The 288,358-nt window shown below is 43.3% G+C and overlaps 14 protein-coding genes, 5 long non-coding RNA genes and 1 other non-coding gene across 29 annotated transcripts in view; 14 read left to right on the forward strand and 6 right to left on the reverse strand.

Moving 5' to 3' along the window:
* Nucleotides 1–9,473: 9,473 nt before the first annotated feature.
* LOC106563682 (H(+)/Cl(-) exchange transporter 5) lies at nucleotides 9,474–22,778 on the forward strand. The gene is made up of 13 exons (XM_014129474.2): nucleotides 9,474–9,730; nucleotides 10,181–10,333; nucleotides 10,964–11,112; nucleotides 11,345–11,444; nucleotides 11,576–11,763; nucleotides 11,852–11,974; nucleotides 12,076–12,282; nucleotides 13,595–13,675; nucleotides 13,820–14,362; nucleotides 14,440–14,626; nucleotides 16,175–16,573; nucleotides 16,776–16,992; nucleotides 17,219–22,778. The coding sequence occupies exons 1-13, from the start codon at nucleotides 9,538–9,540 to the stop codon at nucleotides 17,307–17,309; spliced, it is 2,631 nt and encodes an 876-aa protein (XP_013984949.2). The 5' UTR covers nucleotides 9,474–9,537; the 3' UTR covers nucleotides 17,310–22,778.
* On the reverse strand, nucleotides 22,710–34,974 carry LOC106563681 (tumor necrosis factor ligand superfamily member 10). The gene is made up of 5 exons (XM_014129473.2): nucleotides 34,557–34,974; nucleotides 32,008–32,157; nucleotides 28,672–28,708; nucleotides 28,496–28,588; nucleotides 22,710–26,077 (listed from the first exon to the last, which is right to left on the reverse strand). The coding sequence occupies exons 1-5, from the start codon at nucleotides 34,776–34,778 to the stop codon at nucleotides 25,614–25,616; spliced, it is 966 nt and encodes a 321-aa protein (XP_013984948.1). The 5' UTR covers nucleotides 34,779–34,974; the 3' UTR covers nucleotides 22,710–25,613.
* Nucleotides 34,975–46,981: 12,007 nt separating this feature from the next.
* LOC106563680 (G2/mitotic-specific cyclin-B3) lies at nucleotides 46,982–58,941 on the forward strand. Its single transcript, XM_014129471.2, has 12 exons — nucleotides 46,982–47,184; nucleotides 47,381–47,510; nucleotides 47,705–47,785; nucleotides 49,358–49,458; nucleotides 51,763–51,877; nucleotides 51,960–52,061; nucleotides 52,153–52,245; nucleotides 52,372–52,509; nucleotides 52,668–52,823; nucleotides 52,997–53,146; nucleotides 58,167–58,297; nucleotides 58,565–58,941. The coding sequence occupies exons 2-12, from the start codon at nucleotides 47,433–47,435 to the stop codon at nucleotides 58,644–58,646; spliced, it is 1,227 nt and encodes a 408-aa protein (XP_013984946.2). The 5' UTR covers nucleotides 46,982–47,184; nucleotides 47,381–47,432; the 3' UTR covers nucleotides 58,647–58,941.
* A 17,328-nt stretch (nucleotides 58,942–76,269) lies between these two features.
* On the forward strand, nucleotides 76,270–84,008 carry LOC106563717 (5-hydroxytryptamine receptor 2C-like). The gene is made up of 3 exons (XM_014129527.2): nucleotides 76,270–76,751; nucleotides 77,301–77,501; nucleotides 81,231–84,008. The coding sequence occupies exons 1-3, from the start codon at nucleotides 76,463–76,465 to the stop codon at nucleotides 82,124–82,126; spliced, it is 1,386 nt and encodes a 461-aa protein (XP_013985002.1). The 5' UTR covers nucleotides 76,270–76,462; the 3' UTR covers nucleotides 82,127–84,008.
* A 3,052-nt stretch (nucleotides 84,009–87,060) lies between these two features.
* LOC106563679 (wiskott-Aldrich syndrome protein family member 3-like) lies at nucleotides 87,061–113,123 on the forward strand. Its single transcript, XM_014129470.2, has 9 exons — nucleotides 87,061–87,531; nucleotides 98,144–98,310; nucleotides 98,483–98,617; nucleotides 99,179–99,332; nucleotides 99,528–99,657; nucleotides 106,207–106,379; nucleotides 110,530–110,796; nucleotides 112,171–112,574; nucleotides 112,739–113,123. The coding sequence occupies exons 2-9, from the start codon at nucleotides 98,178–98,180 to the stop codon at nucleotides 112,894–112,896; spliced, it is 1,554 nt and encodes a 517-aa protein (XP_013984945.2). The 5' UTR covers nucleotides 87,061–87,531; nucleotides 98,144–98,177; the 3' UTR covers nucleotides 112,897–113,123.
* A 4,240-nt stretch (nucleotides 113,124–117,363) lies between these two features.
* On the reverse strand, nucleotides 117,364–122,671 carry LOC106563678 (G-protein coupled receptor 12). Its single transcript, XM_014129468.2, has 2 exons — nucleotides 121,953–122,671; nucleotides 117,364–121,300 (listed from the first exon to the last, which is right to left on the reverse strand). Exons 1-2 carry the CDS (start codon nucleotides 121,958–121,960, stop codon nucleotides 120,292–120,294), a joined length of 1,017 nt encoding a protein of 338 aa, XP_013984943.1. The 5' UTR covers nucleotides 121,961–122,671; the 3' UTR covers nucleotides 117,364–120,291.
* A 345-nt stretch (nucleotides 122,672–123,016) lies between these two features.
* LOC106563676 (NHS-like protein 2) lies at nucleotides 123,017–130,450 on the forward strand. Of its 6 annotated transcripts, XM_045690121.1 has the most exons (7): nucleotides 123,038–123,146; nucleotides 124,296–124,370; nucleotides 124,875–125,036; nucleotides 126,846–128,836; nucleotides 128,879–129,221; nucleotides 129,421–129,562; nucleotides 129,855–130,450. In XM_045690121.1, exons 4-7 carry the CDS (start codon nucleotides 126,956–126,958, stop codon nucleotides 130,084–130,086), a joined length of 2,598 nt encoding a protein of 865 aa, XP_045546077.1. In that variant the 5' UTR covers nucleotides 123,038–123,146; nucleotides 124,296–124,370; nucleotides 124,875–125,036; nucleotides 126,846–126,955; the 3' UTR covers nucleotides 130,087–130,450. The 6 variants fall into 6 exon arrangements, with proteins under 6 accessions (XP_013984940.2, XP_013984941.2, XP_045546077.1 ...); XM_014129463.2 differs by having other exon boundaries at nucleotides 124,296–124,376; nucleotides 126,846–129,221; XM_014129462.2 differs by having other exon boundaries at nucleotides 126,846–129,221.
* A 233-nt stretch (nucleotides 130,451–130,683) lies between these two features.
* Nucleotides 130,684–152,655, forward strand: LOC106563675 (guanylyl cyclase 2). Its single transcript, XM_045690120.1, has 19 exons — nucleotides 130,684–131,019; nucleotides 133,812–134,639; nucleotides 136,427–136,728; nucleotides 137,639–137,993; nucleotides 138,314–138,401; nucleotides 138,899–138,995; nucleotides 140,142–140,282; nucleotides 140,382–140,462; nucleotides 140,597–140,773; nucleotides 141,003–141,159; nucleotides 146,204–146,353; nucleotides 146,996–147,144; nucleotides 147,317–147,480; nucleotides 147,603–147,795; nucleotides 147,888–148,062; nucleotides 148,978–149,076; nucleotides 149,198–149,292; nucleotides 149,398–149,483; nucleotides 151,110–152,655. The coding sequence occupies exons 2-19, from the start codon at nucleotides 133,889–133,891 to the stop codon at nucleotides 151,198–151,200; spliced, it is 3,351 nt and encodes a 1,116-aa protein (XP_045546076.1). The 5' UTR covers nucleotides 130,684–131,019; nucleotides 133,812–133,888; the 3' UTR covers nucleotides 151,201–152,655.
* A 1,204-nt stretch (nucleotides 152,656–153,859) lies between these two features.
* Nucleotides 153,860–158,058, forward strand: LOC106563716 (insulin receptor substrate 2-B). Its single transcript, XM_014129526.2, has 2 exons — nucleotides 153,860–154,029; nucleotides 154,123–158,058. The coding sequence occupies exon 2, from the start codon at nucleotides 154,125–154,127 to the stop codon at nucleotides 156,798–156,800; it is 2,676 nt and encodes an 891-aa protein (XP_013985001.1). The 5' UTR covers nucleotides 153,860–154,029; nucleotides 154,123–154,124; the 3' UTR covers nucleotides 156,801–158,058.
* Nucleotides 158,059–158,390: 332 nt separating this feature from the next.
* Nucleotides 158,391–169,772, reverse strand: atg4a (autophagy related 4A, cysteine peptidase). 3 transcript variants are annotated; one of them, XM_014129458.2, is made up of 13 exons: nucleotides 169,687–169,772; nucleotides 168,666–168,776; nucleotides 168,502–168,573; nucleotides 166,725–166,823; nucleotides 163,349–163,450; nucleotides 162,463–162,535; nucleotides 162,167–162,246; nucleotides 160,534–160,769; nucleotides 160,252–160,330; nucleotides 159,987–160,138; nucleotides 159,732–159,788; nucleotides 159,537–159,648; nucleotides 158,391–159,295 (listed from the first exon to the last, which is right to left on the reverse strand). In XM_014129458.2, the coding sequence occupies exons 1-13, from the start codon at nucleotides 169,694–169,696 to the stop codon at nucleotides 159,231–159,233; spliced, it is 1,248 nt and encodes a 415-aa protein (XP_013984933.1). In that variant the 5' UTR covers nucleotides 169,697–169,772; the 3' UTR covers nucleotides 158,391–159,230. The 3 variants fall into 3 exon arrangements, with proteins under 3 accessions (XP_013984933.1, XP_045546078.1, XP_013984934.1); XM_045690122.1 differs by having other exon boundaries at nucleotides 159,465–159,648; XM_014129459.2 differs by lacking the exon at nucleotides 168,666–168,776 and having other exon boundaries at nucleotides 169,687–169,713.
* On the reverse strand, nucleotides 161,668–161,743 carry trnaa-ugc (transfer RNA alanine (anticodon UGC)). Its single transcript has one exon. It is a non-coding gene; the product is annotated as a tRNA-Ala (tRNA).
* Nucleotides 169,773–172,414: 2,642 nt separating the features above from the next.
* On the forward strand, nucleotides 172,415–177,788 carry LOC106563673 (transmembrane protein 185-like). The gene is made up of 7 exons (XM_014129457.2): nucleotides 172,415–172,822; nucleotides 173,369–173,545; nucleotides 173,712–173,919; nucleotides 174,061–174,144; nucleotides 174,265–174,441; nucleotides 174,582–174,705; nucleotides 174,859–177,788. The coding sequence occupies exons 1-7, from the start codon at nucleotides 172,785–172,787 to the stop codon at nucleotides 175,101–175,103; spliced, it is 1,053 nt and encodes a 350-aa protein (XP_013984932.1). The 5' UTR covers nucleotides 172,415–172,784; the 3' UTR covers nucleotides 175,104–177,788.
* Nucleotides 177,789–178,163: 375 nt separating this feature from the next.
* LOC106563672 (protein EOLA1) lies at nucleotides 178,164–179,197 on the forward strand. The gene is made up of 2 exons (XM_014129455.2): nucleotides 178,164–178,776; nucleotides 178,899–179,197. The coding sequence occupies exons 1-2, from the start codon at nucleotides 178,518–178,520 to the stop codon at nucleotides 179,111–179,113; spliced, it is 474 nt and encodes a 157-aa protein (XP_013984930.1). The 5' UTR covers nucleotides 178,164–178,517; the 3' UTR covers nucleotides 179,114–179,197.
* A 1,528-nt stretch (nucleotides 179,198–180,725) lies between these two features.
* Nucleotides 180,726–184,356, forward strand: LOC106563671 (high mobility group protein B3). Its single transcript, XM_014129454.2, has 5 exons — nucleotides 180,726–180,901; nucleotides 182,437–182,639; nucleotides 182,791–182,936; nucleotides 183,178–183,352; nucleotides 183,498–184,356. The coding sequence occupies exons 2-5, from the start codon at nucleotides 182,490–182,492 to the stop codon at nucleotides 183,630–183,632; spliced, it is 606 nt and encodes a 201-aa protein (XP_013984929.1). The 5' UTR covers nucleotides 180,726–180,901; nucleotides 182,437–182,489; the 3' UTR covers nucleotides 183,633–184,356.
* A 14,791-nt stretch (nucleotides 184,357–199,147) lies between these two features.
* Nucleotides 199,148–200,264, forward strand: LOC123725199 (uncharacterized). The gene is made up of 2 exons (XR_006757692.1): nucleotides 199,148–199,358; nucleotides 199,590–200,264. It is a non-coding gene; the product is annotated as an uncharacterized lncRNA (long non-coding RNA).
* A 334-nt stretch (nucleotides 200,265–200,598) lies between these two features.
* LOC106563714 (uncharacterized) lies at nucleotides 200,599–201,587 on the reverse strand. The gene is made up of 2 exons (XR_001319304.2): nucleotides 201,066–201,587; nucleotides 200,599–200,905 (listed from the first exon to the last, which is right to left on the reverse strand). It is a non-coding gene; the product is annotated as an uncharacterized lncRNA (long non-coding RNA).
* Nucleotides 201,588–206,908: 5,321 nt separating this feature from the next.
* On the reverse strand, nucleotides 206,909–208,546 carry LOC123725200 (uncharacterized). Its single transcript, XR_006757693.1, has 3 exons — nucleotides 208,281–208,546; nucleotides 207,745–208,069; nucleotides 206,909–207,544 (listed from the first exon to the last, which is right to left on the reverse strand). It is a non-coding gene; the product is annotated as an uncharacterized lncRNA (long non-coding RNA).
* On the forward strand, nucleotides 208,440–212,571 carry LOC106563670 (uncharacterized). 2 transcript variants are annotated; one of them, XR_001319299.2, is made up of 4 exons: nucleotides 208,440–208,758; nucleotides 209,274–209,397; nucleotides 209,772–209,881; nucleotides 210,237–212,571. It is a non-coding gene; the product is annotated as an uncharacterized lncRNA (long non-coding RNA). The 2 variants fall into 2 exon arrangements; XR_001319300.2 differs by having other exon boundaries at nucleotides 208,451–208,758; nucleotides 209,262–209,397.
* A 1,716-nt stretch (nucleotides 212,572–214,287) lies between these two features.
* LOC106563713 (uncharacterized) lies at nucleotides 214,288–216,221 on the forward strand. The gene is made up of 2 exons (XR_001319303.2): nucleotides 214,288–214,570; nucleotides 214,972–216,221. It is a non-coding gene; the product is annotated as an uncharacterized lncRNA (long non-coding RNA).
* A 23,388-nt stretch (nucleotides 216,222–239,609) lies between these two features.
* Nucleotides 239,610–288,358, forward strand: part of LOC106563669 (short transient receptor potential channel 5) — a 52,261-nt gene continuing 3,512 nt past the window's right edge. The window contains exons 1-11 of one of the 2 annotated variants that reach the window (XM_045690123.1): nucleotides 239,610–240,952; nucleotides 255,388–255,822; nucleotides 258,877–259,194; nucleotides 259,298–259,501; nucleotides 264,078–264,414; nucleotides 264,667–264,806; nucleotides 265,978–266,300; nucleotides 267,533–267,728; nucleotides 268,675–268,884; nucleotides 279,361–279,402; nucleotides 285,597–285,686. In XM_045690123.1, coding sequence (XP_045546079.1) covers nucleotides 255,433–255,822; nucleotides 258,877–259,194; nucleotides 259,298–259,501; nucleotides 264,078–264,414; nucleotides 264,667–264,806; nucleotides 265,978–266,300; nucleotides 267,533–267,728; nucleotides 268,675–268,884; nucleotides 279,361–279,402; nucleotides 285,597–285,686 — 2,250 coding nt within the window. In that variant the 5' untranslated portion in view covers nucleotides 239,610–240,952; nucleotides 255,388–255,432. Of the gene's footprint in view, nucleotides 240,953–255,151; nucleotides 255,245–255,387; nucleotides 255,823–258,876; nucleotides 259,195–259,297; nucleotides 259,502–264,077; nucleotides 264,415–264,666; nucleotides 264,807–265,977; nucleotides 266,301–267,532; nucleotides 267,729–268,674; nucleotides 268,885–279,360; nucleotides 279,403–285,596; nucleotides 285,687–288,358 lie in introns of those variants that run through there. The other variant, XM_045690124.1, reaches the window with a different exon arrangement.

Below are 288,358 nucleotides of genomic sequence, written 5' to 3' on the forward strand. Positions count from 1 at the left end.
AGCTTGAAGTTTTCCCTCTGTGGATGGTCTTTGGTTAGTTCTTTGCTCTGTATGCAACATCACACCCAAGTCATCCCACGGTCAGTATTTCGAAATAGTTCTCTCCCCAACTCTTATCTATCTAACCTGGAGAGTTTGTTATCTTCTATTCCAATATTGATTGGGTAAACTTTCACTGTAAATGTCTTCATTTTCACTGTAAATTACTCAATTTTCAGATGATGCAAGGCAGAGCAACAATCTTTTGGATCCTTTCAGTTTCATGTGGATAGCAGGGCAGAGTGACATTCTGATGCTAAAGAAGTAGCGGTCTAGTTGTCTGTCTAGCTCAGGTGTGTCAAACTCATTTCACGGAGGGCCGAGTTTGTGCAGGTTTTAGTTTTTTTCTTTTAATTAAGACCTAGATAACCAGGTGAGGGGAGTTCCTTACTAATTAGTGACCTTAATTCATCCATCAAGTATAACGGTGTAGCAAAAACCTGCAGAGCCCTCCGTGGAATGAGTTTGACACGTGGTCTAGTTGCATGCTAGCTGCTCCTGTTGACTTCCAGTCATTACATTAACACTAGTTAGCAATGGCTCCAGAAACTACCTTCAACTTCCTTCATATTGCACACAGTTAATCGCCTCTGGTAAGTAGAAGAAAAAAGGGCTTCATTGGCAAAATCTTGAACTATTCCTTTAAAGGTTGATCCATCCTACAGTATAGCCAGAAGAGAACTGGCCACCCCTCATAGCCTGGTTGCTCTCTAGATTTCTTCCTAGGTTTTGGCCTTTCTAGGGAGTTTTTCCTAGCCACCGTGCTTCTACACCTGCATTGCTTGCTGTTTGGAGTTTTAGGCAGGGTTTCTGTACAGCACTTTGTGATATCAGCTGATGTAAGAAGGGCTATATAAATAAATTTGATTTGATTTGATTTGATAGCAGTCAAGGTCTCTGTCGTCTCTATGGAACCATGGGTGGTGACCTTTGCTAGCACTTCACTGTTTGTTTGCAAGTCTTGGCTGTCTGACATCAAATTGCAAGATAAAGACAGAAACCATTGAGGCTGACAAAGTGCACTGAAAAGTACATGCACATTGAGCCCTCACGTAAGCCAGCCCACGTGCCATGAGGGCATTTAACACACCAGGATGGCCCAAAGATATTATCAGTGTGATTTTTTGGGATCTTCCTGAAATAAAGGGTCATTTTGGGGAAGGATGTTTGGCACCCCTTACAAATCTGTATCCAAAACGATTATTTCAAAATAACTAATAACATTTGGTAAATTTGTGACATTTTGGCCTTACCCATGCCTTCTTTAAAACCCATAAGAGTCTAAGCCCTGTCTAAGCCGGGGGGGGGGGGGGTACTACTAAGATATGTGAAATAGTTTTAAGGTCATACCAAGGATAATTTTAAGACCCCTTGAAGTAACAAAAAATATATAGTCAGGAGCTATCAGTAAAGTCAGTGCTTGAAGGGGGGGGTCAAGTGTTGATCTGATTATTGTTTTATAATTATTTTTTTGTTGGGGGGGTTGAGGTGAGGGATTATATAAGACACTCTTTGAAGAGGTACGGTTTCCTTGGCGTCCACATCACTACAGTGCCTTTCAAAAGTATTCATCCCCCTTGCCGTTTTTTCCTATTTTGTTGCATTACAACCTGCAATTTAAATAGATTTTTATTTGGATTTCATGTAATGGTCATACCCAAAATAGTCCAAATTGGTGAAGTGAAATGAAAAAAATAACATGTTGCAAAATAAATAAATGTTAAACGGAAAAGTGGTGCGTGTATATGTATTCACCCCCTTTGCTATAAAGCCCCTAAATAAGATCTGGTGCAACCAATTACCTTCAGAAGTCACATAATCTGTTAAATAAAGTCCACCTGAGTGTCACATGATCTCAGTATATATACACCTGTTCTGAAAGACCCCAGAATCTGCAACACCACCAAGCAAGCGGCACCATGAAGACCAAGAAGCTCTCCAAACAGGTCAGGGACAAAGTTGTGGAGAAGTACAGATCAGGGTTGGGTTATAAAAAAATATCTGAAACTTTGAACATCCCACAGAGCACCATTAAATCCATTATTAAAAAATAGAAAGAATTAGGGCCTCCCGGGTGGCGCAGCGGTCTAAGGCTGTGCCACCAGAGATTCTGGGTTCGAGCCCACACTCTGTCGCAGCCGGCCACGACCGAGAGACTCATGGGGCGGCCGCACAATTGGCCCAGCGTCGTCCGGGTTAGGGAGGGTTTGGCCGGCAGGGATATCCTTGTCTCATCGCGCACTAGCAACTCCTGTGGCAGGCCGGGAGCAGTGCACGCTGACCAGGTCACCAGGTGTACGGTGTTTCCTCCGACACATTGGTGTGGCTGGCTTCTGGGTTGGATGCGCATTGTGTCAAGAAGCAGTGCGGCTTGGTTGGGTTGTGTTTCGGAGGACGCATGGCTCTCGACCTTCACCTCTCCCGAGTCCGTACAGGAGTTGCAGCGATGAGACAAGACTGTAACTACTACCAATTGGATACCACGAAATTGATTAGGAGCAGAACGACAGATTTTTACCTTGTCAGCTTGGGGATTTGATCTTGCAACCTTTCAGTTACTAGTCCAACACTCTAACCACTAGGCTACCTGCTGACCAGCTGGGCTTTATGGAAGAGTGGCCAGAAAAAAAGCCATTGCTTAAAGAAAAAAATATGCAAACACGTTTGGTGTTCGCCAAAAGGCATGTGGGAGACTCCCCAAGCATATGGAAGAAGCTACTTTGGTCAGATGAGACTAAAATTGAGTTTTTATGCCATCAAAGAAAACGCTATGTCTGGCGCAAACCCAACACCCCGAGAACACCATCCCCACAGTGAAGCATGGTGGTGGCAGCATCATGCTGTGGGGATGTTTTTCATCGGCAGGGACTGGGAAACTGGTCAGAATTGAAGGAATGATGGATGGCGCTAAATACAGGGAAATTCTTGAGGGTAATCTGTTTCAGTTTTTCAGAAATTTGAGACTGAGACGGATGTTCACCTTCCAGCAGGACAATGACCCTAAGTCTACTGCTAAAGCAACATTTGAGTGGTTTAAGGGGAAACATTTAAATGTCTTGGAATGGCCTAGTCAATCCAATTGAGAATCTGTGGTGTGACTTAAAGATTGCTGTACACCAGTGGAACCCATCCAACTTGAAGGAGCTGGAGCAGTTTTGCCTTGAAGAATGGGCAAAAATCCCAGTGGCTAGATGTGCCAAGCTTATAGAGACATACCCCAAGAGACTTGCAGCGAAATTACTGCAAAATGTGGCTCTACGAAGTATTGACTTTGGGGGGGTGAATAGTTATGCACGCTCAAGCTCTGTTTTTTGTCTTATTTCTTGTTTATTTCACAATAAAACATATTTTGCATCTTCAAAGTGGTAGGCATGTTGTGTAAATCAAATGATACACCCCCCCAAAAAAGCAATTTTAATTCCAAGTTGTAAGGCAACAAAATAGGAAAAATGCCAAGGGGTGTGAATACTGTCGTAAGCCAATCTAAAGACATAACATGAAGTCATGAAGAGATAACGAAAGCGCCTCTTCCCCTTCAGGAGTATGAAAAGATTTGGCATGGGTGGGCCCTCAGATCCTCAAAGTTATCCAGCTGCACTATCCAGAGCATCTTGACTAGCTGCACCACTGCTTGTTATGGCAAATGCACAGCCCTCGAACACAAAGTGCTACAGAGGGTGGTGAGGATGACTGGTGCCGAGCTCCCTGTCATCCAGGACCTCTATATCAGAGGAAGGCCCAATAAATGACCAAAGACTTCAGCCACTCAAGCCATAGACTGTTCACTCTGCTACCGTCTATGTGCTCTGAAATATGAGTAGTGTTTAGATTAAGAATACAAATTCTTTACATCAATCTATGGATAATTACAAAAATAAACATAAATATCTAAAAAGTACACTTTTTGCTTTTGTAATTATTGCTTTTTAATTATTTTATTTTTTTACATATTCTTTTAAACAATATACTCATGTACATCACATTTCCAGAGTGGGCTAACATCCTTCCCTCAAAGGACCTTTCTATGGTTTTTATTTCCAGAGGATCCAAAACATCATAAATATCTTTGGGCCATCCTGGCATTGTTTTGCCCACAAGTCCAAATCACTTGACTGTTCCTTTTTTCTACTGGCCCCTGATAGGAAATGCTCAATCAAAGGAGATCTTGTCTCAGCGGAATCATGCATTCAACACAAAAACGAAAGATATAAACAGCAACCACATATTGTGTTCCTTCATTTTGCTATAAATCTTCACATAATCTTTTGGTGGAGCACTGGCGGGGGAGGTGTTTACTTGAAAAAAAAATCTAATCAAATTTTATTTGTCACATGCTTCGTAAACAACAGGTGTAGACTAACAGTGAAATGATTACTTACGGGTCCTTTCCAACAATGCAGAGTTAAATATAAAGATAAGCAGCTTACAGATCATTGCACCTGTACATAGCCCATCTGTAAATAGCCCACCCAAATACCTCATCCCCATATTGTTATTTTTTTTTTTGCTCCTTTGCACCCCAGTATCTCCACTTGCACATTCATCTTCTGCACATCTATCACTCCAGTGCTTAATTGCTAAATTGTAATTATTTCGCCACTATGGCCTATTTATTGCCTTACCTCCCTAATCTTACTTCATTTGCACACACTGTATATAGACTTTTCTATTGTGTTATTGACTGTACGTTTGTTTATTCCATGTGTAACTCTGTGTTGTTTGTGTCGCACTGCTTTGCTTTATCTTGGCCAGATCGCAGTTGTAAATGAGAACTTGTTCTCAACTAGCCTACCTGGTTAAATAAAGGTGAAATAAATACAAATAAATAAATAAAAATGTATTTAGATATATTAGCGACACAAGGAACAAATACACATTGAATAACGAATAACAATAAAGAGTAAAAATGACATGGCTATATACAGTACAGGGAGTACCAGTCAATGTGAACTAAGAATATGGGTTGTGTCATGCAGTTTCCACCCATTAAATAGTCATAAATATTCATAATAGCCTCAGGACCCAAAACAATGTAACCAAAGGGAATGAAAACTATCCACAGTGGGACTTATAAAGAGGATGTAATTCATGAACCATGTTTTGTCTCACAAACTGGGTCCATTATATTTTTGGGATGTTTTTAGGTCATCATGCTAACAATAGGCTTTCATATCAGGCTTGATCATACACAGTACCCCAGACCAATTCTGTAGACCAGCCTATGTCAATTGACTTAAGTGGCTATCTCTCCATGTAGCTGTGCAAGTATTGAACCGGTAAAGATGAATTCACTTATCGTATTGTTTTCACTTCACCCTTTGACCTCATTGGTTCAGATGAAACAGCCAATGAGAGGTCACTAGAATACTGATGCACTGTGGACAAAGTCTGACTTGTTCTGCTGAGAAATAGGGTACACTAGGATTGTAACTCTCACCATTGTCTGTTCAGGGTTTCTCTTTGAGCAAACAAGGGCTCTAAAAATAGGTTGTTGGTTTTGAGGAGTCACTGAACCCTCTATGCTTGCTGAGAGAACATGTTTGAAGAAATAATGCTTGATTTCAATAGTGATTTCAACATATACCCAAAAACTTACTGCCATTGCTGAACTTTTTTGAGAGTGTAATTTGATACATTGTCATCTGCATACATGGACTCATTCCATTATAACCCAGTTTTCAAACATACAGTTGAAGTCGGAGGTTTACATACACCTTAGCCAAATACATTTAAACTCCGTTTTTCACAATTCCTGACATTTAATCAGAGTAAAATGTCCCTGTCTTAGGTCAGTTAGGATCACCACTTTATTTTAAGAATGTGAAATGTCAGAATAATAGTAGAGAGAATGATTTATTTCAGCTTGTATTTCTTTCATCACATTCCCAGTGGGTCAGACGTTTACATACACTCAATTAGTATTTGGTAGCATTGCCTTTAAATTGTTTAACTTGGGTCAAATGTTATGGGTAGCCTTCCACAAGCTTCCCACAATAAGTTGGGTGAATTTTGGCCCTTTCCTCCTGACAGAGCTGGTGTAACTGAGTCAGGATTGTAGGCCTCCTTGCTCACACACGCTTTTTCAGTTCTGCCCACAAATTTTCGATAGGATTGAGGTCAGGGCTTTGTGATGGCCACTCCAATACCTTGACTTTGTTGTCCTTATGTCATTTTGCCACAACTTTGGAAGTATGCTTGGGGTCATTGTCCATTTGGAAGACCCATTTGCGACCAAGCTTTAACTTCCTGACTGATGTCTTGAGATGTTGCTTCAATATATTCACATAATTTTCCCGCCTCATCATGCCATCTATTTTGTGAAGTGCACCAGTCCCTCCTGCAGCAAAGCACCCCACAACATGGTGCTGCCACCCCAGTGCTTCATGGTTGGGATGGTGTTCTTCAGCTTGCAAGCCTCCCCCTTTTTCCTCCAAACATAACGATGGTCATTATGGCCAAACAGTTTTATTTTTTTTTCATCAGACCAGAGGACATTTCTCCAAAAAGTACGATCTTTGTCCCCATCTGCAGTTGCAAACCGTAGTCTGGCTTTTTTATGGTGGTTTTGGAGCAGAGGCTTCTTCCTTGCTGAGCGGCCTTTCGGTTATGTCGATATAGGACTCGTTTTACTGTGGATATATATACTTTTTATCTGTTTCCTCCAGCATCTTCACAAGGTCCTTTGCGGTTGTTCTGGGATTGATTTGCACTTTTCACACCAAAGTACGTTCATCTCTAAGAGACAGAACGCGTCTCCTTCCTGAGCGGTATGACGGCTGCGTGGTCCCATGGTGTTTATACTTGCTTTCTATTGTTTGTACAGATGAACGTGGTACCTTCAGGCGTTTGGAAATTGCTCCCAAGGATGAACCAGACATGTGGAGGTCTAAAAAAAAGAATCTGAGTTCTTGACTGATGTCTTTTGATTTTCCCATGATGTCAAGCAAAGAGACACAGAGTTTGAAGGTCGGCCTTGACATACATCCACAGGTACACCTCCAATTGACTCAAATGATGTCAATTAGCCTATCAGAAGCTTCTAAAGCCATGACATCATTTTCTGGAATTTCCAAGCTGTTTAAAGTTACAGTCATCTTAGTGTAAACTTCTGACCCACTGGAATTGTGATACAGTGAATTATAAGTGAAATAATCTGTCTTTAAACAATTGTTGGAAAAATTACTTGTGTCATGCACAAAGTAGATGTCCTAACCGACTTGCCAAAACTATAGTTTGTTAACAAGACATCTGTGGAGTGGTTGAAAAATGAGTTTTAATGACTCCAACCTAAGTGTATGTAAACTTCCGACTTCAACTGTACATGTTTGGGGACGAGCAGTAGCATGTCATAGCCACCAGAGGGTAACCTTGTCTAATTTAGCTACACCTCTACATCTGCTGGAAACACAGAACAAATGTCAATATTTTAACATCTTTTTTTTAACATCCTTGTTTGCTACACTGATGGGTTAAATAATTACTTTAAAACTAGTATCTCCATTTTGACGGGTTACCAAAGTATTAACCAGAGTCTTTGGGAAAATGAAAGAATAATCAATCACCAATTAACTGATCAGCATTACGCAGACCAGCTGGCAAGTGTCTTCACTGACATTTTTAATCTCTTCTTGTCCCAGTCTGTAATCCCAACATGTTTCGAGCTGACCCCCATTGTCCCTGTTCCAAAGAACTCCAAGGTAACCTGTCTAAAGGACTACCACCCTGTAGCACTCAGATCTGTAATTATGAAGTGCTTTAAAAGGCTAGTCATGACACACATCAACACCATCATCCCAGACATCCTGGACCCAGTCCAATTCATATACTGCCCCAACAGATGTACAGGAGACTCAGTTCCACTTCACACTGCCCTCTCCCACCTGGACAAAAGCGGAAATAACTATGTGAGAATGATGTGCATAGACTACATAGCTCAGCGTTCAACATCATAGTCCCTTCCAAGATCATCCCCAAGCTCGGGACCCTTGGACTGAACACCTCCTTCTGGATCCTGGATTTGCTGACCGGCCGGCCTCTGGTGTTGAGGGTTTAGTCCCGCGGGTGCATGCTTAGCCCCCTTCTGTACTCCCTGTTGAACCACGACTATGTGGCCACGCACGACTCCAACACCATCGTCAAGTTTGCTGACGACGGTGGTAGGCCTGATCACCGACGATGATGAGACCGCCTACACGGAGGAGATCCGAGACCTGGCAGTGTGGTGCCATGACAAAAACCTCTCCCTCAATGTCAGTAAGACAAAGAAGCTGACCGTGGACTACAGGAGAAAGAGAGGACAGCACATCCCCATCCACATCGACAGGGCTGTAGATGAGTGGGTGAGGGGTTTAAGTTCGTTACATTTTAGTAATTTAGCAGACCCTCTCATCCAGAGCAACTTACAGTTTGTGCATTCATCTTAAGATAGCTAGGTGGGACAGTCACATTTCACAGGCACAGTAAGTACACTTTTCCTCAATAAAGTAGCTATCAGCAAAGTCAGAGCTAGAAGGGGGGAGGGCAAGTGTTGGATCAGGATTTTATTTTGTATTTTGGGTGAGGAAGGGGATTATTTAAGATACTCTTTGAAGAGGTTGGGTTTCCTTGGCGTCCACATCACTAAGGACTTAACAAGAAATTATGAAGAGGGAACGACAGCGCCTTTCTTCCCTCTCAAGAGGCTGAAAAGATTTGGCATGGGTAAGCCCTCGGATCCTCAAAGTTCTTCAGCTGCACCATCAAGAGTGTCTTGACTAGCTGCATCACCGCTTGGTATGGCAAATGCACAGCCCTCAACCTCAAAGCGCTACAGAGGTTGGTGCGGACAACCCAGTACATCACTGGGGCTGAGCTCCCATTCATCCAGGACCTCTATATCAGGCGGTTTCGGTGGAAGCCAAGCCATGGACTGTTCACTCTGATACCATCCGTCAAACGGTACCGGAGCATCGGCTTTCGGATCAACAGGCTCCGAGACAGCTTCTACCTACAAGCAACTAGCCTGCTAATTAGCCATAAGACTGCTAAATAGTAAATTAAATGGTTGCCTGGACTATCTGCATTGACCTTATCTTGCACTGACTCTATGCAGTCACGAGACTATATATAAACACTGTATAAGCCTTCACACACACTACACTGACACACAAAATCACACATACACACACACATACACACACACATACATATACACACTTTCACATTCATCATTGCTGCTGCTACTCTGTTCTGTTCTCTTACTCTTATTAGTATCTATCTGATGCCCTTGCAAATTGGTACTGGTACTCCCGCTATGTAGATTAATTGTGTATTTTATTCCTCTTTCTATTCCTATTTTTGTTATCATTAATATATTCTGCATTGTTATGAGGCTCGTAGGCAAGCATTTCACAGTAAAAGTCTGCAGTAAAAGTCTGTATTCTGCGCATGTGACAAATAAAAAAATATTTTACTTGTTTAGCATCTGGTTGGGGAGGGGGTGTGGAAGGGTTTTGGGAGATGGTGAGGGTTCGTTACAAGGTAGTAGTGTGCTTTAATTTATTTATTTTCGTGAAGAAGAAGATGATCACCTGGGATCAGCTCTCAATGTATGTCGTAACAGGAAGTTGTTGGCATTCGGATCAGACAACAACAACAACAACAACAACATTAGCAGAACAGCAGAGTTCTCAGTCGAAGTCCATCCGACAAAGTAATAACGACTTATATTAATATGATGTCAGTAATATGTGCTTGCATATGAACCTCTCGGGTTTCTCTGGCTAATGTTAATCTTGCTTGCAAGTGTTATGTGAGTGTGGCTGCTGTTTGTGCTAACTTGTTAGTTAGCTGCCTTGGTTGGAGACACTGTTGTCGATGTCAGTCCATAGCTAACGTTAGCTAACCACAAAAGCCAGTCGAATATGATAACACATTTTAAAACAAACAGAGCTAGCTAACTAGCCAATGTTAGCCCGATGTATTAGCTAACTAACGTTAGCTCACATAGCTAGGGCCCCGAGAACATTAGTGTAGCTATCCAGTTAACGTTAGGTGGATGATTCCTTTGCTTTGAACGCTTTCCTTTTGGACCATGACCTCACTCTCTCTCTCTGTGTGTGTGTGTGTGTGTGTGTGTGTGTGTGTGTGTGTGTGTGTTCAGTATTATCGATGGATAACACCGGATATTGCAACGATAGCTTCAATAGCATACGAAGTAGCACAAGTGACGAGGACATGGTGGAGATAGCAGGGTCGACATTAGACTTCTCTAACACGGAGGATGTACCACCCTTGGACCGAGACTATGGTTCTGGTAAGACCAAGGCCCATGTCTCTGTTGTAATGTTTACGCGCACACACACAAATCATGGATTTGTTCATGTGTGTCTTGTCTGATCAAATGTCTATTAGTTATGAGTAAACGGTAACACATTAATCTAGGCCAGCCTACATTGCTGGGATTTAATATAGGTGACAACAAAGTCCTCTTTGCATTTCTTCCTTACTTTGTTTAGATTTGGTTTCATTTGACACCAATTGAATTTGGAATATGCAGTTATAAGGCCTAAACTATTCTGATCACATCCCAAACCTCACACTCAGTGAGGTGCCACTGTTTTTCATCAATATTTTCCAGCAATTTTATCTGTAACACATTGTTCCCTTTAGGTATGTGTCATTGATATGAATGTAAAACCTTTGTTATTAGATAAACGCTAAGGGGTAGTTTCCCAGACACTGATTAAGCCTAGTCCTGGACCAATGGATAATCTCCATTTAAAAATATATATATATATTATTAGTCGAAGACTAGGTTTCAGCCTAATCTGGGTCCGGGGAAACTGCCCTTCAAGCAATGCCAGCTCTAGAATGTGTTTTACCTCGGTCCTTTGAATCTCTTCAATTCCTCACATCTCTCCTTCCTTCCTTCCATGTCCTCCAGGGGATAACCCAGGTATGGAGGAGGTGAACGGGGTTCCTAAACTGATGGACCTGCTTGATGAGCCTGTGCCTGGGGTGGGCACCTATGAGGACTTTAACACCATAGACTGGGTGCGGGAGAAGTCCAAAGACCGTGACCGGCACAGAGAGGTGACCCACATCCTATTTATCTCCTTGTCCTTTTAATTCTTAGTCTTAACCCACTTCCCAACCCATAACAAAACTCGTGTCTCAAACAGGCTTAAGATCACTATCTATGTATACTTGTCATCATTATTAGGTGTAGTAGCAACACCTGTATAAGTTACATGGCATTACTGTCTGAATCAGAAGCATCATAGTATTATAACAACAATATTTATGTCACCTGTCTGATGTGTAGATTACCAGTAAAAGCAAAGAGTCTACATGGGCACTGGTGAACAGTGTCTGTGATGCTTTCTCTGGATGGTTGCTCATGCTGCTGATTGGACTCATGTCAGGTCAGTCTAATTGTATACAGATTGATGATACATAAATGCTTTTTCATTTGATTCCCTCTACTAAGACCCACACAGCAATGCACCTGGAAGCCATTGGTAGTGTTAGTAATTTACCTTGTGGTCTATTCCAGGCGCGTTGGCAGGTGGGATTGACATATCAGCCCACTGGATGACAGACCTGAAGGAAGGGGTTTGTCTGAACGGGTTCTGGTTCAACCATGAACACTGCTGTTGGACCTCCAACGAGACCACCTTCCAAGAGAGGGACAAGTGTCCACAGTGGAAAAGCTGGGCTGAGCTCATCATCGGCGCAACAGAGGTGTGCTAAAATATTACTACTTGACCCATTGTGTTTATTGTATGTGATTATTTTGGTCACAGTCTGATTGTGAAATGTCTGTCTGCAGGGTCCCTTTGCGTACATTATGAACTACCTAATGTACGTGTGCTGGGCTCTGCTATTCTCCTTCCTGGCCGTGACACTGGTCAGGGCCTTCGCTCCCTATGCCTGTGGTTCTGGAATCCCAGAGGTAAGATTACTTCATTCCTTTACCCTTATTTGATATGTCTTCTTTTGAATGAGGTCAATGGATGTGGTTTATTTTCCCATGCCATTTATTTTCTCTCCCAGATCAAAACCATATTGAGTGGTTTCATCATCCGAGGGTACCTGGGGAAGTGGACCCTGGTGATTAAGACCATCACCCTGGTCCTGGCTGTGTCATCGGGGCTCAGCCTGGGGAAGGAGGGGCCCCTGGTCCACGTGGCCTGCTGCTGTGGCAACATCCTCTGCCACCTCTTCACCAAGTACCGCAAGAATGAGGCCAAGCGCAGAGAGGTGAGAAATGAGGCCTAAAATTCACTTTTTTGTCCACTGGCAGGTAGATGGAAAAATATACCAGCCACTCAGATTTTTTTACCAGACAAAATATTTTTTGATTTTATTCCATAATTACCTAAAAAAACAAGATGACCATGCTTACTGTTTCTAAAACAAGAAATGTATTAGTAAGAAGCATTGTGATATATATTGTGATCTATTGCTCAATTTCATTTCATTTCTTTTAACCAAAATATCAGATGAGACAAAATGTTAAGCTGCCCCTTTAATGGTGGGAGGATACCGTGGTAATGGGACCACTGAGTCGTGTGTCTGTGTGTGAGATTTTGGGATCTGACTTGTAGTAGACAGCATATCTTCGCTATCAGTTGAAGCAGCAGACTCAAACTAACATTGAAAAACAACTGTCCCTGTGAACAAAACAATGCAAATAGCCAAGAAACACGAGGACAAAGTCCCACTTTGTAGACTTTTGAGTAAATTAGACCAATTTTTATGCCTGTGCGCTTTGCCTCCAAAAATGAATCTATCAGCACAATGCACAAAGCATCCCAGACAGCAGGCACTGTTGCTGTGCGAGGTGGGATATAGTTTAGTATTTATTTGTGCAATAAAACAGAAGAAATACTTTGAAAAAAGCTACTGCAGCATTTTTCATACTTTTCACAATTTTTATTTGTGACTGTAGCGCTCGCATTGTAGAGCCTTGCAAATTGACCACCCACCAGCATGGCTGGGGAAATAGACATTCTTACCCGCTAATACCTAAATCTACCTGCATTTGACGGGTGTTAATTTTATGCTGCACTGGGCTATTCACAAACATCTGAACCCTGTTTTAAATGGATGGATACAATACTGGTTAACCTTTTAAGTATTTCTTTAAGGAACTGGCACAAATTGCAAAAGCTAGGACCACTGATGTTGTTTTGACGCAAATCAAGCTGTATCAAGAGTGAGAGCCTCAACTCAGATTCAGCAGGAAAACCCCATTCATCTATAAATAGCCTGTGGCTGGTTTCATGATTTCAACAAACACATACCCCAAGGTGATGTTTTTGCTCCTCTGCTACAGTGAGATGGTATTAATGGAAGTACAATGCCACAAACATGCGGTGACTCTGTCTCCCTTCTGTAAACATTGTGCCTGAGATTTATTTTCCAACACAGAGATATTTTTGCATTGAGTCATGAATCATCGTGTTATATTATTTGTTATTTAGCCGTGTTGCTGAGCTGTGTTGTAAAGCATTAATGTACTGACACCGATCACCTTCTTCCTTCCTTTGCTTGGTGGTTTGTGTGGCAGGTTCTGTCTGCCGCTGCAGCAGTTGGTGTGTCTGTGGCTTTTGGGGCCCCCATAGGAGGAGTGCTCTTCAGTCTGGAGGAGGTAACAAGTGCCTTAGCTTCCTCCTTGTGCAAATCTATGGGCTCTATGACTGTCAAGTTGAAACACTCCTAAAGGTAACTATTGAATGTAGTAAAGTTGACTATAATCACTGTGTAACTGTCTGTCTTCTCATGGCCCCGTCAGGTGAGCTATTACTTCCCTCTGAAGACCCTGTGGCGGTCGTTCTTCGCGGCCCTGGTGGCAGCCTTCACCCTGCGCTCCATCAACCCGTTTGGAAACAGCCGCCTGGTGCTGTTCTACGTGGAGTTCCACACCCCCTGGCACCTCCTGGAGCTCATACCCTTCATCCTCCTGGGCATCTTTGGGGGCATCTGGGGCGCCTTCTTCATCCGCGCCAACATCGCGTGGTGCCGGAGGCGCAAGACCACGTGGCTGGGCCACTACCCGGTCCTGGAGGTTCTGGTTGTCACCGCAGTGACGGCGGTGGTGGCTTTCCCTAACAGCTACACCCGCACCAGCACCAGTGAGCTCATCTCTGAGCTCTTCAACGACTGTGGCCTGCTTGACTCCTCCAAGCTGTGTAACTATGACAACGCCAACGTCACCAAGAGCAGCAATGAGCTGCCGGACCGCCCGGCTGGAAAGGACGTTTACACGGCCATGTGGCAGCTGTCCCTGGCCCTGGTCTTTAAGATGCTCATCACAGTGGTTACCTTTGGCATGAAGGTACTGGAGAACCTCCGTCACATCTGTATGGCACATCTGTGATTTGAGCGTTTAATATAAGGATGTCGTTCCTCCAGGTTCCCTCTGGGCTGTTCATACCCAGCATGGCGGTGGGGGCGATCGCAGGCAGGCTGCTGGGTATAGGCATGGAACAGCTGGCCTACTACCACCATGACTGGGCGATCTTCAGGGGCTGGTGTTCTCCTGGTGCTGACTGCATCACCCCAGGCCTCTATGCCATGGTTGGGGCTGCTGCCTGCTTAGGTAAGGCCTGCGTGGCTACTGTATGTTGGCACCTTGCATGTTTAACAGCTTTTCCTTCACTTGTTTTGTCTTTACTCTAGGCTCCTTTTTCCTGGTTAAATGTTGTCTTGTGGTTAGAGGTTGACCGATTATGATTTTTCAACGCCGATACCGATTTATTGGAGGACCAAAAAAAGCCGATACCGATTAATCGGGCGATTTTTATGTATATGTGTTATAATGACAATTACAACAATACTCAATGAACACTTTTATTTTAACTTAATATAATACATAAAGAAAATCTATTTAGTCTCAAATAAATAATGAAACATGCTCAGCTTGGTTTAAATAATGCAAAAACACAGTGTTGGAGAAGAAAGTAAAAGTGCAATAAAAAAGCTAACGTTTAAGTTCCTTGCTCAGAACATATGAAAGCTGGTGGTTCAATATTCCCAGGTAAGAAGTTTTAGGTTGTAGTTATTATAGGACTATTTCTCTCTATACCATTTGTATTTCATATACCTTTGACTATTGGATGTTCTAATAGGCACTTTAGTATTGCCAGCCTAATCTCGGGAGTTGATAGGCTTGAAGTCATAAACAGCGCTGTGCTTCAAGCATTGCTAAGAGCTGCTGGCAAACACAGTAAAGTTTGAATGAACGCTTACGAGCCTGGTGCTGCCTACCACCGCTCAGACTGCTCTATCAAATATCAAATCATAGACTTAATTATATTCTAATAAACACAGAAATACGAGCCTTTGGTCATTAATATGGTAAAATCTGGAAACAAAATGTTTATTATTTCAGTGAAATACGGAACCGTTCCGTATTTTATCTAACGGGTGGCATCCCTAAGTCTAAATATTGCTGTTACATTGTACAACCTCCAATGTTGTGTCATAATTATGTACAATTCTGGCAAATTAGTTTGTAACGAGCAAGGCGGCCCAAACTGTTGCATATACCCTGACTCTGCGTGCAATGAACGCAAGAGAAATGACACAATTTCCCTAATTAATATCGCCTGCTTACATGAATTTCTTTTAACTAAATATGCAGGTTTAAAAAAATATACTTCTGTGTATTGATTTTAAGAAAGGCATTGATGTTTATGGTTAGGTACAGTCGTGCAACGATTGTGCTTTTTTCGCGAATGCGCTTGTTAAATCACCCGTTTGGCGAAGTAGGCTGTGATTCAATGATAAATGAACAGGCACAGCATTGATTATATGCAACGCAGGACAAGCTAGTTAAACTAGTAATATCATCAGCCATGTGTAGTTAACTAGTGATTATGTTAAGATTGATTGTTTTTTATAATGTAAGTTTAATGCTAGCTAGCACCTTACCTTGGCTCCTTGCTGCACTCGCATAACAGGTAGCCAGCCTGCCACACAGTTTCCTCGTGGATTGCAATATGCAGATTACCGATTGTAATGAAAACTTGAAATCGGCCATGTCGATTAATCGGTCGACCTCTACTTGTGGGTATGCCTAATGTTTTCTGCCTCCGCCCCTCTCTCTGTGCCACCCACTCCCTCCCCACTGGCTTTGTGCCCACAGGTGGGGTGACCCGTATGACCGTGTCCCTGGTGGTCATCATGTTCGAGCTGACCGGAGGGCTGGAGTACATCGTGCCTCTGATGGCTGCGGCCATGACCAGTAAGTGGGTGGCGGACGCCATCGGGCGCGAGGGGATCTACGAGGCTCACATCCGCCTCAACGGTTACCCCTTCCTGGAGGCAAAGGAGGAGTTCAGCCATAAGACCCTGGCCATGGACGTGATGCGGCCGCGTCGCAGTGACCTGCCGCTCTCCGTAGTGACCCAGGACGGCATGACGGTGGAGGACGTGGAGACCATGATCACTGACACCACCTACAGCGGCTTCCCCGTGGTGGTCTCCCATGAGTCCCAACGCCTAGTGGGATTCGTGCTGCGAAGGGACCTTACCATCTCCATAGGTAGGGATGACAGATCATCATCATGCTGAGGTGCTGTCTTTTGACCCACATGCTTTGTCACCTTTGTCAAAACAATGTCATGTATTCTTAATAATAACAATAATACATTATATTTATATAGCGCTTTTCAAGGACCCAAAGTCACTTCTTATTTGGTTTTATCCCACTGCCAGCCCTCAGTAACCCCTCCCTCTCCTCTCAGATAATGCCAGACAGCGTCAGGATGGGATAGTGAGCACATCGAGGGTCTTCTTTACAGAGTACACACCCCCTCAGCCCCCCAACAGCCCCCCTCCTCTGAAGCTCAGAGGCATCATGGACCTTAGCCCCTTCACCGTCACAGACCACACCGCCATGGACATTGTGGTGGACATCTTCAGGAAGCTGGGCCTGCGCCAGTGCCTCATCACACACAATGGGTAACACACCTGCTACTGAGAACTAGCTATGTAATTAGGGACCTCTACTTTCATCTATAGTGGACTGATTTCATCAGTAGAATAGAGCAGCCCTCCCCCCCAAGACAGACACAAAAAAATTACTTCAATTGGCTTATACATTTTTTATTTATTTTTATCCTTCCTAAAGTTTTGTTTATGGTAAGAAGTCCAGACCTCTTTGACTTTTTGTCCCTCTTTTTTACAGCCGCTTGCTGGGTATTATCACAAAGAAGGACATTCTGAAGCACGTGGCTCAGATAGCCAACCGGGACCCAGACTCGATCCTCTTCAACTGATGCTATAGTACCAGCTGCAGCACCGTGGGCCAGACACCACTGTGGAACCACCGCTTTCACCCAGGCCTCTCTACACTGCACTATGTTCATGTCTAGTGGACTCTTCCCTGCTGTGACAACTGTCCACTCCATTAGAACTCTAGTGGATTCCTCCCTGCTGTGACAACTGTCCACTCCATTAGAACTCTAGTGGATTCCTCCCTGCTGTGACAACTGTCCACTCCATTAGAACTCTAGTGGATTCCTCCCTGCTGTGACAACTGTCCACTCCATTAGAACTCTAGTGGATTCCTCCCTGCTGTGACAACTGTCCACTCCATTAGAACTCTAGTGGATTCCTCCCTGCTGTGACAACTGTCCACTCCATTAGAACTCTAGTGGATTCCTCCCTACTGTGACAACAGGCCACTCCATTAGAACTCTAGTGGATTCCTCCCTACTGTGACAACAGGCCACTCCATTAGAACTCTAGTGGATTCCTCCCTACTGTGACAACAGGCCACTCCATTAGAACTCTAGTGGATTCCTCCCTACTGTGACAACAGGCCACTCCATTAGAACTCTAGTGGATTCCTCCCTACTGTGACAACAGGCCACTCCATTAGAACTCTAGTGGATTCCTCCCTACTGTGACAACAGGCCACTTCATTAGAACTCTAGTGGATTCCTCCCTACTGTGACAACAGGCCACTCCATTAGAACTCTAGTGGATTCCTCCCTACTGTGACAACAGGCCACTCCATTAGAACTCTAGTGGATTCCTCCCTACTGTGACAACAGGCCACTCCATTAGAACTCTAGTGGATTCCTCCCTACTGTGACAACAGGCCACTCCATTAGAACTCTAGTGGATTCCTCCCTACTGTGACAACAGGCCACTCCATTAGAACTCTAGTGGATTCCTCCCTACTGTGACAACAGGCCACTCCATTAGAACTGGAGAAGTAGTGGATTCCTCCCTGCTGTGACAACAGGCCACTCCATTAGAACTGGAGAAGTAGTGGATTCCTCCCTACTGTGACAACAGGCCACTCCATTAGAACTGGAGAAGTAGTGGATTCCTCCCTACTGTGACAACAGGCCACTCCATTAGAACTCTAGTGGATTCCTCCCTACTGTGACAACAGGCCACTCCATTAGAACTCTAGTGGATTCCTCCCTGCTGTGACAACTGGCCACTCCATTAGAACTCTAGTGGATTCCTCCCTACTGTGACAACAGGCCACTCCATTAGAACTCTAGTGGATTCCTCCCTACTGTGACAACAGGCCACTCCATTAGAACTCTAGTGGATTCCTCCCTACTGTGACAACAGGCCACTCCATTAGAACTCTAGTGGATTCCTCCCTACTGTGACAACAGGCCACTCCATTAGAACTCTAGTGGATTCCTCCCTACTGTGACAACAGGCCACTCCATTAGAACTCTAGTGGATTCCTCCCTACTGTGACAACAGGCCACTCCATTAGAACTCTAGTGGATTCCTCCCTGCTGTGACAACAGGCCACTCCATTAGAACTGGAGAAGTAGTGGATTCCTCCCTGCTGTGACAACAGGCCACTCCATTAGAACTCTAGTGGATTCCTCCCTACTGTGACAACAGGCCACTCCATTAGAACTCTAGTGGATTCCTCCCTGCTGTGACAACAGGCCACTCCATTAGAACTCTAGTGGATTCCTCCCTGCTGTGACAACAGGCCACTCCATTAGAACTGGAGAAGTAGTGGATTCCTCCCTGCTGTGACAACAGGCCACTCCATTAGAACTGGAGAAGTAGTGGATTCCTCCCTGCTGTGACAACAGGCCACTCCATTAGAACTCTAGTGGATTCCTCCCTGCTGTGACAACAGGCCACTCCATTAGAACTGGAGAAGTAGTGGATTCCTCCCTGCTGTGACAACAGGCCACTCCATTAGAACTGGAGAAGTAGTGGATTCCTCCCTACTGTGACAACAGGCCACTCCATTAGAACTGGAGAAGTAGTGGATTCCTCCCTGCTGTGACAACAGGCCACTCCATTAGAACTCTAGTGGATTCCTCCCTGCTGTGACAACAGGCCACTCCATTAGAACTCTAGTGGATTCCTCCCTGCTGTGACAACAGGCCACTCCATTAGAACTCTAGTGGATTCCTCCCTGCTGTGACAACAGGCCACTCCATTAGAACTCTAGTGGATTCCTCCCTGCTGTGACAACAGGCCACTCCATTAGAACTGGAGAAGTAGTGGATTCCTCCCTGCTGTGACAACAGGCCACTCCATTAGAACTGGAGAAGTAGTGGATTCCTCCCTGCTGTGACAACAGGCCACTCCATTAAAACTCTAGTGGATTCCTCCCTGCTGTGACAACAGGCCACTCCATTAGAACTGGAGAAGTAGTGGATTCCTCCCTGCTGTGACAACAGGCCACTCCATTAGAACTGGAGAAGTAGTGGATTCCTCCCTACTGTGACAACAGGCCACTCCATTAGAACTGGAGAAGTAGTGGATTCCTCCCTGCTGTGACAACAGGCCACTCCATTAGAACTCTAGTGGATTCCTCCCTGCTGTGACAACAGGCCACTCCATTAGAACTCTAGTGGATTCCTCCCTGCTGTGACAACAGGCCACTCCATTAGAACTCTAGTGGATTCCTCCCTACTGTGACAACAGGCCACTCCATTAGAACTGGAGAAGTAGTGGATTCCTCCCTGCTGTGACAACAGGCCACTCCATTAGAACTGGAGAAGTAGTGGATTCCTCCCTGCTGTGACAACAGGCCACTCCATTAGAACTCTAGTGGATTCCTCCCTGCTGTGACAACAGGCCACTCCATTAGAACTGGAGAAGTAGTGGATTCCTCCCTGCTGTGACAACTGTCCACTCCATTAGAACTGGAGAAGTAGTGGATTCCTCCCTACTGTGACAACAGGCCACTCCATTAGAACTGGAGAAGTAGTGGATTCCTCCCTGCTGTGACAACTGTCCACTCCATTAGAACTGGAGAAGTAGTGGATTCCTCCCTACTGTGACAACAGGCCACTCCATTAGAACTGGAGAAGTAGTGGATTCCTCCCTACTGTGACAACAGGCCACTCCATTAGAACTGGAGAAGTAGTGGATTCCTCCCTACTGTGACAACAGGCCACTCCATTAGAACTGGAGAAGTAGTGGATTCCTCCCTGCTGTGACAACAGGCCACTCCATTAGAACTCTAGTGGATTCCTCCCTGCTGTGACAACAGGCCACTCCATTAGAACTCTAGTGGATTCCTCCCTACTGTGACAACAGGCCACTCCATTAGAACTGGAGAAGTAGTGGATTCCTCCCTACTGTGACAACAGGCCACTCCATTAGAACTGGAGAAGTAGTGGATTCCTCCCTACTGTGACAACAGGCCACTCCATTAGAACTCTACTGGATTCCTCCCTGCTGTGACAACAGACCACTCCATTAGAACTCTAGTGGATTCCTCCCTGCTGTGACAACAGGCCACTCCATTAGAACTCTAGTGGATTCCTCCCTGCTGTGACAACAGGCCACTCCATTAGAACTCTAGTGGATTCCTCCCTACTGTGACAACAGGCCACTCCATTAGAACTCTAGTGGATTCCTCCCTGCTGTGACAACAGGCCACTCCATTAGAACTGGAGAAGTAGTGGATTCCTCCCTGCTGTGACAACAGACCACTCCATTAGAACTGGAGAAGTAGTGGATTCCTCCCTGCTGTGACAACAGGCCACTCCATTAGAACTGGAGAAGTAGTGGATTCCTCCCTACTGTGACAACAGGCCACTCCATTAGAACTGGAGAAGTAGTGGATTCGTTGTTATTCAACAGCAAGCTGGCTTTCCAGGATTGGCCCAAAAGATGAGTTGGATTTAGAAAAGGTGTTTGACTTCTTAAATGAGTGTCAGTAACTGGGAGAATATTTTTTCTTGGCTCTGTTGGCAGGAGTGGTCTTCCTTTTCAGTTGACAGATGAGAGCAGGCATGCTGGGTAGGGCATGTGTCTCTGGAGAGACCAAGGATTGTAAAGGAGCAGAAACCAAGTCTGGAGTCTGATATAAACCACACCACTGCCAAGACACTCTATCCTCCCTCCTCCACAAAGACATCTTAACCCATACAATCACTAAGCTAGGAGTGCAAATGATCAGCTCCTACCTATCAAAGTATCATGAAGAAATGCACCGTTTAAAATGTGATGTCTGCCTGAAATATTTGTCAAGAATGAGCACTTGCATATGGCTGTCAAGACTAATGTATTTTCTCTGGTGTTTCTTTCCTTGGAAATGTCATATTCCTCACAGTTTTTTTCATGTAATTGGTTGTGGTTTAACACAGACCTGGAGATGATGTCCTCTTCGTACAGGGACACTGTAAGGCAGCATGGATTTCTTATTTACCAGGATAAAATAAGCTCCGTAAATAACCCTCCTCTGAAACCTGCATGCTGTGGTTCTCTTTGACCACAGGGAGGCGCTGCTGTGGTTAGTCACATTACTATACTTTATTACCAGGTCATCAGTAACAAACACTCAAAAGATGAATTCTATTACTCATTTAGAATATGCATCTATATATATTTCTGGTTTGTATTACCTTTTCAATGAATATTATGTATTGTATAAGTTTATGGATCACTTTATCCAGCACACTCTAGAATCCTCAGTGATGAACAGCCTAACAGGCAGTCTGAGTACGAGGTCAAAGAGAAGAGTAGTGTTGGATGAGGTGATTGAGGGAGAGGACTCCAGTGTGTCGCATCTCTTTTCATCCTCCAGCTATTACCTCTCCTTTCGCAATGTCTATGGATCTGCATGGCCTTACCTGCTGGCCAAGCAGGGGATCTAGAGACAGGACGGGCCTGTCAACAGTCTAGTAAATAACTCTGGATCTCTTCTCCCTTTTACCTCATGCTCTTGCTGTCTCATGAGACCCTCATGCTCTTACCCTCCCTACAACATCAAAGTTCACACTAAGAATGAGCATTTGAAATGTAGCATATACTGTCTCTTATACATGAACAAAGCAGAGGAACCTCAAATCTCCCTTTTATCTAGAGCAGATACCCTTGGAGGTTGATGGTGGACATTCTTAAACTAGATTCATGTATTCTTGTCAGTCATGTCTTATCCTTTAAGGACAAGTGTGACTTCAACCAAGTTCAACCATTTTTTTTTGTATTGTATACCGTAGTTCATTACATCAGTAAAAGGTTTGACTTTGGGGTCTCAAAGGTAAACACATTATCACTTAGAAAGCACTCCATTTCAAAATAACATGCTTATCAGTTGTTTTTGGAGATGCAGCTACAGTAATCGTATTTAACATCATCAAGCCATGTCTATTTGTATTTCTGTAAACTGCAATGGGTTTGTATCACTACCGTCTTATGTAAACATGCAACTGAGATTCCAAAACCTTGAAATATCAATTTATTCCCCGTCATTTCATATTTGCCTTGAATTAAAACAACGTTGAGTTCCACATGAGTACATTTGTGCTCCTTGTGCCCAGTTACTCAGCAATAAGTGTTATACATACACGTTTAGCGTCATTCTCACTCCAACATCATGAACCCCTCCCTGAGGATCTAACCATTATGACTCACTGCTGTGGGCTGTGGGCTGTGTGTGGGTGGCCTGTCATGCCTTTCATGAGAAAGTGACAGGAAGATGTCTAGACAGTAAATGTTTATAGTTTCAAACAATGGTCAAATACACAGTCAAAGAGTCACTCGTTTTAGACATTGCAAACAGTTTTACATCAAACCCAAACAAACGAATAACACATTGTCCATTTGGATGTGGCCCTGAACAGTGCTTAACAGGAAGTTCAAAATTGGCTCTGACAATACTTTATATCCTTTGCATTCTTTTTTCACAGGTATGTTGCCTGTAAAAATAAAACAGGCAATGTTTTTTAAAACCCAATTCATACAATCCCATTTTTACCACATTCTACCCGAGATAGGCCTTTTTTTTAAATCGCCTGTGCATATGCCGGCAAGTTTACATTTACGTCATTTAGCAGACGCTCTTATCCAGAGCAACTTACAGTAGTGAATGCATACATTTCATTTCATGCATTTTTTTGTACTGGCCCCCCGTGGGAATCGAACCCACAACCCTGGCGTTGCACACACCATGCTGGCATTGCAAACACCATGCTCTACCAACTGAGCCACAGGGAAGGAGTAGATGTGGGTGGGCAGTAGTTCAGGAGTGGGAGTAGATGTGGGTGGGCGTCTACAGTATTTTAATAAACCCATTGAATATAGACTCCACCGTCACATAGAAATCCATTATTAATTCGTTTTTAGGCAAATCCTAAAAAACATAAGACTAATAAAATGTATTTTCAAAAGAATAGAATGGCATATATTGAGTTTAATTATGTGACTGGTCTGTGCAGGCTATGGGCTACATGGCTACGCCATGCACATGAAATCCATAGTTATTTTGTTCATTAAACAGACAAAACACATGTAGGCTACCTTGATCACAATCAACACGCATTTTATAGTAGGCTAAGAATATAATGAAATACAATAGAATAAAATACAAATAATATTTTTGCCACAGAACGTGTGGAACCACTGTCATAAAACAAGTGATATTTTGAAAACAGCCCAAGGCAAGATCTTTTTTTTTATCCATGTTTCAGCTCTTTCTTACCATCACTCCGCTTTGTTAGGGAGCAGACGTAGGGTCTTACATTGAGAGTAACTTGGCTAACATGATAACAGTCTAATTGTAGAGGCTTTGTCGCCAACATGGTCTCAGAGCATTTTGTATGATATGTTATGTTTTGTATGGTGTGTTAATTAGTGGGATGTCCATCATCCATTTCGTATAACATGTTAGGAATTGCAATTTTTTGTTGTGGCTAACGTTAGCTAGTTGGCTAGGTGGCTTCCGCTAATGTTAGCTAGTTGGCTAACATTAGCTCTAGGGGTTAAGGTTAGGAATTATGTTATTGGGTTAAGGTTAGGGGAAAGGTTAGCTAAACGGGTTAGGGTTAGAGTTAGGCAACATGCTAAGTAGTTGCAAAGATGCACAAAAAAAGTAAGTAGTTGCAAAGTTACTAATTAGCCAAAATGCTAAAGTTGTCAGTGATGAGATTCAAACAAGCAACCTTTGGGTTGCTAGATGTTTGCGTTATACTTATTATTATAATATTATTAGCTAGTTGTCTACAGTAGTACTAAGTTACTGTCCAGTGCTGAATCTGTCCACTGGTTGAATCAAACAGACGTTAAATTGATGCATATGCTCAGTGGAGTATGACTGAAGACTAGTACTGGTATCTGGTTAACTGTAGTAATCAGTAATACCTCCACCCACAGCATAGATCAAACAAAAGTTGTTGCTGAAAAAAGCAGTTCATTGCCATTTTATTTAACTATTTAACTAGGCACGTCGGTTAAGAATTCTTATTTACAATGATGGACTACTTGTAAAGCCCCCCCAGCCAAACCCTCCCCTAACTTGGACGACGCTGGGCCAATTGTGAGTCGCCCTATGCTAAACGGAATAAATAACAGAATTCTCAGTATAATGAAGGAATCCCAAAAGGGCCATTACCAAAATCCCTTCGAGCCTTACCGATGCCCATTAAATAAGATTTTGTACAAATTAGAAGATTACGCCAGGATCAAGAAGAACTTTCACCATTCATTGTTTTTACCCCTGGAGCCCATTGTTTGTTAATCATCCATAATTAGCTATAGTTATGAAACTACAGCCACTCAGAGCTTGTAATGATATTCTCAATAGGTACATTCAACACTAAAATTACGCCCTTATGCAAGAGTGCTTGTTTAAATCAAAAACAAATGTTAAAATTGAAATCAAATTTAGTGCAAGTTACAGGTCAGATCAGAGCTAGTCTTGGAAATCCCAGACCTAGGGCAACATGTACATTGTGGGAAGCAACCGGTATCTCTAGAGAGATCAGGGCTGAAGAGTGGTTACATATGGACACCAGAGCTATAGTTGTAGTTGGTAGTGCTGCATGCCATACTGTATATGGAAGAATTCACACATTCCTTAGTCTTATGCATTTCCACTATCCCTCTCAGTGCTTTAGATTCTTATTTGTGATTGTGCTACAGTACCAAAGCGGGATGTCAATTAGTCCGCACCACTCTATTCAAAAATATAGTTCTAATGTAGCCATCTGTGAGCCAGTTTTATTAATGGCCTGTGCACCAGTCTGTGGCTGGCTATGTCAGAACCATGGTGATTTGTAGTCTATGTACAGTACATGTTTAGTATTCTCTTGTGTGAGAGAGCTTTTTGCCTCCTTTAACCTCCATGCTCATGGGTCAAATCGGAATGCCCCAAAATAGCTGGATGAGTCCTCTGCGTGCACGGCTGTAGGCGACGACACAGAAACAAATATCTCATCCCCGGCCCTCAGCTCAAACAGGCCTCCCTGGTAGACAGAGAGGAGGGCATACTCAGTGTCAGGCGCCCAGCACTTGGTGCCCACCCCCTTCAGCAACTGAAGGGGCCTAGCGTATGACGTCTTCTTGTAAACACACTGGACCAGCTGGTAGCTGGAGGTGCCCCCATGGTGGTTACCCCCCTCGTGGGTGAGGGAGGGGTAGCGGAAGTACACCTGGGCATACAAGTAATAACGTCCGGACCGGGGAATGCGGAGGCGTCCATGAGACAGGGTCATGTTGTGGAGATGGGAGCCGAAACTCTGGTTGCCCCAGGACCGAACCGGGTGGCGGCAGGACTGATGTAGGTCTTTCTGAGAGGCCAGGGATATAGGGCCTATAAGGAGGACAAAGGAAGATATTTCAATACAGACAGTCCATTCAAAGCATTACTACTGTAGACTCAAAGATCAGTCGGCCTATACAGTGGCGTGCGAAAGTATTCACACACCTTGGCATTTTTCATATTTTGTTGCCTTACAACCTGGAATTAAAATAGATTTTTGGGGGGTTGTATCATTTGATTTACACAACATGCCTATCACTTTGAAGATGCAAAATATTTTGCATCTTGTGAAACAAATAAGACAAAGAAACTGAAAACTTGAGCATGCATAACTATTCACCCCCTATTCAGTTCCTTCAAGTCGGATGGGTTCCGCTGGTGTACAGCAATCTTTAAGTCATACCACAGATTCTCAATTGGATTGATGTCTGGGCTTTGACTAGGCCATTCCAAGACATTTAAATGTTTCCCCTTAAACCACTCAAATGTTGCTTTAGCAGTATGCTTAGGGTCGTTGTCCTGCTGGAAGGTGAACCTCCGTCCCAGTCTCAAATCTTTGGAAGACTGAAACAGGTTTCCCTCAAGAAATTCCCTCTATTTAGCCCCATCATTCCTTCAATTCTGACCAGTTTCCCAGTCCCTGCCGATGAAAAACATCCCCACAGCATGATGCTGCCACCACCATTCTTTACTGTGGGGATGGTGTTCTTGGGGTGATGAGGTGTTGGGTTTGCGCCAGACAGCGTTTTCCTTGATGAAAATAAAAATCAGAGTAGCTTCTTCCATATGCTTGGGGAGTCTCCCACATGCCTTTTGGTTAACACCAAATGTGTTTGCTTATTTTTTTCTTTAAGCAGTGTTTTTTTTCTGGCCACTCTTCCGTAAAGCCCAGCTCTGTGGAGTGTACAGCTTAAAGTGGTTCTATAGACAGATACTCCAATCTCCGCTGTGGAGCTTTGCAGCTCCTTCAGGGTTATCTTTGGTATCTTTGTTGCCTCTCTGATTAATGCCCTCCTTGCCTGGTCTATGGAGTTTTGGTGGACGGCCCTCTCTTGGCAGGTTTGTTGTGGTACCATATTCTTTCCATTTTTTAATAATGGATTTAATGGTGCTCCGTGGGATGTTAAAAGTTTTTTTATAACCCAACCCTGATCTGTACTTCTCCACAACTTTGTCCCTGACCTGTTTGGTGAGCTCCTTGGTCTTCATGGAGCTCCTTGGTCTTCATGGTGCCGCTTGCTTGGTGGTGCCCCTTGCTTAGTGGTGTTGCAGAATCTGGGGCCTTTCAGAACAGGTGCATATATACTGAGATCATGTGACAGATCATGTGACACTTAAATAAAGTCCACCTGTGTGCAATCTAACTAATTATATGACTTCTGAAGGTAATTGGTTGCTTCCAGATCTTATTTAGGGACTTCATAGCAAAGGGGGTGAATACATATACACGCACCACTTTTCCGTTTTAAAAATATTCCGTTTTAAAAACATATTCTTATGTATTTGTTAATGAGGACAACATTACTGCGTTCCTGGATACATGATCAGAGAGATTGCTGGTGATCTGAATGTGAAAACAGCACCTTGTATGTGAAGCCTGAGGTTTATATGTGAAATTGTGACATAGTTTCAGTGAATTGGTTTCAAAGATGAGCGATGCCATGCCTTTATTTGCCCAGATGGTCTTTGAAGATGTTCAGGTTCGGTTCCAGGCATAAGCGGCATAAGCGGTCGCTTCGGACCCCCGAACGTAAAAAAATATATATTTTTAAGAAATTTGTCAGGGTCTCAACTTACAATTGAGAGTAAGAATAGTAGAATACACAATGTGTAATTTTTTTACATTTGGTTGTGCATCAGCAGTTTCTCTTGTTATGTCAGTCACTCAATTAGCCATGTCAGCTAACAATGTTGAGACTGGTAGTTAGTCTAGCCAGCTATCAAAACTTGTAGTAATCGGCCAAATACCGACCGGGCCCACATTGATTTTCTAAGTCATTCTCACTCATTAATCATATTAACATGGCATAAGTCATTAAAGAATGTGTAGAATTGCAAGGTTTTCTTTCCGATCCATGGCAAAATGTGTAGAATTGCAGAAAACGTATTTAAAACTGCAATATTTTCCCTATGTTCCATGGAAAAATGTGTAGATTTGCATGAAATTAACTAAAACTTAAATATTTCACTACACTGTCAAGAGGGGTGCCACCAAAATATTTGCAGTGAGTTGGGGTGCCCCCCAATCAAATTGCTTAGGGCCCCCAAAAGTATAGATCTGACCCTGCAGATGTTTGATATTAGTAGTGTGTTTTTAAAGCTATATTGTTGAAATTGACTGACATTCTGCAATTTTATCCCAGCATAAAAACATTAGATTACATTAGATTAAACAAAATCAAAACAACTGACAAAAGTGAATGTCCCACCAAAAGAACAAGCAAGCACAAACATACTAGTCTCCCATACCCTGTAAGCTACTGTCTCGGAGTGTGAGGTGAGCAGAGGGCTTCTGATGCCCTGCAGAACTGACTGGCTTGGTTCTGGGCTGGGCACTGGGCTCTGAAAAGGAGCATAGCAGTGAGAGAACAGTAGCACCAGGAGTGGATATTAGATAGATAAGATGATGATGACTGAATGATTACCTGGAACGGCGTGTTTTGAAATAATATTTTCTGTCACCTGAAAGACAAAAACTATTTTTAAGATGTGGCATAGATCTCAATAGTGAACACACAGTGTAGGATTGAGTATAGTACCACCTATCTATGACATGCAGTGCAGCATTCTTCTTGAGCAATCCAATTCTTTGTAATTCCAATTTCATGCTGAACACAATTTTTTATTTACAAGCTCTTTTGACAAAGTCGAGAGGGTACACATTTTATTGGGACCTGGACACATCCCAGTAAATTATCTCACTCCCTAGATTTCATGGAAAAACACAAGGAGACAGACCAGATATGCGACTGCCTCAATTGGTTTTTCAACTGAAATAATGAAAAACAGCTGTGCTCTTTGAAGATGAATCACCATGCACTCTCAAATGCTTCTCCCACCCACCCCTTGATCAGGATCTACGCTACCGTTCAAAAGTTTGGGGTCACTTAGAAATGTCCTTGTTTTCCATGAAAACATACAAGAAATTAGTTGCAAAATGAATAAGAAATATAGTCAAGACGTTGACAAGGTTATAAATAATGATTTTTAATTGAAATAATAATTGTGTCCTTCAAACTGCTTTCGTCAAAGAATCCTCCATTTGCAGAAATTACAGCCTTGCAGACCTTTGGCATTCTAGTTGTCAATTTGTTGAGGTAATCTGAAGAGATTTCACCCCATGCTTCCTGAAGCACCTCCCACAAGTTGGATTGGCTTGATGGGCACTTCTTACATACCATACGGTCAAGCTGCTCCCACAACAGCTCAATAGGGTTGAGATCCGGTGACCGTGCTGGCCACTCCATTATAGACAGAATACCAGCTGACTGCTTCTTCCCTAAATAGTTATTGCATAGTTTGGAGCTGTGCTTTGGGTCATTGTCCTGTTGTATGAGGAAATTGGCTCCAATTAAGGGCCGACCACAGGGTATGGCATAACGTTGCAAAATGAAGTGATAGCCTTCCTTCTTCAAGATCCCTTTTACCCTGTACAAATCTCCCACTTTACCACCACCAAAGCACCCCAGACCATCACATTGCCTCCACCATGCTTGACAGATGGCGTCAAGCACTCCACCAGCATCTTTAATTTTTTTCTGCGTCTCACGAATGTTCTTCTTTGTGATCCGAACAACTCAAACTTAGATTAACCTGTCCATAACACTTTTTTTCCAATCTTCCTCTGTCCAGTGTCTGTGTTCTTTTGCCCATCTTAATCTTCTCTTTTTATTGGCCAGTCTGAGATATGGCGTTTTCTTTGCAACCCTGCCTAGAAGGCCAGCATCCCAGAGTCGACCCTTCACTGTTGACGTTGAGACTGGTGTTTTGCGGGTACTATTTAATGAAGCTGCCAGTTGAGGACTTGTAAGGCGTCTGTTTCTCAAACTAGACAATGAAATGTACTTGTCCTATTGCTCAATTGTGCACCGGGGCCTCCCACTTCTCTTTCTATTCTGGTTAGAGCCAGTTTGTGCTGTTCTGTGAAGGGAGTAGTACACAGCATTGTACAAGATCTTCAGTTTCTTGGCAATTTCTCGCATGGAATAGTCTTCATTTCTCAGAACAAGAATAGACTGACGAGTTTCAGAAGAAAGTTCTTTGTTTCGGGCCATTTTGAGCCTGTAATCGAACCCATAAGTGCTGATGCTCCAGATACTCAACTAGTCTAAAGAAGGACAGTATTATTGCTTCTTTAATAAGAACACCAATTTTCAGCTGTGTTAACATAATTGCAAAAGGATTTTCTAATGATCAATTAGCCTTTTAAAATTATAAACTTGGATTAGCTAACACAACGTGCCATCTGAACACAGGAGTGATGGTTACTGATAATGGGCCTCTGTATGCCTATGTAGATATTCAATAATAAATCTGTCGTTTCCAGCTACAATAGTAATTTACAACATTAACAATGTCTACAATGCATTTCTATTCAATTTGATGTTATTTTAATGGACTTTTTTTTTTTTTTCAAAAACAGACATTTCTAAGTGACTCCATACCTTTGAATGGTAGCTTCCTGCCATCCAGGACCTATATAATAGGTGGTGTCAGAGGAAAGCCCATAAAATTGTCAGAGACTCCAGTCACCCAAGTTATAGACGGTTTTCTCTGCTACTGCACGGCAAGCGGTACCGGAGCGCCAAGTCTAGGACCAAAAGGATCCTCAACAGCTTCTACCCCCGAGCCATAAGACTGCTGAACAATTAATAAAATCGCAACCGGACAATTTACATTGACTGACTCCCCTCCCTTTTGTACACTCCTGCTACTCGCTGTTTGTTTGTTATCTATGTATAGTCACTTCACCCCCACCTACATGTACAGATTACCTCAACTAGTCTGTACCCCTGCACACTGACTTGGTACCGGTGCCTCCTGTATATAGCCTCGTTATTGTTATTCTTATTGTGTTACTTTTTATTTTAGTCTACTCTGTAAATATGCACTGTTGGTTAAGGGCTTGTAAGTAAGCATTTCACGGTAAAGTCTATACTTGTATTTGGCACGTGTGACAAATAAAGTTTGATTTGATTCGATTTTTTACGTGTATGTCAGAAAGAGACCATGACGGATGATTCTCACAGCCTTACCTAATTAGTGCTGCAAGAATTTGTTCTTAACTGACTTGCCTAGAAAGGTTAAATAAATACAACTTTTTTTTTTTTTTTTTAAAGATCACGTGAAATTCATGTGGTTTTTCCGTAAGAGTAAACTAGAGAATTGAGTATGATGCAATGTGGACCATGGAAAGAGGAAAGCTCATATCTGGAGAGGAGCTCTGTCTGATATTTGGATTTAAGCTGAGGTTAAACAACCATGCTGATGAGGGTGATGCATCAGAAGTTGTTGTACGTAAGGTTCTGAAGAATTCCATCACTGGACTAAGCTCGGAGTTCAGAAACGTCAATACAGCATGTTATGAGTAAGGCAAAAGTGAACGCTATAATAACTCTCTCCCTTGTTAACAATTCCATAACCATGTGTATGTAGTATTTCCACAAACATCGGTCGGTATTTCAATAGTTTGAAATGAACAAACGTTCATGTAAAAATCGATGACTGTGTAACTGAGACATTGACAGTTAAGCTCCTGAAGCCCTCCCACTCAAACACATTATGGATGACGGAGTGGGTGTTCCCCTCCTCATCCAAGAATTAGATTACCCATGGGTTGAATCAATGTTTCCTCGTCATTTCAATGGAATTACGCTGAACCAACGTGGAACAGATGTTGAATTGACGTCTCAGATCAATTCAAACCTGTCGTTGAACAAAGACATACATCATGGCGGCATCAAACAGCCGGTGGTACCCACCTTGGTAACATAGGCCCTTATTCCCTGGGCCAGTTTGATGCAGGGCTCCCCAAACAGTTCAACCAGAGACTCCGGTATCTCCTGGTCTTTCTCCAGAGCATTAAGGAGCCCCAGGCACCGTAACTCCTCAGCCACCCCTTGACTCCTCACCTGCACAGCACAACCCACACAGGACAGAGATAAGTAGGTATCTTTGTCTGTATCTGTATTAGAGGACAAGGATGCAACTACTTTGTTTTGGGTTTCCCCCATAAAAACATAGACCTAGTATCACCATAACATCTGTGATGGAATTCTTTGAAATATTATTGTTCTATTTTCAAAGGATTAACTAACAGGCTTGATGGCACAGACCAGAAAGAGCGTGCTGCTTTTCATAAATACTATATATACTATATAAATACTATATATAAATACTTCCTGACTGATGTGTTGAGATTTTGCTTCAATATATCCACATAGCATCATGAGGAAGGAAAATTATCTATTTTGTGAAGTGCACCAGTCCCTCCTGCAGCAAAGCACCCCCACATCATGATGCTGCCACCCCGTGCTTCACGGTTGGGATGGTGTTCTTTAGCTTACAAGCCTCCCCCTTTTCCCTCCAAACATAATAATGGTCATTATGGCCAAACAGTTCTATTTTTGTTTCATCAGACCAGAGGATATTTCTCCAAAAAGTATGATCTTTGTCCCCATGTGCAGTTGCAAACCGTAGTCTGGCTTTTTTATGGCGGTTTTGGAGCAGTGGCTTCTTCCTTGCTGAGCGGCCTTTCAGGTTATGTCGATATAGGACTCGTTTTACTGTGGATATAGATACTTTTGTACCTTTTTCCTCCAGCATCTTCACAAGGGCCTTTGCGGTTGTTCTGGGATTGATTTGCACTTTTCGCACCAAAGTATGTTCATCTCTAGGAGAGAGAACGCGTCTCCTTCCTGAGCGGTATGACGGCTGCGTGGTCCCAGGGTGTTTATACTTGCGTACTATTGTTTGTACAGATGAACGTGGTGCCTTCAGGCGTTTGGAAATTGCTCTCAAGGATGACTTTTTTCTGAGGTCTTGGCTGATTTCTTTTGATTTTCCCATGATGTCAAGCAAAGAGGCACTGAGTTTGAAAGTAGGCCTTGAAATACATCCACAGGTACAGCTCCAATTGACTCAAATTATGTTAATTAGCCTATCAGAAGCTTCTAAAGCCTTGACATCATTTCCTGGAATTTTCCAAGCTGTTTAAAGGCACAGTCAACTTTGTGTATGTAAACTTCTGACCCACCGGAATTGTGATACAGTGAATTATAAGTGAAATAATCTGTCTGTAAACAATTGTTGGACAAATGACCCGTGTCATGCACAAAGTAGATGTCCTAACCAACTTGCCAAAACTATAGTTTGTTAACAAGAAATGTGTGGAGTGGTTGAAAAACGAGTTTTAATGAATCCAACCTAAGTGTATGTGAACTTCCGACTTCAACTGTATTGACGTGTGCTGTTAGTCACACTGCTGCAGTTGTACTTTTTCCAACACGATAACAACAAATGGCAAACATTCCCAGAAACTTGTTTTTGTTATTATAAGTAATGCAGTACAAGATCAGTCATGTACATGATTTGATCGCTCTGCTTGGGTGCAAGTGAAACGACACCTTTCCATGCCCCCATTGCCAACACCGCTACAGAACTTTGCTGACTCTAAACTTGGCAGCTTTTGTAACTTTGTACAATACTTAATGCATTGTTAGTCAGGCCTTATGATAAAGTTTGACATAGCATTGAGTTGCAGTAAGCTACAAATCCCTTCCCTCTCAACTAGTATTTGCCTGGTGACTACCAGTTTGATAAACTTTAATTGTTACTTCCAATGTGAGTGTTTTATTTCCTAAGGGATGTGGTTAATTTGGGTTTGTTTCTTCGACCCCATACTCATATTAGTGACTCACTGGCTCTTTGTTTGTGCTGCTAACAGGCTCTGCCATCATTGTAACAAACAATCCCATGCCAGTACAGAAAGAGGAGAATTTGACCCATGTAACTAGTACACTGATTAGACCTGACAGCTGCAGACTACATTGATTATTACAGTCATATTAATCTACATCCAATTCCAACGTCTTCACTGATACCTTATGTAGACAGATTCCACTTTTAATCAGCAGGTATCATACAATCTAAATGGGAAAGTGTACTGTCTGGATAAGTACTCATTATAGTTCTGATTAGGAGGTGAAGAATAATGTAGCCTACTGTATGTGTATGTATTATCTGTAGCTAGAATACTGCTTTTTAGAGTATTTGAAACAGGTTTATATAGGGTAGTTAGTTCATATACTCTTAATTAATGTTATTTTATTGGCAGACTGAGTTGCATCACCTCAAGAAGACTATATAGGCAACTACATACTTAATACATGTTTTTATGCATGTACTCTGAATGTGTTGGCATAACTTTTCTGACTGGAGAACCAACTGTGAGCTGGAAAAAGAGAGCCTAAACAGAAGTTTTCTGGTTATCATGCGAACATCAGCTGTTTTGTAAAAGAAAACGCCTTACCTGAGCAACTGACATGTTCAAGAAGATGAGGAGTCCAGTTGTCGAAGCGACTTGCAGTACAACCACGACAATAACAATCATTGGGACCCATAACTTTGACTGGACGTCTCGTCGGCTGTTTGATGCGGCCATGATATGTCTTTGTTCAACGACAGGTCTGAATTGATCTCGAGTTGCCATAAAATACAATTGGTGGATGAGGGGGGCCACCCACTTCGTCATCCATAACACTGTCAATATTTTCACTATTGAGTGGGAGGGCTGCAAGGGCTAAACTGTCCAAATTCAACATCGCCCACGTGTCATTGTTGCCCGAACAAAGGCGCTTTTTTTCCCTGAGCGTTTTTATACTAATCTCCCGTGGGAAGATTCTGTAGCCTATAGCCTGCTACAAGTATTCGCTTTTCTAATTTGAACAGTCAACCTCACTATTTTAGTTGGCTCTAATGCTATATGTTTGGATCTGCTTTTTGCAAATAGGTAAGCTAAGTTTGACTTGGTTGGTTTATTGATGCTTGATTTGTGTTCATCTAAAATGTAGCCTGTTTTTGTGGTCCTACGTGTTCAGTAGGTTATTGATATTGAGCTTTATTTGTAACACTCAAAGGCTCACATTCCCTCAGATAGCGTGAGAAGAAGACATGTTGTCTGTCCACAAGCCAAACTGGCAGCCCCCAGTTTCCTCACTGGTCCAGTAGACTCTAGCTGCAGACCTCATCTTTCAGGACCCTCATCTCTCAAGCCCCTCTCTATACTGCCACCTACTGGAGACCTCATCTCTCAGGCCCTTCCCCTCATCTCGCAGGCCCCTCTGATGAACCGCCCAGGGAAAACGAACCCCCTCTTTCAATTGGCTCCTGAATGCTTATCATTTTATTGGCTCCTGACTACTTCCTTTTTCTATGGGTCACAGTAGCAGCCATTTTTTTAAACTTCATTTTGATTTGTCTACCTGAATAGAAATAGTCTATTGTTGCTGCTTCATATGATTATTTATGCATTTTAGTTCATGGAATGCTGCTCAGGTCACTATCCCAATTTGTTTAATTTACTTGTTTATTTCATTCTACTTGGGAGACAATGAATTTAAACATATTTTGCATTATTGAAATATTATGAATTATGTTGGATGATGACAATAATCCTGTCTAACAGAGACTTCAGTCCTATGGCAATCCTGGAAGATGAAGATGGGTTCGAGATTACTCCTGCCGGGAATTATATATTTTAACTAAGCCTACCTTTCTCTTCAAGACAGTAGGTTCTATGTCAACATTTCTGACTGACTGCCGAAAGAATCTCTCCTCTCGTGCACATGACATGGTTCTGGTCATAGAGGCTGGTGCGTAGCATAGATTGGAAATATGAAAAGGCTGACAGCTCCCCTCACCCAGTTCATATTGGACATAGACGGCTCAGATTTTATTACACTGCGCATCCATAGGCCTACCTCTGCAGTGTTTTAACCTGTCACAAGCAGTGGCTCAATTCAACTCAACTAAGGTATTTCTCCAAGACTAACGCTTCGATGTAGCAAGCGCAAAAGAGTGGGTATTCAGCCCTGTTTCCCTTCGCAGCCCACGGTTTGTCCAAGGAAGAAGCGGAGTCTGTTTGGCTACGAGGTAGAGGATGAGCATGTGACTGACCCTAAAGTGCATTTTTTAAAATCAGATTCTTGATTCTGCTATCCAGTCCATCAACAAGCGCTTTATGCAGTTTGAGGAGCACAGAAGTGTTTTCAGCATCCTGTACATCCCTACCATCAAAGGCATGGTCATTGCGACGCTTACCAGGGACTGCGCAAAACTGGAAATAGCTTCCAAGGACATCGACACAAAATATTTCTGCGATTAGCTCAAAGTCTTGAGGCTGAACCAATCGACGCATTGGAGCACATCTCCAGAAACCAAATGGCCTCCTTGTACCCCAATGCCTTGGTTGCCCTGAGAGTTTGCCTCACACACCCTGTGATAGTGGCAAGTGGAGAGCGCCCCTTTTCCAAACTCAAACTAATCAAAAACTGCCTGCGCTCTACTACAATCTAAAAATAAAAGGTTCCTGGAGTATCCTTTAGGGGTTCTTCAAATTGAAACTGTGGGGGAACCCCTATAAGTTATTTTTCAAATAACCCCTTTTAATTAAGGATCCAGTCCTTTTTTTCAAATTTTTGCCTAAAATGACATACCCAAATCTAACTGCCTGTAGCTCAGGACCTGAAGCAAGGATATGCATATTCTTGATACCATTTGAAAGGAAACACTTTGAAGTTTGTGCAAATGTGAAATGAATGTAGGAGAATACAACACATTAGATCTGGTAAAAGATAATACAAAGAAAAAAATGCTTTTTTTGTAACATCATTTTTGAAACACAAGAGAAAGGCCATGTATTATACCAGCCCAATGTAGATTTTTGCCACTAGATGGCAGCAGTGTATGTTCAAAATTTTAGATTGATCCAATGAACCATTGCGTTTATCACATTTACATTTTAGTCATTTAGCAGACGCTCTTATCCAGAGCAACTTACAGTAGTGAATGCATATATTTCATTTCATGAATCCACCCGAAAACTATCTTTTGGTATTTGTTTCATTAGTCCATTGTTGATATTGTCCCAAAATGTTTTGCGTGTTAGCAATGAAGTTTTCAAGATATATAACTTTCAAAATACAGAAATACAGCCGGTATGATGGATTTTGCATCATATGGACTAATGAAACAAACAAAAGATAGTTTGTCGGTGGAGTTTTCCTTTAAACAGAAAGAAGTCTTCCGCTACCGTCTCATGTGCCATGCCTGAAAGTGACGTTTACTCTGGCGTTGGAGAGGGGGGGAGGGGCCTGGGAGATGAGATGGGCCTGAGAGATGGGAGGGGCTGAGAGATGAGAGAGGACCTAAGAGATGAGAGAGGACCTAAGAGATGAGAGGGGACCTAAGAGATGAGAGGGGACCTAAGAGATGAGAGGACCTAAGAGATGAGAGGGGACCTAAGAGATGAGAGGGGACCTAAGAGATGAGAGGGGACCTAAGAGATGAGAGGGGACCGAGAGATGAGAGGGGCCTGAGAGATGAGAGGGGACCTAAGAGATGAGAGGGGACCGAGAGATGAGAGGGGACCTAAGAGATGAGAGGGGCCTGAGAGATGAGAGGGGACCTGAGAGATGAGGTGTCCTGTGGGTGGCAGTATAGAGAGGTGCCTAAGAGATGAGAGGGGACCTAAGAGATGAGAGGGGCCTGAGAGATGAGAGGGGACCTGAGAGATGAGGTGTCCTGTGGGTGGCAGTATAGAGAGGTGCCTAAGAGATGAGAGGGGCCTGAGGGGTAAGGTCTCCAGTAAGTGGCAGTATAGAGAGGGGCCTGAGAGATGAGAGGGGCATGAGAGATGAGAGGGGCCTGAGAGATGAGAGGGGGCCTAAGAGATGAGGTGTCCAGTGGGTGGCAATATAGAGAGTGGGCCTGAGAGATGAGGTCTTCAGTAGGTGGCAGTATAGAGAGGGGGCCTGAGAGATGAGGTCTTCAGTAGGTGGCAGTATAGAGAGGGGGCCTGAGAGATGAGGTCTTCAGTAGGTGGCAGTATAGAGAGGGGGGCCTGAGAGATGAGGTCTTCAGTAGGTGGCAGTATAGAGAGGGGGGCCTGAGAGATGAGGTCTTCAGTAGGTGGCAGTATAGAGAGGGGGCCTGAGAGATGAGGTCTTCAGTAGGTGGCAGTATAGAGAGGGGGCCTGAGAGATGAGGTCTTCAGTAGGTGGCAGTATAGAGAGGGGGCCTGAGAGATGAGGTCTTCAGTAGGTGGCAGTATAGAGAGGGGGGCCTGAGAGATGAGGTCTTCAGTAGGTGGCAGTATAGAGAGGGGGCCTGAGAGATGAGGTCTTCAGTAGGTGGCAGTATAGAGAGGGGGCCTGAGAGATGAGGTCTTCAGTAGGTGGCAGTATAGAGAGGGGGCCTGAGAGATGAGGTCTTCAGTAGGTGGCAGTATAGAGAGGGGGCCTGAGAGATGAGGTCTGCAGCTGGACCCAATGCTCTGGTCACAGCTGAGATGTGGGGCTTAACTGTAATCAGAGCAATGTGTCCCTAGACATCATATAGGCCTACTCAAACTTGTGCTGGCTGTTGAGCGGGGACTTTTCAACATAATCTGCATTTTCACTGCATTCTCAGTCCTCCCTGTGTCCTCACTGCCTTCTTTGGCACTGTCTATTCCAACACAGCTGGATTGTGTGTATGCAGAGGCCTTATGGACCTTGCAGCTGTGCATCAGACTGCAGATTTAATACACACACACACATTCCTGGTGTTAAATGATTTGAGGGATTTAGGCCTATTTTTCCAGATATAATGTTTCAAGCGGGCTTCCATGTCTCAAGCAGTCAATGGCATAAGGATTCAAATGCATAGAGTGTCCTCTACTGTCAGAAATCTCATTACATAGCCTACTACAGCAGCATAATGCTGCCGCTGGCTGGGGTGTTGGTCACCAGCGATGGTAACGTGATGTTACGGTTCATAAACCCTTTATATGGTTCATCGGCCCTTTATAAGGCCTACATAAACACTTCACAAATCATGTAAGTAAAGTAATGACACATTTGGCAAAGCATAGGTGAATTACTGGTGTAGCACAGGCCTAGGCAATGTGACAGTACCAGAACCATAGAAATATAATCTCAATCTAGCTGTGACCAGCACTCTGTGGCCATCATTCTGGAGCATCATAATTTGATTTCTCAGTCACTTCCGCTGAACACTTGATGAAGAGCAAAACACAAACCTATCAGCAACCTATTGGCCTGAGTGACACCCAAGTCTAGATACTTGACCTCATTAGTTGGAAATGTATAGATATTTAATTTCTTTCCTTTTTTTCCCCATCTATTTTTTTCCCCAGTGACCTGAAAACCCAGAGAGAGAACAACAGACGATCCTTGTGCTCTGAAAAATAATCTGTAGCCTAATCTTAAAACATTTTTTTAGTCATTTTAGCAGATACTCTTATCCGCAGCGACTTACAATAGTGAATCCATACATTTTCATACTTTTTATTTTATTTTTTGTGCTAATCAAGTGGCCATGTGTGGGCTATTTTCTTAAACAATCTGGTTACCTGTTATAAAGTTATACAATGCCCCCTCTGTTAGCAAGTGTGATTAAATCTGACTAGATCTGTTTTACTGTTAGTCAATAATGGGGATTCATTTTAACTGCCTAGACTGGACTAGACTGAAGTGGACTAGACTGGGCTAGACTGGACTAGACTGATGTGGGCTGAATATCATATAAAAGAATAGAATAGCAACCGGCAGCATGTGTTTGTGTCTCTCACAAACAGAGATTAATTGGTTGGGTTAATTGACTGACTGATTAATTGGTTGGGTTAATTGACTGACTGATTAATTGGTTGGGTTAATTGACTGACTGATTAATTGGTTGGGTTAATTGACTGACTGATTAATTGGTTGGGTTAATTGACTGACTGATTAATTGGTTGGGTTAATTGACAGACTGATTAATTGGTTGGGTTAATTGACTGACTGATTAATTGGTTGGGTTAATTGACTGACTGATTAATTGGTTGGGTTAATTGACTGACTGATTGGTTGTTTGGGTTGAATAGTTTGACTTATTGATTGACTTATTGATTCATAAATATATATAAAAAAAAAAAAATTGGGGACGGGGGGGGCTTTCCCAGTATCTAACACACCCATCCTCAGTACAGTGCTCCTGGAACAGTGTAGGGGTTCAGTGTGGACAACAGCAGGTGGTGCCGTCTGCCAGCAACCCTGGTGAGCAGCTCACATTTCACTAGATGTCTTTTCTCTCCCAGCCTGCTCCTCAGATGGAGAGAGAGAGAGGGCTAGAGGAGAGAAATGGAAAGGGAGATAGAGAGTAAAGGAGAGTGTAAATGCAGAAATGCATGAAGACACTGTGAATATTCTCTATAAACTGCTGGAGAAAATACAAAAGGAGGGAGAGATGGTGAAAATAAAGGAGAAAGGTGATGAGAGTGCAAAGGAAGAAATTAAGACAAGGATGGAGGAGGTAGAGAGGAAGGAGAAGGAGGTGGCAAGGCAGAGAGATGAGATCCAGAGGGTGAGGAAGGAAGACAAAGAAGTGAAGAAGAGGAAGGAGGTAGAGAGGAAGGAGAAGGAGGTGGCAAGGCAGAGAGATGAGATCCAGAGGGTGAGGAAGGAAGACAAAGAAGTGAAGAAGAGGAAGGAGGTAGAGAGGAAGGAGAAGGAGGTGGCAAGGCAGAGAGATGAGATCCAGAGGGTGAGGAAGGAAGACAAAGAAGTGAAGAAGAGGAAGGAGGTAGAGAGGAAGGAGAAGGAGGTGGCAAGGCAGAGAGATGAGATCCAGAGGGTGAAGAAGGAAGACAAAGAAGTGAAGAAGAGGGAGGAGGTAGAGATGAAGGAGGTGGCAAGGCAGAGAGATGTGGTGGTGGAGGAGATCCAGAGGGTGAAGAAGGAAGACAAAGAAGTGAAGAAGAGGGAGGAGGTAGAGATGAAGGAGGTGGCAAGGGAGAGAGATGTGGTGGTGGAGGAGATCCAGAGGGTGAAGAAGGAAGACAAAGAAGTGAAGAAGAGGGAGGAGGTAGAGATGAAGGAGGTGGCAAGGGAGAGAGATGTGGTGGTGGAGGAGATCCAGAGGGTGAGGAAGGAAGACAAAGAAGTGAAGAAGAGGGAGGGGGTAGAGATAAAGGAGAAGGAGGTGGCAAGGCAGAGAGATGTGGTGGTGGAGGAGATCCAGAGGGTGAACAAGGAAGACAAAGAAGTGAAGAAGCGGGAGGAGGTAGAGATGAAACACGAGGGTCTGGATAGGTGCAACTCCACATGATTCAAGGTTGCTGCATAAATGTCAGGGGAACATAGCAGGGGTGAAACTTAGGTGCAACTCCATACAATATGATATGTGGCTCTGTTCATGCCAGCGGAGATGAGCAGGAGTTAACGACTTGGGTGAAACTCCACATGATTATTGCATTTCACTTGCTTTCAGCAGCATCTATGAGTCACATGATTATCAACCAATGACACAGATGGTTCCTGATGTTGTGAGATTCTCACTGGTGTTTACAGAACAATTGGTGCTGTGAGATTAGGATATCAGGATTCAAGAATGCTGTCAGGGTTAGGATACCAGGATTCAAGAATGCTGTCAGGGTTAGGATACCAGGATTCAAGAATGCTGTCAGGGTTAGGATATCAGGATTCAAGAATGCTGTCAGGATTAGGATATCAGGATTCAAGAATGCTGTCAGGATTAGGATATCAGGATTCAAGAATGCTGTCAAGAATAGGATATCAGGATTCAAGAATGCTGTCAGGATTAGGATATCAGGATTCAAGAATGCTGTCAGGATTAGGATATCTGGACCTGCTTCGACAAAGCAACTGTAACACTAGTAGCAAAGGATGCAATATATGGGATATTATAAACTGGGTGGTTCGAGCCCTGAATGCTGATTGGCTGAAAGCCGTGGTATATCAGACCGTATACCACAGGTATGACAAAACATGTATTTTTACTGCTGTAATTACGTTGGTAACCAGTTTATAATAGTAATAAGGCGCCTGAATAAACTACCAAATACTAAGAAAGAGAAACTGGCGAAAAAGAGTAAGAAGCTGGAAACGTTGGAGAAAGTTGGAAAAGGAGAAAGAGAAGTTGGAGAGGAAGAATAAGATAGTGGAACAGTTGAAAGTGGAGGTGGATGAAAGACTGAAGAAGACAGCAAGAACAGGAGAGATGATTAAAAACAGAGAAGGAAATGGGACAGAATGAAAATAGATGTGGAAGAGAAGACGAAAGAGGAGGTGAAAAGAGTAAAAGAAGAGTTGGAGAGCTTGAATTAGAGGATGAAAGAGGGAGGAAAAAGCAGAGAGAAAGAGGGAGGAGTATGAGGAGCGGAAGGAAGAGAAGGGGGAGAAGCTGAAGATAGAGGTAGGGAGGGTGACGTCAGAGAAGGGGGAGAAGCTGAAGATAGAGGTAGGGAGGGTGACGTCAGAGAAGGGGGAGAAGCTGAAGATAGAGGTAGGGAGGGTGACGTCAGAGAAGGGGGAGAAGCTGAAGATAGAGGTAGGGAGGGTGACGTCAGAGAAGGGGGAGAAGCTGAAGATAGAGGTAGGGAGGGTGACGTCAGAGAAGGGGGAGAAGCTGAAGATAGAGGTAGGGAGGGTGACGTCAGAGATGGAGGAGAAAAAATAGAAGGAGGTAGATCAGGTGAGGGAGGTGATAGAGGAGAAATGGAAGCCTAAGATGCAGAGAGTGTATTAAGATTGTGGCAGAAAAGATAAACGACAGAGTCTGAGAAGATTTGGAAGGAGTGATGAAAAAGTTGAAACAGAAAACATGTTTAAGAAGAAGGTGGAGAAGGTGAAATTGGAGAAGAAGGAGGTCGAGAGAGTGAGGGGTGAAATGAAGGAAAACGAGAGAGAAGGCGGTAAGGACTGAGGTGGAAGAGAAGGGGAAGACATATGGAGAGAGAGAGTGAGTGAGAGAGAGTGTGAGAGAGCGAGAGAGAGTGAGTGAGAGAGAGTCAGAGAGAGAGATAATGGAAGGCGAGAATGAAAGGATGAAGGAGGAGAATGAGAAAGAGAAGGCAATATTGAAAAGAAAAGCGATGGAGTTGGAGAAACACCGAAAGGTAAGACAGAACCTGTTGCACCTGAGACTGAACATAGAAAAGACTAGAGATGCCCTCATAAAGAGCAACGAAAGAGAGCACAGCTATGAGATGAAGATCAGAGCAATGGAGAACGAGAGGAGGGAGTTGATCCGCGGACTTATCAAGAACAACACGGGTGGCAGGTAGCATTGAGGTTAGAGCGTTGGGCCAGTAACCAAAATGTTGCTAGTTAGAATACTGGAGCTGAAAAGGTGAGAATACTGTCGCTATGCCCTTGAGCGAGGCATGACCTTCTGTAAAGTTTCCTTTAATACCTTGATAGTAGTCTGAGATCTACACCCTGGTGTATACTGCACATAGGCAGAGCCTTAGGATAATAATATTATACAGGTACTGTGCCTCTATGGCCACCGCCATCAATCCCTAATATTACCTTGTATATAGCCAGAGACACTATTCAGTTGAGATGAAATTAATCCCAGGTAGCATGCTCCTGTTTGCATGAACTAGATCAAAGTAATGATGCTGGAACTGCAAAAGGCAAACCCCTGTTAGGCCCAATGATGCATATAAACCCAGGATTGCTGATGCTGTGAGAGGCTTTGAAGCCAGCGGTCGGCCATTTCGGCCATATTGGTAGGAGCAGTCCTCCATAGGAATTAATGATATTCTACAGAATTTCAATTAAATGTTTCAAGGACGGAATTGCATGTACAGTGCATTCGGAAAGTACTCAGACCCCTTCACTTTTCCACATTTTGTTACATTACAGCCTTATTCTAAAATGTATTAAATTAATGTTTTTCCTCACCAATCTACACACAATACCCCATAACGACAAAGTGAAAACAGGTTTTTAGACATTTTTGCAAATGTATTAAAATAAAAAACTGAAATACCTTATTTACATAAGTATTCAGACCCTTCGCTATGAGACTCGAAATTGAGCTCAGGTGCATCCTGCTTCCATTGATCATCCTTAAAATGTTTCTAAAACTTGATTGGAGTCCACCTGTGGTAAATTAAATTGATTGGACATGATTTGGAAAGGCACACACCTGTCTATATAAGGTCCCACAGTTGACAGTTTATGTCAGAGCAAAAACAATCCATGAGGTCGGCGGAATTGTCCATAGAGCTCCAAGACAGGATTGTGTCAAGGCACAGATCTTGGAAAGGGTACCAACACATTTCTGGAGCATTGAAGGTCCCCAAGAACACAGAAGTTTGGAACCACCAAGACTCTTCGTAGAGCTGGCCACCTGGCTAAACTGAGCAAATGGGGGAGAAGGGCCTTGGTCAGGGAGGTGACCAAGAACCTGATGGTCACTCTGACAGAGCTCCAGAGTTCCTCTGTGGAGATGAGAGAACCTTCCAGAAGGACAACCACCTCTACAGCACTCCACCAATCAGGCCTTTACGGTAGAGTGCCTAGAAAGAAAGCACATAAGGGACTCTCAGACCATGAGAAACAAGATTCCCTGGTTTAATGAAACCAAGATTGAACTCTTTGGCATGAATGCCAAGAGTCACGTCTGGAGGAAACCAGGCACCGCTCATCACCTGGCCAATATCATCACTACTGTGAAGCATGATGGTGGCAGCATCATGCTGTGGGGATGTTCAGCCGCAGGGAGTGGGAGACTAGTCAGGATCGAGGGAAAGATAAACAGAGCAAAGTACAGACAGATCCTTGATGGAAAAACTGCTCCAGAGCGTTCAGGACCTCAGACTGGGGCAAAAGTTCACCTTCCAACAGGACAACAACCCTAAGCACACAGCCAAGACAACAAAGGAGTGGCTTCGGAAACAAGTCTCTGAATGTCCTTTAGTGGCCCAGCCAGAGCCCGCACTTGAACCCGATCGAACATCTCTGGAAAGACCTGAAAATAGCTGTGCAGCAATGCCCTCAATCCAACCTGACAGAGCTTGGGAGGATCTGCAGAGAAGAATGGGGGAAACTCCCCAAATACAGGTGTGCCAAGCTTGTAAAGTCATACCCAAGAAGACTCAAGGCTGTAATCATCGAGTAATGGGTCTTTTACTTATGTAAATGTGATATTTCAGTTTTTCATAAATTTGCAACAATTTCTCCTTTGTCATTATGGGGTATTGTGTGTAGATTGATGAAGGGAAACATTTTTTTTAATCCATTTTAGAATAAGGCTGTAACGTAACAAAATGTGGAAAAAGTCAAGGGGTCTGAATACTTTCTGAATGCACAGTATTTCCGTATTGTGTTGTTGTTAACATTAGTAATCTGTAAAAACGATAATATAAGGAAAATGTTTTTAAGTATATTTAGCTCACATAATATAATTTAAAAGTATTAATTGTGGCTGTAATATCATAAATATGGCAAAAACAAATGTAGACATTAATACATGGATTTCTATAGCTTCCAAAATATTTGTTTGCCAAGATGGAGTCACAGTGGCTTCAACACAGTGACCCCTGTCAGTCATCTAGAGTAGCCATAAATCATTGGTTAGGATTTACCAAATATATATTTTTGTATATATATATATTTTTATTTAACCCTTATTTTACCAGGTGCCAGGTAAGGTGACTGAGAACACATTCCCATTTACAGCAACGACCTGGGAAATAGTTACGGGAGGGAGGTTGAAGGGGGGTTGAATGAGCCAATTGTAAACTGGGGATTATCATGTGACCATGATGGTATGAGAGCCAGATTGGGATTTAGCCAGGACAACGGGGTCATGGGATTTTTTGGTGACAACAGAGATTTAGGACACCCGTTTAACGTCACATCCGGAAAACGGCACCCTACACAGGGCAATGTCCTGGGGGCATTGGGATATTTTTTTAGACCAGAGAAAAGGGTGCCGCCTGCTGGCCCTCCAACACCATAATGGATATACTGACAAGGTACATGTCTTTCCACCCTAACAATGGGAGTCGTTGTCCACATAGCCTCCTCTTTCTTTGCATGGGTGGATACATCTCATTATTGTAATACTTTTTTTTCAATATTCGATAAGTATTGCTGAAGTCAACTGGCTGTATTCAATGGAGAGAGATGCTATGCTACTAGCCTCACGTTATTAATATGCATAGCCATCTCGAGACAACTCAGATATACAGTGTTTTTCTCAAAGTTGCCGGGATGTCACCTGTCCTACTTATATCAGTACAATTTTAGCAATAAAAACATGACAACTTCTATTCGATCAAATACGCCTCACATAGCAAATAAGCCATTCATTTTTGTTGGTTGACCAAATTCTACACTCTCATTGATCTCCATACAAAAATGCCCAATCTGCTGGAGGGAGACAGATTTTCTACCGAGTTAGGCCTCTCTCTTCCTCTCTGGCTGGAGGATGAAGAAAATGTAACTGTGTAGTGTTTAATACCTAGATTGAGTTCCCTTGCAAGCAACTGAAGCGAATGCGTTAGTATAAATAAAAATACTATTCATCTCTGGTGTATGCAGCTTGTAGGTTACTAATGTATCCAACATGTATCAATTCAATTCAAGGGGCTTTATTGGCATGGGAAACAAATGTTAACATTGCCAAAGCAAGTGAAGTAGATAATATACAACAGTGAAATAAACAATAAAAATGAACAGTGAACATTACACTCACGGAAGTTCCAAAATAATTAAAGACATTACAAATGTCATATTATGTGTATATAACGATGTGCAAATAGTTAAAGTACAAAAGGGAAAATAAATCAACATAATAAGGACATGGTTTTGTTCATGAAACAAGGAGGATAACAGACCCGCCTCTTATCAACGATGGTCTTGTGACTCAGGATCTCGCGTGATTCGGTAGAACTTTGTGAGAGTGGACCAATCCACGCGGCCGAAATGTGTAATCAAACTTTCAAATCCCCAGTCCAAGCTTTCTTTCCCTGAGAGCAATTTCTTATTTAGCAAGCTAAACATTCGTGTTTTCTCTTTATTATCAACAAAAGCATAGCATGAGTCATTGAGGCCAACAGTTGGAAATCTGCTGTACAGAAGGTAAATAGCTACCTAAATTACTTTGTTCCGTCACTGGTAATTGTCTGATATAATACTAGCAAGCTAGCTAATGTTGTTATAGCTAGCTAGCTTCAGTAAAGCAACGGTAGTCTGCTGTCCCCAGAGTCTAGATAGCCATGCCTTGCTAGTGCCAACTACTTCAGCAAACTAGTTAATGACATGGCTTTTCCCACAGAAACGACTGTTAGCTACAAAACAAAGTATAACGTTACCGGTGGAGCAGAGAGATGCCTTTCTCAAGGGGAAAGAACCCCTCTTCCATTAAAGTTCCTGGAAAAGGATCAATAGGTGGGATGGAGAATCAGGTAACTAGCTAGAAGTTAACGTTATCAAACTCACATCTGCTGTTTGATGAAATCCTGCCTTTTTGAAAAAGTGTTACAATGATTGAACATGATGCACTGTTTTCTGATCAGGCAAAAGTGTAGTAGCTAGCTAGAACAAGGTTGATTTTTGTTCTCTGCAAAATAAAACACGACCCTGTCTTTGTCTTCCTCAGGAGGGTGTTCACAGTAAGAGGTCCCCATCTTCTCCACAGGGTGGCGTAAAGAAAAGATCTGCCTTTGTTGACATCACTAATGTAAGCTGACCAAGGTTTTTCATCAGTGATGTTTGTGAATGTATGTGTGGAGTGATACTGAGAATAACCTCTTTGGTTAAACCGTTGCCAATATTTCTCTTTCATCAGGGGAACTTTTCAAATAAATATTACATATCTCAAAGTATCCCATTTATAACTACAGTATCCACAGTGTTTTTCGAACTCATACTTGGACAAACAATATTAAATAAATAATTCAGAAATGATCTCCGTTATACCAGTTGAGGAGGCGCTTGAAGTGTCATCACGTATAAACACTGCACATGTGACACTGTTTCAAAGCAGTTTACTGACTCATTGAGGGGATTAGATTAGTCTGGCCTGGGTAGGCCAGAGAGATGTTGAGAGATATGTTGTATGTGTCTGGACAACGCACCATGCTGCCTTGTTGACAACATGGCAGAGCACTGCAGATTATTGTTAGATTTGAGAAGAACGCTCCTACCTCGCCGCGTTTGCCCGTTCACGTCACGGGCCATAGACCGGTTCCCCACGGCTTATCATAATCGAATCATCCCATTATTAGAGTTTAGAATAAACCGCTGATTTCTGTGAAGGAGCCCAAAGCCACTGTAAGAGGGTGTTGGTCAATACTAAGCACTGCATCACAATAATATGTTAGTGGTACATTTTTTCCATAGATGTTTGTTTTTGTCTTGATCCCCACCCTTCCTAATATTGACTTGCACACCCCCCACCCCCCTTTTGCCCTCAGAACAGCCTCAATTTGTTGGGGCATGGACTCTACAACATGTTGAAAGCGTTCAACAGGGATGCTGGGCCATGTTGACTACAATGCTTCCCACAGTTGTGTCAAGTTGGCTGGATGTCTTTTGGGTGGTGGACAATTCTTGATACACATGGGAAACTGTTGAGCGTGAAAAACCCAGCAGCGTTGCATTTCTTGACACAAACTGATGCGCCTGGCACCTACCTCAATTCTCCCGAGTCTTAAAAATCCCTCTTTAACCAGTCTCCTCCACTTCATCTACAATGATTTGAAATGGATTTAACCATAAGGGATCATAACTTTCACCTGGTCAGTCTGTCATAGAAAGAGCAGGTGTTCCTAATGTTTTGTGTATTTTTATATATATTTAAGGCACATCAGTTAAGAACAAATTCTTATTTACAATGATGGCCTGCACCGGCCATACCCGGACGACGCTGGGCCAATTGTGTGCCGCCCTATGGGACTCGCAATCACGGCTGGTTGTGATACAGCCTGGATTTGAACCAGGGTGTCTGTAGTGAAGCCTCAAGCACTGAGATGCAGTGCCTTAGACCGCTGTTCCATTATTGTGTAATAAGCAGCTTTGATCCTGTAAATGTTGCCATTATGTGTAATGAATGGTGTAGCATTGCCTGGTTGGTACCCTATGTACTGCCTGGTTGGTACCCTATGTACTGCCTGGTTGGTACCCTATGTACTGCCTGGTTGGTACCCTATTTGGCCCTTTAAAATGTAAATGTGTCTTCTGAGGAAATTTCACAATCTGAATGGTCATAAAGATTTACTTTTGTCTCTCTCATTTTACCCCTTTTGAATAGGCCACCAAGATTCAAATTAACAACCAGACCAAGATTGGGAAGCCTGCCAAGAAGGCACTTAAGAGCAAAGAAGCTGCCAAGAATGAAGCTAATCTGAACGAGTAATGTTCCTCAGAGCCATTTCTTTGCCACACTGATCATCATTTACTAAAAGCTTAAGATCTAGATTGGATAGAATGGGTTAGACACGGTCACTGATGAGGTGACACAAAATGCCCTTGGCCTGAGTAATAAAGAGCATTTCTGTTCATCTCATTATGGAGCAGGTGACTTGGGCAGCTCGGATATCTTGCAGTCAGAACACACTGAAAATGACCGGAGGTCTATCCGATAGGGTTAGAATTAGATCAGTCTACTCTAATGGGATAATTAGCTGACTAATCAGCATTTGTGACATTTCCATCAACTACAATGCCCATGAATGTATTCAGTTCATAACAGCCTAAACTATTGTAGCTACAGTGCATTCGGAATATATTTAGACCCCTTGACTTTTTCCACATTTTGTTACGTTACAGCCTTATTCTAAAATGGATTAAATCGTTTTTTCCCTCAATCTACATACAATACTCCATAATGACAAAGCAAAAACAGCTTTGTAGAAGCTTGGCAGACCTGTATTTGGGGAGTTTCTACCATTCTCCTCTGCAGATCCTCTCAAGCTGTCAGGTTGAATCGGGAGCGTCACTGCACAGCTATTTCCAGGTCTCTCCAGAGATGTTTGATCGGGTTCAAGTCCGGGCTTTCGCTGGGCCACTCAAGGACGTTAAAGCCCCGGCTTATCTCAGCTCACTGGTCACCATAGCAACACCCACCTGTAGCACATGCTCCAGCAGGTATATTTCACTGGTCATCCCCAAAGCAAACACTTACTTTGGCCACTTTCCTTCCCGTTCTCTACTGCCAATGACTGGAACGAATTGCAAAAATCACTGAAGCTGGAGTTTTATATCTCCCTCTAACTTTAAGCGTCAGCTGTCAGAGCAGCTTGCCGATCACTGTACCTGTACACAGCCAATCTGTAAATAGCACACCCAACTACCTCATCCCCATATTATTACTTACCCTATTGCTCTTTTGCACCCCAGTATCTCTACTTGCACATCATCATCTGCACATCTATCACTCCAGTGTTAATGCTAAATTGTAATTATTTCACCTCTGTGGCCTATTTATTGCCTTACCTCCCTACTCTTCTGCATTTGCACACACTGTACATATGTTTTTCTATTGTGTTATTGACTGTACGTTTGTTTATGTGTAACTCTGTGTTGTTTTTGTCGCACTGCTTTGCTTTATCTTGGCCAGGTCGCAGTTGTAAATGAGAACTTGTTCTCAACTGGCCTACCTGGTTAAATAAAGGTAAAATTAAAAAAAGGACATCCAGAGACTTGTCCTGAATGCCTCACCGTAGGGATGGTGCCAGGATTTCTCCAGATGTGACGCTTGGTATTCAGGCCAAAGAGTTCAATCTTGGTTTCATCCGACCAGAGAATCTTCTTTCTCATGGTCAGAGTCCTTCAGGTGCCTTTTGGCAAACTCCAAGTGTGCTGTTGTGTTCCTTTTTACTGAGGAGTGCCTTCCATCTGGCCACTCTACCATAAAGACCTGATTGGTGGAGTGCTGCAGAGATGGTTGTCCTTCTGGAAGGTTCTCCCATCTCTACAGTGGAGCTCTGGATCTTTCAGTGACCATAGGGTCCTTGTTCACCTCCCTAACCAAGGCCTTTCTCCCCCGATTGCTCAATTTGGCCAGGCAGCCAGCTCTAGAAAGAGTCTTGGTGGTTCCAAACTTCTTCCATTTAAGAATGATGGAAGCTATTGTGTTCTTTGGGACCTTCAATGCTGCAGACAATGCTGCAGATCTGTGCATCGACACAATCCTGTCTCGGTGCTCTATGGACAATCCCTTTGACGTCATGGCTTGGTTTTTGCTCTAACATGCACTGTCAACTGTGGGACCTTTTATATAGACCGGTGTGTGCCTTTCCAAATCATGTCCAATCAATTGAATTTACCACAGGTGGACTCTAATCAAGTTGACTCGAGGATGATCAATGGAAACAGGATGTACCTGAGCTTCATTTTGAGTCCCAAAGCAAAGGGTCTGAATACTTATGTAAATAACGTTATTGTTTAAATTTATTCTCTAAACCCGTTTTCGCTTTGTCATTATGGGGTATTGTGTGTAGATTGAGGGGAACATTTTAGAATAGGGCTGTAACGTAACAAAATGTGGACAAAGGGAAGGGGTCTGAATACTTTCCGACTGTACTGTATATCAGATGTCTCCATTTTGTGTTCGTATATGTTCTCTCTCATCCCAACACTGCTAAAACACATATATATTTGTATTTATTTATTTTAAAACTTTTTAATTTTTTAAATTTTTTTTCTCCATTGTAGACCTAAAGCTGTGTGCTCTAATGGGCAATCTATGACGTTGGAGGTGGGCCTATCCCCAGAGAAAGACCTGGTGGTATGGCCACAGGAGGAGACCACTCTTTGTCCAGGGAGACAGGTGAGAGACAGACACATCCATGCTATCAGCCCTCTGGGTTCAACAAGGCAGTCATTCTCCTCTGCCTGTGTCCTATTCCCAGGTGGTGCCTGACGAGTTTGACATTGACAAGGAATTCCATGGTGACGTTTCCATGAGCGCCGAGTATGCCAACGAAATATTTGACTACCTGAGGGAGAGAGAGGTAAGGTGTTGTCTTGGGGCGTTTTCATATAGGAGTTCATATGGTGGATGATATAACATCCTCTGAATGAAATGTTATCATTTTTCTTCAGGAGAAGTTTGTTTTAAAGGATTACATGAACAGTCAGCCGGACTTGAACAAAGACATGAGAGGGATTCTGGTGGACTGGATGGTTGAACTTCAGGTGACTTTTGGTTACAGATAACTTTGTTTGGTTGGCCTATTGATTCTCTTCACAACAACATGTGTTTTGGGTATTGCTGCCCTAACACATTCCAGATCTGAATGTTTACCTCGGCTCCATCTTCAGGAAAACTTTGAGCTTAACCACGAGACCCTGTACCTGGCGGTAAAACTGACGGACCACTACCTGGCCTGCAGCGTCATCATGAGGGAGAGCCTGCAGCTCATTGGCTCCACAGCCATGCTCATCGCCTCCAAGTTCGAGGTGAGACCCTGAGGGGTACGGGACTGGTTAGAGATCTGAACATCAGAATATCTCATGTTGCTTAGAAGCTTAACAATTCTGTCCTAATCATGAATTGCTATTAAAGTTAAACATTATCCTTCAATAAGTAAGTATTGAGTATTGTCTTCCTCCCTTAGGAACGCACTCCGCCATGTATCGATGATTTCCTGTACATCTGCGACGACGCCTACACGAGGGAAGAGATTATCGCCATGGAGATAAACATCTTGCAGGCACTGCAGTTTGATATCAACATTCCGGTCCCTTACCGCTTTCTCCGACGCTATGCCAAGGTGAGACCCTCCTTGTCCTTGGGCAGTACTCAAGAATGTATTTTGAAACAAGGATCCACAGGAGGAAAACAACCTGCTTCAGAGGTCATCCATATTTTTAAGGAGATGTATTCGTTGATATGCTGCGTTAGTAAGTAGATGGACAAATGATTGATTCTGCGTCCTCTCCCCAGTGTGTGAGCGCCAGCATGGAGACCCTGACGTTGGCTCGCTATGTGTGTGAGCTGAGCCTTCTGGAGCTGCAGCAGGTTCCTGAGAGAGGTTCTCGCCTGGCTGCTGCCTGCCTGCTCCTGGCCCTCATCACTAAAGGCCTGGGAGGATGGGTGAGTGGGTGTACAATAATCACATCAAAGTTTATTAGTCACATGCGCCGAATACAACAGTTGTAGACCTTCCAGTGAAACACTTACTTACGAGCCCCTAATCAACAATGCAGTTAAAAAAAAAAACGGATAAGAAATAAAAGTAACAAGTAATTAAAGAGCAGCAGTAAAATAACAATAGCGAGATTATATACAGGGGAAGACTGATACAGAGTCAGTGTGCGGTGGGCACCGGTTAGTTGAGGTAATATGTTCATATAGGTAGTTATTCAAGTGACTATGCATAGATGATAACAACAGAGAGTAGCAGCGGTGTAAAATAGGGGGAGGGGGGGCAATGAAAATAGTCTGGGTAGCCATTTGATTAGGTGTTCAGGAGTCTTATGGCTTGGTGGTAGAAGCTGTTTAGAAGCCTCTTGGACCTAGACTTAGCTCTCCGGTACCGCTTGCCGTGCGGTAGCAGAGAGAACAGTCTATGACTAGGGTGGCTGGAGTCTTTGACAATTTTTAGGGCCTTTCTCTGACACCGCCTGGTATAGAGGTCCTGGGTGGCAGGAAGCTTGGCCCCAGTGATTTACTGGGCCATTCGCACTACCCTCTGTAGTGACTTGCGGTCGGAGGCCGAGCAGTTGCCATACCAGCCAGTGATGCAACCAGTCAGGATGCTCTCGATGGTGCAGCTGTAGAACCTCAGTCTCCTGAGGGGGAATAGGTTTTGTTGTGCCCTCTTCACGAGTGTCTTGGTGTGCTTGGACCATGTTAGTTTGGTGATGTGGACACCAAGGAACTTGAAGCTCTCAACCTGCTCCATTGCAGCCCTGTCAATGAGAATGGGTGCGTGCTCGGTCCTCTTTTTCCTGTAGTCCACAATCATCACCTTTGTCTTGATCACGTTGAGGGAGACGTTGTTGTCCTGGCACCACACAGCCAGGTCTCTGACCACCTCCCTATAGGCTGTCTTGTCATTGTCGGTGATCAGGCCTACCACTGTTGTGTCATCGGCAAACTTAATGATGGTGTTGGAGTCGTCGCCTGGCCGTGCAGTCGTGGGTGAACAGGGAGTACAGTAGGGGACTGAGCACGCACCCCTGAGGGGCCCCTGTGTTGAGGATCAGCATGGCGGATGTGTTGTTACCTACCCTTACCACCTGGGGGCGGCGGGTCAGGAAGTCCAGGATCCAGTTTCAGAGGGAGGTGTTTAGTCCCAGGGTCCTTAGCTTATTGCTGAGCTTTGAGGGCACTATGGTGTTGAAAGCTGAGCTGTAGTCAATGAATAGCATTCTCACATAGGTGTTCCTTTTGTCCATGAGGGAAAGTGTGGAGTGCCATAGTGATCTGTGGATCTGTGAAGGCGGTATGCAAATTGGAGTGGGTCTAGGGTTTCTGGGTTAATGGTGTTGATGTGAGCCATGACCAGCCTTTCTAAGCACTCCATGGCTATAGACGTGAGTGCTATGGTTCGGTAGTAATTTAGGAAGGTTACCTTAGTGTTCTTGGGCACAGGAACTATGGTTGTCTGCTTAAAACATGTAGGTATTACAGACTTGGACAGGGAGAGCTTGAAAATGTTAGTGAAGACACTTGCCAGTTGGTCAGCGCATGCTTGCGGTACACGTCCTGGTAATCAGTCTGGCCCCGTGGCCTTGTGAATGTTCACCTGTTTAAAGGTCTTACTCACATCGGCTGCGGAGAGTGTGATCACATAGTCTTCTGGAACAGCTGATGCTCTCATGCATGTTTTAGTGTTATTTACCTCGAAGCGAGCATAGAAGTAGTTTAGCTCATCTGATAGGCTTGTGTCACTGGGCAGCTCTTGGCTGTGCTTCCCTTTGTAGTCTGTAATTGTTTGCAAGCCCTGCCACATCTGAAGAGCGTCAGAGCCGGTGCAGTATGTTTCAATCTTAGTCCTGTATTGATGCTTTGCCTGTTTGATGGTTTTTCTGAGGGCATAGTGGGATTTCTTGTAAGCTTCCGGGTTAGAGTCCTGCTCCTTGAAAGCGGCAGCTCTAGCCTTTAGCTCAGTGCGGATGTTGCCTGTAATCCTTGGCTTCTGCTTGGGGTATGTACGTACTGTCACTGTGGGGAAGACGTCGTCGATGCCCTTATTGATGAAGCCAAAGACTGATGTGGTGTACTCCTCAATGCCATCGGAGGAATCCCGGAAAATATTCCAGTCTGTGCTAGCAAAACAGCATCTGCTTCATCTGACAACTTTTTTTATTGATCTAGTCACTGGTGCTTCCTGCTTTAATTTTTCCTTGTAAGCAGGAATCAGGAGGATGAATTATGGTCAGATTTGCCAAATGGAGGGCGAGGGAGAGCTTTGTATGCGTTACTGTGTGTGGAGTAAAGGTGGTCCGGAGTTGTTGATTTTTCCCTCTGGTTGAACTTTACATACTGATAGAAATTTGGTAAAACGGATTTAAGTTTCCCTGCATTAAAGTCCCCAGCTATTACGAGCGCCGCCTCTGGGTCAGTGTTTTCTTGTTTGCTTATGGCAGGATACAGCTCATTCAATGCTATCTTAGTCCCAGCCTCTGACTGTGGTGGTATGTAAACAGCTATGAAAAATACGGATAGTGTGGTCTACAGATTATCATGAGATACTCTACCTCAGGCGAGCAAAAGCTCAAGACTTCCTTAGATATTGTGCACCAGCTGTTATTTACAAAATACATAGTCCGCCGCCCCTTGTTTTACCAGACGCTGCTGTTCTATTCTGCCGGTGCAGCGTATAACCAGCCAGCTGTATGTTGATAGCATAAGATATTGCAGTTTTGAATGTCCTGTTGGTAGTTTAATCTTGCGTGTAGGTCATCGATTTTATTTTCCAAAGATTGCACATTTGCTAGCAGAATGGAAGGAAGTGGGGGGTTTATTCGATCGCCTACAAATTCTCAGAAGGCAGCCCGCCCTCCTGCCCCTTTTTCTCTGCCTCCTCTTCTCACAAATCACAGGGATCTGGGCCTGTTCCCTAGAAAGCAGTATATTGTTTGTGTCGGGCTCGTCAGACTCGTTAAAGGAAAAAAATGATTCTGCCAGTCCGTGGTGAGAAATCGCAGTCCTGATGTCCAGAAGTTATTTTCAGTCATAAGAGACGGTAGCAGCAACATTATGTACAAAATAATTTTAAAAAGAAGTTACAAAAAACGCTAATAAACGTACAAAAAAACACAATCGGGTTGGGGACACGTAAAACGTCTGCCTTCTTCTCCTGGTGCCATTTTCTTAAGCTGCTATAGTCACGTCAACTCTTCCTTTTGTAAACACCAATCCCATACCACATGGCTCCCATTTACTCTGATTGTCATATCTCAATTTGATTCACAGCAATCAAGAGGTTTTCACAACAGACTGATCAGCACAGACACACATGATTGTTTTAAATGGAAGAAACATGGAAGAATGGCAGATGGAAGATACATTGGATATCGCTCTGTGGATTTGAGCTACACTGAACAACAATATAAAAAAAATATATTTAAAAAATGCATGAACGCACGAACAAAACGCAGCTATTTGGATATAACTATGGATTATTTTGAACCAAACCAACATTTGTTATTGAAGTAGAAGTCCTGGGAGTGCATTCTGACGAAGAACAGCAAAGGTAATAACATTTTTCTTATAGTAAATCTGACTTTGGTGAGGGCTAAACTTGGTGGGTGTCTAAATAGCTAGCCCTGTGATGCCGGGCTATCTACTTAGAATGTTGCAAAATGTGCTTTCACCGAAAAGCTATTTTAAAATCGGACATAGCGAGTGCATAGAGGAGTTCTGTATCTATAATTCTTAAAATAATTGTTATGCTTTTTGTGAACGTTTATCGTGAGTAATTTAGTAAATTCACCGGAAGTTTGCGGGGGGTATGCTAGTTCTGAACGTCACATGCTAATGTAAAAAGCTGGTTTTTGATATAAATATGAACCTGATTGAACAAAACATGCATGTATTGTATAACATAATGTCCTAAGATTGTCATCTGATGAAGATCATCAAAGGTTAGTGCTGCATTTAGCTGTGGTTTGGGTTTATGTGACATTATATGCTAGCTTGAAAAATGGGTGTCTGATTATTTCTGGCTGGGTACTCTCCTGACATAATCTAATGTTTTGCTTTCGTTGTAAAGCCTTTTTGAAATCGGACAGTGTGGTTAGATTAACGAGAGTCTTGTCTTTAAAATGGTGTGAAATAGTCATATGTTTGAGAAATTGAAGTAATAGCATTTCTAAGGTATTTGAATAACGCGCCACGGGATTCCACTGGCTGTTACGTAGGTGGGACGAAATCGGCCCACTGGCCCTAGAGAAGTTAATAAGCTTTACGTCTCGGCCTCAAGGCTTATAGTGATGCTAGCAAAAGCAGTGTGTGGGTTTCAATCTTATTGAACTGTTACCATGCACCTGCAACGAAGATAGCTCAGATGTGCGAGTGCCTTTTCAATTTTGAGTTACACAATACAATGCCACAGATGCTTCAAGCTTTGAGGGAGCGTTCAATTGTCATGCTGACTGCAGGAATGTCCACCAGGGCTGTTGCCAGATAATTTAATATTCATTTCTCTACCAAAAGCTGCCTCCAACATTTGTTTTTAGAGAATTTGGTAGTATATCCGTCCAACCGAGCTCACAACCGCAGACCACGTTTATGGCGTTGTGTGGGCGAGCGTTTTGCCGATTGTAAACGTTGTGAACAAAGTGCCCCATGGTGGCAGTGGGGTTATGGTATGGGCAGGCATAAGTAGCTTATTGCAATTTATTGATGTCAATTTGAATGCACAAATATACCGTGACTAGATCCTGAGGCCCAGGTATCTGTGACCAACCGATACCAACTGTATTCCCAGTCGTGGGAAATCCATAGATTAGGGCCTAATGAATTTATTTCTATTGACTGGTTTCCTTATATGAACTGTAACTCAGTAAAACCAATGAAATTGTTGAATGTGGAGTTTTTATATTTTTGTTAATTATAGTTAAAAGCGCATTTCTAATTAATGAGATGTATCTTTGTACCCCAGACAGCCATGCTAGAGTACCACACTGGCTACACTGTGAAGGAGCTAACCCCCTTGGTGAAGACGCTGCGCACCATGCTAGCCTGTCCTACTGATGACAAGCTGACAGCCGTCACTACCAAGTATTCCCACAAGTAAGGCACCATGCTCTGTTGTAGGTGACAGACATACCTTTCACGGAGGAAAATGTACTTGCTACGATTGACATGTTGCCGTCTCACCTAGCTATCTTAAATTGTAAGTCGCTCTGGATAAGAGCATCGACTAAATGACTAAAATGTAAAATAGAACAAGGAAAACAAGGGTTCGGCAGAGTGACAACGTAGACTTGCATGTTTTTAGATTCATTCTATGTCCAGGAAGAAAACATGTATTTTATTTCTGAATCTCTTGTATTTCAGAGTGTTCTTTGAGGTAGCGTGTATTCCCTTGGTGTCTGTCCAGACACTAGAAGATGCTCTGATAGAGCAGCAAGTCTCCTAAGTGAACCACAGGTCTGCTAATAGTGTAAATAGGTTATTTATTTGTATGTCATATATTTGTTGTCTCCTTGTAGAGGAAAATGTTTACAAATCAACAAGAGCACAATCTGTTGAATTAGTTTTAGTAGTTATTTTTACACTAATACAAAATGCATGTAATAGGAAGAATGTCAAACAGACAATAGGGTTTAACAATGTTTTTTTTATGTAGCATTCTAGATTTTAAGGTTTTGTATGAAAACTCAATTATCCACTTGTTAATTGACACTTGAGAGATTAAATATTTGTGTACTGTATGTGTTTTTCTATGAGATTGTACTTCTGGCTGGACCCAGACATGTCCAGCCAATAACACAATCACCGTCAGCTACTTCACCGTCAGCTACTTCACCGTCAGCTACTTCACCATCAGCTACTTCACTGTTACCTACTTCACCGTCAGCTACTTCACTGAGTACACAAATCAAATCAAATGTATTTATATAGCCCTTCGTACATCAGCTGATATCTCAAAGTGCTGTACAGAAACCCAGCCTAGAACCCCAAACAGCAAGCAATGCATGTGAAAGAAGCACGGTGGCTAGGAAAAACTCCCTAGGAAAAAACTCCCTTGAAAAGGCCAAAAACCTAGGAAGAAACCTAGAGTGGAACCAGCCTATGAGGGGTGGCCAGTCCTCTTCTGGCTGGGCCGGGTGGATATTATAACAAAACATGGTCAAGATGTTAAAATGTTCATAAATGACCAGCATGGTCAAATAATAATAATCATAGTAGTTGTCGAGGGTGCAACAAGCACGTCCGGTGAACAGGTCAGGGTTCCATAGCCGCAGGCAGAACAGTTGAAACTGGAGCAGCAGCACGGCCAGGTGGACTGGGGACAGCAAGGAGTCATCATGCCAGGTAGTCCTGAGGCATGGTCCTAGGGCTCAGGTCCTCCGAGAGAAAGAAAGAAAGAGAATTAGAGAGAGCATATTTAAATTCACACAGGACACCAGATAAGACAAGAGAAATACTCCAGATGTAACAGACTGACCCTAGCCCCCCGACACATAAACTACTGCGGCATAAATACTGGAGGCTGAGACGGGAGGGATCAGGAGACACTGTGGCCCCATCCGATGAAACCCCCGGACAGGGCCAAACAGGCAGGATATAACCCCACCCACTATACACCCAGTATGTCAATTATTTACTCTTCCTTATGCAATGATTTTAGTACTTAATTCGCTGTCAGCAATCAATCAAATGTATTAATAATTTATAAAGCCCTTACATCAGCTGATATCAAAGTGCTGTACAGAAACCCAGCCTAAAACCGCAAACAGCAAGCAATGCTGGTGAAGAAGCACAGTGGCTAGGAAAAACTCCTTAGAAAGGCCAGAACCTAGGAAGAAACCTAGAGAGGAACCAGGCTATGTCTTCTGGCTGTGCCGGGTGGAGATTATAACAGAACATGGCCAAGATGTTCAAATGTTCATAGATGACCAGCAGGGTCAGATGATAATAATCACCTTGGTTGTAGAGGGTGCAACAGGTCAGCACCTCAGGAGTAAATGTCAGTTGGCTTTTCATAGCCGATCATTCAGAGTCTCTACCGCTCCTGCTGTCTCTAGAGAGTTGAAAACAGCAGGTCTGAGACAGGTAGCACGTCCGGTGAACAGGTCAGGGTTTCATAGCCGCAGGCAGAACAGTTGAAACGAGCATCAGCACGACCAGGTGGACTGGGGACAGCAAGGAGTCATCAGGCCAGGTAGTCCTGAGGCATGGTCCTAGGGCTGAGAGAGAATATACTTAAATTCACACAGGACACCAGATGTGAGGATAAATACTCCAGATATAACAGACTGACCCTAGCCCCCTGACACAAACTATTGCAGCATAATACTGGAGGCTGAGACAGGAGGGGTCGGGAGACACTGTGGCCACGTCCGATGATACCCCCGGACAGGGCCAAACAGGCAGGATATAACCCCACCCACTTTGCCAAAGCACAGCCCCCACACCACTAGAGGGATATCTTCATCCACCAACTTACTATCCTGAGACAAGGCCGAGTATAGCCCACGAAGATCTCCCCCACGGTACGCACCCGAGGGGGGTTCAGTTATCACACTACTTGTGTACAATGTTCAATTCATAATTTGTATACGTTACTCAGAGACTCATTAAATGTTACATAGAAATGTCTCTGTCAGTGTGGAGCCATTTCCTTTATTCAAATGTACTGCATGTCAACATACGGTCACACATCTAAACTCAGCAAAAAAAGAAGCGTCCCTTTTTCAGGACCCTGTCTTTCAAAGATAATTCGTAAAAATCCAAATAACTTCACAGATCTTCATTGTAAAGGGTTTAAACACTGTTTCCCATGCTTGTTCAATGAACCATAAACAATTAATGAACATGCACCTGTGGAACTATCGTTAAGACACCAACAGCTTACAGACGGTAGGCAAGTAAGGTCACAGTTAGGCCTCTTTAGTGTCCTAAGTTTTCATTTCTACTAACTTAGAGAAACACAAAAAGAAAGATGCCCAGGGTCCCTGCTCATCTGGGTGAACGTGCCTTAGGCATGCTGCAAGGAGGCATGAGGACTGCAGATGTGGCCAGGGCAATAAATTGCAATGTCCGTACTGTGAGACGCCTAAAACAGCGCTACAGGACGGACAGCTGATCGTCCTCGCAGTGGTAGACCACGTGTAACAACACCTGCACAGGGTCAGTACATCCGAACATCACACCTGCGGTACAGGTACAGGATGGCAACAACAACTGCCCGAGTTACACCAGGAACGCACAATCCTTCCATCAGTGCTCAGACTGTCCGCAATAGGCTGAGAGAGGCTGGACTGAGGGCTTGTAGGCCTGTTGTAAGGCAGGTCCTCACCAGACATCACCGGCAACAACGTCGCCTATGGGCACCAACCCACCGTCGCCGGACCAGACAGGACTGGCAAAAAGTGCTCTTCACTGACGAGTTGCGGTTTTGTCTCACCAGGAATGATGGTCGGATTCGCGTTTATCGTCGAAGGAATGAGCGTTACACCGAGGCCTGTACTCTGGAGTGGGATCGATTTGGAGGTGGAGGGTCCATCATGGTCTGGGGTGGTGTGTCACAGCATCATCGGACTGACATGACCCTCCAGCATGACAATGCCACCAGCCATACTGCTCATTCTGTGCGTGATTTTCTGTAAAACAGGAATGTCAGTGTTCTGCCATGGCCAGCGAAGAGCCCGGATCTCAATCCCATTGAGCACGTCTGGGACCTGTTGGATCGGAGGGTGAGGGCTAGGGCCATTCCCCCCAGAAATATCAGATAACTTGCAGGTTTTTTGATGGAAGAGTATATACAAATATTTACACTTGTTAATTTTGCTGAAAATAAACGCAGTTGACAGCGAGAGGACGTTTCTTTTTTTGCTGAGTTTATATTATTTGCATAGCAGTCTTACAATGAACAGTAGCCTTTAGAGGGTGTTTGTCCAACTTGTCAGTGAATTGTTCCTCCAGACCATGTTGTTTTGAGATATATCAGGTATAATTGCAAATTGAGTGGGAAGGGGAGAATGGAGGAGAGAAACAGGAAGTAAGGATGCAGTCAGTGAAGGGAGGGCGGTAGTCATTAGAGCTGTAATTGAAGTGTGACATATGGAGACACAGAGCTATAGCTGTGCTTCTCTTGTCATTAGACTGGTTGCATGTCAGAGGTCATCCTGGTCTGCAACGTTCCACCTTGTTTAGTAGCACCAACACTTCTGTTCTGGTCTGTGTCAAGGAAGTCACTCGGAGACATGTCTTATCAATACAGTGTTGGTCAGTGAATACTAATAAACTTTAGTGTTTCAGATGCTGGTTAATGTGTCACAAGCTGGTCATAAAACTCCATGATTTAAGATACCTTTACAGACCCATCTTATTGACAGAGTAGGCTAACAGAAGGAACATTGCATATCATGCATACCCTTGATATGATTGTTCTCCTCTCCAAAGATTCATTTGTGGAATGTCTGAACTCAAAAATAAATAAATGTCAAAGTTATTTTATTCTCCTGTTTCACATCTCTAACCCAGCAGGTGCAGGCTGGCAGTAACCAAAGAGTTCCCTGATTTCTCCAGTTGATTGGGGTCTTTGTCATGTCCCTATATTGTATGTTCTTGCTGAGATGTCCATGGGCTGCCCATTGGTCCATGGGCTGCCCATTGGTCGATTGGTCCAGGGACAGAGGGCTCTCATGAGACGGCAAGGTTCCTCCTCACTGTCCTGGATATGTCATAGCTGGTAACTCTCCCCTGGCCTGAGGTCAAAACATGGGCAGAAAATAATACTATTTTTCTGTGTTTTGGGTGCCAGACGTTTGTGAGAAAAAAGTTTATTTCCGATTTTTCAGGGGCTGTTTCAGCACCATTACTTCCCACGGCTATGCTCTCGGCTATAGGTGTGTAAACATAGGCTATGGATAAACACTATGTCGAATTGACTTGATCTGAGGGATTGTCCTGTGTGTGCGTTCGTGACTGTATGACTCAGGCTAGCGCATGCACCGTAGGCTCAGCCTCTGGCTAGTACAGATGGAACAAACATGTATATACCATTAAAGGGGTCAGGGACAGAAATAAAACATGTTATTTACAATGTTGTTATTGACAGTACAGTAGTAGGCCTACTGTATAAAAAATATGAAGTAGGTATATTTTATTTCACTTTGTGCAAGAAATGCACATTCAGATGAGGAAAGCGAAAACCCTATCTAATTGAACAAGTAATTTGCAAGCGGAATGAAGTCTTCAAAACAGACTGCAATTTACGTGCATTATTAATTAAGCAATATTGAACAACAAGTAGAGCGGCATTGTGATCGTGGCAGCGTCTTTGGATGAATGGAAGGCGTGGAGATGAACATTGGGTTTGTTCTAGACTCGAAGTCAGAGGATACGCCTCTACTTCTGCCGGAGAGTTCTCACTTTACCATGAAAGGAGGCTGACATACATGATGGGTTTATGAAGGAAATACGTTTTGAGGAAGTGAAAACGAAAAGTGCGCGCAGAAGGTCCGACAGTATCATTGGCGGTATGTAACGTCTCGCTTTGAAGTAGGTGTATATCCTATGTAGACATGCAAGCGCTGTCAAATAAGATATTTGAATTCATTTGCATCGGTTCGCTATAGGGCTATACAGACAGTTTTAGGATCTTCAATTCAAAACAGCCTAGCCACTTTATATTTAGTAGACGCTCATACCCAGAGCTACTAACAGGAACAATTAGGGTTAGGTGCCTTGCTCAAGGGCGCATCGACAGATGTTTCACCTAGTGGGCTCAGTGATTCGAACCAGCGACCTTTCAGTTACTGGCCCAACGCTCTTAAGGCAAGCTACCGTCCATATAAAGCCGTAATTCATTTTCAATCAAATGGCAGCCACTTAATCGGCTGTAGCCTAAAGCTGAGGAATGGTGCTGGGAAAATGTAACCAATCTCAAATACATAGATAGATAGAGCTAGGGTGCAAGGACTGACAGTCCATGAGAACAACATTATAGTTTTACACTTTTGAAGCCCATTGAGACATTGTTTACTAATGGAGTAAATTAAGCAACTTTGTATTGGGTGATGATGGTGTAAGACAGTTGTAGGTCATGAGGCAATGAGTTATATTCTGCAAGAAGACTGTACCTTTTTGTTAAAGTAGCCTATGGCCTGTAAAATGTCCCCTGCTCATTGATAATTTCATGAAGAACAAGCGACACACCTTAATTTAAAGAGACCTTATTAAAAGGTCTTCTGCAGTCACCTTTTCACTAAATTAGTTGATTGGCTTAGCCACAGAGATTGATATTAGGCATTGATCTTGGATCTCATGGTTAATTAATTGCATTAGGTGAATGACTGCCCTTGTATAGTCTGATTAGTGTTGAGTCAGCAGGTCTGTTCTTGACTGCAATGTAATCCTTTGCACATATCCAGGCAAAAACATATATATTTATCAAGTGCATAGGGTCGATTCTGACCGGAGTTAAGTGGAAATGGAACGTAAAATCCCTTTTTATGCTCTTTTCTCTCTGTGTGTATTCTGACCTTGAAATTAAGCATATAAATAGAATGCTATTAACCCGTTATTCGTTTGTATGAAGTTATGAATGTGTAGCGGACGTGTGTCTACAGATACGCTGTATTCTTATCTTGAATTAAATCCCCTAATAATTCCACTACCCTTACACACGAGGAAACTAATTCATAAGGTCCAGCGAACCTACCTGTTCCAAGTGGTAAAAGCATCTACTTTTCTCTCTCCATAGAAATAACACCATTCTCCACGCACTGTAATTTACAACTTGATAAGAGCTATTGATACGAGGTAATCTGTTTGGATAAGGGAATTTTTTATATTTTGTTTTAGATACATTTTACTTTATAATCCTGGAGACATGTGAACTCACTCATATGACAGCAAACTGATGAAGCATATCAACATAACTTTCCCACAGTAAAGTTTATGAAATGCTGTGCCATGATGCAGAATTTAAATTGTACAGCCTTTTAACTTGCAGGGATGGGCACTCCAGAATATCTTAGTTACAGGCTACCACGACTTTCTCTGACTCCTATTTCTTTCATGTTAAATATTAGCCACAATCAGTATCGACCTTCAGTAGGCCTAATAACCACATATTCAACTGCCAATTTACTGTTAGTTCCCTTCAGGTTGTATAGCCTACAGCACATTATCATTCCATTTCTTTACATTGTTTCGTGTACCTTCATTTGCATCCTCTGTAAATGCTGTCACTGCCGTGTGGTTGTTGAGGAGGATCATTAGTAACAGTTGCTAGTTTTTTGTTGTTGTAAGTAGTCTAATTAAATGTTATGGAGCAGATGCTCAAGCCATAACAGTTTGCACCCAATGCATGGCGCATCACACAGTTCCATGGTTAAGCAATAGCGAGGGTATAACCTACTATTGTACACTATTCTCCTCATTATAATGATATGTACACTAATCTTCCAACATTACCATGGGTTCAAGAACTGAATGTGACAATTTTCTGAATGAATCAAACCACCGTTTTATTTCTTTCATGCATAAAGGCTCTCCAAACCTGTTTTTTATTATTCATAAATACTTAAACTTAAACCTAAATAATCAACAAGATCATAGTATTTTTAAATCCACCAATTGGTGCTGAAATTGAGGCATGTGTGTATTTAGATGGCTTTCTTTCATTGATCCCTAATATTCAGGAACGTTCTCTCCATATATTCTATTGAGTCTGTCGACTAAATTCAAACTTAAAGGGATGGCTTAAGATAAATGTATTGAAAACCCTATTGAATGAAAACTCCACAAGAAAATATGTTTGGCAGAATGTGGGAGGGTTTTTAGCAGTTGAATTACATTTATTCAAAGCGTGTTACTCGATTGAATAAGGTAAGTGCGAATACCAAATACTGACAAGTGCTTAAGAAAGTCGTGCGTAGAAAAGGCGTAAATTCCTATGTTGGAATCGGACCCATAATGTCTGAGGTTCCTATTGTAACCGATGTGAAATGGCTAGCTAGTTAGCGGCGGTACGCGCTAATAGCGTTTCAATCGGTGACGTCACTCGCTGTGAGATCTCAAGTAGTTGTTCCCCTTGTTACACTATGAATAAGTCCTTATAAGAAAACAAATAATGAAATGACAGTTCTTAGGAAGAGGATATCCCTTTGGTATGGTACAATAATGGATTGTTAATGATCAGTGATGTTTCTTTGGTAACTATTGATTATATTATACTATTATACTATATTATACTACTATTATATTACACACTGTATACTTTTTTCTATTGTGTTATTGACTGTACACTTGTTTATCCCATGTATAACTCTGTGTTGTTGTTTGTGTCGCACTGCTTTGCTTTATCTTGGCCAGGTCGCAGTTGTAAATGAGAACTTGTTCTCAACTAGCCAACCTGGTTAAGTAAAGGTGAAATAAAAAATAAAATAAATATTGCATATGCCCATTTAATAAGAGAAAGCATTTTCCAATGGCAGAGTTTATCTGACTTTGGATCTTGAAGAATAGTTTGGCCTTGCCCGCCAAGTCAATTTAACAGTCAAGTGGTAGGCTAAGCTTTCATACTTTCTAACATTTATCGGGCTATACATTAACCTGGGTTGAACGTGCCAGACATCATTGGCACCTGGGATGAAGATCATAGTGTTTTTTTCATCTATTCTGACTGTGGAAATGGACGGAGGACCTATTTGCCTACACCACAAGCTTGCAGACAGGTTTTTATTTTAGCATGCTGTCCCCATAGGAGAGAGCCAGTCATCATGAATAATCAGCACTACATGGACCATTTCAAAAAGTTAACGGCTACTGACATGTGGTGTTTCATCCATGGTTTAATACTAACCCTCACAATATAGGAACATTTAAGAAACAACAGTATTACCATTTTGAAACATGCCTGGGCTGTTTACTAAGATCAAATAATATACTTTATTCTCTCTATCTGGTATGCGTCAGGCAGTTGTATTCAGTTGAAGATAATCAACAGTCTCACATCTCTACATCCATCATTTATTATGTCGATTAGGGTTTATAGGGAAGCTTGTAGTTCTTAGCTTACAGTCTACATAGTGTACATACTGCATCACATGTGGATTTGTGTAAACTCTTCTTCTTCATATGTTGTCTGTATATTCCACCAATTTGTAAGTCGCTCTGGATAAGAGCGTCTGCTAAATGACTTAAATGTAAATGTATCCTGTTTATCGTTTGTGTATATCCCGTTTATCGTCTGACTGTATATCCTGTTTATCGTCTGTATATCCTGTTTACCGTCTGTAGATCCGGTTTATCATTTGTGTATATCCAGTTTATCGTCTCACTGTATATCCTGTTTATCGTCTGTATATCCTGTTTATCGTCTGTCTATAGCTCCTGTTTATCGTCTGTCTATAGCTCCTGTTTATCGTCTGTCTGTCTGTATATCCTGTTTATCGTCTGTCTGTATATTCTGATTAATGTGGCAGGACCATTTCACCAAGTCAAATTAATTTACATGCAAATGGATTTGGCAAATAATGGTGATTCTGACTCTGATTAAAGGTTCCTAATGTGTGGGACACCTATGCTGTCACAGTGAGGACAATTCCCCTTGCTGAGGACAGAATGACCTCTGCCAGCTCTAGATTTCAAGTTAATTAGTCTCTTCAGAACCACTCCTGCAAGTGAACAATTTCAGAATAGCCTATCCTCTCCTGAGAATCCTGTCATAGCATCCCGACCAGGGCATTGTCCTGCGTTTGGTTTTTCCCAGGAACTCAGTCTGGGTTGTGTCTGTGCTTTAATGTTTGTCTGATGACTCTTGATTAGGGTAAGAAGTGGAATGAATTCTTGAGTTATAAACATAGGGCTATATGATACCATACATGGCATTACAGTGGTCAGAGGAGTTAGCTAAAGCTGGAACAGATCTGGATCAACACATTTAGTAGGACTTAAAGTGGAACTGACAGCGTTTTATCAACATGAAATCTGATAAGAATCTGTTAATTAATGTACACCACCAGGAAGAATATGACGCCTTTAATTTTTTAAATTATTATTATTATCCTTTTCACGTTTTCATACTTTCATAGAATGTTTGGGAATGACGTAGAGTAAGGCATTTACAAAATTCTATAGCAATAGTGAGTAAACGGCCGTGCGACAATTAATAGACACTGCAGTAAATAAAACCTAATAAAAACAAGTCAGTCTTGTGCAGGACCGGACTCTACACAGACTGGTCCACCATAGCCAATCAGAGCTACAGTAGGCTTTTATGCAAAAGCCATTTGCCACACAGCCTGCCATCATTCACTTTGAAATGGACTGTGTGCTTACAGACAGTAGCAACAGTGTGACTTTAGACCATTAGAAATCATTGCCAAAAGCCACAAAATACCTGAATGGATTTCAGCAAAGATGTAAATAACATGAATCCTCTTACATTTGGGAACTTTATAGTGCTATTGATCAAACAACCATGAAACGGTAGGCTCTCTCTCCCTCCCTAAGATTAACAACGAATGTTAGCCAGAGCGAGATGAGCTAAAATCTAATGAGGCAAGAGTAGATAAACCCTCTAAAACTTTTTCAGCTTGTAGTTGGCCATCAAAATTGCCCTAATGGGCCTCCTGAGTGGCGCAGTGGTCTAAGGAACTGCATCGCAATGCTAGAGGCGTCACTACAGATCCGGGTTCGACCCATGAGGCGGCGCACAATTTGCCCAGCGTCATCCGGGCAGTGGTGTAAAAATACTTTAAAGTACTACTTAAGTCGTTTTTTTGGGGGTATCTGTACTTTACTATTCATATTTTTGACAACTTTTACTTCAATACATTTCTAAAGAAAATAATGTACTTTACTCCATACATTTTCCCTGACACCCAAAAGTACTTGTTACATTTTGAATGCTTAGCTGGACAGAAAAATTGTCCAATTCACACACTTATCAAGAGAACATCCCTGGTCATCCCTACTGCCTCTGATCTGGTTGACTCACTAAACACACATTATTATTTTGTAAATGATATGAGTGTTGGTGTGCCCCTGGCTATCCGTAAAATAATAAAACAAGAAAATCATTCCGTCTGGTTTGCTTAATATAAGGAATGTGAAATGATTATACTTTTGCTTTTACTTAAGTATATTTTAGCAATTACATTTACTTTTGATACTTATGTATATTTAAAACCAAATACTTTTGGACTTTTACTCTAGTAGTATTTTACTGAGTGACTCACTTTTACTTGAGTCATTTTCTATTAAGGTATCTTTACTTTTACTCAAGTATGACAATTGTGTACTTTTTCCACCACCGAGTCAGGGTTAGGGGAGGGTTTGGCCGGCTGGGATGTCCTTGTCCCATCGCGCTCTAGCGACTCCTTGTGGCGGCCGTGTGCATGCACGCTGACTTTGGTCGCCAGCTGTACGTTGTTTCCTTCGACACATTGTTGCGGCTGGCTTCCGGGTTAAGCAAGCAGTGTGTCAAGAAGCAGTGCGGCTTGAGGTAGCGTGTTTCGGAGGACGCGTGGCTCTCGACCTTCGCCTTTTCCGAGTCGGTACGGGAGTTGCAGTGATGGGACAAGACCGTAACTAGCAATTGGGTATCATGAAATTGGTGAGAAAAATGGGTAAAAAGTACAAAAAAAATAAAATGCAATTTGCACTGATAAACATTGGGGAATAGTAGCCTGCTCGGCCCTTCTTCAACTTCTCTGCCAATGCACGCTTGTCCTAACCCATGTTTTGACAATTGAATGGGAACTGCCTACTCGCCCATTTGATCGATGCCAAATACATTTGAAAAAATAATATGATGGGAAAAAGTCGGCCACTCACCCACTCGCACAATGGCATGACAACCTCCCAGCAGCTAGCTAGCTAGCTAACGTTAGGCTCCGGGTTTTTAGCTTGCTAAAGAAATAGCAACAAAAATAGATACACTAGTTTATTAGCCACATTACGACTGACTTGTGATCATTGCCCGTGCTAGATTGATTGTATTGACATTCCCAGCCTTAGTAACATTGTCCGTTTTTGTCCAAAATATTGAGTCATTGAAACTGAAACGGTGCATCCTGAATGGAGGCAGTAAACAGTGTACCAGGCCAGCTGTGATTTACAACCTGATAGCAATATGTTTTGGACTAACAAGAAATGTATTGGTGAATTCATATTAATCATGCATTGAACTGCATCCATCTATTCTGCCAACAATACACTTACTCTACTAGTCTTGCTAATACCCACCTCTCTACGTCCTTGACTTGAGTCTGCAACGGCTACTTTGGTGTGTCTTCTCTGGTATTATGGCGGTCCGCAAACAAATGTCATAGGTGCATGCCACCACCTACTGTATTGGCTGTGTATTAGCCTATTCTCTATATCCTCTATGATTTACGTTCCATTCCTGCGGTATAATTGACAACAATGGCCATGAACGCCTAAAAACCAACCTTACTGAAGCACATGTTATTCCTATCACTCTCTATTGGCCTCGGCCAACACAGAGATCCTCTTAGGATTCTTCACCCTGGATACATCTTCTTCGACTACTCTCTTCAGTGCCTCTGCAAACGACACCTTCTGCACTACTCTGATCATGGCAACCTCGACCTGTCTTTCTCTCACCGGACACCTCTGATCTCCAGCACCATGGGTACCCCTACAGTTAACGCACACACTTTTGTTCCACTGATACTACACATTCCTTTGTCTCATGTCCTCCTGCACACTTCTCACATCTCAGAATCTCCCTGCTACACACTGCTGCCACATTACCATAAGTTTGACACCTAAAACACTAATGGATTTGGGACAAAAGCTCTCACGGGATAACTGACAGATCCTAACTTGACTTTATCTGGTAAAGACTTTCCAGTAGTCCAGACTGTGTCTTTTCCATTTCACCGGGTCTACGTCCTTGACCACCGGGTCTGCGTCAAACCAAATGGCGGGCGTCACAGACACAGGGAATCTTCCACTTCAGTTGATCTTCCTCAACACTTAACGTCACGCAAGTTATTTGTATTTATTATGGATCCCCATTAGCTGGATCCCCATTAGCTGGATCCCCATTAGCTGGATCCCCATTAGCTGGATCCCCATTAGCTGGATCCCCATTAGCTGCTACCAGAGGGAGCAGTACCCTGATCTGGACAGGAAAGCAAGTCACAGTTCATGTCCCCAGTCGCGTTGTACGGAGCGCATGCTCCCTCTGGACAGCAGAAACGCACACAATCTACATGATACCACTTAGAGTCACTTTCACCGAACAAACATTCCCTAACCTCTTTTCCACCCAACCTGACACCACATATGGATCACCACATATGGATCAGCCAGAAGGCAAAGATCCATTCTCTCAAAGTCTCACTCCCACTGGGCCAAAATCACCTTCATCACCATCTGGACGAGGCCTGAACTCAGCAGTCCTCATCGCATGTACTACATCCATACCCTCGTCAGGTTCCATCTCTGAGCTATTAGAGCACGTATTCCTCTTTTGCACTTGACTCCAACCATCCTCACCACATTGCTTCCCAGTACACTCAGCTCCTTCGTCGGTCATCACTGCATCTGCACCACAATTATTTAATTTTCCTTCTCGAGCTCTTCCAAAAGTTCTGTGCAATCCTCCATTCCATCAAAACATGTCACTTTTCTCCTTATCTGCCATCTTCCCCTTCGACAGATCTTCCAGAAGGCTTCTGCTATCCCCCACTCTATATTTATAATACACTATATATACAAAAGTATGTGGACACCCCTTCAAATGAGTGGATTTGGCTTTTTCAGCTACACCCGTTTCTGACAATTGTATAAAATCGAGCACACAGCCATGCAATCTCCATAGACAAGCATTTGCAGTAGAATGGTTTTACTGAAGAGCTCAGTGACTTTCAACGTGGCACTGTCACAAGTCAGTTTGTCAAATTTCTGCCCTGCTAGAGCTGCCCCAGTCAACTGTAAGTGATATTGTGAAGTAGAAACATCTGGGAGCAACAATTGCTCAGCTGAAGTGGTAGGTCACACAAGCTCACAGAACGGGACCGGTGACTGCTTAAACGCATAGTGCGTAAAAATCGTCTGTCCTCGGTTGCAACACTCTCTACCGAGTTTCAAACTGCTTCTGGAAGCAACATCTGCACAAGAGCTGTTCATCGGGAGCTTCATGAAATGGGTTACCATGGCTGAGCTGGTACATACAAGCCTAAGATCACCATGCGCAATAACAAACGTCGGCTGGAGTGGTGTAAAGCGTGCCACCATTGGACTTTAGAGCAGTGGAAATGCGTTCTCTGGAGTGATGAATCACGCTTCACCATCTGACAGTCTGACTGTCAAATCTTGGTTTAGCGGATGCCAAGAGAACGCTACCTGCCCCAATGCATAGTGCCAACTGTACATTTTGGTGGAGGAGGAATAATGTTCTGGGGCTGTTCATCGTGGTTCAGGTTAGGCCCCTTAGTTCCAGTGAAGGGAAATCTTAATGCTGCAGCATACAATGACATTCTAGAGGATTCTGTGCTTCCAACTTTGTGGCAACAGTTTGGGGAAGGCCCTTTCCTGTTTCAGCATGACAATTCCCCCATGCACAAAGTGAGGTCCATATAGAACTGGTTTGTCAAGATTGGTGTGGACGAACTTGACTGGCCTGCGCAGAGCCCTGACCTCAACCCCCATCGAACACCTTTGGGATGAATTGGAACGCCGACTGCGAGCCAGGCCAAATCGCCCAACATCAGTGCCCGACCTTGTAGCTGAATGGAAGCAAGTTCCAACATCTAGTAGAAAGACTTCCCAGAAGAGTGGAGGCTCTTATAGCAGCAAAGGTGGGACCAACTCCATATTAATACCCATGATTTTAGAATGAAATGTTTAAGCTGGTGTCCACATACATTTGGTCATGTAGTGTATATTCCACTTCCTCCTTTTTTTCCTTGTCTGCCAACTTCTTTGTTACCTTCTGTTATGTTTGCAATTATCTCCAGTACTTAAATTTGACTGCTGTCATCGCGAATCCCCATGGACCTGCTTCAACCTAACTAACCTGGTTCAGCTTATCAACCAGCTAATTATTAGAATCAGGTGTGCTAGATTAGGGTTGGAGTGAAAACCTACAGGAGGGTAGATCTCCAGGAACAGGGTTGAAGTTAAAACCTACAGGAGGGTAGATCTCCAGGAACAGGGTTGGAGTGAAAACCTACAGAAGGGTAGCTCTCCAGGAACAGGGTTGGAGTTAAAACCTACAGGAGGGTAGCTCTCCAGGAACAGGGTTGGAGTTAAAACCTACAGGATGTTAGCTCTCCAGGAACAGGGTTGGAGTGAAAACCTACAGGAGGGTATCTCTCCAGGAACAGGGTTGGAGTTAAAACCTACAGGAGGGTAGCTCTCCAGGAACAGGGTTGAAGTGAAAACCTACAGGATGTTAGCTCTCCAGGAACAGGGTTGGAGTGAAAACCTACAGGATGTTAGCTCTCCAGGAACAGGGTTGAAGTGAAAACCTACAGGATGTTAGCTCTCCAGGAACAGGGTTGGAGTGAAAACCTACAGGAGGGTAGATCTCCAGGAACAGGGTTGGAGTTAAAACCTACAGGAGGGTAGCTCTCCAGGAACAGGGTTGGAGTTAAAACCTACAGGAGGGTATCTCTCCAGGAACAGGGTTGGAGTGAAAACCTACAGGAGGGTAGATCTCCAGGAACAGGGTTGGAGTTAAAACCTACAGGAGGGTAGCTCTCCAGGAACAGGGTTGAAGTGAAAACCTACAGGATGTTAGCTCTCCAGGAACAGGGTTGGAGTGAAAACCTACAGGAGGGTAGATCTCCAGGAACAGGGTTGGAGTGAAAACCTACAGGATGTTAGCTCTCCAGGAACAGGGTTGAAGTGAAAACCTACAGGATGTTAGCTCTCCAGGAACAGGGTTGGAGTGAAAACCTACAGGAGGGTAGATCTCCAGGAACAGGGTTGGAGTTAAAACCTACAGGAGGGTAGCTCTCCAGGAACAGGGTTGGTGTTAAAACCTACAGGAGGGTATCTCTCCAGGAACAGGGTTGGAGTGAAAACCTACAGGAGGGTAGATCTCCAGGAACAGGGTTGGAGTTAAAACCTACAGGAGGGTAGATCTCCAGGAACAGGGTTGGAGTTAAAACCTACAGGAGGGTAGCTCTCCAGGAACAGGGTTGGAGTTAAAACCTACAGGAGGGTAGCTCTCCAGGAACAGGGTTGGAGTGAAAACCTACAGGATGTTAGCTCTCCAGGAACAGGGTTGAAGTGAAAACCTACAGGATGTTAGCTCTCCAGGAACAGGGTTGGAGTGAAAACCTACAGGAAGTTAGCTCTCCAGGAACAGGGTTGGAGTGAACACCTACAGGTGGTTAGCTCTCCAGGAACAGGGTTGGAGAGCCCTGTTCTACATCATGGATTTTTATGTCAAATAGAACCTATTTTTAAAAACTCTTATAAAGTTGGTTTTGTAGCCTAAACTGTGAATGAGATTTTTTTTCACTTATATTATGATTGTCTTTTTGTTTCATATCTGCAAAGTAATTAAAACGCTGTTAGTTCCACTTTACGACTTTAAAAAGATAACACAGATACTGTACATAGAGGAACACAATGGTGATGTCATCTTTCCTACAGACCATTGGAGGCTGGTGGGTGGAAATATACAAGGACAAGCTCATTGCAATGGCTGGAATGACATGGAACGGTAACAAACACACAAATAAATTTTAACTCTTTCTTTATTCAATTTCAGCCATTACAATGAGCCATCTTTGTTTCAGCTCTGCAGGATGCTTTTCCTCCCAGGTAATTCGTAGCTTGTGTTTGGGGTAATGCAATTAAACGTGACAATTTTTTTTTTTTTCAGACGATTGATTCACCATAGCCTCAATGTTTGCTGGAGGAATGAAGACATCCAAGGACTAAAATTAACTCAGATTATTTCTAATTTGTCTTTCTCTTTAGCCTTTAGTCCCTTTGAAGGGTAATACATTGACATCGTTTGGGATTATAGCACGGTATGGTATGACGTTTTTACGGTGGTAGTGACTTCTAGTCTGACTGTCAAAGATACAGCATATTACCCAGACTCCCGATGTGGCACAGAGACCAATGTGATAAACATCAGCAGCTGGCCGTTCTTACAGAAGTATAGCATGCAATGACATCTGGGGTCTTTTTCAATAGCCAAGCTCTGTATCATTTCTTTGCTATTTTAATCAAATCAACTTTTTGTCACATGCGCCGAATACAAGTGTAGACTTTACAGTGAAACACATACTTACAAGCCGTTAACCAACAGTGCAGTTCAAGACTTAGTCTCTGCGAATCTTATTGATACTGCATGCTTTCTGGCAGCGTTCCAGCTGTTCCTTGACTCCGTGGATCAGAACCGGATCCATGTCCCGTGATCACACACTGCACATCCTCTTTGGCACCAGCAGAGAGCCCAGAGCATCCAGACCATCTGTCAGGAATAGCGGACTTTAACCAGAGTAATTAGGGAATCACGCCTTCTGCCATCTGCTCTAAATGTATACTCTGTATGATGTATACTCTGTATGATGTATACTCTGTATGATGTATACTCTGTATGATGATCGCCTTCTGCCATCTGCTCTAAATGTATACTCTGTATGATGTATACTCTGTATGATGTGCACATGCGAATAGAATGTCATGTCTACTAGTACATCATTTGAATAAATAAAATAGCTTAACCGTTTAGGGGGGGAGTAAACAATGGAAAAATAACATTTGCACATCCAGTACACATATTTGTTATGCAAAGTCTCCTATGACAACAAAAACAATCCCGCAATAGGTCCTTAGTTTTGTGGTTATGATAAGGAGAGTGAATCGCTGAAATGCATTACTGTTCAATTTACAGTTGAATAACCAAAAGATTGTCTGCTGAGAATCACAGACAGATGTGACATACATTGGACCAGAGGTTGATGTGGCTGTAATGTTCTGTTAATACACAAGATAAGTTGTCTGTCTACAGTGGAAATGTGTTTACAGAAATGTGACTAACTCAGAACTGTTTCGGTTTATTTTGCAGATAAAAAAATAAATATCATCACAAATAACATCCGAGTGTTCCAGGGGTATGAAAAACTAAACCTTCGGTCTATCATTGGCACCGCAGGAAGTTCAATGTTTGTTGAGCACCATAGTGCTGCTTTGGAACACAGGTGATGGATGGCTGAGCACAGCTGCAGCCCTGCTTGGAGGGTCTAGCCTATAGCCTCTCTCAGTGACAGGATGACTATGCCAGAGAGCACTACGGTTTTCGTTAATCTGAGCTTCCCCGTGGAGTGGAATCAGTCTGACTCCAGACCGGAGACACCTGACAAGGAGAAGAACTGGCCTGCTCTGCTCATCTTAATGGTCATCTTCTTCACTGTGGTGGGCAACATCCTGCTCATCCTGGCTGTGTCTCTGGAGAGGAAGCTGCAGAATGCCACCAGCTTCTTCCTGCGCTCCCTTGCTGTGGCAGACATGCTTGTGGGTTTTCTCGTCATGCCGGTCTCACTGATCAACATTCTCTATGGTAGGTAGGTAGGTGGTAGGTTGAGCTCTTTTAGCAAAGCAGCATTTGTTTACCCTCTGAATAATGATCAATTGAAAGCAGCTAGGGATACGAGGTTTTATTGTGAGGGGATGTTCGAGTGGATGAGGAAGACGGTGAGGAAAAAGATCCTGGTTAACATGTTATGGAATGTCTATCGGAGACAGAAAGACATTCTAATGTGAGATTACCCCATTCCCACACAATTCCCTTATCTCAGTAAGCCCCATTACTTTGAATGGCATTGAAGAGTTTGTTTATTTTAGATCAAATGGGTTTGTGTGCTAATGTGCAACAGCCAGATAAACTCTTCCCTCATAAACATTCATTATTTTCATGTCATTAAGGATGAAAGACTTTGATCCATTACATCATTACATGATTTTTCTAGTTACATCATGGCAGTCTATTTGATGATATATGAGACTGAAAAATGACCTTGGATTTATTTGCCTGGTCACAAAGCAGGTGTGCAGATTTGATAATGAAATATCAGTAATTGTTAGTGAACTGTGTCTGTCCATCCCTCAGACTACGTGTGGCCCTTCCCCAGACCCCTCTGTCCTGTCTGGATCTACCTAGACGTGCTGTTCTCCACAGCATCCATCATGCACCTGTGTGCCATCTCACTGGACCGCTATGTGGGCATCTGTGACCCCATCCAACATAGCCGCTCCAACACCCTCTCCAAGGCCAAGGCTAAGATCGCCCTCGTCTGGACCATCTCCATAGGTGAGTTCATGCTGACAAATCAGGAGGGGGAAAAACGATTGAACAAGAGATCTAGCTAAATAATGTCCTCCTACTGTGTTGTCTGTGTGCCTGGAGAGATAGTGAGTTACTATGTGACATTCTTTCTGTTTTGCCTTTTTGAAGAAAAAAACATCAGTGCTTTTTTTCTACAGTCTGTCAGAAAGCCAAACGGACCCGTTTTCTCTGACCTCTCCTGGGGCTCCCTGACATCTTCACGCTGAGAGATGCTCTAAACAGGGACGACAGGACAAGCCATTATGGTCTCATGGCTCAAGGCTTTTTTGGTTTCACAGAAATTGGACAGCCAGTCAACCTGTTAGCTTGTTGACTTCATCTAAAAACCTCAATCCACTTTCTCTGCCCTCATGTGCTTCCTTGAAACCACCTTCTGGTTGTTTAATCATTATGATTACCTCTTCTAATAATATAATGTTTTTGAGATAGATGTAGCCATGTTTGTGCATTGGTTTAAATATGACAATAATAAGTGATATTAATTGTCCTGTGAACTCCATGTCCATCTCTCTCTCTCTCTCTCTCTCTCTCTCTGACAGTGATCTCCATGTCCATCTCTTCTCTCTCTCTCTCTCTCTCTCTCTCTCTCTCTCTCTCTGACAGTGATCTCCATGTCCTCTCTCTCTCTCTCTCTCTCTCTCTCTCTCTCTGACAGTGATCTCCATGTCCATCTCTCTCTCTCTCTCTCTGACAGTGATCTCCATGTCCATCTCTCTCCCTCTCTGACAGTGATCTCCATGTCCATCTCTCTCTCTCTCTCTCTCTCTCTCTCTCTCTCTCTCTCTCTCTCTCTGACAGTGATCTCCATGTCCATCTCTCTCTCTCTCTCTCTCTCTCTCTCTGACAGTGATCTCCATGTCCATCTCTCTCTCTCTCTCTCTCTCTCTGACAGTGATCTCCATGTCCATCTCTCTCTCTCTCTCTCTCTCTCTCTGACAGTGATCTCCATGTCCATCTCTCTCTCTCTCTCTCTCTGACAGTGATCTCCATGTCCATCTCTCTCTCTCTCTCTGACAGTGATCTCCATGTCCATCTCTTTCTCTCTCTCTCTCTCTCTCTCTCTCTCTGACAGTGATCTCCATGTCCTCTCTCTCTCTCTCTCTCTCTCTCTCTCTCTGACAGTGATCTCCATGTCCATCTCTCTCTCTCTCTCTCTATTTCATGTCCATCTCTCTCCCTCTCTGACAGTGATCTCCATGTCCATCTCTCTCTCTCTCTCTCTCTCTCTCTCTCTCTCTCTCTCTCTCTCTCTCTCTCTCTCTGACAGTGATCTCCATGTCCATCTCTCTCTCTCTCTCTCTCTCTCTCTCTTGACAGTGATCTCCATGTCCATCTCTCTCTCTCTCTCTCTCTGACAGTGATCTCCATGTCCATCTCTCTCTCTCTCTCTCTCTGACAGTGATCTCCATGTCCATCTCTCTCTCTCTCTCTGACAGTGATCTCCATGTCCATCTCTCTCTCTCTCTCTCTCTCTCTCTCTCTCTCTCTCTCTCTCTCTGACAGTGATCTCCATGTCCATCTCTCTCTCTCTCTCTCTCTCTCTCTCTCTCTCTCTCTCTCTCTCTCTCTCTCTCTCTCTCTCTCTCTGACAGTGATCTCCATGTCCATCTCTCTCTCTCTCTCTCTCTCTCTCTCTCTCTCTCTTCTGACAGTGATCTCCATGTCCATCTCTCTCTCTCTCTCTCTCTCTCTCTGACAGTGATCTCCATGTCAATCTCTCTCTCTCTCTCTCTCTGACAGTGATCTCCATGTCCATCTCTCTCTCTCTCTCTCTCTCCGACAGTGATCTCCATGTCCATCTCTCTCTCTCTCTCGACAGTGATCTCCATGTCCATCTCTCTCTCTCTCTCTCTCTCTCTCTCTCTCTCTCTCTCTGACAGTGATCTCCATGTCCATCTCTCTCTCTCTCTCTGACAGTGATCTCCATGTCCATCTCTCTCTCTCTCTCTGACAGTGATCTCCATGTCCATCTCTCTCTCTCTCTCCTCTCTCTCTCTCTCTCTCTCTCTCTCTCTCTCTGACAGTGATCTCCATGTCCATCTCTCTCTCTCTCTCTCTCTCTCTCTCTGACAGTGATCTCCATGTCCATCTCTCTCTCTCTCTGACAGTGATCTCCATGTCCATCTCTCTCTCTCTCTCTCTGACAGTGAATCTCCATGTCCATCTCTCTCTCTCTCTCTCTCTCTCTCTGACAGTGATCTCCATGTCCATCTCTCTCTCTCTCTCTGACAGTGATTTCCATGTCCATCTCTCTCTCTCTCTCTCTCTCTCTCTCTCTCTCTCTCTCTGACAGTGATCTCCATGTCCATCTCTCTCTCTCTGACAGTGATCTCCATGTCCATCTCTCTCTCTCTCTCTCTGACAGTGATCTCCATGTCCATCTCTCTCTCTCTGACAGTGATCTCCGTGTCCATCTCTCTCTCTCTCTCTCTCTCTCTCTCTCTGACAGTGATCTCCATGTCCATCTCTCTCTCTCTCTCTCTCTCTCTCTTGACAGTGATCTCCATGTCCATCTCTCTCTCTCTCTCTCTCTCTCTCTCTGACAGTGATCTCCATGTCCATCTCTCTCTCTCTCTCTCTCTCTCTGACAGTGATCTCCATGTCCATCTCTCTCTCTCTCTCTCTGACAGTGATCTCCATGTCCATCTCTCTCTCTCTCTCTCTGACAGTGATCTCCATGTCCATCTCTCTCTCTCTCTCTGACAGTGATCTCCATGTCCATCTCTCTCTCTCTCTCTCTGACAGTGATCTCCATGTCCATCTCTCTCTCTCTCTCTCTCTCTCTCTCTGACAGTGATCTCCATGTCCTCTCTCTCTCTCTCTCTCTCTCTCTCTCTCTGACAGTGATCTCCATGTCCATCTCTCTCTCTCTCTCTCTGACAGTGATCTCCATGTCCATCTCTCTCTCTCTCTCTCTCTCTCTCTCTCTCTCTCTCTCTCTCTCTCTCTCTCTCTATCTCTGACAGTGATCTCCATGTCCATCTCTCTCTCTCTCTCTCTGACAGTGATCTCCATGTCCATCTCTCTCTCTCTCTCTCTCTCTTCTCTGACAGTGATCTCCATGTCATCTCTCTCTCTCTCTCTGACAGTGATCTCCATGTCCATCTCTCTCTCTCTCTCTCTCTCTCTCTCTCTCTCTCTGACAGTGATCTCCATGTCCATCTCTCTCTCTCTCTCTCTCTCTCTCTCTCTCTGACAGTGATCTCCATGTCCATCTCTCTCTCTCTCTCGACAGTGATCTCCATGTCCATATCTCTCTCTCTCTCTCTCTCTCTCTTCTCTCTCGACAGTGATCTCCATGTCCATCTCTCTCTCTCTCTCTCTCTTGACAGTGATCTCCATGTCCATCTCTCTCTCTCTCTCTGACAGTGATCTCCATGTCCATATCTCTCTCTCTCTCTCTCTCTGACAGTGATCTCCATGTCCATCTCTCTCTCTCTCTCTCTCTGACAGTAATCTCCATGTCCATCTCTTTCTCTCTCTCTCTCTCTGACAGTGATCTCCATGTCCATCTCTCTCTCTCTCTCTCTCTCTCTCTGACAGTGATCTCCATGTCCATCTCTCTCTCTCTCTGACATTGATCTCCATGTCCATCTCTCTCTCTCTCTCTCTGACAGTGATCTCCATGTCCATCTCTCTCTCTCTCTCTCTGACAGTGATCTCCATGTCCATCTCTCTCTCTCTCTCTGACAGTGATCTCCACACCCATCCCTGTGATTGGCCTGCATGACGAGGGGAAGGTGTTTGTCAACGGGACCTGTGTACTGAACGAGCACAGCTTCGTCCTGATTGGCTCCTTCGTAGCCTTCTTTGTCCCTCTGGTCATCATGGTGGTCAGCTACTGTTTGACTGTGCGTGTTCTGCAGCACCAAGCTTCTGACTTCCTGCATGGAGGCCAGGCTTCAATCAACCGGCCGGCCCTACTCAGGATCACCCCAAGGTCCCCTGCAGGGGACAGTCTCCGTCTCCTCAAACAGGACCCTGCCCCTGAGGCCTTGCCAGCTGTTGGTTCCTCCGATGTTTCCGTCTCTCAAGCCTCCCTTCAACCCATCTCTCCAGCAGGGAGACAGGAGCCAGGGGGAGCTGGCATGGCTCAATCAATCAAAAATGAGAGGAGAGCTTCCATGGTCCTGGGTGTGGTGTTTTTCCTCTTCCTGATGATGTGGTGTCCATTCTTCATCACCAATGTGCTGAGCGTGTTGTGTGAGGACTCGATAATAAGCCTGTGCAATAAGCCCGTGTTGGCAGGGCTCCTAAAGGTCTTTGTTTGGGTGGGATATGTCTCCTCTGGTGTCAACCCACTGGTCTACACTCTATTCAACAGGACCTATAGACAAGCCTTCCACCGCTACCTACAGTGTATCTACCAAAGCCCGCCAGCCAAGAGCACCAACAGTATTTCTGTTAATACCGTCACGCCTATTCTATGCAGTAAAGATGCCAACGACAGTAGCCGTAACAGCCACAATGGGCATAAAGGGGAAATGAAAGGAAGAATGGGGTTGGAGAGAGAGGGTACAGGGTCTGGGATGCTTGAGAAGTTGGCCAGTGTCTGTCCCACCACCGCTGAGGACGTCAGCTGTGTCTGAACTGGCTGGCTGGCCGACTGTCTTTCCCCTCCAGGCTCTCTACATACAAAACATTGTTGTGACACAGCTGTTGCTTCATGTCACTGCCTGGATTCTCCAGCTCATATTCCTGTTCAATCACAGGAGATGTACTGGATTCTCAATCTCCACTTCCTGTTCAAACACAGGAGATGTACTGGATTCTCAATCTCCACTTCCTGTTCAAACACAGGAGATGTACTGGATTCTCCAGCTCCACTTCCTGTTCAAACACAGGAGATGTACTGGATTCTCCAGCTCCACTTCCTGTTCAAACACAGGAGATGTACTCAATGTCTCCCTGTTGCTGGACCTGTAAACATGACTCAGTGAGATATGAAATAGTGTTAAGTCTGCACAATGTGACCAAAGACATGTGTCAGAATTTAATTACAGCTAGTGAGTAATATGTGTGTAGTCAGTGTGGTTATTGTAATGAAATGTCTATTAACTGCACTACTAGTAAATCAAAAGGCGTTTGCATCTCTCACAACAGGGCTTTGAGAGGGTCATTTACAGGAAAACCACTTGCTGTATCTCTCTGTAATCCTGGAGCCACAGTGCCACCTAATGGAAATAGACTGTACAATACATAAAAATGTAATTTCTTACTAGATGTTTTTTTCTGTCTGTATGATAGATTCAAGTCAAAGATAATAGTATTGCACTTGAATGGGAAACAGATGTCTTCATGAACAAGGAGTGGTTTCACTCCCCATTACCTCAAGACTGGTTCATATTTCTGACAGAGTGAGGCCAGGAACCACACCTTTTAGTATTTGTTTTCTTCTTAAATCATATATCACAGTCAACTTTTACTAGTTACATTTTTATATATTTTTCCCCCCTCTGAAATACTGTATTAAAATATACAAATGAGGTGATATCTCATTAAATATGCACATATTTTCCTATTATGCAAAGTGAGTTTGGGAAACCCTGGTCTAAGGATAACCACTGAAAATGTTGTGAATGCAGATGCTTCTGAGGCTGAGAACAATTTGTTGGCGTGTGGATAGAGTCTGACTTTCGGGAAATGGCAGTTAAAGACAAACCCTATGAATTTAGACAACCAAACGTCATACACCTATTTAGACCCAATCATCAGATCTTCAAGGTAAGTTACTACATATAGGCCAGTTTGTAACATTGAAATGGGCTTTTAAATTATGTGTGATTCAATGTAGTGAGTTTTGAAATTATGGATGTATGTCCATTTAAGGGGTTACAATTCATTACATTTTGATGATGGTAGTAGTATGATAAACTAACAAAAGTAATAAATATACATTTTCATCAACTTGTTTTTCTTTTTAATTTATTGGACCAAAATACCAAAAAATCTCGAAATTGATAAGTAAATGCAAAATGTAATTTAGGCCTGTGGTGCTTAATATGATATGATCTGTGTTTTTCCTTCTTCAGTTCTAACGTATAGGGCTCTATTTTCGGCTGGCGTTAAGGCGGCGCCAGTGTCAAACGCATGTTAGTTTGCAATTTCGTCATGTGAAAACTTGTGCACTGGCATTTTCCAGCCCTAACGCCAGGGTTGGTAATTTACCTGTCTAACATCAGCATGCTTGGGCTCAAATGGGCGGGGTGGAAATATTTGAGGCGTGTCTTTAAAAACATGATCTTTAAGTGGTAATTTCCGGCAGTGCTGGTCGGGATATTTAAGACCAACCAAAAGCTGGTTTTAGCAGTAAAGCAGTTGGTTATGGCATGAATTTTGACCGCACCCTGCCCATTATGTGCATTGAACAAGATGTGAGTTGGTGCCTGTATACTTCCTATTTAGAAACATAAAACAATCATGTTTTTTTTCCCCATTTAGTTTTATTTGATTGAAAACCAAGCATAGCCTCCTGTCACATCCTGACCATGGTAAGCTGTTATTTTCTATGGTAGAGTAGGTCAGGGCGTGACAGGGGGGTTTATTCTATGTGTTCTATTTCTATGTTCTTAGGTTCTAGTTTTTGTATTTCTATGTTGGTTTGTTTGGGATGATCTCCAATTAGAGGCAGCTGGTCCTCGTTGTCTCTAATTGGAGATCATACTTAAGTAGGGGTTTGTGTGTGGGTGATTATTTTTGAGTAGTGTTTGTTTCTCCTCTGTGTCACGGTTTGGTTTTTTGTCTATTCAGTTATTTGATGTATTGCATAGTTTCACAGAGTAAATAAAATGTGGAACTACACACAAGCTGCACCTTGGTCCTCTCCTTTTGACAGCCATGACACCTCCCCTCCTCTCAATGTCTGTTTTATTTTTGTTCTGCCCAATGTAATCAAGTAGACTAGTCAAGACCGTTGATAAAGTGTTTGGCTCGTGAGACTGTTTGGAAATCTTAATCACCAAAGCTTAATTAAAATATCCAGTCTGAGAGGAGGTAAACAGTGAGCTAACATTCCCTTTTTTACCTACAGTGCATTCGGAAACTATTCAGACCCATTCAGTTTTTCCACATTTTGTTACGTTACAGCCGTATTCTAAAATTGATTAAATTGTTTTCCCCCCCAATCAATCTACACACAATACCTCATAATGACAAAGCAAAAACTGTTTTTTTAGACATTTTTGCAAAAAACACTTAAATATCACATTTACATAAGTATTCAGACCCTTTACTCAGTACTTTTTTGAAGCACCTTTGGCAGCGATTACAGCATCGAGTCTCCCCCCACACCCCTTCTGCCCAGAACAACCTCAATTCGTCTCGGGGGATGGACTCTACAGGGTGTCGAAAGCGTTCCACAGGGATGCTGGCCCATGTTCACTCCAATGCCTCCCACAGTTAAGTTGGCTGGATGTCCTTTGGGTGTTGGACCATTCTTGATACACACGGGAAACTGTTTATCGTGAAAAACCCAGCAGTGTTGTAGATCTTGACACAAACCAGTGCGCCTGGCACTTACTACCATACCCTGTTCAAACGCACTTAAATCTTTTGTCTTGCCCATTCACCCTTTGAATGGCACACATACACAATCCATTGTCTCTTGGCTTAAACATATTTCTTTAACCTGTCTCCTCCCCTCCATCTACACTGATTGAAGTGGATTTAACAAGTGACATCAATAAGGTATCATAGCCTTCACCTGGATTCACCTGGTCGGTCTAGGTCATGGAAAGAGCAGGTGTTCTTAATGTTTTGTACACTCAGTGTATATTTGTACTAAACTCAGCAAAAAAAGAAACGTCCCTTTTTCAGGACCCTGTCTTTCAAAGATAATTCGTAAAAATCCAAATAACTTCACAGATCTTCATTGTAAAGGTTTTATAAACAATTAATGAACATGCACCTGTGGAACGGTCGCTAAGACACTAACAGCTTACAGACGGTAGGCAATTAAGGTCACAGTTATGGAAACTTAGGACACTAAAGAGGCCTTTCTACTGACTTTGAAAAACACAAAAAAAAAGATGCCCAGGGTCCCTGCTCATCTGCGTGTACGTGCCTTAGGTGTGCTGCAAGGAGGCATGAGGACTGCAGATATGGCCAGGGCAATAAATTGCAATGTCCGTACTGTGAGACACCTAAGACAACACCACATGAAGACAGGATGGCCAGCTGATCGTCCTCGCAGTGGCAGACCACGTGTAACACCTGCACAGGATCGGTACATCCGAACATCACACCTGCAGGACAGGTACAGGATGGCAACAACAACTGCCCGAGTTACACCAGGAACACACAATCCCTCCATCAGTGCTCAGGCTGTTCGCAATACGCTGAGAAAGGCTGGACTGAGGGCTTGTAGGCCTGTTGTACTGTTGTATGGCAGGTCCTCACCAGGCATCACCGGAAACAATGTCGCCTATGGGCACAAACCCACCATCGCTGGACCAGACAGGACTGGCAAAATGTGCTCTTCACTGACGGGTTGCGGTTTTGTCTCACCAGGGGTGATGGTCGGATTTGCGTTTATCGTCGAAGGAATGAGTGTTACACCGAGGCCTATTCTCTGGAGCGGGATCGATTTGGAGGTGGAGGGTCCATCATGGTCTGGGGCGGTGTGTCACAGCATCATCGGACTGAGCTTGTTGTCATTGCAGGCAATCTCAACGCTGTGCGTTACAGGGAAGACATCCTCCTCCCTCATGTGGTACCCTTCCTGCAGGCTCATCCTGACATGACCCTCCAGCATGACAATGCCACCAGCCATACTGCTTGTTCTGTGCTTGATTTCCTGCAAGACAGGAATGTCAGTGTTCTGCCATGGCCAGCAAAAAGTCCGGATCTCAATCCCATTGAGCACGTCTGGGACCTATTGGATCGGCGGGTGAGGGCTAGGGCCATTCCCCCCAGAAATGTCCAGGAACTTGCAGGTGCCTTGGTGGAGGAGTGGGATAACATCTCACAGCAAGAACTGGCAAATCTGGTGCAGTCCATGAAGAGGAGATGCACTGCAGTACTTAATGCAGCTGGTGGCCACACCAGATACTGACTGTTACTTTTGATTTTGACCCCCGCTTTGTTCAGGGACACATTATTCCATTTCTGTTTGTCACATGTCTGTGGAACTTGTTCAGTTTTTCTCAGTTGTTGAATCTTGTTATGTTCATACAAATATTTAGACATGTTAAGTTTGCTGAAAATAAACGCAGTTGACAGTGAGAGGACATTTTATTTTTTTGCTAAGTTTGTGACTTTTCACCCTTTGAATTGTCGTTAGTGGATGAGATGTAGAGTGAGTGCTAGATAAATACTTTGAATGTGCATCCAAGCTTCTAGATCATTCTGCACCAAGCTAGGAATGGGGAGACTTCTTTCCACTTTAAAAGGCTTGAATCGTGTGCCTCCTACACACACGCGCGCACACGGACACACGCACAGAGTTCTCAACCCCAACAATGAGAGCCCCTTGTATTCCGCTCCCCTTTCCCACAGATTCCACAGCATAGCACTCTATGCACAGTACTGCCCCTCACCCTGATGCATGGAAACATGCGATTATCACATAGACTGGCCTATGCATATTGGATGAAGCCACATTGTCTCAGCTAGGTCATTCTATTCATGCGTCTATTTTTTGGGGATGTAATTTTTGTGTCCTAAATTGTTTTTTTTGTTTTGTTCTGCGGGTTCTGGGCATCTTTGAAACACTGGGTGGTGGTCCGTGTTAGCCCATACACGCATGCGCAGTGGTTTCGTTGCCGCAGAGTGTTTGTCGAGTAGAGGAAAGCCGAAGCTCCGAAGGAAACACATGCAGGCATAGGGACTCCAGATTTCAGCATCGTCCTCTATTCCCTACACGTCGACAATGCATCGATAATGATGGTAGCGCGCAGCAATGCCTTCGATCTATTCCATGCGTGATGTCTAAATAGCTGCCAAATAATACAGCCAAAGAGTGGAGGTAAAACAAGGTTAAGAAAAACAACCAGTGGTAAGTAGATTTATGTACCATTTTACAATTTTTAGATCACTAGAATAGACTACATTTTTATATATTGCACAATAAGTATTTCAAATTCTATTAAAAAAAATTGTGTGGAAAAATACTAATCCAGAATAGAGTGGGTGGAGGTGACTGCGGTTGTATTTATTATCATCTTACAATAGAAGACATTATATCATGGGGAACATAAAACATATTTTCGTGTGACAGACATGGTGCCTCCGTAGTGTCATAGGTTGACGCTCTCATCACTCCAAATGCAATCAACCCACCCTATCCTATTCATCCTGGTCAATTCTAACCAATCAATATATTGGTTTTCCTCTTCACGTTCACGTTTATTAGATTTCCAGCTGTACTTGAACACTGACTGGTTATCTGCTGCTGTAGCCCAATGGTTCTAGTGGCGAGCACCTGTTCCCTTTTCTTTACAAATCACATGCACGTGCAGAAGCAGCAACGGTTGGAGGTATGATGACGTAATCGTCAGTCCAACTGCATGAACTCACTAATGTCATTATTTTTCTTCTAATCAGTCATGTCCAATCAAAGACGACTACTAATTAAGCCATGGATATTTTTGGAAAAGCAATCTGCCTGCATGATGCAGCAGATTTAGAGCCACATGTCTGCCCATCGATCTATTACTAAGCAGTTACCAATAAATGAGGCTACTGTGTAACATTTCAATACTACAGTAATTACAGTGTTAATACACAGGTGTTAACTAAGTGTTACCTAATGCACATGTTCGTAAAGCATACCATATATCCTACGAGATGAGCATTAACAGCAGTCTTCAAATCAAATCAAACTTTTTGTCACATGCACTGAATACAACAGGTGTAGACCTTACTGTGAGACACTTACTTACAAGCCCTTAACCAACAATGCAAATCAAGAAAGATTTAAGAAAATATTTACCAAATAAACTAAAGTAACACAATAAAATAACAATAAGGAGGCTATATACAGGGGATACCGGTACCGAGTGAATGTGCGGGGGTACAGGTTAGTCGAGGTAATTTGTACATGTAGGTAGGGGTGAAGTGACTATGCAAAGATAATAAACAGTGAGTAGCAGCAGTGTAAAAATAAATGGGTGGGGGGGGGTCAATGTAAAAATCCAGGTGGCCATTTGTTAAATTGTTCAGCAGTCTTGAATGTCACCCTGATATTTATGCATATTTCAAACATTTCTTAAGAAAAGTGGCACCTTTCTGCCACCAAGTGCCGGAACAGCTTGTAGGAAAGAATTAGGAGTAGGTCCTCAGAGCTGATATGGAACACATTTAGGTTAGCCTTGGTAGAGTATGACTTTGCATGGTTGATTTGTCAGCCCGAATGGTACCTTGACAATCTTGACTGATTTAGGGGTTACAAAGGGTAGGCCATAAAATGTAGTCTTAATTACTAAGGAGAAAGTTTGCAAACTGTTACTTGTAAAGCAGAGGATATCACGTTTCAGGTAAGACCCAGATGCAGACAACCTCGAAGTAACAACAGTTTATTAATATAACAGGGGCAGGCAAAAGACAGGTCAAGGGCAGGCAGGGGTCAGTAATCCAGATAGGTGGGGCAAAGGTACAGGACGGCAGGCAGGCTCAGTGTCAGGGTAGGCGAAGGTCAGTAATCCAGATAGGTGGGGCAAAGGTACAGGACGGCAGGCAGGCTCAGTGTCAGGGTAGGTGAAGGTCAGTAATCCAGATAGGTGGGGCAAAGGTACAGGACGGCAGGCAGGCTCAGTGTCAGGGTAGGCGAAGGTCAGTAATCCAGATAGGTGGGGCAAAGGTACAGGACGGCAGGCAGGCTCAGGGTCAGGGTAGGCGAAGGTCAGTAATCCAGATAGGTGGGGCAAAGGTACAGGACGGCAGGCAGGCTCAGTGTCAGGGTAGGCGGAGGTCAGTAATCCAGATAGGTGGGGCAAAGGTACAGGACGGCAGGCAGGCTCAGTGTCAGGGTAGCCGGAGGTCAGTAATCCAGATAGGTGGGGCAAAGGTACAGGACGGCAGGCAGGCTCAGTGTCAGGGTAGGCGGAGGTCAGTAATCCAGATAGGTGGGGCAAAGGTACAGGACGGCAGGCAGGCTCAGTGTCAGGGTAGGCGGAGGTCAGTAATCCAGATAGGTGGGGCAAAGGTACAGGACGGCAGGCAGGCTCAGTGTCAGGGTAGGCGGAGGTCAGTAATCCAGATAGGTGGGGCAAAGGTACAGGACGGCAGGGAGGCTCAGGACAGGCAGAAAAGGTCAAAACCGGGGAAAACTAGAAAACAGGTACAATCGAGAGACCGGAACAGAGGGAAAACTGCTGGTAGGCTTGACGAAACAAAACTGAACTGGCAACAGACAACACAGGTATAAATACACAGGGGATAATGGGGGAGATGGGTGACACCTGGAGGGGGGTGGAGACAATCACAAAGAAAGGTGAAACAGATCAGGGTGTGACAGTGGAAGGTTATGGAGTCAGGACTTCAGCAGTCTTAATACAGTTTTTTCAGGTGTACTTTTTTAGGAGCAGGAGGAACCTTTAATGTGGGGTGCTGTGATTGTATATTTTACTCATAACTGTGCTGATCTTTGCATACTGCTCATTGCTTTTACCTAGTTTTAATAGATTCACTCACTGTATGGTGGCTCTGATTGAACGGCTAGGTCTGTGATGGGAGGAATGCAGTAGATCATTGATTTCTACTATCTTGTTCTGAACATACCGTAGATTATGTCAAAGGGAGCCTGGAGTCAGTGTCATGCTAACAGCACGGAGGAAGCGTTGCTATGGTTTCCACTCATTAATCAGTTTTGTTCCCGTGACTGTTAAGTCCGGGCTGTGGAGGCATGCTATACACAGGCTCCAGTAGAGGAGATAAGAATTAGAGATGAGAGAGAAGTCACCCAACTTGACGTTTTAGAATCAATGGTAGCATTTAGATAGATGCTAAGAGCCTCTCTTAGTTTGAATAGCGAGTAACTCCAACAACAAAGAGACAGTGTAAGCAATGGAGAGGATGGCGAAAAATGTGGTAGAGACTGTAGTGGTTAGAAGATGCCAGCAACAGATGCCAATAGATTCTCGAGAGGACGGCAGTGTTTGGTGTGAAGTAATCATTCATGAAGAACTATCAAAGGAGAACAAAGTTTACTCATTCATATTTGAACAATAAGCTGTAGTGTGTCAGGACATAAATAAGCATAATATTTAAGAGGTGAGGTCTCAGTGATCTCAGCACTAGGAGTCATGTATAAATGATTACCGGGATCGTTCACCAAGATAGTAAATGTATCTTTCTTCTTAAGGATATAGAAAGATAACTATCGCTGCAGAGACTGTAAGCTTTGGATTTGTTTACTCAGCTGCCACTTGGCATGCTCATTGTTGAAGTCAAAACAGTGAGTGGCAGGATTCCTGTTAGCTTGCTCTAAGTGGAAGGCCTAATTACAAAGTAGGCTTCAAATGAATCCTCTCACAAGTTGCAGCTGTGAGTATCTGATATTAGTTTTCTCCATAATAGTGAAGTATGAAATGTTTTTTGATCCTGTCGGAACCCTTCTGAAGCTGAAAGCTTTCACCACTCAAGAATGCATTCTCCAAAATAAGCTGCATTTTTGACTATTCAACTGCTCATGGTTTTGAACACAAGGTTCGCACAGTGTAGCGTAGAGCAGAGAGGCGTTGCAACCTAGGAGCTGCAGAGCAGACATGTTACGAGGCCAGCTCCCATCCTCCAGAGTATCATGGGCCTTTCTCAGTGTGAAGATGTACAGTCAACATGTACTGCTCCAGCTTCCCATCTAGAGGTTCCTGTTGAGGTTGTTTACACATGTTCATTATTTCGCTGTGCCAATTCATTGGAATTCTGACAGCTGCAAAAAGGACTCTGTAGCCTTGGAACATCTTGTCCCATTTCTTTTAAATAAGATACATTTCCTTAAAACCTGACATTTATTCATTTATTTTCTTTTATAAACAATACAAAACATACACATAGAAATGACAACATCCATACAAACATCAACAACATCACACCTGCCAAGACCCACTAGCACACCCCTCCAGCTCCCTCATCACTTTCTGCCACCTGGCCTGAAAGTTCACCATTTTGTTTCTCTCCGTAGCTCATGTAATTTCAATATTTAAATAATAAATCAATACATTTTTCCATTGTGTTAATGATGGAGGATTAATTGATTTCCATGTTTTTAGTATACATTTTTTCAAGATGAGTGATGAGAAGACACCCAATGGACTGGACGATTATCTCACTACACCCCATATGACATGTCTTGAAATATGTAGACAGACAGATTAAATGTACGTTTACATTGTAATACTTCTGACAGCCAACTTTCTAGCTCCACCCACAACTTCCGAATTTTATAGCGTTCCCAGAAAGCATGGATTATTGAGTCATTATGCATTTTACACATGACTGCTGTAGAATTTGAGAATTTTGTCTCTTGTATAATAAAGGCTATACATAAAATTATACTGGATTAAGAGTACATTTTCGTTAAATGAAATCTCGTTTGTTATGCTCCAACTTTCCCTCCATCTTGTGCCAACATCAGCTCTTTTTAAGTCATTATTCCAATAGTTCGTTTTTTTCTAAGAGATTGTCAGTTGGATAGGCTCTCAGCAAGGTTGTGTATATCTTCCCAATCATAGGATCATCATCTTTTCACTCAAATAATATTCCCTCAAGGTTGCCAAAATTCCGTGATCTGTAACTTTTAAGTTGCATGTATTTGAATGTATTTACATTGGTCAGTCCAAAATTACTTTTTAATTCTGTCATGGAAATACATTTATTTCCTGTTACCAAGTCATTTACTGTTTCTATGCATTTAGTTTTTCAAAGCCTGACATTTCAAGATGATATGCTGATGTAGGAAAAGTAATAATGTTCTTTGTCTTCCATTGATATTGAACAGAATAGCCCTATTTCTATGTAGAGTATATACTGTATATATTTAGATTACAGTAGTACTATCTCACAATCAAGCTTTGTAAGATTACTGTATGTTAGTCTTTTTTAGAGCCCGACCAATATGTTTTTTGGGGGGACAAAACTTAACGATAGCGATATATCTCCCGATATACTGTGTTACAGCGGGAAATTGAAAAGTGTACTTTTTCCACACTGAATTCTCATAAATTGCCATCCAAAAAAACAATTGTCCAATAACTATACTTTAAATGTTGGTTTTAAACATTGTGATAATAATGACATGAGAATGGCTACGTGTTCAGATAAGCATGAGATTCCCTTTATTCATCCTATTTATTGAATTTAGGTTATCGGTTGAATTATGGGACGAAACCGATACACAGTTCATTCAACAACAACAAAAAATACCTGACTTACATAAGTATTCAGACCCTTTGCTATGAGACTCCAAATTGAGCTCAGGTGCAGCCTTAATCAAACTTGATTGGAATCCATCTGTGGTAAATTCAATTGATTGGACATGATTTGGAAAGGCACACACCTGTCTATATAAGGTCCCACAGTTGACAGTGCATGTCAGAGCAAAAACCAAGCCGTGAGGTCAAAGGAATTGTCCACAGAGCTCCGAGATAGGGTTGTGTCGAGGCACAGAGCTGGGGAAGAGTACCAAAAAATGTCTGCAGCATTGAAGGTCCCCAAGAACACAGTGGCCTCCATCATTCTAAAATGGAAGAAGTCTGGAACGACCAAGACTCTTCCTAGAGCTGGCCACCCAGCCAAACTGAGCAATTGGGGGAAAAGGGCCTTGGTCAGGGAAGTGACCAAGAACCCGATGGTCACTCTGATAGTGCTCCAGAGTTCCTCTGTGGAGATGGGAGAACCTTCCAGAAGGACAACCATCTCTGCAGCACTCCACCAATTAGGCCTTTATGGTAGAGAGGCCAGACGGAAGCCACTCCTCAGTAAAAGGCACATGACAGCCAGCTTGGAGTTTGCCAAAAGGCACCTAAAGGACTCTCAGACCATGAGAAACAAGTTTCTCTGGTCTGATGAAACCAAAATTGAACTCTTTGGCCAGAATGCCAAGCGTCGCATCTGGAGGAAACATGGCACCATCCCTACTGTGAAGCATGGTGGCATCGTGCTGTGGGGATGTTTTTCAGCGGCAGGGACTGGGAGACTAGTCAGGAACATAATAATAATTTATTACATATCTATAGCGCTTTTCATAATCCCCAAGCTCTTCAAAAGCAAAAAACAAACAAGCAATACATCATCATGAGTAGCCTAGCTATAGTTAGCTAGGTCAACCAATACATCATTATGAGTAGCCTAGCTATAGTTAGCTAGGTCAACCAATACATCATTATGCATAGCCTAGCTATAATTAGCTAGGTCAACCAGTAGACACCAAGTCTTTGAGTTTGTGCATCATCCAAAGATAGAGAGGAACAGTTCATGGCTTGTTCAGAGGAAGGTTGGTCAGGGAGATGGTTGATGAAGAGTCTGGTGACGACCATGTAGAGCGGCTATTCCCAAACAGGGGCACACGCAATGCCATCGGGGGTACCCCAAATAAAAATGTGTTTCACATTTTCAAACAGTCCATTTAGATGTTTTTTTCTCGCCTAAGTAGCCTCGTTTCATTGCCCAATTTTTTTTTTAACCATCTAGTGTTCAGCGAAATAACAACACAATGTCAAATACAGGTAGCCTAGTCAAATAATTAACATCCACTGCCAGATTTCTGGATAGCGCTGCCTTGGCAAATTGTGCTGTTAAGACACTGATGCCCTTTGCAACCACATACCTATGTGAGAGGGGATTCTCGGCCCTCACTAGCATGAAAACTAAATACAGCCACAGACTGTGTGTGGAAAATGATTTAAGACTGAGACTCTATCCAATACAACCCAACATTGCAGAGTTATATGCACCCTTTCAAGAACACCCTTCTCATTAACCTGTGGTGAGTTATTCACAATTTCTGATGAACAAATAAGGTTTTATATGTAAGATGGCTAAATGAAGAGCAAAATTATTGATTATTATTATTATATTATTATTTGCGCCCTGGTCCTATAAATCTTCTTAGAGATAGGGGGCAGTATTCGGAAGTTCGGATGACTGACATGCCGAAAGTAAACTGCCTGTTACTCAGGCCCAGAAGCTAGGATATGCATATGATTAGTATTATTGGATAGAGACCACTCTGAAGTTTCTAAAACTGTTAACATAATGTCTGTGCGTATAACAGAACTGATATGGCAGGTGAAAACCCGAGCAGAATCCATCTGGATTTTTTATTTTTTTTTGAGGTGGCCACCATTTTAAAATGCCTGTCTATGGGAAAATCAAAGAAAATCCTCCCAGATTGCAGTTCCTATGGCTTCCACTAGATGTCAACAGTCTTTAGAAAGGATTTCAAGCTTGTTTTTTGAAAAATGAGCTAGAATTTGTAGTTCTTCTAGGTGGCTCTCATTTTGACTGTAGTTTTGTGGTGCGCATAGATGAGGGCGCACACTTCGTTATTTATATCCGGTATTGAACACACTATTCTCCATCTTAAATTTGATCATTTATTTACATATTAGGGTACCTGAGGATTGATTAGAAACTTTGTTTGACTTGTTTGGATGAAGTTTATTGGTAACTTTTGGGATTCCTTTGTATGCATTTTGGAACGAGTGGAACAGGTGGATTACTGAATCAAGCGCGCCAACTAAACAGACTTTTTTGGGATTTAAAAAAGGACTTTATCGAACAAAACAACCATTTGTTATGTAGCTGGGACCCTTGGGATTGCAAATAGAGGAAGATCTTCAAAGGTAAGTGATTTATTTCTGACTTTTGTGATGCCTCTGCTGGTTTGGAAAATGTTTTTAATGCTTTTGTACGCGGGGCGCTGTCCTCAGATATGGTATGCTTTCGCCATAAAGCCTTTTTAAAATCTGACAAAGCGGCTGGATTAACAAGAAGTTAAGCTTTTAAATGATGTATGACACTTGTATTTTCATGAATGTTTAATATTACGATTTTTGTATTTTGAATTTCGCGCTCTGCAATTTCACCAGATGTTGTCGAGGTGGGTCGCTAGTGGCACGTCTAGCCCGAGCTCTTTGTCACTTCACAGGTTGCCAGGTTGTGACAAAAACTCACACTCATTCTTATGTTTAATAAATGTACCATGTAGTGTGTGTGTGTGGCAGGCTTAGAATGAATGCAAAAAACAACATTTGAGAGTGCGCTGACCCTGGTGCTAGAGGGGCTACGCAGCTGGAAGTTGGATGTTTGAAGTGGTACCAGACTATAAAAAGGTTGGGAACCACTGATGTAGAGGGCTACTCTGGGAGCCAGCCTGAGTCATGTAACTAGCCACTGGACTTTTCCTCCTTCACAATGTATGGCACCCACTTGGGTGATGCCTATATCAGTCCGGCTCTAGTCTTTTTTCATATGCACAAGTGCCAAATAAAGACGAAAATCCATCGCTATTTGATCCAAGCTCTTTTCATTGGATTATTTGGTTATTTTTGTACCGCTTATTTTGCTCTCTTTTTTTCAGACCCATGCTTGAAAGAGACAAGACATCTAAATACAGTTATTGAACTGGGAGAGATAGGAGGGAGAACATTGTGATTGAACTGAGAGACATAGGATGGAGAACATTGGGATTGAACTGGGAGAGATAGAAGGGAAAACATTGGGATTGAACTGAGAGAGATAGGAGGGAGAACATTGGGATTGAACTGAGAGAGATAGGAGGGAGAACATTGGGATTTGAACTGAGAGAGATAGGATGGAGAACATTGGGATTGAACTGAGAGAGATAGGAGGGAGAACATTGGGATTGAATTGAGAGAGATAGGAGGGAAAACATTGGGATTGAACTGAGAGAGATAGGAGGGAGAACACTGGGATTGAACTGAGAAAAACAAGGGTTCCAAAAGGGTTCTTCGGCTAACCCAATAGTATAACCCTTTTTGGTTCCAGGTAGAATCTTTTTGGTTCCATGTAGAACCCCCTGTGGAACCAAAAAAGGTTCTTAAAAGGGTTATCCTATGGGGACAGCCAAATAACCCTTTTAGGTTCTAGATAGCACCTTTTTTTAAAGAGTGTAGGAAAGAGAACATTATGAGAGAGGGAAGAAGGCGAGAGGAAGAAAGGTCTCCTCTATTGCATCTCCGCTATAGGGACATGCTGAGCAGTAGGCAGTGGGTCGTACTGTATAAAATAATGCCAGCCTGCCCTAGGGCTGTGGGGGGAGTCTGCTTAATGTAGATGGTCACTACCCATTAGCCTGATGGGTTGAGCACAGAGTTTCTACCCACAGACACACACACTGTCACGGACACCCACCCATGGTGCAATAGGCCATGATACTGTCCTCACATTTCATTGGTTCTCTAGTCTGTACCACCCGACCTTTCAATCCTCATTTCCAGGCGTCCTCTGATTGTCTTTGCCTTACTTTACAACGCTACTATTATAATCCATAATAATGTCGTTTTACCTTTTATCGATGCATTTGAACCTCACCCCTCTTGTCTTGGACAGTACTACAGTAGGTCTTTGTCCTGCATGCCTTTAATTAAGTAATTAAGAGTCCTTATGATTGCACCCTTGCATGTATTTAATCGGTTGATTACATGGTCATTATTACGTCTCTCCGTTCTCTCTCCCGTCTATTGACTCTTTCTTTATTCGGTGCTTCTAATTGACGTGTCACACAACAGGAAGTTCAATATATACTGAACAAATATATAAACGCAACATGCAACAATTTCAATGATTTTACTGAGTTACAGTTCATGGAAGGAAATCAATCAATATAAATAAATTCAATAGGCCCTAATCTATTGATTTCAATATGACTGGGCAGGGCTGCAGCCGTGGGTGGGCCTGCGAGGGCATTGGCCCACCCACTTGGGTGCCAGGTCCAGCCAATCAGAATGAGTTTTCCCCTCAAAGGGCTTTATTACAGACAGAAATACTCCACAGTTTCATCAGCTGTCCGGGTGGCTGGTCTTCAATGATCCCGCAGGTGAAGAAGCCGGATGTGGAGGTATTGGGCTGGCGTGGTTACATGTGGTCTGTGATTGTGAGGCCAGTTGAACGTACTGCCAAATTCCCTAAAATGACATAGGAGGCGGCTTATGGTAGAGAAATTAACATTAAATTCTCTTGCAACAGCTCTGGTGGACATTCCTGCAGTCAGCATACCAATTGCACGCTCCCTCAAAACTTGAGACATCTGTGGCGTTGTGACAAAACTGCACATTTTAGAGTGGCCTTTTATTGTCCCCATCACAAGGTGCACCTGTGTAATGATCATGCTGCTTAATCAGCTTGTTAATATGCCACACCTGTCAGGTGAATGGATTATCTTGGTAAAGGAGAAATACTCACTATCAAGGATGTAAACACATTTGTGCACAAAATTGGAGAGAAATATACGTTTTTTGTGCATATGGAAATTTTCTGCAATCTTTTATTTCAGCTCATGAAACATGGGACCAACACTTTACATGTTGCGTTTATATTTTGGTTCATTATAGATGGCTCCACTGAAGACTAAGTTATATTGTTTTAAAGCTGTCATGAATGTGCTTATTGGAGTGTTTTTTTAACCCTTCCTCCCTGGCTCTCTGTAGGTGAGTGTGTGACTGTGTGTAGGGCGCAGCCGCCATGCCGCTGGTTAAAAGATGCATCGAGCCCAGGCACCTGTGCCGTGGAGCCGTGCCGGACGGGGTCACCAGCGAGCTGGAGTGTGTCACTAACAGCACCCTGGCAGCCATCATCAAACAGCTGGGGGGCCTGAGTAAGTCTATTCACCTGACTGACTGACTGACTGACTGACTGGCTGAATGACTGTTGAGCTGGCTGGCTGACTGCTAACTGACTGACTTGCTGACTCAGGGGCTCACTGCCCTTCTGTGTCCCTGACCCATGTCTATGCATGGTGTGTGTGTGTGTGTGTTTTGTGAATGCAGGTCGACATGCAGAGGACATTTTTGGAGAGCTGTTCAATGAGGCCAACAGCTTCTACATGAGAATGAACAGCCTCCAGGAGAGAGTGGACCTGCTGGCGGTCAAAGTCACCCAGCTGGACTCCACTGTGGAGGAGGGTAGGTGGAGGCAACGTGGGGGGGGGTCACAGCTGGGGGATAAGAAGGGTATAATTATCTGCTGAGCATCATACAATACATGCTATATAGCATGATCATACCCAGGACAACATACAGCACAGCATATGGTATGAGAGCGTGAATGAGCATCAAATGAAGAGCACCATAGTAAGAGAGCGTAGTAAAACACACAGTAGCAAAAAGCTAGGGCTTCGCCAGGGCTTAGGACCCAACAGCTGAGTCCCAGACTCCCTGCTGCTCCAATCACCAATACATTGGTTGTCATTATACAGGCTGGGATACAGTGGATATTGTATGTTCATCCTGTTCGAAGACTCTGCTCACAGTAATCCTGACCCTATGTTTGCTGTTCTATTAAATGGTGTTCTTATTGAAGAGGAAGCATTGATACACCACTAATAAATGTGGCTTGTTTTCATGTTATTGAACATTCCACACTTGTAAACATTCTGGGTTGCCATGGGACTTCATTCATAGCTGCCAATGAGTCAGTGTTGTAGTGTTCATTCATTGTGTTGATCCTTGGCATTCTGGTCCCAGTTTCGCTGCAGGACATCAACATGAGGAAGGCCTTCAAGAGCTCCACCATCCAAGACCAGCAGGTGGTGTCCAGGAACTCCATCCTCAACCCTGTCATGGAGATGTACCATCGCTGTGACAAACCTCCACCCCTCAACATCCTTAGCCCCTACAGGTTAGCCCTCAGCCAATCACATTACGACTTACTGAACCTCACTTTAGTCATTGCACTTCTCCTTTTACATTAAGGTACAGAATTAAGCATTGGGGATGTGCAATTTATATGTATTATAACATAAGAGTTATAAAATGTAGGTACCAATTGCATTGCCAAGGCCAGTGTCTCAGGTCAGGATGTGTTGTCATACAGGGATGACAACAAGGATGGTCTGAAGTTCTACACAGACCCGTCCTACTTCTTTCATCTGTGGAAGGAGAAGATGATCCAAGCAACAGAAAACAAGAGGAAGGAGAAAAGGCGGCAGAAGGCAGGTGACAAGGTAAGTGAGTTTGTGTGTATGTGTACGTGCACGTGCGTGAATGTGTGTTTTATGTGTATCTGTGATGAATCACTACTCTCTCACATTTTCTATATTTTGCTGCAAGCTCTTTGCTCTTTCTCTCTTTCTGTCTCTCTCTCTCATATATATATATCTTAAATTGTCTATATATATATATATATATTGTTATGACTGTTGGCTGTTTTTTCCCTCTCAGACCCTCTCCTTCCCTCCACCATTTGACATCAGGCCTGTCAGGATTAGCTCATTGCTCTTTTTAGACTGTCTGTGCAAAAGCCTTGGGATGTGGACATGTGTTTAGACAGACAGAGCATGGGAAGGAAAGAGAGAATGAGGCCGTATGGGGAGAGGGAGGGATGTGGACATGTGTTTAGACAGACAGAGCATGGGAAGGAAAGAGAGAATGAGGCCGTATGGGGAGAGGGAGGGATGTGGACATGTGTTTAGACAGACATAGAGCATGGGAAGGAAAGAGAGAATGAGGCCGTATGGGGAGAGGGAGGGATGTGGACATGTGTTTAGACAGACAGAGCATGGGAAGGAAAGAGAGAATGAGGCCGTATGGGGAGAGGGAGGGATGTGGACATGTGTTTAGACAGACATAGAGCATGGGAAGGAAAGAGAGAATGAGGCCGTATGGGGAGAGGGAGGGATGTGGACATGTGTTTAGACAGACAGAGCATGGGAAGGAAAGAGAGAATGAGGCCGTATGGGGAGAGGGAGGGATGTGGACATGTGTTTAGACAGACAGAGCATGGGAAGGAAAGAGAGAATGAGGCCGTATGGGGAGAGGGAGGGATGTGGACATGTGTTTAGACAGACATAGAGCATGGGAAGGAAAGAGAGAATGAGGCCGTATGGGGAGAGGGAGGGATGTGGACATGTGTTTAGACAGACAGCATGGGAAGGAAAGAGAGAATGAGGCCGTATGGGGAGAGGGAGGGAGCAAGAGAGGAAACATGGTTTGTGAATAGCCTTGTCTAATGTGTTTAGCAAAATGAACAAAACCTCTTTCTAACACTACTAAGATACTGTATACATCTTAAATTGTCTAGGGGCTGTTTGATCTGTATGGCTGAAGAGTTACAGTATATCTGGCGCGATAGAAATGGAAAGCTAATTTCCTATTGAGCCGTCATCTGCAGCGTTTACCGTGAATGCAGTCTCCACAGGAACTTTGCCTTTAAATTTCAATCAACCTGTAACGCTGAATTTCTGCGATATGAATTGAATAGAGCTCTTAATTAGAGGAAGCATGATGATTTATTTAATAACAACTAAGACGTAACTCCACCACCAGCTGTAGCAGAACTGAAATGTCTTACATTAATAAATGAGCTCGTACATGTCCTACAGAACCTTCAGGAAGTAATCTCACCCCTCCACTTTTTCACATTTTGTTGTGTTAGAGCCTGACTTTAAAATGTATTCAATTGAGATTTTGTGTCACTGGCCTACACACAATAACCCATAATGTTAAAGTAGAACATTGTAGTTACTCCACAATACTAACCTAATTGACAGAGGGAAAATAAGGATGCCTGTACAGAATAAAATATTCCAAAACATGCATCCTGTTTGCAAAAAGGCACTAAAGTAATACTGCAACAAATTTGGCAAAGAAATTCACTTTTTGTCTCTCCATATTTTCAAGCATAGTGGTGGCTGCAGCATGTTATGGGTATGCTTGTAATCATTAAGGATTGGGGATAAAAAATAAATGGAATGGCTCTAAGCACAGGCAAAATCCTAGAGGAAAACCTGGTTCAGTCTGCTTTCCACCAGACACTGGGAGAGGAATTACCATTTCAGGAGGACAATAACCTAAAACACAAGGCCAAATCTACACTGGAGTTGCTCACCAAGAAGACCGTGAATCTTCCTTATTGTCAGAGTTACAGTTTTGACTTAAATCTACTTGAAAATCTATGGCAAGACCTGAAAGTGGTTGTCTAGCAATGATCAACAACCAATTTGACAGAGCTTAAAGAATTTTGAAAATAATAATGGGCATTTTTGCACAATCCAGGTGTGGAAAACTCTTCTACTTATCCAGAAAGACCCACAGCTGTAATCACTGCCAAAGGTGCTTCTACAAAGTATTGCCTCATGGGTGTGACTAGTTATGTAAATTAGAGATTTCTGTATTTCATTTTCAATACATTTGCAAAAATGTCTAAAAACACACTTTGGAATTATGGGGTATTGTGTGTAGATGGGTGAGAAAAAAAATGAATTTAATCAATTTTGAATTCAGGCTGTATGTAGAATAAGTAGAATAAGTAAAGGGTATGAATACTTTCTGAATGCACTGTATGTATGGTTTATGCTAGTCCTATAGTGAGTTTTGATTGTTGTGTCCCATACGGAGGGTTTATACTATCTAGTATGGCTGAAGTCCTCCTGACTTCAGAGTCTGAAGAGGCTCTTTGATGTGAAATGGTAATGCGTGGACAGCCACACCCAGCCCCAGAGAGCCGCCCCCTTCTATTACGGGAGGTCTCAACCCCCCAGAAAAAAAGGTATGAGAGAACCAATCAAAATTCTCCATTTCTGGGTATGAGAGAACCAATCAAAAGTCTCAACATTTCTGTGTGAATATTGCATTCGAACGGACGGACTCCTTTCCAGACCAGTGGGTCACAGGGCTCCCTCACTGTGTACCAGCTCATGTTATGTGTGCTTTCTGATGGTGTCAAGTCTAGTTTCCTCGATATTACGAAAGGTGTACCGCAGAGGTCGATTTTGTTCTATAAATAATATTGGTCTATCTATTGGTCTACCAACTGTTGACCAAGCTATGTTAGAGTTGCAATCTGATTTTGTTACATTACAGAAAGCCCTTGTTGATTTAAAACATGAACTTAATGCGGGCAAAACAAAATATATGTTCTCTAATTCACACAGAAAGTGGACACCTCTTCAAATTACTGGATTCGGCTATTTCAGCCATATCCGTTGCTGACAGGTGTATAAAATCAAGCACACAGCCATGCAATCTCCATAGACAAACATTGGCAGTAGAATGGCCTTACTGAAGAGCTCAGTGACTTTCAAGGTGGCACCATCATAGGATGCCACCTTTCCAACAAGTCAGTTCATCACATTTCTGCCCTGATAGAGCTGCCCCAGTCAACTGTAAGTGCTGTTATGTGAAATGGAAACGTCTAAGAGCAACAACGGCTCAGCTGCAAAGTGGTAGGCCACACAAGCTAACAGAACGGGACCGCCAAGTGCTGAAGCACGTAGCGCTTAAAAATCGTCTGTCCTCGGTTGCAACACTCACTACCGAGTTTGAAACTGCCTCTGGAAGCAACGTCAAGAAGGATTACTTTATCCTATCCTAGGTATTCCTTAAAGAGGTGGGGTTTCAGGTGTCTCCGGAAGGTGGTGATTGACTCCGCTGTCCTGGCGTCGTGAGGGAGCTTGTTCCACAATTGGGGTGCCAGAGCAGCGAACAGTTTTGACTGGGCTGAGCGGGAACTGTGCTTCCTCAGAGGTAGGGAGGCGAGCAGGCCAGAGGTGGATGAACGCAGTGCCCTTGTTTGGGTGTAGGGCCTGATCAGAGCCTGAAGGTACGGAGGTGCCGTTCCCCTCACAGCTCCGTAGGCAAGCACCATGGTCTTGTAGCGGATGCGAGCTTCAACAGGAAGCCAGTGGAGAGAGCGGAGGAGCGGGGTGACGTGAGAGAACTTGGGAAGGTTGCACACCAGATGGGCTGCGGCGTTCTGGATGAGTTGTAGGGGTTTAATGGCACAGGCAGGGAGCCCAGCCAACAGCGAGTTGCAGTAATCCAGACGGGAGATGACAAGTGCCTGGATTAGGACCTGCGCCGCTTCCTGTGTGAGGCATGGTTGTACTCTGCGAATGTTGTAGAGCATGAACCTACAGGATCGGGTCACCGCCTTGATGTTAGTACAGAACAGCTAGTTAAAAACATAAGATTTAAAGTGGATATATATATAATTTTTTTACATATGTCTTGCCTCTCTCTAAACAGCAGGAAGCAGATTGTACAATCAACTTTCCTGTCAATTTTGGACTATGGTGACACCATTTATCAAAATGCAGCAGACACCACTCTAAAACCTTTGGCTGCAGTGAACCATAGCACACTTCGCTTTATCACTGATGACAGGTTTAATACTCATCACTGCATCTTGTATCAAAAGGTCGGCTGGTCCTCGCTAAAGTCTTGTAGATCACTTCATTACTCCCTTTCTGTTTACAACGCTCTGCTGAAAAAGCTTCCAACCTACCTCACTTCACTGTTATGAGACACCAAACCTGCTCACAGGGATGGTTAACTCTCTAGGTTCCACTAGTCCGTACCGATCTAGGTAGATCCGCTTTCAGTTTTAATGGCCCCCATTCTTGGAATAGCCTGCAGAACTCCCTGTTTTGTGAATGCAGGTTCCCTGGTGTCGCCATGACACTTTAAGACTAGTATTAGATGTGTTGCAGTTGTTTTGTGTGAATGAAGAGATTGTTGTGATTGTAATGTTGAAAGTTGTAACTTGTAGTTTTTTAAGTGATCATTTTGTATTGTTGTATAGCTTTTTTGCTGTGCTTGGGGCACCTTTGAAAATGAGACTCTGGTCTCAATGGGTTTCTCCTGACTAAATAAAAGTTAAATCAAATAAATGTATAGGTTTGTCTCTTCTAGGAGCAGAAACAGGTGGAGGACCCCAGTCTTATAGGCTTGTCTCTTCCAGGAGCAGAAACAGGTGGAGGACCCCAAGCTTATAGGTTTGTCTCTTCCAGGAGCAGAAACAGGTGGAGGACCCCAGTCTTATAGGTTTGTCTCTTCCAGGAGCAGAAACAGGTGGAGGACCCCAGTCTTATAGGTTTGTCTCTTCTAGGAGCAGAAACAGGTGGAGGACCCCAGTCTTATAGGTTTGTCTCTTCCAGGAGCAGAAACAGGTGGAGGACCCCAGTCTTATAGGTTTGTCTCTTCCAGGAGCAGAAACAGGTGGAGGACCCCAGTCTTATAGGTTTGTCTCTTCCAGGAGCAGAAACAGGTGGAGGACCCCAGTCTTATAGGTTTGTCTCTTCTAGGAGCAGAAACAGGTGGAGGACCCCAGTCTTATAGGTTTGTCTCTTCCAGGAGCAGAAACAGGTGGAGGACCCCAGTCTTATAGGTTTGTCTCTTCCAGGAGCAGAAACAGGTGGAGGACCCCAGTCTTATAGGTTTGTCTCTTCTAGGAGCAGAAACAGGTGGAGGACCCCAGTCTTATAGGTTTGTCTCTTCTAGGAGCAGAAACAGGTGGAGGACCCCAGTCTTATAGGTTTGTCTCTTCTAGGAGCAGAAACAGGTGGAGGACCCCAGTCTTATAGGTTTGTCTCTTCTAGGAGCAGAAACAGGTGGAGGACCCCAGTCTTATAGGTTTGTCTCTTCCAGGAGCAGAAACAGGTGGAGGACCCCAGTCTTATAGGTTTGTCTCTTCTAGGAGCAGAAACAGGTGGAGGACCCCAGTCTTATAGGTTTGTCTCTTCCAGGAGCAGAAACAGGTGGAGGACCCCAGTCTTATAGGTTTGTCTCTTCTAGGAGCAGAAACAGGTGGAGGACCCCAGTCTTATAGGTTTGTCTCTTCCAGGAGCAGAAACAGGTGGAGGACCCCAGTCTTATAGGTTTGTCTCTTCTAGGAGCAGAAACAGGTGGAGGACCCCAGTCTTATAGGTTTGTCTCTTCTAGGAGCAGAAACAGGTGGAGGACCCCAGTCTTATAGGTTTGTCTCTTCCAGGAGCAGAAACAGGTGGAGGACCCCAGTCTTATAGGTTTGTCTCTTCTAGGAGCAGAAACAGGTGGAGGACCCCAGTCTTATAGGTTTGTCTCTTCCAGGAGCAGAAACAGGTGGAGGACCCCAGTCTTATAGGTTTGTCTCTTCCAGGAGCAGAAACAGGTGGAGGACCCCAGTCTTATAGGTTTGTCTCTTCTAGGAGCAGAAACAGGTGGAGGACCCCAGTCTTATAGGTTTGTCTCTTCTAGGAGCAGAAACAGGTGGAGGACCCCAGTCTTATAGGTTTGTCTCTTCTAGGAGCAGAAACAGGTGGAGGACCCCAGTCTTATAGGTTTGTCTCTTCTAGGAGCAGAAACAGGTGGAGGACCCCAGTCTTATAGGTTTGTCTCTTCTAGGAGCAGAAACAGGTGGAGGACCCCAGTCTTATAGGTTTGTCTCTTCTAGGAGCAGAAACAGGTGGAGGACCCCAGTCTTATAGGTTTGTCTCTTCTAGGAGCAGAAACAGGTGGAGGACCCCAGTCTTATAGGTTTGTCTCTTCTAGGAGCAGAAACAGGTGGAGGACCCCAGTCTTATAGGTTTGTCTCTTCTAGGAGCAGAAACAGGTGGAGGACCCCAGTCTTATAGGTTTGTCTCTTCCAGGAGCAGAAACAGGTGGAGGACCCCAGTCTTATAGGTTTGTCTCTTCTAGGAGCAGAAACAGGTGGAGGACCCCAGTCTTATAGGTTTGTCTCTTCTAGGAGCAGAAACAGGTGGAGGACCCCAGTCTTATAGGTTTGTCTCTTCTAGGAGCAGAAACAGGTGGAGGACCCCAGCCGGGAGGTGAAGAAGGTGAGGAAGGCCCGTAACCGTCGTCAGGAGTGGAACATGATGGCATACGACAAGGAGTTCCGTCCAGAAAACCGCCTCACGCCTTCACCCTACCATGGCATGTCCTCTGAGGGATCTCTCTCTCCAGACAGGTCAGTAGGGATGCACTGAAACAATCAATCATTCAGTCATCAATCAATCAACCAAACAATCAATCAACCAACAAACCAATCAATCAAGGAACTTTTTATGAACAATTGTATGATATTGTGATATGTGCGCCACTAAATGTAAATTTACAAAATCTGCTCTCTGCTGCCATCTACCTAAAAGTCTGAAAGCTTGCATGCTCCTTAAAACCCTTTACACTGATGGAAATTGGCCTGGTTGGATAGGGCTAAATTTGAATATTTCTTACAGAATAAATATGAAAATGCATGAGCATGGTAGCAATTGAAATAGAACAGTTAGGAGATTATGGAACAATGTTTGACTAAAGTTGAGGACACAACAGTTTGCCTGACACAGGACTGAATCCAAACATTACACTGTTGATTTTATGTGCATTTTACATTTCCTTTTTTGCCGCATTTGTTGATAACGAAATCTGAAAATACTCTGGATACATTCAGTAACATGATAATACTATTCCTGGAAAATATGGGGTAGGGCAACATAAAACAAAACAAATACAAGGGTTTGAGTGAGAAGACTAACTGGTGTCTCCAAGTGGTCACACACCTCTCCACAGTGTGCACAGTTCCTAGGTCATTTCAATGCACTTTTATGACTCAAAGAAGAGTCTTCAACTATAAGGAGTTCTCCTAGCTGTGCTGTTGAGGAACTAGAGCAAACACACTTGTAGTTGTTTTGTTTACAACACAGCCCTGCATCCCCGCCATCACACAATTACTGTTGTTGTTTACGCAATCCAAAACCGTTCCATTATAAATCAATCTGGGTCAGGTGGGCATCATTTGAAAGCTTGTTCTATTGCCAACATGTCTAGATAAGTTATAACATACGACCTTACAGTGTTAGGCTTTCACAGGGAAATTCAGGGAAACCGATCATAATTTGTGTGCATACAAAGGAATCATGCATGCATTCAGGTGCGTGTTCCACAGCAAATTTCCTCCACAATAGACAAACAGGCTAATTCTGTTCAGAAGAACCCAGGGTATGATGCCATGTCATCTGGTAACTAACTGTATATCAAACAGGCTTGTTCAGAAGAACCCAGGGTATGATGCCATGTCATCTGGTAAATAACTGTATCAAACAGGCTTGTTCAGAAGAACCCAGGGTATGACGCCATGTCATCTGGTAACTAACTGTATATCAAACAGGCTTGTTCAGAAGAACCCAGGGTATGACACCATGTCATCTGGTAACTAACTGTATATCAAACAGGCTTGTTCAGAAGAACCCAGGGTATGAGAACATGTCATCTGGTAACTAACTGTATATCAAACAGGCTCATTCTGTTCAGAAGAACCCAGGGTTTTGAGGCCATGTCATCTGGTAACTAACTGTATATCAAACAGGCTTGTTCAGAAGAACCCAGGGTATGACACCATGTCATCTGGTAACTAACTGTATATCAAACAGGCTTGTTCAGAAGAACCCAGGGTATGACACCATGTCATCTGGTAACTGTACACCAAACATAGTGATCATAAACTTTGACACTGTATATGACATGAATTTCATGATATGGAAACATGAAGTGCACGTTTGGACTCACGGGTGTTTGGCTTGTTTGTATGACATCAGAGGTATTTATTATAATCCTCAACATCTCATCTTTCAGAATACACTGAGTTCTCCTAATGTACAGCATGTCTCTCACTCTGTCATAAAAATAGTTGTACTCATCCTTAAAAATGTCATACTGGAGAGAAGAGGACCAAAACGCAGCAGGTATGTGCAGGCTCATCTTGACTTTTATTCACTATCAAAATGAATGCCAAAATAACAAACCATGAGACCAACCAACCAATCAACCAACCAACCGTCTGGCAAAGCATAGGCTCAACACAGAACAATTCCCCACAAACCCCAGTGACAAACAACTCCTACATATGTGACTCCCAATCAGGAACAACGATTCCCAGCTGTTCCTGATCAGGAGTCACAAGACACACACCAGACTGCCACGTCCTGACCCCCAAACTACTACACCAGCTCCATCTGCTGGTCAGGACGTGACAGTACCCCCCCCTCAAGGTGCAGACCCCGGAATGCACCTAAAAAAGAAAAACAAGAAAAATCCCCAATACCCCAACAAAAAATAACCCCTAAACCATAAGGGAGGGAAGGGAGGGTGGCTGCCATCAACGACGGCACTGTGCTACACCCTCCCTCCCCAACCCACCTATCCTGGAGGTGGCTCAGGTGCAGGCCGTTCCGAGTCTGGCAACTCGGGACAGTCGGGCAACTCGGGACAGTCGGGCAACTCGGGACAGTCGGGCAACTCGGGGCAACTCGGGGCAGTCGGGCAACTCGGGGCAGTCGGGCAACTCGGGGCAGTCGGGGCAGTCTGGCAGCTGGGGGCAGCCGGGGCAGCCGGGGCAGTCTGGCAGCCGGGGGAGCCGGGGACAGTCGGGACAGTCTGGCAACTCGGGACAGTCTGGCAACTCGGGACAGTCAGGGCAGTCTGGCCACTCCGGCAGGTCAGCGCAGTCTGACCGCTCTGACGACGACTGTTGACTGGCGGGCAGCTCTGACGGCGACTGTTGACTGGCGGGCAGCTCTGACGGCGACTGTTGACTGGCGGGCAGCTCTGACGGCGACTGTTGACTGGCGGGCAGCTCTGACGGCGACTGTTGACTGGCGGGCAGCTCTGACGGCGACTGTTGACTGGCGGGCAGCTCTGACGGCGACTGTTGACTGGCGGGCAGCTCTGACGGCGACTGTTGACTGGCGGGCAGCTCTGACGGCGACTGTTGACTGGCGGGCAGCTCTGACGGCGACTGTTGACTGGCGGGCAGCTCTGACGGCGACTGTTGACTGGCGGGCAGCTCTGACGGCGACTGTTGACTGGCGGGCAGCTCTGACGGCGACTGTTGACTGGCGGGCAGCTCTGACGGCGACTGTTGACTGGCGGGCAGCTCTGACGGCGACTGTTGACTGGCGGGCAGCTCTGACGGCGACTGTTGACTGGCGGGCAGCTCTGACGGCGACTGTTGACTGGCGGGCAGCTCTGACGGCGACTGTTGACTGGCGGGCAGCTCTGACGGCGACTGTTGACTGGCGGGCAGCTCTGACGGCGACTGTTGACTGGCGGGCAGCTCTGACGGCGACTGTTGACTGGCGGGCAGCTCTGACGGCGACTGTTGACTGGCGGGCAGCTCTGACGGCGACTGTTGACTGGCGGGCAGCTCTGACGGCGACTGTTGACTGGCGGGCAGCTCTGGCGACTGTTGACTGGCGGGCAGCTCTGGCGACTGTTGACTGGCGGGCAGCTCTTGCCCCGTCAAACAGCCCTTGTGCCCCCCCCTAAAAAATTCTTGGGGGTGCCTCTCGGTCTCCCTTACCTCGCCAGCCTTCTTCCGCTGCTTGGTCCCTTGTTGGTGGGGAATTCTGTCATAAAAATAGTTGTACTCATCCTTAAAAATGTCGTACTGGAGAGAAGAGGACCAAAACGCAGCAGGTATGTGCAGGCTCATCTTGAATTTTATTAACTATCAAAATGAATGCCAAAATAACAAACCATGAGAATGCACGAACAACCAACAAACAGTCTGGCAAAGCATAGGCTCAACACAGAACAATTCCCCACAAACCCCAGTGACAAACAACTCCTACATATGTGACTCCCAATCAGGAACAACGATTCCCAGCTGTTCCTGATCAGGAGTCACAAGACACACACCAGACTGCCACGTCCTGACCCCCAAACTACTACACCAGCTCCATCTGCTGGTCAGGACGTGACACACTCAGACAACAAACATGTGGCAAAAGTTGCCCAATTAGCAGGAGGGATGGGGGCAACTTGCTGCGTTCAGAACGGCTGTCAGTCAAAACACATACAGCGCTGTGAAGCGCATAGCATGAGCTCTGACATCATTTACTGCGTTCCATATCAGTGCCCAAATCTGCATTCTTAAAGGGATACCATATAATATTCTACATTGTACTCCAGCAATACTGTTATGTTTTAATAGTTGGCTCCTTGGTTTTAGATGACACATCCACTCTTTAAGACCTCCATTGACATGAGACTAGGTGTATGTTGAAAGTCTTTGATGATCCCTTGCTCCACATCAACCTCTATCTGTGGTTTAAATGTTCCAGGTCTGGTATGTCTGATGAGCTGTCCTACCCTGCCAGCCCTAACCACCCACCCCAAGAGGGAGCTGTCTTGGGTCCTGATGGGAAGGAGCACCTCACAGGCCCCAACCAGACCCAGTCTCTGGACCGGGCCTATCGACCCCCTGCTGCTGGCACCGCTGCAGCCCAAGCCCGCCAGCACTCCCTGGGCCGCGTGCAGCCCAACCAAGGACCCACACCCACAGACCCCTCCCTAAACGGACCCCGGCCTGCAGCTGCCAAAGAGGCTAGGTGTGTAGCTGGCTACTCCTCTTGTCTCTCCTTTCATCTCTCATCTCGTCTCTCCTCTCATCTCTCCTCTCGTCTCTCCTCTCGTCTCTCATCTCTCCTCTCGTCTCTCAGCTCTCATCTCCTCTCATCTCTCCTCTCGTCTCTCCTCTCGTCTCTCATCTCTCCTCTCGTCTCTCAGCTCTCATCTCCTCTCATCTCTCCTCTCCCCTCTCATCTCATCTCTCCTCTCATCCCTCACCTCGTCTCTCTTCTCACCTCGTCTCTCCTATTGTCTTCCCTCTCATCTCTCATCTCTCTACTCATCTCTCTACTCATCTCTCCTCTCATCTCTCCTCTCATCTCCCCCATCTCTCCTCTCGTCTCTCCTCTCGTCTCCCCTCCCCTCTCATCTCCCCTCTCATCTCGTCTCTACTCTCTTCTCTCACCTCATCTCTCCTCTCATCTCTCTCTCGTCTCTCGTCTCTCCTCTCCCATCTCTCCTCTCGTCTTGTCTCTCTTCTCTCCTCTGTCATCTCTCCTCTCATCTTCTCTCTTCTCTCCTCTCTTCTCTCCTCTCCCCTCTCATCTCTCCTCTCCCCTCTCAACTCATCTCTCCTCTCATCTCTCACCTCGTCTCTCTTCTCACCTCGTCTCTCCTATCGTCTTCCCTCTCATCTCTCATCTCTCTACTCACCTCATCTCTCATCTCTCCTCTCATCTCTCTCTCATCTCTCTCTCGTCTCTCATCTCTCCTCTCCCATCTCTCCTCTCGTCTTGTCTCTCTTCTCTCCTCTGTCATCTCTCCTCTCATCTTCTCTCTTCTCTCCTCTCATCTCTCCTCTCTTCTCTCCTCTCCCCTCTCATCTCTCCTCTCCCCTCTCAACTCATCTCTCCTCTCATCTCTCACCTCGTCTCTCTTCTCACCTCGTCTCTCCTATCGTCTTCCCTCTCATCTCTCATCTCTCTACTCACCTCATCTCTCATCTCTCCTCTCATCTCATCTCTCCTCATCTCTCTCTCGTCTCTCATCTCTCCTCTCCTCTCCCATCTCTCCTCTCTTCTCTCATCTTGTCTCTCTTTTCTCCTCTGTCATCTCTCCTCTCATCTTCTCTCTTCTCTCTTCTCTCTTCTCTCCTCTCTCATCTCTCCTCTCATCTCTCCTCTCTCATCTCTCCTCTCTTCTCTCCTCTCTCATCTCTCCTCTCATCTCTCCTCTCATCTCTCCTCTCTCCTTCTCTGACTACGTTTCTTCTATTGTATATAAGTTGAATGAAAATCTCAAAGCCCTTTCTATGTACAGTAAATGCCACAGGCATATATTTGATTATAATGTAAAGGATGTAGTGCTGGACAGGCCCTGTCTGACTTGATTGGTTTTCTGTCATTGTTCCACAGCGGTCACCAGATGCCAGAGCACTTTATCCCTCCGGCCCCACCCCCACCTCCTCCCCTCATCCCCTCAGCCCAGACGGCCTTCGACAGCAGAGCAGGGCCCCCCACCCTGGCCCCTGCAGGTCTCCCCACCCTGGCCCCTGGCACCATGGCCGCCCTGTCCCGCCCATACTGCCCCTCACCCCCTCCACCCCCACCCGCCAGCTACTTCCCCTCTCCATCGCACCCTGTCACTGGGGGACCCCCTGTTGCCCCTCCTCCACCCCCACCTGGTGGCCCCCCAACATTCGCTCCCTCCCCAGCCCATGCCATGCACCCCTCTGGGGGAACACTGCCAAGGAAGGGCAAGGTGCTAGGCATCCCGATAAGCGACGCACGCAGCGACCTGCTGTCAGCCATCCGCAGAGGTGAGACCCTCTGGTTCACTAGGTGGAAGGACCAGGATTACACAGCACGATCTGTTTACATTAATGTACATGGAAAGATAGCCAAGCTACTAGTAACATATATACAGTAGAGAAAGTATCTTTTGACACTTGTAACCAGCAGATGACTTGTGTTGTGTCCTCAGGCATCCAGCTGAGGAAGGTGCAGGAGCAGCGTGAGCAGGAAGCCAAGAAGGAGCCTGTAGGGAACGACGTGGCCACCATCCTGTCCCGACGCATCGCAGTGGAGTACAGCGAATCAGATGAGGACTCGGAGCCTGAGGAGAACGAGTGGTCAGACTGAGGCGGAGAGGAGAGGGCTAGGACTTACTGTACTCACCTACATACTGCTGCTATTCCAATACCAGGACACACACACACACACACACACACAGCATACTACATCTCGATTGACCTCTTGTTAGGGAAAGTAGATGAGACACTTACACAGTATGACAGTATCCATTAACTAGTCAGATACTGTATGGGGAAAGGAGGGGAGAGGAGAGGAGAGGAGAGGAGAGGAGAGGAGAGGAGAGGAGAGGAGAGGAGAGGAGAGGAGAGGAGAGGAGAGGAGAGGAGAGGAGAGGAGAGGAGAGGAGATGAGAGGAGAGGAGAGGAGAGGAGAGGAGAGGAGAGGAGAGGAGAGGAGAGGAGGAAGCCACAGTGGGTCTGGGGAGATCTGTTGGAACCAAGCACAGCAAGCTCATACGTACATACAGTGCATTCGGAAAGTATTCAGACCCCTTGAGTTTTTCCACATTTTGTTACGTTACAGCCTTATTCTAAAATTGATTAAATCGTTTTTTCCCCTCATCAATCTACACACAATACCCATAATGACAAAGCAAAACTGTTTTTTAGAATTGTTCGCAAAAATTAATACAAAATTAAATACCATTTACATAAGTATTCAGACCCTTTACTCAGTACTTTGTTGAAGCACCTTTGGCAGCGATTACAGCCTCGAGTCTTCTTGGGTATGATGCTACAAGCTTAGCACACCTGTATTCGGGGAATTTCTCCCATTCTTCTCCCATTCTTCTCTGCAGATCCTCTTAAGGTCTGTCAGGTTGGATGAGGAGCGTCGCTGCACAGCTATTTTCAGGTCTCTCCAGAGATGTTTGATTGGATTTAAGTCCAGGCTCTGGCTGGGCCACTCAAGGACATTCAGAGACAGAGGCAGAAGCCACTCCTGCGTTGTCTTGGCTGTGTGCTGAGCGTTGTTGTCCTGTTCATCAAGGATCTCTCTGTACTTTTCTTCATTCATCTTTCTCTCGATCCTGACTAGTCTCCCAGTTCCTGCTGCTGAAAAACATCCCCACAGCATGATGCTGCCACCACCATGCTTCAACGTAGAGATGGTGCCAGGTTTCCTCCAGACGTGATGCTTGGCATCCAAGTTCAATCTTAGTTTCATCAGACCAGAGAATCTTGTTTCTCATGGTCTGAGAGTCCTTTAGGGGCCTTTTGGCAAACTCCAAGTGGGCTGTCATGTGCCTTTTACTGAGGAGTGGCTTCCGTCTGGCCCCTCTACCATAAAGGCCTGATTGGTGGAGTGCTGCAGAGATGGTTGTCCTTCTGGAAGGTTCTCCCATCTCCACAGAGGAACTCTGGGGCTCTGTCAGAGTGACCATCGGGTTCTTGGTCACCTCCCTGACCAAGGCCCTTCTCCCCTGATTGCTCAGTTTGGCTGGGTGGCCAGCTCTAGGAAGAGTCTTAGTGGTTCCAAACTTCTTCCATTTAAGAATGATGGAGGCTACTGTGTTCTATGGGACCTTCAATGGTGCAGAAATATTTTGGTACACTTCCCCAGCTCTGTGCCTCAACACAACCCTGTCTCGGAGCTCTACGGACAATTCCTTTGACCTCATGGCTTGCTTTTTGCTCTGACATGCACTGTCAACTATGGGACCTTATATAGACAGGTGTGTGCCTTTCTAAATCATGTCCAATCAACTGAATTTACCACAGGTGGACTCCAATCAAGTTGTAGAAACATCTTAAGTAAGGGCCGGCAGCTGGCCTAGAGGTTAAAGCGTTGGAATTCTAACCGAAAGGTTGCAAGATCGAATCCCCGAGCTGACAAGGTAAAAATCTGTCATTCTGCCCCTCAACAAGGCAATTGACACTGTTCCTAGGCCGTCATTGAAAATAAGAATTTGTTCTTAACTGATTTGCCTAGTTAAATAAAGGTAAAATAAAAATAAATAAAAAGGATGATCAGTGGAAACAGGATGCACCTGAGGACAATTTCAAGTCTCACAGCAAAGGGTCTGAATACTAATGTAAATGAAGTATTTCTGTTTTTTATCTATTTTAGAATAAGGCTGTAACTTATCAAAATGTGGAAAAAGTAAAGGGGTCTGAAAACTTTCCCGAATGCACTGTAGGGGTAAAAGGCCAATATCACCGATAGTAATAATAATTTTTGACATTTCTATAGCGCTTTTCATAATCCCCAAGCGCTTCAAAAGCAAAAAACAAACAAGCAATACATCATCATGAGTAGCCTAGCTATAGTTAGCTAGGTCAACCAATACATCATTATGAGTAGCCTAGCTATAGTTAGCTAGGTCAACCAATACATCATTATGAGTAGCCTAGCTATAGTTAGCTAGGTCAACCAATACATCATTATGAGTAGCCTAGCTATAGTTAGCTAGGTCAACCAATACATCATTATGAGTAGCCTAGCTATAGTTAGCTAGGTCAACCAATACATCATCATGAGTAGCCTAGCTGTAGTTAGCTTGGTTAACCAATACATCATCATGAGTAGCCTAGCTATACTTAGCTTGGGGTCTGAATACTTTCCGAATGCACTGTATATGATTATAATATAATACACACGGTCCAGTATAAAGGTGTTTATATCATGAGTCATGATATTGTAGTTTGAATATTATTTGTGGTTTCAGTTGCATATCTTCCACCTGTAAATGAGTCAGACAAAAACCACAATGTTGTTTTCAAGGTGAAGAGGCCAAGGCATTCTTTCAACTAGTCTGATCTGTAACTTAATCCACTTAAATATTTGTCTATTGAAAAGTATTTAGTGTTCTGTTCTGGTTCTACTGTGCATATGAAGAAGATGCTACGTCAAGTGTATATCAGGTTGGTTGATACTTTTGGACACATGGTACTGTAGTCGTAACTGTGTCATCAACACAACTTCTTGTTATCTGAGGGACATCCCTTTGTTTTACTTGTCTACAGTGTTGTGGTTAAGTATTGATACCCTAATTGTCAGTGTGTAACATCAGCTGTCGTTTTTGGTGAAGATAATTTGCTGGTTGACTAATGACTACCGTGTCTGTGTGTGAGCCTTGCTGTTCCTTTCTTTTCTGACTCGTTTTAATGTTGAAGGCCTGAAGAGATATTTGTTATTTTCTTTTATTTAACCCTTATTTTACCAGGTAAGTTGACTGAGAACAAATTCTCATTTACAGCAACGACCTGGGGAATAGTTACAGGGGAGAGGAGGGGGATGAATGAGCCAGTTGGAAACTGGGGATGATTAGATGGCCGTGATGGTATGAGGGACAGCTTGGGAATTTAGTTTGGGAAATAGATAGTCCTGAAGAGGTAATGGTTGACTTTTGGTGTGCTTGTCGTCCAGTTTGACTAATGTCCTGCTGGAGCAGATGAAATATCAATGTTTCAGACATACTGGTCCTATGTTCTATCAAGTTATATGTTTATATTACTACTAATGTGTTTTACAATTCATTGTTGTATAGATTTTTGTAGCACCGCTTGTAAAATGAATTTGGGTATCTAGATATGAAATGACTATCACATTGATCAAACCTAGTAACAATAGTACACGTATGAGTAGCTAATAAAATGAAATAAGTGTTATGATACCTTACTTTTGTCTTGGATCCTCTTGTGACTGCTTATCACTGACCTATTGCACTGATAGAACTACCCTATTGTACTGTATCACTATGAATATGAATAACCAATTTATGCACTGGTTCTGAGAGACATTTGTACATTGTTATTTTTGCATGTACAGTATGACCCCCACCCACCTCGCAGGCCATCTGGCCATCTGGGACGACAAGAAGGGCATAGAGACAAATGAACTCATGAGAACCACGACATGGGAGGGAACAGCTCATTCTGAGCCAAGGACATGACAGTATTTCTTGTCCAGCTGCAGAGCCACATCCTAAGGATGATATTTTAATAAGGTCAGGTAAATCCCCACTGGATGTGGTACTGGATGTATAATGATAAACTAGCTAATGCATTTATAGAGTCTGTGTTGTCTGTTTTTGAATGCGTATTGTTTCTTTCCAATGTTTGTAGAAGGTACCGGAACCTTCCAGTGGTAAGTATTTTGGAAATGACTCCGTATCTCTTTCTGGTCGCATGTGAAGCAGCACTGATATTAGTGGAGTGTTTATTATTCTAAAAATATTAAATGTAATTTAGCAGATGCTTTTATCTTAAGGTACTTGCAGTCATGCATGCATACATTTTATATACTGTTTGTCCCGGGAATCGAAACCACTATTCTGGCATTGCAAGTGCCATGTTCTACTGAGCTACAGAGGACAACGAGACAGATTTCACACCAGACAGATACAGATAGCTTTTGTTGGATCCTGTTTGTTTTCCTGCTCCCCTCAAAGGCAGTGTCATCACACTAGGCAGCGGTCACTGAGCCTCCATCTGTCCCAGGGAGCATTGAGCCAGGACCCCACTGAGTCACACACACCAAACAGAAACATGGTAAACAAAACCATTTATTGGCCTCTTTCACAGACACCTGGTTTGGATGTCTCCTTGCTACAGATTTGGTTGATTACCTTTGTTACAAAAACCCAAACTAAAACCCTGTCTTGGTGACAATATGGTGAGGTGTTTTGAACAGAAATGAACCATGCAACAAAGAGTGCCCCAACATCTGAAGAAAGCAAACAACTTTGACAGTAGCTTTTCAATTGTTTTGGTATGAAAACAATCAATCCTTAAATACATTTCTAAACGGGTTGAACAAGACACATTGAAGTGGTTTTCCTTAAGACAAAATCAGAATTGATTATTTAAAACAAATAAGAGATACAAACTACACACATTTATTTCAATAAATATATAAAAATATAGCTTTATATCAATATGATAAGACCTTAAGGACTTCTAAACCCTGTGAGAATACTAGATCTTGACATAGCAAAATCAAATCATGCTGACAGTGGAGGATGATGACCAAGGGGATCAGTGTTTGGGACAATCATTTGAATCATACACAAACATTCAATTCAGTATTACCACAAGCAAAGCTTTGTGGCACACAGGAAACAGCCTTCAATTCAATAGTGATGACTCTAGTTGCAGAGTTCCCTCCAACTTTGACTCTAATCATAGCATATCAAATTGAGGGTTCCAATTATTGTGGATTGCTTATAGCAGCTCTTTGACTGAACTGCTAGTGAATAGGCAGTAGATGAGCCTACATTCTGTAAGGGCTCTCCACACACATCTCAAAAAACAGACATTGCATTATCATTCAAGTACTGAACTGTCCACCATACATTACTGAAGTCATAGAGATGCAGCTACTGTACTATATAGTCATAAACGGACAAGTGGCTAGTAGTTATGTATAGTGCTCACGTTCTATTGAGAAACAACATGTAATGTCATTCAGTTTATCACTATTAACACACAAGTTATACATTATTGCCCGTGAGACAAAGTAAGGCAAAAACAATTAAGACAATAGAACATTTGTGTTTATCAACTATTGGAATGAGTGTCATTACAGCAGAACAAAACTGTAGCCTACAATTTGCATAATTTAGCTTTTTCTTAAACGATGCACTGCAACCATTCTGTACAACTACCCTACAGACATCTATGTGTACATGGCCTAAATATTGGTTTGTTGTGAAAACATGAGAAAAGAGGGTTCATCAAGGGTTCTTTGGGAAGGGTGATGGTTCTATGTGGAACCATAATGACTCATAGAACCCTTTGAGCCCTTCAATGGTTCTTTTAGAGATAATAAACATTTAGGGCCAGCGGCTCATTCGAATATTTTGGGGCCTGGTGGTCATTGTAGTTTATCTAATCTGTTGTGTTATGCCATTACATGTTATATATGACTATGGCCAGAAACAGTGTCTTGTGAAAGACTCCTGTGTGGCCTTGTGTCAACAGAACCTGTTGTCTAACTCAGTTGTTCTCAATTCTTTCCTCAGGCACCCCAGCAGTTCCAGAGCTAGCACACCTGATTCAACTTGTCAATTAACACAATAATAACACCTATGGAATTGTAACAATACGGCTAACCAGAATAAAAAACCCTGTATGGTTCTTCAAATAGATCTACAAAGAACTGTTTAGATTGAGAAAGGTTCTTTATAGAACCATTCTACATAAAGGTTATATGAAGAACCATTAAAAGGGTTCTATATAGCCCCAAAAAGGGTTGTTACCATTGCGGAACCTTTTTCTTTGGTGCTATATAACATGTTTTAATGGTTATTTATAGAACCTTACGAAATGATTCTTTATAGCACCATACAGGTTCCATTTAGAATTGAAAAAAAGTTATATATAGCACCAAAAAACAGGATCTGCTATGGTAACAAGCCAAATGCCCCTTATTTGGCACTATGTAGAGCCATTTATGACATCAGAAGTCAATCAGATGTCGATGTTTAAGGTCTACCGAGGGTCTAGGTAGGCTATTGTAATTATAATCAAGTAGTGTTGCGCATGTCGAATGCAAGGGGTTTCCCACTTTAAACATTTAGAGTGGCCCGTCACACAGGGAATATATGAAACTGTCTGGGTGCGTTCATTTGGAAAAACTTGGCTGACACTATTTTGCTGCTTTTGTCTTGAATTAAAAAAGCACACAAATGAGGCTTATTCTCCACTCCTACAGTATTAGCTACATATCTCGCATTACCAGGCATATGTGTGCGTTATCGAGTGGGCGATGGCTCACGTTTCGTTGTCCATGGTGCTGAAACGGCTTTGCGGATAACGCTGAGCTACATAGAATTGTCCACTCATTCCAGAATTTCCCCCTCGCAATAAACCATGCGTAAATCACAAATTGGCTCACTTTTACTTGCCCCACTATATGACAGACTGAATGGACAGTTTAAACATATTGAAGGTGTAGAGACGCGGTAAGTCAGTACCACGTATCGGCATCATTCTGATGAACATTCAACAACCTTTGATACACATTATTCCCAATGAATTGAATCAGTACGGGGACATTAGGAGTAGTTTCCTTAGCCCTACTGTACTGACACAGAACAGGCATTTGCTTATTGAGTTAGGGGCTACTTGGAATGCTTTATGAGCAACACCGAGTCACTGCACATGACATGTACAGATGCATCAACTATAATCTAAAGGTTGTAATATGAAGACTCTCTCGTACAGTGAAGGCTACTACCTCCATATAAACGCATCAATACTGCACGGGTAGCTCTGGGACAATACACTTCCTTTAGAGAAATTGAACGGCTTTATTTTGAGAGCCGACATCCTAATGCTATGCTCAGTAAAATATACAAGAGGACATCAGACGTACAGTAGTTATTCAATACACATGAAATGCAAAACAAAACACCCACAAATCTTTTCGGATTAGTCATTAAGATTGTGATGTGCTTGTAACTACTTGATTAGAGGCTATAGGCTAACATACAACAGTTGCCTAGACAACACTTGGTGTCCTTGGTCGCAGAGGGAAGTTGGAAGATGCACATCCACAACAACAAGCCAGTCTCATAGATTTCTGTATCTCGGGATTTCTGAAAGCATAAATGATGGGGTTTATCATAGAGTGACAAATGGCCGGGAGAGCGGTGACGTAGGTATAGATGGGGGGGTATCTGATGTCCGCCACCAGAGAGTACATGGCGAAGGGGATCCAGCACAATGCAAAGGTGCCAAGGATAATGGAGAGGGTGGAGACCCCTTTAGAGGTGGAGGAGGAGTGGGAGGTAGTCATGAACTGGTGCTGCACGGCGATTTGCTGCGCGTGACGAAAAGCAATCTTGCAAATCTGGAGGTAGAGTTGCAAAATGAGTGCGAATACAAACAGAAGAGTCACCGCCAGTGCTGCAGCGTGATTTTTATCAATGGGAGCGCAAATACTGCAAGTCGTCTCATCCTTAAGGCAGTTCCAACCCATGATCGGTAACGCGCCCAGAGTGATGCTAGTCACCCAAATGAGCACCAGTGTGACGATGGTAAAAATCACTGTTCTTTCCGTGTGGTAAGTCAGTGCGTTGTAGAGGGAGAGGTATCTATCCACAGTGATTGCCAGGATATTGAGAACGGAGGCCGAAAAGGCAGTGATGAGCAGTCCAGCTGATAGCAGCGTCGCGAATCCCGTATCAAATATGTAGGTGATGGTGAAATTCACTATCAAACCCAGCCCTGCCAGCAGGTCCGCAAAAGCCAGGCTCCCTATCAACACGAACATGGGCGCTTTCAGGGTGGGCGTGTAAATAATTAAGGCAATCACGATTGCATTTTCACAGGACATTAGGGTCCCTGTGACACACAATACTATATCCCAGGGATTCACGCTGACAGCCACCGGCTCCAGCTCAAATGTTGGAGGTGGCGTGGAATTCCCTCCTTCTTGAACAATCCAGATCGGGGAAGAGGTGTTTTGGAATTGGTTACTCATAGCTGCGGCAGAGAGTGAATCATCACTGAGAATGACAGAGAAGGGGAGGGGGCGCAGATAGACAATTTCAGAGTGATCACCGTGGGAAATGTACAGTGTAAAGACACTTGTGTTCAAGAGTGTATCTTACATATTTCCAAATAAAACATTTGTCTCATTAGACAGATGCACGCCAAATTGTGGAGTGAATGCGTGGCCAAAATGCCGCCTTTTATGCATAAAGCATATTAGCGGAGTATCACCAATTAGTCAAATTATAACCGTTAAACTGTGCTGTTAGTGTACATATCATTTCCTCCGTTGACTCCCAATACATACAACAAAGAGTTAAATTCAAATGAGAGCCCCTCTGTCGGGACTACTGACATCAAGGATTGGCTGTTTGAGCAGGAATTTATAGAAAGGGTAAAAATGGAAATGAATGGCTTGTCTTTGATCTAATTTTAGATCCATGTCATTTCGATTAGTATTAGCATGCACAAACATTAGATATGGGTTGTTTCACTCAGGGCAAGTTTATATTATTAATCCACACATGTATTCTTACCCTCTCGCGTGATTATAAAGGACTTCTAAGGTCAAAAACCAAATGATGTCATTTCTGTGAGAAAAGGGTTCTCTCTTGTCTATCAGTTAAACACGGACATAATATATAGATATATAGGCTGATCACTAACCAGTGCATCCGTGCGTGTCACTATGCCTCAGTCAAGTGATGTTGAGATGGCTTGTTGAGGTCTGCCCATACGCATTCCTTGACAGCTGTTCACAGGGAAGATGGAGACATTGGGCGCGCGGGTGAAGACTATAACCGTTAACTGCCGGCACCGATGTATAATATAAACCCTCTGTTCTCTTTTACCGTTATTGTAACAAATCTTTTCTGATTCGATTTCTCACAGGAGGACGTTAAGACTTGGCTGACACACCGCTAATGATGTTGGCAATTCGCTGGCATTGACTCTTGCTTGTTACTATCCTATTGGTCCTGTGGATGATTCTCCAACTGACGTCAAGTGCTCCCACTCCATTCTTCATTCGATGTGTGATTCAGAGCTTGTGGAAGAGGGTGACACAGCACAGAACTTCAGAAGTAAATACTCAATGCTATTAGCTGTTTCGGGTTTATTTATTTGATGTACTTTTTTAAGCTAAGGCCTGGTATTTTTTTCCAACTACATTTTAATATATTCACACAAGGATCCTAAGAGTTAGCTTGCATCTTGTTGACCTCCGTTGATGAGAATGGTTCCAGCATCTGATTCAGTTTCCAGCATCTGATCAGCATCTGATTCAGTTTATTTGAAGTTCAAAGCACATTCCTCCCTTGACAAAGTGATACCAGTATGAGTAGTGACCAGTGTTATCCTGGAACCTGCAGGTGGCAGTATATCACATGACACTGGTGAGTAGAGTAGCTGGTTAAAAAAGACTCAAACTAGCTGATATGCCTGTCAAAAACAAAAGGGAATTTTTACTAACCCTCCCTCCATATATCCCCATGATCACTGGAAGAAGTCTGATCAACTTCAGGAATCACCTTCTAGTACTAGTTACACTACATAGAGGAAGGTGTGTGAGCATGGTCTGCCAATAAGGAAGCAAGGGGTGTGGAAATAGTGGTGTTGTTCTCACCCTTCACTAAACACTTGACCCGGATGGAAGCCGCCCCAGCCCTAATCACTCCCCTCTCATGTTTCCTGTCACAATGCCTGGTACACAGCCACTTCCTTTGTTAAAAGGGAGGGTCTGGTTTAGAAGTTACATTTGAGGAACATTGGGTCAAATTGGGACGTGGGTGACAAGAGTGAGGGTTAGAGAGACAACTCACCATCTCATTGAGCAGCTTGGAGGAGGCTGGTTTTTATCAGGTAAATTGGACAATTCCCAAATTATTATTATTATTATTATGAATCCGGTAAATTGTACAATTCATGACCTCCTTCCTTGCAGGTAAAGAGGTATGTGATTTGATTTGTATATGTAGGTCTTGGGCTATCAGGTTTAAAAGGTTCTGTGGATAACATTAGTATGGAATGGTGAATTAATGACCAATGAATAAACTCAGTTTTGAGCTCTTTACGATCGATCGACTAAGGGCCACTAATGTGGCATGAAGATGACATGTAACAAGTTAAGTAACTAGCAGTTTCAAAAGTACAATGATTCCTTTGCTACCTTTACTTTTCGTTAAGTAATGCAGTAAATCAATAAATATAAAGATCAAATGTATTAGGTCATGTCTGCATGGTATTAGAAAGAATTTCAATTAGCATGCATCCTCTGAGTTTACTCTGGGGAAAGAAGCCAAGCATGCTTGGATAAACCACAGGCTTTTATTCTGAAGGGTTCACATTGACTCTGAAACAATTGGCACAGCAAAGCCGTCTTGGTACAGTTCAAGTACTGTCTGTTGTATTTAATTCACCTGCATAAGTCATACAGACCAGTAGTCCCACCAAGGTGATGAAGGCCTACATGTAACAATGCTCTATTCAGATGTGACCACACAGCAGTCTGTCTATGGCAACATACGTTTTGAACTGTTGCAGTTAGCAGAAAAACTCAGGTTACATAAAGGGATGGGGGGTATCTGATGTCCTCCACCAGAGAGTACATGGCGAAGGGGATCCAGCACAATGCAAAGGTGCCAAGGATAATGGAGAGGGTGGAGACCCCTTTAGAGGTGGAGGAGGAGTGGGAGGTAGTCATGAACTGGTGCTGCACGGTGATTTGCTGTGCGTGATGATAAGCAATCTTGCACATCTGGAGGTGGAGTTGCAATTCTTTTTTGTTTCTATCCCCATCATGTGCCAACGATGTTTCCCAGAAGCTGTGAAACATTGGTCAATAGCTCTGTCTCAATATCTCTTTCTCAGCTCTGTCATCTTTCGTCTCAGTTGTTACTGTCAACATCTGCTACACCGTGCATTAGTCATTTTGTTTAGACTGTATGGCTTGATGCTTTTTGATAGTTAAAAATCCTGGAAATAACATAGACATGATATATCTTTCTGAAGCCTCTAAAGGGATGTTCCTGAGCGAGCAGCTGGCATGATCTTGTGAACACACCCATTGAGATGAACAACATTGAGGTGATTGTAAGACATTTACTCAGTGTCTCAAGCCTTCATGCTTTTATTTACATAAAAGTTGATGAAGTTGAACACGTCCATGTGGAAAAGTCAATGTAGCAAAACAGCTGTGAATGACTTGGTTGTAAAGTAGAACTGGATATACAGTATCTATGCTCCTCAATGGAAACCATCTAAGGCATGCCAGGAATATCAAGTCAGCTCTTGTCATGATGCAGCTGTTGAGGCAATGGAACTATTTTGATGTTCCAGCCTCTGAAACTATTCAATACCCTCCTTGTCCCTTAGAGGCAAATATGCTCCACACACCATCAAAAAACTATTTTGATGTCCATCCTCTGTTCTCCTCTCTCTGTCTTTTTACTTCTCCCTCTCTCGCTCTCTCTCTCTCTCCCTCCCCTTTCTCTCTCTCTCCCCTCTCCCCTTTCTCTCTCTCTCCCCTCTCCCTCCTATCTCTCCCCCTCTCCCTCCTCTCTCTCCCCCCTCTCTCCCTCCCTCTCTCAGCATCCAACGAACTCAGAGCAAGTAGCAGCCCACTTCCAATTGTCATGGCAACAGCATGTGAATGTATTGGGCTGTAGGAGCAGGCTGTAGGAGCAGGCTGTAGCGTAGATGTAGGAGTGCTGCATTGGAAGCCACAGCTCTATCTCCTGAGCCAGCTGTGAGGTAGGAGGGGGGACACAGGGCTTTGGAGGGATTTATGGACACATTCATCAGGCTCTGTTTTACAGGAAGGTTGAGATGACATTGATGTCTCTTCATTCTGTCATGTACTCATTTTGACTTCATGTATGTAGACATGCAAACAGTGTTGTGTGGTTTATGTGAAAGATTTGCATTTTTATTGTTCCAATTAGCATCTATTTATTCAAGGAAGTCGAGGGTCTCTGTCGCTCTACGGTGTTTACACGTCTCTCTGGCGTTCTATCTCTGTCTATCTCTCTCTCTCTCTCTTATATATATATATATATCTGTCTCTCTCTCTCTCTTTCTATCTGTCTCATTCTAGCCATCTATCTGACAAGGTAGACCATGGACATGACTATGTCAGAAAGCCCTCTATTTTTAAGCATTGTTGTTATTGTCTGTGTGTGTGTCTGTGTTTGTGCGTTGTGAGAGGGTGTGTGCCTGCATGCATATGTGGGTGCGTGCAAGCGTGTGTATACATGTGTGCATGCAAGTGTGTGTGTGTGTGTGTGGTCTTTTTGCATGTGTGTGTGGGTATGTATGTGTGTGGTATTTGTATGTGTGTGTGGTCTTTGTGTGTGTGTAAGTATATAAAATCTGTTTTGTTAAAGGAAAGGGAATAGGAGTGATCATATGTTCATTCAGGGAACCATTCCCAAAGGCTATGGTGTTTGTTATGCCGATGAATGCAGAGAGAACTCTCCTGTGACTGTCAGTAGTGGAGGGTGCAGCAGATCTAAATGCCCTACTTGACCCATGCTAAAACACAGTCTTTGACGACATTATAACCAACACACCATTTAGAGGAAAGAAAGAGTTAGAGATCTTCCTCTTTAAGGCAGAAGACATTGCTCAGAGAGTTGTCCAGAGAGAAAGCAGGCGATAGAGCGGAAAGGAAGATGAAAAGAATAGATGAACTTCATAACAGCTACAGGTTTAGTCCAGCGATGAAAGAGGGAGGATTTCATGATCAGCTGTATGCAACAGTCTGTACCCCACTAATTATCCCAATAGTACATGCCCTCTCCAACAACGACAGAGGAGCATTTTCCCAAGAAACAGCATTGACCGTCTTCCTTGGCTAATTTAATTCACACTCTGACTGTGCTGAGACTTAAGCAAGTCTTCCATCATTGGATGTGTAGATCATTCATCATACTATCCCTGAAACAAACATTTTGCATTTATCATATCTTTATTCCTGTTCAATACATGACTGCATGGTCCTCTTAATTAACAATTTTTTTGTCAATCTAACACAGTCAAAATGTTAATTTTTTTTCACAAACACACAATCTTTCCATTTTATTAACAGCCATGAATTTTTTTAGGTATGATTACTGGAATAGCTTTTCCAATCTGTCAGTTATTCTTCAATAGTTTGCTCATCCCATCCAGTGTAGATGGTGTCGAACCAGGCATCATGCAGTATAGATCTAATCTGGGGTTCAAATGATTGTTTTTGTGATCTGACTATAGATGACCAGGTAGCAGTTGCCATGGTAAACACCCACTCTTCATTTATCAAGCACAAGACCAAGAGATAGGCAGAGATATTTTCTGACTTCCTTCCTTCTCTCCAGCCACATCTCTCTCACCCTCTCCCACTCACACGCTCCTTTTCTCCTTATATACAGTATCCTCATACTCAAAGGACTATGGTTATATTAAAAAGGGAAATGAATAAAAGACAGAATAGCATATATTGTTTTATTTCTGAAACCAAGATGAACACCCCACTGTGCTGTCACTCACACAACTTGTTTCTTCGATCTTCTCGTCCCTTAGGTAACATCCAGATGAAGGAATTGTGAAACTCTGTTCTCTAAAGAGGACTCATCTCTGCTCAGCCAAACAGCCTGTGATCTACCTGATGTCTCAGGCCTGTCTCTGATGTCATGGAGAACAGGGCCCTGATGTGTACCAGTCAGGCCTGGAAGGGGCCCAAAGGGTCCACCTTCTCCCCCAACTGGGACAACACATCATACCATCCAAACATCATGATGTCCCCTTGTCCTGACGTGGTGAAGTCCCCATGCCAGCATGCTGCCAAGATATGCCACCCCCCAGAAGCCTCTGTGACCTCCCAGTTCCAGCAGGTTGGCCCCTATGCCTCCACTGGATTGTCTGCCATGGCTAACACTGCCAGTAGAAGGGGTGAAAGGGAGTGTTATATAGTCAATCCCATTCAAAATGAGGAGACAGTCCTGCCAGTACACAACCCTGAGTTTCGCGGACGCTCCTTCTCTGCAACCACTGCCTCAAACTCAATTACTTCCAGAAGCAGATGTGACAGCTACGTCCACCTATGCCCTGACAACAGCTCAGAGGACATTAGTAGAGGCGACAGCTCCCCGTTGAGCCCAGACGTCTCCCCTGATCACGGTGGTCCACGGTCGCGGTCCCACAGCATCATCCTGAGGAAGACGAAGAGGAGGCCGGCGCCGCCAACCCGTAGCGTGTCCCTGAGGAGAGACTCCGCCCACCAGCTCAGAGACAACAGGACCAAGAGCCTCTACATGGACAGAGACAAAGCTACCCAAGACTCCTTCTTGCCTGACCTCATCCTCATCTCCACACCCAGGACAGAGGAGGAGCTGGGCCTGGAGCAGTCCCCTGCTCAGCCTGTACAGGCTCTGGTTGGGCCACCAGTCACCAACAATGGGCAGCTACGTGAAGTAAGATCTACTGACCCCTGCTCTTCCATGTCAAGCTCAGGTCCTGCTATGGGTATTACTGGAAATGAGCACAAAAAAGCCCCCAGCTGGTCAGAATCGGTCAGACCCTCTCCACCCTTGCGACACCCTCCATCTCTAACTTGTAAACAGTCCCCCTTACAACCACCTGCCCCAGTCTCCCCCTCCAATGGCCAGTCCAGCTCTCAGTGTGAGACTTCCCCCACTCCTATCCTCACGTCTGTCATCACTGGACCTTCCCCCCTGGGCTGCAGGATGCGCCCCAAGTCCTCCACCTCACCCACCTCCCCCAGAGCCAGCAACAGCAGGCTGCGGCTGTCCCTGGAGTTGCCAGGGATTGTCCCTCTCCCAGACCCGACGTCGGTCAAATCTAAAGCCACGCGGCGTCACTCCGAGTCCTCTAGCACTACCAAACCCAGACAGAGGCTGAGCTCCAGCATGATGGTGATGCCTGTGGTGACCCAGGAGGATCTCAGCAATGTGCGTTTACGTTCCGTCAGCAGCTCAGATTCTGACAAAGGCCTGGAGGGCTCACCTGAAGTCATCAGGGAAGAGGAGCTGGAACAGGAGCTGGTGAGCTGCCCACTGGTCCACCACAGTCCTAAAGCTAAACCACTTGTTGCTACTAAGCCACCTGCACACAAATGGCCACCGATACATATGGCAAAGTCCTCCTCAGGCTCTACACAGTTCTCAGAGACCCTTACAGCCTCACCAAGAGAGAGCCAAGGGGACATGTTTATGGTGGAAAGAAGAGCGAAGCCTAAGAGGTCGCACCAGCCTCCTCCTCGTGTTGTCAGTGATGGGGTTATGGTTGAGAGGCAGCAAGCTGTACACAGGCAACAGTATGATGTGACTGACTCACACCCACCACCCGCCTCCTGCCATTCAGAGACCAGGAACGTGAGAAGGACCTCTCCCACCAGCACCACATCTCTTCAAGCTGAACTAGATAGGAAGAAGAAGTTGGTTCCCCCTCCAGTCGCAAAGAAACCTGATGTCCTCTTCATGCCCTCCATCAGCTCACTGGGACAGGAGAGCACCAGGAGCCATGTCTGGTCTGGGCTCAGTGGTGCTTACCAGGCTCCTGCCAGTGCATACCAGCCTCCTACCACTGGTTACCAGGCTCCTGCCAGTGCATACCAGCCTCCTACCACTGGTTACCAGGCTCCTGCCAGTGCATACCAGCCTCCTACCACTGGTTACCAGGTTACTGCCAGTGCATACCAGCCTCCTACCACTGGTTACCAGGCTCCTGCCAGTGCATACCAGCCTCCTACCACTGGTTACCAGGTTACTGCCAGTGCATACCAGCCTCCTACCACTGCTTACCAGGCTCCTGCCAGTGCATACCAGCCTCCTACCACTGGTTATCAGGCTCCTGCCAGTGGTTATCAGTTTCCTGCCAGTGTTTACAGAGACAGAGACTTTACTGGACAAGATTGCAACCATAACAGGATAAGAGATGGTATTCTTCAATTTTATATGAAGAACTCACTCACACTGTTTTGAACACTATCGTCTGTAACATCTGTAACATTCTTTACTGTATGTTGTTATTATTGAATCAATATGTACGCATAATATGTAGATGGCGCGAGTTAGCTCTTGAACTAAAGTATTTTCATCCCAAATGGAAATTATAGTGTTATATATTTTTCCAACAGGATTTTTCCTAGATGAAAACAGTGAAGAGAGGAGGGCAATGCCCCAGATGAGAACACTGTGCTTCGGGGAGCAGGAGGAGGAAGAGTTAGACCACAACTCCTCACAGCCAACTACTGAGGACCTATTCACCATCATACACAGGTAATGGGACTTACTTTCCCACAAAATAGAATAGTAAGCAACACACAAAACAACTACCAGTGCTACATAGGTAAACTACATATAAAGAGACGGGCCCTGTCCACTTTCATGCACACTAAATTGGTTAAATAATTCCATCCAACAAATAAACAAGCATTAACACACGTTCCAAAAAAGTATACTGTCAGAATTATTTCATCTTTTAGTTGTTTCTCAAAGGTTTTTTCTTCATAACAAGTGTATTATAACAAGTGTATTATATTGGTCTACTTTCTGGACTGTTTTTTTAAAGGTCAAAGAAGAAACTCCTGGGTCGTAAAGAAACAGCTGACAGCACGGGGAGCAGGCAGGGTTATGGATCCCCCATTAAAGGCACCCAGAGGGTTGTCCAGAAGTCAAGCTCCAAAAATGACAACTTCATGGCTTTTCTGCAGAGGAGGAGGAGCAATAAACCCAGCTCTGGGGAGAGACTGTCAGCCTCTGAACTACTGAAGAATACTAAACCATTGCCCGGCCAACCGTAGAGCATCAAACAACTCCAATGTTTATGTTTCTCAATGTGTAACAAACACTTTTCACTCAATATGGAGCATGCGAGTATTGTGGACAATCAGGGACAGAAGGAAAAGGCTACTGTTTATATTGCTTTACGTGCTAGAGTACACCGACAACTTGTTTCTGTGACGGCAATACAGTGTATAGAGGTCATGTCTAACTGGAAATATGACAGTGTTGGCCAGCTGTGTTTTGCTTATGAGCTGAGACAATCTATCATGTCAATACATCTTTCTTGCCTTGACTTGTGATGCGTACAACATTTGTTTTTGAGCTGCCAACATTTGTGCTTTTGGTCATGTATTGCTCAGAAATTAAACAGAGCTGCTTGTGTCTCTGTGACAGATCATTAGTATGCGTCTGCTCTAACCCACTGCTGCCCAAACCTTATTCACTCTGACAAAGTAACGGGGAAGCATGATTGCTGTTTTATTGACTGGTTGTTCGTCTTATGCAAGTTCCTCCAGTGTCATGTATGTTCAAAAAACAATGTTTTCCCCTGAAACAATTCCCTATCACAACTACATTGCATTCAAAATTGGTACCTTACTTACTGTCCCAGGTTTGTGAAAGATCAGTTCTTATACACTTAAGTGGGGGGGGGGGGTCGTTAAACATTTAAGCCAAACATGGGGACTCTGAGCAATAGGGGTGTCACTGAGAGTGTTGGAGATGGATAGAAGGGATTTATTATAATCCACAGGTCATCTGCCCTAGGTCTGTAATGCATCACTCCTTCTGATACTATGCCTGAGTGGATTACTAGTGTTCACTACTTCACTCTCACTACTAAGGTCCACTCTGAATTTCACTTTCAACGTGGTTTTCCAGTTCAGTGTTACGGAATGTCTCATAGGGGGAACATCACTGGATTTAAGAGACCTTAGTGTTGTACTAAAATGGTAAGGATGATGATGCACCTGCCAAATGCAAGTTTGTATAACAATATCGGCTAGCTGCTATCATTATATTGTGGGATAGAAGGGCTACTTTCTTTATGGAATTAATGTTCAAATGCGTTTATCTTAAAAATCAATGAATGATATTTAAATGTATTGGGAAAGTAATAGTATTACTATTAGTAGTAGTATTAGCAGTAGTAGTAGTAGCAGTAGCAACAGTAGTAGCATTAGTAATAGTAGTAGTAGTAGTAATCGTAGTATCAGTAGTAATAGCAGTAGTAGTAGTAGTATTAATAGCAGTAGTAGTATTAGTAGTATTAGCAGTAGTAGTATTAGTGAAGGTAGTGGTAGTAACTATATACGATAAGGTAAGATATACTTTATTAGTCCATTCGAGATGGGAATTTTGTCTTCACACATACACACACACATATACACACACATATACACATATATACACACACATATTCACATACATACACACACATATACACACACACAGACACATATATATATATACACACACATACACATATATACACACACACACATATACACACACATATACACACACATATACACATATATACACACTCATCTACACACACATATAAACACACATTTACACACACACACATATACACGCACATATATACACACACATATACACACACACACACACACATATATACACGCGTATATACACACATACGTACACACACACACACACACACACACACACACACACACCTATGCACACACACATATACACACACATATATACACACGCGTATATACACACACACGTATGCGCACACCTATACACACACACATATACACACACACATATACTGTACACACACACATACACTACCGTTCAAAAGTTTGGGGTCACTTAGAAATGTCCTTGTTTTTGAAAGAAAAGCACATTTTATGTCCATTAAAATAACATCAAATTGATCAGAAATACAGTGTAGACATTGTTAATGTTGTAAATGACTAGAAACGGCAGATTGGAAACTGGAAACGGCAGATTTTTATGGAATATCTACATAGGCGTACAGAGGCCCATTATCAGCAACCATCACTCCTGTGTTCCAATTTTTTGATTTTTTTATTTCACTTTTATTTATTTATTTCACCAGGTAGGCCAGTTGAGAACAAGTTCTCATTTACATCTGCGACCTGGCCAAGATAAAGCAAAGCAGTGCGACACAAACAACAACACAGAGTTACACATGGAATAAACAAATGTACAGTCAATAACACAATAGACAAAAGTCTATATACAGTGTGTGCAAATGGCGTGAGGAGGTAAGGCAATAAATAGGCCACAGTAGCGAAGTAAATGGCACGTTGTGTTAGCTAATCCAAGTTTATAATTTTAAAGGCAAATTGATAATTAGAAAACCCTTTTGCAATTATGTTAGCACAGCTGAAAACTGTTATTCTGATTATTAAAGAAGCAATAAAACTGGCCTTCTTTAGACTAGTTGAGTATCTGGAGCATCAACATTTGTGGGTTCGATTTCAGGCTCAAAATGGCAAGAAACAAATAACTTTCTTCTGAAACTCGTCAGTCTATTCTTATTCTGAGAAATTAAGGCTATTCCATGCGATAAATTGCCAAGAAACTGATCTCATACAACGCTGTGTACTACTCCCTTCACAGAACAGAGCAAACTGGGTCTAACCAGAATAGAAAGAGGAGTGGGAGGCCCCGGTGCACAACTGAGCAAGAGGACAAGTACATTAGAGTGTCTAGTTTGAGAAACAGACACCTCACAAGTCCTGAACTGGCAGCTTCATTAAATAGTACCCGCAAAACACCAGTCTCAACGTCAACAGTGAAGAGGAGACTCCGGGATGCTGGCCTTCTAGGCAGAGTTGCAAAGAAAAAGCCATATCTCAGGCTGGCCAATAAAAAGAAAAGATGGGCAAAAGAACACAGACACTGGACAGAGGAACAGACACTGAACAGCATCCCGGAGTCGCCTCTTCACTGTTGACGTTGAGACTGGTGATTTGCGGGATACATACTGTATGTACACACATATATATACACACACACGCACACACATATATACACACACACATATATACAGACATATACACACACACACGTATATACACGCACATATATATACACACAAACACACACACACAAATACACACACACATATACACACATATATATACACGCATATACACACAAACATATACAGTACAAACAGACATATATACATACATATACACAAACACACATTTGGTTGGAGTGGCTGGAGCAGATATTACCGAGATGAATCTACTTTCTGTTCCTCCAATGTCTCTCCTAAAGAATTAGAACGTTGTTGAAAAGATAATTATAGGGTCATTTCATCCACAAATAATACGTGTGAATGTGTTGGATTTAGTAACTTACATTGGCTTTCAGTAGGATAGCTATGTAATAAGGGGTCATTTTCATTTTTATGTCAAATAAAATATGATATGGTTCATTATATAATTGAACGAGCAAGGTTTAAAATGTGAATTTAGTTTGTTTCTCTCTCTAATCACAATTCTTACATTAAACTTAAACAACATGTATGGTTCTATAGAGGATTAGACAGGTGATTGTTATGTGACAGTGTTTTTAGGCAGGTGCCGATGGGGACAGACAGAGGGCTATTTTTATCTCCACTCCATGTCTGCCATGATTGGATTATCACCACACACGATGAATGATCATCCCATTGGAGAAAATAAACCCATACATACAGTATTTGTCATCATACCTTTATATTTCACAGGATATTGGGCCTTTTGGGGAATGGACAGCGTTTGAGGGATAGTGGATTGTGGGATCTGCTGGAGAAGGCATCTTGCAATGCTCCGGCAGCTTTACCAGATTCACAGTTCACTGCATGAGTGGGCATCAACCTATCTGACAACCCCAGTCCTCACAGAAGCCAAGTTCCCCTCCCCTCCGCATGGAGCCTGGCTGCTGTGGTTCCTGCTGGCATCCCTAAGTGTGCCCTGTGCAGCTAGATCTACTTCTACTGTGTTCAAGGTAGGGGTGGTAGGACCGTGGAAATGTGACCCTCTGTTTGCTAAGGCACTGCCCCAGACGGCAGCGCAGCTAGCTGTGGAGAGGATCAACAATGACCCCTCACTGTCCCTGGGCACCACCTTCGAGTACGTCATCATTGACGAGGACTGCCAGACATCCATGGCACTCAAGGGTTTCTTAGGTCACTACTCACGGGCTAATGCCTTCCTGGGCCCTGTCAACCCTGGCTACTGTGATGCAGCGTCTTTACTGGCCAACAACTGGAACAAGGCCCTGTTCTCTTGGACCTGTGTGAACTACGAGCTGGACGACCGAAGTAGGCACCTTACTTTCGCCCGCACGGTGCCCTCGCCCACCTGGGTGCTGCTCAGCCTGGTGAGACACTTCCGCTGGGCACACATAGGGATCATCTCCTCGGCTGAGGATGTGTGGGTGGACACAGGCAGCAAGGTCGCTGACGCTCTGCGGAGCTACGGCCTCCCTGTCACCACCGTGGTCTCCACAGACAAGGACCCTGCCAGCATACGACAGGCTCTGACTAGGGTCAAGAGGGCAGAAAACATCCGCAGTGAGTCCTGTTTATCATGCAGGTTTTTCTTTCTATACAACTACTATGTGTCTACCACTAACTGCTATTACTACAGTGCTGTCAGTACCAGAGCCAGTTTCATTAATTAGACAACTACTAACGTATCACAACTACTTCTACTACTACTACTGCTACTGCTTCTACTAGTATTACTACTGCTACTGCTACTGCTGCTACTACTACTAGTATTACTACTGCTACTGCAATTACTATTACTAGTATTACTACTGCTACTACTACTAATACTACTGCTACTACTACCAATACTACTAGTATTACTACTGCTACTACTACTAATAGCACTGCTACTACTACTACTACTACTACTACTAGTATTACTACTGCTACTAGTATTACTACTGCTACTACTACTACTACTAATACTACTACTACTAATGCTACTACTACTAATACTGCTATTTTTATAATGTAACCTTTATTTAACTAGGCAAGTCAAATTCTTATTTACAATGACGGCCTACACCGGCCAAACCCGGACAATGCTGGGCCAATTGTGCACCGTCCTATGGGACTCCCAATCATGGCTGGTTGTGATACAGCCTGGAATCGAAACAGGGTGTTTGTAGTGACGCCGCAAGCACTGAGATGCAGTGCCTTAGACCGCTGCGCCACTCAGGAGCCCGAGAGATACTATTAATACTACTGGTACTACTACTACTATTACTTCTACTGCTATTACTACTAATACTACTATTACAACTACTGCTACTACCACTACTACTGCTACTACTACCACTACTACTGCTACTACTGCTAATACTGCTACTACTACTACTACTGCTGTTACTACTGCTTCTGCTACTACTGCTACTACTGCTACTGCTGCTACTACTACTACTGCTACCGCTACTACTGCTACTGCTACTACTACTGCTGCTGCTACTACTGCTTATACTGCTACTACTGCTACTACTGCTACTACTACTGCTGCTACTACTGCTGCTGCTGCTGCTACTACTACTACTACTGCTGCTACTACTGCTACTGCTGCTACTGCTGCTACTACTACTGCTGCTACTACTGCTACTGCTGCTGCTGCTGCTACTGCTACTACTATTGCTGCTACTGCTGCTAATACTGCTACTACTGCTGCTGCTACTGCCACTGCTGCTGCTGCTGCTACTACTGCTACTACTATTATTATGACTAGTGCTACTGGTACTACTACTACTACTACTACTATTACTACTACTGCTATTACTATTACAACTACTACTACTACCACTACTGCTGCTGCTACTACTACTACTACTACTGCTACTACTACTACTATTACTACTATTACTATTACTGCTACTACTACTACTGCTATTACTACTATCAGTATTACTACTACTACTATTATTATTACTGCTACTACTACTACTGCTATTACTACTATCAGTATTCATCTACTACTACTATTACTACTATTACTATTACAACTACTACTACTATTACTACTAGTACTACTATCAGTATTACTACTACTACTACTATTACTACTATTACCATTACTGCTACTACTACTATTACTACTACTACTATTACCCCTATTACTATTACTACTACTATTACTATTACGATTACTACTATTACTACTATTACTATTACTACTATTACTACTACTACTATTACTACTATTACTACTACTACTATTACTACTATTATTACTATTACTACAATTACCATTACTGCTACTACTACTACTACTACTACTACTACTAACCTCATGTCTCATTGTCATTTGTGTTTACCATAATCAGTGGTGATCCTCTGCATGCACTCTGTGCTGATTGGAGGACACATCCAGAGGTTGCTGTTGGAGACTGCTCTGGACATGCACCTGACGGACGGTTCCCTGGTGTTCATCCCCTACGACACACTGCTCTACAGCCTGCCCTACAGGGATGTCCGCTACCCAGCCCTCATCAACAACGGCAAGCTGCGAAGAGCATACGATGCTGTCCTGACCGTCACCATGGACTCAGAGGAGAACTCATTCTACAAGGCCTACCAGAAGACTGTGAATGTTGGGGGGGTTCCCAGACACATTAAGCTCCACCAGGTACAGCTGAATGAGCTGAGGACAACTGGGGATTTCATGCATAGGCATAGTTTTGGGCTAAATCCTATCAGGCCATTATAGTGTCCATAGTTTTGGGCTAAATCCTATCAGGCCATTATAGTGTCCATAGTTTTGGGCTGAATCCTATCAGGCCATTATAGTGTCCATGGTTTTGGGCTGAATCCTATCAGGCCATTATAGTGCCCATGGTTTTGGGCTAAATCCTATCAGGCCATTACAGTGTCCATGGTTTTGGGCTAAATCCCATCAGGCCATTACAGTGTCCATGGTTTTGGGCTAAATCCCATCAGGCCATTACAGTGTCCATGGTTTTGGGCTAAATCCTATCAGGCCATTATAGTGTCCATAGTTTTGGGCTAAATCCTATCAGGCCATTATAGTGTCCATAGTTTTGGGCTGAATCCTATCAGGCCATTATAGTGTCCATGGTTTTGGGCTGAATCCTATCAGGCCATTATAGTGTCCATGGTTTTGGGCTAAATCCTATCAGGCCATTACAGTGTCCATGGTTTTGGGCTAAATCCCATCAGGCCATTACAGTGTCCATGGTTTTGGGCTAAATCCCATCAGGCCATTACAGTGTCCATGGTTTTGGGCTAAATCCTATCAGGCCATTATAGTGTCCATAGTTTTGGGCTGAATCCTATCAGGCCATTATAGTGTCCATGGTTTTGGGCTAAATCCCATCAGGCCATTACAGTGTCCATGGTTTTGGGCTAAATCCTATCAGGCCATTATAGTGTCCATGGTTTTGGGCTGAATCCTATCAGGCCATTATAGTGTCCATGGTTTCGTATATTTGCATTTGTGTAACACGAATATCTCATGGACAGACTACGTAAACATATCTGACTAAATATCGATATGTTCTTATTTCAATTTCTTCCAGATTTCTCCTCTGTTTGGTACCATCTACAGCTCGATCCTCTTCATGGCTAACGCTCTGCAGAATGTTCGTGATGCTGGGGAGTGGAGGTCTGGAGCCAACCTGGTGCGCCACTCCAGGAACATGGCTTTCTATGGTTTCAGCCAGCGTGTCCGCACCAATGGCTCCGGGGCCAGCTTGTTGAAGTATGTGGTGCTGGACACAGATGGGCAGTCCTGGCCTCTGCTGCCCACCCACTGTGTGGACCTGGAGGCTGGGATGGTGATGTCTCTAGGCCGCAGCATCCACTTCCCAGGGGGGGTCCAGCCCAGCCCAGACTCTAGCTGCTGGTTCATTCCAGGCACCTTATGCACAGGAGGTGAGAACACAGCAAATTATACTAAATGACAAATGAGGGTAGGGGGGCTAAATGCAGACAGATGAAAACACACACTCACACACTGCACTTACGCACGCTCACACGCAGGCAGAGACGCATGTGCACACACACACCAGCAAACAGGAGGGGAACAGTTACCATCTGTTCATAAAGAGGACATCTTTCTCTAGAGGAAAGTGGAACAGAGAATTAGATCAGGGTGTGGTGTTATGTTGACATAGTGTGTGGTAAGCTAGGGATCTTTTTAAATCAGGTGTGATTCATTATATGATGTTGTACTATGATATGCTTTGTTTTAGGAGGAGTGGATCCATTCCATCTAATCATAGTCTTCCTGTGTATCCTTCTGACCAGTATCTTCTCAAGTGGACTCTACTACTGTATAAGGTATTCTATTTAAACAATGAGGCCCGAGGGGGTGTGCACGGCTAAGGGGCTGTTCTTATGCATGACGCAATGCGGCGTGACTGGATACAGCCCTAAGCCGTGGTATATTGGCCATATACCACAAACCCCTGAGGTGCCTTATGCTAATATAAACTGGTTACCAACATAACTATTAGAGTAAAAAAATTAATGTTTTGTCATACCAGTGGTATACCACAGATTTCAGCCAATCAGCATTCAGGGCTCAAACCACCCAGTTTATAATACTGTACAGTACTTTCCACATATTCTTGTTTGCTATTTTCTACATTTGTATGACTCAACAGCTGGTAATAGCAGCAACATTTCTCAATATGTCTTCACAGACCTTTAGGTACCTTCTGAACTACTGCTGATGTCACTCCTCCTTCACCCTTCCTCAATCCTCCCTCACCCCTCCCTCTCCCTCCCCTCCTCCCCCCTCCCTCTACACTCCTCTTTCCACCTTTCACTTTTAGGAGGCGTATCAACCAGATCAGTTTAGTCAGAGGTCCTGGCAAGATCATGCTAACCCTGGAAGATGTGATCTTCATCAACCCCTCACTCAGTAATAAGGTCAGATCCCCTAACTGACAGTGTCTGGAAGATCCAATGGGGTCATATTTAAGTTCCCACAATAATGATTGATATACAGCATGTTGCCTTAAGTATGTGGACACACCTTCAAATTAGTGGATTTGGCTATTTCAGCCACTGCCGCTGCCATTGGACTCTGGAGCAGTGGAAACGTGTTCTCTGGAGTGATGAATCACGCATCACCATCTGGCAGTATGACGGACGAATCTGGGTTTGGTGGATGCCAGGAGAACGCTACCTGCCTGTAACGGCCGTCGGGAGAGAGAGTAGACCAAGGCGCAGCGGAGTTAGTGTTCATCATAGTTATTTAAGTAACGTAAGAACACGATACAAAAAACAAGAAAACCGACAGCCAAAACAGTCCTGTCAGGTGCGAAACGAAACAATTACCCACAAAACCCCAACGGAAAAACAGGCACTTATGTGTGACTCCCAATCAGCAACAACCAACAACAGCTGTGCCTGATTGGAAGCCACACGGCCAAAATCAATGAAACAGACAACATAGAAAATGAACATAGAACGCCCACCCAATGTAACACCCTGGCCTAACCAAAATAAAGAACAAAAACACCTCTCTATGGCCATCTTAACACTACAGCATACAATAACATTCTAGACGATTCTGTGCCTCCAACTTTATGGCAAAAGCTTGGGGAAGGCCCTTTCCTATTTCAGCATGACAATGCACCTGTGCACAAAGTGAGGTCCATACAGAAATCAAGATCAGTGTGGAAGAACTTGAGTGCCCTGCACAGGGCCCTGATCTCAACCCCATAGAACACCTTTGGGATGAATTAGAACACCGACTGCGTGCCAGGCCTAATTTCCCAACATCAGTGCCCGACCTCTCTAACGCTCTTGTGAATGGAAGCAAGTTCAGCAATGTTCCAACATCTAGTGGAAAGGCTTCCCAGAAGAGTGTTGGCTGTTATAGAGGAAAAGGGGGGAACAACTCCATATTAATGCCCATGATTTTGGAATGAGATGTTCAACGAGCAGGTGTCCACATACTTTTGATTGGACAACACATGCAATTGAAAATATCTATATTTTTTATTTGATGTCTTTGCAGCATGACAAGTGCTTTTGTCAATAACCTATGTTTTTCTCTCCATGTTTCAGAAGCTAAGTTTAGATGAGAGCAAAGTGGGTGATATGAGTAGGAAACCCTCAGATACGGATCGTCAGAGCCTCTCTACTCCCTTCTCTGACTCCACCGTCACCCCGGCAACCTATGCAAACTCCAACATAGCCATCTTTGAGGTAACGGGGGCAGGAGGCTCTCTTCTAAGAACGGTTCAGGGAGTTCTGAGGCTTGTCTGAAAGTTGATTCAGAACTATCAAACACATACCTTTTTACAGGGAGACTGGGCTTGGATGAAAAGACTCCCGTCTGGAAACTTTAAAGCCATAACTCCCCAGACCAGTGACGTCTTTGAGTTGGTGAGGTTCTACTGTCAAATATACTACCAGTTACGATGTAAGAAGATTTGATGATGAGAAATCCGTTTGACTATAACTAATGTATCTCCGTTGTCCATTAAAATGAGCCCATTGTCACGGCTCTGTTCTTTCAGATGAAGGACATACGACACGAGAACGTCAACCTCTTCTTGGGGTTTTTCCTTGACTGTGGTGTTTTCGGCATCATGACAGAGTATTGCTCACGTAGCAGCTTGCAGGACTTGCTAAGCAATACTGACGTTAAGCTGGACTGGATGTTTAAGACCTCCCTGTTATTGGACCTTATCAAGGTAACCACTAGTAGTGGGGTGTGGCCAAAATCCTCTCAGAGACATACAGTTACACTATTCCTATAGGAAGACCTGCAGCTGCCACAATGTGCTTTAAATCATTTTACATTACAGATTTGTTAGAGCTTAGGTCCCAAAGTTCATTTAATGCCCAACTCACTGTATACCTACAGCAGGCTACCTTTCTCTCTGACATGACACCAACACGACTTTTAACTGTCTTCCATAGGGCATGAAGTACCTCCACCACCGAGGTGTTTGTCACGGACGACTCAAGTCTCGGAACTGCGTAGTGGATGGCCGCTTTGTGCTCAAGCTCACAGACTACGGCTACAACAAGATTTTGATGGCACAAAGGTTCTCATACGAAGATCCCTCCGCAGAAGGTAGGTGTTAAGACCACTCAAATCAAATCAAATGTTATTTGTCACAGGCGCCGAATACAAAAGTGCTTACTTACAAGCCCTTAACCAACAATGCAGTTTTAAGAAAATACCCCCCAAAAATAAAACATAAAAAGTAAGAGATAAGAATAACAAATAATTGAAGAGCAGCAGTAAATAACAATAGTGGGGCTGTATACAGGGGGTACCGGTACAGAGTCAATGTGTCAATGTGCGGGGGCACCGGTGTCGAGGTATTGAAGATAATTATGTACATGTACAGAGCCTTGCAAAAGTATTCACCCCCTTGGCGTTTTTCCTATATTGTTTCATTACATCCTGTAATTTAAATGGATTTTTATGTGGATTTCATGTAATGGACATACACAAAATAGTCCAAATTGGTGAAGTGAAAAAAATTACTTTTCAAAAAATTTGAAACAATTTCAAACGGAAAAGTGGTGCATGCATACATATGTATTCACCCCCTTTACTATGAAGCCCCTAAATAAGATCTGTTGCAACCAATTACCTTCAGAAGTCACAGAATTAGTTAAATAAAGTCAATTTGTGTGCAATCTAAGTGGCACATCATCTGTCACATGATCTCAGTATATATACACCTGTTCTGAAAGGCCCCAGTGTCTGCAACACCACCAAGCAAGGGGCACCACCAAGAAAGCGGCACCATGAAGAGCAAGGAGCTCTCCAAACAGGTCAGGGACAATGTTGTGGAGAAGTACAGATCAGGTATGGGTTATAAAAAAATATCAAAAATGTTGAACATCCCACGGAGCACCATTAAATCTATTATTAAAAAATGGAAAGAATATGGCACCACAACAAACCTGCCAAGAGAGGGCTGCCCACCAAAACTCACAGACCAGGCAAGGAGGGCATTAATCAGAGAGGCAACAAAGGGACCAAAGATAACCCTGAAGGAGCTGCAAAGCTCCACAGCGGAGATTGGAGTATCTGTCCATAGGACCACTTTAAGCCGTACACTCCACAGTGCTGGGCTTTACGGAAGAGTGGGCAGAAAAAAGCCTGAAAATAAATTGCAAACACGTTTGGTGTTTGCCAAAAGGCATGTGGGAGAGCTTTTTGGCCATCAAGGAAAACGCTATGTCTGGCGCAAACCCAACACCTCTCATCACTCCGAGAACACCATCCCCACAGTGAAGCATGGTGGTGGCAGCATCATGCTGTGGGGATGTTTTTCATCGGCAGGGACTGGGAAACTGGTCAGAATTGAAGGAATGATGGATGGCGCTAAATACAGGGAAATTCTTGAGGGAAACCTGTTTCAGTCTTCCAAAGATTTGAGACTGGGATAGAGGCTCACCTTCCAGCAGGACAATGACCCTAAGCATACTGCTAAAGCAACACTCGAGTGGTTTAAGGGGAAACATTTAAATGTCTTGGAACGGCCTAGTCAATGCCCAGGCCTCAATCCAATTGAGAATCTGTGGTATGACTTAAAGATTGCTGTACACCAGCGGAACCCATCCAACTTGAAGGAGCTGGAGCAGTTTTGCCTTGAAGAATGAGTAAAAATCCCAGTAGCTAGATGTGCCAAGCTTATAGAGACAGGAGGCAACAAAATAGGAAAAATGCCAAGGGGGTGAATACTTTCGTAAGCCACTGTAGGTAGAGTTATTAAAGTGGTTATGCATAGATAATAACAGAGGGTAGCAGCAGCGTGTGTGGCGGGGGCAATGAAAATAGTCTGGGTATCCATTTAATTAGCTGTTCAGGAGTCTTATGTCTTGGGGGTAGAAGCTGTTTAGAAGCCTCTTGGACCTAGACTTGGTGCTCCTGTACCGCTTACCGTGCGGTAGCAGAGAGAACAGTCTATGAATAGGCTGGCTGGAGTCTTTGACAATTTTTGGGGCCTTCCTCTGACATCGCCTGGTATAGAGGTCCTGGGTGGCAAGAAGCTTGGCCCCGGTGATGTAGTGGGCCGTACGCACTACCCTCTGTAGTGCCTTGCGATCGGAGGCCGAGCAGTTGCCATACCAGCCAGTGATGCAACCTGTCAGGATGCTCTTGATGGTGCAGCTGTAAAACCTTTTGAGGATCTGAGGACCCATGCCAAATCTTTTCATCCTCCTGAGGGGGAATAGGTTTTGTCGTGCCCTCTTCCCGACTGTCTTGGTGTGCTTGGACCATGTTTGTTTGTTGATTATGTGGATGCCAAGGAACTTGAAGCTCTCAACCTACTCCACTACAGCCCCGTCGATGAGAATGGAGGCATAGTAGGTCTTCCTTTTCCTGTAGTCCACAATCATCTCCTTTGTCTTGATCACATTGAAGGAGAGGTTGTTGTCATTGCACCACACGGTCAGGTCTCTGACCTCCTCCATATAGGCTGTCTGTCATTGTCGGTGATCAGACCTACCACTGTTGTGTCATCAGCACTTAATGATGGTGTTGGAGTCATGCCTGGCTGTGCAGTCATGAGTGAACAGGGAGAACAGGAGAGGTCTGAGCACGCACCCCTGAGGGGCCCCCGTGTTGAGGATCAGCGTGGCGGATGTGTTGTTACCTACCCTTACCACCTGGAGGCGGCCCGTCAGGAAGTCCAGGATCCAGTTTCAGAGGGAGGTGTGTAGTCCCAGGGTCCTTAGCTTATTGATGGGCTTTGAGGGCACTATGGTGGGCTTTGAAGGCACTATGGTGCTGTAGTCAATGAATAGCATTCTCACATAGGTGTTCCTTTTGTCCAGGTGGGAAAGGGCAGTGTGGAGTGCAATATAGATTGCATCATCTGTGGATCTGTTTGTGCGGTATGAAAATTGGAGTGGGTCTAGGGTTTCTGAGATAATGGTGTTGATGTGAGCCATGACCAGCCTTTCAAAGCACTTTATGGCTAAGGACGTGAGTGCTACGGGTCGGTAGTCATTTAAGCAGACTACCTTAGTGTTCATGGGCACAGGCACTATGGTGGTCTGCTTGAAACATGTTGGTATTACAGACTCAGACAGGGAGAGGTTGAAAATATCAGTGAAGACACTTGCCAGTTGGTCAGCACATTTTCGGATTACACGTCCTGGAAATCCGTCTGGCCCAGCGGCCTTGTGAATGTTGACCTGTTTAAAGGTCTTACTCACATCGGCTGCGGAGAGCGTGATCACACAGTCGTATGGAACAGCTGATGCTCTCATGCATGTTTCAGTGTTACTTGCCTCGAGGCGAGCATAGAAGTTATTTAGCTCGTCTGGTATATTCGTGTCACTGGGCAGCTCTCGGCTGTGCATCCCTTTGTAGTCTGTAATAGTTTGCAAGTTCTGCCACATCCGACGATTGTCAGAGCTGGTGTAGTAGGATTCGATCTTATTCCTGTATTGACACTTTACCTGTTTGATGGTTCGTCGGAGGGCATAGCAGGATTTCTTATACACTTCCGTGTTAGAGTACTGCTCCTTGAAAGCGGCAGCTCTACCCTTTAGCTCAGTGTGAATGTTGACTGTAAGCCATGGCTTGTGGTTGGGGTATGTACGTACAGTCACTGTAGGGATGACGTCTTCGATGCACTTATTGATATAGCCAGTGACAGATGTGGTGTACTTCTCAATGTTATAGCAAAAATCCCAGGAAAATATTCCAGTCTGTGCTAGCAAAACAGTCCAATAGTTTAGCATCTGATTCATCTGACCACTTTTTTTATAGACCGTGTCACTGGTGCTTCCTGCTTAAATTTTTGCTTGTAAGCAGGAATCAGGAGGATAGAGTTATGGTCAGATTTGCCAAATGGAGGGTGAGGGAGAGCTTTGTACGCGTCTCTGTGTGTGGAGTAAATGTGATATAGAATTTTTTTCCCTCTGGTTGCACATTAAACATGCTGATAGAAATTAGGTAAAACTGATTTAAGTTTCCCCGCATTAAAGTGCCCGGCCACTAGGAGCGCCGCCTCTGGATGAGCATTTTCCTGTTTGCTTATGGCGGAATACAGCTCATTGAGCGCGGTTTTAGTGCCAGCCTCGGTCTGTGGTGGTATGTAGACAGCTACGAAAAATACAGATGAAAACTCTCTAGGTAGATAGTGTGGTCTACAGCTTATCATGAGATACTCTACCTCAGGCGAGCAAAACCTTGAGACTTCCTTAGATATCGTGCACCAACTGTTGTTCACATAAATGCATAGGACCCCGCTCTGTGTCTTTCCAGAGGCTACTGTTCTGTCCTGCCTATAGAGTGTATAACCCGCAAGCTGTATGTTGGGATGGTGTTCTTCGGCTTTCAAGCCTTCCCCTTTTTCCTCCAAACATAACGATGGTCATTATGGCCAAACAGTTCTATTTTTGTTTCATCAGACCAGAGCACATTTCTCCAAAAAGTACAATCTTTGTCCCCATGTGCAGTTGCAAACCGTAGTCTGGCTTTTTTATGGCGGTTTTGGAGCAGTGGCTTCTTCCTTGCTGAGGGCCTTTCAGGTTATGTCGATATAGGACTCATTTTACTGTGGATATAGATAATTTTGTACCTAAACATAGAAAAATGAACATAGAACGCCCACCCAATGTAACACCCTGGCCTAACCAAAATAAAGAACAAAAACCCCTCTCTATGGCCAGGGCGTTACAGGCTGATTTTTTTTGATTTTCCTATGATGTCAAGCAAAGAGGCAGAGAGTTTGAAATACATCCACAGGTGCACCTCCAATTTACTCAAATTATGTCAATTAACCTATCAGAAGCTTCTAAAGCCATGACATAATTTTCAGGAATTTTCCAAGCTGTTTAAAGGCACAGTCAACTTAGTGTATGTAAATCTGACCCACTGGAATTTTGATACAGTTAATTATAAGTTAAATAATCTGTCTGTAAACAATTGTTGGAAAAATTACTTGTGACATGCACAAAGTAGATGTCCTAACCGACTTGCCAAAACTATAGTTTGTTAGCAAGAAATCTGTGGAGTGGTTGAAAAACGGGTTTTAATGACTGCAACTTAAGTGTATGTAAACTTCCAACTTCAACTGTATATGTCTGTGTGTGTGTATGCGTGTGTGTGTGCGTGCCTACTTGCCTGTGTGGTTGTGCAGAGCTGCTGTGGACGGCCCCTGAGATCCTACGGGGCCCTCACCCAGGGCTGTGCGGCACCCAGCTAGGGGACGTCTACAGCTTCGCCATCATCATGCAGGAGGTGGTGCTGCGGGGACCTCCCTTCTGTATGCTGGACCTGTCTGCTGAAGGTGTAGATCACTCATCCATTCACGACCCCAAACACAATTTAAAACAACAAAGTAGAAGAGACAGTTTCAACGGTGTGGTTTAATAGGGTGTGTGGTTTAATAGGGGTGTGGTTTAACAGGGGTGGTTTAATAGGGGTGTGGTTTAATAGGGTGTGGTTTAATAGGGTGTGTGGTTTAACAGGGGTGGTTTAATAGGGGTGTGGTTTAATAGGGTGTGTGGTTTAATAGGGGTGTGGTTTAACAGGGGTGGTTTAATAGGGGTGTGGTTTAACAGTGGTGGTTTAATAGGGGTGTGGTTTAATAGGGTGTGGTTTAATAGGGTGTGTGGTTTAACAGGGGTGGTTTAATAGGGGATGGGTGGGTGATTCAGGCTTCATTTGAATGCGTATATATAAATAACTTCTGTTGCATGCATGGTCCCAGTGCTGTCTGTTGGTCCTCCCTGTGGTTCAGGTGGTAGAGCATGGTGCTTGCAACACCAAGGTTGTGGGTTTGATTCCCCATGGGGAAAAAGTACAAAAATGCATGCACTAACTACTGTAAGTTGCTCAACGACTAAAATGTGCAAAAGAAAATGTCAGTAGTAGATACTGTAGCTTGGTCTTGGTGGGGTAACTCAGAGTGTCTGCTCCCGTCTGTCAGATGTCATCCAGAAGGTGAGGAATCCTCCACCACTGTGCCGCCCTGTGGTGTCACCAGACCACGCCCCCCTGGAGTGTATCCAGCTGATGAAACAGTGCTGGAACGAACAGGCAGATAGGCGGCCGCACTTCAATGACATCTTTGACCAGGTACTTTAGCCTGAGACATCAAACAGACCACTCACAATCAGTGTATTTTTTAAAATAAAAAAAGACTAATATAAGGGAACCTTTTGTCTGTAAAAGTTTGACTGGGGGATATAAAAGCATCATTCGAGTTCACCTTTACGCCCCCCCCGCCCATATCCCCATTCAATCCCAGTTTAAGAACATCAACAAAGGGAGGAAGACCAACATCATAGACTCCATGCTGCGGATGCTGGAGCAGTACTCCTCTAACCTGGAGGAGCTGATCAGAGAGAGGACTGAGGAGCTGGAGATAGAGAAACTGAAGACTGAGAAACTACTCACTCAGATGCTGCCTCCGTGAATAACAGACAATGACACATACACTCAAAGATACTGACTAGGATGTACAAATGTTTCTCCTCAAAGTATACAGTTTCCAAGGACGAGGGCCCTAAATGGTATTTCTTCTCTGTTTGCAGATCTGTTGCAGACGTCCTGAAGGTTGGCGGTACCGTGGAACCGGAGCATTTTGAAAATGTAACACTTTACTTCAGCGACATAGTAGGTTTTACCACAATCTCTGCCAACAGCGAGCCTATCGAAGTGGTGGACCTCCTCAATGACCTATATACTCTATTTGACGCCATCATTGGCAATCATGATGTATACAAGGTAAGCCTTTTGCTTAGTCTTGAATTAATGACTTAGTGTGTCTTCTTGTGCCCCTCAGTAACCTACTGAAGATATTTCTTCTTCGATGGTAGGTGGAGACAATAGGAGATGCATACATGGTGGCGTCCGGCCTACCTGTTCCCAATGGAAACCGTCATGCTGCAGAGATATCCAGCATGGCCCTGGACATCCTGAGTGCTGTTGGCACCTTCAAGATGAGACACATGCCGGATGTACCTGTTCGCATACGCATTGGACTGCACTCAGGTCAGGGCTCCATTTTAAAGACCCCCATATGAACAAAATGGAAGTACAAATCATTTTGAAATGAACGCCACATACCATACTGATGTGAAACATCATAAACAGTAAAACTGCCATGAACTTTCCAGTGCGTTTATATTTTTCTGACAGTGTTGATATGATATGTCTCCTAGGAACAGGCATGCCACCAGTGCTGTGTTTGTGTGTGTGAAGTGATGTAACTACTTAAGTAAAAATACTTTAAAGTACTAATTAAGTCATTTTGGGGGGGTATCTGTACTTTACTATTTATCTTTTTGACAACTTTTACTTCACTATATTCATAAAGAAAATAATGTATTTTTTACTCCATCCATTTTCCCTGACACCCAAACATACTCGTTACATTTTGAATGCTCAGCAGGACAGGACAATGGTCCAATTCATGTACTTATCAAAAGAACACGTGATCATCCCTACTGCCTCTGATCTGGTGGACTCACTAAACACAAATGCATCATTTGTAAATGATGTCTGAGTGTTGGAGTTTGCCCCAGCTATCCATAAAATTTAAAAACAAGAAAATGGTACCGTCTGCTTTGCTTAATGTAAGGAATTTGAAATGATTTATAATCTTACTTTTGATACTTAAGTATATTTTAGAAATTACATTTACTTTTGATATGTAAGTATATTTAAAACCAAATACTTTCACTCAAGTAGTATTTTCTTGTGTGACTTTCACTTTTACATGAGTAAATTTCTATTAAGGTATCTATACTTTTGTTCAAGTATCACAATTGGATACTTTTTCCACCACTGTGTGTGTGTGTGTGTGTGTGTGTGTGTGTGTGTGTGTGTGTGTGTGTGTGTGTGTGTGTGTGTGTGTGTGTGTGTGTGTGTGTGTGTGTATGTGTGTGTGTGTGTGTGTGTTTGTAGGCCCGTGTGTTGCTGGGGTGGTAGGCCTCACCATGCCCAGGTATTGTCTGTTTGGTGACACAGTCAACACTGCCTCCAGGATGGAATCCACAGGAATGCGTAAGACCTGCCACCAAAGAGACAAATATGGCTAAAAGATAAAGCAATTCTAGGCTGCGTTTTAGTAAGCGCTTTATACCAGAGTCCCAAAATAAGATTTTTCCTACCATATTGTTTGCAGCATACCGAATCCATTTGAGCCATAGCACAGCAAAGATCCTGGTGGATCTGAGAGAAGGCTACCAGGTTCAACTTCGTGGAAAGACAGAGCTCAAGGTCAGCTTTGTGCTCCCACTCTCTGGCATTTATATTACCCTCAAAGTACTGTTTTAGTGACTTATCTGTGATAATAATGACCTTGGATGTCTCATGTCTCCACAGGGGAAAGGAATGGAGGAGACCTACTGGCTGGTTGGAAGGGACAGTTTCACCAAACCGCTGCCTGTGCCACCTGAGCTTAAGTCAGGGTAAGGAAAGTCAAAGCTAAATCCTGTAAAGGGATGATTATCTTTGCTCCAAGTGACCATGATCCTGCAGGTATCAAACTACACTAAATGACCAAAATGTGTGGACACCTGCTCGCAGAACATCTCATTGCAAATTCATGGGCATTTATATGGAGTTGGTCCCCCCTTTGCTGCTATAATAGCCTTGACTCTTCTGGGAAGGCTTTCCACTAGATGTTGGGGACTTGCTTCCATTCAGCCACAACAGTGGAAGTGGAAGTGAAGTTGGGCATTGATGTTGGGCGATTAGGCCCGCATTCGGCGTTCCAATTCATCCCAAAGGTGTTCGATGGGGTTGAGGTCAGGGCTCTGTGCAGGCCAGTCAAGTTCTTCCACACCGATCTCAACAAACCATTTCTGTGAAGACCTCGCTTTGTGCATGAGGGCATTGTCATGCTGAAACAGGAAAGGGCCTTCCTCAAACTGCTGCCACAAAGTTGGAAGCACAGAATCGTCTAGAATGTCATTGTATGCTGTAGCATTAAGATTCCCCTTCACTGGAACTAAGGGGCATAGCCCGAACCATGAAAAACAACCCCAGACCATTATTCCTCCTCCACCAAACTTTACAGTTGGCACTATGCATCCTGGCATCCACCTAACCCAGATTCGTCCGTCGGACTGCCAGATGGTGAAGCATGATTCATCACTCCAGAGAATGCTTTTCCACTGCTCCAGAGTCCAATAACAGCGAGCTTTACACCACTCCAGCCGACGCTTGGCATTGCGCATGGTGATCTGAGGCTTGTATGCGGCTGCTCGGCCATGGAAACCAATTTCCTGAAGCTTCCGATTAACAGTTATTGTGCTGACGTTGCTTCCAGAAGCAGTTTGGATCTTGGTAGTGAGTGTTGCAACCAAGGACAGACGATTTTTACGAGCTGCGCGCTTCAGCACTTGGTGGTCCTATTTTGTGAGCTTGTTTGTCTGACTACTTCACGGCTGAGCCGTTGTTGCTCCTAGACGTTTCCACTTCACAATAACAGCACTTACAGTTGCCCGGGGCAGCTCAAGCAGGGAATAAATGTGATGAACTGACTTGTTGGAAAGGTTGCATCCTATGATGGTGTCACGTTGAAAGTCCCTGAGCTCTTCAGTAAGGCCATTCTACTGCCAATGTTTGTCTATGGAGATTGCATGGCTGTGTGCTTGATTTTATACAGCTGTCAGTAACGGGTGTGGCTGAAACAGCCTAATCTACTAATTTAAAGGGTATGTTCACATACTTTTGTATATATAGTGTATGTATCATGAACTGATTTGTATACAAACTGCACTTTACCAGCAGATCAAAAATAGTTACAAAGGCTGTGTTAAAACAGGCAGCCCAATTCTGATATTTTGTTTCACTAATTGGTCTTTTGACCAATCAGATCAGTTCTGAAAAAGAGCTGATGTTAAAAGATCTGATGTGATTGGTCAAAAGTCCAATAAGTGGAAAAAAGATCAGAATTGGGCCGCCTGTGTAAATGCAGCCTCTGACAATGTAAAGTGGATACATGCAGCGCATTATGAGCAGGGTTGGCCAGCTCTGGTCTTGAGTTCCCATGTGTGGCATTTGCTTTACCTCTCCAATGTATGTTTCAGGCAAATGGCTCATGGCTTGCAGATGGAAGAGATCAACCGACACAAGCGGAAGAAAGCGGAACAACAACAACTTGCCAAGAAGAATAAATGATGTAGAGTTCTGCATGAAAAATGTATAGCATTACAAGGTGTTCATGACTAGAGTAGTATCTCAGTGGGATACTCAGTACTTACACTGATTGCCTTTTTACTCTTCCTGGATTTTTTCTGCTGAGGATCTTGCTAACAGCTGACTAACATTGTGTTCTTTCAAACTTAAACGGAGCGCAAGTGGGACTCTCTCTTCAGCAATGACAGTTCAATGGGAAAAAGGCCACAGGCTTTATGAACTGATGTCCCACATCCTTCTTGCTGTTTTTCAGAACGAAGACAGCGAAGGAGTTAAAGCATCTCCTGCAGAAAGCGGTGAGGAGGCTCTTTACTGTGCGGACAGTGACTCTGACTCTGGCAGCAGGTTTGGACGAGGACAATGTGATGATGCATCATCACTGAAATGGTTCTTTGCAAGAAACACCTCTAGTGAAACCTGGATACTCTCTCTCCACGTGTGTTTGCCATTTTGACAATCAAGGACTTTTTTTCCCAGCCATGGCTCGATACTCTTCCTATAGAAATGAGAGTTTGAAAAGTCATTGCCACAGACCATAGCATGTTGTGCATGAGCAGGAAAGGGACAAAGGTATATGTAAAGCTATGAGCCGCTACTAAGCAATGGAAGTTTTTAGAAATAGACAATGCCTCATTAGGACATGGTGAGTTGGCATTACCGTACACCATACAGTTGGCATCAGTGGACATAATACTACATCACAATATACTGTAGAGATTATTCTACAATCTTCATAAGAAGCCCTTCAAAGAGGAAGTTGTCTCTGGAGAAGGAGCTATAAATAGCACATGGGAATTCGTCACTGAGCCGTAAAGGTATCACATTTTCTCACCTGCCCCTCACCCCAGTTGTCCGTTTCTTCAAGCAGACAGCAAGTAGAAGATAAGTCACTGGTACAGGAGGAAGAAAACACTCTCTACAGTGATTCTCAGTGAAAAGAAAAACAATGTTTTGACCCAGTTGCATGATTTAGCATACAATCTCTTATTCATCTTGAGAGCATGTGTTCTTCTCCTGTGCTCAAATAAACAAACAAACAAACAAACGTGGGGCAAATATCTAATAACATACAAGAGTTATATAAGGGTTGTACATGTCTATAGTATTTATTTACCTGTTCATCTGTAAATATGATAGAGTATTGCAACGAGAAACTGAATCTATGTTTCATGAACCTACTATGCAGTTGTAGCTGTCTCTAGCCGATCCTACTGAGCCGTCTGAAATGCTTCTCTATAGGTTGTTCATTTGAGATGAGAAAACAGTGGTTTTACCTATCATCACCATCTGCATCTCAATAAATGGAATTTGAATTGCCAATGGTTGGTTTTGTCACACAGTGCTTGAGATGGTGGGCCCTGCAAGTACAATATCTGGTGATGCAACAATGCAATAAAAGGCTGTGTAGAGGAATAAATAAAACATGTATCAAATGTACGTCTTTGTTTTGCATCAATTGGCCAGTGGGCAAAGTGACATTCTACAGTATCAGAAACTGATCCCAGTGTTTTTCATCTGAACTCCAGCAGGCTCTACGTTACCCCTCCAAGGCTGAAAGTATAGGTACACCATATGGAGAACGGAATGAGGCCATGAGGCATATAGATAATCCTACACATAGGCTATCCACATTAAGAAGGGCATAATGGATTAACATTTGCATTAAATCCTTTCATCAGTGAGTGAGACAGAATATAGTGTCAACTCTACGCTGTATCTAGCACTGTCCCTTGACATTATAAAGCAGATTTGTTGCAAAATATAAACTGGGTGGTTAAAACCCTGAATGCTGATTGGCTGACAGCCGTGGTATATCAGACCGTATACCATGGGTATGACATAACATTTATTTTTACTTCTCTAATAACGTTGGTAACCAGTTTATAATAGCAATAAGGCACCTCAGGGGTTTGTGGTACATGTAGTGGTGGTTCTATACCATTTCAACTGGGGGGGGCCAAGCTGGGGCCAGTTGTACTGTTAGAGGGGCCAGTTACATTAGATGTTATTGTTGTCATATCGTTTTCTTCACTGCATTGCAGGCATTAGCAGGCAAAAGACCATGTCCATAATCATCATCATTGCCACTGTCTAATAATGGATGTAAAAAAAGAACGATAGCAAAAATTTGTTATGTAAAAATTATTTCATACTCCACATTTAGGGGGGCCACAAGGGGGTCCAAAATTGTTGTCACAGGGGCACTGGTCCCCCCTGACCCCCCCCCCCCTAAATGTGGAGAGAGAGATGATGTATAACAATAGGTATATAGCCAATCACGTCCACGAGTCAATTATAATATGAAACGCAAAATACACATCCTAGAGCCTCTAGAGATGTCACGCTGGCAACTTTTGTTAAAAAAAATATTTTACGTTGCATATATTTTTATAGAGTGTTCAAAGATACCCCAACTATCGTCGAGGCCACAGGCCAAATAAATTGATCAATTAACTTTTATAAATGTTCGGAATCACTCGATCTGTGACTTCTGGTAAACCGTACAGCCTGACCAATCAATATGGGATCCTCGGGACGTCCATATCCATAATCCTAACACTAACCGTAACTCAATAATCCTTACCTTAACCCCTACCTAAATACAATTTTAAATGTAAACTTCAATTTGGGGGTACGGAATTCCCAAGGATACCGAATAGCACGGACCCAATCGAAACGCAGACAGAGTTGTTTTCGTTTTACCGAAGTGCAGCATTCCTTCAGGAGAAATTAGAGATTTATTCGTTTTTACTGCAATTGCACAGCAAGTGTTGTTTTTATCCGCGAAGTACCTGCTGCTTACCCGAACAGGTAAGGACACGTATTAAAAAATCTAAACATGAAACGTGTATGAAGCGTGCACAAACTAAGTTATTGAGCACCAATAGTTTTTCGTTTTCCCAGGAATGGCGCATTTGACGATGCCGAAAACACCAGAGAGCAGCGGTATGGATTTAGGAGATGTTTCCCATAGCTGCGATTCACGAGCTCTGAAAGTTACAACATCACCACCACCACCACCACCATCATCTTCCCTCAGCAGCAGTACTCACCTTCAGCTAGAGGCAGCATCACAACCGCCCCTCCAAATTCTCAAGTTAAAGAGGCATCATAAACAGTACTATAGCCATGGCCATAATCTGTTACCTAAGAAGAATCCTCTAGATAATACAGTGAGAGAGTTGTCATCATCCTGTGTCTATAAGGTACCTGACTCTGGTGGTGTTTCCCATGACCCGACTGCCTCTGCATCTGCCATGGCCTTAGCTGGCACTACCACAGTTTGCTCTGGTGTTGAGGCTAGAGATGTATGGAAGTCTGGATACCTGAGAAAGATGAAACACAGCCACAAGAGATTTTTTGTCTTGAGAGGGCCAAGTGACACAGGCCCCAGCCGCTTGGAGTACTATGATAGGGAGAAGAAATTTAGAAATGGAATGAAATCTGTTTGTAAATCTCCCAGTGCTGTGGGTTCTCCTAAGAAGGTGATTTATCTGTATCAATGTTTCTCTGTTAGTAAAAGGGTAGATTCTAAACACAAGCACCTGATAGCCCTGTACACTAAGGATGAGCACTTTGTCATGATAGCGGAGAATGAGGAGGAGCAAGAGGATTGGTACCTGGCTCTGAGTGATCTGGTGATCCAGGAGAAAAAGGAGTACCAGGACGCTGAGGAGTTGGATGATGGATACTGGACCATCTCTCCTGGAGCCATCTTCAAGGAGGTGTGGCAGGTGATTGTAAAGCCCAAAGGTTTAGGACAAACCAAGAACCTGATAGGAGTGTGCCGGCTGTGTCTCTCTGCCAAGACCATTCACCTGGTGAAGATGTGCTCTGAGATGACGTCTGTGAACCTGCCTCTGATCAATGTCCGTCGCTGTGGTCACTCCGAGAGCTTCTTCTTTATGGAGGTGGGCCGCTCGTCCTCCACTGGGCCTGGGGAGATCTGGATGCAGGTAGAATCAGGTGACCCTGTGGTGGCTCAGAACATGCATGAGACAATCCTGGAGGCCATGAGAGCCCTGAGGCCCATCCCTGATTTCAGGCCTCGGAGCAAGAGTCAGTCATTCCCATCAAACCCCTGTGCTGTAGTTACCACACGACGTCAACACCATGGCAACCTCCCACCCAGCCTGACTGGGTTACAGCGCTCTATAAGGGTGGAAACTGTTGTGAGCAAACCGTCCCCACAGAAAAATAAAGGAGATGGAGGCCACAGCCCCAATCAAACTTCTAGCCATGGAGAGGGGACAATGAACCAACCGATCAGCCCAGGGACTGGCACCTTGGCTCTCCGTAATGTCTGCATCAGTAAAAGCTTTGAAGAGAGCCTCAGTCACTTTGCATGCATCTCCACCACCATCAGTGTATCCAGCAGCAGTGGCAATGACTCGGATACACACCCCTGGCCCTCTGATCCTTCAGTCTTTGGTTCTCCCAGCGACAGAGGCTCTGTCTACGCTGAGGATTTGTGCTCCAACCCATGTGTCTTTCAGTTGTCCAGGAGTAACACCCCTGACTCACTGTTTAACACCACACTCATTGACGAGAACAGCTTGACTGACTACGTGGCCATAGATTTGCAGGTAACGGCTGTGGCCAGAACTAATCAAGGAGATAGCTGTGATGTGGAAACGTCTACCCCTGAACTTTCCAGACAATACCACCAAACCACCTCATGCACTCCAAAATGCGAAAAAGACCTCTCATCCAAGCCCCCCTTCCACCATATCTATAATCACAGTAAACTCCCAGTGCAGGAAAGTTATATGCCAATGACTCGTGGACCAGGTCCTCATTATACAGATGACATCCCTTCAGATTACAATGTGACCCCCACTCCTCTTCAAACACCTAGTGCTACCATGTTCCCCTCAGACCAGCTGGGGCCCCAGGGCTACATGATGATGCTTCCACGTAGCTGTTCACCAGCAAAGGACAGCCTCAGTGATGTTGATCATTCAGTGTGTGATGAATACATGAACATGTCTCTCGGGAGCCACATGGATGGTCATAAACATGGCTCACCGGAGGCTCTTAAGTCCTACAGCTCCTACTCCTCTCTACCAAGCTCTAACCAGCCTCCTTCACAGAGGAGCTGTGAACATGATGACTATGTCTCCATGTGTCATCCTGCAGCTCATCACTGCTCTGCAGTTGAATGGAACAGTAGAAACCCTCTCTGTAGCTCGCCTCGTCACTCTTCTCATCCAAGCAGTGATGTGCTGCTGAACCTATCAGATGTGCCTGTGTTGAATGTCACTGGTTTGTCCTTGGACCAGCATGGGGTTGAAGATGGTGACCTGCCCACTCAAACTGAGTCTATCCAGATTTCAACAGATCGTCTCAACTACATTGCTCTCTACCTGATGGATGATCAGTGTGCCACCTGTGATGTCCCTTTGCATACTGATGAGGTCACTTCTCCACTTCCTGCACGTACCAGTCACAGAGAGAGTGGGTCTGGACCCGGGCTCTACACTGGCATAGACCTCCCCACATCAGTAGGACAGGCTGCTGCCATCAGACGTTGGCTGTGTTCGTGTCTCCCCTTGTGTATCAATACTGATGACAGTGAGTAAGAGGACAGTTTAAAAAGTGTCAGTGCTGCTTTTGAATCGACTCATTATTGAATCAACCAGATTGTGAATACTCAGCCTTGTTGTTTATAGGATGCTAATGATAAAATAAACAAGTTATTTGTACTCAGTGGAATTGTTCATATAAAAAATGTCTGTCATGTTTCTTTACTTTTGGTGGTTGTTCCTAGTCTGGGTACCAGTTCCACGCCTTGTACTCCCTGGCATATGGCACAGAGTACAACAAGTGGGATGTTAGCTTAAATGACTGGTACCCAGACTAGGTTGTTTATTACACTTGGAGAACCTGTTCTTATAGCCCCTTGCAAAGGAGTTTGTTTTCGGCAATTCCAGGGAAACGGAATGACGCTGAGACTCAGATCTTTCACTTTTAAATGTATTCCAAACAAAATCAATTGATTTCAAAGTTGAACAAACCATACAACTCAATGACTACTTTTAACAATTTACACAGAAAGTTATACAAATGTACTTGAAGAACAAACAGTTAAGTGTGAAGGTCGGTAACAGAATGACAGCACCAATGGCACAAACTGTCATTTTCTTAGAAAATGTTTAATCTGCACTGTTCAAGTAAATGTTGTCATTTGTTAAAACTATTTCTTGTTCATAATTGTATGGTTTGTTCAAGTTTGAAATCAGTAGATTTTTTTTGAAGTAAAGTGAAAGTTGTGAGTCTTCAGGCAATGTGTTGGTTGTCAACTGGAAGAATATACTTTTTGTTGTGTAGGCCTGAATTATTTGTATTTTTCATGAATCAAGAGAGGATGTTTGCATTTTCTTTTCACATTTTTTACAGGGCATTTACTGGATCGTTTGCTCTGTACCTGGATGGCAGTCAGCACCTTTGGGTTATGAAAATAAAAAAATGGTGCCTTATTTTGTATTTAATTACCATGCCCTGGGCCCGTATTCACAAAATATTTATTACGCAAAAACGTAAGCCTCTTAACAAGAAAAAAAAGTTTAAGTGCAATTCCAGAACAATATGTAAAGATTTTTTCCAAGAACCTTTTTGAGGAATAGCAACTTTAATTAAATCTATAGTTAAGGAAAAAATGGCAGTTGAGAAATGTCTTAAAGATTTTGTGAATCTGGGCCCTGGTGATTGCACCCTTTAATGCTTTTATACCATTAATGGATGTAATTATACCATTAAAATAAAGCTAATGCCGTTATCCCCAGCTTGTCTTCATTTACTGGGCTGGTTGTACAACAGGTGATACTATAACCATCATAATGCCATTTCCACCACACAGAGATAATAGTTAACGTTCCTTCCTCAGGCTACCATCATCAGTACTTATACAGTGGGGTTGCAGGGACAATAACTATCGTAGTACAATTCATCACTAAGGACTTTTGGAAGATTAGTCTGTAAAAAGATATCTCTAAACAGAGATCCTAATCAAAATCGATGTACAAGGGTTAGCTGGAAGAGGCTGGAGGGTTAGGTTAATCACAGGAGGTAGTTTTGCTAATGATCACTCCAGGTTCTAGTCTACACATTCCATTTCTACATGACACATGAGGAAGATGGCGCTAAGAGGCAATATCAACCCTGAGTCTAAGCAAAGTGTTTAAATAGCTTTATTGTCAGGCATATTTACATGAGTGTTCCACATCCCACACCTTGGGAAAACCCTTACCCTCCCCAACCATTGAACACAAATATATTTCAGAGGCACTTTTCTTAATAAACAAGTTATTGGTTGTATGTTTTGTATTTTAACACTGTCTGCATATTTCTGTCTCCTGGTGTCAGGAGGTAGTGCGTGCTGAGGAAATAGCTTCTTCAGACATATCCTCGTGCCTGTCTTCACCTAGGTCCTTTCCCTGCTGCAGCAGAGAGTAGGCTCACTGTACATCTTACAGTACAATGCGTTTCATGCATCTGAACGGTCTTCGTCTCTCTTGTTCATTAAACAAGTCTTTAACACAGACAAAGACAGCCTGTTTCATGTAGAGACAACCATGGTCCCTGGCTTTGTTTCCTGGTTACAACAAAAAAACGAGACAGTCCAAGTTTGTATTTACTGTATACATGTTCCTGCCTTCAAATCAAATTTTACTTGTCACATGCGCCAAATACAACAGGTGTAGACCTTACAGTGAAATGCTTACAAGCCCTTAAACAATGCAGTTAAAAAAAAAATTATTACCCCCCCAAAAATTAAGAAATATAAATAATTAAAAAATAACAAATTCTGTCTTAAGTTGTCTAGGATCTTTCCTAGTTTTTAATTGTCTCTTGCTGGGTTGTTAGTGTTTTTTTGCAAAGTGGTAAGCAGTTTGTGCTTGGTGTTGTTCTGAGGCACTTCTACAGCACAGTATGGAACATGGGAGCCAAGGGAATCCACCCAATCACCATCATCCACTGGAATGAGCGGAGGGGAGCGAAAGGGAGGCTGGTCACACGTTGAGGATCTCAAACTCCTCTTCAGACTCAAACAGCTTGTCGGTCGATTCGATGAACTCTGTTCGAAAAGAGAACAACAGTAATCAGTTTGACACAACACACTTCATTTTGGTTAGTATGTTTCAGTTGAGTTTAAACACTACATAGGAGTTTCAATGAGGTTCAAGAAATAAATGCACTTCATATATAGACCTATACTGTCACTTCAAAACATTATAGGGAAATACCAGAGAGTGGATGCTTGATATTTGCGGCCAGGATTGCTTGTTATTGGATCTGTCGGGTGGGTAAGCTCATACCTGCCCCTGTGGTCTGGACCTCTGGTTTGGTGGGAGGAACGAAGGGGGGCCAGTGGGGCGGGTGATTCTCCACCAGCTCAAACATCCTCAGGTTCCTCTTCATCTGAATCTCCTTAAAAAGGACAACGACATGGGTCTCAACCACCGGACAATATCCATCGACATCCCATTGTGACTTGAGTGGATGACTCTTACCTGCTGGACTAGGTTACACCAACTGTCAAAGTCATCTTCACTCTTACAAAAAAATCCCTTGGGGAAAAAAGACAACATTTTGATTAATAATTATGTGGCAAAATCATCCCCACAGTATACGAAATACCCATTAGAGCAACTTTTTAGAACACACCACCACGCACTTCAAATTCAACTATGAAAACAAGGCCAATGAGATAGGAGGCTCAGTGGTATAACAGGGTGTTGTGGTCGGTGTGTGGGTACAGCTCTCACCAGGGCCACAGAGGGGTCCAGGTTGGTGATCTTCATGCGGCGTGGGCTCCTCAGACAGTGGTAGCTCTGGTCATCCACTCCACTGCCAGCCTCAGCCTCAGCCTCCACAGCTGACTGGGTGGTGTGGGGGTCCAGGTAGATCAGCTCCTCTCCTGGAGGACACAAGAAGGCCTGCTGAACACAGTGGCTAGACAACTCACAGGTTTAGCTCCTTTTGTTACTACCTATTTGGGAACCTTCAGTTCCAGTTTCCTCTTAGACTCACCTACAAATCCGATGAAGTAATAGGCCAGATTGGGCTTTCCTCCCAGCACACCACAGGACTGTGGCATTTTAAAACACTCCTGAATGGGACAACACATGAAGTCAGTACAGTATAACTATTAAAGGCAACAGTAAACACTCCTGAATGGGACAACACATGAAGTCAGTACAGTATAACTATTAAAGGCAACAGTAAATACAGGAATATTGCATAGTAGTTTAGTATCAATTGAATAGAGAGAAATTCCCAATCCCACCACAGAAAGCATTGATGGCCCAGTACCTTGAGGGCCTGGATGTAGACAGGGTTGATGTGGTTGATTCCCATGCGGAGTGGTATGACCAGCAGTAGGGGTCTCCAGTCAGAATGGAACTGGGAATGTGGACACGTCGTGGCTCTGTTCCCATCCGTGTGAGAACAGGCTTGTTCTGGTGTTTCCCTAGAGGTGAAGGGTTCCTGCCAGCCACAGGGTCTCGGCCGAAATCTGCTCTCACTGCTTGCCTGGCGACACTGCTTCTCTGGAGAGGACATGGAAAGTAAACCTTTGTGTCTTTGGAATCACAGCTTCACCACTGTCCTCATATACAGAAGGCTCAGAAGGTACGAATACAAAAATATACATACAGTGCCTTCGGATAGTATTCAGAACCCTTGACTTTTTCTACATTTTGTTAGGCTCCAGCCTTGTTTTAAAATTGATAAAATAGTTTTTCCCCCCTCAATCTACACACAATAATGACAAAGCAAAAAAATGTTTCTTAAAAATAAAAAATATGACAATTACATTAGGTATTCAAACCCTTTACTCAATACTTTGTTGAAACATCTTTGGCAGCGATTACAGCCTCAAGCTTGGCACATCTGTATTTGGGGAGTTTCTCCCATTCTTCTCTGCAGATCCTCTCAACCTCTGTCAGGTTGGATGGGGAGCGTCGCTGCACAGCTATTTTCAGGTCTCTCCAGAGATGTTCGATCAGGTTCAATTTCGGGCTCTGGCTGGGCCACTCAAGGACATTCAGAGACTTGTTCCGAAGCCACTCCTGCGTTGTCTTGTTTGTGTTCTTATGGTCGTTGTTCTGTTGGAAGGTGAACCTTCGCCCCAGTCTGAGGTCCTGAGTTCATCAAGGATCTCATTATACTTTTCCTTTTTTGGTTTTTCTACTTGCAGCTCAGATGAGAGTTGGTGGTTCCAAACTTCTTCCATTTAAAAATGATGGAGGCCACTGTGTTCTTGGGGAACAGAATTTTTTTGGTACCTTTCCCCAGATCTGTGCCTCGACACAATCTTGTCTCTGAGCTCTACAGACAATTCCATCGACCTCATGACATCTACATTTTAGTCATTTAGCAGACGCTCATATCCAGAGCGACTTACAGTAGTGAATGCATACATTTCATACATTTTCTTTCTGTGCTGGCCCCCCGTGGGAATCGAACCCACGACCCTGGCGTTGCAAACACCATGCTCTACCAACTGAGCTACAGGGAAGGCTGACTTGGTTTTTGCTCTGACATGCACAGTCAACTGTGGGACCTCATATAGACAGGTCTGTGCCTTTCAAAATCATGTCCAATCAATTGAATCTACCACAGGTGGACTCCAATCAAGTTGTAGAAACATTTCAAGGATGATCAATGGAAAAAGGATGTACCTGAGCTCAATTTTGAGTCTCATACAAAGGGTCTGAATACTTAGGTGATATGGTATCTGTTTTTTATTTGTAATACATTTGCAAAGATTTTGCTTTGTCATTATAGGGTACTGTATATAGATTGCTGAGGATAAAAAAAAAAAAAAAATGTAATCAATTTTAGAATAAGGCTGTAACTTAACAAAATGTGGAAAAGTCAAGGGGTTAGAATACTTTCCGATTGCACTGTATATATTTAGCAAGTGAGGGGAAAAAAAACGTACTGATGTCCTCGATCACCACGGTGTTGTCCATTGACACATACACAGCAAGAGAATTCCAGTCATCAAATAGCGCAAGTTTCCTGACGAGAGATAATAGGTTTATTTATGCCACAAACTTATTTGTGCTAGAGGTCACACTACTAACATCTGACAATCAAATATTCTGAAATTAATTAATCTCGGTTACCCAGAAGTACAATTCTCGAAAGTTGTCACTTCCCGTTTACACATGAATCTGTCCACGAGAGATTACATATGAATAGATCAGTCTTAAAACATGCATATAAAATACTTACTTGAGCACTTGTGCAACTGTGTTTGGGCCATACCACTCTCCTACAGACTTTCCTTCACCAACTCCCATCTGAGCTGCAAGTAGAAAAACCAAAAAATGAAAACCAAGCTCACTTCAAAAGGTCTAAGTCAGGGATGGGCAACTTTGATGGGGGTGGGGGCCATAACAAAATCTGAACTCATCATGGGTGGGCCGCAGTGGCTCGCGGGTCTGTGTACCCATATCATCACCTTGTGAGCAAAACATTTTAGCGGCCCTCTTGACAGCGGAGAGAAAAAGTTTGAGTTAATTTCCTGAATCTACACCAAATGTGTCGTTTAAGATCTTATTTCCTGAAATTCTACACATTTTGCCATAAGTTGGAGAGAAATGTTTGCAGTTTTTAATAAGATATGAGTGAGAGTGACTAACAAAATCAATGGGGGCTCCCAGGTTGGTAATTCAACCAAGATTACCACAAGTTTAGATAGCTGGCCCCTGGACTAATTTACCAGGCCCCTGGACTAATTTACCAATCTAACAAATGTTAGCTGACATGAACTAATTGAGTGACTGTCAGTGACTGACATAACAAACCCAAAAATTAATGATGCACAACAAAAATGTTGAAATTGCACCTTGCGTATTCTACTATTCAAACTATTTTTGTGTCTTTGGAAATTGATCCACAGGCCTACATCCCTGGTTTGTATTAGCTTCTTTCTAGCCGGTCATTGATTCATCATGCTATTTGATGTTCCTTCAAGTTACACATTTTTACTTTGAGGACAGTCATCCAGAAAATGATAGGAATGTGATAGAAAACACTCTTTCATCTGCTGATTCAGGGTACTGTACGTGTGGTCAGACCAAGGTAAAAGCAGGGTTAGGCTAGGACTCTCTCTTACCCATTTGGTGTATGGAGTAACAGCTGTCTTTCCTATCCAGGAAACAGTGGAGGATACGATGGTAGTCCTCCGGCTGTCCTCCGTCTGCCCTCCAACGCCAGGCTACAGCAGGAAGACAGGCCACTGTGACATTCCCATACCCTGTCTAATAAAAGCCTTTTCTCTTTCTCACTGTTGAATTGATTACATCGTAGAAGACAAATCATGACCAGATGAATCCTTCACATATAGTGCGTTCGGAAAGTATTCATACCCCATGACTTTTTCCAAATTTTATTTTTGATAAATTTTCTAAAATTGATTAAATAGTTTTTTCCCCTCATCTACACACGGTACTCCATAATGACAAAGAAAAAAAAGGCTTAGAATTTTTTTTTACATACAGTACCAGTCAAAAGTTTGGACACACCTACTCATTCAAGGGTTTTTCTTTATTTCTACTATTTTCTACACTGTAGAATAGTTGTGAAGACATCAAAACTATGAAAAAACACATATGAAATCATGTAGTAACCAAAAAAGTGTTAACAAACCAAAATACATTTGATATTTGAGATTCTTCAAAGTAGCCACCCTTTGCCTTGATGACAGCTTTACACTCTTGGCATTCCCTCAACCACCTTCACCTGGAATGCTTTTCCAGCCGTCTTGAAGGAGTTCCCACAAATGCTGAGGACTTGTTGGCTGCCTTTCCTTCACTCTGCGGTCCAACTCATCCCAAACTATCTCAACTGAGTTGAGGTTGCGTGATTGTGGAGGCAAGGTCATCTGATGCAGCACTCCATCACTCTCCTTCTTGGTCAAATAGCCCTTACACAGCCTGGAGGTGTGTTGGTTGGGTCATTGTCCTGTTGAAAAACAAATGATAGTCCCCACCAAGCGCAAACCAGATGGGATGGCATATCGCTGCAGAATGCTATGGTAGCCATGCTGGTTAAGTGTGCCTTGAATTCTAAATAAATCACAGACAGTGTCACCAGCAAAGCACCCCCACACCATCACACCTCCTCCTCCATGTTTCACGTGGGAACCACACATGCGGAGATCTGTTCACCTACTCTACGTCTCACAAAGACACGGTGGTTGGAACCAAAATTCTCAAATTTGGACTCATCAGACCAAAGGACAGATTTCCACCAGTCTAATGTCCATTGCTTGTGTTTCTTGGCCCAAGCAAGTCTCTTCTTATTATTGGTGTCCTTTAGTAGTGGTTTCTTTGCAGCAATTCGACCATGAAGGTCTGATTCACGCAGTCTCCTCTGAACAGTTGATGTTGAGATGTGTCTGTTACTTGAACTCTGTGAAGCATTAATTTGGGCTGCAATTTCTGAGGCTGGTAACTCTAATGAACTTATCCTCTATAGCAGAGGTAACTCTGGGTCTTCCTTTCCTGTGGCGGTCCTCATGAGAGACAGTTTCATCATAGTGCTTGATGGTTTTTCGTGACTACACTTGAAGAAACTTTCAAAGTTCTTGACATTTTCCAGATTGTCTAACCTTCATGTCTTAAAGTCATAATGGACTGACATTTCTCTTTGCTTATTTGAACTGTTCTTGCCATAATACGGACTTGGTCTTTTACAAAATAGGGCTCTCTTCTACCCACCCTACACAACTGATTGGCTCAAACGCATTAAGGAGGAAAGAAATTCCACAATATAACTTTTAACAAGGCACACCTGTCAATTGCAGCCAACAAGTGCTCAGCATATATGGGAACTCCTTCAAGACTGTTGGAAAAGCTTTCTAGATGAAGCTGGTTGAGAGAATGCCAAGAGTGTGTAAAGCTGTCATCAAGGCAAAGGGTGGCTACTTTGAAGAATTTGTTAAACACTTTTTTGGTTACTACATGATTCCATATGTGTTATTTCATAGTTTTGATGTCTTCACTATTATTCTACAATGTAGAAAATAGTATTCAGACCCTTTACTCAGTACTTTCTTAAAGCCCTTTTGGCAGCGATTACAGCCTTGATACTTCTTGGGTATGATGCAACAAGCTTGGCAAACCTGTATTTGGGGAGTTTCTCCCATTCCTCTCTGCAGATCCTCTCAAGCTCTGTCAGGTTGGATGGGGAGCGTCACTGCACCGCTATTTCAAGGTCTCTCCAGAGATGTTCGATCGGGTTCAAGTCCGGGCACTGGCTGGGCCACTCAAGGACATTCAGAGACTTGTCCCAAAGCCAATCCTGCATTGTGTTATCTGTGTGCTTAGGGTTGATGTCCTGTTGGAAGGTGTACCTTTGCCCCAGGTCCTGAGCAGGTTTTCATCAAGGATCTCTCTGTACTTTGCTCCGTTCATCTTTCCCTCGATTCTGACTAGTCTCCCAGTCCCCGCCGCTGAAAAACATCCCCACAGCATGATGCTGCCACCACCATGCTTTACCATAGGGATGGTGCCAGGTTCCCTCCAGATGTGACGCTTGGCATTCAGGCCAAAGAGTTCAATCTTGGTTTCATCAGACCAGAGAATCTTGTTTCTCATGGTCTGAGAGTCTTTTAGGTGCCTTTTGGCAAAGTCCAAGCGGGCTGTCATGTGCCTTTTACTGAAGAGTGGCTTCCGTTTGGCCACTCTACCATAGAACCCTGATTAATGGAATGCTACAGAGATGGGTGTCCTTCTGGGAGATTCTCCCATCTCCACAGAGGAACTCTGGAGCTCTGTCAGAGTGACCATCAGGTTCTTGGTCACCTGCCTGACCAAGGCCCTTCTCCCCCGATTGCTAAGTTTGACCTGGGGGCAGCTCTGGGAAGAGTCTTAGTGGTTCCAAACTTCTTCCATTTAAGAATGATGGAGGCCTCTCTGCTGTTGGGGACCTTCAATGCTGCAGATATTTTTTGGTACCCTTCCCCAGATCTGTGCCTCGACACATTCCTGTCTACGGACAATTCCTTCGACCTCATGGCATGGTTTTTGCTCTGACATGCACTGTCAACTGTGGGACCTTTTTATATAGACGGGTGTGTGCCTTTCCAAATCATGTCCAATCAATTGAATTTACCACAGGTGGACTCCAATCAAGTTGTAGAAACATCTCAAGGATGATCAATGGAAACAGGATGTACTTGAGCTCAATTGTGAGTCTCATAGCAAAGGGTCTGAATACTTATGTAAATAAGGCATCCGTTTTTTATTTTTAATACATTTGCAAACATTTCTAAAACATAATTTTCACTTTGTCATGATGGGGTATTGTGTATAGATTGATAAGGAAAAAATTATAATTTCGTCCATTTTAGAATAAAGCTGTAACGTAACAAAATGTGGAAAAAGTCAAGGAGTCTGAATACTTCCCGAATGCACTGTATAAACACCCCCTTTGCTAATGCAGTTCCATACATCCCCACCCCATGCATGACCCCGTCCCCTCCTCACCTCGTCCCAGCTGTGAGCATACCAGGGCCTGTGCAAGGATCATCTGCCCACAGCGTAGCATACATCCCCAGCCTGCATCTGAAGAGGGGCCTGTTCCCCCTGGATTAAACCAAGATAGACACTTAAGATTAAGAGCACTTTGTTGGTCAATTGCACACAAGGTCCAACCCAAATCTGACTTCCGCTATTAACCCAACTCCTCAAAAAGAGACATGTACATATAGAGGTTTTGGAAAGGTGTAGGTGGTTGCGGGTGACCACGCTTGGCAACCAGGGAGCTGTTATGTGGGGGGGTTAAGTGCCTAGCTCAAGGGCACAATGGCAGGCAATAGCATCTAGGATTTGATACCAGCAACCCTCTGGATGCCAGCTCACTTCCCGACACATTTTTCCTGTCAATCCCGGGATTCTAACTGGCAATCCTCCGGTTGCTGGCTCACCTCTAACCGCTAGGCTACCTGCCGCCCTTAAATGGATACTTTGGGATTTTGGCAAGAGGCCCTTGATCATCTTCTCCAGAGTCAGATGAACTCGTGAATACCGTTTTTTTATGTCTCTGTGCCCAGTATAAATTAAGTAAGAGGTAGTTTCCCGAACCAATGCTAACTAGCATTAGCGCAATGACTGGAAGTCTATGGATATCTGCTAGTATTGAAAAGCATGGTAGCAGACAGCGCAATGACTGGAAGTCTATGGGTAACGCTGTTGGCAAGGTTATGGATCCTCACACAGTGCTTTTAACATAGTGTTTTCAATGTCCATATGACATACATGATTACATTTTGCATGTTCATTTATACAATAATTATTATTCAACATGTCCTCAACTGGGATTTGAACTCACAACCTGCCAGGCCACCATATGTCTGTGTCATGTCCTCAACTGGGATTTGAACTCACAACCTGCCAAGCCACCATATGTCTGTGTCAGGTGTCAGTTCATCTGACTATTCTCATCATTGACTTTACTTACTTATTTCAGCAATTAAATTACATTCTGTATAGTGGTCTAACGTTGGTGGGGCATATTAACCTGTTTTAATGATACTCCTGAATCACTATGATTAATAAAATATTTGTATAATTATTATTGTAAATATGAACATACACAACTTAATCATGTTTGGTAAAGTGTGTAAAATATGCAAGTTGAAAACACTATGTTAAAAGCACTGTGTGCAGACAAAATTATTTTTGAATGGATCAGTGGTTCACCAATCAGGGGCTTGATGGGCTTGGCAACACAAGGCATGATGTGTAATGAAACAAACATTTTTGGAGAAAGTTTCTTTGGGACCATCAGGCGATGTCCTGATACCAGATACACGGAAATGTTCTTGCAACGTTCCCATGAAACGTGTCTAGAACATTAATATCTTACATTCTAAGAACATGAAACCATGTTCTGTGTATGTTTTGTGGGACGTTGACGGAATATTCTCCTAACCCTCAGAAAACTGGACACAGGAATGTTCTTTCAAAGTCCCATAAAATACATCTAGAACAGTGATGTTGCATTTTCTGAGAACATTGTAACCATGTTCTAGATAAGTTCTGCTTGATATTAAGGGAACGTTCTCCTAACTTTTAAAATCAAAACATTATAAAAAGGTTCTCAGAAGGATGTTGTTAACATAGATAGGGGTACATTCTAACTCAAGGAAAACTGGACACTCAAACATTAGGGGAACATTACAAAAACATTCTCTCTCTCCCTAGAATTGTTAGCTGGGTAGCCAACAATCAGATTTACATAACATCTGCCTGTTTCACTCACCTATGGGAGAGAATTTTTTCCTGTAGGTAAACCATAACCGCGAGTGGACGTCTGATAGTAGCTCTATCTTTTCTGTGAACACAGCATGAAAGACTGTCATGCCTTCATTCAGTTTTCCCCCCACATATAAATCACAATATGACTGCTAGAAGATGCCAGTCTACCTGTTTTAGCATTGTAACACTCTCCTAAAACCCACACAGGTTCATCTGTGTCAGGCAAGTCTTCAAGGAACTCCGAAAACACGTTTATCTGGTTTTCATACTTGGCTAATACTTAAACGAGACATGGAAAAGGGGAGACATGAAAAAAACTTGTCAAGAAACATACATGACGTGAGATACACCAGCTAAAGTTTTACACTATTTTTTCATATGCGGTGACAGCTGCAATTTGACATTATAATTTATGTTCACTGAATTATTTGTAATTGCCAGACCTCACACACACACACAATAATGTAGGTTGTACATAGCCAGCAGATCCAACCCACTTTTTACAGCGGCACTAGGCTCGAAACAGGCTTCCTGTGTACATTAAGACCCGCGAATGCGGTGCGATAAATGTCTCAGGAAACGTACCGTTGTATTCAGAATTGTCCCATTATCTAAGTTAAACCAAGAAGATTAAACGACTGCTAGTTTAATAGTAGTCATTCAATCTTCTCAGTGGAACAGTTGGGTTAATGGGACAATTCGAAGTACAACGCATTTCTCATTCCTGGATTGAGGTATGTTTCCCGAGACATTTCTGGCACCGGCGTCTTAATCTACACAGGAAGCCTGTCTGAACCCTAGTGCATTTCTAAGCAAGCAGGTCGGATCTACTGGCTAGGTTGAACTACTACAGTACAATACTGTATGTGACCAAATTACCTATAACATCCTTACTCACTCTGGGAAAACAAATCGCATCCCACTTCAGAAAAGCATGAAGTACTTTCCACTGACAATGCCCTGCTTCAAAATGTTATGAAAGCCGCCGGGTAGACAATTAAGCGAAACAGGCCACCAAAGAAACAATGCAATGGCTAAACTTGAACATCAACCATGGTCGGTTATAACGACCAACATCTTTAGAAAATACATTTTGGGCCCAATGGCAGCACGATTTGTCAATGCATGTAAAGGACTAAGTGAAAGGCGCACAATATGTGAATAAAGTATTATTTTTAGTGGCTATTACCTGCCTCCATCCTACGGCTGTCATCGGTGAAAATACCTATCTAAAGCTAGTCACAATAAGGATTAGCCACAATAGTGGAATTTGCGGTTAGCCTTCAAAATAACAGTCCCTAATTTAAAGCGATGCAAATGGATACAAATATTAGAATCATTCCATATTTGGACTAGATCATGCTAAACAAGGTTGGAATGTTGTTATATAAATTCAACAAAATACAATAATTAGTTAATTTGACGAACAAAAGTCAAAATCAGCTGAAATCGCACTGTGGATGTATTCGATCTCAGAATTGCATTGGGGACATGAATATACGTCACTGTACAGCCTTACCAATGGATTGTGGATCAATCAAATTGAGTATCAGTCTACTCAGTGACACCCACAGAGCACAATTGTGAAGAGATTACACAAATATTAGCGTCGTAATTGCGACTCTGAAACCACTGTGAAATGAGCCACATTAAGCTTACCAGTTAACCTACATTTTTACATTATAGTCATTTAGCAGACGCTCTTATCTAGAGCGACTTACAGTAGTGAATGCATACATTTCATACATTTTTTCCCCCGTACTGGTCCCCCGTGGGAATTGAACCCACAACCCTGGCATTGCAAACACCATGCTCTATCAACTGAGCCACACGGGACCATCCTACTATGTGTATTGGACATTCATATAGCAAAAAAAGTACTGTATTGAGACCATGTTGCAAACCTGATAAAGCAATGAGGCCTCTATCCAATAGTCAAGATCAAGTTGAAGGCAGTTGTCAACCATGATTACAGTTAATCCTGAATGAATTGTGAACAATGATAAGTGAGAAAGTTACAAAGGTAAACATTTCATACCCCCTCCAAAAAAGGCTAACCTTCCATTACAGTAATGGTGAGAGATTAGCATGTCTTGGGGGCACGGGACGCTGCTGAGGGGAGGACAGCTCATAATAATGGCTGGAATAGTGGAAATTGAATTTTTTAATTGTATCTTTATTTAAGTTGGCAAGTCAGTTAAGAACAAATTCTTATTTTTAATGACAGCCTAGGAAAAGTGGGTTCAGCCAAGTTCAGGGGCAGAACGACAGATTTTTCCTTGTCGGCTCTGGGATTCAATCTTGCAACCTTTCGGTTACCAGTCCAATACTGTAACCACTAGGCTACCTGCCGCCCCAGAATACCTGGAAACCATGCATTTAAAGTATTTGATACCATTCCACCTATGCTAAAATGCTAAAACAGCCATTATCACGAGCCCGTACTCCCCAATGAAGGTGCCACCAACCTCCTGTGCTTGGGGGTATGATATTTTTATGTCTGTAACTTTGTGACTCATCATTATTCAGAATTCATTCATTAATCATGGTAGTGTCCACATTAATGTAGAAGTGTTTAGAAACATGTTCTATTTTTATTTACAATAAAAGTGACTAAAATGGCACAATACATTATTTACCATTCACTTCTATTGTAAATAATCTGAAACACAACCAAAACAAACAGCAAATGCATCCAACATGTTTGTAGTCACACGCTTGATGTAATCATTGTGTGCTATGAAAATGGGACCAAATAACATTTGTTTTACTACTTTAATACACATCTAAGTGAATTTGTACCAATACTTTTGGTCCCCTAAAATGGGGGGACTATGTACAAAAAGTTCTGTAATTTCTAAACTTTTCACCCAATATGGAAGAAAATACCCTCAAATTAAAGCTGACAGTCTGCACTTTAACCTGATAGTCCTTTTATCATTTCAAAGTCATCCAAAGTGCTGGTGCACAGAGCCTAAACAACAACAACATTGTCACTGTCCCAATACTTTTGGAGCTCACTGTAAGTACGCCCCAAATGCAATTCTGAAGTCTAATATATCCACAGTGCGACTTCAACTGATTTGTAAACGTTTTGTTAAATGAACTAATTATTGTTTTTTGTTTAATTTATATAACAACATTTCAACTTTGTTTAGCATTATGTAGTCCCAATATGGTATGATTCTAATATTTGTATCCATTTGCGTCACTTTCAATGAGGGACTTTATTTTGAAGCGGAACCGCAAATTCCACCGTTGTGGCTGGCTAATCCTTATAGTGGCTAGCTTCACATAAGTGGTAAATGGCAGGACACAAACATACAGGATTCCCTCTTGGGTAATGTAGTTCAAATGTGTTTGGCATCCATGACAAATAACATTATCCATTATAAACTACATCAACCAAAAACATAACGAAACCAAGCTGGTGTTTCCAGAAATCAAAACATTACATGGTACTCTGGTTTTTGTATTTTTTTTCACCAATTGATAAATAATTCTTATGGGATAATTTGCTAGAGATATCTCTTCCCCATTCATAAAATATACATGTGCATTGTCTTGATCCTGTAAAACATCCGCCTATTATATTTCTGCGTTTACACTGTCTATGGCTACAATGTATTATTCCGCAAACTGTAACGTTTTTGTGTCAGTCATAATCTCTCATGGACAGATTCTCATGGACATGAAACGGCGAAATTACACACTTTCACGAAATAATTGTACTTCAGGGTAACCAAGATTATGTCAATCAGAAGAAAAAATAAATAATTATGTCAATCAGAATATACCATTGTGGGTTTGTTCGACATTGCAGCAGACAGTGCAGGAGACGGCCGACTGACTGATCTACAAACCACCTTGCTTCATAAATAACAACTCATTATTATTTGTAGATCAGTCAATCACAATTTACCCATGATACATCACGGTTTTTATGCTTTCGTTCTTATTATACCTTCAGTGTCTCGAACACGGCAACTAGCGGGCTGTAATGGTGATTGAGCTACATTTGTTGCCAGTGGTAGTAGTAGCACAAACCGTTTCTAAACCTGTACTGTCTTTGGCAGTTAGCCTACTACTTTTGTACACGATACTGACCCCCTAGTGCCTGGCACTTAACAACACTACCATGGACATTCCGTTTGCGTCTACGTGAACCGCGATAGAGGGCTAGTAAGCAAGCAAGCTAACTTTTTGCCTGATTAAAAACAACATCCTCTTGATGCGTGATTGCATTATTAATACAAATAATGGTTTAGACGATTATAAGTTTTAGTCATGAATCTTCGGGGATTCTTCCAAGATTTCAACCCCAGGTAACGTAAAGAGATATAACGTCTCTACGGTTATGCTAACTAACGACGTTAGAGCTAGCCAGCATATCTGTGTTGGAAAGCGCCTAGCCAGATAACGTTAACTAGTTAGACTGCCTACTACTATTCAGTCATTGACTATCTGAACCGGTGAATCATGACAGAACGAACTAGCTAGCTAACGTTAACTTAACGTCGTTGGCTAGCAGCTTCGGTAACTGGTAAGGTCAGCTAGCTAGTTATTATATTGGGGAAGAACAGCATAAGCTACCCAGTTAACGTTAGCTATTTTAGCAAATGTTATTGGCTTGCTATCCAGCCCTGTTGTGTGTTGCTGTCAGTCGTTTAGTATTAGTTAGTTAGTTATTGCATGCCAGCTAGCTAGATAACTAAGCAACTGAATGGCCTAAATGGCCAACTCCACATAGTTCAGTTTCCTTGATCTGGAATCGCATTGGGGGACGCATTTTTGTACCAATGATGATGAGTAGCAAGCTAAATTGATTGCTGAATAGATTAATGGGGATAATTGTTTTTCTCCTCACTTAGTAAGTTCCTCATCTATGCCTGCCTGCTGCTGTTTTCGGTTCTGCTGTCGCTGCGTCTGGATGGCATCATCCAATGGAGTTATTGGGCTGTCTTTGCCCCCATATGGCTATGGAAGCTCACGGTCATCATCGGTGCCTCAGTGGGCACAGGCGTCTGGGCCCACAACCCACAGTACAGGTGTGCTTTTTAAACAAATGCTTTACTCTTTTGTAGGTCTTTTTTTGTCAATGTGGCTGTCTTATCAATATCATATTGTCCTAACGAGAAAGCTGTCCGGTTGCGATAGCTATCACTGCTGACTAGTATGTCTCATCTTACTGTGCCTGTCATGCTGGTTATGCAGGGCTGAGGGTGAAACCTGTGTGGAGTTCAAGGCCATGCTGATTGCTGTTGGGATCCACCTGCTCCTACTCACCTTTGAGGTTCTGGTGTGTGACCGCGTGGAGAGGGGCACTCACTTCTGGCTGCTGGTCTTCATGCCCCTCTTCTTCGTCTCGCCTGTCTCTGTTGCAGCCTGTGTGTGGGGCTTCCGCCATGATCGCTCTCTAGAGGTCAGTCTGGCATTATATCAGTCATAAGGATGTTATTTTTCACAAATAGTCTATTTAGGCTAGATATCGGTGAATATAGTATACTTGTCTACATCCCTCTTCACCCGTTTACTCTGTTCTTCCTATCTCTCTTTGTATCAGTTGGAGATCTTGTGCTCGGTCAATATACTTCAGTTTATCTTCATTGCCCTACGACTAGATAAAATCATCAGTTGGCCTTGGCTGGTAAGAGAACAACCTGCCCAATATCTAGGTCTGGGGAAGAAAAACGAATGGGAATTTAGGACAACTTACAGTGAGTTGTAAAATATGTTGATATTATTTATTTCATGTTATTTTGTTCAGGTTGTCTGTGTGCCACTGTGGATCGTCATGTCCTTCCTGTGCCTTGTGGTACTCTACTACATTGTGTGGTCAGTGCTCTTCCTGCGGTCTATGGACCTCATTGCAGAGCAACGGCGTACTCACATCACCATGGCGATCAGCTGGATGACAATCGTTGTACCCTTGCTAACTTTTGAGGTATGTGGTCATGTCGTCCATCCTTCAGCTACTATTGTGGTCAGAGAGCAGAAGAAGGTCAGAAGTTGAGAAAGTAATATTTAATTTTTTGTACCCTGTTTGCCTTGTTTTTGTTGTTGTCTCTGTCATTGGCTCTTCAGATCCTGTTGGTCCATAAATTGGATGGCCACTACAGCTCCAGCTATGTGTCAGTATTCGTGCCTCTCTGGCTATCCCTGGTGACTCTGATGGCCACGACCTTCGGCCAGAAAGGAGGCAACCACTGTGAGTTACTCCTCGATGGTGATAGTGGTGCAACAGCAATAATTGTCATATTGAGGCAGTGTTCTTTTTATTTTTCTGAGAATGCAGTCAGTGTAACTCCTCAAATATTTCTCCAAACTATTTGTTTTAACTGGTATTTCTCTTTTCTAACAGGGTGGTTTGGCATCCGAAAAGACTTCTGCCAGTTTCTTCTTGAGCTCTTTCCCTTCCTGCGGGAGTATGGGAACGTTTCCTACGACCTGCACCACGAGGATGCTGAGGTGTCCGTAGAGATGCCTGCACACGACCCGCCAAAAATAGCCCCCATGTTTCGCAAAAAGACTGGTGTGGTGATCACACAGAGCCCAGGGAAGTACTTTGTGCCTCCTCCAAAACTGTGCATTGACATGCCTGACTAAATTAAAGCTTTGCAACTACTGCTCTAGAGTTTTGATGGACTTCACATGCACCAGACAGCTGTGGTGCTCTGACCACCCATTTTAAGAAGAGGCAGAAGAGCATAGTTTCCATGTGGCTCACTCCTAGTGAGCAGTGGGACTGGAATTCAGACCTGACTTTCTAGCAAAAACGAAAAACCATGGCAGAGTTTGTGGAACAAAAGGTACGGTAACACTTTATTTGGATAGTGTGTACAGCATCTACAGATGGACTATCAGTAACATTTCAACTATGTACTAACCCTAACCTTAACCCTAGCCCTTATTCTAACCTTAACAAGCAGTTGCTTATCAACAGATAGTTTGTTAATAGTAGGGATTAACTGTCCCGGGAACATACTTCACATTTCCCAAAAAGATTTAATGACAAGACCTGGGAAATAACAAATAAAATCCCCAATGTTTGCTCTAATGCAATTCCACAAAATACACATGTGCAGCAGCTGATTAGCAAAAAATTAAATAGGTTGTTGCATGGAAGCCTTTAGCCTAGCATATTTACTAAACACAAAGACGCCATAAATTCAAAGCACATGCATAATTGACACTGCTGGACTGCACACTCGACCTGAATGCAGTTAAACCCTACAGTATAGGCTATAAAATAACGTGTGCCTCTTTGAGCTGTCATTGTGACTCTTAAGACAGTCTCAAATTTGATAGGCCTATGCACAATTCACTACATAGGCATCTCTGTCACAATTCAGAGGCACAAGGGAAAATTGTATCTTCTCCTGTCTTAGAGCTGGGGCAATTTTTCTATCCAGTCCCAATCCCACTAAAACTCAAAATTCTGACATTCTGTAATCCATAGGTTGCATTATCAAAGGACGTCTCTCGCCTATGCATGTCAAAATAATGCAATAATATTACCCCTACTTCTCTGCGGGGTCTCGTCCTTGCTGCCCATATGAGAGTTTCGGTAGAGAATGTGTGATCAACAAACGGCATGGGAGTAGATGTGAATATTTTTTAAACAGAGTTGGTCCCCGTTAAGATACTTTATGTTAAATGATTTCCACTCTTCATCTCCCTGTTATTCATCAGCTTTTCTGCTATATAATCATCAACTCGATTTTGCCAAACATAGGACATAAACTCCAAAGAATGAGAGAATATCTAGCAAGTTTAGCAACTTTGACTTTGGTTTGACTGATGTTACAAATGTTGTGTGATTCGACAATGCTGTACTCTCTGTGCGCCCTGAATGTACTCTGTCGAGACTAGCCTACTTCTGAAATGCGCTGAATTAATTGAGGAACATGACAACGCTATGAATTTATGAATGGCCTGTTTCGCAGTTACACTGTCATTACTAAATATCAGTTTAATTTGCTCTGAAATCTTTAAATAGTGACGCAGCCAAGCCGACAAGGTGGCACAGTAACCATGTCTTGGTTTAAACCCCTTTAAATGGTTTTTGCTGTATTCCCCGGGACTCTAGGGATAAATATGAAGTATTCTCGGTATTTAAACTTGGTAGATTTTCGGGAAAATATGAAGTTGGTAGTATGAACATCTTTAGAGCACCTACAGATGGACCATCCTGACTATCCAGATAAAGTGACCAAAGGCACTCTTATATCATCGTGAGTTTTTCTATTGTTTTGACAGTGGAACAAGACGAAGATCCTTTTTATTTATGTGATATGATATACTGTACAGTACTTTTTATTTCCCTTGTGATGTTTTGGCCAACAAAATCTCCAAAGAGATTTTAATATTCAGATGTCTTTCACATGATTCCAGTTGAAGGTGCATTATATGCGTGTCAGAAGTTGTGCTAGCAAATTTCCCAAACCCTGTGCATCAATGCTTGGATGATACTGTACCAAGATCATGCTTATTAGGCTAACTGTTTTAAATCTAAGATTAGCTTGCTACTTGGGGATATTTTCTTATGTTTTATTAAATAATTTAACAGTTTGAGTAACATTTGTTGTAATATAGTAGTGTACGATATAGGATTATACCCTAATACCCATGTGTATTTGGATAGTTTTGCGTTCTTGAGGTCTTGTCCTGTGTATTTAAGTTACTCAACAACCTTGTCCCTCTAGCAACCCTTTTTATATGGCAGGATGACATCATTGTTGCTCCTAGTTGTTGACCTTTTCTGTTACCATAATTGATCTGATTCAGGGTGCACAACTTCACCTCAGTTCCTACTGGTGTGTGCTGTTTTTTAGTTAAACCACCAGCCGGCCTCTTCAACCTTGCCAGGACTGCATTGGGTGATGAGTAAAGGAGAACCTGCAGTGCTGCTTCGATATCATTTTACCTGTGTAAAATGCTTTCTTGGTGAAATTCTCACCTTAACACAAATGGTACCCCCCCCATTCCCCTTTGAACTTCTGACATATCCCATTGTTTGTTTTGTCTATGTTCTGTGACCACTCTCTCTCGGCTGGCCTGAGAGTTAAGCATTACTTATTTGAAAACACATTTTTGACTGGGGATGGACCAATGGTATACTTTCCCCTCTATTGTACCTTGTTTCTTGCCCTCCACCATACACATTATGTTGCAATATAGCTTTTTTTTCCTTCTTCTTCTGGCAAGCACTTTAATACAAATGTTAAATATATACTTGCTCCAAGTGACTGATAACTAACCAATAACAAACAATAAAGTTATTTAAAATTGTATCTGGTCATCATTTCCATGTCTTGTAAAATGCATTAACCTTTATTTCAAATTGAAAGAATACTTTTTGGAAATCATTTTCTGTTTTAACATTGTATACTTGATTGCTGATCGGTTGCAATTTACAACGAAAGGGATAGTTCTGGATTTTGGCAATGAGGCTCTTAATCTACTTCCCAGAGTCCGATGAACCCGTGGATACCATTTTTACGTGTGTCCAGTATGAAGGAAGTTATTTTCGCGAGCCAATGCTAACTAGCGTTAGCGCAATGACTGGACGTCTACGGACGTAGAACGCTAGCTATTATGGAATGAATGGATGCCTTGGACTTGTGAGTCACTAGATGGCACTATGCTCCCATTCTAAACATTTTGGAACTCTCATTACCTTCTTGAGACGTTTTTGTTGGATTTAAACAGGAAGTGTCTATAGTTAGTCTTGTAGCTCAAAATTACGTTTACGGTGCCTCGAGGATTTGCAGAGTTAATTGCATTTGTTATACCAAGGTCTCTAGACAATAGTCAACCATTGTTAATTACAATTACAGTCGGATACATGTAGCCAGCCAGAGATTAGTGCGACAAGCGCAGAACCTACAAAAGGGGTCGATTGACTGCGTGATTATGTTGAGTGCAACAGCCATTTGTACTTACTAGCGCAGTATCTTACGAGTGGTTTAGAGTGATAAAATACCTAGCATCTGGTTGTAACATTCACGTTGAGTTAAGATGACATTACAAGTGGGTTGCCTATCATTCAGGCAGCCGTACGCGGGGTTAGTACTTAATGGTGTAAAAAGTATTGAGACACGTTGGCGCCCCTTGTTGTCCACAATGGAAAACTGCACTCTAGCTATTCATATTGCGCAGAAGGACTGGGAGGGCGACCAGTGGAGAGACATGCTCACCAATACACTTGGAATGAGCCATATGCAAGTAGAGGAGCTTCTGGCTTCAGGTGACAGATTCGGCCGTGGAGTCGTGGCAGGTAAAACAGTACTTTTGAATGACTTAGCAAGTGGGGAAGGAGGACATACACAGCACATCTCAGGCTTGATTTAAACTAGAGTTGATGAATATCCCCAACCCCCTGTCATTTCCTTGTTTCAGGCTTGGTGGAGGTGGGGGAGACTTGGTGCTGCTCTGACAGTGTGCCAGAGGAGGATCTGAGGGAGATGGAGAAGGCAGCAGTGCTCACTGGGCTCACAGAGAAACACCTCACACAGCTGTCAAACCCACGCTGGCTCAAGGAACCCCTTTATGCCAGAGGTCACAAAGACATTTGGACAGTGGACATCCCGGTACAATTACTGCCATCTGCGTAGAGTAGTTATAAAATAATGTATACTAACACGTTTCTAGATATGACTCACAAGCTTTAAGGTGGAATAAATTACCAATGGACTGCATTGTGAATGTGATTGTATATCCTGCATGTCTAAAACTCTTATATTGACACCATAACTTTGTTGCAATAGGCATTTATTATTAATTTAAATCTATCTGCAGGGAGAATGGGAGGTAGGGCAATCATTAGAGCTCTGTGAGGTGAAGCCTTGGGGGTAAAAGAGGGTGGGGATGCCATTCCTGCCATCACTAGTTGTAGACCGAAGGTGGTCATGTGGGTCTGGTGCTGGGCTTGACAAGATGCTTGGGAATTCCTCTGAATCTGCAACTCCCCAGACATCTCTTTGAGGACAGAGATCAGCTTGGGAAGTAAGCCAGTGCTGCGGCTGCTGGAGCTGCTGCTGTCATCACTCCTCTCAGCCTCCTGGGCTGGAGTGCAGACGTCTGAGACCAACGAATGGCTGAAGTGCTTAGGAGTGGAGCTCTGCATTCAGCCTAGTCGGAGTTGCATTGCCTGTGTCTGCCAAGCTTGGGCTATGCTGGTGGCCAGCGCTGTTCTTGTTGCTGTTACCCAACTTCTCCCTCCTGTGCCAAGTCTCGTGCATTTGAGCAGCACACATCTCTTCATTTGGGGTAGGAGATGTTTGAGTCCTTGGCAGAAATTGGGATTGCAGTAGTATTGCAACAGCAAGGTAAAAAATCAGTGTCGTTCAATTAAGTCACATGTCAAAATGTAGGCCTTGGAAACCACCACAACACCAACGTAGACATCTAATGATAAGATGCTAATTCTACTCTGATTTCAGAGGACTCGTCTGATGTGCCAGAGCGCAGAGTAACAGATGCATTCAACACCCATTGAATGTGGCCGGTGTCAGTAAACGTCCGCAAAAAAAGCGTAATTAAATTGTTGCCAGCAGCACAGTTAGTCACCAACGCTCTGGATAACATAAACTCAGCTTAACCAGCTCTGCTAGGGTAAGAAAAATGGTCAGTGAGGAATTCTCTAATTTCTGCCTGGAAATAGCTAGCAAGCTAGTTTGGGTGCTTGACTGCCGTTGTGAGTTCAGAATGCTCGGATCAACCCTACTCCTCAACCAGAGCGTCCACTGAATTTACGAACGCCCAGAGCACACTCTGAGCGCCCTCTGGCACTCCAGAGTGGATTTTCGAACGCACCCAGTGTCACAGTTCAGATTGTTACATTCCAAATAAAACGGATCAAACATTCTAGGTCTGTATATTTGGGGGAAAGATAGGCACACGATAATTATTTATTTATTTCACTATATTGTAAGAAACAAAATGTCAAAAACAAGCCATCCACAGAATGTTAATGTCTCATCCTTTCTCCTCTTCCTACTCATCCCTTCATGATATACGTGTGTGGTACTTTACAACCAACACAATGTGTAGCCTATATAGGCCTACATTTGTGAACATTGTGTTCATAAAACCCATTTCTAAGCCTATACAGAATTCGATTACTGAAGGAAAGATGTTGCATATTGTAAGTTTACATAAACGTTTAGCTTTGACAAGAGGCTTTGCTGTTGGTCCAATTGAAGTTGGGATGTCATGAATATATATTATGTGCTCTCCAAGGTGCTAACCAATACATACTAGTGGAGGTTCTTTCAAATATGTGAAACGACTATCCAATCAGACCGGTCTCGTAGTCAGCTAGCGCGAGGCTGTGTATGGTACTCAGCTGTTAAAGGGAAGGACGTCGGATCGTGTGACTGACTGCGCTCAAACAAACACAGGTAGGCAGACGACAGGGCCTATTGAAAACAATTGTTTGGAATATATTGGCATCCTATAAGAAATTTATATTTTGGCGTACTTTTTCCTCATTCTTAACAATGTGTTCATATTTCTATTCATAAAGTTTAATTATTGGCCTTTTTATATAAAATGATTCTGGTTCTTTGGGTAGATTATCGAAACGTAACATTTGTATATTGAAAAGCATTGGCATTTGTTCGATTCAAAGTTGTGATTTATTTTGAAAAAAATTACGTCCTTTTTATATATTTATTATATATATATCATTTTTTAGACTTTTCATTATCGAGCATATAAGTGCATTAAAATGGCTGGCCATTGAACGACTACAATCAGCCATCAAATGTTATTTCAAGACTGACAATCTAATGAAACGACACCAATTTGTTTTAATCTCCGATATATTTTCGTTCCCTCGATGTCGAAAATGTTATTTCGTTTCTTTTGCGTTTCCTTCTGGTTTGAGTTTGCTGTGTTTGACTCGGTGCTGCCATCGCTATACCAGTCATGGCTGGCTTGTACAGCCTTTGTTACTGACAGCTCAGCTGTGCGCCGGGCGGTGCTTGGAGAACTTTGACAAGCTGATGTAATGTCCGCGTTTTGGAAAATAAATGTATAGGCCTATAGAAATCGAAAGAAGCCTTTTCAGTTGATCAAATTATTAAGATCAGAACGCATGTATTGCGTTGACATTGTTCCCGTGCCATTTGTAATCCGTGGCTGTGTATGAATGGCTTTGTTGTTAAGCCTTCCCCTAGCAGGGAAGCCGAAGCCATTTTAGTCAATGCACTCCTATAGGCGATCTACCCTTCATTCGGCACCAAATACAGTCCCCATACAAGCGCCTTTAGAATTGTGTTAAAATGTGGTTAATGGGTCTATTTGTGAAGGAGAGCAATACAAAACACGAAATGTTGATAAAATTAAAGGACAGTTTCTGTCATGAGAATTTTTTGCACAAAATGGAAGATGAGGAATTCGCTTCTAACCGCACGTAGGCCTATATTGAGTTGCATCACCGACACATGCACTAAAAATAATTTCAATTAGCCTAATATCGGATGTGCGGTTTGACGGTGGATGACTTGAGTAGCCTAAATATCTCTTCAATCAACTAGCACATTTCTACTTTGAATTTAAAGTAGAATTCATTTAACAATCCAGGCAGCATTGCTATCTAAAAATCTGCTCTAACAGGCCTACTTTAAGTACTATTTTAATCTACTTCTTAAGCCACTGTGTGCGTCGGCGTGGGCTAACCAACAAAATACGATTAAATCAATTAACTGTACAATAGCTTGATTTAAAAATATTTCAAGGTGCAGTCGTTGACATCTTCATACATACCACTAAACTTGTATTATGGGAATAGCTGGGCATCTTGTCTTGAACTACTTAAGTATAAATTGTCAGAAAATTTGTCCGTCATAGAAGGATCATTGTGATGTGCTTTTGAGTTCCAGACTCCGGAGAGAGAGCGTTTTAATTTAGCTTTAATGTCTTTGTCTTGTAGGAGCTGGTGGACGATATTCTAGTGGTGCAAGAGAACATCCACCATTTTTCAGAATGGCAAAAGGTGACGCTCGTAAACCGAAGGGCAAGATGTCTGCCTATGCCTACTTTGTTCAAACCTGTCGAGAAGAACACAAAAATAAGAATCCAGAGATCCCAGTGAACTTTTCAGAGTTTTCCAAGAAGTGCTCTGGAAGATGGAAGGTAGAGGAGTAACATGAAACGTTTTAGTATTTCAGTGTGAAACAATTTTGTCATGATCATTATTTTCCAACATAATGGTACTAGGCTAGCATAGTTCAGTCATATCCATTGCTATGCCATCTTAACATTTTACTTGCCACTTGTTTTTCAGACAATGTCTCCAAAGGAGAAGTCAAAGTTTGAGGACCAGGCCAAGCAGGACAAAGCTCGCTATGATTCGGAAATGACGAGCTATGGTCCTCCTGGGAAGAGGGGCAAGAAGGCACTGAAGGATCCTAATGCACCAAAGAGACCTCCGTATGTCTCTTCCTAAAACTCTATAATCATCTATAGAATTATGTTAATTATTTAACTACCATCTTGCACTGTTTCACGTAGGTGTCTTCAGATTCATTTTAATTAGTTGTGCTTTTGAAGCAATTTGAAGTGATATTGATTGCATATTGATATATGCTGCTTATTGTAGACAATTCACAACAATATGGTTCCTTTTCAAGGCCTGCAACAATCTGTAATGACTACGTTTCTTCTCTTACAGATCGGGATTCTTTGTTTTCTGTGCTGAGCAGCGCCCCAAGATCAAAGCCCAACACCCAAACTTTGGCATTGGGGATGTGGCCAAGAAGCTTGGTGAGATGTGGAACAACTTGACAGACTCCAATAAGCAGCCATATCTTGCCAAAGCCAACAAACTCAAGGAAAAATACCAAAAGGTAATGCCATTGAGAACTCTGTATTTGTCTTAAATGTGCAATTTAATGGGATTTTACCACTGTGCTCTGACTGGTGTCACATGGCAAGGAATCGCTAGCTAAATATTGCAAAAATGGTGGATTAAGACTTGTTTATGGTTTCTAGGATGTGGCAGATTACAAAGGAGGAAAAGTGGGTGGGGCAGGAGCCTCTAAATCAAAGAAGGCTGAAGACAACGATGATGATGACGATGACGATGATGATGACGAGGATGAGGATGAGGAAGAGGAGGATGATTAATCATCTTTGACAAATTAGAAAATGCTATTGTGTTTGGATAAGACACTGGCTGGTGAGCAGACTCATCTGTAGGGTACAATTGTCCTAGACCAAAACATCAAATTGGTTTTGAAACTATTTTCTCCCTGTAGTTACTTTGTTTGTCCTTTGGGTCTTTAACACTGTGCTCTATCAGTGTTCTCCTGATCCCTTTTTGTTTTTCTCAGTTGAACAAGCCTATTTAAAGCAATAGCATAAGAGTTCATACCCTTTAACTCCTAAAAGATGTCTAAGGTGGCGTGTGTGTGCTACCATATGGCTATTGAAATAGTTTTTATTTAATTGTTCTATTTTATTGGGATGTTCATTTCATGGAATTGTAAGTTTGTGTTTGAGGGATTTGAACCAGTGTTTATCTGTATCTAGACACACAATCCATAGACTTCAGGCAGATGTCCAGTCTGACAACCAGGTATTTAACATTGCCCTGACCTATTATAACAAAAACCTGTGCTTGAAGCAGGGCTGATCCATTTCACTTTATGGCTGAAAGGAATGATGAATTCGTTTTTTTTGGGGGGGGGGTTCCATTTGATTAAGTGGAATTACTTTTTAGGTGTGAGGATGTCTTCCTCTTGACTGACATTGACACTACATCTTGACGAGTTTGGAGTTTCTTTGCGCCTGCAATTTTGTTTTGTATGTTTAGGATACCTCTGGTTTAAAATAAATAATTACATTTTTACGTTCTGTGTGGCTCCAAATTGATTTCTTCCCTGCATTGAAAGGACTGCACTTTTTATTTTTATGTTGTGCCTTTCTTTAGCTGTAAATTTATTAAACTTTATGCAACGTACTATTTTGATATTACACTACTGTTCTTCAGTAGTGACTTTGACACTCATTTGCCTCCTATTAAGAGGAAGAATATGTGAACTGCAGCCCATCTCTCCCCACATGCAACGGACAAAACACTCAGCTGAGTGGAGTGGTTCACATGTTGGATAATAACCTGCAAAAGAGCAACAAAAGGTTGACTGAAATGTACATCCATGACCGACGCAATCCTAAACCTCACTGCTGGGGCAGCAGACAAGTAACGTTTTTAAATTAACATCAAACTTATCAATAGATTTAACTCTTGACAAGTCTCCTGACTTACGACGTGAGGTTGTTAAATGGAAACATCTAGTGAATGATGCCGCTTGACAGGGTGACTATCAAAATGTCACCTTTTTAACCATGACCATGGAAAAGGTTGAGGTCTCTGTGTGGTCCTTCAAGGTGACCCTGAATCTCTTACAGCCAAGATCCTTTTGGATTGCTACCAGGGTTGCCCGGTCTCGCAAACATTTTAGCCCAATGACATCTTAACCTACCCACAAGGCATGTTATTACAAAATTAAGAATGTTACTAGAGAAATCACCCTTATTAAACTCCAGATCATTTTGTCAATTGACTGGTATGATTAAGCAATAAGGCCCAAGGAGGTGTGGTATATGGCCAATATACTATAAAAAACAACCCTTAGCCATGGTATATTGGCCATATATCACAAACCTTATCAAATTGTATTGGTCACATACATGTGATTAGCAGATGTTATTGTGGGTGTAGTGAAATGCTTGTGCTTCTAGCTCCGACGGTGCAGTAATATCTAACCATTACACAACATATACACACAAATCTAGTAAAGGAATGGAATTAAGAATACAAAAAATATATGGACGAGCAATGTCAGAGGGGCATAGAATAAGATACAGTAGAATAGTATAGGATACAGTATATACATATGAGCTAGGTAATGCAAGATATGTAGACAAAGTGACTAGTGTTCCATTTATTAAAATAGCCAGTGATTTCAAGTCTGTATATAGGCAGCAGCCTCTGTGTTAGTGATGGCTATTTAACAGTCTGATGGCCTTGAGATAGAAGCTGTTTTTCAGTCCCTCGTTCCCAGCTTTGATGCCTATCGAAGGTCTTGCTCAGCCTCAACATCACAGGAAAATGTGGTTGGTTTATTAAATGCTGCACAATTTAGAATATTAGTAGTAGGCTATGCCTACTGCAAAATACCAAAAGGATAGAATCGTTATGGGTCTATGCATAGGCCAAACAGATCAACAGAAACACTTCTTTATTCAGGAGAATCGCACTGAATTAGCCTATTAATTTCAGTGCAGTTACGTTCTTACGTATAACCTTAGCCTAAACGTAACCGAAAACACCCCAGCCTGTTTTGATCACAGATGATCAAGCCTGAACATTTCAGCTGTTTGTCATTGATTTAGCCCACAATCACCTACATTCTTAATCTGGATTTTCACAAAAAATATCCTGACTAGGATCCTGACTTTTCCCCATGTTATATTTGTTATCAATTAGGCTAAAAAAAATATCACACACAACACCTTCATGTTACTCACCTTAGATCACAAAGTCAGCTAATTTCCACTGCATTCATACGCAAATACATTTGATTCATACACTGGCTTGTCTGGCTGGAATGTTTTTATTTTAAACAGGCCTTTCCTTATCTACACTGAAATAATATTATTTCAGTAGTCCTGGAGCTATGATTATGACATTTAAAAAAAAAATCATAATAATTAGTACACCCTTGTGGTTGAATATATATATATAGTATGTCCTACTGTAGGATACAACAAATAAGGTTGAACTAACAAATACCATCAAGGGATACGTTACAATTTACTATAATGAACATCTTGTGAAACAGTCTGGCAATATTTAAGATTTAATCTGGCAATATTTAAGATTTAAATATATCAAAGTTGATATTTTTTTGTTACATGTCAATTTACTTTCTGATTTTTTTGTCCACTCATATGGCAATCAGACTGAAATACTGAATTCTGGTGTGTGGAATAGAGAGGAAGTGGGTGCTGTATGGATGGTAGGTTCTGCCTGTCACTTGTTCTCAACAGGCAGTCAGTATCGGAAGGGGGACTCGGAGACTGCAAAGTCCAGGCACTGCTGCTCTCTTTGTTCTGAGTGTTTGCTGTGCTACTGTTTTTAGTTCATCTGTGTATCTCACATTATGTGCCGAGTATGATAGTTTTCTTGCTCTTTCTTAGCAGAGAATGACATTACATCATCGACAGCTACTGTTATTGTCATGAAAAGTTGGAGGGTGGTTGGTAATGGAGGACATCAGGTGGATCCATGTCTGGGTGTTAGGCAGAACCCCTGGGTCCTGGAGAACAGGAGCTGAGTAAAGGGAACAGGGTAGGAGACAGATGTAAACAAGCAAACACACATGTTACAGGTTGATCAGGTATATAAAAATAGTCATTGAATGATTTAATTAAAATGTTTGATTTGACATGCAATAATGTTAATGGCAGACAAATGTATTATTTCTTACATTATTAGGCCAGAAATGTGTTTTGTGTTATTACATACATACAGCCAGGAAGAACTATTGGATATCAGAGCGGCGGTAACTCACCAGCATCACGACCAGGAATACGACTTTCCCGAAGCGGATGCTTTGTTCGCACCCCCCCCAGGGCAATTAAACAGATTCCAGAGGCCGACCCAAAACAACGCCGGTGGTGGAGAGGTACTCGGAGTGATCTTCTTCTAGTCCGACTTAGGAGGCGCGCACACCACCTACCGCTTCCGAGTATATTACTCGCTAACGTTCAGTCTCTGGATAATACAGTTGATGAGCTCAGGGCGAGGGTTTCTTTCCAGAAAGACATCAGGGATTGTAACATACTCTATTTCACGGAAACATGGATCTCGGGATATACTGTCTGAGTCGGTCCAGCCAGTTGGGTTCTCAGTTCATCGCGCAGACAGGAATAAAAATATCTCCAGGAAGAAGGGCGGTGGTGTATGTTTCATGATTAACGACTCATGGTGTAATTGTGATAACCTCTAGAGGATACAATCCCGCTAAAGGGATTGGTTGGACAACAACCAGTGAGATAGCACGGCGCGAAATTCAAAACAAAATTATCTCAAAATTAAAATTCAAGTATTATACGGCATTTTAAAGATACTCTACTCGTTAATTCAATAAACATTGTCCGATTTCAAAAAGGCGATATGGTGAAAGCAAAACATTAGATTATTTTAGCATAGCACCTTAGCAAAAAGAAAAAGAAAAAAAAAGCAATTTTCCAAGCACGATAGCCATCACAAAACCAGATATACAGCTAAAATTAAGCACTAACCTTTGACAATCTTCATCAGATGACACTCCTAGGACATCATGTTAGACAATACATGCATTTTTTGTTCAATCAAGTTTATATTTATATCCAAAAACCCAATTTTTACATTGGCGCGTGACGTTCAGAAAATGTTTTCTCCCCATAACTTCCGGTGAATAGGCACATTTAATTTACAGAAGAACTCATAAACGTTGACAAAATTTATAGCAATTATTTAAAGAATTAGAGATAATCTACTCCTTTATGCAACCACTTTGTCAGATTTCAAAATAACTTTACGGAAAAAGCACATTGTTCAATATTCTGAGTACAGAACTTAGCCTTCAATGCTAACCTATACAGTTAGCCTACAACCACGACACATCTCTAAAAATATGTTCGAAATATTTACTTACCTTTGCTGATCTTCGGCGGAATGTACTCGGATGGGCACCCACTTCCACAAGAAATGTTCATTTGTTCTGCAAAGTCCATCATTTATGTTCAAATACGTCCGTTTTGTTGACCCATCCAGAACACTTTACAATGCCATGTGGCGTGGACGCAAATCCATAGACGAAATGTTCAAAGTTCCATTACCGTTTGTAGAAACACGTCAAACAATGTTTACAATCAATCCTTTAGGGTATTTTTTTACGTAAAATTGCGATAATTTTACAACCGGGCAATAGGTATTCATCCCAGAAGAAAAATAAAAAACAACGAAGTCACGTGCACGCGCGTCACAAGACACCTCTCCTCAGACTGGCCAGTGATTGACTGAGCCACAATTTTCTGCCCGGTAACAGGTGACGGTTAAAACCAGTTCCTAAAGATTTTTGACAGCCAATGGAAGAGTTAGGAGGTGCAATGTAAATCCTATGTCACTGTAGTTTTTCAAGGGATTCAAAACAAAAACTACATTTCTAATTTCTCCCACTTCCTGATTCAATTTTTCTCAGGTTTTTTGCCTGCCATATGAGTTCTGTTATACTCACAGACAGACACCATTCAAACTATTTTAGAAACTTCAGAGTGTTTTCTATCCAAATCTACTAATACTATGCATATTCTATTTTCTGGGCCAGAGTAGTAACCTGTTTACATTGGGTACGTTTTTCATCCGGCCGTGAAAATACTGCCCCCTAGCCCCAACAGGAACTCAAGTCCTTTTGTTCACCTGACCTAGAATATTATCTCCCAAGATAATTTTCTTTGGTTATTGTCACGGCCTTGTATATCCCTCCTCAAGCTGATACCACGACGGACCTCAAAGAACTTCATTGGACTTTATGCAAACTGGAAACTTTATGCAAACTGCATCCGGGATGCCTACAAGGCTCTCCCCCGCCCTCCTTTCGGCAAATCTGACCATAAATCAATTTTGCTCCTCCCTTCCTATAGGCAGAAACTCAAACAGGTAGTACCCGTGCTAAGGACTATTCAACGCTGGTCTGACCAATCGGAATCCACGCTTTAAGATTGGTTTGATTACGCGGACTGGTATATGTTCTGGGTAGCTTCCAAGAATAATATTGACGTATATAATGATACGGTATAGATGTTGTACCCACTGTGACTATTAAAACCTACCCTAATGTCATGACGTTGCCCTCTTTGGGAACTGCGAGCACCATTCCCCTCTCTCTGCACCATCCCCCCCTCTCTCTCTCTCCTGCACCCAGGCTGCTGTTAGGCAGGTCATAAATTCCTGGAGGAGATTCTTCCTCATGGCCAGACAGTATAGAGAGAGAGTGAGTTTTCATAGAGAGAACAAAGGAACTTCTCCCACCTCACAGAACTTGAGAACTGAACAATATTCATGTTCTGGAGAATGTATAAATGGTCGGTGAAGTTCCTGGAGAGAGAGTTTATACAAGAGTCTCAGTTGTGAGGCTTGCATCTAATTGCTGTATAAAATGAATGAGTAAAGATGAAACTATGTGAAATTATATAATGTGATTTTAAACTATTTAATGAAGGAAACTCCAATTCCCTTTGGAGTTTAACTAAGTCATGGGCCCGCCCCATGAGCGCAGACATTAATCTGGCGTCATGGGACCGCCCCTTTCTGCTCTTCCGAATATAAACCCCACCTTAGGAATTTATCTTCAGACCATGGTTCTCTCAATTACGAGAGGGCTAAGGTTTGAGTAGAGACCATGCTTCTCTCAATTACGAGAGGGCTATGGTTTGAGTAGAGATCAAGCTTACCTCAATTATGAGAGGGCTAAGGTTTGAGCCATTGCTGAATTCTTAACCATATCACGTGGTAAAACTCTGAGACTATCAAACCCACAGAATAAGAACAAATCTTTGATACTAATTACTAGTCTGCAGCTAGGAATTCGGTATCATTGAACGCGAAGACCGACAACCGCCGAAACATCTATTCTATAACAACATTGCTGAATGTTACTCTGAACTATCCATTCAAACCACGGCAGAGAGATAGAGGGCGGACAAACTCTCCAACAGAAACAAACTTTCCAACAATCACGAGGACACACTGAGCGTAAATATATATATTGATTGCAATTATTCCTGAATGAGTGAGCGTTCATGTGCAAAGAATTAGCATTTCAATTGTTATAATTATCAACTTTGTAGTGTCTCATCTCAGTCGACCCCCTCTTCCCTTTTGTCCACCAAGCCGGGATACCGGTTTATCCCACTAGGGAAACTCCGCTATCATTTCCTTGTAACTATATCTACTGTTTGTTTGTGTGCATTTCTGTGACTATTTAGTTAGTAAATGAATGATTTAAGACAATTGATGTATGGATGACTCATAGTGAAGACTGGGTTTGTGCAGATAACCAACAATTTACAACGTTTGGAATGAGACTAACGTGAGGTAAAGAATAATTCATTAATTGGAAGACTAATTGATCAGATATTAAAATATCTGAAAGTTATATTAGGAAAATTATAACTTTGTAATCTGAATATTTTCCTTGGTGCCCCGACTTCCTAGTTAATTACAGTTACACGATTAAGTTAGTTTAATCACGTAATAATAATTACAGAGAATTTTTGATAAAAATACGTCTTCAGTTTAATGATGCCAAAGACACAACACTAACTAGAAACCGGACTAACTGCTTTTGTAGTCCAACCAGACTACAAAAGGAAAACAAGCCACGTCGCGGACACTGAGGTCTTGCTTCCGGACAAGCTAAACACTTTCTTTGCCCGCTTTGAGAATAACAGTGCCACCGACGCGGCCTGCTACCAAGGACTGTGGGCTCTCCTTCTCCGTGGCTGACGTGAGTAAGACATTTTAAGAGTGTTAACCCTTGCAAGGCTGCCGGCACAGACGGCATCCCTAGCCACGTCCTCAGAGCATGCGCAGACCAGCTGGCTTGTGTATTTACAGAATATTCAATCTCTCCTTATCTGTCAGCTGTCCCCAAATGCTTCAAGATGGCCACCATTGTTCCTGTGCAAAGGTAACTGAACTAAATGACTATCGCCCCGTAGCACTCACTTCTGTCATCATGAAGTGCTTTGAAAGACTAGTCAAGGATCATATCACCTCTACCTTATCTGTCACCCTAGACCCACTTCAATTTGCTTACCACCTCCAATAGATCCACTGACGATGCAATCACCATCACACTGCAAACTACCCTATCCCATCTGGACAAGAGGAATGCCTATGTAAGAATGATGTTCATTGATTATAGCTCAGCATTCAACACCATAGTACCCTCCAAGCTCATCATTAAGCTCGAGGCCCTGGGTCTGAACCCCGCCCTGTGCAACTGGGTCCTGGACTTTCTGACGTGCCGCCCCCAGGTGGTGAAGGTAGGAAACATCTCCACTTCGCTGATCCTCAACACTAGGGCCCCACAAGAGTGTGTGCTCAGCCCTCCTGTACTCTCTGTTCACCCATGACTCCATGGCTAAGCACGCCTCCAAGTCAATCATCAAGTTTGCAGACGACAGAACAGTAGTAGACAATGACGAGACAGCCTACAGGGAGGAGGTGAGGTCTCTGGGAGTGTGGTGCCAGGAAAATAACCTCTCACTCAACATCAACAAAACAAAGGAGATGGTCGTGGACTTCAGGAAACAGCAGAGGGAGCACCCCCCCATCCACATCGATGCAACCGCAGTGGTATCCGTCAAGGGACTTGCCCATGGCAGTCTCGTTGGTCCGCTCATCCAAAACTGGAGTCACCATACATCTACACATTCACATTATGTATAAAACTAACTGTGTCAATTTTGAAAAAAAATATAAAATTACTGGAGGCCTATGAGAAACAATGCTACAACCATTACATTATTAACCACTAAAATGTACGCTAACATTGATTGAAACCAATTAGCCTAGAGCTAACTAGCGTTTTGCCAAGCTAAATGTGGTTAGCATCAGGCTAGAGAACTTTTAAATGCTATTTTTGTACAAATATTAACACAAACACATTTTATCGTGACATCACATATTTACATATATTACCTCAAGTAAACTGAGCCTTTGTTCATAGAAAATAAAACCAATTGGATCTAAAGCGTGGTTAAAAAAAAGGACAGAAAGTTTGGACGCCATCTTAATCCCTTCTCTTACATGTAAACCATTAGCAACCTAGTCAACCTTCATTACTTACAATGGGGAAAATACCAACCAGTTTTTCACTGTTAAAACTCCCTTCAATTGCCTTCAAACATCACCAAACTCATGGACTATGTAGTTAAACATGTTACCTCAATATGTTGAGTCATATTGCACTTTTGCACATTACATACCTGAATTAATAGGGTATAATGGTGAGATGGAGAAACGTTCGTTTTCAGTAGAAGGCATTCTCCAAGATTGAAGAAGAAACCTCCAAGATCTCACTAACACACTCCATTGACTGCACAGCTCTCCCTAGCAGCAATAATCATATACATACATTCAATGTAAATGCCTGTGAGGCCTAGAAAATGATACAAGGGATGGCTCCATAAAATAACAAACAAAATAAAACATAAAAAATATGAGCATACATATTTGTGTGTCACATATACACATGGCATATGCTTGGGTATCACCTTGATATCGCTGATCTGCTTGCCTCAATAAATTAATGCTAGAGCATTGGTAGCTAGGATTAGATATTTGTGACCCGTTTCAGGAAACTAGGCGTACGTCACAGGTCACTATTTCAAAGGAGAGCCGTTTGAACGTAAACTTTATTTTTTGATCAAAAGGAGAAAGAGCCATTTACAGAAAGAGCCATTTGCTTGGCTAGCTATAGCCTAATGTTAGCTATCTAATGTTAAAGTTGCGTCTTATTCGTTTCTGGTATCAGAACAAAATAGTCAGCACATAGTAACTTCTGATTTAGCTGTACTTTAATTAATGCAAACACGTGTATGGTAAATATGTCGTTCGTATACGGTCTCTCTGTGACACCTCGCAGGGCAAACAGAGAAGAGAGCGTCACATTCTATTGTTGTCTTTTATACTCTGACAGAGATAGTTCCCGCTGAATGCTGGCCTGTCAGAGGGAGGAGGAGCGTGGTTTAAACTTGCTCCTCCTATCGTCGGCGCGCAGGCTGGTCCCAGCGTCGTGACGCACTTCCTGTTGCCGGGTGTCGTTCTTCCTGTCTTCAGCAGTTGATTTATCCGCAGTTCATATACTTAATATTGTAGCATAGCTTCCCCAGTATATTATAAAGGTTATGCATACAAATAGCCAGTTCAACCCTAACAATCCCCCTTTTCACACCCCTTGGGGTGTGAACATACTCTAATAAGAAATTTCAGGGAAATTTAAGAGTCCCCCTTTTGACACCCCCTAGGGTGTCACTCAACACAATTTGTATATCTCCATTTCAATTATTATATATTTCCTTATAAACCCTTACATCCTTCCGTCTACACCTCACTTGTACTAGGTTGACTATCAGTCATCCAGGAACTTCAAACCTTCACATAAGGAAAGACAAATAGTATACACGACAAATTCAGAACATATTATTCAACACGTATAAAAAGAAAACCTTTTTGCGACTGTGGCTACACCTAACATGTGTGGGACAGACACTTTGTCCCAGAACTTAAAACCTTCTCATCCACCTGCCACTACATTCAATACATATGAATTTATTGTGCATACGCTTTATTCAACCACTTCCTCAACAGTAAAACAAGGATCATCCTCTGACAGATCCATCTTTGGCCCAGAGCTGGATTTAGTGTTCTCCGGGGTCAGTTCCATCAAAGGCATCATTCCGGTTTGCTCTGACAACTTCTGTAAGAGACTTTCTTATGCAAGGGATTATACAGGCAGCACAACATATCAATAATAGGAACACAAGTACTAGGGTCAGAATTCCAGTAACCACCATAGATGTGTACTTGCCAAAAAAGAAATTCATCCAATTTCCCTCGTCTACCCCTGCTTCACCCTTCATCTCAGCAGATAGCTTGTCAAGTCTCAATAGGGCTTAAAATCATATCATTTCCATTACAATCCACCCGTTTTGCTAGATATTTCACATACATTATAACACATCTATTTTTATTGGATTCAGAAATTTCACACAAATTCAAACTAATTCATGCATCCCAAAAGATGGTCTCATCTAACATGTGCTCCTCATATTTGAATGAATCCTCCACCTTGCTCGGCAGTAGGTACTTGTCTCATTGGTCTGAACTTTGACTCGGTCCGTAGCTCACCATCTGCTCCGTTGTCCATCTCTCTAGAGTTCTGGTGATTAAACCTCTCGCACACGGGACCAAACAACAACCACACAACCCAAACACACTCATACAGGTGAAAGCAGCCCATAATACAGTTCTTGCAACACTTTTCCATTTCCCAAACATGAGCTGTGTTATCAGAAATGTACGTACAGTAATGAACCTAATCATTCTACTTACACCGCCCTCTTTGCCCGTAACCTATCGAGAGTCAGTCTATTTTTCCAGGTCATGAGGGAGGTGGCGGATAATTGGTCAGAGAACCTCTTTACTGCATCCCCGGTTTCATTCATGAATCTCTGTTGATTATAAAAGATGTCATTAATTCAACCCACATTTTTATTTATTGTCAACTACCAAAATAATGTAGTGTTAAAGCCTTCACATATTTGATTCATAACTTTGTATTCATCTGGAACTTCCCTGAGGATGCCAATAGCATCCATCTAGACAAAGCTATTTCCATCCTGGTCAAAACTCCTCCTGTGCCTTCTTTAGCCTCCTATAACTGGTCTCTGATAACTAATTCGAACTGGTTGGACCAATAACCCCAGGGCGCAAGTTCCTAACCACCCTTTGTGGTCATTTCTGTCGTATGCGTCCTTTGCTGGTACTAGCCCACCCTTCATCAGTTATAGGTGCTATGAGGTTACACATTTTCTCCTGTGCTTTCAAACCTAAGTCAGTCACATTAACGATTACCTTTCCAGCCATTAAAATCATCTTATTTCTCGGTGCCCTTCTTGTATCTATAACACTGGTGCTCATCAGGAGTTAAGGTGAACCGAGGTGGTTTGGCTAAGTACTTCAATCTGGCCAACCCCAATTCCTGTACAGCTGTCTGCTTCCCCAGGAAAATGTTTAATGCTTACCTAAAATTCTACATCTTGTTCTTCTTTGACTCCTTATTCTGTAAGTCACTCATCAGTGTATTATATAGTTTATCTTCTACTTCTTCTCAATGACAACGGTATCGTATGATTAGTACCCGTAGGTGGTGGATCTGAATATATCAGAAAGATTAGACTATGATGCAGCTCAGAGTTTCTACTCTTCCCAAAAACCGTCAACCCTCTCCTGCCCTTAGTCTCTCTGCTTGGTACCACCCCATACTCACACCTCTAGGAGCACACACAGTGATGAACGGTCGGGATAGGAAATCTTCGTTAAGGAGGTAACCCCCGGACCTTGTTGGTTCTCGGTTCTTCTCCTAACTCTGTGTGTGATCATCAGTGCTCATATGTGTACATACCTTCTTGCAGTGGGTAACGTGGACCCAAGTGACTCTCTCAGCTTTTCTAATGGCAAAGGCAGTGGTTAACAGCACCTGGTATGGGCCTTCCCAACGGGACTGCTTCCAGTTTTTTCTCCTCAGGGACTGGATCCACACCCAGTCTCCTAGTTGGATTGAGTGAATCACCTTCTCCTGTAATTCACCTGTTGGACACAAAATCTTGGACATACGGGTTTGGTTAACAAACAGTCTTCTCATGTGCTCTGCTAGTATTTCTTCAACTTCTATGTCTACCTGTTCTGGTCTCTCTAACTCTGGCATTCTATAGGCTCTACCTAATTAGCTAAACTGTCATCCATCATTTAAAAAGATGGCTCCTAGTAAACCAACTCTAGGGATCATATCTTGACTTAATATTTTAGCTACCTTATCATGTCCACCAAGTAAGTTGGGAACGCTTCTACCCATTTGCTATACTTCTCTATTCTTGTTAAACACCCCTTCTTCCCCTTAATTCGGAATAGTTCAATAAGTCCATTTCCAAATGTTGGAATGGAAATTCTACAAAAATGTTTTTGTTCTAGTAGCATCCTATCCTGTTCTATCGCCTGCTCTACCATACTCCCCCTTTTTTATACATGGCTCAAGCCATGTATCAATTTTGCTGCATTACTAAACAGTGTCTTTGGTAAGGTTAGTAATTTATCCTTATGTCAGCCCTTCTCTTGTAGGATTGCCCTCTTTCATTTTCCACATGTCCAATTCTCCCTGGGGCATTCATCCTTAGCTACCCTGTCACAATTCTCTATCAAGTGTCTTAAGATGTATCTGTGCTGCTTTGTGTGGTTTTAAATGCCTATGTGCTTGTCTGTGTAAATAGTAATATCTCTCCTTATAGAATTTACCAAACATAAACTTAAAATCAAAACTAAAATACATGCCAATGGAGCTGATAGGATATTAATACATGGAGGGACTATCTAAACGAACCTAACTAAATGATCATTCTATCTTCTATTCTTATGTCTTTTCTGTCTCTCCCAGTGTCATTTCTGTCCTCACCTGTTTATAATTTAACTATGCTGGTCGTCACTCACTAACCGTTATCTAATTCTTCTATGTCACTTTTATCTTCTCTTCCTTGCTTATGCTCTCCTCCTACATCCAACCCATCAAGGTCTCAGCAGTGCAGGGGAGTACTAAATGTCTCATTGTCTTATTACATAGCTACTTAAATTTATCTCGATACCCTCAATAATCCTGGATCACCTACAGATGTCATATTTCCCTGTCCTGTTGACTTAAGTCTACCATTATTAACCTTATTTAACAACAAAATATAATATTACTATTATATTAATTCCACAGTCTTGTGTTAAATCTCTTCCACTGAATACAACCACAGCTGACTTCCTAAGGGAAAATAAACGTATCTAGATAATGTAAAAAGTACTCCTGCTTATTAATCTGAACTACTCCACAAAGAAAATGTATTATACCCTTGTTGTCATTCTGTCTTTTCATTGGTTAAAATTATCACTTGTGTCTATGAACTTATGCAAGTAACCATTTCGGGTGCGATCGTAAATTCATTCTGTCTATGTACTCCGATTTCAAAGCACTCTCGTCTGAGTGTGCAGAATAACTGATAAATTTACGAACGCTCAACACCCATTGAATATGGCAGTTGTCAGTAAACATAGGAAAAAAAGCACAATTACAGTCACCAACGCTTTGGATAACATGAAAACAGCCTAAACAGCTCTGCTAGGATGAGTAAAATGGTCAGAGTGGGGTGTTTAGTTGGCATTCTCTCAACCACCTTCGCCTGGAATGCTTTTCCAACAGTCTTGAAGGAGTTCCCACATATGCTGAGCACTTGTTGGCTACATTTCCTTTACTCTGCGGACCAACTCATCCCAAACCATCTCAATTGGGTTGATGTTCGGTGATTATGGAGGCCAGGTCATCTGATGCAGCACTCCATCACTCTCCTTCTTGGTCAAATAGCCCTTACACAGCCTGGAGGTGAATTGGGTCGTTGTCCTTTTGAAAAACAAATGACAGTCCCACTAAGTGCAAACCAGATGGGATGGCATATCGCTGCAGAATGCTGTGGTAGCCATGCTGGTTAAGTGTGCCTTGAATTCTAAGTAAATCACAGACAGTGTCACCAGCAAAACACCATCACACCTCCTCCTCCATGCTTCACCGTGGGAACCACACATGCGGAGATCATCCATTCACCTATTCTGCATCTCACAAAGACATGGCGGTTGGAATTAAAAATCTCAAATTTGGATTCATTAGACCAGGGGAGAGATTTCCAACGGTCTAATGTCCATTGCTCATGTTTCTTGGCCCAAGCAAGTCTCTTATTATTATGTGTCCTTTAGTAGTGGTTTCTTTGCAGCAATTTGTCCATAAAGGCCTGATTCACACAGTCTCCTCTAAACAGTTGATGTTGAGATGTGTCTGTTACTTGAACTATGTGAAGCATTTATTTGGGATGCAATCTAAGGTGCAGTTAACTCTAATGAACTTATCCTCTGCAGCAGAGGTAACTCTGGGTCTTCCTTTCCTGTGGCAGTCCTCATGAGAGCCAGTTTCATCATAGTGCTTGATGGTCATAGCGCTTGATCGCACAACATTTTTCAGAATGACTGACCTTCATGTCTTAAAGTAATGAACTGTCATTTCTCTTTACTTATTTGAGCTGTTCTTGCCATAATATGGACTTGGTCTTTTACCAAATAGGGCTATCTTCTGTATAACAACCCTACCTTGTCACAACACAACTGATTGGCTCAAACGCATTAAGGAAAGAAATTCCACAAAATAACTTTTTACAAGGCACACCTGCTAATTGAAGTGCATTCCAGGTGACTACCTCATGAAGCTGGTTGAGAGAATGCCAAGAGGGTGCAAAGCTGTCATCAAGGCAAAGGGTGGCTACTTTGAAGAATCTTAAATATAAATATATTTTGATTTGTTTAACACATTTTTGGTTACTACATGATTCCATATGTGCCATTTCATAGTTTTGATGTCTTCACTATTATTCTACAATGTAGAAAAGAGTAAAAATTAAGAAAAACCCTGGAATGAGAAGGTGTGTCCAAACATTTGATGGGTACTGTATACTACTGTATACTACGTATTGTTATGGTACTGTATACCATAACAATACGTTATCAACTTTTTATCAACAAAAAGTAATTATTTTCAAATAATCCAAATTTGCCTTATCATATGCCTTAAATATTTCATAACGATATCACAATTTACATATAGCCTACTTACTCCTCAATCAGATCAAGAACATCTTGTTAATTATTTTCATCGTCTCTAAGGGAACGATCTGGGGCAGACTCGGGCATGATACACTAGAACAGGTTGCCGCGCGGTGGAACACCGCTTCCCTTTCATTTCAATCGGGGACCTTTGGGCGGTACGAAGGTGGCGAGAGAGGCGGTGAAAAAGTTTAACTTTTTACAACGGCGACCGCTGGGCGATGACCAATCATATCGAGTGGTTCCCATGACGAATTTGACGCTATACGACCCAAGGCTGGAGACTTTCTTCAACAAAGATGGCTGACAAAAATACTAGGATGGAAGCAAATGTAAGTGATTATAACGTCATAACGAATCATGCAAAAAAAATGTACAGTTGACAGGAATATGTTAATCTAGAGACAAACGAGTTTGCATATTTTTTTAATCATAAAGTTAATTTACGAAAATCGCGATTTAGCAAGCTAGCTGACTAGCTAACATTAGCCAGCTAGCTGGCTAGCTTTATGGGTGTTGTGACATGAGTATGAAATTGTAATTGTGGTTGTTTAATGTTTTAGAGACTCCTGAAACAACCAGCAAACCAGGCTGTCGTCTTGTGAAACAGTGGATGTAAAGAATCTAACTAGCTAAAGCATTTACTGCAAATTTAATGTACAATTTTGTAAGCTTGCCTTGCTATTTGCCGAGGATAAAAAAATACCTGCATGCCTATGGATGTGTAGCTAGCCATCTAGCCGATCTGTGTATGGACCCAAACGTTTGGTATACATATTAGTTCAGAACCGAATTATATATTTTTTTAACTAGGCAAGTCCGTTAAGAAAAAAATATTATTTACAATGAGGGCCTACCCCTGCGACGCTGGGCCGCCCTATGGGACTTCCAATCAAGGCCAGATGTGATGGATTCGAACCAGGTTCTGCGGTGACGCCTCTTGCACTGGGATGCAGTGTCTTAGACCACTGCGCCACTCAGGAGCCTATCATAGCCAGTTGTATCAACTTCAAAACAGTCTGGATGACATTAATGACGCCTATGGATTGAGTAGAATATAATAACTTTGTGCCAAGGATGCAAGTTGTATATACATGTAGTTATTACCATGCATGAGATCCCCACATTGTAGCCTGTAAATTTAATATAGTCACTGATCATGTACTCTACCTTGGCAAATAAAGGTGCAGTTCAGGTATGAATGTCTTTTGAGATAATCCAATACCAGGAATATCACATTCCAGTCTTTGTATTATGCTGTGTCTGCATGTATGTATTACAATTATACACTTCACCAGTGTTTACCAATCTTGGTCCTGCGACATCAATGGTTACACATTGTAACTAATTGACTAGAAACAGGATTTAACTAGTTAAAGTCTGATTTGTAATTCATATATACACATACAGAAATATAATTTACAAAACAGTACACTACACTTCCTATGCATCATGTAAATAGTCTAAAACCGGTTCATCTCAATATCTAATGCCCTTCATCTGCATTGATCTGATAAACACAGGATAGGTGGAGTATTTCATCAAATGAGAGACTTAATTTCAACCAGTAGATAATGTGAAACGCTTTATTGAAAGCAGTTCATTATCCAAGGGTTATCAATACAAGTTCAAACTGTACTTCAATGCACATCTGTTATGCATTATAAAAACAGAGGAAGAGGTGTAAAAGACAGAAAGGGAAAGAGGTAAGAACATATGCTGCCTTCCCTGCTCCTATGATTAATGAATCACAGTGCAACCCAAATATTCTCTCAGTTCATCACAATTACATGTGTCTAGTCGGCCCGAAGGTCATCTTAAAAGCGGGTGAGGTGGCGATGGTGGGACTGGGGGTTGGCATCCTCTCACATCAAAACATCTGCAGATGTAGAGAGCATGTTTATGCCTTGTGTTTTTATTTTTTATTCTAACATTGTAAGTCATAATAATCAGGAGGTGAAATGCAAACTGACCTTGGATCATTAACTCTGTATTTCAATGTAAAGCATCTCTTTAATAATACTTCCTGTTGACCTTACCAAGTTGCCTCTCCTCTTATCATGCTGTGCCCTCTATGTAGCCAGTTCAGATGCGTGAGGGGTTTACCGACCCAGCTGATATAACCTAGAGGATTTAGGGAGAAGAGGGAGGAAGTGAAGGAGAGAGACTTATTGAGAAATTAAGTTAGTTAAAGGGACAGTGTTCAACAGGAATCTGTGTGTGTGGCCTCACCTGGTGTCCACACTAAGTGGCTGCAGAGTACTTTGTGCTGAAAACCATGAATGAACACGAGGACAAACAATATAGCATAGTTATAGAAATAGTGAAGTGTCTTGCTATTCTCCATGGTTGGCTCTTTTGCCCATTCTTTGAAGGTGGAAGGAGCCACAGTTATACACCTGAGCCTGCTTACTGCACAACACAATCCATCAATCAGATTGATACATGTGTAGATTTTTTTATTTTACCTTTATTTAACCAGGTTGGCAAGTTGAGAACAAGTTCTCATTTACAATTGTGACCTGGCCAAGATAAAGCAAAGCAGTTTGACACATACAACAACAGAGTTACACATGGAGTAAAACAAGTATACAGTCAATAATACAGTAGAAAAATAAGTGTATATACAATGTGAGCAAATGAGGAGATATAAGGGAGGTAAAGGCGAAAAAAGGCCATGGTGGCGAAGTACATACAATATAGCAAGTAAAACACGAATGGTAGAGTTGCAGTGGAAGAAAGTGCAAAGTAGAAATAATGGGGTGCAAAGGAGCAAAATAAATAAATACAGTAGGGGAAGAGGTAGTTATTTGGGCTAAATTATAGATGGGCTATGTACAGGTGCAGTAATCTGTGAGCTGCTCTGACAGCTGGTGCTTAAAGCTAGTGAGGGAGATAAGTGTTTCCAGATTCAGAGATTTTTGTAGTTTGTTCCAGTCATTGGTAGCAGAGAACTGGAAGGAGAGGCGGCCAAAGGAGGAATTGGCTTTGGGGGTGACCAGTGAGATATACCTGCTGGAGCGCGTGCTACAGGTGGGTGCTGCTATGGTGACCAGCGAGCTGAGATAAGGGGGGACTTTACCTAGCAGGGTCTTGTAGATGACCTGGAGCCAGTGGGTTTGGCGACGAGTATGAAGCGAGGGCCAGCCAACGAGAGGTCGCAGTGGTGGGTAGTATATGGGGCTTTGGTGACAAAACGGATGGCACTGTGATAAACTGCATCCAGTTCATTGAGTAGGGTATTGGAGGCAATTTTGTAAATGACATCTCCGAAGTCGAGGATCGGTAGGATGGTCAGTTTTACGATGGTATGTTTGGCAGCATGCGTGAAGGATGCTTTGTTGTGAAATAGGAACCTAATTCTAGATGTAACTTTGGATTGGAGATGTTTGATGTGAGTCTGGAAGGAGAGTTTACAGTCTAACCAGACACCTAGGTATTTGTAGTTGTCCACATATTCTAAGTCAGATCCGCCCAGAGTAGTGATGCTGGACGGGCGGGCAGGTGCAGGCAGCGGTCGGTTGAAGAGCATGCATTTAGTTTTACTTGTATTTAAGAACAGTTGGAGGCCATGGAAGGAGAGTTGTATGGCATTGAAGCTCGTCTGGAGGGTTGTTAACCTGTTAGGGCTAGGGGGCAGTATTGACACGGCCGGATAAAAAACGTACCCGATTTAATCTGGTTACTACTCCTGCCCAGTAACTAGAATATGCATATAATTATTGGCTTTGGATAGAAAAAACCCTAAAGTTTCTAAAACTGTTTGAATGGTGTCTGTGAGTATAACAGAACTCATATGGCAGGCAAAAACCTGAGAAGATTCCAAACAGGAAGCGCCCTCTCTGACAAGTTGTTCATCTTGGCTCTTTTTATTGAAGACTGAGGATCTTTGCCGTAACATTTCCTACGGCTCCCATAGGCTCTCAGAACCCGGGAAAAAGCTGAATGATATCGAGGCAGCCTCTGGCTGAAACACATTATCGCGTTTGGATAGTGGCTGGTCAGAGTACTCTGAGACTCACGCTCGTGCACGAGGGCACGAGATGTATTTATTTTCTCTCTCTTTGTACGTATACAGGCTTTCCCGGTCGGAATAGTATCGCTTTTTTACGAGAAAAATGGCATAAAAATTGATTTTAAACCGCGGTTGACATGCTTCGAAGTACGGTAATGGAATATTTAGAATTTTTTTGTCACGAAATGCGCCATGCTCGCCACCCTTATTTACCCTTTCGGATAGTGTCTTGAACGCACGAACAAAACGCCGCTGTTTGGATATAACAATGGATTATTTGGGACCAAACCAACATTTGTTATTGAAGTAGCAGTCCTGGGAGTGCATTCTGACGAAAAACACCAAAGGTAATCAAACTTTTCTAATAGTAAATCGGAGTTTGGTGAAGGCTAAACTTGCTGGGTGTCAAAATAGCTAGCCCTCTGATGCCGGGCTATCTACTGAGAATATTGCAAAATGTGCTTTCACCGAAAAGCTATTTTAAAATCGGACATATCGAGTGCATAGAGGAGTTCTGTATCTATAATTCTTAAAATAATTGTTATGTTTTTTGTGAACGTTTATCGTGAGTAATTTAGTAAATTCACCGGCAGTGTTCGGTGGGAATGCTAGTCACATGCTAATGTAAAAAGCTGGTTTTTGATATAAATATGAACTTGATTGAACAAAACATGCATGTATTGTATAACATAATGTCCTAGGGTTGTCATCTGATGAAGATCATCAAAGGTTAGTGCTGCATTTAGCTGTGGTTTGGGTTTATGTGACATTATATGCTAGCTTGAAAAATGGGTGTCTGATTATTTCTGACTGGGTACTCTGCTGACAATCTAATGTTTAGCTTTCGTTGTAAAGCCTTTTTGAAATCGGACAGTGTGGTTAGATTAACGAGAGTCTTGTCTTTAAAATGCTGTAAAATAGTCATATGTTTGAAAAATTGAAGTTTTTGCATTTGAGGTATTTTAATAACGCGCCACGGGATTACACTGGCTGTTGAGTAGGTGGGACGCCCATAGAGGTTAACACAGTGTCCAAAGAAGGGCCAGAAGTATACAGAATGGTGTCGTTTGCGTAGAGGTGGATCAGAGACTCACCAGCAGCAAGAGCAACATCATTGATGTATACAGAGAAGAGAGTTGGCCCAAGAATTGAACCCTGTGGCACCCCCATAGAGACTGCCAGAGGTCCGGACAACAGGCCCTCCGATTTGACACACTGAACTCTATCAGAGAAGTAGTTGGTGAACCAGGCGAGGCAGTCATTTGAGAAACCAAGGCTATTGAGTCTGCCGATGAGGATGTGGTGATTGACAGAGTCGAAAGCCTTGGCCAGGTCAATGAATACGGCTGCACAGTATTGTTTCTTATCGATGGCGGTTAAGATATCGTTTAGGACCTTGAGCGTGGCTGAGGTGCACCCATGACCAGCTCTGAAACCAGATTGCATAGCGGAGAACGTGCGGTGGGATTCGAAATGGTCGGTAATCTGTTTGTTGACTTGGCTTTCGAAGACCTTAGAAAGGCAGGGTAGGATAGATATAGGTCTGTAGCAGTTTGGGTCAAGAGTGTCCCCCTCTTTGAAGAGGGGGATGACCGCAGCTGCTGTTTGGGGATCTCAGACGACACGAAAGAGAGGTTGAACAGGCTAGTAATAGGGGTTGCAACAATTTCGGCAGATAATTTTAGCAAGAAAGGGACCAGATTGTCTAGTCGGCTGATTTGTAGGGGTCCAGATTTTGCAGCTCTTTCAGAACATCAGCAGACTGGATTTGGGAGAAGGAGAAATGGGGAAGGCTTGGGCGAGTTGCTGTGGGGGGTGCAGTGCTGTTGACCAGGGTAGGGGTAGCCAGGTAGAAAGCATGGCCAGCCGTAGACAAAATGCTTATTGAAATTCTCATTTATAGTGGATTTATCGGTGGTGACAGAGTTTCCTACCCTCAGTGCAGTGGGCAGCGGGGAGTAGGTGCTCTTATTCTCCATGGACTTTACAGTGTCCCAGAACTTTGAGTTTGTGTTGCAGGAAGCAAATTTCTGCTTGAAAAAGCTAGCCATGGCTTTTCTAACTGCCTGTGTATATTGGTTTCTAACTTCCCTGAAAAGTTGCATATCACGGGGGCTGTTCGATGCTAATGCAGAACGCCACAGGATGTTTTTGTGTTGGTTAAGGGCAGTCAGGACTGGAGGGAACCAAGGGCTATATCTGTTCCTGGTTCTACATTTTTGAATGGGGCATGCTTATTTAAGATGGTGTGGAAGGCATTTAAAAAAAATAAGGCCGATTAGAAAGGCCTGCTCGCTGAAGTGTTTCAGGGAGCGTTTGAAAGTGATGAGTGGAGGTCGTTTGACCGCTGGCCCATTACGGATGCAGGCAATGAGGCAGTGATCGCTGAGATCTTGGTTGAAAACAGCAGAGGTGTATTTAGAGGGCAAGTTGGTTAGGATGATATCTATGAGGGTGCCCGTGTTTACGGCTTTGGGGTGGTACCTGGTAGGTTCATTAATAATTTGTGTGAGATTGATGGCATCAAGCTTAGATTGTAGGATGGCTGGGGTGTTAAGCATGTCCCAGTTTAGGTCACCTAGCAGCACGAGCTCTGAAGATAGATGGGGGGTAATCAGTTCACATATGGTGTCCAGAGCACAGCTGTGGGCAGAGGGTGGTCTATAGTAGGCGGCAACGGTGAGAGACTTGTTTTTAGAGAGGTGGATTTTTAAAAGTAGATGTTCAAATTGTTTGGGTACAAACCTGGATAGTAGGACAGAACTCTGCAGGCTATCACTGCAGTAGATTGCAACACCGCCCCCTTTGGCCGTTCTATCTTGTCTGAAAATGTTGTAGTTGTGATGGAGATTTCAGAGTTTTTGGTGGTCTTCCTAAGCCAGGATTCAGACACGGCTAGGACATCCGGGTTGGCAGAGTGTGCTAAAGCAGTGAATAAAACAAACTTAGGGAGGAGGCTTCTAATGTTAACATGCATGAAACCAAGGCTATTACGGTTACAGAATCATCAAAAGAGAGTGCCTGGGGAATAGGAGTGGAGCTAGGCACTGCAGGGCCTGGATTCACCTCTACATCGCCAGAGGAGGAGTAGGATAAGGGTGCGGCTAAAAGCTATGAGAATTGGTTGTCTAGGACGTCCGGAACAGAGAGTAAAAGGAGCAGGTTTCTGGGGGCGATAAAATTGCTTCAAGGTATAATGTACAAAAGGTATGGTAGGATGTGAATACAGTGGAGGTAAACCCAGGCATTGAGTGATGATGAGAGAGATATTGTCTCTAGACACATCATTGAAACCAGGTGATATCATCGCATGTGTGGGTGGTGGAACTGAAAGGTTGGATAAGGTATAATGAGCAGGGCTAGAGGCTCTACAGTGAAATAAACCAATAACCACTAACCAGAACAGCAATGGACAACTTAACTTCTCTAGGGTATGTGGGACGGTAGCGTCCCACCTCGCCAACAGCCAACTCATAATTCAAATTTCTCACACATACAAGTATTATACACCATTTTAAAGATAATCTTCTCGTTAATCCAACCAGTGTCCGATTTCAAAAAGGCTTTACGGCGAAAGCATAGTATTAGATTATGTTAGGACAGCACCTAGACAAGAAAAACCACACAGCCATTTTCCAAGCAGCGTCACAAAAAACAGAAATACAGCTAAAATTAATCACTAACCTTTGATGCTCTTCATCAGATGGCACTCATAGGACTTCATGTATGTTTTTACATTGGCGTGTAATGTTCAGAAATGTTTTGAAGTTGAGTTTAAAAAAAATATATATATAAAAAGATATGTGAAGGAAATATATATATATATATATATATATATATACACACATACATACACACACACACACACACACACACACACACACGGGACAAGACGAGGACAAAGGACGTCTGACTGCTATGCCATCTTGGAACCCTGATGTGGGTTATAGGGTGTCTAATAATTCTTTTTCAATATGGGTGACTTAAAATAGCCTGTTTTTGTTTTTGTACAGACAGCACACCCTTACCTAAACAGTACCCTCACCTGAGAAGTGGAAATCACAGGGACAGAAACTGGGAATTGAATAACTGCAGTTGACATAGCTAAGTAAATGGTAAAATACTCTTATTGCAATGTGAATGGCTATTAAAAGAGCCTTTGGTTGTGCGTAGTGTAGTCTATGGTGTTGCCAGGGAACAACTCCCTCTTCAAAGAAGTAGGAGGTGAAGATCTCCCGCACACGGATTGCTTCTCTTGCTGCATTGTTGGACCCCATCCTTGAAGCATCCTGCAGACTTCTCCTCTGGCACACGGCGGCGAGCTGCAGATCCCCTCCTGGTCCTCGTGTCCATCCTCATGAAGTTATGCAGAACACAGGTAGCCTTCACACACCTGAATTCCTCCAGGAGGCAGTCCCAGATGGCCCTGGTCACCCAACCTTGCAGTGCCCTACACGGTAACTGTAGGCAATCATTTTGAAGGAATCTCCAGCTACAAGGTATCTGTAGGAATATGGAAGACAATGTAATTATTAGACTTTTACATCACCAGGTCATTGTGGATTACTAAAGTATAATATCCCTGATAACAAATCATGATAACATTGGATAGATAGATGCATGGGCACACATATGTACATGTGTAGCATGTGACAATAACAGGATCATATCAAGGATAGCATCACAAATGAATACATAAATACCACTAGAAGCTTGACGATGAGTTGATCATTTGAATCAGCTGTGCAGTGCTAAGGCAAAAACAAAAATGTGCACCCCTTTGAGTCCCCGGGACTGAGAACCACTGCTCTTCATTGGGACCTCTATCTGAGGACAGAAAACCTCACAAGAAACAGACTTCATTATAGTCAAATTACACCGCACTGAATATTAAGGTAATATTATCGCCATCCTCACTTTTAGGGACAGGAACTACATAAAAGTACCTGCCCTATCCAGAATAGCCTCCTCTCTCACTGACAGTTGGGGCTGCTATCCTTTCACCCTCCATGGCTGTTAGCAAGCTACCTACAAATGCATTTGAAGTTTGTTTTTTACAGTGATAAATACAGGTGGTGATATTTCATTCACTTAGCTAGCTATCTATCTATACAGTATGTGACGTTTGCTAGGTAGCTAGCTAGCCAACGAGCAGTTCATTTGAGTTAGCCTGCACTGTAGCTAGTTAGCTAATAATGCATTGTTTGTTTTTTTACATTTTCGAAATGTATTTACTTACTTGAATAGGTTCTCCCAGCCATGTGGCCAATTGGAATCACAATGGGCGGCCTACGCGGCACGCGGAAATGTACCGCTTTCTAGTGTACATTCACGGTCGCCAGGTGTACTGTGTTTCCTCCCACACATTGGTGCAGCTGGCTTCCGGGTTAAGCGGGCATTGTGTCAAGGAGCAGTGTGGCTTGGCTGGGTAGTATTTCGGAGGACGCACGGCTCTCGACCTTCGCCTCTCCCGAGTCCTTACGGGAGTTGCACTGATGGGACAAGACTGTAACTACCAATTGGGGAGAAAAAGGGATAAGAAACAAACAAAAAACAATTTTACATTTATAATTGATTGAGGTAGGGACATCCCAAGGATCCCGAATAGCACGGACACTCTGGACATAATATTTTCTAGGCCATTAGTGATAACAGGAAATACACAAGCCATAGGCTACACTATAGCTCAAGGTGTGTCGGCATGCACGGGAAAAACGGTACGTTTCTAAAATGTATGGTTGATTTAATTAATATAAGGGCCATTCCGCCGAATCAGTGCCTTTTCCATCCCCAGGACATTACATGCATAAATATGCATGAAAAGTATCTGTATAATACATATAATAATAATAATAAATAAATAAATAAATATAAATGCATGAAATGAAATCTATGCATTCACTACTGTAAGTCACTCTGGATAAGAGCGTCTGCTAAATGACTAAAATGTAACTGTAAAATATTATCAAGCAAAGTGTCCAGCACATTGTCATAATTGCAATTTTAAGATGCATAATGTACAACCTTAATAAAAACTACCTAGAACACTGAAAAAATAGGATTTTAGCCTGTCCCCACTACACTTCACCATTAAATATAATGATTTATAAACATTCAGAAATCTTTTTTTATTATTAATGTGTGACTTTCTTTCCAATTTAGACATAAAATACATTTTCTCAGCGGAAAGTCATAATGTTAGTTAAAATACAAATTTTAGTTTTGTCCCCAGGTTTTCACTGAGTCCTGTTACCCTGACACATTCCACCCTCTAAACTTTGGGACATTCCCCAAGTCACATGATCAACAGGCAGTAACATCATTTGAGTCTCCTGAAGGCCATGGGAAGACCAAAGGTAAGTTCTCTCAATCTTTTTATCATATTGTAAGTATGACTGTGAATGTCAATCTCAACGTACAGTCCTTTTTTAAAAAAGATTGTTTTGGGAAACCACTTGAAGGTGCTAAGTGTTCTCATGCTATTAACATTGATGCCATGTGGCTGCATTTCATGTATTTGCTAATGCTATGCTAAAAACTCAGTCCTGTTACTCATATGAAGGGTAACAGGACTGAATAAGATTAACAGGAGTGAGAAGTTTGAATAAAATAGCCATTTTAAATGTGTATCTGGTATATACATTATAATACTATTCTCTTGATTTTAAGTTTTACAGTTTGAATTACTGATGGTTTTTTCAGTTTTACAATGTGAACACATTACTTACAGGGAGCCAATCGATTAAGTGCTGCAGAGAAGCAGCGGCACTATCGTGCTCAACGCGATGCCGACCCAGAAAGGAGAGACGGATACTTAAAGAAGGAATAGCAGAAATACAGGTAGGATATAGCATCAAGCAGGAAGAAAACAGTCTAACATTTAGTAAGAGGGAAAAGCGCAGACATCACAAAAAGTGGAGGGAGACTTACTATAGGATCAAGTCCAGGAAAGAAGCCCTAAAGCACCTCAAAAGCACCTCACCACACCTCCAGATAGCCCCCATCTTTCACCAGACATAACTGTTAATCCAGAGCCAAGCAGTTCAAGGTCAGGATGAGACTTACTGCTAGTGTGTTAAATGGTTTATGTGTAAAATGATTGATGGCTGGTTAATAGGGCATATAGATAACATTTGACTGTAGCCACTTATTAATTTAACATCTATTGTAATTGTGATGTACTTGTGTGTTTTAGGCAAAGGATGAAGGGCTTAAAAGGAGGTGAAAGACATCAGAGAAGAGCTACAAAAGCAGCTACAGACACAAACCCGATAAAAGGAGAGGTATAAGGAAAACATTCTGCGTATGAAACAGAATAATCCATCTCCATGTACAAAAGTTGACAAACATGAGACTGCTACCACGCGCTACAATACAAAAGACCCTTCTCTTCCACGAGGCCTTAGTGGAGGACATCCGACAGAGGTACAGCAACTCACGGGGAGAAAGGAAAAGGCAACTCATCTCAAAGATAGTGACAGGAAAACAAAAAGAAATATAGGCTGCAACGTCTCTCCCAAAGTTCATTTGGGTTGTCAAAGAAAAGGTGGCTGATGAATGCGAAGAATGCAGAACTTAACTTAAACTACCAAAGGAAGAGAAACAATAGGGTGGTAGATGGCTTCATAAACAAAGTCTGAGATTTTTCCACCATGGATGATGTCAGTCGATTAACGACTGGGAAGAGGCAGACCCCTCACCCTGAAGAAAATCAGAAGAGGTTCCTTTTGGACACAATGAAAAATCTACATGTGAAGTTGTTGGCAGAACATGATGAGTCTATCTCATACTCCCTCTTCTGCTCGCTGAGCCCCTTTTGGGTTTTTCACCCAACTCTAATTGACCAGGAGACTTGCATGTGCAAACAGCATGAACATCTCCGTTTTATCGTACAGAAACTGCACCACCTGAAGATAATCAACACTTTCAATCCTGATGAACTTCTAAAATCCATCACATGCAACGTGGAGTGCATGAAGTGCATGTATGGAGAATGTGTGGTGTGCAAGGACCTCTCTTGTCCCGTCTCTGGCCAATACAATGATAAGAGTGAAACGACTTCTGTCCAGTGGGCAACTGTGGATAAGGAGCACAAGAATGACCCCAATGGCGGAACATCCAAAGTCACCATCAAAAAAGAGTTCCAGACCACCAGATGCATCAGGCAGTAACCCTAGGCCATGAAGAGCTGACCTACAGTGACATCAGCTGCTTGTGCACAGCAAGACAACATCTGAGCTGTGAGTGCTTTAATGCAAAGCATTTCACATTCAATTGACAGAAGGCTCCCACGACCACAGGAGATCAGTGGCAAAGTTCTGAGGTTGTTGGCAAACGGTGTGTGCTGAAGTACGACGGTCAACTGTACCCTGGCATCATCACAGACACAAACAACACACACGTCAAGGTTTATTGTATGAAAAGTATTGTGGCCAACAGGTTTTGCTGGCCAGTCCGCGAAGACATCCTTTCGTACCCGTTTCAAGACATCCTGTGTACAATCCCACCAGCGAGGCAGGTCACAGCTCGTTACATGGAAATTGACAACGAAGTCTGGGCCAAACTTAACTGTTTCTTAGAAAAGGCAAGGCAAGTTTTTGTTCATTATTTGATTGAAATTCTGTATGAAATACAATTGTATATTGTGTTTGCAAGTGAATGTTGTGTTTTATATGCCGAAAATAGTATTTTCAAGTTAATATTAGATACTGGTAGTCAATGTAGAGATCTGAGGATCTGCTTCATATGCTCAGCTTTTTGTATTTGTCTTTCTTGCCTTTTGAGAGGAAGATGGAGAACCCATACTGTGCAGAGGCAGGAGCCTGACACACATGCTGCAGGGGGACGAGTGATACTCACACCTTTCTCTCTCTCTCTCTCTTTCCACTGCACACACACACAAGCGCACGCTCACATACACACACACACACACACTCATGCAAAAGCATGCACACACAATTGTTACAGCTTTTATGTTGCTATTTAGACTAAGATATTCTTTTCCAAATATAATGACCTCTGTTTTATCTTTGTTTAATTGAAGGAAGTTCTGTGACATCCAGTTATTCTCTCACACACAAGCACTCATTCCTGTTACTCAGTGCTCATTCCTGTGACCCAATGTTCATTCCTGTTACTTCATTGTTTTTTAGTTTAAAAAATTAAGATAAACCACTTATTTTTCAATTATGTTTGGTCCATCATTTAAACAGTTGTTTGGTAAACCACATGATACATTTTTATCAAAAATCTAAGGGGGTCTCCCATAAAAATAAAAAATGGCTTTGTGTTAAAAAACACATTTTGCCTGCATATGTTGTGACTTTTTAGCTATAGATATATATTTTTGTACATGTAACCAATTTTCTTTAAAATACCCACTTTATTGAGGGAAAAACAAAGAAACTAGTTGGCATGACTTTTAATTGATATTTAAACAGTTGTAAGAGTTTTGGTAACAAGACTGGGAAAAATGCAACCATCTTCCATTTAGAAACCTTGTTAATAAATATATATAGAATTGCCAGAGATTGACCATAACACATTTTGAATAGTTAAATGTGTGTTATTAGATAGAATGAAGTTTCATTTTGAAAAGTTACAACATGCAAATGGTACCGATTCGGCGGAATGGCCCATAAGTATAAACCTTATGACTTTCATTAACACGCAGGTGTCATGCAGACATTAGTAAGGCATTAGTATCATGTCATGTCAGTTTGATGTTCAATGGTAGGCGACTTGCACATGGTGGTACGTTTGCCCAGGCTTAATTCTGGTACTTATCACCCCCCATACCAGCCTGTACAGTGGTTTCCTGGACTGTTTCCTGAAGACTTACTGCCACAACGGGCTCCGTGCCTGACCTGGCCAACATGGCTGGAACGCTGTGCTCTTTGCCCGATACGGGGCCTGCCAGCAGCTCACCAGGAGAGACTTTGGGCTGAAGAACGTGTCTGACCTCAGGTTGACAACACAGGATCTTTGTCTTTGCATTCTCGTCTCATCCCTCTCCCCTTCACTGTGTCTTTCTCTTCTTACAAATAAGTCTTCATCTTCGTATGTTATTGTTTATTGCTGATGTTTCTCTTTTCTCTCCTGTGATCTCTCTCTCTCTAATTATCTTTAACCTGTCTGTCACAGTAGCCTGCAGTATACCCTGTCTGGCTCCCTGGCATTGGTCTTCTGCTCACTGGTGTTGTCTCTCAGAGAGCTGGTGAAGGGTCGTATGCAGGCCATGCATGAGATGAGGCTGGGGGGGGGAGACCTCCCTGGTGTCATGCATGTAAGCGTCGCAACTGTTCTCCAGTGACCTTATGGGACCGTACAAAGGGACGTTGTCATTGGATGAACAACTTATTGACAAATAGACATATTTGGGTAGGAGGTCATCTCTTATTCAAGAGGAATCAATTTCTTTTCAAACCCAGTGCAAAAACATGTGTAGTTGGTGAATGCAATATACCTTACGTGAACCACCCATATAACCTGAGGGTCATAGTTGAAAGCACATTATGCAGAATGTACACTGAAGTGTGAAGTGTTGGTCCCATGTTTCATATCCTGAAATAAAAGATCACAGAATTGTTCCAAAATGCTTATTTCCCTCAAATTGTGTATACAAATGTGTTTACATCCCTGTTAGTGAGCATTTCTCCTTTGCCAAGATAATCCATCCACCTGACAGGTGTGGCATATCAAGAAACTGATTAAACAGCATGATCATTACACAGGTGCACCTTGTGCTGGGGACAATAAAAGGCCACACTAAAATGTGCAGTTTTGGCACACAACACAATGCCATAGATGTCTCAAGTTTTGAGGGAGCGTGCAATTGGCATGCTGACTGCAGGAATGTCCACCAGAGCTGTTGCCAGAGAATTGAATGTTAATTTCTCTACCTTAAGCTACCTCCAATGTTGTTTTAGAGAATTTTGCAGTACGTCCAACAGGCATCACAACCGCAGACCACGTATAACCACGCCAGCCCAGGTCCTCCACATCCGGCTTCTTCACCTGTGGGATCGTCTGAGACCAGCCACCCAGACAGCTGATGAAACCGAAGAGTATTTATGTCTGTAATAAAGCCCTTTGGTGTGGAAAGTCTAATTCTGATTGGCTGGGCCTAGCTCCCAAGTGGGTGGGCCTATGCCCTCCCAGGCCCACCCATGGCTGCGCTCCTGCCCAGTCATGTGAAATCCATAGATTTAGGGCCTAATTTATTTCAATTGACTGATTTCCTTGTATGAACTGCAACTCAGTAAAATCGTTGAAATGGTTGTATGTTGCGTTTATATTTTTGTTCAGTATATAATCCACTAGAAAGATGTTAATAGGTTGTGTGTTTGACTGTATTCTAGTGCACCATCCCCTGTCTTTCTTTCTCCCAGTTCCACCTGGTCAGTGGTGGGACACATTGAGGACAGATGGTCCTCCAGGCCTCTTCCAGGGAATGACCAGCACCTGGCTCTGAGAGGTGCCTGGGTGTATGGGATCTGCAGAACCCTGGCCAGTCCAATGTTGGCTTGGGTGAGTCCAGCCCTTACTTGATGACATTTATTTTATTAGGATCGTCATGACGACAGCTAGTCTTTCTAGGACTCCACTGTAGGGATTCAATTTCTCATTTAGCTATTCAGCAAACTCCAGATGATATAGATAATTGAGCCCCCTATAAATACATTTTAGTCATTTAGCAGACGCTGTTATCCAGAGCAACTTACAGTAGTGAGTGCATACATTTCATTTCATGCATTTATTTTTTATTTTTTTGTACTGGCCCCCCGTGGGAATCGAACCCACAACCCTGGCGTTGCAAACACCATGCTCTACCAACTGAACCACAGGGAAGGCCCTAGATCTAGTCTGTGGTACTGGTACACCTTCACACAACTGATCTTATGTGTGTTATTTGTTTTTGTCTTTGATAGACGCTGTCCCACTCTTAATCAGTGGGGGAGTTGGGGGGGAGCGGCTTTTGGTTGGCAGTGTCAAATACAGAATCCAGGTTCACTCCATGTCAGGCAAGCAGGCTGGGTTTCTCAGAACACTGCTCGGTATCATAAGGACAGACGGTGACAACATTTTCCTCCACATTATTTTTAATAATCTGATTGTACAGTTTATCCAAGGTCTTCTAAACTAGGTGCATTCTGTGAATCTCAAATGTAGTGTTAATCAGTAAACTTCTGATTGATTTATCGCCCAATCATTCCTTTCATGTTGGCAGCTTTGTTTTCCAGATAACAGAAATTAATTAACTCATTATCTACAGAAGATTAGGATTGCCCCCACATTTAATGCGATACGGTTTAGCAGTATGAGCTATTTAGTTTGTGATAGTGATAGCTTTGTCCGTCACAGCTTTCTAGTTTGAGCCCCTTTAGATTTCACATGTATGGGATTTTATGTATGCATGATGTGCTTGATGGTGTATTGCCTCTGTTCCAGGTGTCCCTGCTTTGTATTCTGGCCTAACCCCCACTTCCCCTCCAACGGAGCTCTATTCCTGGCTTATGAGTGGACGAGAAGAGCCCCCCTCTACCACACATCTGCATCCTGAGTTAGTTTGTAGATTTTGTTGTTTGTTGATGGGGCAGAAGAGGTTTGAAAATTCAAATTCCCCAAAAATGCATTAACATCTACAAAGCTCTAAAACTACATTGTTCATTTGTGTTAACCTCTGATCTTGTTTTGACCATGTTTTCTATGTCTGGGGTGTATTCACTAAGAACCCAGTCGAACCAAATGTAATGAAACGGGGAGGGACCTACCTGAATTTGTCCAATAGAAACACTTTTTATTTTGCAAAATGTTTTTTGGTTTGGAGCAAACGGTTACCGTTGCAAAACATTTTGCTATGGTCTTCGTCTAATGAATACACCCCTGGTCAATAGGTCTAATGTCTAGACACTGAACTTAATGAGTCAGTACACAATCAAAGGACTCTATGCACTACAACAACTCCAACATTCCAGCCACTGGTCCGAGACCAGCATTACACAATTTCACACAGGATCTGTTGTGTTGTCAACTAGTTTAAAAAAATGATCCTTCTATTTACGGTATATGTGTAAATAAAAGCTTTACGTATTACATTATATAGCTACAGCACAGCTCAACACTGTTATATTTTGTGTTATGTTTATTATTTTTTCTACATTAAATATATGTTACATACGTCAAGTGTTACCCCTCCTTTGTCATGTCAGAAAGCAATGTATTTAATGGACAACAATCAAATCAAATTGTACTTGTCACATGCGCCGAATACAACAGTGAAATGTTTACTTACAAGCCCTTAACCAACAATGCAGTCAAGAAATAGAGTTAAGAAAATATTTACTAAATTAACTAAAGTAACAAAATAAAATATAAAGTAACAAAATAAAATGACATTACCATAACAAGGCTATGAGGGTACCGGTACTGAATCAATGTGCTGGGGTACAGGTTAGTCGAGGTAATTTGTACATGTAGGTAGGGGTAAAGTGACTATGCATAGATATGTGTTGAATTGAACATCTGAATCTAATCCTAACCGGAAGTACAGTAAATGGATGTTAGGTAATGTGACCACTGTATTGAATTAGTTTTCTCTCTGTTTTTAAGTTGACTGTTAAAATTCTTCAAACCCCTTTTTTCTCCCTTGTCAGCAGACAAACTGGTGGTCTGATATAGTCAGCGTGAAGACATGGTGGTCATCATTTAACTCCGCGTATCCTAAATGCACATACAGCAACTGTCCACCAAGTTTGAACTTTGGGACAGATTCAAAACCATATTTTTGGATAGATCAAATACAATACTCTTCCACTGTAGTAAGAAAGCATGTTTGTTTCACTCAGTAAACATGGTTTTGTTGATCATATGAATCTACACAAGGTTTTCAATGTGAAGTCAAGCAACACGGTTCCAGTAGAGGGAGCGCTCTCTCTCTCTCTCTCTCTCTCTCTCTACCTCTACCTCTACCTCTCTCTCTCTCTCTCTCTGACTTAACAGTAACCGTGGAATAACTAACTTCTACTGTTACCCCTGTGATGACACTTATCTCTGTTACCCCTGTGATTACACCTATCTCTGTTACCCCTGTGATTACACCTATCTCTGTTACCCCTGTGATTACACCTATCTCTGTTACCCCTGTGATTACACTTATCTCTGTTACCCCTGTGATTACACCTATCTCTGTTACCCCTGTGATTACACCTATCTCTGTTACCCCTGTGATTACACCTATCTCTGTTACCCCTGTGATTACACCTATCTCTGTTACCCCTGTGATTACACCTATCTCTGTTACCCCTGTGATTACACCTATCTCTGTTACCCCTGTGATTACACCTATCTCTGTTACCCCTGTGATTACACCTATCTCTGTTACCCCTGTGATTACACCTATCTCTGTTACCCCTGTGATTACACCTATCTCTGTTACCCCTGTGATTACACATATCTCTGTTACCCCTGTGATTACACTTATCTCTGTTACCCCTGTGATTACACCTATCTCTGTTACCCCTGTGATTACACTTATCTCTGTTACCCCTGTGACTACACCTATATATGTTACCCCTGTGATTACACCTATCTCTGTTACCCCTGTGATTACACTTATCTCTGTTACCCCTGTGATTACACCTATATATGTTACCCCTGTGATTACACTTATCTCTGTTACCCCTGTGATTACACCTATCTCTGTTACCCCTGTGATTACACATATCTCTGTTACTTTCTTTGCACCACAGATCTGGGTTATTCCCAAGGCTTTTTGTACTTACTGCATTAATAAAAGGTCCTCTTTAATCCAGGCCATCGAATGTGACCACATTATCTAAATGGTTGTCTTATCACCTCTGCTGTAAATGTCTCCTATGTTCTGATGCACAAACTGTTTGTGCCGTTTGGATTCTCCACCACAGAGCCATGGTGCAAATGTAATATTTTACCCGATAGAAATCGGAAAATTAATATTTTTATGCTGCAGGGAAGAAAGTCTATTTGATAGGAATATGATAGGACTTCCTTACCTATGACAGAGATACGAATATTATGGTATGCTGGATCCATTTGCATGGACTCACTGTGAGGTTGGAAATCATTCTAATGTTTCCCTTGATGTCATTGTTTCCATTTTGTGATGAGAACAATCCAACATAAAAAATCTTTGTCTGTGACGCTCTAAAGTCACAGTGCGTTAAATATTCAGATTAATGCCATAATCCATCATTGCAGCCAATTAACATTTGTATTTGAGAGGGGAAACTGGTGGGGACAGAAAAACCACAATCTCACAATTGATTTGCTCAGAAGATAATTTGACTAGGCTTTTTTTTGCACTGTGTGCCTACAGAATTGTGTTTGTGATATGAAAACCATTTTACTGCAACACCAGCCAAAATGGGTCTCTCTCTCCCGATGTGAAGTGTAATACACATGCAGTGCATACAGAAAGTATTCAGACCCCTTGACTTTTTCCACATTTTGTTACGTTACTGCCTTATTCTAAAATGGATGACATTTTTATTTTTCCCACACCAATCTACCCATAATGACAAAGCAAAAATAGGTTTTTAGATTTTTTTGCAAATTTATAAAAAAACTACAATTTTACATTTACCTAGGTATTCAGACCCTTTACTCAGTACTTTGTTGAAGCACCTTTGGCAGCGATTACAGCCTTTTGGGTATGACGCTACAAGCTTGGCAGACCTGTATTTGGGGAGTTTCTCCCTTTCTTCTCTGCAGATCCTCTCATGCTCTGTCAGGTTGGATAGGGAGGGTCGCTGCACAGCTATTTTCAGGTCTCTTCAGAGATGTTCAAGTCCGGGCTCTGGCTGGACCACTCAAGTACATTCAGAGACTTGTCACGAAGCCACTCAAATCAAATCAAATGTATTTGTCACATGGTTAGCAGGTGTTAATGCAAGTGTAGCGAAATGCTTGTGCTTCTAGTTCCGACCATGCAGTAATATCTAACAAGTAATCAACCAATTCTACAACAACTACCTTGTACACACAAGTGTAAAGGAATGAATACGAATATGTACATAAAAATATATAAATGAGTGATGGCCGAACGGCATAGGCAAGATGCCGTAGATGGTATGGAGTACAGTATGTACATATGAGATGGGTAATGTAGGGTATGAAAACATATAAAGCGGCATTGTTTAAGGTGGCTAGTGATACATTACATCAGGATGGCAAGATGCAGTAGATGGTATAGAGTACAGTATATACATATGAGATGAATAATGTAGGTTATGTAAACATTATATAATATAAATAATATAAAGTGGCTAGTGATAAATTGATTACATCAATTTTCCCATTATTAAAGTGGCTTGAGTTGAGTCAGTATGTTGGCAGCAGCCACTCAATGTTAGTGATGGCTGTTTAACAGTCTGATGACCTTGAGATTGAAGCTGTTTTTCAGTCTCTCGGTCCCGGCTTTGATGCACCTGTACTGACCTCGCTTTCTGGATGATAGCGGGGTGAACAGGCAGTGGCTCGGGTGGTTGTTGTCCTTGATGATCTTTTTGGCCTTCCTGTGACATCGGGTGCTGTAGGTGTCCTGGAGGGCAGGTAGTTTGCCCCTGGTGATGCGTTGTGCAGACCGCACTACCCTCTGGAGAGCCTTGCGGTTGAGGGCGGTGCAGTTGCCCTTCCAGGCGGTGACACAGCCCGACAGGAAATTCTCAATTGTGCAGCTGTAAAAGTTTGTGAGTGTTTTAGGTGACAAGCCAAATTTCTTAAGCCTCCTGAGGTTGAAGAGGCGCTGTTACACCTTCTTCACCAGGCTGGCTGTGTTGGTGGACCATTTCAGTTTGTCCGTGATGTGTACAGTCGTGGCCAATGGTTTTGAGAATGACACAAATATTAATTTTCACAAAGTCTCCTGCCTCAGTTTGTATGATAGCAATTTGCATATACTCCAGAATGTTATGAAAAGTGATCAGATGAATTGCAATTAATTGCAAAGTCCCTATTTGCCATGCAAATGAACTGAATCCCCCAAAAACATTTCCACTGCATTTCAGCCCTGCCACAAAAGGACTAGCTGACATCATGTCAGTGATTCTCTCGTTAACACAGGTGTGAGTGTTGATGAGGACAAGGCTGGAGATCACTCTGTCATGCTGATTGAGTTCGAATAACAGACTGGAAGCTTCAAAAGGAGGGTGGTGCTTGGAATCATTGTTCTTCCTCTGTCAACCATGGTTACCTGCAAGGAAACACATACCGTCATCATTGCTTTGCACAAAAATAGCTTCACAGGCAAGGATATTGCAGCCAGTAAGATTGCACCTAAATCAACCATTTATCGGATCATCAAGAACTTCAAGGAGAGCGGTTCAATTGTTGTGAAGAAGGCATCAGGGCGCCCAAGAAAGTCCAGCAAGCGCCAGGACCATCTCCTAAAGTTGATTCAGCTGCGGGATCGGGGTACCACCAGTACAGAGCTTGCTCAGGAATGGCAGCAGGCACGGGTGAGTGCATCTGCATGCGCAGTGAGGCAAAGATTTTTGGAGGATGGCCTGGTGTCAAGAAGGGCAGCAAAGAAGCCACTTCTCTCCAGGAAAAACATCAGGGACAGACTGATATTCCGCAAAAGGTAGGGATTGGACTGCTGAGGACTGGGGTAAAGTCATTTTCTTTGATGAATCCCCTTTCCGATTGTTTGGGGCATCCGGAAAAAAGCTTGTCCGGAGAAGACAAGGTGAGCGCTACCATCAGTCCTGTGTCATGCCAACAGTAAAGCATCCTGAGACCATTCATGTGTGGGGTTGCTTCTCAGCCAAGGGAGTGAGATAACTCACTATTTTGCCAAAGAACACAGCCATGAATAAAGAATGGTACCAACCCATCCTCCGAGAGCAACTTCTCCCAACCATCCAAGAACAGTTTGGTGATGAACAATTCCTTTTCCAGCATGATGGAGCCCCTTGCTATAAGGCAAAAGTGATAACTAAGTGACTCGGGGAACAAAACATTGATATTTTGGGTCCATGGCCAGGAAACTCCCCAGACCTTAATCCCATTGAGAACTTGTGGTCAATCCTGAAGAGGCGGGTGGACAAACAAAACCCAACAAATTCTGACAAACTCCGAGCATTGATTATGCAAGAATGGGCTGCCATCAGTCAGGATGTGGCCCAGAAGTTAATTGACAGCATGTCAGGGCGGATTGCAGAGGTCTTGAAAAAGAAGGGTCAACACTGCAAATATTGACTCTTTGCAGCAACTTTATGTAATTGTCAATAAAAGCCTTTGACACTTATGAAATGCTTGTAGTTATACTTCAGTATTCCATTGTAACATCTGACAAAAATATCTAAAGACACTGAAGCAGCAAACTTTGTTGAAATTAATATTTGTGTCATTCTCAAAACTTTTGGCCACGACTGTACACCGAGGAACTTAAAACTTTCTGCATTCTCCACTACTGTCCCGTCGATGTGGATGGGGGGGTGCTCCGTCTGCTGTTTCCTGAAGTCCACGATCATCTCCTTTGTTTTGTTGATGTTGAGTGAGAGGTTATTTTCCTGACACCACACTCCGAGGGCCCTCACTTCCTCCCTGTAGGCCGTCTCTTCATTGTTGGTAATCAAGCCTACCACTGAGGTGTCGTCTGCAAACTTGATGATTGAGTTGGAGGCGTGCATGGCCACGCAGTCATGGGTGAACAGAGAGTACAGGAGAGGGCTGAGAACTCACCCTTGTGGGGTTTTGAGTTTTGAGGATCAGCGAAATGGAGATGTTTCCTTCCTTCACCACCTGGGGGCGACCTGTCAGAAAGCCCAGGACCCAGTTGCATAGGGCGGGGTCGAGACCCAGGTTTTCGAGCTTAATGATGAGTTTGGAGGGTACTATGGTATTAAATGCTGAGCTGTAGTCAATGAACAGCATTCTTACATTGGTATTCCTCTTGTCCAGATGGGATAGGGCAGTGTGCAGTGTGATGGTGATTGCATCGTCACTGGACCTATTGGGGCGGTAAGCAAATTGCAGTGGGTCTAGGGTATCAGGTAGGGTGGAGGTGATATGCTCCTTGCCTAGTCTCTCAAAGCACTTCATGATGACAGAAGTGAGTGCAACGGGGCGATAGTTATTTAGTTCAGTTACCTTAGCTTTCTTGGAAACAGGAACAATGGTGTCCATCTTGAAGCATGTGGGGACAACAGACTGGGATAGGGATTGATTGAATATGTCCGTAAACACACCAGCCAGCTGGTCTGCGCATGCTCTGAGGATGTGGCTAGGGATACCGTCTGGGCCGGCAGCCTTGCGAGAGTTAACACGTTTAAATGTTTTACTCACGTTGGCCACGGAGAAGGGGAGCCCACAGGCTTTGGTATCGGTTCGCGTCGGTGGCTCTGTATTGTCCTCAAAGCGAGCGAAGAAGTTGTTTGGGAGCAAGACGTCGATGTCCGTGACCGGGCTGGTTTTCTTTTTGTAATCCATGATTGACTGTAGACCCTGCCACATACATCTTGTGTTTGAACCGCTGAATTGCAACTCTACTTTGTCGCTATACTGATGCTTTGCTTGTTTGATTGCCTTGCAGAGGGAATAGCTGCACTGTTTGTATTTGGTCATGTTTCCAGTTGCCTTGCCATGATTAAAAGCGGTGGTTCGAGCGTTCAGTTTTGTGTGAATGCTGCCATCAATTCACGGTTTCTGGTTAGGAAATGTTTTAATAGTCACAGTGGGTACGACATCTCCGATGCACTTGCTAATAAACTTGCTCACCAAGTCAGCGTATACATCAATGTTGTTGTCTGAGACTATCCGAAACATATCCCAGTCCATGTGATCGAATCCTGAAGCGTGGAATCCGATCGGTCAGACCAGCGTTGGACGGACCTGAGCATGGGCGTTTCCTGTTTTAGTTTCTGTCTATAGGCTGGGAGCAATAAAATGGAGTCATGGTCAGATTTTGCCAGTCAGGCCCGACGAGGTATCTGCTTGGGAGGGGGGGGATATACACGGCTGTGACTATAATCGAAGAGAATTCTCTTGGATGATAATGCGGTCGGCATTTGATTGTAAGGAATTCTAGGTCAGGTGAACAAAAGGATTTAAGTTCCTGTATGTTGTTGTGATTACACCATGAGTCGTTAATCATAAGGCACACACCCCCGCCCTTCTTCTTACCAGAGAGATGTTTGTTTCTGTCGGCGCGATGCATGAAGAAACCGGGTGGCTGTACCGACTCTCACAACATATCCCAAGTGAGACATGTTTCCGTGAAACAGAGAATGTTACAATCTCTGATGTGTCTCTGGAAGGCAACTCGTGCCCTAATTTTGTCCACCTTGTTATCTAGAGATTGGACATTGGCGAGTAATATGCTCGGGAGCGGTGGATGGTGTGCTCGCCTTCTGAGTCTGTCCAGTAGGCCGCTCCGTCTGCTTCTCCTGCGGTGACCGCGTTGTTTTGGGTCGGCCTCTGTGATAAGATCCCATGTCCAGGGTGGAGGTCCGAACAAAGGATCCACTTCGGGAAAGACGTATTCCAGGTCGTAATATTGGTAAGTTGTCATCGCTTTTATGTCCAATAGTTCTTCCCAGCTGTATATAATAACACTTGGGATTTCCTGGGCTAACAATGTAGGAAATAATATGTATAGAACAAATAACTGCATAGTTTCCTAAGGACCTGAAGTGAGGCGACCATCTCTATTTGCACCATCTTACTTCTTAAATACTATAGTATTCACTGTAGAGTTTTTGCAGACTGTACTGTAGTATTTACAGTACACTACAACATCCTATAGTAAGTACTACACATGATCAATGTATACTACAGTGTGTAGTATAGTATTCTACAGTAGACTACAGTTTACTACAGAATTCTATAGTAGGTACTGTAGTATTTTTTTATATATATATAATATTTTTATTCACAGTGTAAAGATATTGTACATTTTTCCCCTTTTTGTTCCTCCTCGACCTGGATATGGTGAGTCAAGTCCGCCAAGGAGCTTTTACACCTGTCACATGTACCATCAATATTTGGGTATAATTTGACCAGTCTGGCCTTACTGAAATGGATACGGTGAAGTGCCTTATACTGTTTAATGCTGAGCAGGGCACAAGAGGAGCTTCCATTTACACAATTCCAGACTTCATCAGAGATCTCTCCACCAAGTTCCTTTTCCCACTCAGATCTGATTTTATTAAGTGACGGGTTATCAAGGGACATGATTGTCTAAAAAATATGGGATGAGTCCATTTAGTTGAAAAGGTGTTTTCAAAAGGTCATCCAAACCTGATCCGGATGATATAATTGGAAAGGTTGGCCTTTGAGTGCGAATAAACTGGCAGATTTGGAAATACCTTCCTAAACTTGACTGGGGTAGATTCAGTTGAAGTCGGAAGTTTACATACACCTTAGCCAAATACATTTAAGCTCAGTTTTTCACAATACCTGACATTTAATCATAGTAAAAATTCCCTGTTTTAGGTCAGTTAGGATCACCACTTTATTTTAAGAATGTGAAATGTCAGAATAATAGTTGAGAGAATTATTTATTTCAGCTTTTATTTCTTTCATCTCATTCCCAGTGGGTCAGAAGTTTACATACACTCAATTTGTATTTGGTAGCATTGCCTTTAAATTGTTTAACTTGGGTCAAATGTTTCGGGTAGCCTTCCACAAGCTTCCCACAATAAGTTGGATGAATTTTTGCCCTCCTGACAGAGCTGGTGTAACAGAGTCAGGTTTGTAGGCCTCCTTGCTCGCACAAGCTTTTTCAGTTCTGCCGACAAATGTTCTAAGGGACTGAGGTCAGGGCTATGTGATGGCCACTCCAATACCTTGACTTTGTTGTCCTTAAGCCATTTTGCCACAACTTTGGAAGTATGCTTGGGGTCATTGTCCATTTTGAAGACCCATTTGCTACCAAGCTTAACTTCCTGACTGATGTCTTGAGATGTTGCTTCAATGAATCCACATAATTTTCCCGCCTCATGATGCCATCTATTTTGTGAAGTGCACCAGTCCCTCCTGCAGCAAAGCACCCCCACAACATGGTGCTGCCACCCCCATGCTTCACGGTTGGGGTGGTATTCTTCGGCTTGCAAGCCTCCCCCTTTTTCCTCCAAACATAACGATGGTCATTATGGCCAACCAGTTCTATTTTTGTTTCATCAGACCAGAGGATATTTCTCCAAAAAGTACGATCTTTGTCCCCATGTGCAGTTGCAAACTGTAGTCTGGCTTTTTTATGGCGGTTTTGGAGCAGTGGCTTCTTCCTTGCTGAGCGGCCTTTCAGGTTAAGCCGATATTGGACTCGTTTTACTGTGGATATAGATACTTTTGTACCTGTGTCCTCCAGTATCTTCACAAGGTCCTTTGCTGTTGTTCTGGGATTGATTTGCACTTTTCGCACTAAAGTACATTCATCTCTAGGACACAGAACGCGTCTCCTTCCTGAGCGGTGTGACGGCTGCGTCGCCCCATGGTGTTCATACTTGCGTACTATTGTTTGTACAGATGAATGTGGAACCTTCATGCGTTTGGAAATTGCTCCCAAGGATGAACCAGACTTGTGGAGGTCTACAATTGTTTTTCTGAGGTCTTGGCTGATTTCTTTTGATTTTCCCATGATGTCAAGCAAAGAGGCACTGAGTTTGAAGGTAGGCCTTGAAATACATCCACAGGTACACCTCCAATTGACTTAAATGAGGTCAATTAGCCTATCAGAAGCTTCTAAAACCAGGACATCATTTTCTGGAATTTTCCAAGCTGTTTAAAGGCACAGTCAACTGAGTGTATGTGAACTTCTGACCCACTGGAATTGTGATACAGTGAATTATAAGTGAAATAATCAATAAAACAATTGTTGAAACAATTACTTGCAGAAAGTAGATGTCATGCAGCAGAAAGAAGATGTCCTAACCGACTTGCCAAAACTATCGTTTGTTGACAAGAAATGTGTGGAGTGGTTGAAAAATGAGTTTTAATGACTCCAACCTAAGTGTATGTAAACTTCTGACTTCAACTGTATATCAGCATGTCGGAGACAAATTTCACAGGGTTGACTCCAGTCTCAATTCCCTCCATGACGCCAACGATCCAGATATTTTCCGTTCTTGTATAATTCTCCAACAAATCTACCTTGGAAAGTAGAGCTGTGTTGGCCATTTTCATATGAGAGCCTCTAGCTCGGAAATCTGCTCTGTGTTGTCAGTGGAGAAACCTTCTAGTCTAATGAAGCGTGGCCCATTACTGTTGACTGTTTCTCGAAAGACGTCAATGGAAGTTTGGAGAGGTGCCAGCGAAGTGGTGATCAATCAATCAAATTTAATTATAAAGCCCTTTTTACATCAGCCGATGTCACAAAGTGCAGTACAGAAACCCAGCCTAAAACCCCAAACAGCAAGCAATGCAGATGTAGAAGCACGGTGGCTAGGAAAAACTCCCTAGAAAGGCTGGAACCTAGGAAGAAACCTAGAGTGGAAACAGGCTCTAAGGGGTGCCCAGTCCTCTTCTGGCTGTGCCGGGTGGAGATTATAACAGAACACGGCCAAGATGTTCAAACGTTCAGCAGAGTCAGATAATAATAATTACAGTGGTTGTTGAGGGTGCAACAGGTCAGCACCTCAGGAGTAAATGTTAGTTGGCTTTCATAGCTGATTATTCAGTGTTAGAGACACCAGGTGCGGTAGAGAGAGTCCAAAACAGCAGGTCCGGGACAAGGTAGCACGTCCAGTGAACAGGTCAGGGTTCCATAGCCGTAGGCAGAACAGTTGAAACTGGAGCAGCAGCATGACCAGGTGGACTGGGGACAGCAAGGAGTCATCAGGCCAGGTAGTCCTGAGGCATGGTCCTAGGGCTCAGGTCATACGAGAGAAGAGAGAGAGAGAAGAAGAAAGAGAGAGAAAGAATTAGAGGGAGCATACATAAATTCACACAGGACACCGGATAAGACAGGAGAAATACTCCAGATATAACAGACTGACCCTAGTCCCCCAACACATAAACTATTGTAGCATAAATACTGGAGACTGAGACGGGAGGTGTCAGAAGACACTGTGGCCCTGTCCGACGATACCCCCGAACAGGGCCAAATAGGTAGGATATAGCCCCATCCACTTTGCCAAAGCACAGCCCCCACACCACTGGAGGGATATCTTCAACCACAAGGCCGAGTATAGCACACGAAGATCTCCCACACAGCACGAACCCGAGGGGGGCACCAACCTGGTCAGGAAGATCACGTCAGTTACTCAACCCACTCAAGTGACGCACCCCTCCTAGGGACAACATGGAAGAGCACCAGTAAGCCAGTGACTCAGCCCCAGTAATAGAGTTGGATGCAGAGAATCCCAGTGGAGAGAGGGGAACCGGCCAGGCAGAGACAGCAAGGGTGGTTCGTCGCTCCAGTGCCTTTCCGTTCACCTTCACACCCCTGGGCCAGACTACACTCAATCATAGGACCAACTGAAGAGATGAGTCTTCAATAAAAACTTAAATCTAGACGTTCCGCTAGCGGAACACCGCTCCAATATCCAATGATTGGGCGTGGCGCGAAATACAAAATCCGAAAACGTCAATTTTTCAAACATATGACTATTTTACAGCATTTTAAAGACGAGACTCTCCTTTATCTAACCACACTGTCCGATTTCAAAAAGGCTTTACAACGAAAGCAAAAGATTATGTCAGGAGAGTACCCAGCCAGAAATAATCAGACACCCATTTTTCAAGCTAGCATATAATGTCACAAAAAACAAAACCACAGCTAAATGCAGCACTAACCTTTGATGATCTTCATCAGATGACACTCCTAGGACATTACGTTATACAATACATGCATGTTTTGTTCAATCAAGTTCATATTTATATCAAAAACCAGCTTTTTACATTAGCATGTGACGTTCAGAACTAGCATTCCCACCGAACACTTCCGGTGAATTTACTAAATTACTCACGATAAACGTTCACAAAAAACATAACAATTATTTTAAGAATTATAGATACAGAACTCCTTTATGCAATCGCGGTGTCCGATTTTAAAATAGCTTTTCGGTGAAAGCACATTTTGCAATATTCTGAGTAGATAGCTCGCCATCACGGGCTAGCTATTTTGACACCCACCAAGTTTGGTACTCACCAAACTCAGATTTACTATAAGAAAAATTGGATTACCTTTGCTGTTCTTCGTCAGAATGCACTCCCAGGACTTCTACTTCAACAACAAATGTTGGTTTGGTCCCAAATAATCCATAGTTATATCCAAATAGCGGCGTTTTGTTCGTGCGTTCAAGACACTATCTGAAGGGTAACGAAGGGTGACGCGTGGACGCGTATCGTGACAAAAAATGTCAAAATATTCCATTACCGTACTTCAAAGCATGTCAAACGCTGTTTAAAATCAATTTTTATGCGATTTTTCTCGTAAAATAGTGATAATATTCCGACCGGGAGACGTTGTTTTCGTTCAAAGACTGATAATCTAAAATGGACTCTTCACGTGCACGCGCCCACCCCTCTCATTGTTCTCAGATCGACCACTTGCGCTACTGTTTTTCAGCCATGGGCTGCAAAGTCATCATTCAACATTCTGGCGCCTTCTGAGAGCCTATGGGAGCCTTAGGAAGTGTCACGTTACAGCAGAGATCCTTTGTTTTGGTTAGAGATGACAAAGAAGGCCAAGAAATGGTCAGACAGGGTACTTCCTATACAGAATCTTCTCAGGTTTTGGCCTGCCATTTGAGTTCTGTTATACTCACAGACACCATTCAAACAGTTTTAGAAACTTTGGAGTGTTTTCTATCCACAGCTACTAGTTATATGCATATTCTAGTTTCTGGGCAGGAGTAATAACCAGATTAAATCGGGTACGTTTTTTATCCGGCTGTGAAAATACTGCCCCCTGTCCATAAAAACTTAAAGGTTGAGACCGAATCTGTGTCTCTCACATGGATAGGCAGACCATTCCATAAAAATGGAGCTCTATAGCAGAAAGCCCTGCCTCCAGCTGTTTGCTTAGAGATTCTAGGGACAGTAAGGAGGCCTGCGTCTTGTGACCATAGCGTACGTGTAGGTATGTATGGCAGGACCAAATCGGAAGATAGGTAATGCTTTGCAGGTTAGGAGTAAAACCTTGAAATCAGCTGTAGCCTTAACAGGAAGCCAGTGTATAGAGGCTAGCACTGGAGTTATATGATCAAATGTTTTGGTTCTAGTCAAGATTCTAGCAGCCTTGTTTAGCACTAACTGAAGTTTATTTAGTGCCTAATCAGGGTAGCCGGAAAGTAGAGCATTGCAATAGTCTAATCTAGAAGTGACAAAAGCATGGATACATTTTTCTGCATCATTTTAAGACAGAAAGTTTCATAATTTTGAAATTTTACGAAGATGGAAAAAAGCTGTCCTTGAAATATTCTTGATATGTTCATCAAAAGAGAGATCAGGTTCTAGAGTAACGCCGAGGTCCTTCACATTTGTATTTGAGATGACTGTACAACCAAGATTAATTGTCAGATCCAACAGAATATCTCTTTGTTTCTTGGGACCTAGAACTAGCATCTCTGTTTTGTCCGAGTTTAAAAGTAAAACATTTGCTGCCATCCACTTCCTTATGTCTGAAACACAGGCTTCTAGGGAGGGCAATTTTGGATCTTCACCATGTTTCATTGAAATGTACAGCTGTGTATCGTCCGCATAGCAATGAAAGTTAACATTATGGAAAAGGAAGACTACAGGAAAAGGAGGACCAAGCATGCCCCCATTCCCATCGACGGGCTGTGGTGGAGCAGGTTGGGAGCTTCAAGTTCCTTGGTGTCCACATCACCAACAAACTAGAATGGTCCAAACACACCAAGACAGCCGTGAAGAGGGCACGACAAAGCTTATTCCCCCTCAGGAAACTAAAAAGACTTGGCATGGGTCCTCAGATCCTCAAAAGGTTCTACAGCTGCAACATTGAGAGCATCCTGACTGGTTGCATCACTGCCTGGTACGGCAATTGCTCGGGCGGTGTCAGAGGAAGGCCCTAAAAATTGTCAAAGACCCCAGCCACCCCAGTCATAGACTGTTTTCTCTACTACTGCATGGCAAGCGGTACCGGAGTGCCAAGTCTAGGACAAAAAGGCTTCTCAACAGTTTTTACCCCCAAGCCATAAGACTCCTGAACAAGTAATCAAATGGCTACCTGGAGTATTTGCATTGTGTGCCCCCCCAACCCCTCTTTTACGCTGCTGCTACCCTCTGTTTATCATATATGCATAGTCACTTTAACTATACATTCGTGTACATACTACCTCAAGTGGCCTGACTTCAACCAGTGCCCCCGCACATTGGCTAACCGGGCTATCTACATTGTGTCCCACCACCCGCCAACCCCTCTTTTATGCTACTGCTACTCTCTGTTTATCATATATGCATAGTCACTTTAACCATATCTACATGTACATACTACCTCAATCAGCCCGACTAACCGGTGCCTGTATGTAGCCTCGCTACTGTTATAGCTTCGCTACTGTATTTAGCCTCGCTACTGTTATTTTTCACTGTATTTTTAATGTTGTTTTTATTTCTTTACTTACCTATTGTTCACCTAATACCTTTTTTGCACTGTTGGTAAGAGCCTGTAAGTAAGCATTTCACTTTAAGGTCTACTACACCTGTTGTATTCGGCGCACGTGACAAATAAACTTTAATTTTATTTATTTTTCCGAATGACATCACTTAGAGGTAAAATATATAGTGAAAACAATAGAGGCTTGGTCTGAAGCCATTAAAAGGTCATTTACCACCTTCACAAGTGCAGCCTCAGTGCTATGATGGGGTCTAAAACCAGACTGAAGCGTTTCGTATACATTGTTTGTCTTCAGGAAGGCAGTGAGTTGTTGTGCAACAGCTTCTTTTTTTGAGAGGAATGGGAGATTCGATATAGGCCGAGAGTTTTTATATTTTCTGGGACAAGGTTTGGCTTTTTCAAGAGAGACTTTATTACTGCCACTTTTAGTGAGTTTGGGACACATCTGTTGGAGGGCCAAGCACAGGAACATAGGAGGGCCAAGCACAGGAAGCAGCTCTTTCAGTAGTTTAGTTGGAATAGGGTCCAATATACAGCCTGAAGGTTTAGAGGCCAATACTTTTTTCATCAATGTGTCTCCCTTGATCCTAGGTCCTGGCAGTGTTGTGCAGACTCAGGACAACTGAGCTTTGGAGAAATACGCAGATTTAAAGAGTCTGTAATTTGCTTTCTAATGATCATGATTTTGTCAAAGAAGTTCATGAATTTATCATAGCTGAAATGAAAGCCATCCTCTCTTGGGGAATGCTGCTTTTTCATTAGCTTTGCGACAGTATCACAACATTTTTGGGATTGTTCTTCTTCTCCTCAATTAAGTTGGAAAAATAGGATGATCGAAGAGCAGTGAGGGCTCTTCGATACTGCACGGTACTGTCTTTCCAAGCTAGTCGGAAGACTTCCAGTTTGGTGTAGCGCCATTTCCGTTCCAATTTTCAGGAAGCTTGATTCTGGGCTCGGGTATTTTCTGTATACCAGGGAGCTAGTTTCTTATGACAAATGCTTTTTTGTTTTTAGGGGTGCGACTGCATCTAGGGTATTATGCAATGTTACATTTAGTTCCTCAGTTAGGTGGTTAACCTCTCTAGGGAAGGTGGGACGAAATCGTCCCACCTACGTAACAGCCAGTGGAATCCTGTGGCGCGTTATTCAAATACCTTAGAAATGCTATTACTTCAATTTCTCAAACATATGACTATTTTACACCATTTTAAAGACAAGACTCTCGTTAATCTAACCACACTGTCCGATTTCAAAAAGGCTTTACAACAAAAGCAAAACATTAGATTATGTCAGCAGAGTACCCAGCCAGAAATAATCAGACACCCATTTTTCAAGCTAGCATATAATGTCACATGATCTTCATCAGATGACATGCCTAGGACATTATGTTATACAATACATGCATGTTTTGTTCAATCAAGTTCATATTTATATCAAAAAACAGCTTTTTACATTAGCATGTGACGTTCAGAACTAGCATACCCCCCGCAAACTTCCGGTGAATTTACTAAATTACTCACGATAAACGTTCACAAAAAACATAACAATTATTTAAAGAATTATAGATACAGAACTCCTCTATGTACTCGCTATGTCCGATTTTAAAATAGCTTTTCGGTGAAAGCACATTTTGCAATATTCTAAGTAGATAGCCCGGCATCACAGGGCTAGCTATTTAGACACCCACCAAGTTTAGCCCTCACCAAAGTCAGATTTACTATAAGAAAAATGTTATTACCTTTGCTGTTCTTCGTCAGAATGCACTCCCAGGACTTCTACTTCAATAACAAATGTTGGTTTGGTTCAAAATAATCCATAGTTATGTTCAAATATCCTCTGTTTTGTTCGTGCGTTCAAGACACTATCCGAAGTGTAAAGAAGGGTGATGCGCCCAACGCGTTTCGTGACAAAAAAATTCTAAATATTCCATTACCGTACTTCGAAGCATGTCAACCGCTGTTTAAAATCCATTTTTATGCCATTTTTCTCGTAAAAAAGCGATAATATTCCGACCGGGAATCTGTGTTTTAGTACAAAGAGAAAATAAAAACATGGGGTCGCCTCGTGCACGCGCCTCAGTCTCATTGTCCTCTGATAGACCACTTACCAAAGGCGCTAATGTTTTTCAGCCAGGGGCTGCCTCGACATCATTCAGCTTTTTCCCGAGTTCTGAGAGCCTATGGGAGCCGTAGGAAGCGTCACGTTACAGCAAAGATCCTAAGTTTTCAATAAAAAGAGTCAAGAAGCCCAAGGAATGGTCATAATCCAAAGCCAATAATTATATGCATATTTTAGTTTCTCTACAGTATAACCAGATTAAATCGGGTACGTTTTTTATCCGGCCGTGTAAATACTGCCCCCTAGCCCTAACAGGTTAACCGATTTTTGTACTCTAACGTCCTTGGGTAGGTGGAAGGAGTCTGTAATCTTTGGGTTGTCCGAGAATTTATAGCACGGCTTTTGATGATCCTTGGTTGGGGTCTGAGCAGATTATTTGTTGCGATTGCAAATGTAATAAAATGGTGGTCTGATAGTCCAGGATTATGAGGAAAAACATTAAGATCCACAATATTTATTCCACAGGACAAAACTAGGTCCAGAGTGTGACTGTGGCAGTGAGTAGGTCCAGAGACATGTTGGACAAAACCCACTGAGTCGATGATGGCTCCGAAAGCATTTTGGAGTGGGTCTGTGGACTTTTCCATGTGAATATTAAAGTCACCAAAAATGTGAATATTATTTGCCATGACTACAAGGTCCAATAGGAATTCAAGGAACTCAGTGAGGAACGCTGTATACGGCCCAAGACGCCTGTAAACAGTAGCTATAAAAAGTGATTGAGTAGGCTGCATAGATTTCATGAGTTGAAGTTCAAAAGACCAAAACGCAGTCATTTTTTTTTCGGAAATTGAAATTTGCTATCGTAAATGTTAGCAACACCTTCGCCTTTGCGGGATGCACAGGGAATATGGTCACTAGTGTAACCAGGAGGAGAGGCCTCATTTAACATCGTAAATTCATCAGGCTTAAGCCATGTTTCAGTCAGGCCAATCACATAAAGATTATGATCAGTGATTCGTTTATTGACTATAACTTCCTTGGAAGTGAGGGATCTAACATTTAAGTAGCCCTATTTTGAGATGTGAGGTATCACAATCTCTTTCAATAATGACAGGAATGGAGGAGGTCTTTATTCAAGTGAGATTGCTAAAGCGAACACCGTCATGTTTAGTTTTGCCCAACCTACAGTTGAAGTCGGACGTTTACATACACTTAGGTTGGAGCCATTAAAACTCATTTTTCAACCACTCCACACATTTCTTGTTAGCAAACCATAGTTTTGGCAAGTCGGTTAGGACATTTACTTTGTGCATGACACAAGTAATTTTTCCAACAATTGTTTACAGACAGATTATTTCACTTATAATTCACTGTATCACAATTCCGGTGGGTCAGAAGTTTACATACACTAAGTTGACTGTGCCTTTAAACAGCTTGGAAAATTCCAGAAAATGATGTCATGGCTTTAGAAGCTTCTGATAGGCTAATTGACATCATTTGAGTCAATTGGAGGTGTACCTGTGGATGTATTTCAAGGCCTACCTTCAAACTCAGTGCCTCTTTGCTTGACATCATGGGAAAATCAAAAGAAATCAGCCAAGACCTCAGAAGAACAATTGTAGACCTCCACAAGTCTGTTTCATCCTTGGGAGCAATTTCCAAACGCCTGAAGGTACCACGTTCATCTGTACAAACAACAGTACGCAAGTATAAACACCATGGGACCACGCAGCTGTCATACCGTTCAGGAAAGAGACGTGTTCTGTCTCCTAGAGATGAATGTACTGTAGCGACCCGTACAGACAGTTGTGGGTTATGTGTTAGGCTATTAGTGGGTTGTGTCGTACTTACCAGTGTTCGCGGGGTCATGCCAATCAACCTGCTATCTGCCAATCACTGGATTGCCTGGAATGTTCGGATACCGGGCAGCCTGGTGGTTGGCGGAGTGGCGTGAAGGGGGGTTGGGCAGGGGGATGGAGCATTGGAAGTTAAGACCGGGTTTAGCCATTGTTCTCTCTCTTACGTCTGGGCTTCACAAGAGAAGGTCACGGTTGGTTTGTAGTGTACCTTTCATTTATTTGGCGTGGGCTACGGCCAAACAGTAGCCTGTGTTAAGTTGGGTTAATAAACCGTCCATTCGTTAACTCCATCCTCTGTCTGGACAATTGTTCCTTCATGATCTAGTCAGGTCATTACAGTACGTTGGTGCGAAAAGTACAAATCAATCCCAGAACAACAGCTAAGGACCTTGTGAAGATGCTGGAGGAACAGGTACAAAATTATCTATATCCACAGTAAAACAAGTCCTATATCGACATAACCTGAAAGGCCACTCAGCAAGGAAGGATCCACTGCTCCAAAACCGCCATAAAAAGACAGACTACGGTTTGCAACTGCACATGGGGACAAATGGAGAAATGTCCTCTGGTCTGATGAAACAAAAATAGAACTGTTTGGCTATAATGACCATCGTTATGTTTGGAGGAAAAAGGGGGACGCTTGCAAGCCGAAGAACACCATCCCAACCGTGAAGCACGGGGGTGGCAGCATCATGTGGTGGGGGTGCTTTGCTACAGGAAGGACTAGTGCACTTCACAAAATAGATGGCATTATGATGAAGGAAAAGTATGTGTATATATTGAAGCAACATCTCAAGACATAAGCTTGGTCGCAAATGGGTCTTCCAAATGAACAATGACCCCAAGCATACTTCCAAAGTTGTGGCAAAATGGCTTAAGGACAACAAAGTCAAGGTATTGGAGTGGCCATCACAAAGCCCTGACCTCAATCCTATAGAACATTTGTGGGCAGAACTGAAAAAGTGTGTGCGAGCAAGGAGGCCTACAAACCTGACTGAGTTGCACCAGCTCTGTCAGGAGGAATGGGCCAAAATTCGGCCAACTTATTGTGGGAAGCCTGTGGAAGGCTACCCGAAACCTTTGACCCAAGTTAAACAATTAAAAGGCAATGCTACCAAATACATTTACATTTACATTTACGTCATTTAGCAGACGCTCTTATCCAGAGCGACTTAAAAATACTATTTGAGTGTATGTAAACTTCTGACCCCCTGGAAATGTGATGAAAGAAATAAAAGCTGAAATAAATCATTCTCTCTACTATAATTCTGACATTTCACATTCTTAAAATAAAGTGGTGATCCTAACTGACCTAAGACAGGGCATTTTTACTAGGATTAAATGTCAGGTATTGTGAAAAACTGAGTTTTTAAATGTATTTGTAAACTTCCGACTTCAACTGTAGATGAGGCACAGACACGGTCTCAATGGGGATAGCTGAGCTGACTACACTGACTATGCTAGTGGCAGACTCCAGTAAGCTGGCAGGGTGGCTAACAGCCTGCTGCCTGGCCTGCACCCTATCTCATTGTGGATCTAGAGGAGTTAGAGCCCTGTCTATGTTCATAGATAAGATGAGAGCACCCCTCAGCAGGCCAGGCTTGGTCCTGTTTGTGGGTGAATCCCATAAAGAGGGCCAATTATCTACAGATTCTATCTTTTGGGAGGGGCAGAAAACAGTTTTCAACTAGTGATTGAGTTGTGAGACTCTGCTGTAGAGCTCATCACTCCCCCTAACTGGGAGGGGGCCAGAGACAATTACTCAATGCCGACACGTATTTCTAGCTGATTTACACGCTGAAGCTATGTTGCGCTAGGTGACCTCCGACTGTTTCATCCTAACATCGTTGGTGCTGACGTGGATAACAATATCCCTATACTCTCTACACTCGCCAGTTTTAGCCTTAGCCAGCACCATCTTCAGATTAGCCTTAACGTCGGTAGCCCTGCCCCCTGGTAAACAGTGTATGATTGCTGGATGATTCGTTTTAAGTCTAATACTGCAGGTAATGGAGTCGCCAATGACTAGGGTGTTCAATTTGTCAGAGCTAATGGTGGGAGGCTTCCGCGTCTCAGACCCCGTAACGGGAGGAGTAGAGACCAGAGAAGACTCGGACTCTGACTCCGACTCGTTGCTTAATGGGGAGAACCGGTTGAAAGTTTCTGTCGTCTGAATGAGCGACACCGGTTGAGCATTCCTACAGCATTTCCTTCCAGAAGCCATGAGAAAGTTATCCGGCTGCGGGGACCGTGCGAGGGGATTTATACTACTAACGTTATCTGTACTTACTGGTGGCACAGACGCTGTTTCATCCTTTCCTACATTGAAATTACCCGTGCCAACAATTGCGTCTGAAGCTGGGCTTGCAGCACAGCTATCCTCGCCATAAGGCGATCGTTCTCCTGTATATTATGAGTATAGCGACTGTAATTAGAAGGCATAATGTTAATGTTTCTACTTAGCTTCGGCTGGTGGAGGTTGTGTATAACCATGTCCAGATAAAGTGTCCGTGGTGAAAAAGTTGAATGAAAAAAGTTGAGCGAGGGGAAAAAATATATATAAAACGGTAATTAAAAAGTCAAAACCGTAAAGTTGGCAGGTAGCAAAGAAACGTTAACAACAAACCACACAGCAGCACGTTAACAACAAACCACACAGCAGCACGTTAACAACAAACCACACAGCAGCACGTTAACAACAAACCACACAGCAGCACGTTAACAACAAACCACACAGCAGCACGTTAACAACAAACCACACAGCAGCACGTTAACAACAAACCACACAGCAGCACGTTAACAACAAACCACACAGCAGCACGTTAACAACAAACCACACAGCAGCACGTTAACAACAAACCACACAGCAGCACGTTAACAACAAACCACACAGCAGCACGTTAACAACAAACCACACAGCAGCACGTTAACAACAAACCACACAGCAGCACGTTAACACGTCTACAAGTTGTGGCTCTGATGAGAGAAGCCATATCCTCTTTTAGGCTACAGTAGTTTCAGGCGTTTATTTTATGCCTGCTACATTAGGTTACCAGGGAGGTTACCAGGAAGGTTACCAGGACATGGGCGCAGGCATACCTAAACAAGGGATTAGAACCTGGCCTCAGTGATCAATTTTCTCCTCCTCTGTCTCACATGGCCAGTGTCGTCCTGGGAGGACCATATTGAAACATATGTTTGATACTGATGATCTCAGAAAGCCCTCGGTTGTTTCGGTAGTGTGTGTGCTGAGAGGCCATCAGAGTGAGACAGTGCTGCTGTCAGCTAGCTGCAGTGTGTAATGGCTCTATTGATCCCTGGGCCTTCTGTCATTACCGTCCCAGATTTCCTGGGTATCCGTCTGTACTCCTGGGGCCTGTTTGGTCAGTACACACAGGAGTGAAACCTGGGTAACCAGTGCACATCACAGCTCAAATGACAATTTAAGAGACTTTGACTGTGACTTACAGTAAAACCAGAAACAGCACTACGGGTATTTCATGTTGTTGCTGGCTCATTTAAATATACATATCATACATTTAGCCATTTGGCGTGTTGTGACCTACCTAGCAGGTTTATATTTTATATTTGGTTACATCACCACACTTACTTCCTGGATATACCACTCTCTGTTGGAAAATCGTTCATTGTGCATTGGTTTGGAATGGTTATCTAAAAGTATATCATTGCTCAGTCACACGTGGGCATATTACACAAACATAATTTGTCCAACAGACTGTGCCATAATAGCTCACAATCAACATAAACATTCGTCCAACATAAGAAGATCATTTATCAAACAAATCTCCCTCCTGTAATCTTAACCTCTTAAAATCTGTCTGCTCTTGGCCACAAGCTGCTTAATATTCCCAGATACACCAACCCCTCTAAACCAGTGTAGACGAGAGAGAACGAGGGAGAGCTTCTGTGCACCCATGACAGCATATGCCAATTGTGGCAGTATGATCTCTTGTCCCCGCCCTCTCAGAATTGAGCAGCTCTCGCTCTCTTCTTTTTGTCGTCCCTTTTCTGATTCGTGCCCCAAATATTTTCTTTGGTTATTTAAATACCTGTATTCAGATGTTTTTCCTGACAATATATAGAGCCATGTCTTTTGCCTAATTTAAATAACAATCTAATAATCAAACTTGATCAACCAAGACCAAGCTACACCCCCCCCTCTCTTTGTTTACTGACACAATTCTTTCCTGCCTCAGACAAACGAAGAGAAACATGAAAAGCCACATCATGCAGGATTTATTTCTGTAGGAATAAATTAGAGAACAGACTCATCATATCCATTATGGATGTCAAGACCCACACGCCATCAAAGGAGCAGAGATGAGGAAACAGCACTATGGGGAAGAGAGTTTAGCCACAGGCCAGGCTGCATCTTGATGACTAACCCACATTGCCAATTTCTAATTATAGGATTTTCTAAATTCATCAAGTAATTCACTGAATCACTCTATTGATTAGGTGTGGTTGACTGGATTGCAGACTAACCAGGGATATTGTCTGAGCAGGATTTAGGCTGTCAAATAATCCCTATGTGATACAGATGTTCGATGATAATCGTTAATATGGGTAATCAATCAGGCGTCTTTCGAAGAACAACAAAATAATTCCTTTTTGTTGAAGTGAAGCAGTGTGGGACATCCTCAGATCTTTTCATCTTGTGAATACCTGCTGGCGTTACATTTGCATTCTTATTAAAACCAGTCATGTTTTTCAGAATGATAATGGTATGCCAGCGACACACGGAATCTAAGTTGGCCTGTTATTGTTTCTAGTAAATGGGCATAGTAAGTAGTTAGACACACACACACACACACACTCACCACACACAAAATGTATCAGAGCATTTATTAGAGCACCTCGTCTGCAGTGTGTCGTCTGCAGTGTGTCGTCTGCTGTGTGTGTCGTCTGCAGTGTGTGTCGTCTGCAGTGTGTGTCGTCTGCTGTGTGTGTCGTCTGCTGTGTGTGTCGTCTGCTGTGTGTGTCGTCTGCAGTGTGTGTCGTCTGCAGTGTGTGTCGTCTGCAGTGTGTGTCGTCTGCAGTGTGTGTCGTCTGCAGTGTGTGTCGTCTGCAGTGTGTGTCGTCTGCAGTGTGTGACGTCTGCTGTGTGTGTTGTCTGCAGTGTGTGTCGTCTGCAGTGCCACAATCCAGCCATTCCTGTATAGGTAATGTCATCTGACTGGGGAAAATGAACACCACAGTGAATCAATGCTCCCCTCACTCTCTGCTCGCCTGTCTTGCTTTCCATGAGGCTGAGCACATCGCTGGCACATATCCTCTCTCCTATAGTCATTCCAAAGGTTCTCCATTTATCCCCACAATGGGTCTCGATCCATATGGAGAGTCACCAGAATACATGGGGCTCCATTCAATTAACACAATTAGGGTAGCACAATTACAGTCTGGTTAGATACAACACAAGGTAGTCTACATTACACTCCATACAGGTTCATGTATTGATTATGCATGTAAATGTTGAACTGCAGAAGTATAAACTAAACTCTGTAGGATTGGTGGCGACGAGCAGGAAGGGGTAAAGCCATGTAAAATCCCTTGATCCTTGATTAGCCTCGGATGACTAATTTCACCTGCAATTTAGGGAGCAGCGAGAGAAAAGCTGACATCAACAGCCCCTATACAAGCAGATACTGAAGATGAATGAGTGGGGGAGAGGAGGCTGGTGTAGAAGTGATAAGGAGGGGAGACAGATCGACGGGGAGAGAGGGAGGGAGGTTTGAGAAAGACGAGCGTGAGAAAAGAGAGCGAGAAAGCAAAGCGGGGAGTCTGATGTAAGGACAGACAGAAAGACAGACAGCAGGAGGGGAGGAGCTGGCAGTTTTGACAGAGACAGAGAGGGGTTGGAGAAGGGCATCTGCCGCAGCTGCCGCTGTGACCACACTCCGCTCGACACCATGACAACCGCGGCAAACGCACGGCGAGCCCCCGGCCCTGCCGCTACACCAATCAGGGAGGAGTGAGCAGAGCACTGCAACCTGTGTGGGGTGAGACGAGCGCAGGATAACAGAACAGAGCTAGAACACCACAGACACCCCTTCTTACAGAGAGAGAAGATACCCAGCCATTTATCAGTCTCTTGTCTGATGCCAGAGAAAACCTCCTGGATTATCAGCGGTGCTCTTGTTCTTTTACCCCACAGTGGAGAGGAGTATAGGGATGGAGATTCTGGGTAATCAGCCTTCCCTGTTCCTGATTCGAGTTCTCTGCTCCATGGTGGGAGCTGAGAGACGTCTCTTGGAGGCACAGCCACCGATCATGAGGATTGGATAAGAATCCCACCAATTCTAACAGGACCACCCAATCACCATTAAAGAAAAATGATCTAGAAGTAATCAGGAAAGGGACAGACTGGTAGGGAAACACAAAGAAATAGAGAATGTAGAAAATCTGCATCAGGTAAGTTCCTCATTATCTTTTCAATACATGTGTAAACATTGCATCTCCATAGTCAGACTTAGTATGATCCAGATTCCAGGGTTAATGGTCGGCCTGGTGTGTGTCTTTCCCTTTCTGACACACTGGAAATGGTGGCTCAGTGTACATATTTAATCTGCAGGAGATCAATCAGCTGTGTTAAATTACTGCAGTGGGTTTCTTGGTAATCTTAAATAAATCTACTTTGAAACAAAAGTATACACCTAACACACATGGTTATGGGTTTATATAAATAAAGAAGACACCAGTACCATGTCAGATATGGAGTTGAAATGTATTACATTTTGAGTTTGAACCCCAATATTATACTTTATATATATCACAGAAGACTGAAATATAACAGAACCGTTTGACATAGAAACACCGGATTTTCGGCAGTTAAAAAAAGTATGTTTTATAAATTATGAAAAATATTACAAACATTCCACCCATGAGGCCACTAGGGGGTGATTTGGTCCTTCGACTGCAGGAAAGGTCTACCTAAATCCATCATTAATGCAGAAAAGAGGAAAATGGGGTATCATTCTAGTTGAAATAGATTGTGTATCTCTGTGGAAATCATCAGCCATGAGTTATTGATACACCCCTTATTATTGCTGAGATAAAAACACGGGGCGTCATCTGTAGTAGTTTACCAGTAAACCTCTCTTACCACAGACAATAATCCCACTCACTGTAAAAACACCACATTGTGTTGAGAGGGCTTGTGTTTAGCCAGGCTTTGGCACATTGTGCTTATTTTAACAGAGACATGGACCCTCCTAAGCACTTCAACATGACTTGTCCTCAACCTTTTAAAAGGACTGAAACACAATTAAACAATTGGACCTGCAAGTTAATACCACACTAATGATTCTTCCTCCGTATGATTTGTAAGATAGATACAAAAGGACAGACCTCTTCCTGACTGAGTCTGTAATACCTACATGTTTCAAGCAGACCAGCATAGTCCCTGTGCCCAAGGAAGCAAAGGTAACCTGCCTAAATGATTACCGCCCCGTAGCACTCACGTCAGTAGCCATGAAGTGCTACTGAAGTGCTACTGAAGGCTGGTCATGGCTCACATCAATAGCATCCTCCCAGATACCCTAGACTCAATCCAATTCGAATACCGCCCCAACAGATCCACAGATGACGCAACCTTAATCGCATTCCACACTGCCCTTTCCCACCTGGACAAAAGGAACACCTATGTGAGAATTCGGTTCATTGACTACAGCACAGCGTTCAACACCATAGTGCCCACGAAGCTCATCACTAAGCTAAGGAACCAGGGACTGAACACCTCCCTCTGCAACTGGATCCTGGACTTCCTGACAGGGCCACCCCCAGGTGGTGAGGGTAGGCAACAACACGTCTGCTATGCTGATTCTCAACACTGGGGCCCCTCAGGGGTGTGTGCCTAGTCCCCTCCTGTACTCCCTGTTCATCCACGACTGCGTGGCCAAACACGACTCCAACACCATCATTAAGTTTGCTGACGATACAACAGTGGTAGGCCTGATCACCGGCAACGATGAGACAGCCTATAGGGAGGAGTTCAGAGACCTGGCAGTGTGGTGTGGACACAGGAAAAGGAGGGCCAAACACACCCCCATTAACAGCAGGGGGGCTGTAGTGGAGTGGGTCGAGAGATTCAAGTTCCTTGGTGTCCACATCACCAACAATCTATCATGGTCCAAACACACCAAGACAGTCGTGAAGAGGGCACGACAAAACCTTTTCCCCCTCAGGAGACTGAAAAGACTTGGCATGGGTCCCCAGATCCTCAAAAAGTTCTACAGCTGCACCATCGAGAGCATCCTGACCGGTTGCATCACCGCCTGGTATGGCAACTGCTCGTCATCTGACCGTAAGGCGCTACAGAGGATAGTGCATACGGCCCAGTACATCACTTGGGCCAAGCTTCCTGCAATCCAGGACCTATATAATAGGCAGTGTTTATTTGGTAAATATTTTCTCAACTCTTCTTGAACTGCACTGTTGGTTAAGGGCGTGTAAGTAAGCATTTCACAGTAAGATCTACACTTGTTGTATTCGGAGCATGTGACAAATACATTTTGATTTCTTCCTCATTTCTAATGCACATATTCAATCAAACTACTGTAAGAGGTGTGCTACTGTGTTCTTAGCAAGTCTACAGCCCTAATCTAATCTCACAGCACACCGCACACAGCACTAAACAAACAATCACACGTAATTTCCTTCCTCTAATCTCTTCCTCCTCTAATCTCTTCCTCCTCCTCCTCCTGTCATTAGACAGATGTTCCAAGTTCTCCAAACAGATACAACCCACTGGGCACACACTGGTGAATCAACGTTGTTTACATGTCATTTTTTTCTTTTTCTTACTTTGAACCAATGTGGAATAGACGTTGAATTGACGTCTGTGCTCAGTAATCTAAATTCAGCTTGGACGATAGCAATGTACCGCAATGCCAAATAAAACAAAATTAACCCCTGTGCAGCCTCGGACGGACATCCAGCGAAAAATCATATCGCCATTAGCATAACAAAATTTAATAATTTCAATTTATTATTTTTTTTTCTAATTATACCGTTTTATAGATACACCTCTCCTGAATTGAACCACGTTGTCCGATTTCAAAAAGGCTTTACAGCAAAAGCAAAACATTAGATTATGTTAGAGGAGTATATCGTAAAAGTAGCCACATAGCCATTTTCCGACCAACCACATGCATCACAAATAACCAAAAAACAGCTAAATGCAGCACTAACCTTTGACAATCTTCATCAGATGACACACCTAGGACATCATGTTACACAATACATGCATTCTTTTGCTCGATAAAGTTCATATTTATATATAAAAACAGCATTTTACATCGGTGCGTAACGTTGACTAACTATTTTCCCTCAAATGCATCCGATGAAACAGAGCTACAATTTACTAAATTACTATTCGAAAACATTTTTAAAATGTAATATTGTCATTCTAAGATTTATAGATGAATATCTCTTGAAAGCACCTGTAATGCCAGATTTAAAATTAACTTTACTGGGTAATCATACTTTGCGATGAAAGGGGATGCGATACTCTGAAAAATAGGCTAACGTTACATGTCAGCGCCATCTTGGAACAATCGCATATCATATCTAGTCTTGTATACTATTGTCAATAATCCCTTACCTTTGGTTGTCTTCATCAGAAAGCACTTCCAGGGATCCCAGGTCCACAACAAATGTATTTTCGTTCGAAAAAGTTCATCCATTATGTTCCATTAGCTTGTTCTTGTTAGCGCGTCTGAAGGCTGATCCAAATCCTCCGTCGGGCGCGGGACAGCCATTTCGACAAAAAGCATTTTTTTCCCATTTAGGTTCGTTCAAACATGTCAAACGTTGTATAACATAAATCTTCAGGGCCTGTTTCAACAAGAGAGCCAATAAGATTCGAGGGGGACGATTGCATTGTGTTTCAAAACGTTTCGAAAGGGGAGGGTAACCAGGGGCGCCGGCGTCATAATGGTGATGGCCCTCTCCGTGTGACCATGTTCCACAGCGTCTCATTCATTCAATTTTAACAGTAGAAGGCTCAAACCAATTTGTGAAGACTGGGGACATCTAGTGGAAGCAATAGGAAGTGCTCAATGAACCATAGCCCACGGTGGGATTAATAGGCAACGTGATGAAGTTGAGTTCGCAATTCAGAATTCCACTTCCTGTTTCCATCTGTCTCGGGGTTTTGACTGCCATATGAGTTCTGTTATACTCACAGACACCATTCAAACAGTTTTAGAAACTTTAGGGTGTTTTCTATCCCCAAGTATTAATTATATGCATATCCTAGCTTCTGAGTTTGAGTAGGAGGCCGTTTAAAATGGGCACGATTTTTTTTCAAAAATCGCTTTAGCGCCCCCTATCCTAGTTAAATAATGTACGAGGGCATTTTATGGATGATTCCATGCACACACACACACACGCACACACACACGCACACGCGCACACACACACGCACACGCACACGCGCACACGCACACGCACACACACACACACACACCATTTTTGCAGATGTATATATAAAAAAGGAAATACCTAATCTACATAAGTATTCAGACCCTTTGCTATGAGACTCCAAATTGAGCTCAGGCATCCTGTTTCCATTGATCATCCTTGAGATGTTTCTACAACTTGATTGGAGTCCACCTGTGGTAAATTCAATTGATTAGACATGATTTGGAAAGGCACACACATGTCTATTTAAGGTACCACAGTTGACAGTGCATTTTAGAGCAAAAACCAAGCCATGAGGTCAAAGGAATTGTCATCGAGCTCCAAGACAGGATTGTGTCGAGGCACAGATCTGGGGAAGGGTACCAAAACATTTCTGCAGCATTGAAGGTCCCCAAGAACACATTCTTAAAATGAAGAATTTTGGAACCACCAAGACTCTTCCTGGAGCTGGATGTCCGGCCAAACTGAGGAATCGGGGGAGAAGGGCCTTGGTCAGGGACATGACCAAGAACCCAATGGTCAGGGACATGACCAAGAACCCAATGGTCAGGGACATGACCAAGAACCCAATGGTCTCTCTGACAGAGCTCCAGAGTTCCATGTCTGGAGGAAACCTGACACCATCCCTACGGTGAAGCATGGTGGTGACAGCATCATGTTGTGGCTATGTTTTTCAGCGGCAGGGACTGGGAGTTCAGTCAGGTTTGAACAAAAGATGAACGGAGCAAAGTACAGAGAGATCCTTGATAAGAACCTGCTCCAGAGCATTCAGGACCTCAGACTGGGGTGAAGGTTCAACTTCCAACAGAACAACGACCCTAAGCACACAGCCAAGACAATGCAGGAGTCGCGTCGGGACAAGTTTCTGAATGTCCTTGAGTGGCCCTGCCAGAGCCCGGATTTGAACCCGATCGAACATCTCTGGAGAGACCTGAAAATAGCTCTGCAACGACGCTCCCCATCCAACCTGACAGAGCTTGAGAGGATCTGCAGAGAAGAATGGGAGAAACTCCCCAAATACAGGAGTGCCATGCTTGTAGTGTCATACCCAAGAAGACTCAAGGCTGTAATCGCTGCCAGTGGTGCTTCAACAATGTACTGAGTTCCTTTAATTTTAATACATTTGCAAAACATTCTAAAACCCTGTATTTGCTTTCTCATTGTGGGGTATTGTGTGTAGACTGATGAGGATTTTAAAATTTAAATCAATTTAAGAATAAGGCTGTAACGTAACAAAATGTGATTAAAGTCAAGGTGTTTGATTACTTTCCAAATACACTGTATATTATATATATATATGTATATATATATACACTACCAGTCAAAGGTTTTAGAACACCTACTCATTCAAGGGTTTTTCTTTATTTTTTACTATTTTCTACATTGTAGAATAATAGTGAAGACATCAAAACTATGAAATAACACACATGGAATCATATACTAACCAAAAAACTGTTAAACAAATCAAAATATATTTCATATTTGAGATTCTTCAAATAGCCACCCTTTGTCTTGATGACAGCTTTGCACACTCTTATGTGTTTTCATACAGTGCATTTGGAAAGTATTCAGACCCTTTTACTTTTTCCACATTTCCACATATATATATATAGTATCTACATCTGTTACTTGTCAGAAGCCACATCACATAGATGTGCTGCATTGTCCAGATGGACGTTACATTTCCCCAAGGCTGCAGTCTCTCCATCCATCTGTGTATCTCAGGTGTGCTTTGAAATCACACCTGTGGTTCACACCTGAGACTATGTTTGAACATGCCCACTTTGAACCTACCCTCTAACTAAGCCATGTGTTACAACCAATGATTACGCCATGTACTGTAGTTAGTTCCTTGTAGTGAATACAGTAGCTAGTGCAGGAGGAATCAAATGTTCAGGCTTCTTTAGTGCTTCTAAGAATCAGCTCTTTGTCATAATTAGGGTTGCAAAGCTACCAGTAATTTACCAAAGTTACCGGAATCTTCAGTAATTTTGGTAATTAACAGAAAATCTATGGAAATCTATCGTAACTTTGTTCATTTATATTTGAATATTTGTCAGGCGTGTGCGTACTTGTGGTGAAGTCAGGTGCAGGAGAGCAGAATTGTGAACAGGCGCACACTTTATTTCGGCAGGAGAGATATACAAACAAACGCAGCTGCGTCCAAAAAACCTCCAGCCAACAAGGCAAAGTGTATAACGCGCAAAACAGTCACAACACATTTAATGTATACAAAACAGCTGATTTCACATGTGGAAAATCACATGATTTCACATGAAATGTGAAAACCTGTTTTTGGCGTCAAACTGTTTTTTTGTTTTCACGTGTGTAGTTTCATGTTATCACATGTTGCTTTACATGTTGTTACATTAACTTCACATAAGATCACGTGATCACATTAAAAAACTTTTTTTTTTTAACACTTCACGTGTTCACATGTCAAATTCATGTGGTTTTTCCATAAGGGATTAAACACCAATTGTATTCACTAATGGTGATGGTATACATTTAGAACTGCCCTGTATTTACACAGTCAGATGGAACAGAGTAAATAGGCATTTAACGGCTGGAATGCGCTTTTAACCAATCAGCATTCAGGATTAGACCCACCCGTTGTATACATTTAGAAAAATGATTTACAACTTTGTCATTCTATGTTTAATTTTAAAATTGTCTTATTTAATTATTTCATATATATTCGATGTGATAAGGCCAGTGAGAGGGACAGAGATAATTACAGACACTTTTGATAATCTGAAGTACCCAAAAGGGCCACTAGATATAGATCACATAAAATCCTTAAAAGATACTAACATTCTAGTAGTTTAGTGGTAAACTTCCTCAAATTTCCAATAATATACCTTCCCTTTGCAACCCTAGTCATAATTCTCTGTCCGCGTTGGATGCACCACACAGAGTTCACTGTAACGTGGGTGGAAAACGAACCCAACAGCGGGTGACGAGTAGAGAAAGTAATGTTTACAATAACTCATCTCTCTGAGGAGGAGTATTAGCATTGTTGTGATAATAATTAGAGTCATTGTTGAGCTTTGTGCCTAACCCAGTTGATGGGCTGTGAGAAAAAATATCTCAGGGGTAGGAAGTGTGGACGAGTCACACACAGTCGAGCGGAAGATTTGCATTTCTCATGGTGCTTCTGGTGGATTCCTCCTCTTTGCTCCTTCTCCCTCCCTCCCTCCCTCCCTCCCTCCCTCCCTCCCTCCCTCCCTCCCTCCCTCCCTCCCTCCCTCCCTCCCTCTCTCCCTCCCTCTCTCTTTCTCTCTCTCTCCTCTCTCGCTTTCTCTCTCCTCTCTCTCTCCTCCTCTCCTTCTCTCTCTATCTCTCCTCTCTCGCTCTCTCCTCTCTCTCTCTCCTCTCTCTCTCCTCTCTCTCTCTCTCTCTCTCTCTCTCTCTCTCTCTCTCTCTCTCTCTCTTTCCTCCTTTCCATCATGTCTGTGATGCAGTAAACAAGCACCTTGCCTCCAATTAGCATTTCCTGAGTGGATGAGTTCTCTGTGTCTGCTTCAGGATTAAAAGCACATTCAGCCTGCTGAATTGAATTGTGGTACTTCATCTGACACATATAGGACTCCCTTGAACTTGAACTGACAGAATCCAATTTCTTAAATGAACGTTGTTTGGAGGTTTGTACGGTAGTTGTTAGTCTTAATGCCACTAGGGACACAGTCATTGACAAGATACAGTACCTAATTTTCTTCCAGATGTATAGTTCTCACCATAGTGATAGAGCCAGAAGTCTCACTCATCAAATGGCAGACCATCGATTGTCACAACTGAACACATTTGAAGGCAGTACCAGCCAACAGCTTTAATTCAACTGTTTTTAACATTCTTAACAACACTGTTCAGTGTCCTGCCTCCCTACAGTTCTATACTGTACTGGAGCAGGGAGGATGCTCCAGCCTCCCTACAGCTCTATACTGTACTGGAGCAGGGAGGATGCTCCAGCCTCCCTACAGCTCTATACTGTACTGGAACAGGGAGGATACTCTAGCCTCCATACAGCTCTATACTGTACTGGAGCAGGGAGGATGCTCCAGCCTCCCTACAGCTCTATACTGTACTGGAGCAGGGATGATACTCCAGCCTCCCTACAGCTCTATACTGTACTGGAGTAGGGAGGATACTCCAGCCTCCCTACAGCTCTATACTGTACTGGAGCAGGGAGGATGCTCCAGCCTCCCTACAGCTCTATACTGTACTGGAGCAGGGAGGATGCTCCAGCCTCCCACAGCTCTATACTGTACTGGAGCAGGGAGGATACTCCAACCTCCCTACAGCTCTATACTGTACTGGAGCAGGGAGGATGCTCCAGCCTCCCTACAGCTCTATACTGTACTGGAGCAGGGAGGATGCTCCAGCCTCCCTACAGTTCTATACTGTACTGGAGCAGGGATGATACTCCAGCCTCCCTACAGCTCTATACTGTACTGGAGCAGGGAGGATGCTCCAGCCTCCCTACAGCTCTATACTGTACTGGAACAGGGAGGATACTCTAGCCTCCATACAGCTCTATACTGTACTGGAGCAGGGAGGATGCTCCAGCCTCCCTACAGCTCTATACGCTCTATACTGTACTGGAGCAGGGAGGATGCTCCAGCCTCCCTACAGCTCTATACTGTACTGGAGCAGGGAGGATGCTCCAGCCTCCCTACAGCTCTATACTGTACTGGAGCAGGGAGGATACTCCAGCCTCCCTACAGCTCTATACTGTACTGGAGCAGGGAGGATACTCCAGCCTCCCTACAGCTCTATACTGTACTGGAGCAGGGAGGATGCTCCAGCCTCCCTACAGCTCTATACTGTACTGGAGCTGGGAGGATACTCCAGCCTCCCTACAGCTCTATACTGTACTGGAGCAGGGAGGATGCTCCAGCCTCCCTACAGCTCTATACTGTACTGGAGCAGGGAGGATGCTCCAGCCTCCCTACAGCTCTATACTGTACTGGAGCAGGGAGGATGCTCCAGCCTCCCTACACCTCTATACTGTACTGGAGCAGGGAGGATGCTCCAGCCTCCCTACAGTTCTATACTGTACTGGAGCAGGGAGGATGCTCCAGCCTCCCTACAGCTCTATACTGTACTGGAGCAGGGAGGATGCTCCAGCCTCCCTACAGCTCTATACTGTACTGGAGCAGGGAGGATGCTCCAGCCTCCCTACACCTCTATACTGTACTGGAGCAGGGAGGATACTCCAGCCTCCATACAGCTCTATACTGTACTGGAGCAGGGAGGATGCTCCAGCCTCCCTACAACTCTATACGCTCTATACTGTACTGGAGCAGGGAGGATGCTCCAGCCTCCCTACAGCTCTATACTGTACTGGAGCAGGGAGGATGCTCCAGCCTCCCTACAGCTCTATACTGTACTGGAGCAGGGAGGATACTCCAGCCTCCCTACAGCTCTATACTGTACTGGAGCAGGGAGGATACTCCAGCCTCCCTACAGCTCTATACTGTACTGGAGCAGGGAGGATGCTCCAGCCTCCCTACAGCTCTATACTGTACTGGAGCTGGGAGGATACTCCAGCCTCCCTTCAGCTCTATACTGTACTGGAGCAGGGAGGATGCTCCAGCCTCCCTACAGCTATATACTGTACTGGAGCAGGGAGGATGCTCCAGCCTCCCTACAGCTCTATACTGTACTGGAGCAGGGAGGATGCTCCAGCCTCCCTACACCTCTATACTGTACTGGAGCATGGAGGACGCTCCAGCCTCCCTACAGCTCTATACTGTACTGGAGCAGGGAGGATGCTCCAGCCTCCCTACAGCTCTATACTGTACTGGAGCAGGGAGGATGCTCCAGCCTCCCTACAGTTCTATACTGTACTGGAGCAGGGAGGATGCTCCAGCCTCCCTACAGCTCTATACTGTACTGGAGCAGGGAGGATGCTCCAGCCTCCCTACAGCTCTATACTGTACTGGAGCAGGGAGGATGCTCCAGCCTCCCTACACCTCTATACTGTACTGGAGTAGGGAGGATGCTCCAGCCTCCTTACAGCTCTATACTGTTATGGAGCAGGGAGGATGCTCCAGCCTCCCTACACCTCTATACTGTACTGGAGCAGGGAGGATGCTCCAGCCTTCAACATCTGCTGTATGTTTGTTCTATGGCAGCTAGTTTATGAAGTGCCAGGTATCCAGCCCCTGATGGAATGAGCCGAACCAGAAAATCCTGAATGTCAGGAGACAACTCTTGATCAATGAGTGCATTTCTATTACTGGGCATAGCAATGAAACATCAGTAGGAAATATCCACGTCCTCTCTAGTGGTTCTCTTCACCTACAGGCGGTCAGGGCCACTCTAGCAGCTCACAAGACTTCAGAAGTGCAGTGAATCGGTTGCGTTCACCATGACATTACCGAGCGCCCACAGCTGGTTCCATTGTACTTCCTCATGTATTTAATCTCCCCTGATTCACACATCCTGCACAGTTAATAGAATATCTTCGTTTCGGGTTTTGAAAAACAATCAAGTAAATTTCATTATGTTACTGTGGCGTCGCTGTATAGAAATACACTTTAAAAAAGGGTTCCAAAGGGGTTCTTCGGCTGTCCCCTTAAGATAACTGTTTTTTGGTTCCAGGTAGAACCCTCTGTGGAAAGGGTTCTACCTGGAACCAAAAATAGTTCTTCAAAGGGTTCTCCTATGGGGACAGCCAAAGAACCATTTTAGGTTCTAGATAGCACCTTTTTAGAGTTTTAAGTGATAATGGTAGATAAATAGATATTTAACATGATTGAAGCAGCACTACCCTCAGTCTTGTTGTTGGTTGAAATCATAGAGATAGATAGAGGACTGTAGATGGATATAACCTGTTTTAGCATGGACATTGTCATTGAGGGCTCCTAACATTTAAAGTAGTTCCTAAGATGAGTCCTTTATTTAACTTTATGGTTGAAATGCACTTGAGAGAGAAAAATAAACTCCAGAGAAGCCAATCCATTGTAGGCTATTTGTCTTGTGGTAATTGGAGTGTGGTGTGGTGTGGTGCAGATGTGTGGTCTGTGCATCAGTCACCTCAGTAATGAGAAGCTGTGCACATGGATTGGGATGATCAACACCATGCCTCACAGTCTTTAACCTAATATCACCCATCACTTTACCACTCTGGTCACCACACTAATTATGTTACAGTATACCAGGAGCGTATATAATAATAATTATAATAATAATATGCTGTAAGATGACGCACTAGATAATAAGGAGTTATTTAGGTTTCTTTTAACAATGCCAAACTATTTTCTTTTGCCTTCAACACTATAATTGGAGTGAAGGGTAGGCTAGATAATTCAGACATCCTGTGGGATTGTCGTTAGAGATGAAGGCATCATGGATGCTGACAGGAATGCTCAGGAGCCTCTAAAGCAAAGACAATACCTGTATGTGAAACATGAAAAGGTCCAAGTGATTTGGATTTTGTTAACATATTAAATCAAATAAATTCAGACTTTATTTGTCACATGCGCCGAATACAACAATGGAGTTCAAGAAAGAGTTAAGAAAATATTTAATAAATAAACTCAAGTAAAAAATTATAAAAAGAAACAATAACAAGACCAGGGGTTAGCGGTACATTTTAGTGATTTAGCAGACACTCTTATCCAGAGCGACTTACAGTAGTGAACGCGTACATTTCATACATTTAAAAAAAAAAATTCTGTACTGGTCCCCCGTGGGAATCGAACCCACAACCCTGGTGTTGCAAACACCATGCTCTACCAACTGAGCCACACGGGAGTCTATGTGCAGAGGTACAGGTTAGTCGAGCTAATTTGTACATGTAGGTAGGGGTGAAGTGACATAGACATGCATAGATAATAAACAGTGAGTAGCAGCAGTGTAAAAACAGATGGGGGGGTTCAATGTAAATAGTCTGGTGGCCATTTGATTAACTGTTCAGCAGTCGTATGGCTTGGGGGTAGAAGCTGTTAAGGAGACTTTTGGTTCTAGACTTGGCGCTCCGGTACCCCTTGCCGTGCGGTAGCAGAAAGAACAGTCTGTGACTTGGGTGACTGGAGTCTTTGACAATGTTTTGGGCCTTCCTCTAACACCGCCTGGTATATACTGTAGGTACTGGATGGCAGGAAGCTTGGCACCAGTGATCTGCTGGGCCATACACACTACCCTCTGTAGCGCCTTACGGTCAGATGCCGAGCAGTTGCCATACCAGGCGGTGATGCAACCGGTCAGGATGAGGGGGAAAAGGTGTTGTTGTGCCCTCTTCACGACTGTCTTGGTGTGTTTGGACCATGATAGTTTGTTGGTGATGTGTACCAACTCTCGAACCGCTCCACTACAGCCCCGTCTATGTTAATGGTGGCCTGTTCGGCCCGCCTTTTCCTGTAGTCCACAATCAGCTCCTTTGTCTTGCTCAAATTGAGGGAGAGGTTGTTGTCCTGGCACCACACTGCCAGGTCACTGAATTCCTCCCTATAGGCTGTCTCATTGTTGTCGATAATAAGGCCTACCACTGTTGTGTCGTCAGCAAACTTAATGATGGTGTTGGAGTCGTGTTTGGTCACGCAGTCGTGGGTGAACAGGGAATACAGGAGTGGACTAAGCACGCACCCTTGAGGGGCCCCAGTGTTCAGGATTAGTGTGGCAGACTATTAGTGTGGTTGCCTACCCTTACCACCTGGGGGCATCCTGTCAGGAGTTCCAGGATCCAGTTGCAGAGGGAGGTGTTTAGTCCCAGGGTCCTTAGCTTAGTGATGAGGTTTGTGGGCACTATGGTACTGTAAGTCGCTCTGGATAAGAGCGTCTGCTAAATGACTAAAATGTCAAATGTAAATGTGTTGAATGCTGAGCTGTAGTCAATGAATAGCATTCTCACGTAGGTGTTCCTTTTGTCCAAGTGGTAAAGAGCAGTGTGGAGTGCGATTGAGATTGCATCATCTGTGGATCTGTTGGGGTAGTATGCAAATTGGAGTGGGTCTAGGGCATCCAGGAGGATTCTGTTGATGTGAGCCATGACCAGCCTTTCAAAGCACTTCATGGCTACCGACGTGAGTGCTGGACGGCGGGCAGGTGCGGGCAGCGATCGGTTGAAGAGCATGCATTTAGTTTTACTTGCATTTAAGAGCAGTTGGAGGCCACGGAAGGAGAGTTGTATGGCATTGAAGCTCATCTGGAGGTTAGTTAACACAGTGTCCAAAGAAGGGCCAGAGGTATACAGAAGGGTGTCGTCTGCGTAGAGGTGGATCAAATAATCATCAGCAGCAAGAGCGACATCATTGATGTATACAGAGAAGAGAGTCGGCCCGAGAATTGAACCCTGTGGCACCCCCATAGAGACTGCCAGAGGTCCGGACAACAGGCCCTCTGATTTGACATACTGAACTCTATCAGAGAAGTAGTTGGTGAACCAGGTGAGGCAATCATTTGAGAAACCAAGGCTGTTGAGTCTGCCAATAAGAATGTTGTGATTGACAGAGTCGAAAGCCTTAGCCAGGTCGATGAATACGGCTGCACAGTAATGTCTCTTATTGATGGCGGTTATGATATCATTTAGGACCTTGAGTGTGGCTGAGGTGCACCCATGACCAGCTCTGAAACCAGATTGCATAGCGGAGAAGGTACGGTGGGATTCGAAATGGTCAGTAATCTGCTTGTTAACTTGTCTTTCGAAGATCTTAGAAAGGCAGGGTAGAATAGATATAGGTCTGTAGCAGTTTGGGTCTAGAGTGTCTCCCCCTTTGAAGAGGGGGATGACCGCGGCAGCTTCCCAATCTATGGGAATCTCAGACGATATGAAAGAGAGGTTAAACAGGCTAGTAATAGGGGTTGCAACAATTTAGAAAGACGAGGTGGTGGCGGTGGGGTGGCAGAGGGGCCCCACTAGTTCCTCCATCTATGGGCTTCTTCCCTCTGCTGTCAGTTTCCAGGGGGGAAAAAACTCTTGCAGTGATCAAACAGAGAGCCCGTTTATCCTACTGATACATTCAGCTGTGTGGAGCGACATCGTAGGAGGAGGCTGTGAATTTGGCAGTCCAATTTATGCTTGATCCGAAAATGTGGTCGGCGGCGCCGTGTGGAGGGTGTGACGCCTCCGGAGGCACGCAAAGGCCAAATTGTGCTCCGAAATCGTATCGCCGTGCTACTCTCAAATTTTGTAACAATCTGGAGGGCTCCGTATAGCTCCGCATTGACATGATTGGCTGATGGTAGGTGAGGGCGGGAAGACCTGTATAAACACAAACTCACTTCCTTGACAACTTTCTTCACAACAGCTCTGCGCTGCTCCGCGAACCACAAAAAGTATGTTTGCTTTGACTTCTGCAGAGGCCGCATCACAGTAAATGCTGTATTGCCATACAGAGCCTTTTAGGCTATCAACACTGTCCTACTGCACAATATGTGGAGAACAAAACGAACCCATGCTGTTTTTTGTTTGCCCCCAGATTCCAATCTCCCAGTAGGTCGTGAGTGACGCTGACTGTGTGCACATGATGAATCCCATGGCCCAGCTGTACTACAAGAAGGCGAGCTACTCGCCGTACCGCGACCGCATCCCGCTGCAGATCGTGCGGGCGGAAGCGGAGCTGTCAGCGGAGGAGCGGGCGTACCTGACGGCGGTGGAGAAGGGCGACTATGCCGGGGTGAAGCTGGCCCTGCAGGAGGCGGAGATTTACTACAACATCAACGTGAACTGTCTGGACCCGCTGGGGCGCAGCGCACTGCTCATTGCCATCGAGAACGAAAACCTGGAGGTGATGGAGCTGCTGCTCAACCACGGCGTGCACGTGGGCGACGCGCTGCTCTACGCCATTCGCAAGGAGGTGGTGGGCGCTGTGGAGCTGCTGCTGTCCCACCGCAGGCCCAGTGGAGAGAAACAGGTAAGGAGGACCATAGGAGCACATTTCAGCTAGTAGCCTAGGCCTCAGGGGCGAAAATCTGATATCAACTTTGGGGGGGACAATTACATGAGATTTTCTCAAGAGCAATTCCTGAGGGGGACACCAAAAGTAGTGCTGTAACACATAGCCTACATTGTAATATGGTAAATGTATATTGAGGAACCAAAGAAATAAGGTGTTTGCCGTACTCCTAACTACCGGTACCCAAAACTACACAACTACTCACAACAGCAATACCATTGCCTTTAACAAATCTTAGTTCAGTCACCAGTTTAAGTTGAGAGTGGGGGTTTCCATGGCATTTTCCAATTATGTTCCTATTTTACAAGTAAAAAAAATGGACAACCTTTCATAATGTTGCCAAACAAAGACTCAACAAACTTACCTGAGACTCCCTGTCTATGCCAGTCTGTCCCTGCATATCTGTCCCCAACTCTGCTGTCTGTGTGCCATCTGTTGCCTGCTCTGCCTTATGACATCATTGTGAAACATTTCCATTAGAATTTCATTTCTTTCTTATGAACATTTTATCAACTAGTCTTTGAGATATTAGGCTACTAGGGTTCTTACTTTGCGTTTCGGTGTACTGAAAAATACTCTGATGTCCGTCTTTTATTTTTCTGCCATTTTTCTACCTGGCTGGCTGGCTACACACACACACACACACAGTGTGTAGGTTATTTACAGTAGGAGATGGGCTTCTATCATCTTATCTTTTATCATTCTATTTGGGCTTCGATCTAAAAGGTAGCTAGCAAATGTGAAACGGATTAAAATGACAAGATTTGACAGCTGTATGAGTTCACCATTTACACAACATATGCTGCAACCTTTTGTAATTTTAATAGTTTGTTTCATATTGGCTGGCTTCCAACAATAGCTGAATTTGCAAAGCTAGCGAGCACCAATTCAGTTTCAGTGGTGTTTGCTATAATCTTTGCTTCCCGGGTTAAATAAAATAAATAAATAAAAGTTCCCTTGCGACAATTTAGCTTTTGCAATGAGACCATTAAATATATTTAAGACAATGGTAGAAGAGAGTGTAGTTCTGTTCAGTTTGGACTTCAGTTTATCGCTAACCTTATCACAGGGACTTTGAAGCACTAACTTACATCATCTGCATGCTGATCTCGGAATAAATTGACGATAGCAAAGATTCCATCTTTGACGAAGCCACATAAATGGAATAGTTACTAGCTAGCTTAATAGTTCATATTTGCGCGCTAGCTCTGCATATTCAGCTAGTGTGTGTGCGCGATTGACTGGATTAACCTCACGTCAGTTACGTTCATTTCGTGCCTTTCAGACAGTGGCTACGACCCCTCTGTTACCTTGCCAGTGGATCAAACCATTGTGAGGAAAAGGGTGGGGGGGGTCGCAATCTTTTGAAACTTAAAAACGCGCTATTAAGTGTCTATAATCAGCACAATTGCTTTCATTGCGTATTATTAATATTATTTAAATTACATAGTTATGTTTCAGTGATATATTGGGGGGGACAAATCATATTTTTCCCAGGATGGGGGGGTCGTGTCCCCCCCGTCCCCCCCGCGATTTCCGCCCCTGCTAGGCCTACAAGGTCCTTACTGTAGCCCAATTAGCATGATGGTTACATGTTATGTATATGTTCTCCTGGTTATATACATGTTATGTATATGTTCTCCTGGTTATATACATGTTATGTATATGTTCTCCTGGTTATATACATGTTATGTATATGTTCTCCTGGTTATATACATGTTATGTATATGTTCTCCTGGTTATATACATGTTATGTATATGTTCTCCTGGTTATATACATGTTATGTATATGTTCTCCTGGTTATATACATGTTATGTATATGTTCTCCTGGTTATATACATGTTATGTATATGTTCTCCTGGTTATATACATGTTATGTATATGTTCTCCTGGTTATGTATATGTTATGTATATGTTCTCCTGGTTATGTATATGTTCTCCTGGTTATATACATGTTATGTATATGTTCTCCTGGTTATATACATGTTATGTATATGTTCTCCTGGTTATATACATGTTATGTATATGTTCTCCTGGTTATATACATGTTATGTATATGTTCTCCTGGTTACGTACATGTTATGTATAGTTCTCCTGGTTACATACATGTTATGTATAGTTCTCCTGGTTATATACATGTTATGTATTAGTTCTCCTGGTTATATACATGTTATGTATATGTTCTCCTGGTTATATACATGTTATGTATAGTTCTCCTGGTTACATACATGTTATGTATAGTTCTCCTGGTTATATACATGTTATGTATATGTTCTCCTGGTTATATACATGTTATGTATATGTTCTCCTGGTTATATACATGTTATGTATAGTTCTCCTGGTTATATACATGTTATGTATATGTTCTCCTGGTTATATACATGTTATGTATATGTTCTCCTGGTTATATACATGTTATGTATATGTTCTCCTGGTTATATACATGTTATGTATATGTTCTCCTGGTTATTGTTATGTATATGTTCTCCTGGTTATATACATGTTATGTATAGTTCTCCTGGTTACATACATGTTATGTATAGTTCTCCTGGTTATATACATGTTATGTATAGTTCTCCTGGTTACATACATGTTATGTATAGTTCTCCTGGTTATATACATGTTATGTATATGTTCTCCTGGTTATATACATGTTATGTATAGTTCTCCTGGTTACATACATGTTATGTATAGTTCTCCTGGTTACATACATGTTATGTATAGTTCTCCTGGTTACATACATGTTATGTATAGTTCTCCTGGTTATATACATGTTATGTATATGTTCTCCTGGTTATATACATGTTATGTATAGTTCTCCTGGTTACATACATGTTATGTATATGTTCTCCTGGTTATATACATGTTATGTATATGTTCTCCTGGTTATATACATGTTATGTATATGTTCTCCTGGTTATATACATGTTATGTAAGTTATACAGGTTATGCTCTTGCCTGGGCGCATTCATTAATCCCTCTCCACCCCAACCCTCTGTTCTCTTCTCCAGGTGCCCAACCTGATGATGGATACCCAGTTCTCAGAGTTTACCCCTGACATCACACCCATCATGCTGGCAGCTCACACCAACAACTACGAGATCATCAAGCTGCTGGTCCAGCGCAAGGTGACCATCCCCCGGCCACACCAGATCCGCTGTGACTGCGTGGCGTGCGTGTCCAGCTCCGAGGTGGACAGCCTGCGCCACTCCCGCTCTCGCCTCAATGTCTACAAGACCCTAGCCAGCCCGTCCCTCATTGCCCTGTCCAGCGAAGACCCCATCCTGACCGCCTTCCGCCTGGGCTGGGAGCTGAAAGAGCTGAGCAAGGTGGGGAACGAGTTCTGTCTGGATTACCAGGATCTGTCCCAGTAGAGTTAAGGGTTTATGAAGGGTTTATAAAGTGTTTTTAACTAGTGTATGACTCTTCCAGGTGGAGAATGAGTTCCGTCAGGAATACGAGGAGCTGTCCCAGCAGTGTAAGCTGTTTGCCAAGGACCTGCTGGACCAGGCCAGGAGCTCCAGAGAGCTGGAGACCATCCTCAACCACCGTGACTACCTCAGTGAGGAGCTGGATCCAAAGGACTGCCGCGACCTGGCCAAGCTCAAACTGGCCATCAAGTACCATCAGAAAGAGGTGAGAGGGAGAGGAGAGAGGGCCGTGCAGAAGATGTCTGTCTGGTATAGTGAGGGTGTCCTTAGTTGAATGGATTGGCACTGTATCAGGTGAAGTGCTCACTGGGCAGTATGCTGGCAGTGTTACCTATTTCAACAAGCACATTTTCCTGTATGCTTGTGATAAAATCGCTAAAGTGACAATGATGAATTTCCATGCGTTGTTTCCTAGGATATTTCTTTATGCAGCAAAATGTCAGTTGCTGCCAGTGACAAAACACTTGACTAATAATAATTTAGCACACTAGAGGAAATGAACCTGACATTTGAGAAGAGAGCAGTGACTAGAAGAGATCTGTTGTAGACAATGGAAGCTTGATGGTCGAGCACTTTAATTCAAATCGTCTTGATATTGAACAGTGATTACAGGACCAATTTGAGATGTGTCAGAAATTGTAGTCATCTCACCATCTATTTATAAAAAATATCTACAGGAATAGCATGTAGAAGTGAGTCACAGCGTTTAAGTCTAAATGAAACGAGACACAGGCAAGTCGAGAGCTTGGGTGATCAGCTGGCTTGTGTTCTCTCATTGCCAACTAAAGGGATATATTCACAGTTTACTATACCACTGAGAATTCTGCCATTCTATTGCTTCTTTTTGTTGGTATAAAATACATTTGGCACGCTGTCTTTCCTTCCCTTTTGTACCCCGGGAGAGGTCTGACAAACACACCCTCACATATGTGTGGGCCAAACAAAAGCACACACTCATCCTCACTCACATACAGACACGCACACACTCCTCTTGATTGGAATGCTGGCATTTGGCTGCTCCTTTGTTGTGAGCTGAATACTGTATTTCTCTCTGCAGTGTAATAAATTCTCAGTCTTCTCCAGCTCTGCGGGGCTGTTAAGAGAACCTAACCAACCACACTGGGGAAAAGGCCAGGTAGAATAATCATGCCTCGTCAGAAAGTAGGCTACAGGTAGAATAATCATGCCACTACAGTCAGCAACACTCTCAGTTCAGTCAGCATTCGGACATCTTATGGTTGGTTAAAGTTACCTTATTTAAAACAGCAATCATTCTAGAGGTAGATGGTCAGAGATGAATGTAGATTGTGTGCAGACAAGGACAGCATATTCACGAGGGAGTTGAGGGCCTGGTTGTCAAGGAGAAGTAGGGAGACATTGGGGTGGTGGGAGGACAGCAGGGTTAAACTAGTCGAATTCAGCATGTGCATCAAATATTCACACATCAGGGAGGAGGGGGAACTACTGTTTGGGCTTGATAGAATCAGCTGCTCTGCTGGGACTGGTTACCCAGCATGCCACAATTAGTAAAGTCGTTGGTCCCTCATCCCTATGCATCCACAATCAAATCAAACTTTATTTGTCACATGCGCCGAACACAACATGTGTAGACCTTACGTGAAATGCTTACTATCAAGCCCTTAAACAACAGTGCAGTTCAAGAAAGAGTTAAGAAAATATTTACCTAATAAACTAAAGTAAAAAATTTGAAAAAGTAACACAGTAAAGTAACAATAACGAGGCTATATACAGGGGGTACCGGTACCGAGTCAATGTGCAGGGGTACAGGTTAGATGAGGAATTTGTACATGTAGGTAGGGGGGAAGTGACCATGCATAGATAATAAATAGCAAGCAGCAGCAGTGTAAAAACAAAGAGGGGGGGGGTCAATGTAAACAGTCCAGGTGGCCATTTGATTAATTGTTCAGCAGTCTTATGTCTTGGGGGTAGAAGCTGTTAAGTAGCCTTTTAGACCTAGACTTGGCGCTCTGGTACCGCTTGCCGTGCGATAGCAGAGAAAACAGTCTATGACTTGGGTGAGTCTTTGGAGTCTTTGACAATTGTTTTGGCGTTCCTCTGGGCCGTACGCACTACTCTCTGTAGCGCCTTACAGTCAGATGCCGAGCAGTTAGCATACCAGGTGGTGATGCAACCGGTCAAGATGCTCTCGATGGTGCAGTTATAGAACCTTTTGAGGATCTGGGGACCCATGTCAAGTCTTTTCAGTCTCCTGAGGGGGAAAAAGTTTTGTTGTGCCCTCTTCATGACTGTCTTGGTGTGTTTGGACCATGATAGTTTGTTGGTGATGTGGACACCAAGGAACTTGAAACTCTCGACCCGCTCCACTACAGCCCTGTCTATGTTAATGGGGGCCTGTTCGGCACGCCTTTTTCTGTAGTCCACGATCAGCTCTTTTATATTGCTCACATTGAGGGAGAGGTTGTTGTCCTGGCACCACACTGCCAGGTCCCTGACCTCCTCCATAGAGTCTCATCATTGTCGGTGATCAGGCCTACTACTGTTGTGTCGTCAGCAAACTTAATGATGGTGTTGGAGTCATGTTTGAATAGGGAGTACAGGAGGGGACTAAGCACACACCCCTGAGGGGCCCCAGTGTTGAGGATCAGCGTATTAGACATGTTGGTGCCTACCTTACCACCTGGGGGCGGCCCGTCAGGTAGTCCAGGATCCAGTTGCAGAGGGAGGTGATTAGTCCCAGGGTCCTTAGCTTAGTGATGAGCTTTGTGGGCACTATGGTGTTGAACGCTGAGCTGTAGTCAATGAACAGCATTCTCACATAGGTGTTTATTTTGTCCAGGTGGGAAAGGGCAGTGTGGAATGCGATTAAGGTTGCGTCATCTGTGGATCTTTTGGAGCGGTATGTGAATTGGATTGAGTCTAGGGTATCCGGGAGGATGCTGTTGATGTGAGCCGTGATCAGCCTTTCAAAGCACTTCATGGCTACCGACATGAGGACAAGGACTATGGAGGTCTGCTTTAAACATGTAGGTATTACAGACTCGGTCAGGGAGAGGTTGAAAATGTCAGTGAAGACACTTGCCAGTTGATCCGCGCATGCTTTGAGTACAGGTCCTGGTAATCCGTCTGGCCCCGTGGCTTTGTGAATGTTGACCTGTTTAAAGGTCTTGCTCACATCGGCTACCTAGAGCATTATCACACAGTCGTCCAGAACAGCTAGTGCTCTCATGCATGCTTCAGTGTTGCTTGCCTCGAAGTGAGCATAAAAGGCATTTCTCTCGCTGGTAGGCTCGCATCACAGGGCAGCTCGCAGCTGGGTTTCCCTTTGTAGTCCATAATAGTTTTCAAGCCCTGCCACATCCAACGAGCGTCAAAACAAGTGTAGTAGGATTTAATCTTAATCCTGTATTGACGCTTTGCTTGTTTGATGGTTCGTCTGAGGGCATAGAGGGATTTCTTATAAGCGTCCGGATTAGTGTTCCGCTCCTTGAAAGCGGCAGCTCTAGCCTTTAGCTTGATGCGGATGTTGCCTGTAATCCATGGCTTCTGGTTGGGATATGTACGTACTGTGGGGTAGACGTCATTGATGCACTTATTGATGAAGCTGATGACTGAGATGGTATACTCCTCAATGCCATTTGATGAATCCCAGAACATATTCCAGTCTGTGCTAGCAAAACAGTCCTATAGCGTAGCATCCGCGTCATCTGACCACTTCCGTATTGAGCGAGTCACTGGTACTTCCTGCTTTAGTTTTTGCTTGTAAGCAGGAATCAGGAAGCTTGAATTATGGTCAGATTCGGCAAACTGAGGGCGGGGGAGAGCTTTGTATGCATCTCTGTGTGTGGAGTGAAGGTGGTCTAGAGTTTTTTTCCTCTGGTTGCACATGTGACATGCTGGTAGAAATTAGGTAAAACTGATTTAAGTTTGCCTGCATTAAAGTCCCCGGCCACTAGGAGCACCGCTTCCGGATGAGCATATTCTTGTTTGCTTATGGCCTTATACACCTGGTTGAGTGCGGTCTTAGTTCCAGCATCGGTATGTGGTGGTAAATAGACGGCTACGAATAATATAGATGAGAAGTCTCTTCTTAGATAGTGTGGTCTACAGCTTATCATAAGGGACTCTACCTCAGGCGAGCAATACCTAGAGACATCTTTAATATTAGACATTGCGCACCAGCTGTTATTGACAAACAGACACACTCCCCAGCCCTCGTCTTACCAGACGTAGCTTCTCTGTCCTGCTGGTACATGGAAAATCCCTCCAGCTCTATATTATCTGTGTCGTCGTTCAGCCACGGCTCTGTGAAACATAAGATATTGCAGTTTTTATTGTCCCGTTGATAGTATAATCTTGATTGTAGGTTATCCATTTTATTTTCCAATGATTGCACGTTGGCCAATAGAACGGATGGCAGTGGGAGTTTACTCACTGGCCTATGAATTCTCAGAAGGCAGCCCGACCTCCGCCCCCTTTTTTTCTGTGCTGTGTCAAGGTCAGAGGTCATCTGTGGGAGGTTAGCTCCAGGGACTAACACAGGGAAGTTAGTTTTACTGCAGGAAAGTTGGCGAGAGCCTGGGACTTTACGTAGTACACATCACCTTTATATCTGAAGCACTACGTGGCAGAATCATATTAAAGATATGTACGATATCCATGCTTCTATTGTATTAGATTTTCTGAATTTCTTGGTGGTTGGACGTACTATCAATCTGTACAACACTGGCCCAGTCTGATACTATTGTTTTGATTTCCCTTATGGATCTTCTTCCTGTATCTGTCACTGTCTTCCTCTCCAGTTTGTGTCCCAGCCAAACTGCCAGCAGCTCCTGGCCACCCTGTGGTACGACGGTTTCCCGGGGTGGCGCAGACGCCACTGGGCGGTCAAGCTGGTCACCTGCTTTACCATCGGCCTGCTCTTCCCCATCTTCTCCCTGGTCTACCTGCTGGCCCCCAGGAGTGCCCTGGGCCTCTTCATCAAGAAGCCCTTCATCAAGTTCATCTGCCACACAGCCTCCTACCTGACTTTCCTTTTCCTCCTCCTCCTGGCCTCCCAGCACATCGTGAGAACAGACCTGCACGTCCAGGGCCCACCGCCCACCGTGGTGGAGTGGATGATCCTTCCCTGGGTGCTGGGTGAGCAGGGGGTGGGGTGGGGGCGAAAAGGTGACTGGGGAGAGCTAACTTTATCGTTAGAAACCACTCTAATAGGTTGTAACTTGTAATTGGGTGGATAATGAGAAATTCAATGCTGAATTTTGCTGCAGTTAATCTGTTTCTGATTTGGACTAGCTATAAGTTTACAGTGTAAAACTAGTGTGACAGGTGCCATTAATTGCAGTGTGCAATGTCACTTGTCTTACTGACTGACACCTGTCTGCCCTTAAGGCTTTATCTGGGCTGAGATAAAGGAGATGTGGGACGGCGGTTTCACTGAGTACGTCCATGACTGGTGGAACCTGATGGACTTTGCCATGAACTCTCTCTACTTGGCCACTATCTCACTGAAACTAGTTGCTTACTTCAAGGTACGTGTATTTTTTTCAAGATGAGCTGATGCTATTGTGAGGGTTAAGAAATTCCTGCCTATTTATTCTTGCCAATGTACATATTCCAACATAACCGTGGCCTTCTGATATGTAGCTAACGGTACTCTCTCTCTCGTCTCCACAACAGTACAACTCTCTCTCTCTCTCTCTCTCTCTCTCTCTCTCTCTCTCTCTCTCTCTCTCTCTCTCTCTCTCTCTCTCTCTCTCTCTCTCTCTCTCTCTCTCTCTCTCTCTCTCTCTCTCTCTCTCTCTCTCTCTCTCTTGTCTCCACAACAGTACAACAGCTCTCTCTCTTGCTTCCACAACAGTACAACAGCTCTCTCTCTTGTCTCCACAACAGCTCTCTCTCTCTCTCTCTCCCTGTCTCCACAACAGTACAACAGCTCTCTCTCTCTCTCTCTCTCTCTCTCTCTCTCTCGTCTCCACAACAGTACAACAGCTCTCTCTCTTGCTTCCACAACAGTACAACAGCTTTCTCTCTCTCTCTCTCTCTCGCCTCTACAACAATACAACAGCTCTCTCTCTCTCTTGTCTCCACAACAATACAACAGCTCTCTCTCTCTCTCTCTCTCTCTCTCGTCTCCACAACAGTACAACAGCTCTCACTCTCTCTCTCTCTCTCTCTCTCGCCTCTACAACAATACAACAGCTCTCTCTCTCTCTTGTCTCCACAACAATACAACAGCTCTCTCTCTCTCTTCTCTCTCTCTCTCGTCTCCACAACAGTACAACAGCTCTCTCTCTCGTCTCCACAACAGTACAACAGCTCTCTCTCTCGTCTCCACAACAGTACAACAGCTCTCTCTTGTCTCCACAACAATACAACAGCTCTGTCTCTCTCTTGTCTCCACAACAGTACAGCAGCTCTCTCTCTCGTCTCCACAACAGTACAACAGCTCTCTTTCTCGTCTCCACAACAGTACAACAGCTCTCTCTTTCTCGTCTCCACAACAGTACAGCAGCCCTCTCTCTCTCTCGTCTCCACAACAGTACAACAGCCCTTTCTCTCTCTCTCTTGTCTCCACAACAGTACAACAGCCCTTTCTCTCTCTCTCTTGTCTCCATAACAGTACAACAGTACTCTCTCCCTCTCTCTCTTGTCTCCACAACAGTACAACAGCTCTCTCTCTCTCTCTCGTCTCCACAACAGTACAACAGCTCTCGGCCGCGGGAGGAGTGGGAGATGTGGCACCCAACGCTGATCGCCGAGGCCCTGTTTGCTATCGCCAACATCTTCAGCTCCCTGCGCCTCATCTCCCTGTTCACAGCCAACTCCCACCTGGGGCCTCTGCAGATCTCCCTGGGACGCATGCTGCTGGACATCCTTAAGTTCCTCTTCATCTACTGCCTGGTGCTGCTGGCCTTCGCTAACGGGCTCAACCAGCTGTACTTCTACTACGAGACCAAGGCCTCGGACGAGCCCAACAACTGCAAGGGCATCCGCTGTGAGAAGCAGAACAACGCCTTCTCTACGTGAGTCATCTCATCTGAGACCCTTTGTCCTGGGGATATGAGAACGGAGAAAGACAAATACTGTGTAATGACAAAAGGAGGGGTTTGGATAAACAGAAAGAAGGGTGTATAGAGAGATGGACGAGACCAGTACATTCTGAGACAAGGAAGGGAGTGAAGAAGGAGAAGGCAGGGTAAAGTAAGGAGGTTAGAGGGAGGAGGTTAGAGGGAGGAGGTTAGAGGGAGGAGGTTAGAGGGAGGAGGTTAGAGGGAGGAGGGTAGAGGGAGGAAGGTAGAGGGAGGAGGGTAGAGGGAGGAGGTAGAGGGAGGAGGGTAGAGGGAGGAGGGTAGAGGGAGGAGGGTAGAGGGAGGAAGGTAGAGGGAGGAGGGTAGAGGGAGGAGGGTAGAGGGAGGAGGGTAGAGGGAGGAGGTAGAGGGAGGAGGGTAAGGGAGGAAGTAGAGGAGGAAGGTAGAGGAGGAAGGTAAGGGAGGAGGGTAGAGGGAGGAGGGTAGAGGGAGGAAGGTAGAGGGAGGAGGGTAGAGGGAGGAGGTGAGGGAGGAGTAGAGGAGGAGGGTAGAGGGAGGAAGGTAGAGGGAGGAGGGTGGGGAGGAGGTAGAGGGAGGAAGGTAGAGGGAGGAAGGTAGAGGGAGGAGGGTAGAGGGAGGAGGGTAGAGGGAGGAGGGTAGAGGGAGGAGGGTAGAGGGAGGAAGGTAGAGGAAGGAGCTTGAAATAAATTGAGAGAGGAGGAGAATATGAAGAGATGTAAATAGAGAGAACTGTTTGGGAAGAGGAGCAGGAAGAGGGTAGCAGGTACAAAACAGGGTCTTATACTCCAATACCTATTACAATAGAAAAGCCCTTTTCATTTGTCCCACAAAGAAACTTACAGTATACACAATCCTCTCCCTCTCCCGTAATGAATAAAATATACGGCAGTGTACTAAATCTCATTTGCTTTCTCCAGCCCCTGAGTCATTCTGGAGAATGAGCAGTTTGTATCTCTCGCCTCCATCTGCTTTTGGAGGTTTTAGTGGTTCATTGAGTTACCGTAATGCAAAAGATCAGTTTAGGATTCAAAGGCTTCTGCTGTCTCGCTTTCTAATCCTTGCTCTTTGTTGGCAACACTGCATTTGCAGCTTACAGGACTATGGTAATCGTTTCTGGCTCATCAAAGTCCAAATAAAGGGTTTTGTAGAAAAACACAAAACTCAAAGAAAGTCTCTCTCTGTCTCTGTATGGTGTTCTTTCCCAGGCTGTTTGAGACGCTGCAGTCCCTGTTCTGGTCGATATTCGGCCTGCTCAACCTGTACGTGACCAATGTGAAGGCACGCCATGAGTTCACAGAGTTTGTGGGAGCCACCATGTTCGGCACCTACAACGTCATCTCCCTGGTGGTGCTGCTCAACATGCTCATCGCCATGATGAACAACTCCTATCAGCTCATCGCTGTGAGTCACACACACACACACACACACAGCTGTCTGCTGGCTCCTTTATTATGGGAACTCACATCCCACTGGTTACACTCTGGTTGAATCAGCGTTGTTTCCACGTCATTTCAATTCAATTACGTTGAACCAATGTGGAATAGACATTGAATTGATGTCCTCGCCCAGTGGGATGGCAATCTTTTTTTGTGGAGTTCTTGCTGGTGCGTATGAGTAAAGACTTTGGTTTGCAAAAAAAAACAAATAATGATCGCTGCATGCTGAGCATGCGTGTCTTGCAGTTGATCTCCAGAAGTTATGCAAAGCGTCTCTCACTCTCTGCAGGAATAAGAACCGGATGAGTAATTGTCATAAAATATATTGTAGATCATGAAGGTTTTATTGAAGGTGATAGTTTTTACCTCAGAGAGTCTGTATTTTTCTGGTGCTGCATCACACAGAGACATATTGTTATCCTTTATTTTCCTCCATGTAACCTTTCTGCCAGAGCTTTATGTAAGACGAGATAGAGGCCTTCCGCCCATCACTCTCCCTGGGAGCTGTGGGAAAAAACCTAAGTACACAACACACACACACACACACACACACACACACACACACACACACACACACACACACACACACACACACACAGACACACACACACACACACACACACACACACACACACACAGACACACACACACACACACACACACACACACACACACACACACATCCTTTAATCAACCAACCAAACCCTCACCTCTCCACTCAGACAACAGCTTATTGCCTGAGGCACATCTATGGAAGGGGAGACAGGATGTAACTACAAGTATTTTAGCCCTGCTATTAAGTGGGTTGTCATCACCCTCAGTGATAATAATGGTGACTGAATAGGATGTAAGAGTTTCAATTCTGCTAATGAATACTCAACCTCCTTTAATATCTAAATGCCCTTGTACAGGACCATGCGGACATTGAATGGAAGTTTGCCCGCACCAAGCTGTGGATGAGTTATTTTGACGAGGGAGGAACTCTCCCGCCACCCTTCAACATTGTCCCCAGCCCCAAGTCAGTGTGGTACCTGTGTGTGTGGACGTACAACCGCCTGTGTGGAGGGAACCTGCCCAGCCCTGACGACCGGAGGAAACACGAGAACTTAAAGGAGTTCACGGTAAAACATTTACAAACCTGTACAGTCAACATAGTATACAGTGTACAAACGTTCACTACATTTCCCCAGGCAGTTTCCTTTTGCTGTGTCATATCAGAGAACGATGTTCATGTTCACACTCTTTCATGTGATTGGTTCAGTAGCCATCATTGTCCTGTTCTTCTATTTCCATATAATAACCAAACAGGATCCTTGCCTGTATATGTCATGGAGAGCTTTAGAATGGTGTTGGGGCTATCAGTATTTGGCCCAGCTGGGATGTTACTGACTAGGGGCTGTATATTCTGGTTGTTCAGCTTCCAGCTGAAGTGAGCAGGCACATGTTGCCAAGCAACCCTGCTTCATGCTCCAAATTCCCTGGACGTTTCCCATTCAGCTGAACTTCTCTCCTCTGCCAGCAGCAATCGCCTGTTCTACTGTTCTCATAGTCTACCGTTCTACTGTTCTCATAGTCTACCGTTCTACCGTTCTACCGTTCTACTGTTCTCATAGTCTACCGTTCTACTGTTCTCATAGTCTACCGTTCTACTGTTCTCATAGTCTACTGTTCTACTGCTCTACTGTTCTACTGCTCTACTGTTCTCATAGTCTACCGTTCTACTGTTCTCATAGTCTACCGTTCTACTGTTCTCATAGTCTACCGTTCTAACATTCTACTGTTCTACATAGTCTACCGTTCTACTGTTCTACTGCTCTATCATTCTACTGCTCTACTGTTCTCATAGTCTACCGTTCTACTGTTCTCATAGTCTACCGTTCTACCGTTCTACTGTTCTCATAGTCTACCGTTCTACTGTTCTCATAGTCTACCGTTCTACTGTTCTACTGTTCTCATAGTCTACCGTTCTACTGCTCTACTGTTCTACTGCTCTACTGTTCTCATAGTCTACCGTTCTACTGTTCTCATAGTCTAACCTTCTACTGTTCTCATAGTCTACCATTCTACTGTTCTCATAGTCTACCATTCTACTGTTCTCATAGTCTACCGTTCTACTGTTCTACTGTTCTCATAGTCTACCGTTCTACTCTTCTCATAGTCTACCGTTCTACTGTTCTCATAGTCTACCGTTCTACTGCTCTACTGTTCTACTGTTCTAGTGCTCTACTGTTCTCATAGTCTACCGATCTACTGTTCTACTGTTCTCATAGTCTACCGTTCTACTGTTCTACTGCTCTACTGTTCTACTGTTCTACTGTTCTCATAGTCTACCGATCTACTGTTCTACTGTTCTACTGTTCTCATAGTCTACCGTTCTACTGTTCTACTGCTCTACTGTTCTACTGTTCTACTGTTCTCATAGTCTACCGATCTACTGTTCTACTGTTCTCATAGTCTACCGTTCTACTGCTCTACTGTTCTACTGTTCTACTGTTCTCATAGTCTACCGATCTACTGTTCTACCGTTCTACTGTTCTCATAGTCTACCGTTCTACTGCTCTACTGTTCTACTGTTCTACTGCTCTACTGTTCTCATAGTCTACCGATCTACTGTTCTACTGTTCTCATAGTCTACCGTTCTACTGTTCTACTGTTCTACTGCTCTACTGTTCTACTGTTCTCATAGTCTACAGTTATACTGTTCTCATAGTCTACCATTCTACTGTTCTACTGTTCTACTGTTCTCATAGTCTACCAATCTACTGTTCTACTGTTCTCATAGTCTACCGTTCTACTGCTCTACTGTTCTACTGTTCTACTGTTTTCATTGTCTACAGTTCTACTGTTCTCATAGTCTACCGTTCTACTGTTCTACTGTTCTCATAGTCTACTGTTCTACTGTTCTCGTAGTCTACTGTTCTACTGTTCTCATAGTCTACCGTTCTACCGTTCTATTGTTCTCATAGTCTACCGTTCTACTGTTCTCATAGTCAACCATTCTACTGTTCTACTGTTCTACTGTTCTACTGTTCTCATAGTCTCCCGTTCTACTGTTCTCACAGTCTACCATTCTACTGTTCTACTGTTCTACTAGTCTACCGTTCTACTGTTCTACTGCTCTACTTTTCTCCTGTTCTACTATTCTCATAGTCTACTGTTCTACTGTTCTCAAAGTCTACCGTTCTACTGTTCTGCTGTTCTCATAGTCTACCGTTCTACTGTTCTCATAGTCTACCGTTCTACTGCTCTACTGTTCTACTGTTCTACTGCTCTACTGTTCTCATAGTCTACCGATCTACTGTTCTACTGTTCTCATAGTCTACCGTTCTACTGTTCTACTGCTCTACTGTTCTACTGTTCTCATAGTCTACAGTTATACTGTTCTCATAGTCTACCATTCTACTGTTCTACTGTTCTACTGTTCTCATAGTCTACCAATCTACTGTTCTACTGTTCTCATAGTCTACCGTTCTACTGCTCTACTGTTCTACTGTTCTACTGTTTTCATTGTCTACAGTTCTACTGTTCTCATAGTCTACCGTTCTACTGTTCTACTGTTCTCATAGTCTACTGTTCTACTGTTCTCGTAGTCTACTGTTCTACTGTTCTCATAGTCTACCGTTCTACCGTTCTATTGTTCTCATAGTCTACCGTTCTACTGTTCTCATAGTCAACCATTCTACTGTTCTACTGTTCTACTGTTCTACTGTTCTCATAGTCTCCCGTTCTACTGTTCTCACAGTCTACCATTCTACTGTTCTACTGTTCTACTAGTCTACCGTTCTACTGTTCTACTGCTCTACTTTTCTCCTGTTCTACTATTCTCATAGTCTACTGTTCTACTGTTCTCAAAGTCTACCGTTCTACTGTTCTGCTGTTCTCATAGTCTACCGTTCTACTGTTCTCATAGTCTACCGTTCTACTGCTCTACTGTTCTACTGTTCTACTGCTCTACTGTTCTCATAGTCTACCGATCTACTGTTCTACTGTTCTCATAGTCTACCGTTCTACTGTTCTACTGCTCTACTGTTCTACTGTTCTCATAGTCTACCGTTCTACTGTTCTCATAGTCTACCGTTCTACTGTTCTCATAGTCTACTGTTCTACTGTTCTCATAGTCTACTGTTCTACTGTTCTCATAGTCTACTGTTCTACTGTTCTCATAGTCTACCGTTCTACTGTTCTCATAGTCTACCGTTCTACTGTTCTCATAGTCTACCGTTCTACTGTTCTCATAGTCTACTGTTCTCATAGTCTACCGTTCTACTGTTCTACTGTTCACATAGTCTACCGTTCTACTGTTCTACTGTTCTACCGTTCTACTGTTCTATTGTTCTACGGTTCTCATAGTCTACCTTTCTACTCTTCGACTCTTCTCATAGTCTACCGTTCTACTGTTCTCATAGTCTACCGTTCTACTGCTCTACTGTTCCACTGTTCTAGTGCTCTACTGTTCTCATAGTCTACCGATCTACTGTTCTACTGTTCTCATAGTCTACCGTTCTACTGTTCTACTGCTCTACTGTTCTACTGTTCTACTGTTCTCATAGTCTACCGATCTACTGTTCTACTGTTCTCATAGTCTACCGTTCTACTGTTCTACTGCTCTACTGTTCTACTGTTCTACTATTCTCATAGTCTACCGATCTACTGTTCTACTGTTCTACTGTTCTCATAGTCTACCGTTCTACTGTTCTACTGCTCTACTGTTCTACTGTTCTACTGTTCTCATAGTCTACCGATCTACTGTTCTACCGTTCTACTGTTCTCATAGTCTACCGTTCTACTGTTCTACTGCTCTACTGTTCTACTGCTCTACTGTTCTCATAGTCTACCGATCTACTGTTCTACTGTTCTCATAGTCTACCGTTCTACTGTTCTACTGCTCTACTGTTCTACTGCTCTACTGTTCTACTGTTCTCATAGTCTACAGTTATACTGTTCTCATAGTCTACCATTCTACTGTTCTACTGTTCTACTGTTCTCATTGTCTACCAATCTACTGTTCTACTGTTCTCATAGTCTACCGTTCTACCGTTCTATTGTTCTCATAGTCTACCGTTCTACTGTTCTCATAGTCAACCATTCTACTGTTCTACTGCTCTACTGTTCTACTGTTCTACTGTTCTCATAGTCTACCGATCTACTGTTCTACTGTTCTACTGTTCTCATAGTCTACCGTTCTACTGTTCTACTGCTCTACTGTTCTACTGTTCTACTGTTCTCATAGTCTACCGATCTACTGTTCTACCGTTCTACTGTTCTCATAGTCTACCGTTCTACTGTTCTACTGCTCTACTGTTCTACTGCTCTACTGTTCTCATAGTCTACCGATCTACTGTTCTACTGTTCTCATAGTCTACCGTTCTACTGTTCTACTGTTCTACTGCTCTACTGTTTTCATTGTCTACAGTTCTACTGTTCTCATAGTCCACCGTTCTACTGTTCTCATAGTCTACTGTTCTACTGTTCTCATAGTCTACTGTTCTACTGTTCTCATAGTCTACCGTTCTACCGTTCTATTGTTCTCATAGTCTACCGTTCTACTGTTCTCATAGTCAACCATTCTACTGTTCTACTGTTCTACTGTTCTACTGTTCTCATAGTCTCCCGTTCTACTGTTCTCACAGTCTACCATTCTACTGTTCTACTGTTCTACTAGTCTACCGTTCTACTGTTCTACTGCTCTACTTTTCTCCTGTTCTACTATTCTCATAGTCTACTGTTCTACTGTTCTCAAAGTCTACCGTTCTACTGTTCTGCTGTTCTCATAGTCTACCGTTCTACTGTTCTCATAGTCTACCGTTCTACTGTTCTACTGTTCTACTGCTCTACTGTTCTCATAGTCTACCGATCTACTGTTCTACTGTTCTCATAGTCTACCGTTCTACTGCTCTACTGTTCTACTGTTCTCATAGTCTACCATTCTACTGTTCTACTGTTCTCATAGTCTACCGTTCTACTGTTCTCATAGTCTACTGTTCTACTGTTCTCATAGTCTACTGTTCTACTGTTCTCATAGTCTACCGTTCTACTGTTCTCATAGTCTACTGTTCTACTGTTCACATAGTCTACCGTTCTACTGTTCTACTGTTCTACCGTTCTACTGTTCTCATAGTCTACCGTTCTACTGTTCTATTGTTCTACGGTTCTCATAGTCTACCTTTCTACTCTTCGACTCTTCTCATAGTCTACCGTTCTACTGCTCTAATGTTCTACTGTTCTCATAGTCTACCGTTGTACTGTTCTACTGTTCTACTGTTCTCATAGTCTACTGTTCTACTGCTCTACTGTTCTCATAGTCTACCGTTCTACTGTTCTACTGCTCTACTATTCTACTGTTCTACTGTTCTACTTTTCTACTGTTCTCATAGTCTACAGTCCTGCTGTTCTACTGTTCTCATTGTCTACCGTTCTACGGTTCTACTGTTCTCATAGTCTACCGTTCTACTGTTCTCATAGTCTACCGTTCTACTGTTCTCATAGTCTACCGTTCTACTGTTCTCATAGTGTACTGTTCTACTGTTCTCATAGTCTACCGTTCTACTGTTCTACTAGTCTACTGTTCTACTGTTCTTGTAGTCTACCATTCTACTGTTCTCATAGTCTACCGTTCTACTGTTCTACCATTCTACTGTTCTACTGTTCTCATAGTCTACTGTTCTACTGTTCTCATAGTCTACCGTTCTACTGTTCTCATAGTCTACTGTTCTACTGTTCTCATAGTCTACCGTTCTACTGTTCTACTGTTCTCATAGTCTACTGTTCTACTGTTCTCATAGTCTACCATTCTACTGTTCTACTGTTCTCATAGTCTACCGTTCTACTGTTCTACTGCTCTACTATTCTACTGTTCTACTGTTCTCATAGTCTACCGTTCTACTGTTCTACTGCTCTACTATTCTACTGTTCTACTGTTCTACTTTTCTACTGTTCTCATAGTCTACTGTTCTACTGTTCTCATAGTCTACCGTTCTACTGTTCTCATAGTTTACTGTTCTACTGTTCTCATAGTCTACTGTTCTCATAGTCTACTGTTCTACTTTTCTCATAGTCTACCATTCTACTGTTCTCATAGTCTACCGTTCTACTGTTCTACTGCTCTACTATTCTACTGTTCTACTTTTCTACTGTTCTCATAGTCTACAGTCCTGCTGTTCTACTGTTCTCATTGTCTACCGTTCTACTGTTCTACTGTTCTCATAGTCTACCGTTCTACTGTTCTCATAGTCTACCGTTCTACTGTTCTCATAGTCTACTGTTCTACTGTTCTCATAGTCTACCGTTCTACTGTTCTACTAGTCTACTGTTCTACTGTTCTCAGTCTACCGTTCTACTGTTCTCATAGTCTACTGTTCTCATAGTCTACTGTTCTACTGTTCTTGTAGTCTACCATTCTACTGTTCTACTGCTCTACTGTTCTCATAGTCTACTGTTCTACCATTCTACTGTTCTACTGTTCTCATAGTCTACTGTTCTACTGTTCTCTTAGTCTACCGTTCTACTGTTCTCATAGTCTACTGTTCTACTGTTCTCATAGTCTACCGTTCTACTGTTCTACTGTTCTCATAGTCTACTGTTCTCATAGTCTACCGTTCTACTGTTCTCATAGTCTACCGTTCTACTGTTCTCATAGTCTACTGTTCTACTGTTCTCATAGTCTACCGTTCTACTGTTCTCATAGTCTACCGTTCTACTGTTCTCATAGTCTACCGTTCTACTGTTCTCATAGTCTACCGTTCTACCGTTCTCATAGTCTACCGTTCTACTGTTCTCATAGTCTACCGTTCTACTGTTCTCATAGTCTACTGTTCTACTGTTCTCATAGTCTACCATTCTACTGTTCTACTGTTCTCATAGTCTACCGTTCTACTGTTCTCATAGTCTACCGTTCCACTGTTCTACTGTTCTCATAGTCTACCGTTCCACTGTTCTACTGTTCTCATAGTCTACCGTTCTACTGTTCTCATAGTCTACCGTTCCACTGTTCTACTGTTCTCATAGTCTGCCGTTCTACTGTTCTCATAGTCTACTGTTCTACTGTTCTCATAGTCTACCATTCTACTGTTCTACTGTTCTCATAGTCTACCGTTCCACCGTTCTACTGTTCTCATAGTCTACCGTTCTACTGTTCTCATAGTCTACCGTTCTACTGTTCTCATAGTCTACTGTTCTACTGTTCTCATAGTCTACCATTCTACTGTTCTACTGTTCTCATAGTCTACCGTTCCACCGTTCTACTGTTCTCATAGTCTACCGTTCTACTGTTCTCATAGTCTACCGTTCTACTGTTCTCATAGTCTACCGTTCCACTGTTCTACTGTTCTCATAGTCTACCGTTCTACTGTTCTCATAGTCTACCGTTCCACTGTTCTACTGTTCTCATAGTCTGCCGTTCTACTGTTCTCATAGTCTACTGTTCTACTGTTCTCATAGTCTACCATTCTACTGTTCTACTGTTCTCATAGTCTACCGTTCCACCGTTCTACTGTTCTCATAGTCTACCGTTCTACTGTTCTCATAGTCTACCGTTCTACTGTTCTCATAGTCTACCGTTCTACTGTTCTCATAGTCTACTGTTCTACTGTTCTCATAGTCTACCATTCTACCGTTCTACTGTTCTCATAGTCTACTGTTCTACTGTTCTCATAGTCTACCATTCTACTGTTCTACTGTTCTCATAGTCTACCGTTCTACTGTTCTCATAGTCTACCGTTCCACTGTTCTACTGTTCTCATAGTCTACCGTTCTGCTGTTCTCATAGTCTACCGTTCTACTGTTCTCATAGTCTACCGTTCCACTGTTCTACTGTTCTCATAGTCTACCGTTCTACTGTTCTCATAGTCTGCCGTTCTACTGTTCTCATAGTCTGCCGTTCTACTGTTCTCATAGTCTGCCGTTCTACTGTTCTCATAGTCTACTGTTCTACTGTTCTCATAGTCTACTGTTCTACTGTTCTCATAGTCTACCGTTCTACTGTTCTACTGTTCTCATAGTCTACCGTTCTACTGTTCTACTGTTCTCATACTCTACCATTCTACCGTTCTACTGTTCTCATAGTGTACCGTTCTACTGTTCTCATAGTCTACCATTCTACTGTTCTACTGTTCTCAGTCTACCGTTCTACTGTTCTCATAGTCTACCATTCTACTGTTCTACTATTCTCATAGTCTACTGTTCTGCTGCTCTACTCCACACTCCTGCTAAAACACAGGCACATTGCCTTCAACCACACAACAGACACATGTATAGGGTTATAAGATTGTATAATAAGGCATATGCAGTATTGTTGAAGAGAAGAAAATATAGCAGAACAAAAGACATATATGATCCTTGTTTGGGTGCATCTAACTGGACAGATTAGAATAAGCCATGAAATACATTTAAAACTGTGGTGGTCATTTAATTAATTTACTGCTAATTGCTCATGTCTTTTTCATTGCTCTAAAATGTATAAATTGTGCAATTTGAGCCCACTCCATATTAATGCATACCTTTCCTACTGCTGATTATGAAGGCAATGCATATATATGTACAGTGCATTTGGAAAGTATTCATACCCCTTGACTTTTTCCACATTTTGTTACGTTACAGGCTTATTCTAAAATGGATGAAATTAGTTTTTAGTTTTAGTTCAGGTGCATTCTGTTTCCATTGATCATCCTTGATGTTTCTACAACTTGATTGGAGTCCACCTGTGGTAAATTCAGTTGATTGGACATGATTTGGAAAGGCAGACACCTGTCTATATAAGGTCCCACAGATGACAGTGCATGTCAGAGCAAAAACCATCCGTGAGATCAAAGGAAGTGCCTGTAGAGCTTTGAGACAGGATTGTGTCGAGGCACAGATCTGGGGAAGGGTACCAAAAAATGTCTGCAGCAGCATTGAAGGTCCCCAAGAACACAGTGGCCTCCATCATTCTTAAATAGAAGAAGTTTGTAACCACTAAGACTCTTCCTAGACTTGGCCACCCAGCCAAACTGAGCAATTAGTGGAGAAGGGCCTTGGTCAGCGACGTGACCAAGAATCCGATGGTCACTCTGACAGAGCTCCAGAGGTCCTCTGTGGAGATGGGAGAACCTTCCAGAAGGATAACCATCTCTGCAGCACCTCACCGATCAGCCTTTATGGAAGCCACTCCTCAGTATAAGGCACATGTATCATGGCACAAGGCGAGACCCAGATGCAGACACAGGAGGGAGATGGTTGGAGTCTTACAATGTTTAATAATCCAAAGGGGTAGGCAAGAGAATGGTCGTGGACAGGCAAAAAGGTCAAAACCAGATCAGAGTCCAGGAGGTACAGAGTGGCAGACAGGCTCGTGGTCAAGGCAGGCAGAATGGTCAGGCAGGCGGGTAGAGAGTCCAGAAACAGGCAAGGGTCAAAACCAGAGGACTAGAAAAAGGAGAATAGCAAAAGGAGTATGGGAAAAACACGCTGGTTGACTTGACTAACCAAACAAGACGAACTGGCACAGAGAGACAGGAAACACAGGGATAAATACACTGGGGAAAATCAGCGACACCCGGAGGGGGTGTAGACAATAACAAGGACAGGTGTAAAAGATCAGGGAGTGACAACATGACAGCATGCTTGTAGTTTGCCAAAAGGCACCTAAAGACTCTCAGACCATGAGCAACAAGATTCTCTGGTCTGATGAAACCAAGATTGAACTCTTTGGCCTGAATGCCAGGTGTCACGTCTGGAGGAAACCTGGCACCATCCCTACTGTGAAGCGTGGTGGTGGCCACATCATGCTGTGGGGATGTTTTTCAGCGGCAGGGACTGGGAGACTAGTCAGGATCGAGGGAAAGATGAACGGAGCAAAGTACAGAGAGATCCTTGATGAAACCTGCTCCAGAGTGGTCAGGACCTCAGACTGGGGCGAAGGATCACCTTCCAACAGACAACAACCCTAAGCACACAGCCAAGACAACGCAGGACTGGCTTTGAGACAAGTCTCTGAATGTCCTTGAGTGGCCCTGCCAGAGCCCGGACTTGAGCCTGATCGAACATCTCTGGAGAGACCTGAAAATAGCTGTGCTGCGACGCTCCCCATCCAACCTGACAGAGCTTGAGAGGAGCTGCAGAGAAGAATGGGAGAAACTCCCCAAATACAGATGTGCCAAGATTGTAGCGTCATACCAAAGAGGACTCGAAGCTGTAATCACTGCCAAAGGTGCTTCAACAAAGTACTGAGTAAAGGGTCTGAATACTTATGTAAATGTGATATTTTTTGTACATTTGCAGTAATATCTAAAAACCTGTTTTTGCTTCGTCGTAATGGGGTATTGTGTGTAGATTGATGAGGGGGGAAAACACTATTTAATCAATTTTAGAACAAGGCTGTCATGTAACAAAATGTGGAAAAGTGAAGGGGTCTGAGTACTTTCCTAATGCTCTGTATGTATATAAATTCCTTAGGTCTTTAAGCACTGTTCAGAACATGTGTATTTAAGTCACTCTCCTAGTACAACTGTAACATGCAGCAGCAGAGAAACCTGTATAGTGATACTGATATATCTGTGCTGTTAATAGAAATTCTGCATAACAACAAAAGTCATTTGATTCTTCTGCTTTTCATGTGGTTTTAGGAGCGTCATGCTGACAACCTGATTCAGAACCAGCACTATCAGGTAACCCGTCTGCTATCATAACAACCATGGATAAGACTGATGGCACATCTCTCACAAACACCTCTTATTGAGCCAGATCTGTGACATTAATATACTGTACCAAACATTTGTGCTGCACATGTTTATTAGAATATATTACACTGTTGACCATGTAGCAGAGTGGGAGACATTATATATTACACTGTTGACCGTGTAGCAGAGTGGGAGACATTATATATTACACTGTTGACCGTGTAGCAGAGTGGGAGACATTATATATTACACTGTTGACCGTGTAGCAGAGTGGGAGACATTATATATTACACTGTTGACCGTGTAGCAGAGTGGGAGACATTATATATTACACTGTTGACCGTGTAGCAGGGGGGGAGACAGAATATATTACACTGTTGACCGTGTAGCAGAGTGGGAGACATTATATACACTGCTCCAAAAAATAAAGGGAACACTTAAACAACACAATGTAACTCCAAGTCAATCACACTTCTGTGAAATCAAACTGTCCACTTAGGAAGCAACACTGATTGACAATAAATGTCACATGCTGTTGTGCAAATGGAATAGACAACAGGTGGAAATTATAGGCAATTAGCAAGACACCCCCAATAAAGGAGTGGTTCTGCAGGTGGTAACCACAGACCACTTCTCAGTTCCTATGCTTCCTGGCTGATGTTTTGGTCACTTTTGAATGCTGGCGGTGCTTTCACTCTAGTGGTAGCATGAGACGGAGTCTACAACCCACACAAGTGGCTCAGGTAGTGCAGCTCATCCAGGATGGCACATCAATGCAAGCTGTGGCAAGAAGGTTTGCTGTGTCTGTCAGCGTAGTGTCCAGAGCATGGAGGCGCTACCAGGAGACAGGCCAGTACATCAGGAGACGTGGAGGAGGCCGTAGGAGGGCAACAACCCAGCAGCAGGACCGCTACTTCCGCCTTTGTGCAAGGAGCAGCAGGAGAAGCACTGCCAGAGCCCTGCAAAATGACCTCCAGCAGGCCACAAATGTGCATGTGTCTGCTCAAACGGTCAGAAACAGACTCCATGAGGGTGGTATGAGGGCCCGACATCCACAGGTGGGGGTTGTGCTTACAGGCCAACACCGTGCAGGACGTTTGGCATTTGCCAGAGAACACCAAGATTGGCAAATTTGCCACTGGCGCCCTGTGCTCTTCACAGATGAAAGCAGGTTCACACTGAGCACATGACAGACGTGACAGAGTCTGGAGACGCCGTGGAGAACGTTCTGCTGCCTGCAACCTCCTCCAGCATGACCGGTTTGGCGGTGGGTCAGTCATGGTGTGGGGTGGCATTTCTTTGGGGGGCCGCACAGCCCTCCATGTGCTCGCCAGAGGTAGCCTGACTGCCATTAGGTACCGAGATGAGATCCTCAGACCCCTTGTGAGACCATATGCTGGTGCGGTTGGCCCTGGGTTCCTCCTAATGCAAGACAATGCTAGACCTCATGTGGCTGGAGTGTGTCAGCAGTTCCTGCAAGAGGAAGGCATTGATGCTATGGACTGGCCCGCCCGTTCCCCAGACCTGAATCCAATTGAGCACATCTGGGACATCATGTCTCGCTCCATCCACCACAGACTGTCCAGGAGTTGGCGGATGCTTTAGTCCAGGTCTGGGAGGAGATCCCTCAGGAGACCATCCGCCACCTCATCAGGAGCATGCCCAGGCGTTGTAGGGAGGTCATACAGGCACGTGGAGGCCACACACACACTACTGAGCCTCATTTTGAAGTGTTTTAAGGACATTACATCAAAGTTGGATCAGCCTGTAGTGTGGTTTTCCACTTTAATTTTGAGTGTGACTCCAAATCCAGACCTCCATGGGTTGATAAATTGGATTTCCATTGATTATTTTTGTGTGATTTTGTTGTCAGCACATTCAACTATGTAAAGAAAAAAGTATTTACTAAGATTATTTATTTAATTCAGATCTAGGATGTGTTGTTTAAGTGTTCCCTTTATTTTTTTGAGCAGTATATTACACTGTTGACCGTGTAGCAGAGTGGGAGACATTATATATTACACTGTTGACCGTGTAGCAGGGGGGGAGACATTATATATTACACTGTTGACCGTGTAGCAGAGTGGGAGACATTATATATTACACTGTTGACCGTGTAGCAGGGGGGGAGACATTATATATTACACTGTTGACCGTGTAGCAGAGTGGGAGACATTATATATTACACTGTTGACCGTGTAGCAGAGTGGGAGACATTATATATTACACTGTTGACCGTGTAGCAGAGTGGGAGACATTATATATTACACTGTTGACCGTGTAGCAGAGTGGGAGACATTATATATTACACTGTTGACCGTGTAGCAGAGTGGGAGACAGAATATATTACACTGTTGACCGTGTAGCAGGGGGGAGACAGAATATATTACACTGTTGAACGTGTAGCAGAGTGGGAGACATTATATATTACACTGTTGACCGTGTAGCAGAGTGGAAGACATTATATATTACACTGTTGACCGTGTAGCAGGGGGGACAGAATATATTACACTGTTGACCGTGCAGCAGGGGGGACAGAATATATTACACTGTTGACCGTGTAGCAGAGTGGGAGACAGAATATATTACACTGTTGACCGTGCAGCTGGGGGGACAGAATATATTACACTGTTGACCGTGTAGCAGAGTGGGAGACATTATATATTACACTGTTGACCGTGTAGCAGAGTGGAAGACATTATATATTACACTGTTGACCGTGTAGCAGAGTGGGAGACATTATATATTACACTGTAGACCGTGTAGCAGAGTGGGACAGAATATATTACACTGTTGACCATGTAGCAGAGTGGGAGACATTATATATTACACTGTTGACCGGCAGGGACAGAATATATTACACTGTTGACCGTGTAGCAGAGTGGGAGACATTATATATTACACTGTTGACCGTGTAGCAGGGGGGACAGAATATATTACACTGTTGACCGTGTAGCAGAGTGGGAGACATTATATATTACACTGTTGACCGTGTAGCAGAGTGGGAGACATTATATATTACACTGTTGACCGTGTAGCAGAGTGGGAGACATTATATATTACACTGTTGACCGTGTAGCAGAGTGGGAGACATTATATATTACACTGTTGACCGTGTAGCAGAGGGGAGACATTATATATTACACTGTTGACCGTGTAGCAGGGTGGGAGACATTATATATTACACTGTTGACCGTGTAGCAGAGTGGGAGACATTATATATTACACTGTTGACCGTGTAGCAGGTGGGAGACATTATATATTACACTGTTGACCGTGTAGCAGAGTGGGAGACATTATATATTACACTGTTGACCGTGTAGCAGAGTGGGAGACATTATATATTACACTGTTGACCGTGTAGCAGAGTGGGAGACAGAATATATTACACTGTTGACCGTGTAGCAGAGTGGGAGACATTATATATTACACTGTTGACCGTGTAGCAGAGTGGGAGACATTATATATTACACTGTTGACCGTGTAGCAGAGTGGGAGACAGTATATATTACACTGTTGACCGTGTAGCAGGGGGGAGACAGTATATATTACACTGTTGAACGTGTAGCAGAGTGGGAGACATTATATATTACACTGTTGACCGTGTAGCAGAGTGGAAGACATTATATATTACACTGTTGACCGTGTAGCAGGGGGGACAGAATATATTACACTGATGACCGTGCAGCAGGGGGGACAGAATATATTACACTGTTGACCGTGTAGCAGAGTGGGAGACATTATATATTACACTGTTGACCGTGCAGCTGGGGGACAGAATATATTACACTGTTGACCGTGTAGCAGAGTGGGAGACAGTATATATTACACTGTTGACCGTGTAGCAGAGTGGGAGACATTATATATTACACTGTTGACCGTGTAGCAGAGTGGGAGACATTATATATTACACTGTTGACCGTGTAGCAGAGTGGGAGACATTATATATTACACTGTTGACCGTGTAGCAGAGTGGGAGACAGAATATATTACACTGTTGACCATGTAGCAGAGTGGGACAGAATATATTACACTGTAGACCGTGTAGCAGAGTGGGAGACATTATATATTACACTGTTGACCGTGTAGCAGAGTGGGGGACAGAATATATTACACTGTTGACCGTGTAGCAGAGTGGGAGACATTATATATTACACTGTTGACCGTGTAGCAGAGTGGGAGACATTATATATTACACTGTTGACCGTGTAGCAGAGTGGGAGACATTATATATTACACTGTTGACCGTGTAGCAGAGTGGGAGACAGAATATATTACACTGTTGACCGTGTAGCAGGGGGAGACAGAATATATTACACTGTTGAACGTGTAGCAGAGTGGGAGACATTATATATTACACTGTTGACCGTGTAGCAGAGTGGAAGACATTATATATTACACTGTTGACCGTGTAGCAGGGGGACAGAATATATTACACTGTTGACCGTGCAGCAGGGGGGACAGAATATATTACACTGTTGACCGTGTAGCAGAGTGGGAGACAGAATATATTACACTGTTGACCGTGCAGCTGGGGGGACAGAATATATTACACTGTTGACCGTGTAGCAGAGTGGGAGACATTATATATTACACTGTTGACCGTGTAGCAGAGTGGAAGACATTATATATTACACTGTTGACCGTGTAGCAGAGTGGGAGACATTATATATTACACTGTTGACCGTGTAGCAGAGTGGGAGACATTATATATTACACTGTAGACCGTGTAGCAGAGTGGGACAGAATATATTACACTGTTGACCATGTAGCAGAGTGGGACAGAATATATTACACTGTTGACCGTGTAGCAGAGTGGGAGACATTATATATTACACTGTTGACCGTGTAGCAGGGGGGACAGAATATATTACACTGTTGACCGTGTAGCAGAGTGGGAGACATTATATATTACACTGTTGACCGTGTAGCAGAGTGGGAGACATTATATATTACACTGTTGACCGTGTAGCAGAGTGGGAGACATTATATATTACACTGTTGACCGTGTAGCAGAGTGGGAGACATTATATATTACACTGTTGACCGTGTAGCAGGGGGGAGACATTATATATTACACTGTTGACCGTGCAGCAGGGGGGACAGAATATATTACACTGTTGACCGTGTAGCAGAGTGGGAGACATTATATATTACACTGTTGACCGTGCAGCAGGGGGACAGAATATATTACACTGTTGACCGTGCAGCAGGGGGGGAGACATTATTACACTGTTGACCGTGTAGCCGGGGGACAGAATATATTACACTGTTGACCGTGCTGCAGGGGGACAGAATATATTACACTGTTGACCATGCAGCAGGGGGGACAGGTGTCCTTGGTTTACTGGATGTATCATCGTCATGGTGCTGTTGAGCTTGGCGGCAGGTTAGTTTTTTATCCCAGACATACAGTATGTTAATTTTCTTATCAGTCCGTCCTCGCCTCAGTAATTGCAATTAGCCCCACCTTTGGCAGCCCTCCTCTCCTTCCCTTCCCCTCGGCAGGGCCTTGTGCTGCTGGGGCTCCCCTGCTGACTTCTAATACCAAGCAGACTAAGCCAGACTCAAATGCTTTGACTGGAGCCTGCGCTGTCCAATTAATGTACTTTATCAAGGAATACAGCTGCCGCTCCAAATGAATGAGATTGGGCAATAGGGCAGAGCCTATCAGAGAAAGGGGTGCTCTGAGGCAGCCCTTTGTGCATGTGTTGAGTTGAAGATTATGCGTGTTTCTTACCCTTCCATAGTGTAGATTGTTAGATTAAATGTACAAGCACCTCCACAAATATCCTCCTCCACCAAAAATGTAATGGAGTTGTTTATACGCAAAATAATCCATCTGTAAAAGAAAGAGTCCGGTTTGATTGGTAATTTGTCTCCTGAACATGCAAATGAATGCAAAGTTATGCCCATCCAGATTTTCACCTCAAGCTAATACATATGTCATGAATATGCCTAAACAGTTTTTCCTTGTTAAACCCAAAATGCAAATGTATGCATGTCAGGAAGGAAGAGCCCCTTTACCTACATCTCAGATCATTTCCTCCTTAGGGAGGTACAAGTCTAGAAAAATAGCTTACAAGCTTAAAAGATGCTAGTTTGTTAAATATGCCCATAACTTCATCATTCATTACATAATGTAGTAGTAGGGTATGTAATGTGACTGTCTCTATGTGCAGGAGGTGATCAGGAACCTGGTAAAGAGGCATGTAGCAGCCATGATCCGCAGTGCTAAGACAGACGAGGGACTGACTGAGGAGAATTTTAAGGTAGGTTTCTCAGAAGTCTCGTATTTAAACATTCATCCACAAAATGTGCCTCTATACGATAGTCATAGAACAATATCTAACTCTCCCTCATTGTGGATCTGTCCATCCTCTCTATCCCCCTCTTAACCGGTCTGTCCATCCTCTCTATCCCCCTCTTAACTGATCTGTCCATCCTCTCTATCCCCCTCTTAACCGGTCTGTCCATCCTCTCTATCCCCGTCTTAACTGATCTATCCATCCTCTCTATCCCCCTCTTAACTGATCTGTCCATCCTCTCTATCCCCCTCTTAACCGGTCTGTCCATCCTCTCTATCCCCCTCTTAACCGATCTGTCCATCCTCTCTATCCCCCTCTTAACTGATCTGTCCATCCTCTCTATCCCCCTCTTAACCGGTCTGTCCATCCTCTCTATCCCCGTCTTAACTGATCTATCTATCCTCTCTATCCCCCTCTTAACTGATCTATCTATCCTCTCTATCCCCCTCTTAACTGATCTATCCATCCTCTCTATCCCCCTCTTAACCGATCTGTCCATCCTCTCTATCCCCCTCTTAACCGATCTGTCCATCCTCTCTATCCCCCTCTTAACTGATCTGTCCATCCTCTCTATCCATCCTCTCTATCCCCCTCTTACCGGTCTATCCATCCTCTCTATCCCCCTCTTAACCGGTCTGTCCATCCTCTCTATCCCCCTCTTAACTGATCTATCCATCCTCTCTATCCCCCTCTTAACTGATCTATCCATCCTCTCTATCCCCCTCTTAACCGATCTGTCCATCCTCTCTATCCCCCTCTTAACTGATCTATCCATCCTCTCTATCCCCCTCTTATTAACTGATCTATCCATCCTCTCTATCCCCCTCTTAACTGATCTGTCCATCCTCTCTATCCCCCTCTTATCTGTCCATCCTCTCTATCCCCCTCTTAACCGATCTATCCATCCTCTCTATCCCCCTCTTATTAACTGATCTATCCATCCTCTCTATCCCCCTCTTAACTGATCTGTCCATCCTCTTATCCCCCTCTTAACTATCTGTCCATCCTCTCTATCCCCCTCTTAACCGGTCTGTCCATCCTCTCTATCCCCCTCTTAACTGATCTGTCCATCCTCTCTATCCCCGTCTTAACTGATCTGTCCATCCTCTCTATCCCCCTCTTAACTGATCTGTCCATCCTCTCTATCCCCCTCTTAACTGATCTGTCCATCCTCTCTATCCCCGTCTTAACTGATCTATCCATCCTCTCTATCCCCCTCTTAACCGGTCTGTCCATCCTCTCTATCCCCCTCTTAACCGGTCTGTCCATCCTCTCTATCCCCCTCTTAACCGATCTGTCCATCCTCTCTATCCCCCTCTTAACCGATCTATCCATCCTCTCTATCGCCCTCTTAACCGATCTGTCCATCCTCTCTATCGCCCTCTTAACCGATCTGTCCATCCTCTCTATCCCCCTCTTAACTGATCTATCCATCCTCTCTATCCCCCTCTTAACCGATCTGTCCATCCTCTCTATCCATCCTCTCTATCCCCCTCTTATTAACTGATCTATCCATCCTCTCTATCCCCCTCTTAACTGATCTGTCCATCCTCTCTATCCCCCTCTTAACTGATCTGTCCATCCTCTCTATCCCCCTCTTAACTGATCTGTCCATCCTCTCTATCCCCCTCTTAACCGGTCTCCATCCTCTCTATCCCCCTCTTAACCGGTCTGTCCATCCTCTCTATCCCCCTCTTAATCGATCTATCCATCCTCTCTATCGCCCTCTTAACCGATCTGTCCATCCTCTCTATCCCCCTCTTAATCGATCTATCCATCCTCTCTATCGCCCTCTTAACTGATCTGTCCATCCTCTCTATCCCCCTCTTAACCGGTCTGTCCATCCTCTCTATCCCCCTCTTAACCGATCTATCCATCCTCTCTATCCCCCTCTTAACCGATCTGTCCATCCTCTCTATCCATCCTCTCTATCCCCCTCTTAACCGATCTATCCATCCTCTCTATCCCCGTCTTAACCGATCTGTCCATCCTCTCTATCCATCCTCTATATCCCCCTCTTATTAACTGATCTATCCATCCTCTCTATCCCCCTCTTAACCGATCTGTCCATCCTCTCTATCCATCCTCTATATCCCCCTCTTATTAACTGATCTATCCATCCTCTCTATCCCCCTCTTAACCGATCTGTCCATCCTCTCTATCCCCCTCTTAACCGATCTGTCCATCCTCTCTATCCCCCTCTTAACCGATCTATCCATCCTCTCTATCCCCCTCTTAACCGATCTGTCCATCCTCTCTATCGCCCTCTTAACCGATCTGTCCATCCTCTCTATCGCCCTCTTAACCGATCTGTCCATCCTCTCTATCGCCCTCTTAACCGATCTGTCCATCCTCTCTATCCCCGTCTTAACTGATCTGTCCATCCTCTCTATCGCCCTCTTAACCGATCTGTCCATCCTCTCTATCCCCCTCTTAACCGATCTGTCCATCCTCTCTATCCCCCTCTTAACCGATCTGTCCATCCTCTCTATCCCCGTCTTAACTGATCTATCCATCCTCTCTATCCCCCTCTTAACCGATCTGTCCATCCTCTCTATCCCCCTCTTAACCGATCTGTCCATCCTCTCTATCCATCCTCTCTATCCCCCTCTTAACCGATCTGTCCACCCTCTCTA

This window comes from Salmo salar, chromosome ssa11, assembly GCF_905237065.1.
Source record: "Salmo salar chromosome ssa11, Ssal_v3.1, whole genome shotgun sequence".
NCBI classification, from domain to species: domain Eukaryota; kingdom Metazoa; phylum Chordata; class Actinopteri; order Salmoniformes; family Salmonidae; genus Salmo; species Salmo salar.

Bases quoted from the DNA above. Each gene is read 5' to 3' on its own strand.
- LOC106563679 (XM_014129470.2), top strand. From the start codon at position 98,178: ATGCCGCTGGTTAAAAGATGCATCGAGCCCAGGCACCTGTGCCGTGGA. The intron at 106,380-110,529 runs GTCAGTAGGGAT...TAAATGTTCCAG, and splicing joins GGATCTCTCTCTCCAGACAG to GTCTGGTATGTCTGATGAGC. The intron at 110,797-112,170 runs GTGTGTAGCTGG...ATTGTTCCACAG, and splicing joins GCAGCTGCCAAAGAGGCTAG to CGGTCACCAGATGCCAGAGC.
- LOC106563676 (XM_014129465.2), top strand. From the start codon at position 126,956: ATGGAGAACAGGGCCCTGATGTGTACCAGTCAGGCCTGGAAGGGGCCC. The intron at 129,222-129,420 runs GTATTCTTCAAT...TTTTTCCAACAG, and splicing joins CCATAACAGGATAAGAGATG to GATTTTTCCTAGATGAAAAC. The intron at 129,563-129,854 runs GTAATGGGACTT...GTTTTTTTAAAG, and splicing joins CTATTCACCATCATACACAG to GTCAAAGAAGAAACTCCTGG.
- LOC106563680 (XM_014129471.2), top strand. From the start codon at position 47,433: ATGCCTTTCTCAAGGGGAAAGAACCCCTCTTCCATTAAAGTTCCTGGA. The intron at 49,459-51,762 runs GTAATGTTCCTC...TCTCCATTGTAG, and splicing joins AATGAAGCTAATCTGAACGA to ACCTAAAGCTGTGTGCTCTA. The intron at 53,147-58,166 runs GTGAGTGGGTGT...TTTGTACCCCAG, and splicing joins CTAAAGGCCTGGGAGGATGG to ACAGCCATGCTAGAGTACCA.
- LOC106563671 (XM_014129454.2), top strand. From the start codon at position 182,490: ATGGCAAAAGGTGACGCTCGTAAACCGAAGGGCAAGATGTCTGCCTAT. The intron at 182,640-182,790 runs GTAGAGGAGTAA...CTTGTTTTTCAG, and splicing joins AGTGCTCTGGAAGATGGAAG to ACAATGTCTCCAAAGGAGAA. The intron at 182,937-183,177 runs GTATGTCTCTTC...CTTCTCTTACAG, and splicing joins AATGCACCAAAGAGACCTCC to ATCGGGATTCTTTGTTTTCT.
- LOC106563717 (XM_014129527.2), top strand. From the start codon at position 76,463: ATGACTATGCCAGAGAGCACTACGGTTTTCGTTAATCTGAGCTTCCCC. The intron at 76,752-77,300 runs GTAGGTAGGTAG...TCCATCCCTCAG, and splicing joins ACTGATCAACATTCTCTATG to ACTACGTGTGGCCCTTCCCC. The intron at 77,502-81,230 runs GTGAGTTCATGC...TCTCTCTGACAG, and splicing joins CGTCTGGACCATCTCCATAG to TGATCTCCACACCCATCCCT.
- LOC106563716 (XM_014129526.2), top strand. From the start codon at position 154,125: ATGGCGCATTTGACGATGCCGAAAACACCAGAGAGCAGCGGTATGGAT.
- atg4a (XM_014129458.2), bottom strand. The intron at 166,824-168,501 runs GTGAGTGAAACA...GGTTTAATCCAG, and splicing joins GAAAAAATTCTCTCCCATAG to GGGGAACAGGCCCCTCTTCA. The intron at 162,247-162,462 runs GTAAGTATTTTA...ATCTCTCGTCAG, and splicing joins ACAGTTGCACAAGTGCTCAA to GAAACTTGCGCTATTTGATG.
- LOC106563675 (XM_045690120.1), top strand. From the start codon at position 133,889: ATGCTCCGGCAGCTTTACCAGATTCACAGTTCACTGCATGAGTGGGCA. The intron at 134,640-136,426 runs GTGAGTCCTGTT...TACCATAATCAG, and splicing joins GAGGGCAGAAAACATCCGCA to TGGTGATCCTCTGCATGCAC. The intron at 149,293-149,397 runs GTCAGCTTTGTG...ATGTCTCCACAG, and splicing joins GTGGAAAGACAGAGCTCAAG to GGGAAAGGAATGGAGGAGAC.
- LOC106563673 (XM_014129457.2), top strand. From the start codon at position 172,785: ATGAATCTTCGGGGATTCTTCCAAGATTTCAACCCCAG. The intron at 172,823-173,368 runs GTAACGTAAAGA...CTCCTCACTTAG, and splicing joins TTCCAAGATTTCAACCCCAG to TAAGTTCCTCATCTATGCCT. The intron at 174,442-174,581 runs GTATGTGGTCAT...TTGGCTCTTCAG, and splicing joins TACCCTTGCTAACTTTTGAG to ATCCTGTTGGTCCATAAATT.
- LOC106563672 (XM_014129455.2), top strand. From the start codon at position 178,518: ATGACATTACAAGTGGGTTGCCTATCATTCAGGCAGCCGTACGCGGGG. The intron at 178,777-178,898 runs GTAAAACAGTAC...TCCTTGTTTCAG, and splicing joins CGGCCGTGGAGTCGTGGCAG to GCTTGGTGGAGGTGGGGGAG.
- LOC106563682 (XM_014129474.2), top strand. From the start codon at position 9,538: ATGGTGAGGGTTCGTTACAAGGTAGTAGTGTGCTTTAATTTATTTATT. The intron at 11,445-11,575 runs GTCAGTCTAATT...GGTCTATTCCAG, and splicing joins GCTGATTGGACTCATGTCAG to GCGCGTTGGCAGGTGGGATT. The intron at 13,676-13,819 runs GTAACAAGTGCC...TGGCCCCGTCAG, and splicing joins TGCTCTTCAGTCTGGAGGAG to GTGAGCTATTACTTCCCTCT.
- LOC106563681 (XM_014129473.2), bottom strand. From the start codon at position 34,778: ATGACGAAGTGGGTGGCCCCCCTCATCCACCAATTGTATTTTATGGCA. The intron at 28,709-32,007 runs GTGGGTACCACC...TTTGTCTTTCAG, and splicing joins TAAGGGCCTATGTTACCAAG to GTGACAGAAAATATTATTTC. The intron at 28,589-28,671 runs GTAATCATTCAG...GCTCCTTTTCAG, and splicing joins TTCAAAACACGCCGTTCCAG to AGCCCAGTGCCCAGCCCAGA.